The sequence below is a fragment of the Oryctolagus cuniculus genome, chromosome 8 (genome assembly GCF_051225735.1).
Source record: "Oryctolagus cuniculus isolate XC-2025 breed Fujian yellow rabbit chromosome 8, ASM5122573v1, whole genome shotgun sequence".
NCBI classification, from domain to species: domain Eukaryota; kingdom Metazoa; phylum Chordata; class Mammalia; order Lagomorpha; family Leporidae; genus Oryctolagus; species Oryctolagus cuniculus.
The window spans coordinates 53,512,357-53,721,686 of NC_142874.1; the positions used below are offsets into that span (position 1 = coordinate 53,512,357).

The window sequence follows — 209,330 nt, forward strand, 5'->3', positions numbered from 1 at the left end:
GTTCACCATCAGGTCTGCTCTGGCCAGACTGCTGTGTGTCCAGTGGCAGACGATGGCTGAGGGCAAACTAGCAGCCGCTGGGTAAAACCTCTTCTGTTCGGGCATTAATCCCACTCCAGAGGGCGGTGCTCTCGCGGCCAGATCGCCTCTCCACAGCCCCGCCTCTTAAGACCCGCACAGGGGCAACACCTGAATTTGGGAGGGGCCCCATTCCAACCGCAGCAACGCCAGAATGCTTTATCTGAATGCCCGGCCTATTGGGCAAGGAAGAAACCCCTAGACTCGCTCGACGCCCTGGGCAAGGCTGCGTCCAGTGACTCCCCAGAGTCTGGCAAGCGTGGGAAGAAGAGCTTGTTTTCGCTCTCCCCCAGATCTGGGCGAACACAAGGTCGACAGATACGCGGGCAGATGGGCTGCGGTCGCCACGCAAAGGAGCGTGAAACTGTCTAGGGAAAACGCTGGCCTCTGGTTTCACTTTCGTTAAAAAAAAAAAAAAAAATTCCATCTTCTAAGCGTGGATAAACCTCTGAATTCTGCCATGCGCCGCCCTCGAAGCTCCAGATGCCTGGTATAGGATCAGCTGTGGTGTGAATCAGTTGGTCTAAGCTTTTGGGCCGCTTCCAACTTCGCTATTGCTCATGCCCTACAGGTCAAGGAAAGAAGTGATGTAATGCACTTAGCCGGGCCACTTTAATTACAATGGAATGGGGAGGGGGAGGGGTCACAGGCGGCGACAAGTTTAGCGCATGACTTGCCCTAGGGATGCAGGAAACAAAAACATCGCCAACCATTGGCTGCGTCCGCTTCCCAACCGACTGTCTAGCTCGCTCCGGCTCTGGAACCGTGCAGCATACATTTCCTGGGGAAGGGGGTGGCGCCATCCCGTACAGCGTCCACCTGACACACACAAACAGCACACGCGCCCGCGCGCAGCCTGGCAGCGTCCTCCCAGCTGGGGTGGGCGTGGGGCCGAGGGCTGGGCTCCCGGTCCCCCGGAAGGCTCGCCCGAAGCCAGCCACTGCTGCCCGGCTCGGCGCGCAGAGCCCGCGGGGGGACCCGCGGCCGCGGAAAGCGAGTCTCCCCCGGCTCGCTCCGAGTCAGCGGCGCTGGCGTCATTCATTCGCAGTGTCCGGAGCGTCCTTCCAGTGGGGGAGCTGGGCGAGAGTAAGGCGCGCTGACCTCGGGAGCTCCGAGTAGCTGCAGGCGGAGGCGCCCAGGAGTCCGGGTGAACGCCGCGGGAGCAGCCGCGCCCCAGCCCGGCCCTGGCCGCGGGGCCGAAGCGCTCGCGTCGCCGAGCCGGATCCTGGGACTGAGCCACACCACTTCCTCCTCCTCCTCCCGTTCCCCTTCCTCCTCCCGCCGCCGTGCGCCGGGGCCGGCTGCCGAGCGGCGGGCCTGGGCGTCTGCGGCGCCGGGGGGGAGGAGGATGCTGCTCGCCGGGCTCGCGTCCTCGCGGTGCTCCTCGGCCGCCCGCTGGGGCTTGCTAGGGGCCGGAGCGCCCTGGTGAAGCCGCTGGCCGCCGCCGCACCTAGCGGGCGGGCGGGCGAGCGTGTACCCGGAGTGCGCGCCTGTGCACGCTGGGGCGAGCAGGAGCCGACCCGCGGCCCATTGTGCGTCGGCCCGCGGCGGCCGGGAACATGTGGGTGAACCCCGAGGAGGTGCTGCTGGCCAACGCGCTGTGGATCACCGAGAGGGCCAACCCCTACTTCATCCTGCAGCGGAGGAAGGGGCACGCCGGCGATGGGGGCGGCGGCGGCGGACTAGCGGGTAAGGACCCCGGCCGGGCCCTGCGGGAGCTGCGGGCGGCCCGGGGCTTCGGGCACCTGAGACGCCGCCCGGTCCCGCGGGCTGCGCGGCGCGCGTGCAAGGCGGCGGCAGCCGTGATTTCCAGGCTGGCAGCGGCAAGGCTGCCCCTCGGACCCTGTCGTGCTCCGGGGGTCCTTCGCTCCCCGGGCGCTCCTTGAGTGGATGCTACTGCTGAGAATGGAGATGAGTGAGTCGGCACGGGGAGAGCGTTATCCCGGGTGAACTGAATGCAGCATTCCCTCCGCCTCTTAAAAAAAAAAAAAAAAAAAAAACCTGCTTTCTGTGTGCAGAAGGATGGAGGACTGTTGATTTTTACCTCGGTGTCTTTACTGGCAGTAACGGGATTGGGGACAGAATGCTCTTTTGTTTGCAGGGAAGCAATCAGCCAGGAGCTGATGTGGTCATTTCCTATATGAGTTATGACCGAAGAGAATGAATAAGGAAAGGGGAATTCTTTTGTTGTACCTAATTAGATATAAAGCAAAAATAAGTTGTCTAGTTCTCCTTGTACTAAGAATCGTCTATAAAGCTGCGTTCTGACTATTTTAACTAGATGACTTCGTCGCCGACTGCCAACACGGAGCGTTGTTATTGTGACTGTAACTGAAGCCGTGTCATATTGATAATTCGGGGTTATTGGGTCAAAATGAGACCCATATCCCAAATAATGCCTTAGAAAGGTTTTCCTTTACGAACTCGTTTGCAGAGTGTGTGTGTGTGGGGGGGGGATTTGAGGTTATACAAAATCTTAACGTATACTGTACTAGAGTGTACCTTCCTCTCTCCCTGCTGGTTAGAACGAATAGAACAGGAATACTTTTCACCGTGAGAAAGTTAGCAGAGGATATAAAAGTTTAGAAAAGAGAATGCAGAAAAGAGATGAACTTTGACCTTTTCAGAGTAGAGACCCTCACTCTCCAGGATCTTGCACGCAGGACAAATTGCTTTCAGAATGCCCTGCTGTGAAATGAAAATTTGCGATACACTGTGCATTTTGTTATTAAATTTATAAGCTAGGTTCTTCAAGACTGAAATTCAAATCTGGAGGAGCAGCAGCTCCTGACATATGTTTGAAAGACCCACCTAGTGAGTCAGATGGCCTGTGGCTAATCTGATTTCTTCTTTGTTTCTTTCTTGCACTTTTTCTACCATACAAGAGAAGAAATAAATGTCCAGAGCTGCTGACCCCCTTCTGGAAATCAGAGTTACCCAGTTTGTTTTGTACACGTTATCTAGCTAAAAAAAGTTAATATTAACTTTCATATCTCTCATACTGGGATCTCAGTTTCAACCTAGGTCAACAATGTAGAGTAGGCAGTTTGTCTCAGTTAACAAAGAACGTTTCCTGTTGGAGGTGACTCTTCTGCTATCCTGGGGTCCTTTGCAATAATAGGGTGTGACAAATCTGCCATGCAGAGTCTTCCTTTTTCTTAGCATTTTTATTGTGTTCCAAGTGTTACTTAGAGCTTCATCTGGCTGCTGTCCACTTGGAGTCTCATCACTGAGAACTTACTTCAGATCTATAGAATTACATCTTTAAAGTTGAGAACTTAGCTATTTTACTTACTGCTGCTGGAATAATTGGAATAATTCTCAGAAGGAAAATATCCCTGCCACAAAGGCTGTTTTCAGCCAAGGGAGGTAAAAGATTTGGTCTAATGGGGAGGTGCCACGTGTGTGAAATGTAGCAGGAGCGTCTGAGAAATCCTTGTGCTACGTGTCGTGTATTCTGATTTGAATGTGAGCTCGTTTACTCATGAACTTACGAAATCACTTAGCAAATATTTGTTGGCAGTTTCTGAAGTGCTGGTGTCATGAAGCTCACAGCCTTAGCAGAAGACTGTGAAGTAAAGACGTGAATTCATGTGGAACTGGCCCTGCATGAGGGCCCAGCAGAAAATCAGAATCCAACATAATTCAGATGAAGAGTTTAGTGAAAAGGAGGATGGAGGCAGAGTTAGTAAAACTAGAGACAGGCAAAGCAGTAGATGCTCTTACCCCAGGTGTTCCTGGAGTCCCTGAAAACCTAAGCCAGGGAGGAAGAGCTGGGACTTGGAGAGCGGCAGCCACCCCTGGAAACGCAGACCACAGCAACTAGGGGTGGGAAGCTCTCTGTCGCTCAGACTTCTTCCCGGTCCCCTCCCGCTTGCCTTCCATCAATGGAACCCCGTAGAAGCTGGGTCCCGTAGAAGCTGGCTGGACACCGAGTCCTGGGGATGTAGTCCCTTGGGAGCACCCTCCCAGGGGTGTATCTGGGAGGCAGGGGCAAACCAAGAATGATTAGTGTAAATACGAGGAGAAGAAAATGATGTTGGGTTGTGGGGTTGCCCTCATTGGAGATATAAGTGGATTGGGTCCAAAGGAAAGATTTCCCTAAGAAGTAACACTTGCAGATCAGTGTGTGAGGCAAGGAGGGAGGAGCAGCTGTTGGGCTTCAGTTGTTGGCGATTGGCTGGACATCTCAGGATTTGTAGCGAATGTGCGTGATTTGGAGCAATGCATGTGTGTTGGTGAAGCAAATGGATGACAAGCGGAAACCTGCTGAATGCAGGCTGCTAGGTGTGCTCAAAGTGTAGTCACCGTGGCATTTGATAAGATGGTAGCACAGAAAGCTTAAGCAGTAATAGGCCAGAGTGGACACAGCTGCTGCTGTGTAAGCTATTCTGTGCCTGTTTCCAGGCGATATGTAAGTGTAGATATAGATACAGATGCTGATTCAGTGAAGTCTTCTATTGTAGATGCATTTGATTTATTTAACTCTGCGATCCCATACACACGCACGGAAGGACGCAAGAGGCAGAACTGTGATGCTGTATTTCAAACTGAACACCTTGCAGCCCAGCACCAGGCTAAAAAAATAGAGCATTGCTAATGGTCCTGAACCTGTCTTGTGACTTTTACCCAGTCACTACTCTCCGCCTCCCCCAAAGGTAGGATGTGTCCTGATGGTTCTTGGCAAATGCATCCCTGCTTTTCCTATGGTGTTTTCCACAAAGACCATATTCCTAAACCTGCTTTGGTCTTGCTTGTTTATTTGAGCAAGGATTAAAATAGATTCTTAGGATATGCATCTTTTTGTGCCTGGATTCTTTTGTTCAGCATTGAGCCTGTGATAATCCTGTTACTGGTGGCTGTGGTTTGTTCATTTTTCTGTACTGCATAGAAAGCTATTATATAAAGATACCATTATTTGCCTATCTGCTCTGTTGTAGATGAGCCTTGTGGATGGTCTGACTGGGAACGTGGTTATTCTCGCATATGTTTCTTGGTACCTGTGGGAATACATTGGTGTTTGGTATTCAAGAGAGGCACTGACACGTCCTATGATATGTGTATCATCAATATTAGTAGATAATACGAAGCTGTTTTCCAAAGTTGTTGTACCAATATACTCCCACTAGTAGCACATGGAAGTTTTCCTTGCCAACATTGTTGGTCTTTGTGATTGTAGCCATTATGGTGGTTTTGCAGTAATATCACATGATGGGGTTAATTCGCTTTGTACTAGCTGATGAAGTTGAGTACCATCTTATATTTTTATTGGCCATTTGAAGTGCTTTGTGACATAATTGGTCATTTTTTAACTGGATCGTTATCTTTTTCTTACCGACTTGTCAATTTTTTATGTGTTGGATATAAGTTGGTTAAATGTGTGGTAATCTCTTCATTCTGTTGCTTTCATGTTCGCTATCTTAATGAGAACAGATGTTCTTAATTTTAATGTGCAAGTCCTTTATAATCTGTTTCTTTTATGTTAATGTTTTGTTGTGTCCTGTTCAGTGTGTCTTTTTCTACTTGGAGGATATAATCTGTGTTATCTTCCAGAAATGTTATAGTGTAAACCCCCAAATTTCCATCTACAATTCACGGAGAGTGAGTCCTTGAGTATTGTGTGGGATAGGGTCAAGTTTATTTTATTTAATTTTTTATGGGACCATACATTTGACCCAGCATGATTTGTTAGACTTTTCCGTTTCCACTGCTTTGTAGGGTTGTCTTTTTATCATAAATCAAATGCCCAAACAATGTGGGTCTGTTTTAGACTTTATAGACCATTCGTCTTGTTTATTAACATGTTTTATACCAATACATTGTAGTTTTCTAATAGTTTGTGTTCAGTAGATCAAGTCCTTTTATCTTGTTTAAGAGTCTTTTAGAATGTTTGTTAAGTGCCATCAAAAGAAAACAATAGCAGCAACAAAGACTTAAAACTCTTGGGGGTTTTTGATTCAGATTACATTGACTCTATAAATAAATTTTGGAAGAACTGTTGCCTTAATAATATCCAGTCTTCTACTCCATGAACATGGAGTGCTTCTCTATTGTAATCTTTAAAAATTTCTCTCAGTAATGTTTCATAGCTTTTGGTATAAATGTTTTACACATTTTAGGTTATTCCTAGATATTTAGTGTTTTTATTCTATTAGATGTTTGTATTTTTTAAAATTTATATTATAGTTCAATTTGCTAAGATGTAGAAATGCACAATTGGTTTTTTATATTGACCTTGTATTCAGAGCATAGTTAACTTAGGCAATGAACTCTAGTAATTTATCTGTAGATTTTTTTGTGTTTTTAACACAGACAACCATGTCATCTGGTAATAATGATAGTTTTATTTCCTTTCTAGTCTTTATATTTTAAAAAGTCTTTTTGCCTTTCTTCTTAGGCTGGAACCTCTTGTGCTGTTGTGAATTTGTGAAATAATCTTACCAATGCTGCGCCTTTGCAGGTCTCAAAAAAGACTTTGAACATTTGTTCATTGTTAGGTAGGATGATTTTTATAAATTTTTAAAAATTATATATTTAATTATCTGAAAGGCAGAGAGAAGGAGAGACAGACAGACCAATAGAGAGGCGTCCCAACTTCTGGTTCACTACCCAGATGCTTTCAGGAGTTGGGGCTGGGAAAGGAGGTCAGGAGTTGGGAATGCAAACCAGGTCTCCCATCTGAGCCTGCACCACTGCCTCCCAGTGTCTGTTTTAGCAGGAAGTTGGAGTCAGGAACTGGGAATTGAACCCAGGTGCTCTGTTGTGGAACATGGGTGTCTTAATTGCTAGGCTCAATGCCACCCCAAGATTTTTTTCATTTTCATTTCAGAGGTGTTCTTATCCTAGTTTGCCAAGAATTTTTGAGTATATATGAGTGCTGGGTTTTTTTTGTTGTTGTTGTTTTCCAAACTCTTGAGTGGAGGGTTGACTTTCAGCAAGGGAGCTGCTGTGCTGGGAGCGAAACCCCGACCCAGAAGCAGATCATTCAGGAGTGCTTTAGCACCAGGGCCCCCACGCACAGGCGCACATCCGTTGCAGATTGGGTGAGAGGGTGGCTCTGGATGCCGAGTTTTGTCAAATGCTATTTCTATATCCTGTGAGACGTGATTTCTCTTCTGTTCTGTTAGAAGTGGTTACTTATACTAACTGGTTTTCAAGTGTTTAACCAGACTTGTAATCCAACTTGGCTATGATATATTATTCTTTTTGTATATATATTAATACAATATTCTAATAATTTATTTTGCATTTTGTTTCTTCACAAATTAGTTGAATTGGCCTATAATTTGTCTTTTTCATAGCATCCTTGTCAAATGTTGATATTAAGGTTATCCTTGCCTTAAGATATAAGCTGGAGAGTACTCACTCTGTTCTATATTCTAGAGGAGTTAGTGTGATATCTATACTGTTTCATTCTTACATGTTTGGCAGAATTTATTAGTAAGGCTGTCTGACCTTGAAATGGGAATATTTTAAATTTCTTGAATAGAATAACATTACTGAAATGGCTTTTACTGTCAGTTATATAAGTTGCATTAAATGCCTAGGATTTACCCTTTTCATCTAGATTTTCAAATATATTGACACACATTTATTAATAATAGTCTCTTGTTTTTAATGTCTAGGTATACTATGATGTCCCCTTTTTTATTCTTGATATTTATTATTTGTGCCTTCCCTTTCTTAACTAGTCTTTCTAGGAATTTATCAATTTTAGTTTTTTTTAAAAGAATAACTGCAGGACCCTCTGTATATGCTTACTTTCTATTAATTTCTACAATTATCTTTATTTCCTTCCATCTGTTTCCTTTGGGCATAAATTGCTAATTTCTCACCTTAAAGGTAATGCTTAGCTAGTTGTTTTTCAGCCTTGTTTTCTAATATTTGCTCCTTAGGACTATAATCTTCTGTGTATACATGGCTTTCATCTGTATTGTGCAACTAAACTTTATATGTTTTACTTTTGTGATTGTTTCACTGGCAGTAGAACTTATTTTACATTCTCATCTTTTTTTTAATAGCTCCAGTTACTTACATGTATTTTTTAATTTTCATTTGGTATTTACTTTAATGCAGTCAGGAACCATAATCATATTTTGTATGACTTCAGTGCTTTGGAATTTATTAAAATTTGTTTTTTGTCCTGCTGCTGGTCAGACTTTGTAAATGTTAGTATGTTCCACATGAGAAGAACATGTATTTGGCAGTTGTTGGATTAATGATTTCTTTATATTTATTTGATAAGTACTTGTGTTCAAGTATTCAATATTTTAAAAATCAAATTCTGTCAGTTACAGATACAGATATGTTCACTTTTTCAATAATAACTTTACCTTTGGCTATTTCTCCTTATGGTTCTTTCAGTTTTTGTTTTTTTTTGTGGTTTGAGGCTTTATTCTTAGGTATATATACATGATTTCAATATACTCCTCATGAATTAATAATTTTAACATTATGAAATGTCCACTTATATTTCCGAAATTGCTTTCATCCCATTATTACAGTTACAAAAGATTTATTTGAAAAAAAAAAAAAAAAGTGAGGCAACCATGTGGTGTAGTGGGTCAAACTGCTGCCTGCAATGCTGGCATCCCATATAGGTGAGGGTTCCAGTCCCAGCTGCTCCACTTCTGATCCAGTGCTTTAGTGAAGATGGCCCAAGTGCTTGGGCCCCTGCTGCCCAGGAGGGAGACCTGTAAGAAGCTCCTGGTTCTTGGCTTCGGACGGCCATTTGCAGTGTGAACCAGTGGTTGGGAGATTTCTCTTTCTGTTTCTGTATCTCTCCCTTTCTTTCTGTATAAACTGTGCCTTTCAAATAAATAAGTATTTTTTTTTACAAAAATTACAATCCTATTTCTTAAAAAAGAACAAGTCATCTATAAAAATAGAAAGAGGGGGGCCGGCGCCGCAGCTCAATAGGCTAATCCTCCGCCTAGCAGCGCCGGCACACCAGGTTCTAGTCCTGGTCGGTCGGGGCGCCGGATTCTGTCCCAGTTGCCCCTCTTCCAGGCCAGCTCTCTGCTGTGGCCAGGGAGTGCAGTGGAGGATGGCCCAGGTGCTTGGGCCCTGCACCCCATGGGAGACCAGGATAAGTACCTGGCTCCTGCCTTCGGATCAGCACGGTACGCTGGCCGCGGTGGCCATTGGAGGGTGAACAAATGGCAAAAGGAAGACCTTTCTCTCTGTCTCTCTCTCTCTCTCTCACTGTCCACTCTGCCTGTCAAAAAAAAATATATATATATATAGAAAGAGGAGAAAGGATGCAAAAGATTTATTTGATTAGTGTTTGTATGATATCTTTTTTACACTTTTACTTTTAGCTTTTCTATAGTCTTACATTTTAGATGCCTTCTGTAAATGACAGGTACTGATTTTTTTAAAGTCCATTTTTAAAAAAAGATTTATTTATTTATTTGAAAGGCCAAGTTACAGAGAGGCAGAGGCAGAGGCAGGCATAGAGAGAGAGAGAGAGAGAGAGAGAGAGAGTGTCTTCTATCCGCTGGTGTACTCCCCAAATGGTCGCAATAGCAGAAGTTGGTCTGATCCGAAGCCAGGAGCCAGAAGCTACCTCCAGGTCTCCCACGCAGGTGCAGGGGCCCAAGAACTTGGGCCATCTTCTGCTGCTTTCCCAGGCCATAGCAGAGAGCTGGATTGGAAGTGGAGCAGCCGGGACTTGAACCGGCTCCCATATGGGATGCCATCACTGCAGAAGGCGGCTTTACCTGCTACGCCACAGCGCCGGCCCCGATAAATTTTTCATCCTAATTTTTTTTTTTTTTTTAATTTGGAAGGTAGGTAGGTAGGTAAATACATAGATGCTGGAATGGAGAGCAGAGCTGGTACTTGAACTCAGACATGCTACTGTGGGACCTGCGGTGTCCCAAGCTGCAGTTTAATGGCTGTTCCAAATGCCTGCCCTGGAATAAGTTTTGTTCGTTTGTTTTAATTTTTTTTCTTTGACTTTTTGTTTGAGAGAGAGAGAGAGAGAAAGAGAGGCCGGCACCATGGCTCACTTGGCTAATCCTCTGCCTGCGGCGCCAGCATCCCATATGGGCGCTGGATTCTAGTCCCAGTTGCTCCTCTTCCAGTCCAGCTCTCTGCTGTGGCCCAGGAGGGCAGTGAAGGATGGCCCAAGTGCTTGTGTGCCTGCACCCACATGGGAGATCAGGAAGAAGCACCTGGCTCCTGGCTTCAGATCGGCGCAGCATGCCAGCCGTAGCGGCCATTTGAGGAGTGAACCAACAGAAGGAAGACCTTTCTCTCTGTCTCTCTCTCTCTCACTGTCTAACTCTATCTGTCAAATAAAGAGAGAGAGAGAGAGAGAGAGAACCAGGGACTGGAACTCCATTTGGGTCTCCATGTGGATGGCAAGAACCCAAGTACTTGATCATCATCTGCTGCTTTCACAGGGCATTAGAAGGGCACTGGATTGGAAGTGGAGCAGTCAGGACTCAAACAGGCAGTCCAATGTGGGATGCCAGTGTTTTCAGAACCCAGTGCACCACAATAGCCCCTCCCACCCCGATTTTTCTATATTTTACATTTTTGAAAGGCTCTATATTAGCTAGAAGTTTTATATTCATTTCATTTTTCTTTTAGTAGTTACTTGGGAGATTACAAATTCATTTTTGATTTATTGTCAAGTGGTACTTTTATTTTTTATTTTTTTTTTATTTTTTTAAGATTTATTTATTTGAAAGTTAGAGTTACACAGAGAGAAGGAGAGGCAGAGAGAGAGAGAGAGAGAGAGAGAGAGAACCAGTAGCCTGGAGCTTCTTCTGGGTTGCCCACGTGGGTGCAGGGGCCCAAGAACTTGGGCCATCTTCTACTGCTTCCCCAGGCCATAGCAGAGAGCTGGATCAGAAGTGGAGCAGCCAGGACTTGAACCGGCACCCATATGGGATGCCAGCACTACAGGGGGCGGGGGGTGGGGCGCTTTATCCATTATGCCACAGTGCTGGCCCCTATTTTTTATTTTTACAATTGGTACATTTAATCTTTTCTGTTGCTTTTAATCTTTTCTTGTTTAATGAAAAAAATCTTGCAATACTTGAACTCCATTTACCCTTACTCCCAATTTATATGCCATTGTAATGTATTTTAATTCTTAATATATTTTCAATGTAAGAATGTCTAATTACTACTAATTTTTAAAGTCTGCATTCAGTTAGATTTCCATGTTTACTATTTTTGTGGTACTTTTCTTCTCTGATATCTGAATTTTTTCTCTGGAATAACTTCTACCTAAAAGTCATTCTTTACTTTTTCTGTAGCAAAAGCCTGGTGTACAAATTTTCTCTGTGTTAATAAATCTGTGACCATCTCCATATGCTTTTGGCCTTGACATTTTTGTTTTAATTGGTTGCCAGTTAATGTTTTTTAAGCATGGTTAATATATTGTTCAATTGTCTTCTGGTTCACATTATGTCTTTTGACAAATAAATTTTCACTCTCAGTTATAACTCCGTGTAGATGATGACACTTTTTTCTCCAGTTGCTTTTAAGGTTTTTCTCTTTGACTCTTGATTTTCTGTAGTTTTACTATGATCCAGATATTTGTCAATATTTTAAAGTCCTGCTTGGAAGTAGTAGGACTTCTTTAATCTTTTATAAACTTCTCATTCACTATTGCTTTAAATATGTTGCTTTCTTCGCCAATTCTTTCTGGTACTCAAGTTATATGTAGGTTACACCTCTTCATTGTATTTTCTGTGTCAGCTACCTCCTGATTTTTACTTGTTTCATTTTGACTATTTTCTTCTGATCTGTGTTACAGTTTACTCTTTGCCCAGCAATGTTTAATCTCAACTGTTCTTAATTGGTTTCTCAATTCTAAAATTTCCACTTGGTTCATTTTAAAAAGATCTTCTAGTCCAAAGCTTGTTTTTTTTTTTTTTAATCTGTTTTGAGCATGTGTGATGTCTTACTCTTACTGTCTCTTTTAAGTTCAATATCATGAGCCCAAATGAATCTTTTCTGTTGTTTACTGTTTCTCCTAGTTTTCATTTTTGCTGTTATATCACACTTCATGCCACGATATATTCAATTATGTAGTGAACATTCTACTTCTACTTTGTCGAAGTAGTTTGAAGTAGAAGATAATGTTATTTTCTTTTTTTTTTTAAAGATATATTTATTTATTTGAAAGGCCGAGTTACAAAGAGGCAGAGGCAGAGAGAGGAAAGAGAGAGCTAGGTCTTCCATCCACTTGTTCACTCCCAAAATTGCCACAATGGCCAAGGACTTGGGCCATCTTCTGCTGCTTTCCCAGGCCATAGCAGAGAGCTGGATCGGAAGTGGAGTAGCCAGGACTCGAACCAGTGCCCATATGGGATGCTGGTGCTGCAGGCGGCGGCTTTACCCGCTACATCACAGCGCCAGCCCCAGTGCTATGATGCTATGTTCTATAAGGAAATTTTTCCTTCTAGTTTAAATCAGAATTACTTTAATTTTAAGTATTAATATACTTAAAATCTGAGCCCTAATCCAGGTGGTTTTGCTTGAAATTGACACATATGATGAGGTCAAAGCCCTCTAGCTTCCCAGGCTAACGGGAGAGGAGCCCTGTTAGCTTTCCTCCCCTTGGGTGGCACTGACTCCTGGTCTGGTCTGTCCAGTTCATGATTTTGTTGAAGGCAACACCTGGACTCTCAGCTCCTCAGCAGCTCCCCCTTCTTCCTGAGCCTTCCTTCCTCGGGTAAGATAATTTTCCTCTTTTTATATTTTTTAGAATATTTTATCCAGTTCCGTGTAGTTTTTCTCAGTAGTAGGTATCGGTACAAATTACTTGTCTTCATTGTAAAGTAGGTGTTACTATTATTCCCGTTTTATAGAAAGAAAACAGAGTTTTAGAGAGATTGAGTGGCTTGCTCTAGGTCCCATAGATCATAATGGGAGCCTATTTGATTCTGTATTTATTGAGTATTTTTTACAAGACTAATTACAATGAGGTACGTTAACCTTGTTCTCCTCTTATACTCCTTCTCTCCTGCTCCTCTTCCCCCATGCACACTTGAGAATCTAAGAGAAGCTATGGATTATGTATCTCCAGAAAAATGAGAGCCCTCCCAAAATTTGCCATCAATTTTGGGAGCTTCCTGGCCCCCAAGGGAGTAAAAGCATAGAGGTTTCAGCATGGGGTACTGAACTTCACCAAGATATAAAAGGAAGAGGTGGCAAGTCTCTGCTGCTGAGTGAATATGAACCTAGTGACCAGGCTTGGATGAACAGGTCCCGGGGAGTTAAGGACCCAGGCCTGCAGCTCATAGTAGTGCTGACTTATTTTAAGCTGCATCACCTTGTTCCATCTGAGTTAGAGCATTGAAGCGTTTAGGACTTTGGGTTTTTTATACCTAGTGGAGATCTTCACAGCTAGGAATATGCCCTATTTGATAACTAAACAATCAAAGAACTCCCAGGGATGAGCGAGAAATAGTAAAGCAATGTTCTTGAAGCCCTGACTGGCCAACTAGTGCTTGTTTGTAGGGTAAATGCTTTCATCTTGCTAAATACTAAGTATTAGTTACACTTAGCAGCTAGTGCTTTTCCATATATATAAAAGGGTTAAAATTTGTGTTAGTTCCTCATGAAGCTGGATGTCATAACTGAGGACTTCTTTTTTTTTATTTTTAAATATTTATTTATTTTACTTGAAAGTCAGAGTTACAAAGAGAGAAGAGAGGCAGGAAAAAGAGGTCTTCCATCTGCTGGTTCACTCCCCAATTGGCCGCAATGGCCGGAGCTGCACCAATCTGAAGCCAGGAGCCAGGAGCTTCTTCTGGGTCTCCCACAAAGGTGCAGGGGCCCAAAGACTTGGGCCATCTTCTACTGTTTTCCCAGGCCATAGCAGAGAGCTGGATCGGAAGTGGAGCAGCCGGGACTCCAACTACAAGCTCCTTTCAGAGTGTGAGGCATTCGAGAGGTGAGGACAGCCTTCCTGTTGCAGGAACTCTGCTGGTTTGGTTCGGTTCTGTCTGGTGCACATTATAAAGAGGTCAGCTTGTAAACTGTGGTGCAGCTCCTGGGCCTGCCCACCTAAGCCTGCTTCACAGTTGTGTACAAATCAGAGCTTTGTGGTTTGGAGCTAGGCAGCTTATTACACTTATAGCTATGGCAGGTACCACATGAGTTCTGTGTCTTGGAGGTCGAAGCCAATGCATGCCTTGTGGTGCTGGGAGAGCAGAGAATTCTGCAGGCCAATTGCAAAACCACAAGGCTTAGTTTTTGGACCACATCTCTGTGCTGTCTGCCTCCCTACCCCTCGGCTTAGTAAGTAGACACAGGAGTCAATCACAACTCTGCCTGTTACCAACGGTGGCATTCCTGATGTTTCTCTTCCTTACTGAGCTTGATTGCTTTATCTAAAATCCAGTTTAGTAGCTTGTTAGCAGCCCTCATGAACATTTCCAAGATCAGTTGTGGATCATTCAGGAAACACGAAAAGCCACTCAGAGGTGGTTGTCCCATCGTTGTCCCCTGCTTACTGGTCGTCCCCTGTAGGTGTTAAGAGGCAGCTGGTTCTACTTCACTCCCATGTGTGAGTGACTGAATCCTTTCCAGTTTAGGAGACACTGTACTTCTAGAAAGATGCTATGGAAGCAGATGGAGATCTGGCTGGTATTAGGCAGCTTCATAAAATTACATAAAATATTCAAGTGCTTTGGAGAAGGTAATTATGACCATAAACCTTACATTCTACAGTGCCTCCCACCCTCATCTCTCAAGGCTCTCTCTCCCTCTCTTTTGCTGTCTCCCTCTTCTTGCACAAATAGTTCTTTCTGGCAATGTCAGACTCAGATCACCAGGGAGAGGGCTAGGGTGGGAGACAGGGAGACCCTTTTTCTCTTTGTAATGCATATGTACTTGTGCACACGCACACGTGCGCATGTAACTCCTCTTCCAAAAGTTCATGGGGGCCGGTGTGGCAGCGCAGCAGGTTAAAGCCCCGGCCTGCAGCGCCAGCCCATCCTCTTCTGATCCAGCTCTCTGCTATGGCCTGGGAAAGCAGTAGAAGATGCTTGGAGTCATGAACCACGTGGGAGATCCGGAAGAAGCTCTTGGTTCCTGGCTTCGGATCTGCTCAGCTCCGGCTGTTGCGGCCATCTGGGGAGTGAACCAGCGGATGGAAGACCTCTCTCTCCCTGTCTCTCCCTCTCTGGAACTCTTTCTTTCAAATAAATAAAATAAGTCTTAAAAAATAAAGTTCATGAAAAATGGGATTAAAAGATAACGTTCATTTCCATGAACTTTTTTTTAAGATTTACTTATTTTGAAAGACACAGTTGCAGACAGAGAAGGAGAGACAGACAGAGAGAGAGATCTTGATGGAACAAAGACAGAAGCCTCAGCCATTCTTGTTCATTGCCCAAAAGATGGATAAATACCTTTCCCCCAAATCTCAATTCAGTTTCACACCCTATTGTCTTTACACCCCCACCCTGCATTTTTCCCCAGGTTTGGAGGCCCCATGGCCACTTGAAAGACTAGTATGGGGGGCCGACTCTATGGCATAGTGGGTAAAGCTACTATCTGCAGTCCTGGCATCCCATATGGGTGCTGATTTGAGTCCCAGCTGCTCCTCTTCCAATCCAGCTGTTATGGCCTGGGAAAGCAGTAGGAGATGGTCCAAGTCTTAGGGCCCTTGTACCCATGTGGGAGACCTGGAAGAAGCTCCTGGCTCCTGGCTTCAGATTGGCGCAGCTCTGCCCATTGTAGCCACCTGGGGAGTGAATCAGCAGATGGAAGACCTGTCTCTCTCTCTCTCTCTGTCTCTCCTCTCTGTGTGTAACTCTGACTTTCAAAATAAATAAATCTTAAAAAAAAAAAAAAAGACCCTCATGGAGAAATTCACCTCCGCCTGCTGCCCCCACCCCCACTCCCACCCCAGCCCACCTAAGATATAAAAAGTCCGGCCCCTGGGGTCAGGGCCCTCGGCCACGTGTCCAGTCTGTGCACGCCGGCAGTTGTCACCCACCTCTGTGGATTTATTTTCTCTGAATACATTCAGTCTGGCTGTAGATTCATACCCTGCCTTCTCTCTGTTCTGCAACTCTTTTCCTAATAGATATTCCATCCACTGGTTCACTCCCCAAATAGCCACAATGGCCAGGAGCTTCTTCCTGGTTTCCCATGTGGATGGCACGGACCCAAGCACCATTTCTCCCCAGAGAAGCAGAGGAGTTCATCTAGGACAACTGCTGTGTTTTGCAGATTGAAAGGGACAGCCCAGGAAGTGCCTTGGTGCCTCCATCCTCTGGGTGAGGGAAATATGTTCTAGCATCTCTTCAGATGCTTCAAGACTTCCAGGATGCAGCCAGGAGCCTGGAACTCAGTGTGGGTGCAGGAGCCCAAGGACTTGGGGCACCTTCTGCGGCTTTCCCAAGCACATTAGCAAGGGAGCTGAGTCTGAAGTGGAGCAACTGGAGCTCAAACCAGAGCTCAGATGGGATTCCAGTGTCACGGGTGTTGGATTAACCTGCTGTACCACAGTGCTGGCCTCTCCGTGAGCTTTTGGAAGAGCCCTCATATGGCACACACACACACAAAAAGGTTTTTTTCCCCATAATACACATAAAATGCTTATTGTAAAAAAACTGCATGGAGGCCGGCGCCGCGGCTCACTAGGCTAATCCTCCGCCTAGCGGCGCCGGCACACCGGGTTCTAGTCCTGGTTGGGGTGCCGGATTCTGTCCCGGTTGCCCCTCTTCCAGGCCAGCTCTCTGCTGTGGCCAGGGAGTGCAGTGGAGGATGGCCCAGGTGCTTGGGCCCTGCACCCCATGGGAGACCAGGAAAAGCACCTGGCTCCTGGCTCCTGCCATCGGATCAGCGCGGTGCGCCAGCGGCAGCGCGCCGGCTGCGGTGGCCATTGGAGGGTGAACCAACGGCAAAGGAAGACCTTTCTCTCTGTCTCTCTCTCTCTCTCTCACTGTCCACTCTGCCTGTCAAAAAAAAAAAAAATTAAAAAAAAAAAAACTGCATGGATTTCAGAGTTTTTCTAGCACCAAAACAAACTCATACTTTTCATTCCATTTTTCCATGTTGGTAGGAATCTGCAGTTTGGAAAGGTCCTTTGGTAGTTAAGCCAGGGAGCTATGAGGAAGCCATTAGCACACTTTCCTGTTTTGTTTGCTTTCCTGTCAGGTGTGCATGTTCTAAAGAGCTTGGAGGATAGGCTATTCATTTTGTTGGGTGTTCTGCCATTGCCTCTGGCTTCTTGTTTGCTTCCAGTGACATTTCATGGTATTACGGTAGGATATTTGTATATCCTTCTGGCGAGCATCGCATTGCTAGGTTTGCTAACTAGAGACCTGCTAAGGTTCACTGGGGATCTGGAGTAGCTGCTTTTATGCGATGAAATCTGCTCTTGTGAGTTTTGTTTGGGCCCAGGGTACAGGACTAGCGACTTGGTGACTACTGCAGAAGGTGATGGCTGGAATGCTTGCCCAGAACTGCGCCTCCTGTCCTTTCAGTTCTTTTATTCCAAAGCTGGCCGGGCAGGTGTTTGTTGAGTGAAGGTCAAGTAGAACAAGACAGACGTGGGCTCTGTTTACACTTTAAACAACAATAACAAAAAAGAAAAAGTGAACTCTGTTTAGCTAGTGCTATTTTTGCCTAGATTACTTCCCTTTCATCCTTACTAAAGACAACTCTGCATTTCAGTAGTGCAGATGAATTTGTTAGCCTTTCTGCTAACCTAGGAATTGAGGCAGCCTTTAGTAAAAACAAGCAGGACATAACAGATTCGTTTTTTGGTTTCTTTACTTGAAGCATAGAAAGAAGAAATCACTAATTCATTTACTCTTTTTACTGCATTCATGCTTTATTGTATTATAAATCTATTACAAAAATGAATAATGCAAAGTACATTATTTCTAAAAGCATCTTTATAATAGTTTCAAATCTATGTGGTCTAAAACATTTCCAAACATTGTTATTGCAGTTACATTATTTTATTAATGCATGATTACAATTAAAACATCAATTAACGTCGAGTATAAAGGCAAAGGAGCTGACATTGGCTGAAATTCTTCTGTGGCTAAGGCTTTCTGCTGAGAACTTTGTGTATACTCATGAGTTTGATTTTTCATAACAACCCCATGGAATATAAGTGTTATTCCCTGCGCTGTGGATGAGGAAACTGAGTGCTGCTGAAAGTCACGTATCTCCAGTAACAGGCAGAGCTTGGCTCAGTACTCAGTGTTGGCTGTGTCTGCAAAGATAGAAGGAATAAAAAGATACAGAAAATGGAGAGAAAGAGGTCTTGGAACTCATCCTTTGGAAAACTAAAGGAAACTGAGCCAGAACCCCAGTCTTAGAAATACAATCTGGTGAGTGGTTTGGCACAGCAGATTAAGTCCCATATCAGTTTCTGATCCAGCTCCCTGCTAATGGCCTGGGAAAGCAGCAGAAGATAGTCCAAGTGCTTGAGCCCCACATCCACAGTGAGACCAGGATAGGGTTCTAGGTTCCTGGCTTCAACCTGGCCCAGCCCCAGCCTTTGCGGGCATTTGGGAAGTAAACCAGTGGATGAAGATAGATTTGTCTCTCTCTCTCTCTCTGTCCCCCTCCCTCTCTCTTTATGATTATTTATTTGAAAGGCAGAGTTACAGAGAGGCAGAGAGAGAGAGCCAGGTCTTCCATCTGCCGATTCACTCCCCAAATGGCCGCAGTGGCCGGAGTTGAGCCAGTCTGAGGCCAGGAGCCAGGAGCTTCTTCGAGATCTCCCACGCAGGTCCAGGGGCCCAAGGACTTGGGCCATCCTATACTGCTTTCCCAGGTCACAGTAGAAAGCTGGATCAGAAGTGGAGCAGCCAGGACTCGAACTGCGGGCACTGCAGGCTGCAGCTTTATCCGCAATGCCATAGTGCCAGCCCAGATTTCTCTCTGATTTTCTTTCTCTGTCTCCCTATTTAATAACATACAATAAACTTTTTAAAAAGGGAAATAAAAAATTCTGGAGTATGGAAAAAAAAAAATGAGAGGAAGTCTCAGAGTGAGGCTACACCTTCTCCCATGGGTCACAGTTAGTATAACATTGTTCTCCCATGGGTCACAGTTAGTATAACTGGATGTTAGGGAGGAAGGCTGAAAACTGTTTCTGGTTTTCCCCAAAATAAGATTTCCAAGGTTTCTGCATTCCCAGCCTTCCAGTGCAGCTGTCTTTGGATGCACAATATGGAGGCATTTCAAGTTAAGGAGTGAAGAGGACTTGAGTGTTTGGGTGGGAAACCAGGCAAGAGGGAGCCCTGTGACTAGGGGTGTTCAAGAAAGAACTCAGACATCCATGTGTGTGGTGAGGGTGGCTAATCTCAAAGAGGTTATAGCTATCAGTATAGGAAAAAGGTAAATTTGGTATTCCATAGTGGCAGATCTTACTGTAATTTCTGTTAAAAGTCACAAGTTTTCTTTATTTAGCATTTGTTTGTTTTCTCTTACGTCCATAAAACTCTTAGGGTGTATGTGGGATCATTACAACTTTGTTTCCAAAGCTATTTGTTTATCCACTTATGCTGGAGGAGATTTCAGGGAGTCCTGAACAAGCTGAAATCAGGCACAAGCTTTATGCAGGCCATAATGAAATGATGAAATGTGTATTTTTCTGGAGCTGAAGCTCCACCACTTCCCACAGCTCCTTTAAGTGGATTGTGCATCAAAAATTAGTGCCAGTACCCCAAGGTCTTACACACCTTGACTGAATTTTTCACCCGGCTGGTTTTCAGGGATTTATGGTTGCAACAGGAATACTGTAAATTGGGAGGATTCTTATACTATTTCCAGATGATTTTTTAAAAAAGATTTATTTATGTTTTATTTGACATGCAGAGTTACAGAGAAAGAGAGAGAGAGACAGAGAGAGGTGACAGAGAGAGACAGAGATCTTCCATCTGCTGGTTCCCTCCCCAAATGGCTGCTGGGCCAGGGTCTCTCGTGTGGGTGCAGGTTCCCAAGCACCCAGGCCATCTTCTGTGGCTTTTCCAGGTGCATTAGCAGGGAGTTGGAGCAGCCAGGACTGGAAGTGGCACTCACTGTGCCACAATGTTGGCCCCTGTTTTTTTTTAATTTTTTTTTTTTTTTGACAGGCAGAGTGGACAGTGAGAGAGAGAGAGAGAGACAGAGAGAAAGGTCTTCCTTTGCCGTTGGTTCACCCTCCAATGGCCACCGCAGCCGGCGCGCTGCCGCTGGCGCACCGCGCTGATCCGATGGCAGGAGCCAGGAGCCAGGTGCTTTTCCTGGTCTCCCATGGGGTGCAGGGCCCAAGGACTTGGGCTATCCTCCACTGCACTCCCGGGCCACAGCAGAGAGCTGGCCTGGAAGGGGAGTAACCAGGACAGAATCCGGCGCCCCGACCGGGACTAGAACCGGTGTGCCGGCGCCGCTAGGCGGAGGGTTAGCCTAGTGAGCCGCGGCACCAGCTGGCCCCTGGTTTTCTATGTACTGTTTAAACAACAGGAATATAACACTGTCTGTGACTACAATGATAAACTGCCAGTGCTTCCTTCTCTTACCCTTATATCCAGATGTGAGGCCTTCAACTACAGTTGCTGGTTTCTTATTCTGAGGAAGACCCTAGGGGTGTGCAGTGTGTGTGTGTGTGTGTGTGTGTGTGTGTGTGTGTGTGTGAGGGAGCCGGGTGTGGAATGAGCAGGTGGAGGCTCTGCCCCTCTGCAGACTGCTGTTGCCTTGGCTGCCCCGCTTCCCTGTGAGAGCTCCTGGCTTGGACTCCCTGTAATGCAGAGCTTGTGGCTCTCTCAGCTGATCTCTGGCCCTCCTTGTGGATTCTTTCCTCGTGGAGGAATAGAAACAAGAGTGGGGTCCAAATCCGGCACAGTGATGGGTTGGGGTTTCCTTTTTACACTCTGAAATTCAGATAGGCACCCGATTGCCGTGCAGTTCTGCTTGGCTAGCACAGCTGCTGCCCGCAGACCAGACTCTGCTCCACTTGAACTCCTGCCAGGAGGCTACTGCTCAGGACAAGAACTGCAGATCCCTCTTTCTCCTGTTTTCTGATTTGCAGCAGGGCCACCCCTGATTTTTCCAAATGCGGCCCTGCCTGAGTGTAGTGTTACTCCTTGTGTGGAGGGGCCTGTGTGCCCACTGACTTGAGTGCTGTGTCTGTTCACTGGAGTCCGCTGTCCCCTTCCTTCTCACTCCAACAAAACCCAGTCTTCCCCTCTCTGGCAATCCCAGCTTCACGCAAGTCTACAAAGTCCTAATACAGCATTGTATAGTTCAGCTGTTGTAAATGATCCATACATTTGTGGACCATTCTTTTCAGAATTCTGATTTTGCCAGTCTTGTCCCAGTTTTAGGATGTGTGTTTACCCAAGCAAAGCTCCAAGACTTTTCTCAGCCTCACTAGCTTAGTTCCTTCCCTTAATAGAGGTATCTGAGTTGTCATCCACCCACCTTTCTTACCTGACTAAGATGTTGGCTGGCTACGTTGGCTGGCTAGCAAAGGATGCCTCTGTTAATTTCCATTTGGCTGGGGATTGTGTCCAAGTAGATGTTAGAGCTCTACTAAACTTTCACACATGGGCTTTTTTTTTTTTTTTAAGATTTATTTATTTATTTGAAAGAGTTATACAGAGAGGAGGGGCAGAGAGAGAGAGAGAGAGAGAGAAGTCTTCCATCCACTGGTTCACTCCCCAGTTGGCCACAACAGCTGGAGCTGTGCCAATCTGCAGCCAAGAGCCAGGAAGGAGCTTCCTCCAGATCTTCCCATGCAGGTGCAGGGGCCCAAGGACTTGGGTCATCTTCTACTGCTTTCCCAGGCTATAGCGGAAAGCTGGATCAGAAATGGAGCAGGTGGGTTTAGAACCGGTGCCCATATGGGCTGCCAGCACTGCAGGTGGCAGCTTTACCCACTATGCCACAGCACCCTCCACCCCCCCCCCCTTTTAAATTATTTACTTGAAAGGCAGAGTTACAGAAATAGAGAAAGAGATAGACGTAGAGAGAGAGCTTCCTTCCACTGGTTCTCTCCTGAGATGGCTGCAGTGACCAAGGCTGGGCGAGCTGAAGGCAGGAGCCAGGAACCAGGACTCCATCCCAGTCTCCCATGTGAGTGGCAGGAACCCAAGCACTTAGGACGTCCTTGGCTGTTTTCCCAGGTACATCAGCAGGAAGCTGGATCGGAAATGGAGCAGCTGGGACTTGAACCAGCACTCATGCGGGATGTCATTAGTGCAGTCGCAGGTGGCGGCTTAACCCTCTGCGCCAGAACGCTGGCCCCTGCACATGTGATTGCAAAGCTGCTTGCAGGTTTTATTTCTGTGTGCTTGAAACCTACTTTCATTAAAGCTTAGATGAACACAGGATTTTGTAAAGTCTGCAGACGATTTTGTTTATTACTTTAACCAACTAGATCTTTATCTTTAAGGACTGATAATACTTACATAAAATGGGAGAGAGTATTGTCCAAAAACCTGGTGAATTCAGCTGGTCTGTTTGGGAATAATCACCTTGGCAAAGGCCTTGGGAATGCCCTCCAACATAGCGTGAATGTTAATGAGAATATCTGTTCTATTTGAGACCGGTTATGGCAGATAAAGAGTTTGATAAAAGGAAATCTATATTTATCTTTAGTACATTATATTTGCAATGAGAGAGTTTAAACATTTTTGGTGTCTTAAAGGACTTTCTGGAATGGAAGCAGAGCCAGCAATGCTATCTCTTAAATGTGTGACTGTGTTCTTTAATGTTTTTGAGACTTTTTCTGCTGAAAATAGAGATGATCCCTTCTACCACCTACATGTTTATTGTCAGGGTCAAAAGAGATACTGAAAGTCTTTTGAAAGAAAATGTACTTTTTTTTTGTTCAACATGGGGCTCAGATTCTGTGGTCCCAAATGTAGTTCTGTTATAAAAAGTGTCCTCCGTCTACTCAACCAAATCAGCAACAGCAGTGGCAGTTAACCAAATATCGACTAAGCAGCCATCAGCCCTGGGGCGGCGTGTTCCAAACAGGAGAGTGTTAGTACGACAGCCTTGGCACAGGGAGTGGACATCGGTTAGAAGCAAGAAAAGGTAGAGGGGAAGGGGGCTGGGGAGGAAGGGGAAAAAAAAAAGAAAAAGAAAGAGTCGGTTATAGGAACTGTGTGGGATGATGAATTGTCAGGCTGTTTGCCTTTTGAATGTAGTTGAAATGGAATGAGAATTGCTTCTTTCTTTGGAAAAAACATAATTTTGACATCATACAAAGAGTTAAGTAGTGAAATAGGCAGTCCATGCCCCTTGAGATTCCACGGACTTGCTAAGATTTCATTCTGGGACAGCCAAAGTAGGAAACAGAGAGAAGACCTGCTTCACTGCTAGCTGCAGGCCTCTGTTCAGACTGCACAGTACAATGAGGATGGCACCGGCTGTGGGGAAACAAGTGTGCAAATGCACATCGTAGGAATTTAATGTTGTTGCATCGAAAGTTGGAGCGTTGTTTGTCAAAATCAGCGGGCAGTAAACAGTTTCAGACTTTTGGTCTACCCAGACCATTGAAGGGTCTGGAAAATATCTCTCAAAAGAAATTTCTCTGTGAAGACTTGTTTCTCCTGGACAAGTCTGGACTTGACACCAGCCAGATAAAGGAAGGATTAGCACCTAGATATTTAATAACTCTAAAAAGCAAATAATTGTTTTTGAAGGGAGTGGGGCAGGAGATAATAGAGGAAAAAGAGATATTGCCTATATTGTAAGGATCAGTTTTTTAAAATGCTAAATGCTTAAGGTTATTTTTGTGCAAAGAAATATCTACTCCCAAACATTCTGAAACATGTGGTCTTTCAGTCAATCCTTTATTTTCTACCTTTGCTAGAGATATAGTTTATGGTGGTAGAGATAAATTTTCCTACCATGGGCAATCTTCGTAGATGTTATTGTTTAAATTTTCTTTATTGCTATTTTTATTTGAACGGCCTAGAGAGAGCAAGAGAGACAGAGATCAAGAGATACGGAGAGACAAAGAGAGACCGAGATCTTCCGTCTACTGGTTCACTCCCCAAATGCCTGCAAGAGCCAGGGCTGGGCCAGGCTGAAGCCAGGAACCTAGAACCCAAACTGGGGCTTCATAAGGGTGGCAGAGACTGGAGGACTTGAGCCATTGCTTGCTGCCATCCCGGGGAGCTGGATCAGAAGCAGAGCTGGGACTTGAACCCAGGCGTTCCAGTATGGGTTGTGGGCGCCCCAAGCTTTGGCTTAAGCACTGTAGCATATGTAACTCCCTCCCATGTTTGTAATTTGGGAGTATGAGGTGATAAATGTCTCCACCACAGCAGCCTTTTGGGAGAGACATTTGGGAGGGGTGAGGACCATGGTAAACTGGGGAGGCTGTCCTATACCCTGGCAACTATATTGTACGGTGTTATTATAATGCATATTATTCTCATTTACAAGTATGGGCTGTTGGTTGGGTTTTATCAGTTGGAATGTTATTCTCTGATACTCATTGAGCATCTTTGGGACTAGCTCCAAAGTGTTACTGACTCAGATAATCACACTTTTCCCAGAAGCCTGACTTCCTGATAATAGTGAAGGAACTTGGGCTTGATGGGGTATTATGTCCCTTGCTACAGACAGCCCTGGAAGATGTGAGTTTTAGATTGAAACTTTTTTTTTTTTAAGATTTATTTATTTGAAAGTCGGAGTTACAGAAAGATAGGGAGAGACAGAGAGGAGATCTTCCATTCTCTAGTTCACTCACCTGATGGCCACAATGGCCAAGGCTGGTCCAGGCTGAAGCCAGGAGCCACGAGCTTCATCTGAGTCTCCCACATGGGTGTGAGGGCCCAAGCACTTGGGCCATCTTCTGCTGCTTTCCCAGGTGCATTAGCAAGGAGCCAGATCCAAAGTAGAGTCACACTTGTGCCCCTCTGGAGTGCCGGCAGCGGTTTTCTCTGCTTTGCTGGGGCCCAGGGTCTGGCTGCCTCCAGGGAGGTTGGCTTCAAAACCCCGGGCAAGGCCTGACCGGGGTTCCTGAGTGCAGTGGGCTGGGCTGTCGCTGGGAGTGATCTGCTGGCTAGCAACTGGCTTTACTTCAAAGTTCAAAGTCACCCCTAGTTGAAACTGGTTTTAACCAGCAGTGGAGTGTGGTTGCTGACCAAGACCAGATTTCATTTCAGCTAATTAAATGAGATGAGAAGTGAGCCCTGCTTCATTGAGGACTCAGAGCACATGGGTGGGTAAGCAGTAACAAGGTCCTCATGGGGTGGTGTCTGATTCCCCCCAAGTCTGCTCATAGTTGTCAGTGAGATATCCTATATTCATGTCTAACTATTACAGGACAGTGTGTTAGCAGAGGTAAATATATATTTATACCAGTAGGAAGAAAGCTGTTAGTATTTGTTTTTCTTCCCAAACAAGACCTGTGGCAGATTTCTGTCAAGGTGGAGCAGCCATACCAGGGGTCTTGCTGTCCTCGAAGTCAGCCAGAGAAGACTAAGGTGTGATACCCCCCCACCCCCCTAAATTCCATCCCCCTTCTACACTTAGAACGCATTAGTCATGCACTCATCAGCTCCTGTTTGAGTTTCTGTTTTCAGCTGGCACTGCTTGTAGGGACGGCATTCTCGTGTTTGAGAGCATAGACGTAGGGTTAAGAACGCGGCCGGCCTCGGAGCCTGAGCAGATGTTACACAGGACGTGGTGCCCACAGATAAAGGCGCCCCGCCTGAGCTACGCCTCAGGGAGGGCAGAGCCTTGAGTCCTGTTTGCCAAGGTCTCAGGTAGACAGTACCTCAGACTTGTTATTTCTGAGGTTCAGATGATGCCTGACTTCCTCTCATTCCACCATGTACAGTGGGGGTCTTTTTCCTGCCTTTGGTGTCATTTGTCAATGCAAACCCACCAAGCTGTGAAAGAGACGTTCATTGTTGGGCTTTTCTAATGAGGAAGAGCTGCTTACCATGGGCTCATGAACTCGCAGGGAGCACACTGTTGTACCTGGGCTCAGAGTGGGACCCAGGGTTGAAACTGTGAAGTTACAGTAAGAGGAAGGGTGAAGACTCTTTATGTCTACCGGTTATGTTTCTGTGCAAGGGAAGACATGACTCCTGGCACTTGCTACTGACAATCTGAGATTTTTAGCCCCACGGAGGCCAAGAAAAAAATGTTTCAGCAAGTCAGTGGCACTTGCTTGGACTCAAATGGAGTGTTCACTCAGGGGAAGTTTTACAAAGCAGTGTGGTAGTGGAGAAATCCCTGTTGCATCATTACTCTTTATTCTGATTTGAAAGTTAGGAGGAAGGAGCGGACAGCCCATTACATGGAACTAAAGTTATTCCACTGCCTTCATTGGGACTGGGCTCTTGGACCAGATGAACACTGGGAATGTGATGGAATGCAGTTTCATTTTCAGAATCTTGCAGCATTCGTTAAATCATGTGAAAACTGTGGGGATTTGTTCACCTTCTGAAAAATAAAGTAGCTGGCTCACATCTTTACACACTTCACTTTTCTGAGAGATTCATATTCTGAATTCCTGGGAGGTGATTTCATTGTGTTGTGATGGAAAACCTTAAATGTCAAATGAGAAGGTAACTAATTAATGGCAGTTTCTTAAGTGTGGCAAATGAGGAGCACTTGAGAGAGAATATCCAAAAAAGGGAAAGAGTAAGAATTAAGGATAGGAAGGGAAATAAAACATTGCCCGAGTGATCTTGCCTGGGTGCCAGAATAGAGCTGGGTGCTTCCGTTTGCATTCCAGACACCTAAATTTTCAGCAAAGGGAAGTAGATTTCCACCTTGCCTAAAATGGCTAACTTAAATTAATTGATTTGTTAGCCCTATTACTTTTCTACCAGCTCAGAGGCTGCCTAAATTTGCAGGTGAATTCTCTTCCTGTTTTATTGGATTATGGCAGGCATTCCTGACTGATGTTGAACATGGTATCTGAAGAATGTGTGTGAAGTAGCTAGCCAGTGACCTTTACAACCGCTGTGTGCATTGTACTTGCTGGAGCAAGGTTCACCACATTCATTCTTTTTGAAATTCAGGCCCGTAGAACCTACCTGCTGGGGCATAAGCCTTGGCAGCAGGCCAGATAATCAGGATGCCTCCTCACACTGCACCTGCCCAGTCATTAAAACAAATGTGCCTGGAAACTTGACTCTTGATTTCTGGTACACTGTGGCTTTTTTTGTAAATATAGTTTTTTAAAAGTTTTTTTATTTTTTATTTTGTTTAAGGAATACAACTCCATGCATTTAATATATACAAATTTGGGAACGTGGTGATTCTTCCCCCTCTACCTCCCTCTCCCCCTACTCCCACCTTCCTTCCTTTTGCATTCTTACTTTTTATTGAGATAAATTTTCAGTTAATTTTTTCCTCGTAAGATTAACCTTACACTAAGTAGAGAGTTCACCTAATAGTATGAAGACAAAAGAAAAAAAAAAGAACAAAAACAAACAAGAAAGAAAAACATTGTTTCTCTGCGGCCAAGGCAAGGGCTGTTCAAAGTCATTGTATCTCAAGTTGTTAGTTTCGCTCCTACAGATTACATTTTAAGTACTCTATTAGTTATCACAGATCAGAAAGAACACATAGTATTTAACTTTTTGGAACTGGTTTATTGTACTAAGTATAGTGGTTTCCAGTTGCATCCATTTTGTTGCAAATGACAGGATTGCAATTTTTTAACCACTGTGTAGTTTTCCATAGTGTAGACATATCATAATATTTTATCCAGTCTTCAGTTGATGAACAGCTGGGTTGATTTCATATCTTAGCTATTGTAAATTGAGCTGACATGAACATAGGGGTACAGATCACTCTTTGACGTGCTGGGTTCATTTCCCTTGAGTGGAATGGCTGGGTCATACAGTAGGTCTGTATTCAGCTTTCTAAGATATCTCCATACCATTCTCCACAGTGGCAGCACCAGTTTACATTTCCACACTGTGGCTTTTGAAGAACATTTTTATGTGGAGAAAATGGTAATACTGCTTCTGTACAATTAAAGAGAGAAATTAAAGATGTCAGTGGTTGAGTGCCAGGGAGTCAGTGTTTTGGTGGACTCTGCTTTTGCCTTTCCTTGTCTTTTTCCACTCTCTGGCTAACTCATAACTCATTCATTCACGTACTCATTCATTTCCTCATCAAACAGCTATCAGGTGCTTATCACATGAAAGCATTGAGGAAGCAAAATTATATGGCGTCTTCCTTTCGCTTGAGAGACTGTTTTCAGTAAGGATCTGCACAGCTGTTTAGTGCTGAAATTAGTTTCTTGGGCTTTGTTAAGATATAATGAGAGAGGCATTGAGATGCATACTGAAATGCTGGTGCCCATTGTGGAGAATTGGTAGTTGTGCTCCATGGGGATTATGTTATCACAGATTGTCTGCACTGCAGTGTTCAGCCAGAGGTGGTTTAGAATTCTGACCCAGCCTGGGGCTTGAGAGCCTGAAAGGGGATGGGGGTGGGGTGGGGCAGCAAAGGGGGCTGGGCTGACCCTGAGCTGTGGGTAGAGATGCAAACAGAGACTCAAAGGTGAACACAGACCCAGGAGCCGCTATCTGACCCCTCAGAGGCTTGATATCCACTTCATGGCAAATAGTCTTTAACTAGGCAGTGGATAGAGACACTTGCTGCCTTTCATGCTAACTACAGCTAGTTAGCAGCTAACTAGTTACAGGTGTGTGTGTGTGTGTGTGTGTGTACGTGTGTATTTAAAGATTTATTTATTGATTTGAAAAGCAGAGTTACACAGAGAGAGAAGGAGAGGTAGAGAGAGAGAAGTCTTCCATCCACTGGTTCAATCCCCAATTGGCCACAATGGCCAGAGCTGCGTCGATCCAAAGCCAGGAGCCAGGAGCTTCTTCTGGGTCTCCCACGTGGGTGAAGGGGCCCAAGCATTTGGGCCATCTCATACTGCTTTCCCAGGCCATAGCAGAGAGCCGGGTCGGAAGTGGAGCAGCTGGGACTCGAACCAGTGCCCATGTGGGATGCCGGTTTATGCCACAATGCTAGCTCCTACAGTTGTGTTTTGCACTCTTGGCTTGCTCAGTTGCTGGGGGTCTGTAAACAGTTCAGAATCTAAGTTATCTACAGTTTTTAAATTTGATATTTTCCTTTTTACTATGTTAATACTCGCAAAATAATCTTTTAAAGATTGATTTATTTGTTTGAAAGGCAGTTCCAGAGAGAGCGGGAGAGCGCACTATGCAGACACCACAGGCAGTGGCTTAACCTGCTGTATCACAGTGCCAGCCCCACAAAATAACCTTGACACAAGTTTATTCTGAAATATCAGAACGACCACCTTATGACTGACTACTGACACCCAATCTTGGGAGTTAACATTGGATTTATGATAATGTCGGCTCCATTCCAGTTTTTATCAGGCACTAGAAAATGGCAAAGGCAGCGAGAATATGTACAATATGTGTTTAGTGAAAAGGTCGGGTGATTTCACAGCACTCAGAGAAAAATGGTTATAGAGCAACTGCATCTCCTGACAAAATGCAGAAGTGCAGTCTACGGAACTCAAAAGAAACTGGGTCATATTATTCTGTATCATATTTCTAATTCAAGAGATGATTTAGTGTCAACAAACCAGCTTCAACTTTCACAGTAAGTCAGTGTGGTCATTTTCAGTAAGTCAGTGAGGTCATTTGGTTTTGTAAGTTAGCTGTATTTAATCTTTTAAATACATTTTGCTTTTATAATTTTAAAAAATTCCACTCATTTAATATGTTATGTTTATTAATTTATTTTGAGAAAAAGAGAAAGATCCTTCATCCGCTGGTTCACCTCCCAGATGGCTGCTACAGTGAGGGTAGAACCAGATCCTAGCCAGGAATCAGGAGCTCAGTCCAGGTTTCCCGCCTGGGCCGCAAGGACTCAGAACTTGAACTACCACTTGCTGCCTCTAGGGTGTGCACCAGCAGGAAGCTGGAATTATGAGTGAGGCTAGGACTTGAACACAGGCACTGCCTGTATATATATGCAAGTATCTTAACTGCTACACAGGATACCTGCCCGGGTTGTATAATTGTAAATGAGCATTGAACTCACCGAGTGTATACTTGGCTTTATGTTAGCCTGTATTTTAAGAAGAGATACTGGAGGGTATGGTGAGAATGATTCTACATTCAAGGTCCGAAATTCCCATCTGGGAAAAGATACAAGAGTCGAAGAGACTGCAAATGATGACCTTTAAGGAGCAGCTCAGATCTGCCCTAGTTCTTGAGATTAATGACTTACTGAGGGTCTCAACAAAGGACACCTCTGACAGAGTCCCAAAGACACTTTTTAAAATTTCAGTGAATTTTGGGCAGTAGTACGTTGAGATGGTCCATAAATCCAGAGCTGGAAAATTTCTCAGCCTTCTTATCCAGCTATCCAGTTCCCACCCACTCTAGATCGGTGCTGTAGTCAGTGTTTCGTTCTCCTCAGGTTCTTTGTGCCTGGACAAGCACATCCTAATACGTGGGTCTGTGCTAGCCCTTCCCCAGCATTTGTGTAAACAGTGTTTGTGTACCTTCTGTTCTTGTCCTTTTTACTTTTTATGCTTTAAGATTGTCTATTATTCCAGTGTATGTTAACACCTCATTTATATCATGTCAATGGGTGTTCATGCAGTTTTCAAATTCAGAATAAAACCAACACTGCAATAAATAACACCATACCTATGACATGAACCCAGTGAAAGGAGTCTGAAGATTATAATCCCTGCAAGTGAAATCGAACAGCCATTGGCTATAGTCACTTGGGATTTTTGCAGATTGCCAAATTGTCCTCCCTAAGGGTTTTGCCAGCTTACAGTCGCAAAGGTTTGTGCAGAATGCCTATCTTCTCAGTCTTGCTTCGCAGACCGTGTTATCATGCATTGGACTCTGGCCGTTCCGACAAGGGAACATGCCGTCTAAGTGTGTTTTAAATTTGCATTTCCTTTTAAGCGATGGTGAACGTTTGTCATCTGTAGGAGCCATTTGTATTTCCTTTCCTGTACACTGCCTGTTTTTTGCTCTAGGTCTACTTTGAGTGTGGTGGTTGCTCCTTTTTCTTACCCATGTTAGGATCTGTTTATATATCAGGTATAAGAGTCATTTGGGATCTGAGTTGCAAGTCGTTTTCCCAGGTTGTCTTGGAGACAAGCTTTTTTTTTTTGCTATGGAGAAGCCTGGATTTCTATATTTCTATGGAGAAGAACATACCAGATGTTTAATGACTTTTGAATTGTGAATCAAAGTTAGAAAGCCTTCAGTACTCTAAGATGCAAAGAGAATTGTTAAAAAAATAATACCCTTTAAAAACTTGGACTCACCAATATCAACTAGGTCACCATTGAGGAAGTAGCAGCTGTAGGCTCTGGCTGTGTCCCAGCTGTGTGAGGCTGGAGTTTGCTGTGGTTCAGTCTGCATCTTTCTGGCCCACAGCATAGCCCCAGGGAGCTAATGCCAGACAAGGACGTCTCCAGTGGCCAACTCTTGGCCTCTATCCTGTTTCCTTTTCTTGGTGCTTTTTGAAGGGCTGGTAAGAGAGAAGGGGCAGCGAGGACCAGCTAGCCCTGGAAACTGTGTGACCTTGCATCAGTCAGGGCTGCCTGGCTCAGTCTCTCACATCAGCCATCACTTGTTATTTCTGCAACTTTTGGTATCAAATGGGAGTGTCCTGTGACTATTCTGGGACTTTTGGTATACTCAAATGAGGTATCTCAAATGTACATGAACATTTTCCCATTTCTGTAATTCTAAGAGCCTATCTAAATGGGAAGGAAATGACTGAAGATGGGGAAGGAATGGCATAAATCAGTTAGTTTGCAACCAGGTCTGCTGGTTAGTGCCTTCTCGTGTTCAACCCTGCAAGGATGCTGCAGGTTGTTGGCTAAGTTGAAGCCATAATGAAGATAACCTGTGGTATTTGGGCACCCTTTTGTTTATGTACACTACCCAATGTCCTAATAAGAGAAGCTGAGATGCACAGCATGTAAGGGGTGATTCCTAGGCTATATTAGAATGCATAATGCAGTATACCACAATCACTCAGACACAGTAAGGTCTCTCTTAGTGGGAAGGACTCTAATGAGTAGGGACCATGATTTCGTCCTCATCCAAGGAAGTTGAGAGAAATAAAGAAGAAAGTAAAAGGGATGGGGGAATAGAGGACTGAGAGAGGATTGAGAATTGCAAAAGGTAAAAAGAATATAGCTCAATCAACAGGGAGGAGAATTAGCAAGGGAATTCAGTGTTTGAGAAGGAAGACGGGATAGAATCAGGTGTTCACCTCAGAGGAACAAGACCCACACTCCAGACAAATATGAGGGGAGTCTTCAAAGTAATGTGAAAAGACATATATAATCAGCATAGAGCAGGAAATAATGTTTTAATTGTTTTGATAATGGTTGAAGAATGAAAATTACATATAAAATGATATCTTTTTTTTTTTTAAGATTTATTTACTTATTTGAATGGGAGAGTTACAGAGAGGAGAGATCTTCCATCTGCTGGTTCACTCCCCAAAGGGCCACAATGGACAGAGAGAGGCCAGGCCAAAGCCAAGAGCTTCAACTGAGTCTCCTTGTGGGTATCGGGGCCCAAGTACTTTACAGGCTTTACCAGGTCTGTTAACAGGGAGCTGGATCAGAAGTGGAGCAGTCAGGACTCGAACCGATGCCCAGATGGGATGCTGGCATTGCAGGCAGCAGCCTGACATGATATGCTGCAACAGTAGCCCCCAGGAGGATATCACTTTTAAGAGTTAGGATGATAGTGTTGTCTATTATTATTCACCAGTTCCTCCTAACTAAACCAAAGTTCCCTGAGATCAAAATGGGATTGCCAGCATCTGTCCCAAGACCAGGCACATGGTAACATGTCACTCAGCAAATATTTGCCAAGAACAGATGATGGAACGATAACTTAATGATCTGTTTTGGGCATATTTACACCTGTGACCCTAAGTTCAGACCTAATAAAAGTATTGAATACCTTGGCTTTTTTGTAGCGGTGATTTACCTGTCTGTAGAACTAGAGGGAAAAGGTGTGGGAATGGATTTCAGCAGCCACTTGGATGCAGTTTTCATTGCTGTTGTTCCTTCTACCAGGGCACTTCAAAAACTTAGTGGAAAATGGAATTAAAAGTTGAGTTTATTTTGGTGCAAAAAATTTCTTTTATAATGTTTGAAAATATGTATTATAAAAAGCTGCATGATTTTAAAAATATTTTGTACCAAAATAAACTCATACTTTTAAAATATGATTTTTAAAAGATTTATTTAATTTTATTTGAAAGGCAGAATGACAAAGAGAGAGAAACAGAGAGAGAGAGAGAATCTTCTATCTGCTGGTTCACTCCCCAAATGGCTGCAACAGCTGGAGCTGGGCCAGACCAAAGCCAGGAGCCAGGAGCTTCTTCCAGGTCTCCCACATGGGTGAAGAGGCCAAGCACCTGGACTATTTTCTACTGCTTTCCCAAGCGCATTATTAGCAGGGAGTTGGATAGGAAGTGGAACAGCCAGGATTCAAACTAACACCCATATGGGATGCTGGCACTGCAGGCGGTGGCTTAACCCATCATGGCACAGCACCAGCCCCTAAACTTATACTTTTAATTCCACTTCTCTCAAACTTCTTGAAGTTCTCTTACACATGTATTTTTAAAATTTATTTATTTATTTATTTGAAAGATGGAGTTACAGAGAGAGCAAGGTCTTCCATTTGCTGATTCACTCCATAAATGGCTGCAACAGCCAGAGCTGAGCCAGGCCAAAGCCAGGAGCCAGGAGCTTCTTTCAGGTCTCCCATGTGGGTGGACCATTCTCCACTGTTTTCCCCAGGCCATTAGCAAGGAGCTGGATTAGAAGTGGAGCAGCCGAGACACGAACCAGCACCTATATGGGATGCTGACGTCACAGGTGGCAGCTTTACCCATGTGTCACAATGCTGGTCCCCCCCTCCCCCATGTATTTCTGGGCCTACCTCCCTCTTTGTTCTGGAAAATGAGTGAGCAGAGTGGAATAGTGTTCAGTGATCACTGGGATTCCTCACACATAACCCTTTCCTTGCCTGCAAGCTCTTTGAAGCTATTCCTACAATTGCAGATCAGCTTGAGTGAACTTTTCTTACCCCTCAAGGGACCCTGCTTCTCTGGATTGGGCATCAGTTATTGCATCTGTTGATGGAGAAAGAGGCTGTGGGTCTTGTGGAAATCTCAGGACAGGGGAGGAGATGAGCCCTGGGCTGGTGATAGGGAGGCCAGACCCAGGAAGATGGAGAACTCAACAAGGCATGTTGTTGACCAAGGCTCAGCAAAGGCAGTTAGCTGGTCAAGGTCTGGGTAGAGAGGGGCACAAGTTAGAAAGTGGAAAGAGTATTTACTCAGGGGGCAAGATTTCGAGGCAGGCATTCAGCCACTGGAGAATAATTATAGACGCGAGGTCAGAATGATCCTGTCATTAGTAAGACCACAAGGAAGTTGAGAGTTCCTAAAATACCCTCCCACAAAGCAGCCAGTGGGCCCCATTCTGGAAATTACGGAGAGGAAGAGAGGGTATGGAGGAGTTCCTTGGGCCATTGCAGGCTTTTAGCTTGTGTGGCTAACTCAGGGCAAGAAAGAGGCTAGCCAGTGTGCCCTGCTGCTGTAGTCCATTTCTGTTGCCATAGCAAAATGCCCAAGACTGAGTAATTTATAAGGAATAAAGGTTTGTTTGGTTCATGGTTTTGGAGGCAGAAAGACCATGAACATGCATGGAAACATGGCGGGGGGTGTCACCTGGTGAGCAGAGGAAGTGCGCTAGCCCTGGTATCTCCCCCTCCTCTCCTCAGCCATTAATGCCATCATGGGGTCCTGCCCCATGGCATCATCTACTCTTAATCACCTCCCAAACGGCCCATCTCCAAATACCACGTACGATTTGGAGGATTAAGTTTCCAACACATGAATTCTTTTTTTTTTAAATAAAGACTTATTTATTTATTTGGAAGGCAGAGTTACAGAGTGAGAAGGAGAGACAGAGATCTTTCGTCTGCTAGTTTTCCCCCTAAATGGTCACAATAACCAAAGCTGAGCCAGGCTGAAGCCAGGAGCCTATAATTCTATCCAGATCTCCCATGTGGGTGCAGGGCCCCAAGGCCTTGGGGCGTCTGCTGCTTTCCCAGTCACATTAGCAGGGAGCTCAGTTGGAAGTGGAACAGCAAGGACTAGAACCAGTGCTTATATGGGATGCCGGCTTTGCAAACAGCCACTTAACCCACCGAGCCATCATGCCAGCCCCAATCCCACACATGAATTCTTAAGGATGAACTCAACCTTGGCACCAACTGTCCCACAGTCTTCAAGGTAACACCTTTTATGAATGTTTCATCTTAAGGGTGAAGCATCTCTACCTAGTAACATTTGTAACAGTTACACAAATGGAGGCTAAGGAAAAGGCAGAACTTTTTGTAGATTTGTCAGTAAAAAGAAACAGAACAAAGAAACTGGAAATGGGAAGGATGCCATGAAATCTAAAGTAGATAAGGCTCAAAATCAGATGAGATTTTCCGGAGGTTGGAGAAAATCCTGTTATCCCACTTTTCATTGATACTACTGCCCTCCGAATGTCCTCAGCTCTCTTAGAGAAGTGATCCTCGAAGCAGATGCATTGACAGTTCCCAGGTGTGGACCCCTGCTGCCCAGGGCCCAGTGACCGGAGCTGCCACATAGCAGCTGTGTACTTCCCGGGCAAATTACCCTTCTCTGTGACCCAGATCCCTGTCTGTCAAATGAAGATGGTAGTTGTATTGATGCCCTCGGATAGTGTGAAGATTAAATTAGAAAAGCATATAAGATGGTAAGAGTGACACCTGGCATACAGTCGTGGCTGTGAGCCATTACTAGTGATAGTTGGTAGTTGTTTTAAGGGTTAATTGAATATATCTATATCTGTATCTATATATATCTATAGCTATCTATCTATCTATCTATCTATCTATCTATCTATCTATATCTTCTCTGAGCCATAGTTTCCTGCCACTAAGTCAGGGATAATTTATCTTCTCTATCTCCCAAGATGGTTGGGGAAAATCAGATGATACACTGTGTGTGGGAGAGCTTCATCAAATGTTCATGTAACGGAACTAGGATTTTTCTCAAGGCAACGGTTCATTGGGGAGCAAAGAAGGCGCTTTGGGTCATGAAATTCCATCTTCTTGCATGAGTAGCACAGAGAAGGAGACCAGGTGTTTAGATGGACAAATGCTTGCCAGGGTTATGGTTATGAGGCAAAGGAAAAACACAGGCCTGGGGGAGTGTGAGTTCATCTTTATCGTCTTGTGGCAGACTGAGCACCCGTGGAGAGGACACTGTGCAGAGGCCTGGAAATGTGACCCGTGTCTGCTGACTTTGAGAAGACTAGGATCAGGCCGGGGAGAACCGATGTGCCCACAAACGGCAGCTGTTAAAACAATCATCTGCTCCGTCCATTCAGACAGACCCAGCACCAGGGTGCACACAACAGATGCTACCCAGGTGATCACTCGGGGCTGGGGTTGAAACTGCAGTGTGGGTCGGGCTTGGCAAAAAGCAGCTCTTAAAAACATGGGCTTTGCATGGAGAACCTGGGCACAACCCCCGTCCTGCTGCTTCCTAAAGGGATGACTGGGGAACGCTATAAAATTTATAGAAGGTACAATTTGTTTACCTGCACGATGAACGTAACAGTATCTCCCTGACAGGATTGTGCCTAAAAGGAGACAGTGCATGAGAAACATTTTTGCACAGGGTGTGGCACTCTGTAAGTGTTCAGTAAATTTCAGCAGTTGCTGAAATGTGGCAAGGTGGGGAGGCACACAGGAGGCGTAGGGAACAAGAAGCTATCCGTCCAGCAGGGCAGGACGGATGTTTGGGAGGGACATCAGACTGTGACAGGCAGCCCCATGCTAAACCCTGCAGGATTTATTCTACCAGGGAAGGCTTGAGTGCTGGGCAGTAACCTGCATTACTGTATGGACATCACTCCGCCAGCAGAGTGCAGGTTGTAGGAAAGGAGAGACAGCACAAGAGGACCCAGCTAGGAAACTTACAAGCAGATTTCCCGAGCCCCTTCTTGTCTGCCTGGAATTCCCTTCATATAGAATCATCCCTTTAATCCTCACAGCGAGCCAACTAAGTATTCTTCCCATTTCACAGATGAGGAAATGAAGTCCAGAGACAGTAAGTGACAAAAGCTGGGCTTTGTTTGTCCAAGCCAGACCATGACACTGCTTCCCCTGCACAAGGAGACGGGGCTGTGGGCTGCCAGGCAGACTGAGGTAAATCAAATACCAGCCGGTCACTCAGGCAGTGACATGGGCATCAGGAGCGAAGGGGCATGATCTCATCTTTGCAGTTTTTATTTCTCTTCCGGGAAAGGCTTCTCCCTGGAGTGCTAGCCTTTATGAAGTTGGTTTCCAAGGTGACCCATAAACTTCTGCCCTCAGTGACAAGTTGGAGCCTCAGCAAGTTCAGCGTTTTCTGTTTGTTCCCTCCAAGGGAACACGTGATCCTTGCCCCTGGGCCACCGACCAGCTCCCGTGTGTGCATGGAAGGAAAGCCGCAGTGGCCCATTCCGCAAACGCGGCTTCTTTCCCCATTCCTAGAAGGCCCTCTCTCACTGGGGTCAGTGCCCTCCCGGCTCAGCTCTGCCAGTCTTCGAAGGAAGTCTCCAGTCTTACGCCAGCATCCAGCTGGCAGTGCAGATCTACCCTGACAGGTGGGGAGACTCTGGGCGTACCAAGGTCCACTTTCTGCAGGCTCGAGGGTGGTCTGGGGATCAGGGTCCCTACATCCACTAGAATCCCTGTTTACACTCAGGTTGGCTTAGCCACATGTCTAAATGTTTTCCTTGGATTGCAGGGCACTCTCCTAGGTTTAAGTTAAATGAGTTTTTCTGGGGGTGTCCTTGGTGGTCTCGTTGGAAATTGGAAAATGGGCATGTTGCTTGTTCATTGACCAAGTGGTTAATTGTTGTTTATTCACTAGACTGTCTGGGAAAGCCACTGAGATCCGAGACCCTGGGTCTAGATTCAATGTGGTAGCTCTGACTCATTTTCTTTAGGGTTCATTCAGAGGAGCAAGCAGTGAGGGTCAAATCCTAGCACTGTTACAAAGAGAGGATTGTTCTGTCCTAACAGCAGTGTTCCAAGAATCAGCACAATGAGGAGCAAAGATCAAACACAATCATGTGTGTCTCTTCCCAACGTGCATATCTACATTGCATTTAAATAGAGTAACACAGTTTGTGTAACTTTATAGGCAAACTAAGGGAGATTTCTTCCCATCAACTCAGTTGAATACTGGCACCATGCATCAAAATGAGAAATATAGACATTTAAAGACTTCTCATGCTTCGTTTACCCTTCACTTAAGGTTGCATCCTAGCACACTTAGAAAATGGTGGTTTTGTAGGGTACACAAGGCACCTGGCTTCCCCATGGCCAAAGGCCTCGGTGTGCTGTCAGCTTGTCAGCATTTCCTGTAGTGCCCCTGGGCAGCTGTGGCCTGCATGCACAGAGAATCAAGCAGTGGCTCTCCTGCCGGGCCTTTTGGGGCTGTGCTGGGCTGCCCCCAGCAAAAACCCTGACAGCGTGAAGCACGCACCTCTCCCAATCGCGTCATCTACACATGCACCTGAGCAGTGGAAAGAATGTGTTTTCCTGATCAGCATTCTAGATTTCACGGAGGCCCTGGCCCTCGCCCAGCACAGGAAGAGTTTTGATGCCAGCAGGTGCTGTGATGAGATGCCTAAGGCTGCCTCTGTCTGAGTTCGGCTGAAGGTGAAGACTTATTGAGCCCCGTTGGGCCCAACATAGGGTCATGGCTGACATGCTGTGGAGAAACTGAGAATTACAAATGAAATATGGTCACAATGGGAATGCAGTCATGTCTGAAAGGGTAACAAGGTGGTGAGTGAACCGCCATTGGTGTTCCTCAGTCATTTGTGTGTTGTAGCTGTCACACAGGATGGTTTGAAGAACCATCGTAAATGTTGTTACAACTGACAAATGAAAAATACAAACACAATTTGGGCTCTCCTTCTGTCCTCTGAATACAAATAGTGGGAAGAAAAGTTGAGCAAAATTTTCTGTCTGCATCCTCTGGTTCACGGGACATTTGTGCCTTTCTACACTTTATTTAGAGAAACCTAACAGAATGTGAGCAGCAGAGTGAAACTGTCATTTTGTTTTCAAAGAGTGTTGAGAAACCCTGGTATAGAAGGAACACGGGATTGCCTTAAAATTTTTTTAAAAAGTATCTCAGGGCCGGCACTGTGGCATAATGGGTAGAGCCGACACCTGCAGTGCCGGCATCCCATGTGGGCACTAGTTCGAGTCCCGGCTGCTCCACTTCTGATCCAGCTCCCTGCTATGGCCTGGGAGAGCAGTAGAAGATGGCCTGGAAGAAGGTCCAGGCTCCTGGCTTCAGATTGGTGCAGCTCCAGCTGTTGTAAGTGAACCAGTGGATAGAAGACTTCTCTCTCTCTCTCTGCCTCTTCCTCCCTGTAACTCTGCCTTTCAAATAAATAAATAAATCTTCAAAAAAAGCATCTCGATGTAATCCTATTCTTTGATTGCATCATTGTGTTTCATTAGCTCTAAAAATGAATTGAGACCTAACCAGGAACTTCTCCACACTCAGTTGAAATGCTTGTACTGTTGTTGAGCACAGTGTACCTTGGTACCATCGGCCCTCCGCATCCACATGTTCTATCTCTATGGGATCTGCCAGCAGTGGTTCAAAACTGTTTGGGGGAAAAAATGGACTAGACTGAACATGGACAGACTTGTCCTCTTGTTATTATTCCTTAACAACGTAGTATACAATTGCATGCACAGCATTTACATTGTGTTAGTTATTGTAAGTCATCTAGAAATGATTTAAAGTATATGACAAGGATGTATGCAGAGTTTACGCAAATATTACATAATCTTATGTAAGGGACTTGTGCATTTCTACATTTTAATATCTTTGGGACATCTTGGAACCAGTCCCATGAGGATCCTGAGGGGTTGCTCCATGTGTGTGCACATGTGTGTACACATGAGAGTGTACATTTGGGGTGTGTTTGTGCGATTTTGCCTAGAAATTAAGGAATTAGGTGTATAGGATACAATTTGGAGTGAAAGTAGCATCACAAGTCCTTCATCCCTTTAATTTCCCATTCATTAATAAAACAATGATATTTTTGCTTATCAGTGCCTAATGAAGGATACATAGACTCACTGACGTTATTGGTATCGTACTGCTGCCATCAGACAGCTCGGTGTCTGTTTTCACAGGTGTAGAGATAGCCTGAATCAGGAGTGGGGTCTTGGAAATGAGCTTGAAATCATTTTGCAAAGAAGCTGTCCCCACACCCAGCCAATGATCCTTTCTCTGTGTCCATTATTGATATTTTGCAAAATAGCTTACAAGCCATTTCTAGGCCGTACCTGAACTATCTTTTAGGAAATCTCGATTGGGTCTACTGCATTCCGTAAGGAGCTCATCTGCATGTGCAGGTCTTTTTTTTTTTTTTTTTTTTAAGATTTTATTTATTTATTTGAGAGCTAGAGTTACAGTGAGAGGGGGAGACAGAGAGAAAGGTCTTCCATCTGCTGGTTCACTCCCCAAATGGCTGCAATGGCCAGAGCTGTGCGGATCCGAAGCCAGGAGCCAAGTGCTTCCTCCCACTTTCCCATGTGGGTGCAGGGGCCCAAGCACTTGGGCCTTCTTCTACTGTCTCCCCAGGCCACAGAAGAGAGCTGGACTGGAAGAGGAGCAGCCAGGACTAGAACTGGTGCCCATATGGGATGCTGGCGCCACAAGAAAAGGATTAACCTACTGCGCCATGGCGCTGGCCCTGCAGGTCTTTTATGTCTTTTGAGATCCAGTGCTACAACAGACACCTTGTCAAAACAAGCATACACGGGCAGCAACACACCTCGCTTTGCGTCTCTGGCCCACTGACTTCCTTGCTTGTTGGTGCCAAGGTGTTCTCTATTTTCAGGTCCTCCCAGCTCGATCATCTCTGGAAGGTTTTGTTTGGACTCTGGGTGAAGATGGCTCTCACTTGACCCATTTCAAACTGAACTTTCTCTGTGAAGTAGCCCTCAGCCTTGCCAGGTGGCTTGAGGCTCTCGCACTGGAATTCCTCTGAGAAGGGAGTGCAGGTGGAGTTGCATGCCCTCCAAGTGATGAGATCACACACAGCTCCCTGCCCTCAAGCCAAGCTGCCACTGTATGTCTTTCCTGTAAATAGCACGCTTGTTTGAATTACAGTCCTGCAGCCGCTATTTTTATCTGTTTTAGAATACTTGGATGCAGGGCTGGAAAGCATATCATTAAATTGCTGTTAGTACTTGGCACCGTGTTATATAACACTTGTTACATAACACTTCCCCATCGTGTACAACAGAACATTCGCTCAACCAGCCCCTGTAGATGGAGCCGAGGGGGTTGGTTAGGGTTTTAGGCGGGCACTTTGGGCTGCGAGGAGCAGAGACTCATGCAAGTTGCCTTCAAGCAGCTGGATTTTGTTGCCAGGATACCTGTGACTGCGACCAGAAGCCAGACAGCAGGAGGGACAAGGCTCTCCCGTCCCCTTACGCCAGCTCTCTGACGTCACAGGATCTGCTCCTCCTCTCGCTGATGACTGGCTTTCAACCTTGTCTCTCTGTCTTTCCTTTTGCTCAGAGTGTGCTTCCTATTACATGGCTTGCTGGCTGCGTTTCTTTGCTCAGGGAATCCTTTTGGCTTCTACTTCTGTAGCTGTTAGGCTTTTCTTGTAATGATTCCCAGCACAAATTCTTGAGAGTATGATTGTCCTGCCTCTTCTTTTCATGCTAGACCACAGTTGAGCCCTGTATGTTTGCCCTAACTGTGGAGCCTGGTTAAAGATGGCCTTATTCTACATGGTCATCCCTCAGTATCTGCTGGGGCCTGGGACCAGGACCCCCCGTGGATATCAAAGTCCAAGGATGCTCAGTCTTTTATATAAAATGCTGTAGTATTTACATATAACCTATGCACAACTTCCTGTATATAGTACCTTAAATCTCTCTAGACTACTTAGAATACTTAGTACAATGTAAATGTTACATAAATAGTTGCTATATACATAAGTCTATTTTTAAAAATTTTTTTAACTTGAAAGAGTTAGAGAGATAGAGGGAAAGCTATGGAGAGAGTGAAGAGTGATCTTATATCCACTTGTTCACTCCTTAAATGACTGCAACAGCCAGGGCTAGCGTTAGCTGTCACAAAACACACCGAACACTGGAGTAAGGAAAAGGGTTTATTGGGGAAAACTCAGCAGACCAGAGGGAAGGGACGAAGAGGGAAAAAGAGAGGAGACTGTAAGAGAGAGAGACAGAGAGGAGAGAGAAGAGAAACAAGAGGAGAGGAGCAGAGAGAGAGAGAGAGCCAAGAGAGCAGAGAGAAGTCAACAGAGAAGAACCAAGAGAGGAGAGCGAGCAGGAGAGAAGAACCAAGAGAGCACTCAGGAACAGGCCCTTTTAAAACTTTGCCCAAGGGCGGGCAGGGAAGCAGGAGCAGTGAATCCCATTAGGATGGGGGTGGAGCTTGACCACAGAGGTTGGGCCATGTGGCCACCTGGCTTCCAGCAATGGTGGCGTCGCTAGAGCTTGACACGTAAATCAGGGTATAGATCGCACTGTAGATAAAACTGTGTGTTTCCTAACAGCTAGGCCTGGCTGAAACCAGGAATCTGGGTCTCCCAAATGAGTGGCAGGAGTCCAAGTACTTGGGCCATCTTCCGCTGCCTTCCCAGGTACATTGGCAAGGAGTTGGTACCATCAAATGAAGTAGCTGGAGCTTGGACTTGCTCCCATATGGGATACTGGCAATGCAGGCTGTGGCTTAACCTAATGCATCACAATGCTGGCCCCATTTTTCAAATATTTTTGTGGAGGTTGGTTGAACTGTGGGTATCGAGGTCTGGCTGTATATGTTACACTCTATCTCTCCAGCGCCTTGGTGTTATGCTGAGCCTTAGCAATTCTGAGGATAGCCAGGGACCTTCCAGGAAGTAGCAGGTACTTATTGGTTATACAGTTATAAAAGAGGGATCTTCATTTAGTTTTGTTATTCCTATATTAGCTCTTTTATTACTACTTTACTATAATAATATTATAAATGCTTATAATTATAAACTTTTATATTGTTACAACAGAATGAAAATTACTTCCGATAATCAAAAAGATCTCTGCTTCCGTAACAATGTCGGTCCCTGGAGGTGACTGTGGGTGACAGTTTCATGTGCAACTTTCCAGGTAATTCCTAGGTCCAGAAAGCACAGACAGCCTCTTTCTTTGCCTTGCTTGTGCAAAGCCATGTGTCCTTACACATTTAGTGCATACTCAGTGATAAACGTGTTGAGACAAAGTTATTCATTTACTTTTTGTAGCTTTTATTTTATGACCACAAGCTTTCTGACCTCAGTGCCTGCTGTGAGGTTGAGTTGTGCAGTGCTGTGTTTATGAAAATATGCTCCAATTTATAGCATTGATGAGCTTCGTATGCTGGGGGGAAAAAAGGAACTTAAAATTTTCCAGAATGCAAAGGCCAAGCCTTTCTCTATGGCGGTGTTCCTGTGGGTGACACTCATTTAGTGACCCAGAGTTCACACATTGCATCCTAACTTGAGATTTCTAGATTGGCTATATGTTATATGAAAGAAAGAAAGAAGGAAAGAAAGAAAGAAAGAAAGAAAGAAAGAAAGAAAGAAAGAAAGAAAGAAAGAAAGAAAGAAAGAAAGGAAGGAAGGAAGGAAGGAAGGAAGAGAGGGGGAGGGAGGGAGAGAGGGAGGAAGGAAGGAAGGAAGGAAGGAAGCAAGAGAGGGGGGAGGGAGGGAGAGAGGGAGGGAGGAAGGAAGGAAGGAAGGAAGGAAGCAAGAGAGGGGGGAGGGAGGGAGAGAGGGAGGGAGGGAGGAAGGAAGGAAGGAAGGAAGGAAGGAAGGAAGGAAGCAAGAGAGGGGGGAGGGAGGGAGAGAGGGAGGGAGGAAGGAAGAAGAAATCTTTATTATAACCAACCAGAGTAACGATCCGTTCATTTGATGGAATGGTCTCTCTTTGTGTAAAGCAGGTTTCAGTATAAGTTTTGAAGTAAATGAAAAAAAAAGCTGTGTGTTTTCTCATCATAAAAATGCTGGAAGTACTCCAGATATCTTTGAAAACATAGAAGACTATAAAGAAAGTGAAATTATCACTGCATCCACTGAGTTTAACATTTATATTTATTTTTGTAATACTTAAGAATGTTTATATTGGTGAGATTATACTTTTGACAAATTGGAATCATACAGAACAAAACTTAGTTTTGTGCTGTCTTTTTTCACATAACACACTAGATGCATTTTACCATGTTGTTATAATTATTTGAGAACATGCTATCAAAGTGTCCAAATATCATCCTATAGATACAGTATTAACCTATGCAGATGGTCTAGGTCATTACCAAAGGTAATTTTAGATTCACAGTTATTTATGTTTCAAATTTTATTTCATTGTGGAGATGCCCTCGATTGTTCACAGTGCCCTAAATAAGAGGGCACTTGACTTAGAAGGAGGGCTGCCGTGTGGTGGAACGAGAAGGCCGTGCCAAGATGGCTGCTGGCAACAGAAACTGCCTGGCAACAGGCTGTGATTGGATGGCTTTGGAAACTGCCTGGCAACAGGCTGTGATTGGTTGGGGCACAGACCGCCCCTTGACCAGACTGGCTGCCTTGGCTATATAAGATGTGGTACCAACTGAAATTAACGAGCCTGTGGGCTGCTCGCCTCAGGCCTGCTTTCACCCGACTCCCGGGGTCTGTGTGGTGACTCCGTGCCTCTTACCCCCACCAGGCGCCTCCTCTCAGAACAAATCCACCTCAACACTAGCAGTTGTGTCAGGGCACGTGGCAGCTCCTGCAGATACAACCCACCCCAGACAAGGGGTCTGTGGGGCGTAGCACACAGGTGTCCAGCAGTGATGGATGTGACTTCTGAGAATCAGGTGGGCTTCAAAGCCCACCTCGCTGCCACCAGCACCCACAGGGCCATCCTTCCTCCCTCTCAGTGCTGACCTGGGCTGGCCCTGAAATATTTCAGTTCCAGGTTTTCAGACCTGCCTCCACAGACAAGATCGGGAGCCATCTGTCTTATCACTGCCTCATGGAAGCAGCTGTAATCTAAAGAAAGAGTTGGGAGCTAGCTTGAAAAACTGGATCACGCGGAATGTTTTGAGTGAGTGCAGTCCCCTTGTCTGCGCTGGTCCATACCAGAGCATTCGGAGTCCCGGTGAAGTCTGAGAATAAGCTTGTTCGTGGGATGAAGTGCCCAGCACATTCCTGGGGTCAGCTGGCTTCCTCAGTGGGCAGCCTGTGCATGTGGACCAACACTTAGAAGGGCCCCTGCTTGGTTTCATATTTCACTGTCGTCCCCTTGAAATTCGAACTCATTTTTGAATAAGGGGCCCTGCATTTCATTTTTTACTGTATGCCATAAATGATGGAGCCGGGCCTCCCTGGGGTATGACTTACCTGTCCCAGTAAGAAAATATTTGAATGACTGCTTCTCAGGCAGTGCCTCACAGAGAAGGAAAAATCAACCTCAGTGACTCTCCCTTTGTTCAGAGGAGGCCCAGGTGGCTTTACGAGACGGACCTGCCAGGCAAATTGGAGCAGCTCCTGGAAGACTCGGCCTTCAGGGCTCTTGGGAGACTGGAGCAGTGCAAATGAACTGATGCTTCACAAAGGCCTTGCAGATAAAACTGCTCGATCTCAGCTTTCTGCTCTGTGTGGTTACAAACCAACCTTGCTCGTTATCTCTTGAGGCAGAAAATGTGAAAGTCTTGGCTTCTTTCTCTGCTGTTGAACTTTTTTTTTTTTTTTTTTAATTTTTTTGACAGGCAAAGTGGACAGTGAGAGAGAGAGACAGAGAGAAAGGTCTTCCTTTTCCGTTGGTTCACCTTCCAATAGCCACTGCGGCTGGTGCGCTGCGACCGGCGCACCACGCTGATCTGAAGGCAGGAGCCAGGTGCTTCTCCTGGTCTCTCATGGGGTGCAGGGCCCAAGCACTTGGGCCATCCTCCACCGCCTTCCTGGGCCACAGCAGAGAGCTGGCCTGGAAGAGGGGCAACCGGGACAGAATCCGGCGCCCCGACTGGGACTAGAACCCGGTGTGCCGGTGCCACAAGGCGGAGGATTAGCCTAGTGAGCCGCAGCGCCGGCCATTGCTGTTGAACTTTAACTTTCGGCATACTTCTGTATCATGAATTTCCCCACCTGCCTTTACCATTCTTCCCCCTGTGCCCTTGGAATGAATATACAGTTAAGAACCTCGTGCCTCCTCTGTTCATATAGTCTTGCCTTTTATTGAGACACTATATGGTTGAGTTTTATTTTGGCTTGCATTGTGAGAACAATGATTTTTTTAAAATATTTTCCTAAATAAAAAGGCTCTAGCATTGAGTGTGCTCTTTAAGAACTATAACATGATTTTTTTTTTTTTTTTGACAGGCAGAGTGGACAGTCAGAGAGAGAGACAGAGAGAAAGGTCTTCCTTTTGCCGTTGGTTCACCCTCCAATGGCCGTCGCGGCCGGCGCACTGCGCTGATCCGAAGGCAGGAGCCAGGTACTTCTCCTGGTCTCCCATGGGGTGCAGGGCCCAAGCACTTGGGCCATCCTCCACTGCACTCCCTGGCCACAGCAGAGAGCTGGCCTGGAAGAGGGGCAACCGGGACAGAATCCGGCACCCCGATCGGGACTAGAACCCAGTGTGCCGGTGCCGCAAGGCGGAGGATTAGCCTAGTGAGCCGCGGCGCTGGCGGTATAACATGATTCTAATACACACAGCCCTGAGATTGTCCGTGAGCCTCTCTGCCCCTAATTTAGTGCCCTGCCAAGTTCCCGTTTTTGATATGTTTGCTACTGCTCAGCCTCCAGCCAAGAGAAAAAATTGAGATATGAAGTATTTAGAAACCTGGAGCAATTTGCCTGTTGAATTTAATAATACAAACAAATTTGGAGGCTTGTATTTTTTGTCTTTTTTATATTTCACTTTTAAGCATTTCATATGTAATGTATTTTATACAGTATCATTCTACAACAGATTGACAATTAAAAAAAATATACAACACTGACTCCTAACCACAGAGTTTAAGAAGCACTGTCCTGGATCATGGGGTCAGCTGTTTGCTGTGCAAACATAGAAACTTTTCTGTCTCTCTTTCTCTCGCGTTTTGTTGTGTAAGGTTTATTTATTTATGTTAAAGGCAGAGAAACAGCAGGAGAGAGAGAGAGAGAGAGAGAGAGAGAAATCATCCATCCCGTGGTCCATTCCCCAAATGCCACAAACAGCTAGGGCTGGGCCAGGAACACCATCTGGGTCTCCCACTGGGGTGCCAGGAACCCAAGGACTTGAGTCATCACATGTTGCAACCCAGGTGCATTAGCAGGAAGCTGGGTGGGCAGCCATGGTTGGAATCAGGTGTCCTAGTATGGGATGTGGGTGTCCAAAGTAGTGACTTAACCTGCTGCATCACATCAACTGCCTCCGAACTCACACTTTTATTTTTTTTAAGTTTTTATTTATTTATTTGAGAGGTAGAGTTACAGACAGTGAAGGGGAGAGACAGAGAGAAAGGTCTTCCTTCCGTTGGTTCACTCCCCAAATGGGCGCAACAGCTGGAGCTGCACCGATCTGAAGCCAGGAGCTTCTTCCTGGTCTCCCACATGGGTGTAGGGGCCCTAGGATTTAGGCCGTCTTCTACTGCTTTCCCAGGCAAGAGCAGAGAGCTGGATGGAAGAGGAGCAGCCGGTACTAGAACCAGTGCCCATATGGGATGCCAGCGCCACAGGCAGAGGATTAACCTACTGTGCCACAGCGCCAGCCCCAGAAGTCACACTTTTAGAGATGAGTGTTTTCTAGCCTTCTTCTCAAGTCTTGGTCTCTTTTAATTGTAGACCTCTCAGCAATTCTAACTATTTAAGGTAGATTTGTAAAGCATATTATATTGGGAATTGTGATAGAAAGATCACAAGTCAGTTCCGAAGATAATTCTTGGTTTCTCTCGATGGCCATCAAATTGAAAATTTTGTGGTGCACGTTTAAATATTCAGCATAGTGTGCTGAATTTAACGCTTCAAGAGTTCTGAGATAAACAAAGCAATGCTTTTCCTTAAGAGCAGAAAATTTAGTGGGAGAAAGTTACACTTTTGATTTTTAAGTAGAAGAGTATGTTGGGACCTGGCATTATGGTGCAGCCACTGCTTGCAATGCCAGCGTCCCATTTGAATGCCAGTTGGAGTCCTTACTGCTCCACTTCCAGTACAGCTCCCTGCTAACGCGTCTGGGAGAGCAACAGAAGATGACCCAAGTCCTTGGGCCCCTGCATCCTCATGGGAGACCTAGATGAAGCTCCTGGCAACCGGCTTCAGCCTGGCTCAGCCTCAGCATCAGTCTCAGCCATTGCGGCCATGTAGGAAGTGAGCCAGCGAATGAAGACCTCTCTTTTTCTCTCTAACTCTTGCCTGTGAAATAATTAAATAAATCTTAAAAGAACAAGAAAGAGTGTGTTGATCATTTTAGTAATACAGAGTGAAAGGTGGTCGTCAGAGCCCTGGAGAGGAAAGAATTATTTGCCTGTGGATTTGGGGGTTGAATGAACGCATGGGACATCGCTGAGCAAAAGCAGAACATACACGTTTGTGACCTTTGACCTGGCTATTGAGGGAACTAGAACTTGGCCAGTGAAACATTTATGGGAAGTATTGACAGCTTAGAAACAAACAAGGCTTGTTCAAGGTCCTGTGACTTGTGTTTTGTGGCTGGAGTCGGAATGTGGGGCAGCAGATTCTGAATGTTTTTGTTTAGTTACTTTCGGGCCCTGTCCCTTGTAGCTCCAGCTGAGTGCTAGGACTTCCAGGGAATGGATCAGTTACACCTAAGGATCAGCCGTGGAGGGGCCAGGTGGACGGCAGGAAATGTCCCTCCCTCCAGACGGTGGGGCAGCCACGGTGCTGATGCATGGAGGTTGCACTTACCAGTTGAAGGATTATAGAGAAGACAGACAAGCCAGCAAATCCAAGGATGCTGCTTCTCTGGCTGCACAGAGATCAGGGAATATTTGCTATTAGTGGAGACCTCCAGGCGGTAAATTCCAAATGCCTAACCTGGACCTGTCAGTAAATGTCAGCACAGTCGGAAAGACAAATAACTCACAGGAACGGAAACTGGGATGGCCAGCAGGCATAAACTTATTAATAAGCTAAGAAATGCAAATATGAGCAATGAATACTCATCCCATTTCCCAATCTTAATATTGGTGAAAGTGAAACAGTGTGGTAATGCCAGGTGTTGGAGTTATTGCAAATAAAGAGGTGTTTTTTTGTTTTTTTTTTTTTTTTTTTTTTTTAAGAGGTGTTTTTCTCTTTCTTGGTAAGACTGGAATGTGCCACAACCCACTTTGGAGAGGTTTTGTGATATCTGGTAAGGTTTAAAATATACTTACCCTGGAGCCAGCATTTACATTCTAAAGATACATGCTTATGTGCTGAAGGATTCATGAGCATGGAATACAATTACAGTGTCTTTTTTAGATTTATCCATTCATTTGAAACTCAGAGTTACAGAGAGAGAGAGAGAGAGAGAGAGAGATTCCATCCTTGATTCACTCTCCAGATGGCCACAATGGCCAGGGCTTGGCAAGACCAAAGCCAGGAGTCAGGAGCTTCTTCTAGGTCTCCCACACAGGTAGCAGGAGCCCAAGCACCTGGGCCATCCTCTGCTGCTTTTCCAAGGTGCATCAGCAGGGAGCTGGATCTGAAGAGGAGCAACTGGGACAGAAACTGGCGCCCATAAGGAGTGCCAGTATTGCAGGTGGCAACTTTACCTGCCACGCCACAACACTGTCTCCCATTACATTATCTTTTGAAAGCAAAACATTAGAGATAAATTCAAATGTCCTTCGCTAGGAAAATGGATCTGTTATGGTATAGTTACCAAGAAGAATACAGGTTGAGCGTCCCTAATCCAAAAATGGTAAATCTATAGTGCTCCACAATTGGAGATGGTTTTGCCTGCTCTCGGATTTTCTAATTAAGGATGCTAGGCCAGTGAGATCTATGCAGATATTCCACATTCTAAAAAATTCTGAAATCTGACACACTTCTGATACTAAGCATTTTAGAAAAGGGGTTCTTATCCTATGTTGTACAACATTTAAAATGTATGAATCAGATTTATAAGTATAACCTTGGCAAATGCTACATATTAATGGGTGAAAACAATAAATTGTACAGTATCTATTCTTTTTCATTATCACAAATCATGGGATACTCATTAGTGTTAAGTTAACATGTACATACCTGTCAGGCAATAGAAGCGTAAGTGTGTAGGTGAGGGGTTGCCATTGTGGTGTGATGGGTTAAGCTACCGCCTGAAAGCCGGCATCCCATTTGGGCACCAGTCAGAATCCCAGCTGCTCCACTTCCCATCCAACTCCCTGCAAATGTGCCTGGGAAAGCAGCGAAAGTGGCCCAAGTGCTTGGATCCCTGCACTCATATGGAGACCTAGAAGAGGGTCTGGGCTACTGGCTTTGGCCCGGCCTTGCGCCCTGCCACTGTGGCCAGTGGGGGAATGAATTCACAGATGGAAGATCTCTCTCCCTCTCTCTGTTACTCTGCCTGTTAAATAAACAAACATATATTTTAAAAGAACAAACCTCCTTTAAAGAAGAAAAGCATGGGGCTGGCATTCTGGTGCAGTGGGCTAAGCTGCCTACGATGTCAGCATTCCATATGGGTGCAAGTTTGAGTCCTGGCTGCTCCACTTCTGATCCAGGTCTCTTTCTGTCTCTCCCTCTGTCTCTGTAAGTCTGCCTTTCAAATATAAAAAGTGAGTCTTTAAAGAAAAAAAAAAAAAGAAAGGAAGAAAAGTGTGTTGGTAGGAGGAATACAAAACAATTTGAGAGTAGTTAATAGAGGCAAATGGGGTTAAGGAAGTATTAAGAGAACTTTATCCTGTGTCTCTTATATTATCTTTTGAAAAACAGATATGAAGCAGATAAGACAGAGTGGTGATAGCCGTACATGGGGTCTGCAAAAAAGTTCATGAAAAATACATGCTATGGGGAGGGGGGGACTGCATGGATTTCAGTTTTTTGGCAGCAAAATAACTTGATCTTTTGATCCCATTTTCCATGAATCTCTGAAATATTGTTAAAATGTGTAATTTCCTATACATCTCTCTGGTTTTGAATTATTTCCTTAAACAGTTGTGCCTGGTGTATACCCGGCACTCCATGGGATAGGTACTGGTATTATTGCAGGTCAGGAAGCAGGGCGGGATGATGAAGGAGCTGTCCAGTACGTGACCCGCGCTGGCCCCTGCTCCTTCCCCATCTGCCATGGACTTCGTGGATGTCGGCTTCTCTGGCTGGCACATGGCTGAGGGAACGGGGGAGGCCGAGTGCTCCTGAGATCCTGGCCAGCTTAGCAATCAACTGTCCAGAACCACGGATATACAGATCATTGTCCTGAGCACACTCCGTGCCCAGCACCCTCCTGACGCCTCCCCGCTGCAGCGCTGCAGTCCCACCAGCCAGCACGCATCCCACCAAAGCTGCATCCTTCACACGCCCTCTAGGGCTCCCAGCCAACGTGCAAATGCAACTGTACCAGTTCCGCAGAGCGCCTTCTAAATCTCCCTGAGAACAGCACTTAGATACCCCCGAGCTGGTGTAATAGGTAGATAGGTGCAGCAAAGAGTTATTCTGAGGGCCATAATTTCATTTAGTTATCTCCTGCGATCAAAGATTGTTTAACACCAGAAGTGGCTGCCTGGAGCAGCTGTTAAAGCAGCGCTTTGTGTGGGAGATGAGAAGATTCAGTATTTTGACAGCCACGGCAGAGGTGTGAGTAAGAAGACTTCTAAGAAAATCCTGAACCTTGCTTTTTTGTAGCGGATGAGGATCCTCTAGCCCAGATTTCCTGTACGGATGGAGGAGAGAGGCGGGGTGTTTCCCCTTTCCTCAAATCTTGACTTCTTCTATCACTTGAGTTTAGACAGCAGCGACCATTTGTTATTTAGATTTTTTTTTTTAATACATAACTCACCTGTCCATCAATTGTGTATTCAAGGCTTCCTGGGCTCCAGGCAAGCTACAGGACCTGTGAGTCTGAAAGAATCGGTTAGACCCTGCATCGGGGGCTCCGCTAGTCTGGAGAGAAGACAGAGCGAGGCAGGCCATGCAAGTAATTCCAAGTTGGTGGTGCCAGTTGTGCATGGGTGCCCAGGCCAGTGAGCTGGCATCCAATCAGAAGCCCTCACCATCGGGCGGGTTTACTTTAATCCAATGAGTTTTCTTTATCTCTGATTGACACCAGGGTTTTGTTCGTGAGACTAATGGATGCTGGAGATGGATGTTACCTGGGGACATTGTGTTGATCAAGACAGTGTGGATTGGACTGGACCTTTTCAGAGGTCTTCCCTCTTTGTGTTACAGGGAACAAAAGTTTAATGAGTCTGGGAGTTGGGACGTGGTGTGGCTAGGACGGAAGCATTCCAGACCCAGGGCTGGGCCCACTGCCCGCCCAGTGACCTGCTGGCCCGTGGGGGAGGCTCTGTCCAGGACGACATTCTCAGAGACTGCCGCTGCTGGCAGGCTTGCCGTTCCTTTCTTCTCGTGACTGAAGAAGAGAGACGGATGACAGGCTCAGTGATAGTGAGTGATGTGTTAGTTAACGTGGGGGGAAATCCAGTTTCCTCAGCTAGCGCTGATTTCTGCTTTTCCTAGTACTGTACTCTTCCATCTATAGATGACTGAGCAGTATTAAGCTGTCTTCTTAGTAAATCCCACACACAGGAAAGCAAAAAGGCACATGTATAAGGGTACTTCCAGAAGTTCGTTGAAAATGAAATTAAAAGATAACTTTCTTTTGATTAAAAAAAATGGAAATCCATGTAGAGTTTCTCTTAATATGCATTTTCCATGAATCTTTTGAAGACTCCTTAAATGCATGAATTTTAATTTTTTGCACCAAAGTAAACTAATTTTTTCAAGATTTATTTATTTATTTGAAAGTCAGAGTTAACACAGAGAGAGGAGAGGCAGAGAAAGAGAGCAAGGTCTTCCATCTGATGGTTCACTCCACAATTGGCCACAACAACTGGAGCTGTGCTGATCCAAAGCCAGGAGCCAAGAGCTTCCTCTGGGTCTCCCACGCAAGTGCAGGGCCCCAAGGACTTGGGCCATCTTCTACTGCTTTCTCAAGCCATAGCAGAGAGCTGGATGGAAGTGGAGAAGCTGGGTCTCAAACCGGCGTCCATATGGGATACTGATGCTTCAGGCCAGGGTGTTAACCCACTGCTCCACAGCGCCGGCCCCAATTTTTTTTTTAAGATTTATTTATTTCAAAGGTAGAATTACAGAGAGAGAGAGAAGAGAGAGAGAGAGAGAGAGAGAGAGAGAGATGTTCCAACTGCTGGTGCACTCCCCAAATGGCCGCAGTGGCCAGGGGTGTGCCTGGCCAAAGCAGGAGCCAGGAGCTTCAGCCAGATCTCCCTAGTGGGTACAAGGGGCTCAAGCACTTGGGTCATCTTCCAGTGCTTTCCCAGGTGCATTAGCAGGGAGATGGATTGGAAGTGGAGCAGCTGGGACTGGAACCAGTGCCCATATGGGATGCCACTGTCTCAGGCTGTGGCTTTACCCATTGTGCCACAGCACCAGCCCCCAAAGTAAACTTTTAATTCCATTTTCTTTTTTAAAGTATTTTTACAAGATACAGTGATGTGTCTGTTCATTTTTTTAAAAATACTTATTTCTTTATTATTTGAAAGGCAGAGTTACAGAGAGGCAGAGGTATAGAGAAAGAGAGAGGTCTTCCATCTGCTGGTTCATTCCCCAGCTGGTTGCAATGGCCAGAGCTGGTCCAGTCTGAAGCCAGGAGCTTCTTCTGGGTCTTTCACATGCGAGCAGGGGCCCAAGGACTTGCGCTATCTTCTCCTATTTTCCCAGGCCAATGCAGAGAGCTGGATCAGAAGTGGAGGAGCCAGGACTTGAACCAGCGCCTGTATGGGATGCCAGCACTGCAGGCTGCAGCTTTACCCGCTATGCCACAGCACTGACCCCTAATTCCATTTTCCCGTGAACTTTTTTGAAATAGCCTCATAGGAAATTACCCCTTTGGAAAACTCTGCAGTTTCTAAGAATTTTATTTTCTATGCATTTCATACAAACCAAAGCAAACAAATAAGTTTTCCTTATTAGCAAAATTTGTGTTTTCTGGTGTGCTCAGGACAGCTAATAGTCCCTGTGGCTCGGAGTGGATGGAAATGGATTCTTTGCCCTTGGACACAGACCGTGGACAACTGGAGAGCTTCTCCATGGTCTACCTCACATAGGCTTCCTTGATGAATAACCCTGCTTCAGGAAGGCAAGTGCTGTTAGGATTGCTTCACAACTGAGGAAGCAAAAGCCCTGAGCAGACACATGGCCCGTCCTGCTCTGCAGAATGGGTTCCACCACTGCAAGTGGTGCCAGGACTGCACTTTTCTCATCGTGAGCTGACTTTTTCCATTACCCTGGGCTGCCCGAGTGGAGGGTAGGCAGGGTATGATTTGATGTGTTGGGAACCCAACCAAGTCTCTTTATCTCAGTCTTCAACAATTTTGTGACAGTGACATCATCTCCCTATTTTGCAGTTAAGAAAACGGAGGCTTTGGGAATCAAGTGTGTGCCCTAAGATTATATTCAGCTAGTCGGACTTCCTAATTGACCCTTTTGAGTTCAAGTTCTGCTCTGTTCTAGATTGTCACTGGCTTTGGAGTCATCGTGGGCATTTCAATTATGGGAGTCCTTGGAACTCATCCTGCAGACTAAGGGACCTGGTGTTTTATTCCCTGCAGAAGTTGTGTGTGTGTGTGTGTGTGTGTGTGTGTGTTTAAGATTTGTTTTATTTATTTGAAAGGCAGAGTTATAGAGAGAGACAGAGAGGTCTTTGTCTTCCATCCTCTGGTTCACTCCCCAAGTAGCTGCAATGGCCAGAGCTGGGGCAGGCCAAAACCAGGAGCCGGGAACTTCATCCAGGTCTCCCCCATGGGTGCAGGGTAGCACCCTGTTCCTGTGTTTCCCACATGGGTGCGGGGTAGCCCCCTGTTCCCGTGTCCTTTTACACTAGTGCAGGGGATGCTCAGTGCCTAATCCCTGCTCAATGTGGATAAAGGCGCACACCTCCCTCCTGGGATCCTTGGTGGTTGAAAGAGAAATCTGTGCCGATGACAGCCGCCCGGTTTGAAGCTGTCAGAATCTATTTGCTATGACCATGTACCTGACAGCTTGGCTTGGAGGACTGAAAAAAGATCGCTGCCGTAGAGACAGGGCTGGGCATCGCCTGCATTAGATGGGCTGCCTCAGCAGAGTGCTCTGGGCAGGCTTCTTAGGGGCACTTTGCAGCTTTGACCACTGAGCTGCCTTCTGCTCCGAATTTCTTTTCCCTTGTCAGCTTCCGTCCTGGAGAGAGAAGGCACTGCCCCTCCTTGAGCAAGCAGTGGTATGGTGGGCATCCGCCTTTCTCACATATAAATGACTAAATGCACTTGCTGAAGAGTCTGGATTTTCAGGACGTGGATGATATGAGTAAGTTTCCCTCAGGGCCTTGTCAGCCTGGGAAAGACAGTCGTTGAGGTTCCTGACCCAAAGAACTCAGCTTTGTGCACCCAGAGTGCCTGTCCTGACACTGAGGCTCATCGCGGTGTCACTGCGGTGGACTGTCTGGCTCCGGTGTCCCTGGCTGGAGTGATGGATGTCACAGAGAGCAAAGGGCCCTGCTGTTGAAATGGGAAACCCTTCTGTTGCACAGTTCTTGTCCACTCCCAAACACGGTGTGAAACACACTGCTTGGCTCTCGCCTTAGTAGATTACAAATACCCTGGGCACGCCGACTCTTCCTACTTTATGCCCACAGAGTTTGTCTGGCACCTGCTAGGAACTTTATTAATATTTGCCGACCTGAGTTGTACTAATTTCAATACAAAAGTAATGAGGAGCAAATTAAAATAATACGTGGGGCGGTGGGTTCCTGTGACTGTTTCCTGCGGCCTTGTCTGGTTCTTAAGGGTTTGTTTCATAGCAAGAAAGGGAGAAACAATACGCGTGTGACATAATGGAGGTACAGCAGAGACCCTAGCATGTGAGTGCTTACTCCCTTATTGATTTTTATTTTGAAGAGACATTCATAAATGTTGGCGCATGTCAGGGGCTGTGCTGGGAGCTTTGTTAGCTTTCCATATTTTTGAATCCAGCTCTGCTTGTGCAGGTTTTGTTGGAGGTGGTTATAACAAATAATGTGGAACTAGCAAGCAGCATGTCTGAGACAAACGCTTATCAAGATGTGGGGCAGGAAATGGGGTTGTCAAGCAGTCCAGCAGAAAGGATGCATTCGCACTGCTTTGGGAGTTTGGGGAAGTTCTGAGGAAATCCTAACCTGTTGACCCCTTGTTCCGCCTTCAGGCCTGCTGGTGGGTACCCTTGACGTCGTGTTGGACTCCAGTGCCCGGGTCGCTCCGTACCGAATCCTGTACCAGACTCCAGACTCTCTGGTCTATTGGACCATTGCCTGCGGTAAGGAGTGATATTCTTTTTTTCTTTTTTCAAAGATTTATTTATTTATTCGAAAGACTTAGAGAGAGAGGAGAGGGAGAGAGAGAGAGAGAGGTCTTCCATCCCCTGGTTCACTCCCCAATTGGTCGCAATGGTCGGAGCTGTGCTGATCCAAAGCCAGGAGCCAGGAGCTTCCTCCAGTCTCCCATTTGGGTACAGGGGCCCAAGGACTTGGACCATTTTCTTCTGCTTTCCAAGGCCACAGCAGAGAGCTGGATTGGAAGTGGAGCAGCTGGGACTCGAACCAGTGCCCACATGGGACGCCGGCACTGCAGGTGGTGGTTTTACCCACTATTCCACAGCGCGGGCCCCAGGAGTGGTATTCTGAGATACTCGGAGATTCTCAAGCTTACAGAGGAGCATCAGGACTGACTACTTGTGTCTGGAGGGAAGGATTATGCGCTTCCTGCATGCAGTCAGCTGGTATTCAAGGGTAATTCACCTTGGCTGTTTCAACTCGTGAACTCAGAAGCTCAATGGCCATAACACAACAAAGGCTTCTTTCTCACGGTAGTAAAGTCATGCAGATCAGGTAGCCTCCTGCAGTGGAGTGGAGTGACATGCTCTAGAACATGAGCCCGCCAAGGTCACCTTACAAGGAAGGAATGGGAGCGTGGAGCACTCCTGTGTTTAGCTCCTCAGCCCAGACTGGGCACACAGCACTTCCACTTACACCTGGGAGTGGTCACATGGGCTCAACCCCACAGCAAAGGAAGTTGGGAAATTATAAGGAGCATCTGGAGTACTTGGGTATACTGAGTTTATGTGGTATGTCCTATGGCAGTATTCCTGTTGAGTACAGATAATTTATTTCACCTGCTGATAAAATCTTTGATACCGGATGTGCTTGAAATGGTAAACAGCCCTGTTACTATTAGGCTACCCACGTGAAATTCTAATCTAAAATGGCCAAGGTATTTGTTTGCTCATAGCTTTTAAAATGACAACAGGAAAAGTAAGACTCCTGAACACTTAATTCAAAAAGAATTTTTAGCCTCCATGATTGTTTATATCAATAGACTTTATCTTTAGGATTTTTAGAAAAGTTGAGCAGATATTCAGAGTGCCCATGTAATTTTCACTATTATTAACACCTCAGTATGGTACTTTTTTGGAATTAATGAACCAATACTGATACACTATTACCAAGTAAAATCCATAGCTGATTTATATTCTCTTCAGTCTTCCTGATGTTCTTTGTCTTCTGGTTTCCCAGCTTTATACTCTTGGGTGTGCAAGTTTCTAAGACTTCCCTTGTTTTGAATGAGCTTGACAATTTAAGGGATGCTGGCCACGCCTGCTGTCGGATGTTCTTCTGTTGGAATTTGATGCGTTTTTAAAGTAATTAGACTGGAATTTTTTGAGAAAGATCACAGGGGTGAAGTGCATTTTGATTTTACTATGTTAGTATGATCGTCTACCCGAGCTAGAGGTTTTCAGGATTCCTCACTGAAAAGTTACTCCTTTTGTTCCCCTTTTCAACTCTACTCTTTGGAATGAAGCAGCTATGGACAGTCCACATGTAAGGAGTGGGAAATTCTTTTCTTCATCCATTGGAGTAAACTATCTACTTAATTTATTGGAAATTATTATACACAGTAGGTTTGTCTCTTCTCCCTCATTATTCATTTTTTTTTTTTTTTTTTTTTTGGACAGGCAGAGTGGATAGTGAGAGAGAGAGACAGAGAGAAAGGTCTTCCTTTTGCAGTTGGTTCACCCTCCAGTGGCCGCCATGGCTAGTGTGCTGCGGCCAGCGCACCGCGCTGATCCGAAGGCAGGAGCCAGATGCTTCTCCTGGTCTCCCATGGGGTGTAGGGCCCAAGCACCTGGGCCATCCTCCACTGCCTTCCTGGGCCACAGCAGAGAGCTGGCCTGGAAGAGGGGCAACCGGGAGAGAATCCGGTGCCCCGACCGGGACTAGAACCCGGTGTGCCAGCGCTGCTAGGTGGAGGATTAGCCTATGAGCCGCGGCGCTGGCCATCATTATTCATGTGTTTATATCAAAATGCACTAATGGCTATGTATTTTACACCCTGAGTTAGAATCCAACGCTACTTTAATTTTTGCTCAAATTCTCTTATCTTTGGTAGTTGGGAACTCTTAGTTGACTTTATTCATGTTTCTAAAATGTTCTAAACTTGGTAGGTAGTGTTGTGCTAGGATCTAAAGATATAAAGACCATTAGATTTGGTCTGTGCTCTTGAGAAACTCAGAGTACTGGGGATACAAGTAAATAATTTTTTATAACCTCATATGAGCAAATACCCTCCAGTTCCATTTGATTCCTGCATGCCCAATTAAATACCGGAATCTAGGCTATAGGGGAAGTTATCTAAGTGTGATTTCAGTCTACTGGAAAGCTACTAGATCCGGAATCTAGTTCTACCTGAAATCTGACATTACAGATGAGATGCAAACAGCCTCACTGACAGACAGTTAACTACTTTCATTGATTTCACATTTCTGTGAATGAAGGGGTGACTTCAGGGTTTAGGGCATTGGGAAAACCACTTAGAAGTGAAGGATGGAACTTGGGTGGGAGGAAGCATCAGGGAGAGCCACTAAGCCGCTCAACTTGGTGAAGGTGTAGAATGGACGCTTTGCCTCATCCTCACTTCCAGCCATTTCATCCATTGTCCCCTGGTTGTCTTCGAGAACTTTTTGGGTTAGGAGCTCCTCCTCAGATTTCTCAGTGAAGCACTCCAGGTTGCTCCTGGTCTTCCCAGGCCAGTTTATGGTAGTGCCTCCATCCAGGTCTCCCACATGATTGGCAGGTGCTCAAGTACTTGGGCCATCTTCCACTGCTTTCTCAGGCACATTAGCAGAGAGCTGGATCAGAAGTGGAGAAGCCAAGACTCGAACCGGTGCCCAGATGGGATGCCAGTGTCTCAGGTGACAGCTTTACCCTCTAAGCCTCAATGCTAGCCCCACAGCTAGTTTTGTTGAGCTGGTTACACTCTACAATTCTCTCTCTCCTTTCTCACCAGTTGACTAGCACCTGAGGCTCACACTAGACTACTAAATAGGTGCAGATTTGTCTTCAACAGCTGGTTTGTTTGGACATAGCTCCGCAGAGCCAGGAAGAAATCCAGTCTTTTGTGCTCCATAGCTTTCTGTGGGGAAAAGTAGAAGGCAATTCATTTAGTTCTCTCTCCATTCAAGGAGCAAGAAGGTTCTAACAGTGAGAAGGGTTGTATAGTTCAGTGGGATTGTGGATACAGAAATGAAAGTGATTGGAAACCTTATGTTACAAAAGGAGTTCTCTTCTCAGGAGAAGAGCTAGAGAGAAAGAGAAGGAGGAAACCATTGAGAGTTTCTTCTGGATACATCTAACTTCCAAACAGGACTAATGTTGGAAACGAGGTAGAGTGGGTATGTTTGAGTGATCCTCACTGTTACACACTTCTGAACATTGTCTTGATTTGGCTTCCCATTGAATGTTTCTCTTTTCTTTACCATTCCAAAAATCTCATCAAAATTGAGAGATACATAAGCTATCATCTTGTCCACCCCTCTTATTTTGTTTTTCAAAAAGTTTGTGTGTTTGTTTTATTTGGAAGGCAGAGATAGAGAGAGAGAGAGATCTTTATATGCTATCTTACTCCCCAAATGCCCACAATAGTGTGGACTAGATTAGGCTGAAGTCAGGAGCCCAGAATTGGATCTGTGGGTGGTAGGGACCCAACTCATTGAGCCATTACCTCTGCCTCCCAGGGTGAACATACGCAGGAAGCTGGAATCAGAGGTGGCGCCAGGATATGAGCCCAGGTACTCTGATATGGGATGTGGGTGACCCAACTGGCATCTTAGCTGCTATTGCAAATGCCCATTCCCTTCTTATTTTAACAGGATACAGAGTCAAAGTAGATTGTTTGAGTTCATGTTCTTGGTAATAGAAAGTTATATAGAGCGCAAATCAAGTCCTCAGGTAACCCCACTCCTATCCCAACACGTCTGAGTGGCACCATGCTGGCTTTTGTGATTAAACATTCTTTTAGTCAGCAGCTGGTAAGACCCAGAGTTTAATTAAAGATTGCTAATTAGTCTGCTCTTGCTATTTCTCCACAGTAGACAGAGAAAATGCTGGGTAATTTCGTTGCTTTTCACATGAGATAGACATAATGTGAAAGTTGATAAGTATTTTTAAAATCCTTTCCTGGTGTGTGTACCCCAAAGATTATTCTTGTATCCCTGGGAACACAGCAGCTCAAAAAAAAAAACTTGATTTTTTTTTCTTTAAGCAATATATACTCATTTGAAAAATTAGGAAATGTAAGTAAACAAAAAATTTAAAAATTTATAATATTACATCACAAATAATCACATTCCAGTTTTTAAAAACATATACTTTATATATTTATATATGTATATATTATATATGTGATATACACATGTGTATATATACATACACATGCTATCTTTATATATATATATTTAAAAGCAAGTAAAAATAAGGGCTGTTTAATATATTGGAAATACTTTCCATGTCAATAAAATATATTTCCATAACATCAATTTTAATAGGCAGGTAATATTTTATTACATATAAGACATTTTTTCTTTCTTTTAAATTTTATTTAAAGTATAGAAATTTCATGTCAAAAATGATTATTCACATGATCAGTTAGGATTCATCCCAGGGATGTGAGAATGGTTCAGCATGTACAAATCAATAATTGTAATATATCACATCAACAGAATGAAGAACAAATACCATGTGCTCATTTAAATAGATACAGACAGGGTATTTGATAAAATTCAATATTCCTTCATAATAAAAACTTTAAACAAATCAGGATAGAAGCAACATACCTCAGTATAATAAAGGCTATATATGACACACCCACAGTCAACATTAACCCAAGTGGAGAACAATTGAAAATGTTTCCTCTGGAATCTTGAATAAGACAGGAATGTCCTTTTACAAACCAGTCTTACTGAAAGTATTAGCTAGAGAAATAAGGCAAGAGAAAGAAAAAACAAGGCATACAAATAGGAAGGGAAGAAGTCAAATTACCCCTTTTTGCAGTTGTCATGGTTCTTTATTGAGAAAATCCTACAGACTCTATAAAAAGGCGATTAAAACTGACAAATTTATCAAACTTTCAAATTTAGTAAATTGTGTGATACAAAATCAATCTGCAATAATCTGTGGAATTCTTGTAGACCAATAGCAAACAAATTAGAAACAAATCCCATTTGCAGGAACTACAAAAAAGAATAAAATCCCTAAGAATCAATGCAACCAAGAAAGGAAAAGACCTGTTCACTAAAAATATAAAACACTAAGGAAAGAAACTGAAGAAGACACATAAAAGGTAAAGACATACCATGTTAATGGATTGGAAAAATTAATAGGTCACATTGTCCATCCTACTCAAAGTGATTTATAGATTTAGTGCAATTCCCATCAAAATACCACAGAACTATAAAAAAAGATCCTGAAATTCATATGAACCACAAACAGCTGAAGCAATTTTGAGGAAAAAGAACAAAGGTGGAGTCATTACAATACCTAATCTCAAGATAGACATTCATTCTACAAGGGCTGATTATAACCAGGATAGCATAGGACTGGCACAAAAACTGACATATAGACTATGAATGAAATAGGATAGAGATCCCAGAAATAGATTCTCTCATCTAGAGCCAACCGATACCCTCACGAATATGCCCAAAGCATACCTTGAAGAAAGGACAGCCTTTCCAATAAAGGGTGCTGGGAAAACTGAATCTCCTATGCAGAAGAAAGAAATTGCCCACCACCTCCATCTTTCCTCATACAGAAAAATCAACTCAAAATGAAGCGAAGACTTAGCTGTAACACATGAATCTCCCGTGATTGGTTTCTGGATAAGATCCCCAAAGCTTAGGCAGCAAAAGCAAAAATAGGCAAGTGGAAGTCTATCCAAGCACAGTGCTTCTGCAGAACAAAGAGAACCATCAACAGTGTTAACAGACAACCTACAGAATGGGCCAGCGTTTTCAAACTATTCATCTTACATGGGATTAATAGCTAGAAAATGCAAGTAACTCAGAAAACTCAACATCAAAAATCATACAATCCAATTTAAAAATGAGCACATGATTTCAATAGACATTTCTTAAAAGAACTACAAATGGTCCACAGAATGGAAAAAATGCTCCACATCACTAGCAATCAGGGAAATGCAAATCAGAATCATAATATGACATCTCACTGCAGTCAGAATGGCTGTTATCGAAAAATAACAAGTGCTGTGGACGATATGGGGAGAAGAGAACCCTTACGCACTACTGGAGGAATTAGTTTTTGTGTTGTAGCATAGTGGGGCAATGTATCAATTCAAAATAACCAGAAGAGGGGCCAGCGCTGTGGCGTACTAGGTTGAGCCCCTGCTTGTGGTGCCAGCATCCCATATGGGTGCCAGTTCGAGTCCTGGCTGCTCCACTTCTGATCCAGCTCCCTGCTATGGCCTGGGAAAGCAGTGGTTGTTCCAAGTGCGTGGGCTCCAGCACCCAAGTGGGAGACCCGGAAGAAGCTCCTGGCACCTGGCTTCAGATCAGCCCAGCTCCGGCCATTGTGGCCATTTGGGGAGTGAACCAGTGGATGGAAGACCTCTCTCTCTGTCTCTCTCTCACTCTATCTGTAACTCTACCTCTCAAATAAACAAATAAATCTTTAAAAAAAATATAGCAAGAAAAGGAGATAGAAATGCTAATTACCCTGATCCTTATACATGTATATGTGTTTTGAATCATCATACTTACCCCATAATGGGCATGTGTAAATTAATTTATTTTAAATAAGAGGAGTTATATGTGTACTTAAGTACAGGTTTGCACTGAGTTTAATCTCAATGTGTCAAGTGTGGTGCCTGGTTTTCGTAGGCACAAGTAATAATAAACATTATCCTTACCATATTTAATCTGTTTATAGTTGTAGCTCTAATTGGATGTGGATTTTGAGAAAGTACATTTTCCTTTTGTTTCTAAAAATGCTGTAAGTCACCACATAGTTTTTGGGTTATGGGATTTGCCCTTTCCAAATCCAAGTTTGTAATTTTTCTGAGTGTAGAGATGATGGCTTTATGAATGTGAGGGCAAGTTAGTATTACTCCCTTGTATTAGATATTACTTTTGCCTCCATTTGATATTTTAACTCAAATTATTATGTTTGTAGCTCTGCTTGTATTTGAATAAGACCATAACATAGATGATTTCTTCCTTCCTTTGAGGCTACTTATTTGAGCAGCCTCAAGTGCAATTCATTTGATGACTGGATCAGCTCCACAATCCAAACAGTCTGTTCTGGAATCAAAATAGTAGATTGATTGCTATTTAATCCCTAGGAGGTTTAGTGGGTTTTTGTTTCATTTTGTTTGCTGCCGTGTGGCAAATGGTTTCTACTGTTGCATGAGTGCATACAAACTTATCTGGACATAGACACATACCCACTTGTGATGAGCAAGAATCTCCCTTCTTAGTTAAACCAAAATTCATGTTTTTAAGTCCGACCTACAGTCTCAGAACCAAAATTTACTATTAATCATGTGTTACAAGAGAAATACTCTGTAAATTCCCGTCACTGGGGCTTTAGACCTCTTAATCCTCAGAGGTCCAATCTATTTTAATGTTTTTTTTTTCTTTTTATTTCAAGTAAACTCTTCATGTGCTTTAAGATACATTCCAAACTAGCTGAAAAATTAGAGACGGTTTTCATTTAACACATCCATTTACATAGATAGCCTTTAAAATTTGACTAAACATACAAGGATACTTCATAAAATTCATGGAGAAATGGAATTAGAAGTTTATTTTGATAAGGAATTTTTTGAAATCCATGGGTAGTTTTGCATCATGCACGTTTGCCCTGAACTTTCTGAAGGCCCTTCACATGCATGGAGCCTGCAGGCGGTAGTCTGGCAAACGCTCTGACGGGTAAAAAGTCTTACTTTTCAGAAATGACTGTCTGTATAGTCCGTCTATCAAGTGTTGCTCAGACCACTGAGTGGATAGACAAGTGCCTTTCCAAAATCAAAACAGAAGTCTCAGGTTGTTTCACTTTAAACAACAACAACACACAAAGTTCCAAGACCTCAATTACTGCATCACTTGTGTTTATTTGCTTCAGAAAGGAGAGAGCCATTTATAAGGAACATGCAGAATCCAAGCGTGTTTCCTGTGGCGTCTTGCTCAGTCCCAGAGAGTAGTCTGTGAAAAGTGACAGGTGCTTGCTCTGTTATCTCTCAGGGTCACTTGGGCCTGTTACTTGTTTTGGGGTGATGAGTGGGCATACGTGGCCACATCCTTCCAAAAATACATTAGATCGCGTTGGCATCTTTAGAATTAGTCTCATCTGTCATGGGAGTGAGTCCAGTTCTGCCCCTTAGGTCTCCTGGTACTTTTAGTCTGTAGAGTCTGGAGCCAGAAGAGCTGTCCTCGTGATTCATCATGCATTTAGGGAAGTGCTCCGAGAAGATGGTGCATCTGTGGAATAAAGGGCAGTGGAAAAGTTACTTCCACATTATTTTCCCTGGATAGTAGTTTCTGGGGTTTAATAGGAATCCATAGTTCTATATCTGAAGCTTCCATTGGCTAATGGCACTGGTCCTTTGCTCCTTTTCTGAAATAGTATATAATGTAAGATTATATATATATATTTATATATATATATATAATACCAAAGTTTATCCTTTTCTGAATTCCATTCTTGTGAGAGTCTTGGACTATTAATCTGAGGTATAGATGTAGCTAGAAGAGACCTCCAGAACCCTTTGGTAGTGCAGAAGCAGGTTGAGGGCTCTTCCAGGAGACCTGAAGATAGTGGGGTTGCAGTCCTGGTATTTCTCCTGTACATGGGAGCACGTAGTGACTGATGATGACTGTAAAAGGCCAACACTGAACAGAGTGAGGGAAACAGTACAAGCAGCAGCAGGAGAGGTGGTAAAAGTAAATAAATTTGTGTGTAATCCCCAACAGCAAATCATAAAGAGCCTGTGATGAACATGGTGGTGGGTGGTGACGGGCAATGAGGATTATGGGAAGGGTGGACAACAGTCAAGGGGAGAACAGGAGGGCCTGGGGCAGCAAAGACGGTAATAGGTGGAGAAACAAAGACACTAATGGGCTTGAACTTCAATATAAGAATACCTGGGTGGCTACAGTTTAAGCTGGGGTAGGGAAGACATTTTCTGTATTGCCAGCGAAGGCTGGTGGTGTGAGTGAACACTTGTTCAATCAGTGCCTGCATGCACGCATACACCGTGTCTGCTATTGGTGTGATGCACTTATGTTAATGTGTGTGTATAGAACACTTGAAGGCAGCATATGCAAAGCCAAAGGAACAGTTCTGCCTTATGTCATATTGATGGGTTTTTCTGCACCTGACAGTCCAGCTATAGTGATGGATTCTAGGACCAGAGTAGCAGAAAATGTAAACGCAAACTACCTGGTGTGATGACCTGGCAAAGGGCAGAGAATGATGAAACAGTCAAGAGCCAGACCCCCTGGCTGAGTCAAGATTTAGCTCTGGGAAGCACATTTGTGATCTGCATTAGCAGAGGCAGATGGGAAAGAAAATCAGGCTGAGAATTATGCCCGATGCTTGTGCAGAGGCTCCCTCGGCCTGTGGTCCCCAGGAGTGCCCTGTCCTAAGGTGCAGTACATCCGACAGTGCCAACAAGCACAGGTGGAGCAGCAGGGTGGAGGGCACACGGCTGGCAGTGACTGTCTGGATCCGCAGCATCTCACAGCTAGTGATGGTGCTGACCTGTTTACAGACAAGGAAGGACTCTGGCTTTTTTAGAAAATGTTCCAATTAGTGCTGAAAATTTTTTAAGATTAAAATATTTTTAAAGCTCTCTGACCATCTCCCCCAAAGTGACTCATTTCCTAAATATTCCAAAGAGTAATTATGCTTTGCTTTTCAAAAATATATTTGTATACATTATCCCTCATGATTTTTCAAGTGATCTGAGATGAGTGAGGTTTTTTCATTATTGTTGGTTTGGCTTTGTTTCCATTTTGCATGAAAAGAATTTGAGTCAGGAGTAGGCATTTGGCCTAGTGTTTTAAGACACTGTTTAGAATGCCAAGGCCCCACAGCAGAGCGCCTGGGTTCAAGTCCTGGCTCTGTTTCTGATTCTAGCTCCCTGTTAACGTGCACCCTGTTAGGCAGTAGGGATGGCTCAGGGACTTGGGTTCCTGCCAGCCACAAGGAGTCCTGGCTTGAATTCCCAGCTCCTGGGTTTGGCCCTCTGGCCATTAGGGCATCTGGGAAGTGCTCTCTTTCTCACTCTCTGCCATTTCCCAAAAAAGTAATTAAAAATAATTTAATCAGAGGTAAAGCAGACTGTCTAAAGTTACCCAACTTGCTCGTGGCAGAAGATCAGGGGGACCCCAGTGCCCTGAGTTCCAGGTCTTGCCGGACATTATAATTCAGAGTCTCCTGTGGCCTTTCTGTGTGGTTGACCATGGCTCTGAATCAGTGAGCGATGAAGAATGCCCACGAAGAGGCACCGTCTGTCCCTGAGTGTGTTCACAGGGCTGCTCTCCAGTAAGAAATCTGCCTTTTAGGCTCCACATAAGCATCCCTTGTAGGCAGTTTTGGTGTTGAAAGAAAGTGAACTTGGGTTGGGTTTTGCCCTTCCTCAGCCGGTGGATCTGAAGCCCCTCAAGTTCTCCTCCTTCCATGAGCACCTTTAGCTCTGCTGCCTCGGCTGTCAGTGTGGCTGCAGATACAGTGTCTGCCTCCTTTCTCTCTGTCAGGAATCGAAGTGAGATGCTGAGATAGCTCGAATTACTGGTGACAAAGAACAGAGAGAAGAAGACGTTTTTAGGAAATCAATTAAAAGATAACCTGGAGATCTAAGGAGATGGTTGAAGAGTGAATCAGTGGAATCACACAAATCATTCTTTGGCTAAGCAATGAGTAGTGTCTATGATATATATATATATATATGATATAGGCCAGGTTTATCAAAGCTCTTTTTCTGCAAGATCATTAACAATCTTAAGCGGTATTTGTGCTGCTGTCTTTAGAACCACATCCTGGCAGCAGCCCTGTTATGCCTTGCAATTGTGAGCAGAAAGCAGGCAGTGGTTACACTGGTCTCTGCTACAGGGCTGGGATTGTTTAAATCTGGGGGTTGCCAGGTGTGGTGACTTATGCTTCTCATTACTGACAAAACATAGCCACTTGGTTGGAGGCAGTGAGGATGACCTCATCCCATTACATTTCAAGGCTTCTGTGCTAGTGAAAGCCAGGCTGCCTCTCCCTCGCCACGGTCCATTTTCACATCTCATTCATAATTGAAGCAAGGGAGGGTGATTTCGTTGGCCATTGCAGGGGGTGGTTTCATCAGCTCTCCAGCGGCACACCGCAGCTCTGTTGCAACTTAACAACTAAACGTTGGTAGTGTAACATGATCTACGTTACTCTGTGGAGTGCAAGTTCTGGAAGGGAGAAGAGAGGCGGCACATGCCAACCTCCCGGTCCAGCCAGCGTGGGCAATGCCACTGGCTTCTAAGCTGAAACAGTGTCCAGAACATTTTTGAACTCACCTGATCTGACCTGATGGTAACACAGTTCTCACCCTTAGGTGTCCACATTTTTTAATGTCCAGTGGGTCTCTCCTCTTGAGGACAGAACGCATTTAAGGCAGAAGCTTTTGGAATGAGTGTCTCTCCTTTGATGGCGTCCAGTCTTGAAGAAATGAGCCTGATTTTTTAAAATTATCTTTGGCATGAAAGCTGACATTTTTTATCCTGTTTGCATTTACAGGTGGTTCCAGGAAGGAGATCACTGAACACTGGGAATGGCTTGAACAGAACCTACTGCAGACCCTCTCCATCTTTGAAAATGAGAACGATATCACCACGTTCGTGAGAGGAAAGATACAGGTAGCAGGTTCCAAAAAGATCTGCCGTTCTCATTAGACGTCATTCCCCAAATGCAGAGAAACAGTATAAAAATATGAATTCTGGAAAGCACACCTGTATACCCTCTACTCAGACCCACCTGTTGTGAGCATGTTACCCTATTTATCATTTGTGTGCTCACTCTTGTTTGAGAGGAATTTTCTCCTTAGTACTTTCAGAGTGTAATTACTAAGAACAGGGATATTTTGTTAAATAATAACACGCAGTTGCCAACTGCAATATTTAGTGCTGTATCTAAATTTAACCCTAATACTAGACTCTAATATTGGGCACATTTTCCAATTTTGTTAATTGGCTCAAGTATACTCTTTTTAGCATCTTTTTTTTTTTTTTCACTCGAGTGTAGGATGCAGTCTAGGTTAATATTGCATTTAGTTTAATTTCTGTAGTCTCTCTCAATCTGCAACTTTCCATAGCCTTTCCTTGTCTTTTATGACATTAATGGTAAAAGGTTTTTGTTTTGAGGTTTTTTTTAAAAAAAATTTATTTATTTGAAAGGCAGTATTAGAGCGAGAACGTGTACATGTGAGCACAAGAGAGCTCTAGAGAGAGAAAAAGAAACATCTTCCATCCATTGATTTACTCCCAAAATAGCCACAGCAGCCAGGATTTGGACCAGGCTGAAGCCAGGAACCCGGAATTCCATCCAGGTCTCACGTGTGTGACAGGGGCCCAGGCACTTGAGCCGTCTTCGGTTGCCTGCCCAGGCACATTAGTAGGGAGGTGGATTGGAAGTGGAGCAGCACTTATATGGAATGTCAGCATTGCAGGAGAGGCTTAACTGACTGTACCACAATGCCACCCCCAACATTGTTGTTTTTGAAATACAGAGTTCTGGGGGCCAGTGTTGTGGTATAACTGGTAAAGCCACCACCTGCAAAGGCAGCATCCTATATGGGCACCAGTTGAAGTCCGAGCTATTCCACTTCCAATCCAGCTTCTTGCTAATGTGCCTGGGAAGGCGATGGAGGATGGCCCATGTGCTTGAGCCCCTGCACCCATGTGGGAGGCCTGGAGGAAGTTCCTGGTACCTGGCTCCTGGCTTTGGACTGGCTCAGCCTGGGGGGTGAACCAGCAGATGGAAGATCTCTCTCTCCCTCCCTAACTCTGTCTTACGTACATACATACATACGTAAATCTAAAAAAACAAAACAAAAAACCTCCAAAAAAGTTCTGTTTTCTTAATATGACACTTTTTGTTTTGGGTTCTGTCCCATATGATTTGATTCAGGTTATGCATTCCTGGATGGAATACAACATAAAGTGATCCTTTGTCTGAAGGCACCTTTTTCCAGGCACCTGATACGTACCTGCCCCTCAAGGTGTTACCCAGTTTCTCTGCAGCAGAGCTGTTAATTTTATCCTTTCAAATAATACATAGTTTTCTGTAGGAAAACAGCTTAAGACAACACAAATATCTTCTTGCTCCTATTTAAATTTCCCTGTTGATTTAGCATCCATTGATGATGTGTTTGTTTGGATGAGTTTTGGCTGGGATGGCTTAAAAAATCTTTTTTTTTTTTTTTTTTTTTTTTTGACAGGCAGAGTTAGGCAGTGAGAGAGAGAGACAGAGAGAAAGGTCTTCCATTTTCCATTGGTTCACCCCTGACATGGCCACCAGGGCCTGCGCGCTGTGCCGATCCGAAGCCAGGAGCCAGGTACTTATCCTGGTCTCCCATGCGGGTGTAGGGCCCAAAGTCTTAGGCCGTCCTCCACTGCCTTTCTGGGCCACAGCAGAGAGCTGGCCTGGAAGAGGGGCAACCGGGACAGAATCCGGCGCCCCAACCAGGACTAGAACCCGGTGTGCTGGCGCCACAGGTGGAGGATTAGCCTAGTGAGCCACGGCACCAGCCAAAAAATCAATTTTATAAAGTAATTTTCCAGCTCCAGTGGTCTCCCACACAGTTAGTGACTATTATCTGACTGTAAATAAAATCCCTCCCCTTATTTCTTTACTTGTTTTCTTTTGAAATGACAGAGACTCATGGATTCCCATGTTTTTGGGGTTGCTTCTATTTCCTTGTTGGACCTAGTGTTTTTGTACTTGGTCTATCCCAGCTGTCCTGCGGATTGCTTCCTTTGTACTTGTGCGTGCTTGCTTGCTTGTTTGTTTATATACTGAGAGTACTTCCTTGCTTGTGGTAGAACAGGATGTCCCAGACTCATCTCCTACCCTGCTTCTCCCACTTGGTTCAGTTTGCTTTCAGTTTTAGATTCTTTCTCCATCCCAGCATTGTTTATTTGAAACAGACTCAGACGGAGGCCAGCACTGTGGTGTGACAAGTAAAGCTGCTGCCTACAGTGCCGACATCCCTTATGGGCACTGGTTTGAGTCCCAGCTGTTCCACTTCTGATCCAGTTTTCTGCTGTGGCCTGGGAAAGCAGTATAAGATGGCCTAAGTGTTTGGGCCCCTGCACCCACGTGGGAGACCTGGAAGAAGTTTCTGACTCCTGGCTTCAGATCGGCTGAGCTCTGGCTGTTGTGGCCACTTGAGGAGTGAACCAGCAGATGGAAGGTCTCTCTCTCTCTCTGCCTCTGCCTCTCTGTAACTCTGCCTTTCCAATAAATAAATAAATAAATAAGTCAGGAAAGGAAGGAAGGAAGGAAGGGGGGGAGGGAGGGAGGGAGGGAGGGAAGGAGGGAGGGGAAGAGACAGATGGAGATAGCTCCTATCCACGCTGATTTGCTTCCCAAATATCAGCAATGGCCAACACTGGACAAGTGGAAACCAGGAGCTAGGAGCTCAGTTTGTGTCTCCCACTGGGGTAGCAGGGATTCAACTATTGGAGCAATCACCTGCTGCTTCCCAGAGAGTGCATTACCAGGAAGCCAGGCTTGGGAGCAGAGCCAGGATTTGAACCCAGGCACTGCATTATGAGATCCAGGCTTCTCAAGCAGTGACGTAAGCATTGCTGGGGCAATGATTAACACCTACCCCCAAGAGCTGTATTATAATTGAATCAAATAAAATGATGAGGATCGAGCAGTCCAGAAGCAATGCAATGATACCAGCCTCACTTTTCTCCCTCCCCTTACCCATCAAAATGAACATTGTGTTATTGCTTCAGGAGTATGCTTTTGGTTTCTGCTCCATGCCTACTAAAGAAGCTAGAAGAGTGGCAAAAAGCTAAGGAAGGGATCCAGAGGTGCTAGAAAGGGCCAGCTTGGAGATGAGGCTCCTAGGCGGGTGTGGCAGCTTCCTAACGACACCTATTCTTGTAATGTGGAGAGCTGTTTCTTTGATAAAACCAGATTTTATTGCATCCTTATTTTTTTATTTTTTATTTTTTGACAGGCAGAGTGGACAGTGAGAGAGAGAGACAGAGAAAAAGGTCTTCCTTTGCCGTTGGTTCACCCTCCAATGGCCGCCGCGGCCGGCGTGCTGTGGCCAGCGCACCACGCTGATCCGAAGGCAGGAGCCAGGTGCTTCTCCTGGTCTCCCATGGGGTGCAGGGCCCAAGCACTTGGGCCATCCTCCACTGCACTCCCTGGCCACAGCAGAGAGCTGGCCTGGAAGAGGGGCAGCCAGGACAGAATCCGGTGCCCCGACCAGGACTAGAACCCGGTGTGCCGGCGCTGCAAGGCGGAGGATTAGCCTAGTGAGCTGCGGAGCCGGCCTCCTTATTTTTTTTCTAAGACATGAAGTTCATGTAAATGAAGAGAGTCTGAGGGTACCCACCGTGGGCCTGTGCGAGGCGGGTGGGAGAGGGAGCAGTGCCTGGGGAGGGACTGGGAGCATCCTCTCAGCCAGGTCCTCTACTGCTTCTCAGACCCCTTGCCAGTGCTCACACACTGTCATTCCTGGGACAGGGGCAGAAATAAAGAGTTCTAGGAAGAACCCAGAGCTTAGAAGTGACAGTCGGCAGGAGAAATAAATCAAGATGTAAATAAAGCGCCAATTATGTCAAATAGCAATTCTTCTTGCTGTTTGCATTATACCAAGAATGTCAGATTTAATTCCCTTGAAGCCAATTATAAGGAGGGAATTGCTATTAATGCAATTATGTGTGAAAAATGCCATTCATGTGCAAATGAATGGCTTAAACCTTCTCAGATTGTCCAGTAATTAAGGGAACCAACAGGCTTATTTGTTTTGAAATCTAATTAACTTTTATAAATTATAAATGGAATAATTAACTACAGAGACAACCATATCCTAAACACCATATATCACATTTTGTGTATTTCTTTCTGGATTTCTAATATGCATATTTATAATAACAACATTCTTACTGTATATATAATTTTGTACTCTGCTTTTTAGTCACTGACTAGTTCTTAACTGAACATTGCATAATTTTTTGACGTTGTTTGCATAAGTGAATACACCTTAAGTGACTCACCATCTCTCTCTTTCTAGAAGTCAGTTTTCCTTCAGGGCTAGTGGAAGGCAGACACAACAACAACAACTACACAGTTAACATTTTGCTCATAGAACTCTTCTTGCAGGTTGTGTTTTTTTCTCTTTTGTATAGATTGCCAAATGTAGACTAAAATTTTCAGTAGTTAAAAAACATTTTTAATCGACCTTGGTGTATATTGACAGTATATTTGAATTCCTGACAGTGTATTTGATTTTTTTTATTTAAGATTTATTTATTTGAAAGAGTTATGGAGAGAGAGGTCTTCCATTAGCTGGTTCACTCCTCAAATGGCAGCAGCTGCTTGGGACTGCAGCAGACCAAAGCCAGGAGCCTGGAACTCCATCAGTGTCTCCCATGTGAGTGGCAGGATCACAGGTACTTGGGCCATCTTCTGCTGCTTTTCCAGGCACCTTAGCAGGGAGCTGGGTCAGAAGTGAAGCAGCTGAAACCTGAACTGGTACTCATATGGGATGCTAGTGTCACAGGCAGTGGCTTAACTTGATACATTGCCCGCCCCTTGAATTCTGGCATCCTGAATGGGTGCCAGTTCGAGTCCTGGCTGCTCCCTTTCTGATCTGGCTCACTGCCGATTCACCTGGGAAAGCAGTAGGAGATGGCCCCAGTGCTTGGGCCGCTGAACCCATGTGGGAGACCTGGATGGAGTTCCTGGCCCAACTACAGCCACTGTGGCTTTTTTTATTTCAAATAAATAAATAAGTAAATCTTTGAGAGAGAGAGAGCGAGAGATTAAGAGGGAGAATAGAGATAGGAAAGCTCAGACTTCATTCAGGGTTGGCTTAGTTTCATAGGAATGTGTTATGCCAAACCTGGAAAGGTTGGCTTGGACAGTGGGAGGAGAAATGATGTATGGCATGAGGTCCAATGTGGTCATTCTTTCCTCTGTCGCTGATGGCCTACAGAAGTTTTTCTGGTGTGGATGCAATGGATTTATATTTTGGAAAGCGGCCACACACACAGTGCTCAGAGTCTTGATGGGAGGCCAGCTGGCAAGTTAGTGTAGTGAATCCTGGACTCTGGAGAGGGACCTAGGGATGGTTCCTGTTAGGATAGATTGAAGACTTGTCCTAGGGTTGCATCTGTGTGGGAAAACCCTCTGTTTACTGTCATGCGTTTGTTTTAACTAGAATTGAATGGTAATGACTGTGGACTAGTGCCCTTCCTCCTGTCATCCCTCCCCATTCCAGCTGCTGACAGCAAGGCTAGAGGCCCAACAAGTGGACATCAAGTTCAGGAAATAATTTTGATACGTAACGCATACACAAACAGCAAGACTTAATGTGGGGCCAAAGAACCGTAGTTGAGAGAATGTTCACAAGGAGGCTGGAACTAAACTGGACTTAGAGTGTGGTGGGATTCTTGATCCATGGGAACTGGAGGACTCCGTCTTGTCCAGGAGGATTGGAGAGGCCATCCAAGGTCACACAGATGTACAGTAATAATACTGGGACCTGAACCCCAAATATCCATGCTTTAAAGGCCATGCTTTTCCAAAGCTACCTTGAGATTAGAGAAGATGTAGACGAGGTGGGAAGGGTTTGATGAGCAGAGTCAAAAGAGTCCAGGGGTGAGTGGTTTGACTACAGTGCTCAAATTCTGCTTGAGATGTCTGCATCCCTCAGAATGCCTGCTGTGAGTCTCAGCTCCTCCATTTCTGATTGAGCTTCCTGCTAATGTGCACAGGTCATAGCTGCCTCTTCACGAGGTAGCAGGTAATGGCTGCCACCTGTGCAGGTGACCCAGATTGAGTTACAGGCTCCCATCTTTGACCTGGTTAATCCATGGTCATTGTAGATATTTGGGGAGTGTATCAATGGATGCAAGATCGTCTCTCTGTCTCTCTCTCTGACTGCCTTTTGGTGTTTGCTCTGGAAGTAAATAAATAAAAATTAAAAAGCATGCATTTTTAGAAAAATGACAAAAGGAATTCGAGGAAGAATTTTCTGTTAACAGCTAAGTAGAAGCCAATTTTCGGGGAATTTTACAGGAAATAGGTAATAATGAGTGACTTCTCAAGTTGCTATAATGTTTGAACAGTAAATTAAGCCATTGCTTGCTAGACAAATATTTCATGTCAGGCTGTTCCCAAATCCTGTATCTGTATCAGGTATCTGTATCAGATACAGGATTTTTTAAAATGTCATAGTCATCCCTTTTCTGCTCAAAATGACTACTTTTTCCTTTTCTCCAGGTGCCCCAACAAATGGCCCCGAGACTGTGGGTCTGTGGCAAGCATCAGTTAGTGACACCTTTGGTCTGTCTTCTATAGTCCATTCATGATGAATTTTGGTTGAATTTGAAAAAAGACCTAAGTCATCCTTTGGAATAACTTTATCATGACAAGCTTAGTAAAAAACAATAGAGCCACAAAATCTTTGTCTCCCCATTTCTAAAGTGAAGCTAGGGGCTTCATTCCAAATGAACTTAATAAAACAAATAACACTGATAACCAATAACATCTGTGTTGTCCCTTTGAAAATCTTTTAATATGCAAATATTACTCCTTGAGTGGCTTAGTATTTGGGGGTTTGCCTTTGAATAGTATTTATCTTTGTTTTTGTCAAATTCTAGCTTTAGAAATTGTTTTTTTTTCTCCCTAACATGTTCAGTTCTGGTCTCATTAATGCAAGTTGCATGCTTGTGTTTTACCCCTGACTAGGGCATCATTGCAGAGTATAACAAAATCAATGATGTAAAGGAAGATGATGACACAGAGAAGTTCAAGGAAGCCATCGTGAAGTTCCATCGGCTGTTTGGGATGCCCGAGGAAGAGAAGCTCGTCAACTATTACTCTTGCAGCTACTGGAAGGGGAAGGTGCCCCGCCAGGGGTGGATGTACCTCAGTATTAATCACCTTTGCTTTTATTCTTTTCTCATGGGAAGGGAAGGTAAGGCCACAAGAATTTCAGAGGGGAGCTTTGGGAAGTTCTTTGGAGGTTTGCTCTGAACTCATAAACCATATCAAAATATTCGAAACCCAGTCTGTAGTTACAGCTAAGCTAATACTACTTTTGACTATTGAACAAGAAGATTCAATGATTTTCAGTTCAGTATCTATAAAGAAATTGGTCCTTGTATAATATAAAGATTCACTAGAGGTATAATTAGTTCAGCACACTTAGACTGAAGTCTGTAATAATTCTGAACTCAGACTATGTGCAGTCCAAACTTGTCCCCTAAAACTCACCAACCAGGTAATGAATATGGGTTCTGAAATTCAGCAGTGGGAATGGGGTTGTGAGCTTGCACTGTCTGGAAAGGCTTTGCAGGAGTCAGGACCTGACCCAGCCTCTCCCTGTGCTCAGCCAAGCTGGTAATCCGATGGGTGGACATCACGCAGCTGGAGAAGAACGCCACGCTGCTTCTGCCCGACGTGATCAAAGTGAGCACGCGGTCCAGCGAACATTTCTTCTCCGTGTTCCTCAACATCAATGAGACCTTCAAGTTAATGGAGCAGCTCGCCAACATCGCCATGAGGCAGCTGCTAGACAATGAGGGCTTTGAACAAGATCGGTCCTTGCCCAAACTGAAAAAGAAATCTCCCAAAAAAGTGTCGGCTCTCAAACGGTGAGTGAGAGGAAGTTTGGGCCTCACAAATTCAAGAAGCAAGGAGCCCTTCCTCTGTTTTATTCAGTTGTCTTTTCTGAACAATTCTGGGTATGGCTGCAAAACTGAAAAGCCCACGTGAGACACTGCACGTTTAGTAAGTGAGACGAGTGTGACCAGTCCCAGCACAGTGTGATGGGAACTCCTCTGGTCCTCAGAACCGAGAGCCAGGGGTGCACACATAGGCAATGGTTAGCTCTGCCGAGCTGAGCCTGGAGAAGTTAGTGGAAGTCACCCATTCAGCTACCAGAGGGTGCGGATTTCAGGCAGAGGAAGGAACATGGTTAGGGGATACACAAGGGGAAAGCACAGAAGAAAATCATGCCCATCGCTTACCGTCACCTCTAGAAGTGGCAGGGCCTGGCTGAGGAGAGGCACAGAGAAGCGGGGATCTGGATGCGGAAGTCGAGCTAGAGAGAGGATGAGAGGAAAGCTGATGCCCTCGCCAGGGTTGGGTGGAACTGGCCTTCACTGAGGCGAGGACCGAAAGGAGGACGAGCGTGTCCAGGACTGCGATCGCTCAGCCTTGACTGTGTTGAGTTGCCTGGAGGATGACTAAATGGAGATTGGTCCAGGAAGAGAAAGGCAATTGGAAATCGTTGGCGTGTGCAGGTAGTAGCTGGAGTCTGAGAAGAAGTCCTTGTAACCAAGATGCCTTTGCTAATGTGTGACATTTCCACTGCTGCTATTGCAGTGGGGTAAATAGCAAGTGAAGGGCAACAGACAGGCAAGTATAGGCTGCCTTTTCAAGGAATTCAGTGGCAAAGGATAGAGGGTGCTTTCTTTATTGCTTTTCTTTTTTTTTTTCAATTGGAATGATTTGGACATAGGATTAGATGGAGGAGGCTGATGAAAAGAGTTTGTTGGGGAGGGTAAGTGTGGGGGCAAGAGGGAGCTTAGAGGTCAAGCTGTAAGAAAATGACTAAAAATATTATCTTGCAGAGCATGGAAAAGAGACATATTGTGTTGGTGCCTCTTCCTTTGGAACAGGAAGGGGAGCCAGGGGTAGGTGAGGATGGAGGTAATTCTGGAGACAGAAGGGAGGGAGTTGGAGGAAGCCTATGTGTTAGGTCTCTCTTTGCTCTGTGAAGCCAGGAATCCAGTTGTCAAGAGGCCGAGGAGGGGGCAGAAGCTTGAGGACGAAAGTGTAGACGGCTGCCATGGTGAGCAGGGAGATAATACTCCCTGCTGAGAGCGTGGTAGCAGCAGAAGACCCAGCCGAGGCTGCAAACTGACCCCAAAGGTGGCTCTTCTTGAGAGTACATGTACTCTGTTAGAAAAGGGAGCTTCTTGTTCAAGTCTAATTTTTCTAAGATTCTTTACTATCTATATATAGATAGGGAGTAATTGTAAACTGGCCATACAAGGGACCTAAGTATATTAAGGTGATTTTGTTGTCCTATTGGGTCATTAGGTTGATTCGAACTCCAATATAAAGTTAAGAAGGTAGGGGTGAGCCTACCATGATGGGGAGGGGAATGACAGGCCGAGGGAAGCTCTGTCTCTCTGTAGCTCCATCATTTAGAAGGGATTGCAACAGTTTTCTTGAGTGAGCTAAATCATTATTCTTGCTTTTCAGTGATCTGGATGCCAGGGCCAAGAGTGAGAGATACCGTGCGCTTTTCCGGCTACCCAAAGATGAAAAATTAGACGGCCACACAGACTGCACCCTGTGGACTCCGTTTAACAAAATGCACATTTCGGGGCAGATGTTTGTGTCCACAAATTACATCTGCTTTACCAGCAAGGAGGAGAATTTATGTAGCCTCATAATCCCACTGCGGGAGGTAATGATGTTTTGTGAAGGTTTCATTTACAGTACTTTTCTACTTGCACCAGAAATGTTTCTTTTTCCCAGCAATTGGTTGACTTTTAACCATCAGTGTTTATCGTTCCTGGTGGCACCTGCTTTTCATCAGTTGTCTCTGCTGTAAGTGCCTGCAGCACCTGTGAGATCTCCCTGTTCAGAGCAGCCTGGTGTTTTGCAGTGCAGATTTTACTGTGATTCAGGCCGGTAGATCAGGGGATGATTGTTGTGCTGCAGGTCCCAAAGGGAGAGGGCAAGCCGTGCTCCATGCAGGGCCACACAGGGCAGCTCCCAGGTCCATCAGGATGCAGAGGGAGTGCAGGAAAATGGGCAAGCTCCGTTGTTGTGATTTCAGAGGGATGTGACTGGGTGGCAGGGTCAGCAGGCTTGCGACTGGCTTGTTTAGAAAACTTTGGTAGGCTCTGAGCATAGCGGCTATCCTAGCTGTGTACTACCTGCCCTGGGATGTTTGGATCGAGGAATCGTGGCCCTGGGTATGAAGTCCTTATAGTAAAAGAGGCTGCTGGGCTGTGGGCCCTGGATTTGCTGGCTTGCTTACAAAAGCTGAAAGCTGTTATTTAGGAATCGGCTGGCACCCGCTGGGTGATAGCTCCAGGGTCAGTGAGGCCCTGAGATGTGAAAGCCTCAAGTAGGAGACTAGGAAACATGGTGAAAATACTCATCTCCCAGGCCAAGGACAGTGTAGGCTACGGGAAGAGGTGCAGGTTGTGAGTCAGAGAGCCCAGTGTTCAGGCTGGCTGTGCTGATTGCCTGCCTGGGAAGAAGTAAAGTGCTTACCGGTTGCTCCTCTTCCAGGCCAGCTCTCTGCTGTGGCTCGGGAGGGCAGTGGAGGATGGCCCAAGTGCTTGGGCCCTGCACCCACATGGGAGACCAGGAGGAAGCGCCTGGCTCCTGGCTTCAGATAGGCGCAGTGCGCCGGCCATGGCAGCTATTTTGGGGGTGAACCAGTGGAAGGAAGACCTTTCTCTCTCTGTCTCTCTCTCACTGTCTAACTCTGCCTGTCAAAAAAAAAAAAAAAAAAAGGAAGTAAAACACGTAAGGCACCTTTTATGACCCTTGGGCAACAGTGAAGTCAGAAAAGCTGTCCAATGGGGTCTGTGTGACTAGTGTTCTCACCATGGACAGGGTGCCCTTAGGAACTGAGTTAAACCGAGGGATCCCCAGAATCTTCCATGAAACACACATCACACATCCTACAAGGAATGGCTGTCCTTGGGATTGTGTCGAGCAAGAACTGTTGCTTTACCCTTTTTTTTTTTTAATAAATAAGCCATACTTATTTATTAAATGGAGAGTGGCAACACACATAGGGTCTTCAAAAAGTTCACAGAAAATCCGTCACATGAAAAAACAATGCATGGATCTCAAAATTTTTTTTGCACAGAAAACCTGTTTTTCATGAACTTTTTGCAGACTGATTGTGTATTCCGCATGTCAGCTTAAGGTAGACCAAATCAGCAGACGCTAAGTGTTGGTTCAGAATCGTGTTGCTGTAGATTTTGAGGACATTCCTGGGGAAGCAAAGCAGGAGGATAAAGTGATTCAATTAGGCTCCTCATTAGCTAGAAATTCCAAGGGAAGTTTCTTTATTTCTTTTTATTATAAATTGCCTCATAAATATTCAATACTAAACACCGTTATTGGATTAAATCCTAGTCTATTTTATAGCCCAAATTGGTAATGAAAAATATGGAAAAATAGAATTATAGAGAACCCTAATGTAGCTGCTCTCCTTTCCTGATGCCATAAAACTGTAATACAGTTCTCCTGGACCTCCCTTGTCAGTGAAAATTATGTTGTAACCCATGTGAGCTTTTACATGTGTTGCATGGGGGCTTTCTGCTTCTATATTAATGATCTAGCTGGAGAAATTCCTTTTTTCAATTTGACTTTATCAGGATCTACTTAGCTATCTGTGAGTTAGACACAAAATTTTAACTTATCTGTCTGATGACCAAAAGAACCAGCAAAAAATAGGGCTCAGCATTGTGGCATAGCAAGTTAAGCCAGCGCCTGTAACACCAGCATAGCATATGGGTGTCATCTTGAGTCCTGGCTGTTCCACTTCCAATCCAGCTCCCTGCTAATGCTCCTGGGAAAGCAGTGGAAGATGGCCTAAGTACTGGGGCCCCTGCCACCCATGTGAGAGACCTGGGGGAGTCCAGATTCTGGGCTTTACCCTGGCCCAGCCCCAGCTGTTGCAGCCATTTGGAGAATGAAACAGTAGATGGAAGATAGCTTACTCCCTCTCTCTCTCTCTGTCTCTCTCTATCTTTAACTCTGCCTTTCAAATAAATAAATAAATATTTTTTTAAAAGAAGGAAGCAACAACAATTAGATATCAATAAAAGAGCTTTTGTGGATCTTTTAAAAATGATCATCATTGAACACGTGCTTAAGTGTCCTGGGAAAATTTTCTTCATGAAAATGAGTTTATTATTTTTTCCATTTCTCTGTCTATTTTTTGTTTGATTGTTTGTATTAGAGTAAAATCCTTTTATATGTAGGTCCACATATTGCAAGTATTAATTTGAATATACACTTGTGCTTATAATTATGTATTTTAATCACACACACAGTCAGCGGAGTGGACATCAAACCCTGCCATGTTTCCTGTTTGGAACCCAGCCGTCCTCTTTGACACTTAATGCCATGCAACCTTTCAGGCTGCTTGAACAGGTTTCCAGGCCTTGAGAGGGTGAAAACTTCTTAAAATTAAACCTCAGAGAAAATATATATCATATGAAAATGTATATGCTACCGTTGAATCTGTCTAGACTGCTCGTGGATAGAAAGGAAGGGAGGAAAAGAGACTTAGCTTTAGACTTCCAGACAGTGCTGTTGTAAATAAACCGTTTGTTTAGTGCTTGCTGAGATTCTTTCCTAATGTGCTAAAGAAAAAAGTGTTAATGCGTTTATCCTGGCTTCTAGTTAGTGAGAATCCTTTTAGAAACAGCCATTCTACAACCTTGGTTCAGAGCTAAAGCAGATGTCTCTCTTTCCTTTTCTCCCAGTGTGGTAGACGTTAGTGTACACACACACACACACACACACGTGCACACAGTCTGCTACTGCAGTTGAGGTTGTGTTGAAGAAGTGTTTATAGCACATCTCTTCAGGAACTGAGCCTTTGAAACTTTGGCTGCAAAGGACTGGAGTCTACAGGAGACTCTTTGGGGCCTGGCAGTGTTGGGAGAGCCATCCTACCCAAGCCTGGTGAGAGGAACCGGTGCCTGGGCTGTCTTGTCTCAGACGGACAGTGCAGCAGCCGGGAGTCCTCTTTCTCATGGATCCATGAAATTTTAATGAAAATCACAGGCTACCTTTGTAGAAAGGTTTCCCATCTGATACAATTGACATTGGAGGCCAGATTTATTACTGGGAATGGGAAGAACGTCCTGTGCATTGTAGAATGCTTAGCAGCCTTCCTGGCTGGTAGTAGCTATTAGATGCCTTCTATTTGTAGCAACCAAAAATGCCTTCAGATGTCGCAGCACGTCTCCTGGGGGGCAAAATCCCTCCAAGTATAGAATCACTGATTTAGAAAATCCAGCAAGATTATTCCAGCTCTGGTACAGACTCCAGTTGTGATTTGTTATGAGCTGTTTTATTTTATTGGAAAAGTCAAAGAATCTCAATTTGCCTGAATAAACTGTGAGTTTTCTCCAGAGTCATAAAAGTGCTGTGATCCTTCTTTAGTGCTGCTTGTAGGCTGCGGCTGGGTAACTCTCGGGGACTTACGCTTTTTGTTTCATGTCTCTTTCCAGGTGACAATTGTAGAAAAGGCAGACAGCTCCAGTGTCCTCCCGAGTCCTTTATCCATCAGCACGAGGAACAGGATGACCTTTCTGTTTGCCAACTTGAGAGACAGAGACTTTCTAGTGCAGAGGATCTCTGATTTCCTGCAGCAAACAACTTCTAAAATATACTCGGACAAAGAGTTTGCAGGAAGCTACAACAGTTCAGATGATGAGGTCTGTGGAAGACACCAGAGGTGTTATGGTTTGTCCTGTTACTGTGCCCGAGAGAAGTCCTTTCGTTGTCTATTTTGTTTGATCTTCAAGCTTTGCTTCTGTGCTAAGATAAACTATGTATCCTGATGCCCAGAGCAGTATGTCATTTAAAATCTCAAGGGATTTGTATTTGGCATTGTAGAGCTCAATGGAATCCTACGGATCATCTGGCCTAATCCTCTCATTCTAAAGCTAAGAAATTATTAAGTATTTTTTTCCCACTTAGATAACAAGTGAATCTTATCCAAGTAGTGATACTGTTGGGAATGGTACAGAGGTCACCAAATGAAGTCTCAAGCCTGAAATGCAACATCATTATGATGACTTTATTATGGTAAAATATATGTGGTGCCCCTTTTGAGTTAGGTAGTAGACCAGCATCCAGGGAAACTGAGCTCTGAGAAGATAAGCGACTAGCTGAAGTGCTAAAGCAAGTTGCTGTTAACTAAATCATGTTTTAAAAATGGTAAACTCTTGGGCCAGTTTTGTGGCACAGCAGGTAAAGATGCCACCTGTGACACTGGTATCCCATATGGGCACCAGTTTGTGTCCAAGCTGCTCCACTTCTGATCCAGCTCCCTGCTAATGGCCTGGGAAAAGCTGTGGAAGATGGCTCAAGTGTTTGGGCCTCTGCCACCCACATAAGAGACCCCTATTAGACTTCCTGGTTCCTGGCTTCAGCTTGCCCCAGTCCTTTCCACTGTGGCCATCTGGGGAGTGAACTAGAAGATGGAAGATTCTCTCTCTCTTTCTCTCTCTCTCTCTGTAACTGATTTTCAAATAAATAAATCTTAAAAAAAAAATTGATGGTAAGCTCACATGTAACATCCCTTCTGTGGACACTTTGAGGCACCAGAAGCTACGAATAGAGAGTAGATGAGGCAGTCTATTAGCTTCTGAATCAACTATATTACGTTTTGCATACTTGCAAATCAGAAAGACAAATAGCCCACCACTTTGTTACAAAAATGCATCTAAAATAGAGGAAACTCTTGAGCCTTGATGCACTACAGCCTATGAACCCATGAACCATGCACCTGTCTTATGCCTGCCAAAATGTTGACTTGCTGTGCCTCTCCTGTTTTTTCCCATAGCAAGAAACATCTTGAAAAGCATGACAGCTGTTGATGTCTGCAGAGAGCACGTTGAAGAACTACATTCCGTTACCTTCCAATGTCTTGTTCCTCTGTGCATCAACAGGTGTATTCTCGGCCCAGCAGCCTCGTCTCTTCCAGCCCCCAGAGAAGTACCAGCTCTGATGCTGATGGAGAGCGACAGTTCAACCTCAATGGCAACAGCGTGCCCACAGCCACACAGACTCTGATGACCATGTATCGGCGGCGGTCTCCTGAGGAATTCAACCCCAAATTGGTGGGTGCTTCTGACTCGTCCCCAGTACTTTCTATATTAGAACAGTGCCATTGAAAGACATATTTTAATACAAGGGAGCTCATAAATATCTATGTAAGTGGAGATATTCTTATAAATGAGTAAGATTTTGTTTACATACAGCATTAAATTTCATAGTAGCTTCATGGAAGGGCAAGAGTTACAAAGGGTATGGGTGACTCATGTTGTTTTTTTAACTGTTGTCTAAGCTAAACAACAAATAACTAGTTTCTTAGTCTTCATTTAAACCATATCAATTTACTTATAGATAAAGACATATAGCTATAAATATAATTGATATCCTACTGCTCCGTCTCAGGTAAGTAGGATTCTGACTCTAGGTCAGAAATCTTCGTAGAAGAACTGCAGGTTATGATGGGTTTGTGAAATTGGGAAGGAACTCCAGAAAATCTGGGGTTTGTCCTCATGTGTTCAGTATAAAACTCGACCCTTTGGTTCAACAGGGGAAGATGTCTGACTGCATATCACTGCTCTCCTTACCAGCCTTGAAATACTTTGGGATGTAGTAATGTTTCATTATGTCTTCCAGGCCAAAGAGTTTCTGAAGGAGCAAGCCTGGAAGATTCACTTTGCTGAATACGGGCAAGGGATCTGCATGTACCGCACAGAGAAAACACGGGAGCTCGTGTTGAAGGGCATCCCGGAAAGCATGCGTGGCGAGCTCTGGCTGCTTCTCTCAGGTGTGGCCCGGGCCTGGGGTGGGAGCACTGGGACCCCACAGCTTCCTTTGTGCCTTTGATCATGCATCACAGGTTCTTTTCAAGTAGGCAAATTCCCAGTTGAGAATGAAAACTTCCTTCCCAGATTTGAAAGTCCCTCAGTTATTCTTCCTTTCATAGAAGTACTGTTTACTATTAGACAGTCCGAACGCTGACGCCATCATCCCTTGAGTTCTCATAACCGCTTTCATTGAAGAATAAGGCTGTTTAGGAAAAAAAGAGAACCAAGAGTAAGAGAGTGTCTTTTTTTATTTTTTTATTTTTTGATCTAAGGAGTTCTCTTTTTTCCTTTCCCATTTATGTCAACCTCATTGACAGTGTTGCACGTTGTCAGAGCCAGTGTTGGGAGGGGCAGTGAGAGGACGTGGGAAAGGGAGAGGAAAGCCCAGTGCTCGGCACCTGCTGCCTCCAGAGGTCGCTGGCCATCACTGGAGCCCTGGCAGTGAGGCCAGAGTCTGTACCAGCAGCCTACTCAGACTGTACCTTGTAATTCAAAACTGAAGATGCAGGAGGGACAGAAAGAAATGTGTCCTCGTGTCTGTGACAAACATGCCTATACGTAACCCATAACCCTCTTGGATCCAAATGCGAACCCTGCTATGGAGAGCAGAGGTCCTTCAGCTAAGTCCAGCACTGTTTCCTCCCATCGCATAGCTTCCCGTGTGTCCCAGGGAGCTTTTCTATCGCAGTCGTCAGAGCGTTCCTTTGACTTCACCAGCCTTTAACTTACTACACCAATCAATTGCTCTACAATCATTTTACATAGGCTTATGTGAATACTTTGATTGAACCTAAAGTGACCTGTCCAAAAATGCTATTATTAAACCCTTTTACATTAAAAAATTAAATTAAAAGAAGTTACCATATTTAACAGCAAACTCTTTAAAAAACTCTTTAAAAAAAAACTTTCTAAATATAGATATGAATAGTAAGGTTGCCCATAATGAAATGTATAAATGTCTTGAAAGGAGGGGGGATAGAATCTTTAAATATGATCTGTTTTATATAAAGCCAGTTGGTTCTGTCATTTACATGTCTTCTTTTTTCCTTTTCCTTAAGTAGACCATCCATAGTTCCTGATTTAGAAACTCATATTTGAATCAACTCATCTCTAATTACAAATCAGACCCAAGATCATTACCATCCAATCTTCTCATCTCCCTCCCGCTTGGTGAACTAGTCACCTTGACAACCCAGCTCAGATCGCTGACGGAGTAAATGAAAAATTACATTTTCATCCTCCTTATTCAAATTAGAAGTTATTTACAGCTACATTTTAGATGAAAACGAAACTCCAAACCAGACCAGGAAACCAGTGTCCATCAGCAGCCCACAGCCCTGCTGCACTTAGTGTTCCTCCCAGTGCCTCCTTTCGCAGCAATGGGCTGTGTGAGGCCGGAGGGTGCTGTAGGCTGTAACCGCCTTCTGCATGGATGACCGAGCCCGTATTTCCACACCCATGGGTGGGATTCACGTAGAAGCCAGCTGGCCCGTGATGGACATCTAGCTCTTGGTAGGGACACCCTGCTTGGGCCCCATTTGTCTTTCATGACCCTGATAGCCACTGTGCCAAGACCTGGATTCATTGTGCCCGCCAAAGTAAAGTGCAGGTCAGTTGGCAGGAAATCCCAGGATACTTCGTGGGAGAACAGAACAAAAGCCAGTCTTCCGTTATGTTGCTGTCGACCAGGATACCTCTTCCAGGGCAGGTGTGGGTGATAAGGCTGGCTTTCTCTGGGACCATGGAGACTGGGCCAGCTGAGTGATCTTGGGGTCCCTAGTTTAAACTGAAATACAAGTTATGCCCAATGCATATATAGTTTGTGCTTATTTTTTATAAAAGCTTTATTAAGGTATAATTCATAGTTCACCATTTAAGATATATAGTTCTGTTTTTTTTCCCACGTATTCATAGTACTGTGCAGCACTCACTGTAGTTGATTTTGGAATGTTGACATCCATCACCTCCTCCCCCCAAAATACCCTGCACCCTTTATCAGTCATTCTCTCTTTCTCCTCAGGCCCCCTTTTAGCTTTACGCAGCCACTAATCTATGCTCTATGCTTGTAGTTTTGTGTACTCTGGTCTTTCATATAAACAGAATCATACAATATATAGTTTTTTGTAACTGGCTTCTTTTGCTTTGAATAGTGTTTTCAAGGTTCAGCCTTGTTGTAGGGTATATGAGGATTTTATTCCTTTTAATGACCAAATACACCATTGTTTGTATATGCTACATATTTTTCATCCGTCAGTTGATGAACATTTAATTTGTTTACAGTTTTTGGCTGTCATTTATAATGCTGCCATGAACATTCATATGCAAATTTTTAGACATGTATTTTCATTTCTCTTGAGTATGTATATACCTTGGAGTGAAAATTCTGGCACATACGATAAGTCTATATTTAACTTTTTTAAAAAAAATTTTAGAAGCTTTATTTGAGATGCAGAAACATAGAGACAGACAGACAGACAGACTTCCTGTATGCTGGTTTACTCCCCAAATGCTCACAACAACAGGAGGTGGCCCATGCTAACGCCAGGGGCTTGAACTTAATCCAGGTCCCCTACATGGGTGTCAGGGACCCAACCAGTTGAGTCTTCATCACCGGCTGCCTTCCAGGATATGAATTAGCAGGAGCTAGAATTGGGAGCAGGAGCCAGATACTGATGGGCATCTCACCTGCTGCTACACTGAATGCTGGCCCCCATGTTTAACCTTTTATGAAAGTGCAGCTGCACTGTTTCACATTTCCAGCAGCAATGTGTGGGCAGTTCAATTTCTACATATCTTCATCAGCACTTAATGTCTTTTTATCCTAGTCATCCTAGCAGATGTTATGTGATAGCTCATTCTGATTTTGATTTGCATTTCTCTGGTGGCTAATGATGTTGAGCATTTTTTTAATGTGTTTGTTGGCCATTTGTTTATCTTCTTTATAGAAATGTCTCTTTAGATCCTTTGATATTTTTAATTGAGTTATTGGTCCTAATTATTGAGTTGTAAGTTTTTAAACATATCTTTAGATCCAAGTTCATATTTTAAAAATCCTCTTTTTTTGTGGGCTGCATTTTCACTGTCTTAATATTGTTTGAAGAAGAAAAAGATTTTGATTTTACAATTTATCTCTTTTGGGGGAATGGGAGGGTCACCGTGCTCTCGTGGCAAGAAGAGTTATACTTCTCATAGTTTTAGCTTGTATATTTAGGTCATTGATGCGTTTTGTTATTTTATTTTAAAGATTTATTTGTTTGAAAGGCAGTGACAGAGAGAGGCAGAGACAGAGACGGAGATCATCCATCCATCCACGTGGCTGTGATGATTAAGGCTAGGCCAGGCCAAAGGCAGGAGCCAGAAATGGCATCCAGGTCTCCCAGGTGGCAGCAATGGTCCAAAGACTTGGGCCACCTACTGCTGCTTTTCCAGGAACATTAGCAGGGAGCTGGATTGAAAGTGGAGCAGCCAGGACTAGAACCAGTGCTTCTATGGGATACTGGCATTGCAGGTGGTGACTTTAACCCTCTCTGTGACAACCCCAGCCCCAGTGAGTTAGTCGTGTTATGTAGTGTGAAGTAATGGTCTGGATTCATTCTTTTCCGTGTGCATGTTTAGTTGTCTCAGCATTGTCTGTTGGCAGGACTGTCTTTCCCTGTTGAGTTGTCTTAACACCCCTGTCAAAGGGAACAAAAATGTGAAGGCTTATTTCTGGATTCTCAATTATAGTATAGTCCCTTGATTTACGTGTCTGTCGTTACGTTGGTACTACCGTGTCTTGATCACTATAGTAAATTTTAGAATTGAGAAGTGTGGGCCCTCTGACTTTGTGCTTTTCCGAGATTGTTTTTGCTATTTTGGGTCCTCTACATTTTCCTATGAGTTGTAGGATCAGCTAGTTAATTTTTGCAAAAAGAACAACTGGGATCTTGGTAGGCTTTGTGTTGGATCTGTAGCTCAAGCTGAAGATTTTCTATCTTAACATTAAGCTCTCATCTCATGGACACACAGTGTCTTTCCATTTATTTAGGTCTTTGCTAATTTCTTTCAACAATGCTTTGTAGCTTGTAGTGTTCAAGATTTAACAGTTCCTTCATTTCTTTCTTTCTCCGCGTTCCTATATATTTTATTTTTTGATGCTGTTGTAAATGGAATTGTTTTTCTTCTTTCACTTTCAATTGTTCATGGCCAGCATAGATAGGTATACACCATATTTTTGTAAATTGATCTCATATCCTGCAGCCTTAATGAACTCATTTGTTTTTTTCCCACTGTGGTGTTGATCTCCCTGATGAGTAGTGATAATCATTTTTTGTTGTCATTGTATGAATTCTTATATATTTTGGATATTAACACCTTATCAAATATACAATTTTATTTCCCATTCTGTAGGTTGGTTTTTCATTCTGTTGACTGTTGTCTGTGCAAAAGCTTTGTCATTGCCTGTAATCCTACTTGTTTATTTTTTTGCTTTTGCTGTTTGTGCAGTTGGTGCATTGCCTATATCATCACCAAGGAGCAATTTTTCTCTGTTTTCTTCTAGCAGTTTTAGAGCATAGGTCTTTATTTAAGTCTTTGTTCTATTTTCTGCTGATCTTGGTGTCTGGTGGGAGATGACCCAGTTTCATTATTCTGCATGTGAATATTCGGTATTCCCTACAACAGTATAATTTTATTTATATTTATACTTTAGTATTTGCACAGGTTTTTTCCTCTCTTCAAGAATGTTAAAATGCAAATATCTGAAACCAGTGATTCTCAGCCCAACTCCCCAGGCCCCTCCCCACCACCCAGCAGTTCCCATCGATCCCTGCAGCTCACCTTCACTGGGGATACCCTCACAGCTGCCTGCGTTTGAAGAAATCTGTCCCAGTATTCTGCAGCCTCCTCCTACTCTTCCATATGGCTATTTAAATCCTTCACAGCCAACATTTTAGCACAGTTTTCAAACTTATTTTGAGAAGCAACCTCCTGTTTCAAGTTAAATCTTAGGAAGAAAAGCAACGCGGTTGTGTTGGAAAGAAGTAATGAGATGGGCAAGGTCTCAGCCTGGCTTCCTTCGTCGCCTCCCCTCCTCTACTCCAAAGCAGCTCCCCAGGACTCTCGGTGGAAATTCCCTGGGAGAGTTTTACACCTTGGAAACCTTTACCTTAGGAGATTTTAAGAATGTTTATTACTATTATTTATTTGAGAGGCAGAGAAAGAGATAAAGATAGAGTTGGAGAGATCTGCTATCTACTGGTTCACTCCCCAAATGCCCACAATTGCCTGATCAGGGCCAGACAGAAGCTAGGTGCCAGGAACTTAATCAGGTTCTTCCAAGTTGGCAAGGACCCAACTACTTGAGCCATCACTGTGGTCTCCCAAGGTCTGCATTAGCAAGAAGCTGGAGTTGGGAGTGGAATCAGGTCTTGGACCAGTGCACTCTGATATGAGAGATGTGGGCATCTCCTGTAGAGGCTTAACTGCTACCCCAAATGCCCCCCCGAGGAGATGTCTAAGTAGCCAGCTCACCATGGAGCTTAAATAGGAAAGGAGGCCACAAGCAAATGTACCCGCTTAGTTGTAAAGGAAACAGCACATTGGTGTGACTCCATAGTCTCAAGTTTCTTTGGATGAGCAGGAAGGGGAGGAGGTTCAGTGGGCAGTTTGTGGTTTTGCAGGCCTGAGGACGGGGCTTCTACTTACTTACACTGTGTCTGTTGGATGTTTCCCAGGTGCCATCAATGAGAAGGCCACCCATCCCGGCTACTATGAAGACCTGGTGGAGAAGTCCATGGGGAAGTATAATCTCGCCACAGAGGAGATTGAGAGGGATCTACACCGCTCCCTCCCAGAGCACCCAGCATTCCAGAATGAAATGGGCATTGCTGCTCTGAGGAGGGTCTTAACAGCTTATGCCTTCCGGAATCCCAACATAGGATACTGCCAGGTGAACGTCGTACATATTTTATATGCTTCAAAAAACAAAATCACATTGCTTCATTAGCCAGTCAGAAATGCGAAGGCAAGCTTTATCGTCAGTGATGTCTCAAGTGCTGTGGACCTGCGGACCAGATGATTCTTTGTCATGGAGCTGTCCTGTGCTTTGTGGCATCTTCAGTAACATTTCTGGCTCCCACCCACCAGATGCCGGTAGAGCTTCCCAGTGGTGACAATCAAAAGTGTCTCCAGACATTGCTAAAATCCCCTAAGAGCAAAACCAGCTTGGGTTGAGAAGCACTGCACTGAGCAAGGAGCCAGGAGACACGAACACCCTTTGTGGTCTGCCAATGCCTAGCTGGGTGACCTGTGAGTGATCCATCGGGTCACTCTGATTCACCCCTCACCCCACCCCCAGCATCTGGCCTTTCTTCGTAGATGCTGCAATGCACCTCTTTTGCATCCTTTTAAGCAACAGCATCCTCAGGAATACAGCTTTATATTTGTATGCTACTTGTGATAATTTGTAGAGATTTACTTATTTATTTGAAAGAGAGCAGGAGATCTTCCAATCACTGGTTTACTCCCAAGTGGCTGCAACAGCCAGGCCTGGGCCAGACCAACTCCAAGAGCCAGGACATCTATCCAGGTCTCTCACATGGGTAGCAGGGACCCCAGTACTTGAGCAATCATCTGCTACTTCCCAGGCACATTAGCAGGGGGCTGTATTGAAGCAGACTAGCTGGGACTCAAACTGGCATTCCAGTATGGGATGCAGATGACCCAAGAAGCTGCTTAACCCACCTGTGCCATCGTGCCTGGCCCTGTAGGATCATATTTTAATACACATTAAAAGAAATGCTTGGGAGGCCAGCGCCTCGGCTCAATAGGCTAATCCTCTGCCTGCGGCGCCGGCACACCGGGTTCTAGTCCCGGTCAGGGCACCAGATTCTGTCCCGGTTGCCCCTCTTCCAGCCCAGCTCTCTGCTGTGGCCCGGGAGTGCAGTGGAGGATGGCCCAAGTCCTTGGGCCCTGCACCCCGTGGGAGACCAGGAGAAGAACCTGGCTCCCGGCTTCGGATCAGCGAGGTGCGCCAGTCGCAGCACGCTGGCCAGGACGGCCATTGAGGGGTGAACCAACAGAAAAGGAAGACCTTTCTCTCTGTCTCTCTCTCTCTCTCACTGTCCTGTCTCACTCTGCCTGTCAAAAAAAAAAAAAAAAAAGAAAGAAAAAGAAAGAAAGAAAGAGAAATGCTTGGGGCTGGCTCGGTGGCACACTAGGTTAGTCCTCCACCTGCGGTGCTGGCATCCCATATGGGCACCGGGTTCTAGTCCCGGTTGCTGCTCTTCCAGTCCAGCTCTCTGCTATGGCCTAGGATAGCAGTGGAGGATGGCCCAGGTCCTTGGGCCCCTGCACCCACATGGGATACCGGAAAGAGGCATCTGGCTCCTGGCTTCGGATCGGCACAGCTCCGGCTGTTGCAGCCATTTGGGGAGTGAACCAACAGAAGGAAGACCTTTCTCTCTGTCTCTCTCTCTCACTGTCTGTAGCTCTACCTGTCAAATAAATAAATAAAAATCTTTAAATAAAGAAAAAGAAGAAATGCTTAACTTGCTAAAAAAAAATGTTGCCCACAAGGCAACTAAAATCATTTCTTCTACTGGTACATATTGCCACAATTTGGGATACTTAATCATAATTTGACCTTAAATTCAGTCTACATCTTCAGAGAGGCCATCCCTGACCATCCCGCTAAAAGCTAAAAGAAGTTTAACTCCTACTGCTAAACACATACACACACATGCATGCACACACAGACACACCCGTACCTGTCTACCTCATACACACATACACCCAAACACCTGTCTACCTCCTATGGAAACACAAACCTGCCTCCCTGTACCACAGTATTTATATTTTTGATAGTGCTGAATCTAATATACCCCCTGAATTGATGAATTAACCTTTATGTCTTCGGTTTTTTCCTCTCTGACACCAACATTTCAGCTCTGCGTCTCCCCATCCCCACTCCCACCCCTAATGACCTAGTCCAGAGCAGAGCCTGTGGCAGAGTGGACCCTCCCCAGATCACATCTTCTGTGGTCATGGACTGGATTAATTCTCAAGTGGAAATTTAATAATAATTTCACTCGGGAAAATATTAAGCCCTACAGCAAAGAGCCTATTAGAGACTAAAATACCCTTTTTGAAATTTATATTGTACAAGCCTGATGAGCAGTTTCTGCTTTCTAAAAGATCAAAAGAACTACAAGAGTTAGTTGGCTTCTAATATGATAGAGTGCATATTTATCTTTTGATCTTCTGTTTTTAATTAAAAGGACGATTAAAGTACTTGAGCGGTTGAACGCTCAGGAGCTGTCTAGTAATGTCTGTTAATAAAGAAAGGCTACTTTGGCATTTAAATGACAGTTACCTATCACTACCATTTTTATGTGAGTAGAAGTAATGGATGAGGAAAGACTGCAGCTTTGAAAGGCTTCCTGGTTTTCTGAGGAGATCCTGGAGCCCTGTGCACTTGCATTATGGAAGATTATGTTATTACTTATTATTGTTATGGAAGACTGAAAGGAAACACCTACCTGGCTGAATTACCATTAAGACTACAGAGAGATGTTAACAGGTTGAAAGCTTTGTCAAATTGCCTTTGGGTAAGGCTTTTGACCCAGAGTTTGTCTGTGCAAATAGGAGGGCTCCAGAAGACCCTTAAGGGTTACTCTCTCAGGAATGCCTGGCATTTACATTTTTAAAGACCATAAACAAAACCAAACTTGGAAGCAGCTGGGACCCAGAGAGTGGGTTTGTGGGTAGAGCCTGAAAATCCTTCCGTGGCCTTTTACAGCAGCCGTTTCCTAGCTTTTCTGAGAATAACTGTGATTTTTTTTTTTTTAGGTTAGCAAATGGTGTATATTTTTAAATATGTTTGATGAGATCCTTTGTCTTTCCTTTAGGCCATGAATATCGTCACATCAGTGCTCCTTCTTTATGCCAAAGAGGAGGAAGCTTTCTGGCTGCTGGTGGCTCTGTGTGAGCGCATGCTCCCGGACTACTACAACACCAGGGTTGTTGGTACGTGGGGGTGGCTGACAGCCTAGCCTAGATCTCATCAGCTGGACACTGTTTGGGTCACCAGTCACCAGAAGAGGTGCAGGGGACTCCAGTTTAACAGAATGGAAAGGGAGGGCATGAATGAAGACAGGGGCAGGAAATACAGGAGCCCACGCAGCAGAGTTCAAGAGGACGCAGGGGCACCACTGTCAGAGTCCTTAGGATGCACGTGGTGTCCCTGTCACTCTGTAACTAGTGAGCGCTGCCAACGGACTGGTAAAGATGCTTGGCCAAAACTTTCTTTAATGAAGAGAATAGCACCTGTGGAAAGCAGAGGTATCCAAAAACAAAACAGAGCAAAACCCAGCCATCAGGAGTATTGAAAATAGCGTATAAAGGTTTGTCCAAATCTAAGTTTCTAATGTATTTTTGGAATTGGTTTCATTACAAAGCTAACAATAATTTTGAACATTTGAAAAAAATGATTGTTATTACTCCTTATAATTCCTCCATTATCAGACTTTGGCAGGACAGGCTTTTCATCGCTAGCATAGTGTAACGTGTGATCCACGCTTCCCTCTGTGTTCTGTCTGCATTCTAGACCCCCACACACTTATTTGATTGGTTGCAAATACATGCATTATCCAAAAATGGCAGAAGGTTGCTATGAATATATAAGGTTGGAATTTTTTTTTAAGTTTTAAAAACACTTATTTAAAAAAAGATTCATGCATGGTAACCATGCATCTGGAAGAACAATTTTTTTTATAAATTAGAATTTACCAAGGTAGCTGCTTCGATATGTATTTGGAAGTACTAAGGTAGACATTTCATGCCTTACCAAACATTACGTTGCCAACAAAATGACTAATTATAGGTCATGAAAACTTTGTAAACTGACTTTTTCAGCAATCCTTATAGTTGTCATATTACCCTAGGGACAGGAAAAGCCCAGAAAGCACTAATATGGTGGCTGAGCTGTGTTGACAGCTTGGTCCAGTAGCATAGGAGGAGCCAAACAGAAAGGATCAGAGTGCTGTGCCAGCAGTAACGGTGCGGTGGAGTATCAGAGCCAAGCCACTGGACTGGCTCCTTGAGTGAGAAAGGATCGTTGGTCAGCCCGTGTCCCTGTGCGTTGTCACCCCTGCTGCAGGTGCGCTGGTGGACCAAGGTGTCTTCGAGGAGCTGGCGCGAGACTATGTCCCGCAGCTGTACGACTGCATGCAGGATCTGGGCGTGATCTCCACCATCTCCCTGTCCTGGTTTCTCACACTCTTCCTCAGCGTGATGCCCTTCGAGAGCGCCGTGGTGGTGGTCGACTGTTTCTTCTATGAAGGAATCAAAGTGATATTCCAGTTGGCCTTAGCCGTGCTGGACGCAAATGTGGACAAGCTGTTGAACTGCAAGGATGACGGGGAGGCCATGACCGTTTTGGGAAGGTACCGAGGATGCCTAACTTTGGAAAACACCCTGGCTTGCTTCTGCATGCCTTCTCTCGCCCTCCTATTTTGTTTTAATTGACTCGATGGCAATCAGAATGCTGACTTCTCTCCATAGCTGAGGCTGTATTTTCATACACTTTTTTTTTTCTTAGAAGTCAAAGTAGTTTCGTTCTGCTTTTAGGGGAATTCTAATCCATTGTTTTAAAGTGCAAGATATGGAGAAAGTGAGCAGAGACCTGTGATGGGAGGAGTCCTGATAAGTCTGCTGGGGACTTCTGTCTCCTTTCTTCTTGCAGGTATTTAGATAGCGTGACCAATAAAGACAGCACGCTGCCTCCCATCCCTCACCTCCACTCCCTGCTCAGTGACGATGTGGAGCCCTATCCCGAGGTGGACATCTTCAGACTCATCAGAACGTCCTATGAGGTAGGTGCTGCTTCCTGGCTGGATGTTAGCCGTGCTCCAGTGCCCACAAGGGCTCCGCCAGGCCTGGATGCCGCACTTCCGTTGATAATCTGTCTTAGCCCATTCTGTGCTGCTATATAGTGTACTGCCGAGTGGATAATTTATGAAGGAAGCATTTTTCACAGTGCTGGAGGCTGCAAAGTCCAGGATCGTGGTGCCGGCAGATGCAAGACTGGGATCTCTCTAGTTCCACGAAGGCAGCTTCAATGCTGTGTGCTCCAGCGGGGCAGAACACCGACTCCTCACTTACCGGAGGAGCAGCAGAGAGAGATCCTGCTCTTGCAAGCCCTTTTTTATAGAGGCATTAATGCAATTGGAAGGACAGAGCCCTCACAGTCCAAATGCTTCCTGTTAGGCCCCATCTCCCAGGACTGCTGCCTCAGACAGGAAGTAACTCATCGAGTTTTGGAAGGGAGAAAAATGTTCAAAACACAGCATAGCCAGTGGGTTTGCCTGCTTAGTATGAGAACTAGTGTGGGCAGCTTTGGTTTGCAGGGGTGGACACTGAGTGGCCCTAGGATTTTTGCTGGCTCTAATGGCAAGGCAGCAGATGGCGTAACAAGCTCTTGTGGCCTAGTTCCTTGCTGTGCCCACTCTGAAGCCTGACTAGTAGCAGTTCAGATTCATCTCTGGGAGAGCTGAGGAGGAGCTATTGAGAGCACTCAGGAAAGGTTGATCTTCACAACCCATTTCCTGTTCCTTTACCAGGTACCTAGGGCTTCTCTCAAGTAGGTGATCTGAAACACTTAGGATACCCTGTCCAGATATTGAGTCATCGGCAGTCCTAGAATTCCTCTAAAACTGCTTGGCCCAGCTGGGGGAGGGTGCCTTCCAGTCCATGATGACGGTGGACTCAGCCTGATCTGCTGCCGAATCCCAGAGATAGAATGAGTGGACATCGAGGGCTAAGGACCCACAGTGTTGTGTGCCCACGCAGCCAAGGACTCAGTGCGCAACCCACGTGATAGCTCTTCGTTTCCGATCCTTGGCTCTGTGAACGGTTACATCAAGGATCTTTAGGAAAGAGGGCACATGCGTATTCTGAGCACACTGTCTTTCCGCAGAGGTTTTGGGATTGTGTGTCTGATGGTTGTCGTATCCAGCTAGCGACAAACTGGATGTGAGAGAAACTGCAAAATGGGAGGAGAAAGGGAACAGAAAGCCTCTCTTGGAGTCAGAAATTTAAAAGTATTGGTGTGGATCTAGAAACATTTCCAGAAGGGGATGTCCTTAACTCAGAATGGGAGCATGATTGATAATTTTTCATTAAGACTCCATATGCTTTGAAAAAAATAGTTATGTTTTAGAATAATAAAATAATGCAAGATTATTGTAGAGAAATATGAAGGAAAAAATAAACTGTATCCTATGAGCATTTCACAACATTCCCTTAAAAAAGATTTTTAAAGATTTATTTACTTACCTAATGCCTTTTTAAGAAATCATGGCCCCAAGACTTTGGGACAGTGCTGTATCAGGAATTTTGGGTGATTTATTCTTTCAGAAAAAGAACCCGTTTGATTGTATGCAATAGTTGTGGGCTGTTTTTCTAAAGGCATCCCCTGAACTTGTATTAGTAAAAGAATTCTAGACTAGATAAAACTTCGTATTGGAAACTCAGCTTTCTTCTCAACAGCACATTTGCCAGTATCATGCTGAGGTCAGCACTTTGCCCACATTTGCCGGGAAAGAGACGAAATGGAGACGAGACAAAGGGCCGGTTTCCACTTACATCCTGTCTGCTGGGTCCTGATGATGGCCCTGAGGCTGCCAACCGTCCAGTCCCAGGACACGACAGCCGTTTCCTTACACTGCCTGGGAAGAGGCTCTGGTGCCTACGTCGCCTGGTCTCCGTGTATACCTGTGTTTCTGTTTCCTCTTCTCTGCTTTAGTGTCCCTGCCCTGCTCTGCCCTGCTCATGTTTCCAACGGCTCTCTACTGCCTTATAGAGCATCCTAAAGAGAAAACAAACTCTTGCCTTTTTTTCCTTCCTCCTAACAATTAAGTGTGTGCTTCTCAATCCTGCCTGTGCACTGAATCACTTAAATTTTTTAAAGCCAAGCTTTTAAAAATATAAATTCCCGGGCTCCATTCCAGACCAATTAAATTTCTGGCCTGAGGCCCAAGAATAAGGTATTTTTTTTTAAAAGTTCCCAGGTGATTCCAAGTGCCTAATGAAGACTGAGATTCACTGGCCTAGGAGCGGAGGGGATGCTCATTGCTGTGGTGGATTGTAACCTCCCTGTGGCCTGACGCCCGTGTGTTCTGAGCTCTGCAAAACGTTCCTTTCTATTCTACTTCAGTCATGAACATTGAAAAGCAGGAGAGAAATGTGGAAAGTACTTTGATCCTTTGAGATCTGGCCCAGGGCTCCTCAGGTTGCCGGAGTTGGCCTGGCATTGATCAGATTGAGGTTGATGGATGCAGATGATAGTTTATGAATGCCTGGTGGGGGAATCTTACTCGCTGGCGGTCTTCACAAGCCCCCGTGGAAAGGGATTATTCAGGTGGCTTGAGACTCCAGTGTTCCTGTGTGTAGATCCTGTGTGTGAGGCTCCGTGCTTTTGCCAGAGTTACACAGAAGAAGGCAAGAGGTGAGGCTTGAAGGTTCACACGGACTGAGAAGCCCCTCCTGGAAGTCCGTGGAGGCTGTTAATACAGCTGACAATAGGCACACAGCCAGCAAGCAGTTCTTCATGGTCAAGATGACCCAATGAGGTTGCAAATGAATTGTGGAAGGGATGTGGCTAATAAAACACCAGGCACAGTTTGTGTAGATGGACAGACAGTTAGGCAAGCTCAGAGGCTTGTGCCCAGCTCAGTAATGATGACTGTCACAGCTACCACTCAGGAACAGCCTGCCATGGGTGGGTCAGAGTGCCAGGTGCCAGTTCCCTGTTAACCCATTTTTAAGGTGAAGATGTAAGTTGAGAGACGTTGAGCCGGTAGTTCCAAGTCACAGAGCTAGAAAGTGACAATTCCAGGATCCAGGTAATAGCAACCCAGCATTTAAGCTGGAATTGTCCATAGATGTAGGGTCTTGAGGTTAATTGGCCCAATGGAGGCTGGTTAGCAGGTGCACCTCACCTAACGGCCACTAGAGAGTAAAGAGGGTTTTTCTTTAGGTACATTGTTTCTGCTCACTGTGCAGCAGATTGGAGAGGGTGAGAGCTGAAGGATTAGACAAGCAAAGAAAATACTGCAGTTTTGTTGGGGGAAGACCCAAGAGATGCAAGAGATAGCATTTGTCTATTCATTAATTCAAGAAAAATCTTTAAGAGTTCATAAATCCACCTTCTGCCTGGGACTAGGCTCAGCCCTGGGCATTCGTTATCAACACATAGTGAGAATTTGTAAGATCCTTTCTTTTTAACAAACTGATTATCAATATTTTCTTGATCTTTGTATCATAGTAATTCTTACTTTTTCTTGTAATGAATTTTTTTTTTGACAGGCAGAATTAGAGAGAGAGAGACAGAAAGAAAGGTCTTCCTTCCGTTGGTTCACTCCCCCAAATGGCCGCTATGGCCGGCACGCTGTGCTGATCCGAAACCAGGGGCCAGGTGCTTCCTCCTGGTCTCCCATGCAGGTGCAGGGCCCAAGCACATGGGCCATCCTCCACTGCACTCCGGGCCACAGCAGAGAGCTGGACTGGAAGAGGGGCAACCAGGACTAGAACTGGCGTACCGGTGCTGCAGGCAGAGGATTAGCCTAGTGAGCCGCGGCGCCGGCCTCTTGTAATGATTTTTTAAAAGATTTATATATTTATTTATTTATTTGAAAGACAGAGCAACACAAGGGGGGAGGAGACACACACACACACACACACACACACACACACCAGAAGAGAGAGAAAGAGATTGCTCAAACTTCCATCCTTCCATCCTCTGGTTTACTTCCCAAATGCCTGCAACAGCTGGGATTAGGCCAGGCCAAATCAGGAGCCAGAATTCCCATTCAGATCTCTCACGCGGATGGCAGGGGCCCACGCACTTGGGACCATCATCTACCGCTTCCACAGGGGCAGGAGTCTGGGAGGGTAGCAGAGTAACCAGCACTCAAACTGACACTCCTATATGAGATGTGAGTGTCCCAAGGGGCGCACTCACTACACGCACCCCTCTTGGAGTATTCTAAAGCAAGCTCTTGACAGGATGAGAGTGCACCTGTGAATTCTTCATTACTTGTCTACCAGGGAAGGCTATTGGACATGACGCGTTTCCCTCATCCATAGCTTTGATTGTCAAATTCAGTTTTGCTTGCTTGATGCAAGCTGTAAATTAGTTGTCAGCGGTTGTTGGCGGAGCCTCAGTTATGATATCAGCAAGTTTGGCCTGATCTGAAGCCGTGTGCTTTCCCTCTCCTCCTCCCCTCCCCTCCTTCTCGTGTCAGCAGCACCAGGGATGGTGACAGCCGCCTGGGAGTTGCTTTCCCTACACAGTGCATGGCTTTCTTACAGCAAGCCAGAGGGGCAGGGATCATTTTCCCTCTTTTGCTGAGGAGGACGCTGAGGCTCGTCGGTTTATGTGAAATCTGAGGCTCGCGCCGCGCTGCCCAGTTCTCAGCAGCCCGTCTCCTGTCTAGAGGCTGACCTTCCACGAACGAGGCATAAACAGAGGGCTCCAGAGCAGAGACGCAAACCACATGACCGGGGAGTCGGGCAGCAAGGCCAAGGGCAAGGGGGCAGGGTGAGGGTGGTAGGAAAGGGTGGGCCCTGGGGAACCAGGTTGGGGAATATCCAGCCCACGGGCCCTGTGAGACTGTCAAAGTCACTGGGTCTGGGCTGCCAAAGCAACCATGGCCAGGACCTGAAGTTCAGTACATCTATTGCAGGCTGATTTTTCAGTTAGTCGTCTTGTATGGCCTGTGAATGATGTTATAAATAACCAAATGGCCCTGAGCAGACAAAAGGTTCCCCACCCCTCCAGTGTGAGCAGTCCCTTTGCCTACTGAGACACCTAACTTTTCAGGAAAATTTGAAAGTCATGATTTCATTCGAGTTGTCCTGATTTTTAATTTTTTTTGCAAGATTTATTTATTTGTTTGAACATATTACAGAGAGAGAGAGAGATCTTCTATCTGCTGATTCACTCCCCAACCTGACTGCAACCGCCAGGGCTGGGCCAGGCTGAAGCCAGGAGCCAGGAACTTTGATACGGGTCTCCCACGTGGGTGGCAGAGGCCCAAGCACTTGGGCCATCTTCCACTGCTTTTTCAGTCCATCAGCAGGGAACTGGATCGGAAGTAGAACAACTGGGATACAAACCGACTCCTGTATGGGATGCCAGCCTCACAGGCAGTGACTTTAATTGCTACGCCACAACGCTGGCCCCAAGTTGTCCTAGATTTTAAGATGCTCCCTGGTCCAGATGGTACACATGACTTTCTAACCTACTGACTTCCTGTGTATAATTTCTGCTTTAGGCCAACTTTTTTTAAAAAAGATTTGTTTATTTATTTGAAAGTCAGAATTACACAGAGAGAGGAGAAGCTGAAAGAGAGAGAGAGGTCTTCCATCCGATGCTTCACTCCCCAATTGGCCGCAATGGCTGGAGCTGTGCTGATCCGAAACCAGGAGCCAGGAGCTTCTTCCAGGTCTCCCATGTAGGTGCAGGAGCCCAAGGACTTGGGCCATCTTCTACTGCTTTCCCAGGCCATAGCAGAGAGCTGGATCAGAACCGGGCCCGTATGGAATGCTGGCGCTTCAGGCCAGGGCGTTAACCCGCTGCGCCACAGCACCGGCCCCGAGGCCAACTTTTAAGATGAATCCTAAGTAACAACTGGACACTGGGCATTATCACGCTTACTGTTTTCATGCCTCATCAAAGTGAGTGATCTCAAGCTGCGAAGCAGTTGGTGTCGTAGTGCCCCCTTTACAGATAATAGACCTGTGGCTCAGAGAACTTGAGGCCTTCCCCAGGGTGCCCAGCGTGTGGGAGCTGGGATTCAGATCCCAAGTCTGGCCATCTCGGGTACTTCCCATTATTCCTTAGGTTTCGCACACCATGTCCAAGCCATAACTAATAGTTGGTTCACACGATATGCTTGACATTGAAGCTGACAAAGCGTTTTTTGTAATTGTTGAATTTTCACTTATGGTGACTGCTTCTCTAGTCTCCCTTCCCCTTTATTTATTTAATTTGTTTTGGCAAATCATTACAAAAGACATGAGACCTCAAGGAGCATAAAACATAATGCCTAGGTTTTGAAAATAGCAGTGTTGTATGAAAATATAAGAGATAGGCCTGCTTCCTGGCAGAGTTATGAAGGTGTCCCGTGGGAAGAGTCGTCGTGCGTAGAGGCTTCCTTAAGGACTGGAGTCCCCTAGAGAGGCAGCCCACTCAGCGGTGTGAACCCCTGACGTGCAGGGTCTTCCCCTCTCTGCCTGTCCTCGTTGCTCTGTGTCTTCTGCCTCCTCTGCCCTCCTTTCCCTCCCATCTCCGGCCCCTGAACATCCGTCCCTTCCCTACCCAGCCCCCAAGTTCACCCCTGCGGACAGAAACCTGCATCGTGGAGGAAGGGGTGGTGGAGTTCTTGGGGCGCTCCTTCAGTTGTATTTGAGAATCCATCTTTCGCCCCTGGTCTCTGCCTCGGGGTGTGCTTTTCTGTACCTCCAGAGACTCAACTTTCCTTCCTTTGTCCTCTCTCCCACCCACTCTTGAAGGCAGCAGAGCCCTCTTAACTACCTTCAGTATTTGAAGATTTTCTGATTCAAGAAAGGACTCTCAGGTGTCAGTGGTGCTTCACGGTCATGAGCTCTTCTGTATACGGGGGATGGGGTGGGGGGATATGTGCCCTCCAAATTAGGGAGACATTTAAGGAACCATCTTTGAGTGTAATTTGATGATCTCATCTTAGGTGTTTTTAGAAGTGGAAATAAACCGTAGACTTCGGATATTAGAAACAGTGGCTTCTTTTAATTTCAGTAAATTTCCCTCTGGTTGGGAAGACTTTTCACGTCTTTGTGTGGACCTAAGACCTCAGCTGAATTTCATTGTTGTGCTGTTTTTAAGCTGTAGCATCTGAACACATCAATGACGGCCCTTCTGGAGGGCTTAGGGTGGAGGAGCCTGTTGCACTTCACTGAGCAAGGCCCTTGTCTCTTTCTAAAATCTGTGTCTGTTCTGTGTCCATCCCTGTCTTCCCAGTAACTCAGTGTAAGCTTTGAAAACTGAGGCAGACCAAAGGGAGTGCCAGCCTGGGTCGTGGAGCTCTAGTTCACTCAGGAATGATAGCAGGACAGTGAGAGGCCAGAGAACTTATTTTTTTTTTTTAACATTTATTTATTTATTTGAAAGTCAGAGTTACATAGAGAGAGAACGAGAGGTAGAGAGAGAGAGAGAGAGGTCTTCCATCTGCTGGTTCACTCCCCAGTTGGCCGCAACAGCCAGAGCTGTGCCGATCTGAAGTCAGGAACCAAGTGCTTCTTCCAGGTCTCCCACATGGGTGCAGGAGCCCAAGGACTTGGGCCATCTTCTACTGCTTTCCCAGGCCACAGTAGAGAGCTGGATGGGAAGTGGAGCAGCCGGGACTCGAACCGGTGGCCATATGGGATGCCGGCACTGCAGGTGGCGGCTTTACCCGTTATACCACAGCGCCAGCCCCCAGGGAACTTATTCTTGAGACAGACTCAGCTGCACCTCCTTCCTCTGTCTGAGCTCCTTGCTCAGGGTTCCCAGTCTGTAGAAAAGAAAGGAAACCTCTGCAGACAGGCGGGTGGAGGTGGGAGGAAACCTTGGGCTGCCTACCTCGTTGCTGGTCAAAACAGCAAAAAGAAGTCACTGCCTGCATTGAAAATTGCCTGCTTGCTCATAAAAATGTTAGAAATTAGGTTGGGAGATTAGAAACAGGCCTCAGAAACACTCAGATAAGAATTGAGTGGTGGAAGAGATATAAATGAAGATGAATAATGTTGTTTATTGTTTAAGAAGGGCAGGATTTTAGAAAATTGAGGAGAAAGAAATTCTGGGGTTTTGTTGCACAATAGAGTGGCCGTAGATAAGGTACTACATATTTTTCTCAAAAGAAAAACCTAGAAAATATGACTTTGCATTGTTTTTACCATAAAAGTGATTAATGTTTAAGAAGACAGATATGTTTATCCTGATTTGAACATTACTCGGGAATATATATATTGAAGCATCACATATGTCAACTAAAGATAAATATAATAAAATATATATAAATAAAGATAAATATAGTAAAATGATTCTAGGCTCCCACCGTCCCAGCACTGCAGGAATTGTTGGTACATGGGGCATTAGTTCTTGTCATGGACCTGAAATGTGCAATGCTGGGGAAAGGCATGGGATCCAGACTCGGGCCCCTGCAGGACGTGCTGAGCCAGTATTTGTCCTACTCTGAGCGTTCATCTGTCAGTGTTCTCAAGGGCAGGAGGAGACAGACGCCCATACTTGTGGTCTTCTCGTTGCTCACTTTCCTCCCAGGTCCTCTGGAAAGAGCCAGGCAGGGATTGGAGCCCGAGTTTGCTGCAGAGGGAAGGGCCTTTGCCCTCTGCCTGTGGCGCGTTGCTGAGTCCTGGCTGAGGATCAGGCCTGAATTACATATCCAGTGCATGGGCTCTCTGAATGGGGGCCTGGGGGCAAATGGCTCTTTTTTTTTTTTTTTTTTTTTTTTTGACAGGCAGAGTGGACAGTGAGAGAGAGAGAGAGAGAGAGAGAGACAGAGAGAAAGGTCTTCCTTTTGCCGTTGATTCACCCTCTAATGGTCGCCGCGGCTGGCGCGCTGCAGCCGGCGCACCGCGCTGATCCGATGGCAGGAGCCAGGAGCCAGGTGCTTTTCCTGGTCTCCCATGGGGTGCAGGGCCCAAGCACCTGGGCCATCCTCCACTGCACTCCCTGGCCACAGCAGAGGGCTGGCCTGGAAGAGGGGCAACCGGGACAGAATCCGGCGCCCCAACCGGGACTAGAACCCGGTGTGCCGGCGCCGCAAGGCGGAGGATTAGCCTAGTGAGCCGCGGCGCCGGCTGCAAATGGCTCTTTTTAGTAACCATGCCGGTGTTGAACAGGAGTCGTGTTCCTCAGTACTTGGCATGGACTTACCTTTGTCTCTAACAGCAGTCCCACTAGGACAGTTTCAGGGTCTCATTTCACAGGGAAAGAAACTGAGGGTTAGAAAGCTGGACTGAATGGCCCACTCACCTAGCTAATTAGTGACTGAACAAGTCTTTGCATCAAACTGATGTTTGCTAAGCCTCCATTTGCTCATCTGTGAATAGGGCGTAAGACGAGGACTTGTTTCCCGGGACGATCACCAGGACTCGGTATTCAGCAGGTGTGTGTTGAGCATGTGCACGGATTTAGCCCTGTCTTCGAGTCTGGTAGACACAGTCTCTGGCGGTGGCTGCAATGCAAGGGGCAAAGGGCGGGGGTTCTATTCCTCCCAAGTTCGTGTCTCTGGTGAGGTGACATTGAGCAGACAGAGTGTCATGGGGGAGCAAGTGCATGGGTGCCCAAGAGAAGTGCAGCCCAGGGAGCAGGTGCAGCTGGCTGGGTGCTGGGTGAGGACGGAGCCCACAGCCTGTGCCTTTGGAGCAGCCAAAAGACTTGGAGGCTGCAGAGGTTGAGAAGGGGGTGAGCAGAGAGGCAGCTTTGGGAGGTGGGCAAGGCATGTAGGACCTGCAAGCCTTGCATACCTGTTGCCCTGAGGGAGAGGGAAGACCACTGGAGGTTTAAGTGGAAGAGTAGCATTATCTGGCTGCAGCTGGAGGAGGGTCACTCTTACTGCTGGGAGGAATCAAAGGCACAGTGTCTCAAGGAAGCAAGGAGATCAGTTAGAGGCTGCTTCAGGGAGGCTAGTGGCTAGGACCAGGGTGGAAAAGTGGGGGGGGGGGGTACTGTGGTGTAGCAGGTAAAGCCACCGCTTGCAGTGCCGGCAGTCTATATGGGCGCCAGTTCAAGTCCCGGCTGCTCCACTTCCGATCCAGCTCTTTGGTATGTCCTGGGACAGCAGTAGAAGATGGCCCAAGTGCTTGGGCCCCCACACCTGCATGGAAAGACCCGGAAGAAGCTCCTGGCTCCTGGCTTTGGATCGACGCAGCTCCAGCCGTTGCGGCCAATTGGGGAGTGAACCAGCAGATGGAAGACTTCTCTCTCTCTCTCTCCTCTCTCTCTGCCTCTCCTTCTCTCTGTGTGTAACTCTGACTTTCAAATAAATAAATAAAATCTTTATAAAAAAGTAGAGATGGGGGATGTGTAACACAGCAGTTGAGGTGCCACTAGGAATGCCCACGTCCCATATTGGGGTGTCCAGGTTCTAGGCCTGGCTCCATTTCTGATTCCAGCTTCCTGCTGATGTGCACCCTGGGAGGCAGTAGACAGTGGCTGGGCTGCTTGGATCCCTACCAAGTAGTGTTGGGTTCCCAGCTTCAATCTGGGCACAGCCCGGGCTGTTGCAGGCATTTGGGGGAATAAACCAGTAAATGGAAGATCTGTCTGTGCCTGTCTGTCTAAATGCAAGATCTATGTCTGCCTCTGCCTTTAAAAAACAACACACACACACACACACAAAACTTAATAAAAAATTTTTTTAACAAGCTCTCTAATAAAGTAGAGGTGTTGAAAAGTGGTTGGGCATCCCTAGGACCCAGGTGTTGGAAGACAAAGAAGTCTGAAAACTTCTCATGGTGTGGGTGGACAATGACAGATTTAACACTGTGCGCTGGGTTTGCCTGATTTGTTATCTGAATCCATTGTTTTGAATTTCATATAAATTGAAATGTACAGCAAGTACTCTTGCAGCTGTGGTTTTCTGTTGCTCGGTATTATGATTGTGAGGTTTCAGCATACAGTGTTTGCATTGCTGCATCATAATCCATTGTGTGCTCATTGGGGGAAGTGTGTTTTGACCCGGGCACTCCTTTCTGGTAGTCAGAACCCAAGAGTACACCTTTTATGTGTCTGCTTCACGTTCAGTAGTTCCTTGCTTTTGGCTGATAGTGTCACTAATGAATATTCTAGTTACATCTCCTGGTTAAAAACAGACACTTTACCTTGGGGTATGTGCTTAGGAGTAGAATATCTTGATCATAGGAATTTGTGTTCAAATTTAGTCAATCCAGCCAGCCAGATTTCCCGAACCAGCAGTCTATGGGAGTTTGGGCAGCATGTCCTCACCAATACTTGGTGTTGTCAATCAGCTTTCCTTTGTGCTTTAAATGCATTTGACCTTTGCAGTCATTGCTACTGTAGGTCTAAGCTTCATGTTTTCAGTAGAGTTGCTTTGTCTTTTCTTTTGCTTCCCTAAGAGGTGTAAAACCTGCCATAACCCTTGTCTCCCTCCAATGGGAAGACTCACTTGGATTTGCAATTTAGTTGCACACACTTGGAGGCACTGCTAGGCTTTTGGAATCTGATGAAAGGGCTGGCTCACAGCGTCTCCATCTAGAGGCACACAGCGTGGATTTCTGGGCTAGATGGACAAATGCTGTTGAGTTCTAGAGCTCAGCAGCAGGGAAGGGAGCGCCCCTTCTCGTCTGCAGTCAGCCTGGGACCAGAGACCCCCTCTCTTCTTGTCAAGGAAATTCTCGCATTGAAGCGTTGTTTCACCTGCAAATAAACATTGTCATGCAAACCTTCCTCTGGACGAACTGTTCACTTACGGAAGACACTCTGGACTCCGAAAGTTAGTTCAGCTGCAGAGATGCGTGGGAATTCCTGGCTATCTCTTTATGGTTGTTAAATGGCTTTAAAGCACTAAGGCCAAGGGTAGTCTCAGCTGCCTTGTCACCTGCCCAAGTGCTTTGATGAACCATTCTGCAGCTGCGGCACTGCACATCAGCCAGATGTTTTTCAAAAATACCAGTATTGCTCCTTTCCAGAAATTTGGAACCATCCGGGCTGACTTGATTGAGCAGATGCGATTCAAACAGAGACTGAAAGTGATCCAGACGCTGGAGGACACCACGAAACGGAACGTGGTGAGTCCCTGGGAAGCTGCACCTGACCAGGTCCCGGCACCCTGGCTCAGCTCCTGAGCTCCTGCCTGACAGGACTGGGGATGACGTCAGGCGCTTTACCCATATGACACGTATTTGAGTTTGTGAGCAATTCTTTGTACTTATTATTCATTTAGGTTCGAACCATTGTGACAGAAACTTCCTTTACCATCGATGAGCTTGAAGAACTTTACGCCCTTTTCAAGGTGAGTGTCAAAGGCAGGTAGTGCCCAAGAGAATAGAAGAGTTCACCATGATAATCCAGTTCTTGATTTTTCTGTCAAATTGTGAAGGGATAGCATCAGCCTCCACGTGTGTAAATTGCAAGGTAGAGCCGAGAGTACAGAATGAAAGAACTTACAGGAAAAATGAACATACTCGTGTTCCTATAACTAACTTAAGTTGATGTTTTAGCCCCGTTCCCCTCCATATAATATTCTAGCTATTTCCCTAAGCCTGAAGAAAACATGTTTCTAATACTCAGAAGTGATCAAGTTTAAATTCTGCCTGAAATTCTTTTCCTATATAAAGGTGAAAGCACCCTTAAGAAAAGATAACATGGAACTAGAACAAGAGGGAAAAAAAGAAACAGCTTAAGTGTCCAAGGGAAAGCAAAATTGGTTAAGTTTTGGGGATTTCTGTTTTGTCATTCCCTCTCCCCAACCTTGATCCTTAATAAGAAAGTATGATAGCAGTAAACACAGCAGTGTGTAATTTTTTTCTTCTAGAAAAAAAATCATCATAACCATCATTCTCAACACCTTTGGTTACAGTGTGGTAATTGACAGGGGAAAAAATGTTTGCAAAATGTCTTTTATACAGGTACCAGTCTTATCAGGGTCTCTAATGACAATCAGCTAAGTGCGGCTGTTGTGAGCAAAGATAGGAGCCAAGGAAACACAGGGGGAGAGATAAAGATCAGCATCCCAGACGGCTGCTAGTGGCCGGAGGGCACCGCCATTTATTTATTAATGATTGATTTCTTTTTCCCCAGTGCCTAGTGAACTTCCGTCCCCTACATGTGCTGAGATCATAGATAGTGATCAGTCATCAGTGCGGTGCCAGCCCTCATTCTGGTGAGGACAGAAGGCTCAGAGAGACCGAAGCTCTCTGTTTCAGAGCTGCCTAGTGCGGCCTTTGTGCCACAGCAGTGTGGGCAACAGCGCCTCCTACAGCCTCCTTGCAGCACCTGCAGTCTCCATCATGGGCCAGCTCAGTGAGATTTTCTTCGTCAGCACCTGTAACTAATGATGCAGGGTTAGGCCGGCGATCCATCAGGCAGGTGTTCCCTCTGTTTCATAAGAGGAAAAAGAATGATCCAAAGTGCATCCAGCTGTAAAGGCATGCTAAAGATGGGAAGAAATCTGCTTCCCAGGGCGGTGGGAGCTAGGACCACTGTACACAAGTGGGAGTGGCCCCTGGAGGCAGCCAGACCGCAGACAGACAAGAGAAGGGCTGTGCATAAGGAAGAGCCCCACTTTGAGGGGCACCAGGAGGAGGCGGACCTGGGCTGGCTGTGCAGAAGTTTCAGATCGGGAGATGGTGAAGCCATGGCTTGCCAGGCTTGGCTGTCATGGCTGCCCTCTCTGGTCTGTGCACATTCAGGTACTGGGGATGTCCTTGGAACCCCGAGACTATGCCTGAAGAAACAGGTCTTTCTTACACTCAGACACCCTGCCCTGAGGGTGCACTGACAAACATGAGTCCCCTGGGGATCCTGAGAACAACTCTGAAAAGAACCGGAGACCCAGGACTGATGCCAGAGATGGGGAGGAGCCCTGGTACTGGTGGGATCCAAGACAGAAACTTCAGTTCTTGACTCATTCTTCAGTCTTTGGAACATTTTAATTGGCATTGGCTTTAATTCCGTTTCCCAAACATTTTACTGAGTCATTGGTATGTGTCAGGCTCCCTGCCAGATTTTTCCCATGCTTTAGAAAGTCAGTTGCTTGCTCTGTTCCTGCAGTGGCAAAGCACTGGTGCAGTCCCCCTCCTGGGGAGCCTAGGGCTTGGGTTGCTGGGTAAACCTGGGTGGGGAGAGGGGGAAGGCCACGCCCTGAGGCAGACGTGGTAGGAGCTATGTTTCAGGCTGGCTCTGTCCTAGTTTCTCATACACTCTTGCAGAGTGAGTCCTCCTGTTCCCGTCTCTGGGCCCTCACCGCCACATCTTGGGTCCCAGCAAGGAACAAGGAACAAGGAGAATGCTCAGTATGACTTACTTCCTCTTGGAGGATGGTGAGCTCCGTGAGAGTGACTGCGCCCATGTGCAGGCCCGGAGCAGAGTATCTGGGGTGCTTAGGAAATGCTTTATCGGCTGATGCAGCTCAGCCGGAGCCGACTCCTCCCAGGGGTGTATCACCAGCACCGTTCTGTCCACAGAGGCCTGCTGGGCTGCACGCAGACGCTCCATAGCACAGCTCAGCCTAGCAGGCCACTGCCGCCTCCACAGGGACCTCCCTCCCTCTCACATCCCATTCCCTCTGCACTGCTGCCAGGAATACAGCCCAAGGCCCTGGACAACCTTGCTGCTACTATCCTTTATTCTTCTGGGTTGCCCTCTATAGTTTTTCCTCTCTCCTCTTCCTCCTTCTTCTCCTCCTCCTCCTCCTTTTCCTTCTTCCCTATTAACTAAGAAATTCCTAGTGAACAATTATGATAAAGACACTGGTCATCTTTTCAACTTTTCTAAGCAAAAGCCAAATTGAAGGCCTACACACAGCTGACTCCCCTATTTCTCAGAACCCACAGACAAAAGAGAAAAAGATCTGTCTCGAAAGTGCCATTTCCTGTTTTGATGTTATGCATGCTTGTAGGAAGATACTCAGGACAGCAGGAAGTAAAGTAAACATAGAGTCCTGCTTCTCATGCCTCTCTCGTCTTCCCCACCTGCCACCGAGAGCTAACTAGAAATGTGTGTGTTGGAGGAGTGTCCTAGGCCTTACTATTGCATCCTTTATTTTTCTGGTCTTCTTGGAATGGAAGCCTGTTTCTCCCCGAGGCAACATGACCTCATAAATAAAGAGGCTGCCTTGCTCTCAAGTACAGAAACCAGAAGCTCCCTGCTGGAGCCACATCTCCATTCTCACCATCGCAGCTCCCGTGCTGATCCCGTGTCTCCATTTGTGCATGTGTGAAGTCGGGGGAACACACGCTTGTGGATGGGATACCACCTGACAGTACCTGTGTGGCTGGGGACAAGGGAAAGCAGGTGCTGATCATACAGGTCTCTCTCTTGCAGGCAGAGCATCTAACCAGCTGCTACTGGGGTGGGAGCAGCAATGCTCTGGACCGACACGACCCCAGCCTGCCTTACCTCGAACAGTACCGCATCGACTTCGAGCAGTTCAAGGGCATGTTTGCTCTTCTGTTCCCCTGGGCCTGTGGAACACACTCTGACGTGCTGGCCTCCCGCTTGTTCCAGTTACTGGATGAAAATGGAGACTCCCTGATAAACTTCCGAGAGTTTGTCTCTGGGCTAAGTAAGGATGTGATATTATTGCATGAGTACAGTAACTGGGGTGGGGGAGTTCACCCCAGTGGTCCCTAGTGCTGTCCTCAGAGCCACAGCCCTGTTCTGCTCTGAAGATTGGGTCTAAAGGGCAGAGCAGCAGCTGTGAAGGTTTGCCAACTGATTATAAAGTGTGTTTTTATGTAATGGATATGTGGGTACATCATTGCCTTCTCTATTAGATAGGCCACAACAGGAGTTAAAAGTATGTTATCAGAGAAGTTGCATGACAGTAACATGCCAACATCAACACTGAAACCAAAAACCATGATAATTTACAAGGGAAAAAGTGATAAGTGGGTAGTGGTTTGCTTTCTTTTTATATATGTAATTATGTGTGTGTGTGTGTATATATATATGCACAATGTGTGTTTATATATACACATACATATGCAATTACACACTCTACAATTATGCATATGCTCTATTTTCAGTTATATGCAACTTTATATGATTTCCATATATTTCACAGAACATTTCATAATGTTTTCATAGTGGGTCGAGTACCCACAGCCCCTGTGCCGTCTCCCTGGAGGCCCTTTCTGGCCATCCCGCCAGCCGCAAGGACTGCCTGTCCTGAGCATACGCACCTGCACTGCACTGCTCGCGGCTGCTCGCGGCTGGCCGCTTCTCATGTTCGTGGGCCCGCTTGTTTACTGCACTGTATTCTTAGACCATCTTGTTCCATTTATAGCTGGAGAGCAGTAGAGCCCGACCAACCTGATGTGAGGCTGTGGATGCAGCAGGCATTGTCAGGCTGCCCGAAATGAGCTGAGACAGGTTTTTAGTTTTGTTTTGTGTTTTAATTATTGTAATTGTGTCACTCTGTGACCTTAGGCCGCTTAGATTAAAATGATGTGCCCAAGGGAAAGCCGAAGGGTGAGGTGTACACAGGCCAAGGACGGTTATAGAGAAAACCCTAAATCTCTAAAATATGGAAGGTACAAAGACGAGAGAAAGTTGGTTTTTAAAATGGTGAAAGTCCTCTTAGGTTAAAAAAAAAAGGCATAAGAAACTCATCTGCTCATCGGTACGCTTAATAAGGGATGGGAATGCAGAGGAAGCAGCCTTTATCGAGGGCAGGCACTGTTCAGTGGTTAGAACTTGTTCCGTGTCGCTTAACGCATGCAACAGCCCTGCGCACCAGCACTCATCATGCCAGCTACCGCTTACATAGCACTGCCCAGCTGCTTTTTGTGTGTTTAACTTGCAAACTTTGTGTTTGAATCGAGTTACCCTGAAGGCACAGTTTGTGCCACTACTGTAGTATTTTATTGCCTGTGTCAGTTCAGGCTGCTGTAGCAGAATTCCTTAGAATGGGTAATTTCTAAGGCACAGAAATGTACGGTTCACAGTCCCACTGGAGGCGCTAGCAGGTTGAGCTTCTCTCAATGGCCCGTTCCTCACACACGGAGCCTCTGGGTCCTCACATGGCGGAAGAGCAAGCTGCCTCCCTCCAGCCTCTCCCGTAAGGCACCGGAACCCGTCAGGAGGGCAGCGCTTCTAGGAGCCGATCGCCTCCCAAAGGCTCCACCTCGTGATGCCAGCACAGTTGGGATTCAGTTCCAGCACATGAATCTGAGGGGGACACGGGCATTCAAACCCCACGATTACCTATCTGATTACTGTTATCCTCATTTTCAGCTAAAAAAAAAAAAAAAAAAGAAAAGGAATCTCAGAAAAGTAACTTACTCAGACATTAATTGTTAGCCAGAAAATAAAGATCTGTCATTGAACTCAGTTGAGAAGCACAGTGAATATAGGCTGGACCCACGCTTCAAAGGCAGGCTGGCCATCTCAAAAGCTTGATCTTTTCTTGCCACTCTATGTTGAGAATGCAAGGGGGAATTTGTTGGGGGGAGGGGGTGGAGGAGGTATTAATTTTTAAGTTATACATGTAGTGTATAAGTACATTCTACTTTTCAAAAAAAGCGAAGTCTTCAGACGAGACTCAAGACCCTTTGACCCTATGCTAACCTGTGACCCTATCCTAATCTTTTCTGTTCCTCCAGGAACTCCTAATTCCTGTAGTGCTGTCCATCCAAAAGGGAATTGTAAAAACTTTGCACAGAGCTAAGGAGCAGAGCTGGAGAAAGTAACAGAAATAGATGATGCTTAGAAAGCAGCCAACACAGCACTTGACACAAGGGGAGGGGCCAATAGATGTCCGTCATTATTTCCACAGTTAGTGTTGTTACTTAATATGCACACACCTCGGGGTTTGGATGACTGTGTGGTCAGTAGGAAGCTCCGAAGTGAGAGTGTCAGAAGTGGAATGAAAACTTGGCTCTACAAATGTATGGTTCTTACGTTCCGTCATTCCCTGCCAGAAAGCTCTGGAACCGTGTCCAGGGGGATGTTGACTGAGGAGTTAACAGTGAGGGTGGATGAGGGTAAGAATAGGGCAGGGATGGAAGTCACGTGATGCGGGAGCCTTGGCAGTGCAGGAGATGTGGAACCTAGGCGGATAAACGTGTCGTGCAGGGAGGAGCTTGGGTGCGACAGGGCAGCTGTCCTTGGAATCTGAAGGCTATTGCGTGGAAAAGGCAAAGGACCTGCCCTGTCTGGCTCCAGAGAGTGGAACAAGGAGGAGAGGAATTCTGTGCCGTTTCTGAGTCATGGATTCTTTGAGATTTGAACATGATTGTGCACATTTTCTTTGTGCACATAATCCTAAATTTTCACGTTTTTATGGGGTTTATGGACTTTATAAAGTTGACAATATATGTGAAGGCCTTAGACTATAGGAAAATCACAGAGGAACTTGTAGCATGTAGTGACTACATCAGTGGGGCGGGATGCCTCTGGTATAATGAGCTCATGTCTGAGAAGGTACCAGTAAGTGCTAGATTCCTGTCTCACATGCTGTGCAGAAGAGATGGGTCAGACAAGATACCCTACTGTTCTTCCAGCCAACATTCTAAGGCTCCTCTCGCCCTTCTTTTTCCAAATCTGATCCATCCCTTTCTTGTTTGGAAAGGCAGAGTGACAGAGAAGAGACAGAGAGCGATTTAGCTAGGTGTCCTGAGAATACATATGCACAAAGGACTGTCTGGTTCTAGGAATAAAGATCCACGTTGAAAGGAGAAAGAACAGGCTTGTTTTGATTTGAAGCTCTGGTAATATAATGGCAGCTAGAATAAGTGAAAATGAAGAAACTTTTGGAAAACCCAAAAACAGGTAAAGATCACTAAAATGAGTAATTTGAGGTGATTTCAAACATACTTGAAGATTATTTCTGAACTCTGATAGTTATTCAAGATGTTGGGGCCCTCTTGTGTGCCCTTTCTCAATAATAACTCTATTATGTGCCAGGTAGCAATCGAATTGTTTTTTGTCTACTAATACATTTGCTCCTAACAATTCCTGTGTTCCTGATGTCAAGACCTCTGGAAGAATATGCTGCTGCCATCTCACTTTACAAAGCAGAAGCTGACGTATAGAGAGGGCAGTTGGTGACGGTAAAGATTTTGAAACCAAGCTTGCTGGCTCCAGAGCTCCTAACCCAAGTGTGTTCTGGCCAGGACTTTTGTCAAATAATATCTTAGTTCCAATTTGCAAAGAACAGACCACACGGGGAACAATAAGCTGGTGCATTTCACATTGCTATTTATGTGACTTCCAGGTGCCGCGTGCCATGGGGATCTCACAGAGAAGCTCAAACTTCTGTACAAGATGCATGTCTTGCCTGGTAAGTGAGCTACACAGAGCTGCATGTGAACCTGAAATGAGGACCTAGCTTGAAATCTCGTTATTATTATTATTCGGTGTACACTGTTTGCTTCTTTTTGATATATGAAATCATTGGTCCCTAAGAACAAACTGAATCAGGACTATTTATATAAGTTCCTGAGTCAGCCCAGGCTTGATCCTGTGGTCCCTTGTCTGTCTGATGTATGAGTTGTGGTCGTGGACAAGAGCAGGCATCTACAGGAGAAAGAATAGATAGCATTTGGTCCCCCACAGACTACCAGGATTGTGAGGGGAAAAAAATCCGTGTAGGAGTCACTGAGGTCTGCATGGGAGAGCAATTCTAATAGGAAGCAGGGAGAAAGATGGTAGAATGTGAATTCAGTTGTAAACTGAACTAGTTCTGGCTGGGATATACCTAGCAAATATTTTTTAAAAAACAAAAACAGGAATGATTGGCTTATGGGTAGAGATAGGGTGATCCATAGGTTTGGGAATTATCTTTTATAAGGTATAGTTTTCTCAAGTTTAGTTCATTTGGCATTATTCCATGGAATTTGGGAAAATTTCCATAAAAAGGAAAATGTGAAGGGACACTTGTTGTATAGAACTGTTAAAAAGGAAGGCGGAGTTGGGAACAGAGGAGATGCTACTGAGGTTTTGGAGACAGTGGGCATTCAAGGCCCCTCAGTGATGTGATCCCACTGCACCTTGTCCCCAGTGTCATTTTCTTTATTAGTTAAAGTGCGCCTGCCCTGAGTCCTGACCCTGCCAATGTGAAAACGATGCTCCCTCCCCTCTCTAGAGCCATCTTCTGATCAGGATGAGCCAGATTCTGCTTTTGAAGCAACTCAGTACTTCTTTGAAGATATCACCCCAGAATGTACACACGGTAGGTGGCTTTTCTCATGAAAAATGCTATGTTTATCTTCTACAGAACCTTCTATTGGGAAAATATTTGCCTCCCAAATATACTTCCAGAGAAATATGTGAGTATGGCTGCTTAATATGTTATTTCACCTTTAGTTTTTTGAAAAAAAAAAAAAAAAAAGTTTGTTTATTTGAAAGGCAGAGAAAGGGAGAGAAAGAGAGATTTTATTGACTGGTTCACATCCCAAATGCTCAGAACAGCCAGGGATTCTATGTGGACCTCCCACATGGGTGACAGGGACCCAAGTACCTGAGCCATCATATGCTGTCTCTTAGGGAGTGTGTTAGCAGGGAGTGGATCTGTTATGGGATGGGAATGTCCGAAGCAGCCACCTAATCCCCTGGGCTACAACATCTGCAACATTGGCCTCTCCCTTTGCATTTGTAGGTTGAGCAACTCCTGGGGAGCAGGTGTAGCTGCCCATGGGAGGGAGCATGCATGTTATATCCCACTGGGTTGGAACAAACGTGTCCTGTAGACCCATACACTTTGTCCTCTCCCTGCTAGGGTCAGGCTCATTACGAATGTCGTCCTGTTGTTTGCAGCAATCCAGAATGGGGACTGGCCTTTATATCAAAAACTGTCCTCTGGTATCTCTCCTTGCTCTCTAACAGGTGGGCAGACTATGGCTCCACAGTCCAAATCTGGGCCCATTACCCATTTTTAAAGATTTATTTTTTATTTATTTGAAAAGCAGAGTTATAGAGAGAGGAGGAAAGACACAGAGAGAAAGATCTTTCACCTGCTGGTTCATTCCCCAAATGACCACAACGGCCAGGGCTGGTCTAGGATGAAGCCAGGAGCCAGGAGCTTCTTCTAGGTCTCTCACCTGGGTGCAGGGGCCCAAGCACTTGGGCCATCTTCTGGTTTTTTCTCAGGCTATTAGCAGGGAGCCAGATTGGAAGTGGAGCAGCTGGGACTCAAACCAGCTCCCATACGGAATGCCGGTATTGCAGGCAGAGGCTTAACCCACTGTGCCACAGTGCCAGCGCCCCCACTGCCTATTTTGTAGAACTTGTGAACTAAGAATGGTTTTTACATTTTAAAGTGGTTTTTAAAAATTAAAAAGGGAAATAGTATCTCTTACCATGTGAGAAGTATTGAAAATTTAAACTTTGATGCCTATACAGAAAGTTTTATTTGAACACAGCTAAGTTCATCCATTTATGTTTGGCCTGTGGTTATTTCCATGCTGCAGTGGCAGAGCCGAGCAGTTAAGACCAAGATCATATGCACTGCAGAGCTCAGAAGGTCCCACATCCCCAGATTCAATCTGTGTGTTGAAGATTATCTGAAAAATAATTGCATTTGTAATGGACGTGCACAGACATTTTGTTCATCATTATTCCCTAAACAATATACAACAACAACAGCAACGATTTGCCTTGCATTTGCATTGTGTTAGGTGTTGTAAGTCATCCAGAGATGACTTGACGCGTGCGGGGGGAAGGGTTATGTGCTAATACAGTGACTTGTATGTATAAGGCACTGGAGCGTCTCTGGATGTTGGTATCCCAGGGGTCCTGGACTCAATGCACCTCAGATACTGAGGAGTTGATTGTACTTACTGGCTGGCTTTTTACAGAAGAAGTTTGGCAATCCTTGTCCTCGTGTCTAGCAGGTCTGTGTTTGTGTGATTAGGCCCACCGTATATATCTCTAAATACGTAGCTGTTTTGTCTCCTGTGAGCAGTATTCTCAGCTGCTGCTGCAGTAAGTAGCTTACTTCCAATTCATCCTTAGGACAGTTTCCTCGCCTCACCCAAATCCAGAAGTAAACGTGGGTTGCCCCTGGGTTCGTCTGCCTGTTAAATCTGCCATCCCAGAGCAAACATAACTTGGACTTGCTTTTAAACTCTGAGCGCCAGAGGCACCGAGCAGGGAGACAGGGCTGGACTCAGGCTGGCAGGACTGGCAGGACAAGTTGTGGACAGCAGCCTTGCACGGAATGCAGGCTCTGCACACTGTTAGCTAGTGGCTACATGCAGGGTCCTGCCGCTCAGAACCTGCTTCCTTGTGTGGAGGATGGAGAGAGAGCAGGGCTGTCTTAACAGGTGCAGTTAGGGCCTGATGGGAGCAAGGCTTTTCGTAACCAGGCACATCTTAAAATATTCTTTTTTAAAAAGGATTTATTTATTTACTTGAGAAGCAGAATTAGAGAGAGAGAGGTCTTTTTTTTAATTAATTAATTTATTTGAAAGGTAGAGTTACAGAGAGGCAGAGAGAAAGAGAGAGAGAGGGCTGGCGCTGTGGCTCACTAGGCTAATCCTCTGCCTGCGGCGGTAGCACACCAGGTTCTAGTCCCAGTCGGGGCGCCAGATTCTTTCCTGGTTGGTCCTCTTCCAGTCCAGCTCTCTGCTGTGGCCTGGGAGTGCAGTGGAGGATGGCTCAAGTGCTTGGGCCCTGCACCCGCATGGGAGACCAGGAGAAGCACCTGGCTCCTGGCTTTGGATCAGCGCAGTGCACCTGCTGCAGTGTGCTGGCCGCAGCATCCATTAGGGGGTGAACCAACGGAAAAGGAAGACCTTTCTCTCTGTCTCTCTCTCTCACTGTCCACTCTGCCTGTCAAAAAAAAAAAAAAAAAAGAGAGAGAGAGAGAGAGAGAGGGGAGAGGTCTTCCAGGAGCTTCTTCTGGGTCTCCCATGTAGGTGCAGAGGCCCCAGAGACCTGGGCCATCTTCTGCTGCTTTCCCAGGTCATGGCAGAGAGCTGGATCAGAAGTGGAGCAGGGGCCGGCGCTGAGGCACAGTGGGTTAAAGCCCTGGCCTGAAATGCCGGCATCCCATATGGGCGCTGGCTCTAGTCCTGGCTGTTCCTCTTCCAATCCAGCTCTCTGCTTTGGCCTGGGATAGCAGTAGAAGATGGCCCAAGTGCTTGGGCCCCTGCACCCATGTGGGAGACCCAGAAGAAGCTCCTGGCTCCTGGCTTCGGATCGGCACAGCTCCGGCCATTGTGGCCATCTGGGGAGTGAACCAGTGGATGGAAGACCTCTCTCTCTGTCTCTACCTCTCTCTGTAACTCTGTAACTCTTTCAAATAAATAAAATAAATCTTTAAAAAGTGGAGCAGCCAGGATTCGAACTGGCACCCATGGCATTAACAATCAAATTCTGGCTACAAAATGCTAATGATGTATTACCAAGTGTCACTTTCAGAAAAGGGTTCTCTTGTTAAAGAAATGCTTCAGGAATGGGCACATGCTGAAAGTATTTGATACAGTTGAAAGGTGTTTTACAGAATGTTTTTCTAGGGCAGGCGTTGTAATGCAGCAGGTTAAGCTGTCACTTGGGATGCCTGCGTCCTATCAGAGTGCTCAACTCCCTGCTGATGCACCTGGGACGTGGCAGATGATAGCCCAAGTGTTTGGGCTCCTAGTGGGAGACCTAAATGGAGTTTATCACTCCTGGCTTTAGCCTGGCCCAGCTCTGGCTTTTGTGGACATTTGGAGAAGGAGCCAGTGAATAGAAAATCTCTGTCTATTGCTCTGCCTTTCAAATAGATGAAAATAGATAACAATTTTAAGTATTTTTTCTAATTTTGACAGTATTGTTGCTCTGTGTTGAAACTTTTGGAAGTAAACTAAAGGTATCGTGAACTCTTATCATTTAAACATAATTATTAGTATAGAAATATTTTCAGTTTCTTATTCATACTCCTCACTCTCTGTCTCTCTCTCTCTCTCACACACACACACAGATTAAACTACATATTCAGTTTTTGTATCCTGCTTTTTTTCACATAAAATCCAGCAAGACTATTACTATGTCATAAAAGATTGTTTGAAAATAGTTTTTAAAATGGCTATGTAGTATTTACTGCTTGGACTCAGTATATTGGTTTCCTAAATAATTTTTAACATAAAGAAGAGGGAAGTTTTCCAGTGATGTATACAGTAAGTAGTACACTGTCTTCACCCTGTCGTATAAGCTGTGGGCTCACTTTGACACCGTGTACAGTAAAGGTCATATCTAGTGAACCAGCCACCTTTTGGGAGGTTGAAGAAGTGCTAGGATGCACTCTTACAGCTGACAAACTGGATGGGAATCCGAGGACACTGCATACCTCTCCCTTTGGAAGCTGTCATCTGTTCTGTAATGTGCTGTTTTCATTTATAAAAAGAGTTCTAAATGGGTTCCTTAAAGTCAGATTTTTGACATGCCAATTTATGCATCTGAAGGAATTTTGTAGCACATAATATTGTGCCAAAAAAAAAAAAAGATTTTAATTTCATTCAAAGAGTGAGTTCTTCACAGGTGTGGAAAGCCAAGACACTGTGGCAAAAACGACCTGAATGAAAGATCTCTGTGAGTGAGATCCCAGTGGAAAGAACGGGCCATCAAAGAAGGAGGTACCTTTCTCTGAAGGGAGGAGAGAACTTCCACTTTGATTATGGCCTTGACTAAATAAGTTCAGAGTTGGTGAACTCAAGAGGCTTCCATAGCCTTGGCAGCTCATGGCAAGAGCCTCGGGTGATTACTGACGTCATAAATAAGAGTGTCAGTTGTTAAATCAACAACAGGGGTCACTGTGCACTTAACTCCCCACGTAGGATCTCTGTCCTTAATGTGTTGTACTATGAGAGTTAACGATAAAACTACTAGTCGAACAGTACTCTGTATCTTGTGCGGTTGTGTGGGTGCAGTCTATTGAAATCTTTACTTAATATATACTAAGTTGATCTTCTGTATATAAAGATAATAGAAAATGAATCTTGATGAAGAGTGTGATGGGAGAGGAAGTAGGAGATGGGATGGTTGCAGGTGGGAGGGAGGTTATGGGGGAAAGCCACAACAATGCAAAAGTTGCACTTTGTAAATTTATATCTATTAAATAAAAAAACAATTTGATGTAAAAAATTGAGTTCTTGATCATTACATGAATGTAAAGCTGAGATGATCATGTAGCAGAGATAGGAGAGCGGTCGCATCACTGGGACAAGCATCACCAGTTTTTACGTTTAAGTGGCCTAATCCCCTTAATTTTTAATTGAACAGTGAGCCCCAACTGTGAGAAAGAATTCTGGATGAGTCCTCCACTTAGGGATAAGGTGGTCAGGTAAAACATGGGGCATCCAGTAAAATTTGAATTTCAGATAAAAAATAATTTGCTTAGGGTAAGTATGTTCCATGCAGTGCATCCTTTCAGACAGAAAGAGATTTTCCATCTTCTGGGTCACTCCCCAGATGTCTGCCAAAAGCCAGGGCTGAGCCAGGCTAAAGCCAGGAGCCCAGAGCTCAATCCAGATTCCCATGTGGGTGGCAGGGAACCAAGTCCTTGGGCATCAACTGCTGTCTCCCAGGGTGCCCATTAGCAGGAAGCTGGATTGGAAGTGGAGGAGCCCGGACTCAAACCAGGCACTCTGAGATGAGATGCAGGCATCCCAAGCAGTGCCTGAACTGCTGTGCCAAATACCTACCCCTGTTCTATGCAACTTTTTTAAAATTTATTTTATTTATTTGAAAGACAGAGTTACAGAGCGAGGTAGAGACAGAGAGAGAGAGAGGTCTTCCATCCGCTGGTTCACTCCCCAGATAGCTGCAAGGGCCGGAGCTGCGCCAACCTGAAGTCAGGAGCCAGGAGCTTTTTCCAGGTCTCCCACATGGGTGCAGGGGCCCAAAGACTTGGGCCATCTTCTACTGCTATCCCAGGCCAAAGCAGAGAGCTGGTTTGGAAGAGGAGGAGCCGGGACTAGAACCGGCGCCCATATGGGATGCCGGCGTTTCAGGCCAGGGCTTTAACCCGCTGCGCCACAGCGCCAGCCCCTCCATGCAATGTTAAGAATAGACTTATTGCGAGCAAATTACATTTTTTTATTTGAAATTCAAATGTAACCATGCGTGCTGGTATTTTGTTTTTCGGTGTTGTTCTGTTTGCTGACTCAGGTACCTCTACCCAGAGGTTCTTCAATGTTCTGCTGCCATGACACATCTGTTGCTGTATTAGTTAACATTCTGCTTTTTCCTTCTGCATATTTCCTGGTAGTTGTCGGCTTGGATAGCAGAAGCAAACAGAGTGCGGACGATGGCTTCGTCACAGTGAGTCTAAAACCAGACAAAGGTACGGATTCTGCCGTCCATATATTTACCTTCTCACTGGTTGGACCCCGGCTTCTCGGCCCGGGAACACTTACATCTTGGCCTTTGGGTTTCAGGGAAGAGGGCAAATTCTCAAGAAAACCGTAACTACCTGAGACTCTGGACTCCAGAAAATAAATCCAAGTCCAAGAATGCAAAGGATTTGCCCAAACTGAACCAGGTAAATGCTTAACAATTCAGTTCATTCATTTCAAACATATAGCTCCTCTTTCCAGTCACAAGATAAATGTGGAGTTAGGTACCCCCGGGAAGAAAATGGTGACTTGGAGGCACTTAATTAGTGTCACTTGGGGTCTGTTTTGTGTGTGCATGATTTTATGCATCCAAGATGTGCTCAGTTGTGAGAAAATGACCTCCTGAGAGAAAACAAGAACCATGGAATATTCCATTTGGAGAGAGCACACATCTTGTTGCTTCTACTTTCTCGGGTGTGTGGAAAAAAAAATTTTTTTTTTTTGACAGGTAGAGTGGACAGTGAGAGAGAGAGAGAGACAGAGAGAAAGGTCTTCCTTTTGCCGTTGGTTCACCCTCCAGTGGCCACCGCAGCCGCTGCGCTGATCCAAAGGCAGGAGCCAGGTGCTTATCCTGGTCTTCCATGGGGTGCAGGGCCCAAGCACCTGGGCCATCCTCCACTGCACTCCTGGGCCATAGCAGAGAGCTGGCCTGGAAGAGGGGCAACCGGGACAGAATCCGGCGCCCTGACCGGGACTAGAACCCGGTGTGCCGGCGCCGCAAGGTGGAGGATTAGCCTAGTGAGCCACGGCGCCGGCTCAGAAATTTTCAACTTAAAAAGCAAAAAATGGAAACAGCCCTAAAGAGATACTGTGCTGTCCACGCCCTCCATCCTCGCTAGTGGAGCTTCTGGGGCGGGGTCTTTAGCGATCCTGGCTAAGTTGGCTTCCCGAGGGGCTGGCCTCGCTGCTCCCCACCTGGTTTCTCGACTCTGAGTGTTTTCCCACATCGCTTGGCAGGGGCAGTTCATCGAGCTGTGCAAGACCATGTACAACATGTTCAGCGAGGACCCGAACGAGCAGGAGCTGTACCACGCCACGGCAGCGGTGACCAGCCTCCTGCTGGAGATCGGGGAAGTGGGCAAGCTCTTCATCGCCCAGCCCGCCAAGGAGGCCGGCGGCACGGCTGGCGCGCTGCTCCCCAAGAAGGGCCCTGGGCAGCCGTACGCGGTGGAGGCCGGGGAGCCCCTCCCGGCCAGCCTGGCCGCCGCCGCCGCCGCCGCTGCGGACAGCGAGGAGCACTCGCTGGGAGGCCAGATGGAGGACATTAAGCTGGAGGACTCCTCGCCCCGCGACAACGGGGCCTGCTCCTCCATGCTCACCTCTGATGACGACAGCTCCATGTCCTCGTACTCGGTGCTGAGTGCCGGCTCGCACGAGGAGGACAAGTTGCACTGCGAGGACATCGGCGAGGACACCGTCCTGGTGCGCAGCGGCCAGGGCTCAGCCGCGCTGCCTCGGAGCACCAGCCTGGACCGGGACTGGGCCATCACCTTCGAGCAGTTCCTGGCCTCGCTCCTAACCGAGCCGGCCCTGGTGAAGTACTTTGACAAGCCCGTGTGCATGATGGCCAGGATCACCAGCGCCAAGAACATCCGCATGATGGGCAAGCCTCTCACCTCGGCCAGTGACTACGAAATCTCCTCCATGTCAGGCTGAGCCGGCAGCGCCACCTGCTGGAGGCACGCGGGAAAGGGCGGGGGCTTTTTTAGGCGCCTCTGTGTTGGGAGTTCTTTCTTTCTTTCTTTTAAATTCAATATTTATTAGTACCGGGCCCAAAGCCTCGTGTTTTCATAATGTAATACAATGAAAGCTGTTGGAGAAAATATTTAAACACCTCATTGTAGGCACAGTACACTCTTGGGGGGGGAGAGGGGATTTATTGGAATACAGTTTATTCAGTGAATTCCAAAAAAAAAAAAAAAGAGCTGAATCTGTCAGTGATATGTGTGTATTGTAACTTATTAACCTTACTGTTGCGCTGTATACATGGTTTAAAAAATAGTGCTGTTTCATGCTAAATAAGACAGCAATCGTGTGTATTCAGATTTTTCCATATCATTAAGGCTATTAGGAAAATGAAAAACCACAACACAAGACAGTTCTTAAATGGGAAAGATAGTGTCAGCTGGGGCAAATCCTATGCCACTTTAGGAAGTATTAGACACATTTTTAAAGATTTGAAATAATATTTCATAAAAGCTCTCATCAAAAATCATATTCAACAAATGTTCTCCCTCAGAGGGAAGATATTTGGGTCCTACGCAATTAGGAAAGTGGAAATGACTTTCCATGATGCCAGACAGCACTTGGACTTGACCAGTTTGCACAGACAGCATCCCACTTTTGCATTTAGCACTTGTCCTGACGGTTGATGTCAGCTGGCCAGAAACAGAAGCCGTCTTTTGTTCCTGGGACTCCAGATGTGGCAACACACATCACAGAGGGACCAGGATACGCTCCGGGTTTTATTTGGGTTTTGAAAGAGTAAAAGTACCGATGCTTCTGATAGTGAATTTTCAGCTTCTTGTTACTACAATTAAAGAAAAAAAAATGAAGTTTACCATTTCCATACTTTCCATAGATTCAAGAAATTATACCATGTATCGTAGATGGCCATCTTATCATTAAATCAACATAGAGATCATGTAAACTGAGAAAACAATCCTGCGAGATAACGTAACTCAATGTTTTCAAGCAGAACTTGTCACTTTATATCAAAGCGTAGTATGTTCTATCTATTTCCCGAGTGGATGTGGAAATGAAAGCAAAGCTCGCGCACCTGCACTTTGAATTCTAGCTTCCTTTTTCTTACTGTTACGTTTTTGTTTTTTACAGATGTTGGGAGGTTTTTCTCCATGTCGTTGAATTCATAATCATGTTCACATTTCCTTTGCCTATTCAGAATATTCCTTTCAACACATTCCTTTATTTTATTATACACCGCATCCTTATTTTAGCTGTTGCTGCTTTGTTTCCTATTTTGTTTACAGAATGACTTTTAAACTGTCAAATGAAGTAGTGTTAACCTCAAATAGGATAAATGTGAACAAATAAAATGCTTCAGATACGGCTTCTTGTCTCTGTGCTGGAGTTCCTACCGAATGTGATTCCATGATTCCTCTGACAGCTTTGCTGGGGAAATTTTATTAGGCAACACCTTTGATTACATAAATTAAACTTTTTTTTAAATAGTAAGCACTATTTTTTTAAAGATTAATTTTATTTATTTGAAAGAATTGGAGAGGGAGATACAGAGAGAAGAGAGATTTTTCAAACGTTGTTTCATTCCTTAAATGGCCCCAGTAGTGAGGGTTGGAACAGGCCGAAGACAGGAGCCTGGAATTCCATCTGGGTCTCCTAAATGGATGGCAGGGCCCAAGTAGTTGGGCCATCTTCTGCTTCCTTCCCAGGTGCATCTGCAGAGAGCTGGATTTATTTAGTTGTTTGACAAGTAGTTACAGATAGAGAGAGGGAGAGACACAGAGAGAGGTCTTCCATCCTCTGGTTCACTTCCCAAATGGCTACAACAGCTGGAACTGAGCTGATCTGCAGCCAGGAGCCAGGAGCCAGGAGCCTCTTCCAGTCTCCCACATGGGTGCAAGGGCCCCAGCACTTGGGCCATTTACCACTGCTTTCCCTGGGGCATTAGCTGGGAGCTGGAGCAGAAGTGGAGCAGCCAGGACTTGAACCGGCACCCTTATGGGTTGCTGGTGCTGCAGGCAGGGCTTAACCTACTATGCCACAGCACCGGCCCCAACAGTCTAATTCTTTAAAAGGCAAGCCTAGGAGGCTGACAAAGGAGTGTGTAGGGAGGCACAAAGTGAGAATAGGAGAGTAGAAGGGTGGGCGGATGTTTTGTGAACTTTGCTAGAATAATTGGCTGCTAGGGAGACGAGTATGAATGGCTGTTCCAAATAGATGGCCAAGGGCCAAGGTGAAGAAGAAGGGAACTTCCTGAATTCATACCAAGTTGTTTTCCCACCCTGCACAGAGAGGCCAGAGTAACTGCAGATCTGATAGCTCTCGGAATAAAGGGAGTCTCAGCTAGATTGATGCCACGTCCTAGGCTCGGCAGAAGATTATCTTTAGGACCCAAGTGTAGGCCTAGAGAATTCATTTATTTCATGAGTCGTCTCTTGTGATAGAACCTACTATGTGCCAGATACTGTTTTGGCAGTGAGAAGCAAGTGACGCTTAAAAAATATATCCCTGCCCTCAAGGGAAGTGGACACTGTAATATGGGAGATAGACTAGAAGAGAAGCACCATGTGCTGGTGGCACAAGCTACTGAAAAATGCCGTCGGGAAGCAAGATTTGAAACGCTGGCTGAGTTGGGGCTGGCGCTGTGGCGTAGCAGGTGAAGCTGCTGCCTGCAGCACTGGCATCCCATATGGGCACCAGTTTGAGTCCTGGCTGCTCCACTTCTGATCCAGCTCTCTGCTATGGCCTGGGAAAGCAGTAGAAGATGGCCCAAGTCCTTGGGCCCCTGCACTCACATGGGAGACCCAGAGGAAGCTCCTGGCTCCTGGAAAGAGCGCAAGTAGAGAAGCCGGCAGGGGCTCACTGCACCCACCCAGGTCAGGTTGGGGGGTGACCTTTTCCTGCACCCGCACTTCCTGGGCCTGGAAGGAGCTCAGACACACCCACCAATCCTACTGAGCAGCCAGGCCAAGCCCCATCAGATTTGGCAGGAGGAAGGTGGACCCTCTCTCAGAAGTATCAAAGACTGTGCTGTGCCTTATTGGGCTCCATCCCTCATCATCATGGGTTTCCCTGGAGCTTCTCTGGCACTCACTAAATATTTTCACATCCGGCTCACAGGTTTCTCCTCTGCCCCAGTTTTCGTCACCATTCCGGGAAATCTGACATCTCTCTAGAGAACCTAGCAAGCACTCTTATGGTTTGAATATGTCCCCCGCCTCCCCAAGAAAAGCTCATATTGAGTCTTGGTCCCCAAATAACAGTGCTGACAGGTGGTGGGATTTTTAAAATGTCCTTATTTAGTTATTTCTTTATTTGAAAGAAAAAGAGACAGCTTCCATCCATTGGTTTAATCCCCAAACACCTACCACAGCCCGGCAAGGTAGGAGACTGAAGAAGGGAGCCAGGAACTCAATTTAAGTCTCCCACATGGATGGCAGGGACCCAGTTACCTGAGCCATCACCACTGCTTCCCAGGGTCTACACTGGGGGAAGCTGGAGTCAGGAACCAGAGCCAGGAATCAAATCCTAGCACTTGGGGCCGACTGAAGTTAATTTGTTCTTTTCAAGTTTATTTGTTCTGTTACATGCACATCTATGTACAAACACTTTTTTAAAAGACACAAAAATGGAATCCAACTAAAAGCTATTCTTTGACTGTTTTTCACCTGAGTGTTGCAGAGATTTGTCCACATCTGTGTGTGGAGTTCTAGCTCACTTTTTTTTTTAATTTTTATTTATTTATTTATTTATTTTGACAGGCAGAGTGGGCAGTGAGAGAGAGAGACAGAGAGAAAGGTCTTCCTTTTGCTGTTGGTTCACCCTCCAATGGCCGCTGCAACCAGCGCGCTGCGGCCGGCGCACCGCGCTGATCTGATGGCAGGAGCCAGGTACTTATCCTGGTCTCCCATGGGGTGCAGGGCCCAAGGACTTGGGCCATCCTCCACTGCACTCCCTGGCCACAGCAGAGATCTAGCTCACTTCTGTTAGTGGCAGCACAAAATTCTATACAAACAGAACGGTATTCTATAGTTTAGGTAACTCCCTAGCTCCTTGCACCCTTAATTCCATTGGAAGGACTTTTTGTAATTGTAGGCTTTTTATTATAAACAAATATGAAATGTGACAGTGAGCAGCATCATAAAGAGATCTGGGGGATTTCAAGAACTTTGGGAAAAAGTTGAAAAATGCAAAATAACTGGACTAAAGCCTGATATGATTTAAAACTGTGTCATACTGACAATTTGCTTCTGAAGTAATCCACTTGTTGATGTACTGACACTCCCACTAACAGTTAATGCTGTCCTCTCATACACCCCCACCAACATTTGAAGTCAATAATCTCTCAATTTTTGCTATCCTGATGGATAAAAGATTCTTCATTTTAATCCCTATCATAGCTTGGAAGTTGACTATTTTTTGAAGTGTCTGTTGGCCCTTTTTTTTTTTTTAAGATTTATTTATTTATTTGAAAGAATTATGGAGAAGGAGAGGCAGAGAGAGAGAGGAGAGATAGAGATCTTCCATCCACTCATTCACTCACGGAATGGTCACAAAGGCCAGGGCTGGGCCAGGCCAAAACCAGGAACCAGGAGCCTCTTCAAGGTCTCCCACGTGAGTGCAGAGGCCCAAGGACTTGAACCATCTTCCACTGTTTTCCCAGATGCATTAGCAGGCAGTTGGTTCAGAAGCAGAGCAGCCGAGACTTGCACCTGTGCCCCTATGGGATGCCAGCACTGCAGACAGAGGCCTAACCTGCTATGCGTTGGCCCTTGATACATCTTCTGAATTTGCCCTCTGACTGGTGGCATAGTGACAACTTGTTCTCTAATGTTTGTGGCGTCTGGCTTTTGTTTTTCCTTCTTAATGCCACTCACTGTGAGAACAGAATACAGTGAAAGAGAGGAGGTTATTGAGCAGAATGGATGCTGCTCCTGCACTGAAGCCCAGTGGCTTTCCAAAGGGATGGAAGATGCATTTCCAAGGACATTGTTAGCAGCCACTTTGTCATTTACATGGAGCAGAGCAAACCCAGAGCTTCCTGTCACAGCTGTTCAGCTGCATCCCACACGGCCTCATTTATGTCTATGCTACTTTATACCACTAGGGGGCAGTGATGGGTTGAAGATTGCAACTAAGTTTGCAGACCCTCCCACCCCATTCAAACTACTCTGAAGTTGTATTTCTCTGTATCCTTCCTTAGAGCAACTGACAATGAAGGCAGAAAAGAGGACAGAGCTTTGAGTTCAAGAACAGAAAAGACGCTATCAAGAGGCATTTAAGGGGGAGTTGATGGGAAGATGGCAGAACAGGGAGGGAGCTTATTGCTTTAGTCTATGGGAGGATAGTTAACAAAAAGTCAAGAGTGTAATTTCAGGAAAGGGTTAGGGAGAAAATGGCACAGGAAACTTCATACAACTTGGGAGGACACTGTGTACCCACGTGGAGGGAGCAGACACACATGGCTCGGAACCCCAGGAGCCGAGAGCCTCAACACCAGATTCGGAAATGAGGTGAGACCAAATTGCAGCAGCCCAAGCCACTGTTGATAAAGCTGTGAGAAGAGCCTGGTATGGGACTGGCTTGTATCTTTGTGAGGGACAGTGTACCTGCCAACCTAGAAGAGGAAAAAAGGGCAGGCATATTTCTCTCTCCCCGACCACCGGGCACTGGCATCCTGTAACTAGCCAAGGGAGGGCAGGTGCCATTTTGGACATACATAATAGCTGCCCCAGCTCATACATATCCACACACCCAGCAAACAGCCAAGAGGAGACACCTGAGTCTAACCGGGAGATTGGCAGAAAGCTGAGTACTTGTGACTGTGGGGGTCTTGTGTGCTGGGACTGTGAAAACACTGTGGATGTGTGGGAGGGCACAGGGTGTGGCTGGGACTTTGGGTGGCTCCACAGTGCTGCAGGACCTGTGTTCACACTGAGAACTGCATGGAACCTTTGTGTGGTTCTTGTGGCAGCATGGATGAAAATTGTACCCACCTAGAGCTAGCACCCAGGCATTGGTCTCCTTTGAGAAGAGAAGGTGAGCATAAGAATACACCAACAAAGAACAAACCTCCCTTCTGATAAAAAAAAAAAAAAAGATTTACACACCAACTGGGGTGTCAACTTGGACACTCCCCTCACCCTGGACCACTGAACAGAGCTCCCTGACCACACCCAGCACGTGCTTCAGAGAATTCAGTGAAAGAGCAGGCACTCCACTAAGCCACAGAGGCATAGTACAAAGATAAAAGCCATCTCAGGGGGAAAGAAAAACCAGCAAGGATCTCCACAAATGCCTGATGATAATTGCAGCAATTCAAGAAACAAGAATAAGGAAGACAACATGATGCCCCAAAAGAACACAACACTTTAATACTAGAATGTGAAGATGAAGAGAGTGACAAAATGCCAGAAATGTAATATAAAAAATTGATGATGGGATTACTTAGAAGTAATCAGAAGCAAATTCATGAACTAGAGAAATCTGTACATGACTTCAGTGAAAATGTTTCCAATGAAATTTAGATTATAAAGAGAAATCAAAACAAAATGTTGGAGATGAATTCAATAAACAAATAAAATATAGAGTGGAAAGCCTTAACAACAGAATCAATGATGCAGAAGAAAGAATATCCAAGTTAAAACACAAATCTCTGAAAATTTTACAGTCAGACCAAAAAAGGAAATATAAATAAGAAGACTAAAAAACAGTGTCAGAGATTTATGGTATACTATCAAATGACTCAATATATGGGTCTTAGGAGTTCCTGAGGTATAGAAAGAGAGAATGGATTAGAAGTTCTTTTTAGTGAAATAATATCAGAAAATTTCCCTAATTTGGAGACAGAAAGGGACATTCAAGTACAGGAAGCACATAGAACTCCTAACAGACATGACGAGAAAAGAACTTCACCATCATACATTGTAGTCAAACTCTCCACAGTAGTACATAAAGAAAAGATTCTAAATGTGCCAGAAGGAAATGGTAGATTACTTTTGGAGGATCTCCAATTAGACTCACAGCTGACTTCTCATCAGAAACTCTACAGGCTAGGAGAGAATGGTGAGATATATTCCAAGTCTTAAGAGAAAAAAACTCAACCCAGAATACTGTACCCTGCAAAGCTCTCATTTATTAATGAAGGTGAAATAAAGACCTTCCATAAAAAACAGAAATTCAAAGAATTTGTCACCACTTTTCCACTCTTACAAAAGATGCTTAAGGATGTGGTACACGCAGAAATATGGTCATCACTATGAAAGAATATGAAGGCAGAAAATCTCCCAGTAAAAGTACAAAGTAAATCCAAAATAAACAATAGGAATATTTATGGGAAAATGGCAGGGCCAAGTTGTTACTTATCAATAATCACCTTGAATGTAAATGGCCTCAGTTTTCCAGTTAAAAGATACAGACTGGCTGAATGGTTTAAAAAACAAAACCCATCTACTTGCTGCCTACAAGAAACACATCTCACCAACAAAGATACATGCAGACTGAAAGTGAAAGGATGGAAAAAGTTATTCCATGCTAATAGAAACCAAAAAAGAACTGGTGTAGCCATCCTAATATCAGACAAATAGATTATAACACAAAAACTGTTAAAAGAGACAAAGAAGGGCACCATGTAATGATTAAGGGATCAATTCAACAGAAATATGATGTAACTATTGTAAATGTACATGCACCTAATTACAGGTCACCTGGCTATTTAAAAGAAAAGCTAAGGGATCTGAAGGGAGACAGATTCAGATATAATAACAATGGGGAACTTCAATACTCCACATTCAGCAAGGGAAAGATCAACAACACAGAAAATCAGCAAGGAAACAACAAAACTAATCAACACTATAGACCAAATGAATCCAAGATATCTGCAGAAGTTTTCATCATACAGATGCATAATACACATTCTTATTCTCACCAGTGCATGAAACTTTCTCTGGCATAGACCACATGCTAGGCCATAAAGCAAGTCTCAGCAAAATCAAAATAATCTAAATCATTCCATGCATCTTCTCAGACCACAATGGAATGAAATGGGGAATCAACAACTCAAGAACATCTAGAGCATATGTAAACACATGGAGACTGAACATCATGCTCTTGAGTGAACAGCATGTCACTGAAGAAATCAAAAGAGAAATCAAAAACTTTCTGGAAATGAATGAAGATGGCAATACAATCAAAACTTATGGAGATACAGAAAAAGCAGTGTTAAGAGGAAAGTTTATAGAAATTGGTGCCTACATCTAGAAATTGGGAAGGCATCAAATAAATGAGCTATCAATGTATTTCAAGGACCTAGAAAAACAACAGCAAACCAAATCCAAAGCTAGTAAGAGAAAATAAGTAATTATCATTAGATTAGAATTAACAAAATTGAAACAAAAATGCAAAAGATCAGTGAAACAAAAAGCTGGATTTTTGAAAAAATAGACAAAATTGACATATCACTGGCCCAACTATCCCAAAAAAAAAAAAAAAAAAAGAGGGAGAAGGGGAGAAGACCCAAATTAATAAAGTTAGAGATGAAAAAGGAAATGTAACTACAGACACCACAGAAATAAAATGAATAATCATAAATTACTACAAAGAGCTGTATGCCAACAAACTGGGAAAACTAGAAGAAATAGATAGATTCCTGAACACATATAATCTACCTAAATTGAGCCATGAGGACACAGAAAACCTAAACAGATCCATAACTGAGGCAGAAATGGAAGCAGCAATAAAGATCCTCCCAGCCAAGAAAAGCCCAGTACCAGATGGCTTTACTGCTGAATTCTATCAGACATTTAAAGAAGAACTAACTCCAATTCTTCTCAAGCTATTGAAAATAATTGAAAGGGAGGGAATCCTCCCAAATTTCTTCTATGACACCAGCATTACTTTAATTCCTAAACCTGTTGTAAAGATGCAACAGAGAAAGAGAACTACAGACCAATTCCACTGGTGAACATAGATGCAAAAATCCTCAACAAATAACTAGCCAATCGAATCCAACAACACTTCAGAAAGGCCATTCACCAGGACCAAGTGGGATTTATCCCTGCCTGGTATACAGGGATGGTTCAACATTCGCAAGTCAATCAATGTGGTACATCACATTAACAAGCTCCAGAACAAAAACCACATGATTATCTCAATAGATGCAAAGAAAGCATTTGATAAAATACAACACCCTTTCATGATGAAAACTTAAAGCAAATTGGATATAGAAGAAACATTCCTCAACACAATCAAGGCAATTTATGACAAACCTAACTTTTCCCCATTCAAGCATTCCCAGTGAGATCCAGAACTAGATAAGGATGCCCACTCTCACCATTGCTATTCCTGGAAATTTTAGCCAGAGCCATTAGGCATGAAAAAGAAGTCAAAGGGACAAATTTGGAAAGAGGAAGTTAAGTTATCCCTATTTGAAGAGGACATGATTCCATATAAAGACTTCACTCTGCCTGTCAAAAACAAAAACAAAAACAAAAAACCAGATACCTTGGAATAAATTTAACCAAGAATGCCAAAGATCTTTATGATGAGAATTACAAAACATTAAAGAAAGAAATAGAAGAAGACACACAAAAAAATGGAAAAATCCTCCATGTTCATGGATTGGAAGAATAAATATCATCAAATGTCCATACCACTGAAAGCAATTTACAGGTTCAATGCAAGACCAATCAAAATACCAAAGACATTCTTCTCAGATCTAGAAAAAATGATGCTGAAATTCATATTGAAACACAGTAGACCCTGAATAGCTAAAGCAATCTTACACAACAAAACAAAGCTGGAGGCATCACATACAAGATTTCAAGACACACTACAGGGCAGTTATAACCAAAACAGCCTGGTACTGTTACAAAAACAGATGTATAGGTCAATGGAACAGAATAGAAACATCAGAAATCAACTCACACATCTACAACCAATTAATCTTTGACAAAGGAGCTAAAATCAATCCCTGGAGCAAGGACAGTCTCTTCAACAAATGGTGCTAGGAAAACTGGATCCATGCGTGCAGAAGTATGAATCCAGACCCCTACCTTACACCTTACACAAAAATCCACTCAAAATTGATTAAAGACCTAAATCTACTTCCCGATACCATCAAATTATTAGAGAGCATCAGGGAAACCCTGGAAGACATTGGCACAGGCAAAGACTTCTTGGAAAAGACCCCAGAGGCACAGGCAATCAAAGCCAAAATTGACAAATTGAATTACATCGAATTGAGTAGCTTCTACACTGCAAAATAAACACTCAGGAAAGTGAAGAGGCAACCAACAGAATGGGAGAAATTATTTGCAAACTATGCAACTGATAAAGGATTAATAATCAATATATATAAAGAGGTCAAGAAATTCAACAACAACAAAACAAATAACCCAGTCAAGAAATGGATGAAGTACTTAGGCATTTTTCTTTTCTTTTCTTTTTCTTTTGAAAGATTTATTTATTTACTTGAATGTCAGAGTTACACAGATAGAGAAGGAGAGGCAGAGAGAGAGAGAGAGAGAGAGAGAGGTCTTCCATGTTCTGGTTCACTCCCCAGATGGCTGCAATGGCCAGAGCTGCACTGATCCAAAGTCAGGAGCCAGGAGCTTCTTCTGGGTATCCCATGAGTATACACGGGGCCGAAGGACTTGGACCATCTTCTACTGCTTTCCCAGGCCATAGCAGAGAGCTGGATTGGAAGTGGAGCAGCCAGGACTCGAACCAGCGCCCATATAGGATACTGGCACTGCAGGCAGAGACTTTACCCACTACACCAAAGTGCCAGCCCTAGGCATTTTTCAAAAGAGGAAATCAAAATGGCCAATAGACCCATGAAAAAATGCTCAGGATCACTAGCCATCAGGGAAATGCAAATCGAAACCATAATGAGGTTTCATTTCACCTCCGTTAGCTTTCATACACAAACAAACAAACAATAAATGCTAGTGAGGATGTGGGGGGGAAAGATACTCTAATCCACTGTTGGTAGGAATGTAGACTTGTACAGCCACTGTGGAAGACAGTTTGGACATACCTCAGAAATCTGAATATAGACACAGCATATGACCCAGCCACTCCCAGGAATTTATTCAAGGGAAATGAATTCAGCGTATGAAAGAGTTATCTGTACCCCATGTTAATTGCAGCTCAATTCACAATAGCTAAGCTATGGAATCAACCCAAATGCTTGTCAACTGAAGACTGGATAAAGATATTATGGGATATGTACACCATGGAATATTACACAGCAGTTATAAGTGAATTACTGTCATTTGCTACAAAATGGGTGACACTGGAAAACATCATATGTAGTGAAATAAGCCAGTCCCATAAAGACAAATATCATATGTTATCCCTGATCTGTGATAATTAATAGAGCGCCTAAAAGGTAATCTATAGGCCGGCACCGCAGCTCACTAGGCTAATAATCCTCCACCTGCGGCACTGGCACCCCGGGTTCTAGTCCCGGTTGGGGCACCGGGTACTAGTCCCAGTTGCTCCTCTTCCAGTCCAGCTCTCTGCTATGGCCCTGGAAGGCAATGGAGGATGGCCTGAGTGCTTGGGTCCCTGCACCCGCATGGGAGACCAGGAAGAAGTACCTGGCTCCTGGCTCCGGATCGGCACGGCATCGGCCGTGGCAGCCATTTGGGGGGTGAACCAACGGAAGGAAGACCTTTCTCTCTATCTCTCTCTCACGGTCTATAAATCTCTCTGTCTCTCTCTATCTCTCACTGTCTAACTCTGCCTTGCGAAAAAAAAAAAAAAGGTAATCTATAGAAGTGAAATTGACACTTGGAGATGCAATGATTTTGAACAACTTTTGTCTCAACTGTTGAGGAATATTTTTTATACAATTTGTTAAACTCTTTATTTAGTATAGAGTTAATTGTATGCATATAAAGTTAATTGAAATTAGATCTTAGTAAAAGAATAAGAATGGGAATAGGAGAATAGGAGAGGGAGGAGGAAGAGGAGTGGGAGTGTGGGTGGGAGGGCAGGTACAGTGGGAAGAATCACTATATTCCTAAAGTTGTATTTACGAAATGGGTGACATTGTATTCCTTAAATAAAAGGTTTCTAGGGGGAAAAAAGGATAAGGTTATATTGTTGCAAAAAAATTTGAAATTTGTGCATAGTCTTTTCATATGCACTTTACATGAAGTTTCTGAAGATCTACTCACAGATTTCACAAATTTTTACACTAAAATAAACTCATCTTCTAACTGCATTTTCTTGTGAACTTCCTGAAGTCCCCTCATAGTTCACTCCATCTTTTTTTCGTGACTTAGTCCTCCACTTACCCATTGGACTCTTCTTGAATTGAAAATAAAATTTCTCCTAGTGACCTGAGCAACTAGTGTTCAGTCAAGGAATGAAATGTCCTGGTATGGATCCTTCTAGAAAAAGCTGGAGGTGGGAGCCACCTGGTGGCCAGATCTGTGGAGTTGCTTTAACCCACACAACGCATGTGGATATTTTTATTACTTTGAATAAAGCCTGCTGATTTTCTAAGCCAAAGGCATTGGCCTCATCTGCTTGACATGTGATTTCCTCTTGGGTTCAAGGCCTCAAGCTGGCCAAGGCCTCAAGCTGGCCAAGCCCCTTCTACAGTCCTGCCAAAGCCACATTTCTGCCAGTGCCAGTGGGAGTGCCAGGCGGTACCGTGGGGCACATTGCCCTTCCTCTCAGCCAGAGCGCGGGCTGGGGACGCAGGACTCCCTGGTGGCCTCCCCGGGCAGTCATAAGCTCATGAAGAAACACACTGGGTGGAGGCCCATTTTCCTCTACCCCATCCACAGACATGCCCAAAAGCACGTTCCAGGTCAGAGCGCCCTTCAGCCTTCCCAAGGTCTTCCACCTCTCTGCGGGCACTCAAGTTCTCTGCGAAGGAGGCAACCTCAGTGGCTCTTTTCAAGCCTTTCTTTAAAAAATGAAGAAACATAAACAAACGTCAAAAAGATCCAAATTCGAGGAGAAAACCATTGAAGGCTTCCAGGATGCTACTTTTTAAATAGTGCAGCCCGGACTGTGTCAGGAGGATGGGTGCCAGGCGGGCCTTCTGAGACACCACCACCTACAGACTTTCCCACATCAGATGAGAGAGAACATTTGCTAGGGAAGACACAGTGAGCTCACTGAGTAAAATAACTAAGCCAGATTTCAGACACCTGAAGAGGAAAGGAGGCGTCCCCCCTCTTAGGTCTGCTCACCATGGACTTCTGATTGACACCTTTAGCTGTGACTAATCCCAAGGTATTGAGAGAAAGTTTGGGCAGGGCTAACTGAGCCAGGGACCAGCAGGTGCAATGGTCACTAGCTTACTCTTCCACATGTTAAATGGTGCTGCCTTTCCCTCTACAGAGTGAACATTTAGAAGCAGGAAGGGACACCAGGGCCGGTTTAGTGTCTTTACCCTAACAGCTTGCTGGCGGGGGTGGGGGTGGGGGGTAGAAAAGGGAGTCAGCAGAGCAGAGAGCAGGTCACCAGAGCCCCTTATGGGACAAACATACTCATCACACACACATTTCTGCTCTGAGCCCCAGCTCTGTCTCCTTTACCTGCCTCCACGCTTACTGCAGCAGCCATGGGAACTCCTGTGAGTCACCAACAGAAAAATAAGCCTGGAGATGGCAGTGAGCCCCTGATTCCTAAGAATAGGAAAGAGGGGCCAGTGCCATGGCTCACTTGGTTAATCCTCCATCTGCGGCGCCGGCATCCCATATGGCCGCCGGGTTCTAGTCCCAGTTGCTCCTCTTCCACTCCAGCTCTCTGCTGTGGCCCAGGAGGGCAGTGGAGGATGCCCAGGTGCTTGGGTCCCTGCACCTGCATGGGAGACCAGGAGGAAGCACCTGGCTCCTGGCTTCGGATTAGCACAGCTTCAGCCGTAGTGGCCATTTGGGGGGTAAATCAACGAAAGGAAGGCCTTTATCTCTGTCTCTCTCTCACTGTCTATAACTCTACCTGTCAAATTAAAAAAAAAAAAAGAATAGGAAAGAAATTCAGCAAAACTGCTCAATAAAACTGAGCTTGTGGGCAGACTCTAGGTTACCTGTTCTTCACTCTGCTTGTATTCTTCAATATTCCTTTGCAGACCAACCCCAAACACCAGTGGTCTGAGAGCCATCTGAGTGCCCCAGCTTGGTCCCCATGCGTCCATGCCTTGTCCACCTTCTGAGCCCACTGCCCCCGAAGGACCAAAGAGCCTGTAGCCAGGGAAGCTGCACCTCCCTGTTCATCCAGACCACACTCCAGTACCCAGGGCCTCATTGTCCCTGTCCACACAGCCCTGAGTCCCTTCTGGGGCCTGCCCAGTCTTCTTCACATCTTCCCAGATCAGATCCATGAATGTGTAATATGAATGTGCATCCAAGAGCAAAAGGTGCCTGGGAGTTGCCTGTTGGGAGAACTTTCTTTTAAGATCTATTTGTTTACTTGAAAAGCAGAGTTAGAGAAAGGGAGAAACAGGGAGGAAAAGAGATCTTTTGTTGGTTCACTCCCCAAAAGGCCACAATGGCAGAGGCCAGGGGTGGGCCAGTCTGAAGCCAGGAGCCTAGAACTCCATCCAGGTCTCCCATGTGGGTAGCAAGAGTCCAAGGACTTGGGCCATCTTCTGCTGCTTTCCCAGGCACATTAGCAGGGAGCTGGATTGGAAATGGAGCAGCCAGGTCTTGAACTGGCACTCATATGAGATATGGGCATTGCAGGAAGCTGCTTAACCCATTGCACCACAATGCCAGGAAAATTCTTTTTTTTATTTTTTTAGAAAATTTTTATTTAATAAATATAAATTTCAAAAGTAAAACTTTCGGATTATAGCAGTTTTTCCCCCCATAACCACCCTCCCACCCGCAAACCATCCCATCTCCTACTCCCTCTCCCATCCCATTCTTCATTAAGATTCATTTTTAATCATCTTTATATAGAGAAGATCAACCTTATACTGAGTAAAGATTTCAACAGTTTGCACCCACACAGATACACAAAGTGTAGAGTACTGTTTGAAGAATAGTTTTCCCATTAATTCTCATAGTACAACACATTAAGGACAGAGATCCTATGTGGGGAGTAAGTGCACAGTGATTCCTATTGTTGATTTAACAATTGACACTCTTATTTATGACCTCAGTAATCACCCGAGGCTCTTGTCATGAGCTGCCAAGGCTATGGAAGCCTCTTGAGTTCACAAACTCCAACCTTATTTAGACAAAGCCATAATCAAAGTGGAAGTTCTCTCCTCCCTTCAGAGAAAGGCACCTCCTTCTTTGGTGGCCCGTTCTTTCCACTGGGATCTCACTCACAGAGATCTTTCATTTAGGTCATTTTTGGCCAGGATGGAGTTTCAGTGTGTAAGCTGGGGCACCACATCCACAAGTGTATGGTCGCTTAGTGAAATATGGAATGGCAAGGCAATGGGCAGGTTGTCAGGAAAGACAGCAATCCCAAGGTTTCCATGGGAACTGTTCCCCACCCAAACATGCTTGAGGTGGGCCTGCTGGGATTAACGGTCTTTCTTCAAAGAGGGCTCACCAGAGCTGACTCATTAGTGTGAAGTCAGTTTATAAAGGAATCATCTGCCCATGATGTAAGCATGATGGTGGGAGGGATGGAGAGGCCACCAAGTTCAATGGCAGGGTCCCGCGCACATGCTGTGGATGATCAGATGTCTGATGAGCGACTCCAACCTTGGGCTCACACCTGAATGGCATTGCTACCACCTGGTGACAAGTGCTCCAGTTGCAAGCCTGATATGTAAGACGGGTTTCATGTTGCAGGCCAAGTCCTGGCTTGTACATTTTGTTGGGAAAGGCTCTCTGAAGTCATGGCCAAACAGTTGCCATGATCCACCATCCGAGCAGGATGAAAAACAGCCACACATGTGCCAGGTGTCTGCTCCCTGGCAAAGGAGACATATTTAAAAACCTCCCCAGGATGTGCCATGTTGACTCGATCCTCACTGTAGACTAGAAACTTCCTAAGGAGTTGTAGAGTAAGGCCTCGGGTCCCATCTGCTACATCCAGGTTTCCTTTTTCTGGAAACCAGAGTTATCTCCTTGCTGCTAGACCGAGGTTGAGTGTTGACCACACATTCACCTGCCTCCTTATACTAGAGGACGCCTACAGCCCATCCTCAGCATGGGACAGGGCACCCTTTGCAGCTGCATTGGAGCCATTTTGCCTATATAAGCAACCTTAGGTGCTTGATAAGTGTTGGTGGGCAACAGGATACCCCAAATTCTACACTGTCCTGCTTTGGCCCAAATGGCTAGAGCAACAGACCAAAATAGTCAGGGTACTAAGTTCTGAATGGCTGTCAGGTAGCAATGGTGACAATACTGCCCTTTTACCCACAGTATGGCAAAACCCATAGTTACTGAATAACATTAGTATTTTAAATGATTTCAAATATTATCCAGTCCAAAATATCTGATTTTAGAGTGAATAAATTTGAGGCTCTGAATGGTTAAGTGTTACTAAATTTTATGGAATAGAAGCGGATTTGGCAATCTTTAGTTTCAACATTGTCTGAAACTTTATTTACTTGAGAGGTGGAGGGGAGAGAGAGTGAGAATCCGTCTGCTGGTTCAATACTCAATGCCTCCAATGGACAGGGCCCACACTAGAGCCAAAGCTAGGAGCCAGGAACTCCATCCAGGTCTCTCCCAGTTATTTGAGCCATCACTACTGCCTCCCAGCATCTGAATTAGCAGGAGGCTGGAGTCAGGAGCCAGAGGCAGGCATTGAACCCAGATATTTGGATGTGTAGTGTGGGCATCTTAACAGCTAGGCTGAACACCACTCCCCACAGTGCTTTTCTATACAACTCTGATATTCAGGCTGCTTGTTGTCTCTGGATAATAATGCCCTGAGTGCTTTTCATGAGGTACGCAGAATGGGGTGGGGCCTGGGGAAGGCTCTGATTATCCTCCCTCTGAGGCCACAGACTACCTCACCACCAAGAGAAAATTCCAATCAGGCAGGCGCCTTGGCTCACTAGGCTAATCCTCCGCCTGCGGCGCCGGCACTCTGGCTTCTAGTCCCAGTCGGGTTGCCGGATTCTGTCCTGGTTGCTCCTCTTCCAGTCCAGCTCTCTGCAGTGGCCCGGGAGTGCAGTGGAGGATGGCCCAAGTGCTTGGGCCCTGCACCCACATGGGAGACCAGGAGGAAGCACCTGGCTCCTGGCTTCGGATCGGCGCAGTGCACCGGCTGTAGCAGCCATCTGGGGCGTGAACCAATGGAAGGAAGACCTTTCTCTCTGTCTCTCTCTCACTGTCTAACTCTGCCTGTCAAATTAAAAAAAAAAATTCCAATCAAACTTCTCATGGATTTTTTTAAATAGTGGAACTGAAACTTAGTTCTAAAATTAATAAGATGGTGAGAAGGGTCTAGAATTGCCAAGGCAGCTTAGAGAGCAGAATTATGGACCTGCTGAATACCAGCTCTTATTTTAAAACCGCAATGGTTAACACAATGTATGTAGCACTGGCACAGGTGCAGTAACCAGACTGACACAGCAGAACACAGGGTTCAAACGCAGACCTGCACATAAAACAGCTAACGTACAAGGATCGGTATGAAATGAAAGCCTTGGGGAGAAGGCAAGCCTTACAATAAACGGTGCTGGTCAATCCATGTGAAAATGAAGACTTTTCACCCTTCTCCAAGGTCAGTAGTGGTGGTGCTTACTTAGTAAGTCCAAGTGGAAGTCCCCAAAGGATTCTTTAAACTTAGCCACAATTGCCACACCACTGGGAGCCCAAGTGTCACAGCCTTCCCCTTCCTGATCTCCCCGACAGGACTCAGAAGCAGCCAGGTGGCCTCGGCGTCACCCAGACAGACTCGTGTAGCCAGCACTCAGGAAGGTCAGGCAGCCCCACTGGCAAGTAGCCTGGTCTGGCAAGGTCAAGTGGCCCAGGAGCCTATGAGAAAAGCAGGTCATTCTACAGCTTCCTAGCAGGACAAGTGGAAGGGACCAGAACTCCTCGACCTTCTCAGCACTCGAGTCCTTCTGGGCTTTATTCTTCCCTGATGCTCCACTACCAAAACTCTCCCTGACCCTTCATCTCTGCCTTCCTTTGCCTTCTTGCCCTTGCTTCCCTGCAGATCACTAGCAGAAAGGTTGTATTCGATAACAGTCCTGACCTTGAACAATTCCAATAATAATGCTTCCATTTGGTGTCTAAATAGGTCAAGAGCTTCACATATGACCATTTAGTGCCTATATGTCATAGGTCAAGAGCTTCACATACAATATATTATTTCTATTTATTTATTTTTTTGCTGCCATTCACTGTTTCTCTTCCCAAATGTCCACATCTCAATCCAGGTTTCCCATATGGGTGGCAGGCACTCAACTACTTGAGCCATGGCTGCTGCCTCCCAGGGTACACAGTAGCAGGGATCTGGAAATGGAAGGGGACCTGGGACTCAAGCCAGGCACTCTGATATGTGATACAGGCTTCCTAGCCAGTGGTTTAACTGCTAACCCAAACATTCAACCCCATGTCTTCTCTTTCTAAAAAAATCACTTCTGTGTTCAATTGTATAACCATCTTGATAACAACCAGTGAATTTATTAAACTCACTTTAATGTTTATTCTCAATCCTTCTATAGTCTAACTACCCTGTTTTATAATCGACAAAAATGTTTACATTTTCATAATTTAAAACTTGCATTGTGGTTTAGCATAGGTTAAGCCACTGCCTGTGATACTAGCATCCCATATGGGCACTTGTTCAAATCCTGGCTGCTGTACTTTCAACCTACTCCCTGCTAGATTCCAATCTAGCAGTGGAAGGTAGCCAAAATGCTTGGGCCCCTAAACTCAAATGAGAGACCCAGAAGAAGCTCCTGGCTCCTGATTTGGGCCTGGCCAGCCTCAGCTCTTACAGCGATTTGGGGAGTAAAAATCTTCCTCTCTCTCTTTCTGTAATGCTTTCAAATAAGTAAATAAATCTTTTTTTAAAAAATCATTAGTAAATTTCATATTAATGTAACAATGGGTACTTAATAGATTTTTAACCCACTACATCACAGCACTGGACCCTCAAAAGATTTTTTTTTTAATGTTTATTTATTGGGCCAGCGCCGCGGCTCACTAGGCTATTCCTCCGCCTTGCGGCGCTGGCACACTGGGTTCTAGTCCTGGTCGGGGCGCCGGATTCTGTCCCGGTTGGCCCTCTTCCAGGCCAGCTCTCTGCTGTGGCCAGGGAGTGCAGTGGAGGATGGCCCAAGTACTTGGGCCCTGCACCCCATGGGAGACCAGGATAAGTACCTGGCTCCTGCCATCGGATCAGCGCGGTGCACTGGCCGCAGCGCGCCGGCCGCGGCAGCCATTGGAGGGTGAACCAATGGCAAAGGAAGACCTTTCTCTCTGTCTCTCTCTCTCTCACTGTCTACTCTGCCTGTCAAAAAACAAGTTTATTTATTGAAAGTCAGAGTTACACAGAAGGAGAAGGAGAGGCAGAGAGAGAGGTCTTCCATCTGCTGGTTCACTCCCCAATTGACTGCAATGGCTGGAGCTGCGCTGATCCAAAGCCAGGAGGCAGTAGCCAGGAGCTTCTTCCGGGTCTCCCACATGGGTGCAGGGTCCCAAGGACTTGGACCATCTTCTACTGCTTTCCCAGGCCATAGCAGAGAGCTGGATCAGAAGTGGAGCAGCTGGGACTCAAACTGGTGCCCATATGGGATGCCGGTGCTGCAGGCAGCAGCTTTACCAGCTATGCCATGGTACTGTCCCCTCATCAATAGATTTTTGATTAATGCAAAACTTAATATGGCAAATTCATTCCAACTTTATTCCATGGTTGTCTTAAAAACAACTTTTGGTGGATGACTTTCCTGGACAAGAACAAAACTTTTCTGGGAATATTTACTTTGTTGTATATTACCTTACAAGCAAAATCACAGTCCCAAGTGGTGATTTTTGAATCAGTTAAAACTTCAAGGAGAATTTAAGTTTCAATTTAGTTGTTAAACTTTGAGTATGAAAATCGCACTCACCATTGTACCATGAATGTTGATTAGTTCACACAGGGAAACATTTTTATATGCTTTAAACCATCACTTAGGATATTCCCTTTGAAGCAGACTATTCAAACAAGCCCTCCAACTTTTTAGATACAACAAACTCTTGTGTTTTGTTTCAGCATGGCAACTTATTAACACATTATTTAGGTCTGAGTTGTTTCATTTAGTTAAGACTACAAGATTTAAAGAAAATAGGGCTGCTTGTAAGGCTAATAAGTGGGACCACATGCCATACTCTGCTTGCTAAAATGAGCTTGTGACACCTGAACTAGTAAATTATAAAAATAGGAAAACTTTTGATAGTGTACACATAAAGGATGTTCATCTCAACACAGGCAGAAATCTATACCAATAGGAAAACAGTTATCATTGAAGTAGTCAATGTAGAGTCCACTTCCAAGACAAACAAAAATCAGGAGCAAGATCAAGGAATAGAGTCACATCAGAGAGTGAAAACAGGGACAGACTCATTCACATTGGAGACGATTAAGCAGAGTACTACGCACTATTTATCAGTGCTTTAGGAGCAGAACACCTTGCCCCAGTTACCAATCCCAGGTAAGGACCCTCAACACATCTTTGCCCAATGCATCTTGACATCAGAGTAGCCGAGGGCATTACAACAGTCAAGTACCCAAAAGAGCAATACTTTACTTACATGGAGAAGAGAGGGAGCCAGCTCAACTTCTAAAGTGTGCGACAGTCCCCATGGCCAGAGGGTCTCTGGGCAGGCGAGGACAGGAAGTTGGCTACATGTACCCTTCTTGTTTGGGTGGAGGAGGGACCCCCATCCTTTCCTGATGGAGTCTGAGATACTGGGGGTATGTCTGATGGCTGGAGATGCACACACTTAGGCAGGACAAAGGAGCACCCATTGCGTCTGAAAAAGGCAAAGGGACTCGACACCAGGTGACAAGCCAGCTCGGGCTGGTGGGCTCTTTATCTCTTGATAAGGAAGCCTTCCAGACCCAAGATCCAGTCTTGTGTTGCCAGGGGGCCAAGACTGCCTTTGCCAATGCTGCCCTAACCATCTGCACCAGGGTCACTTCTGCTCCACCAGACCAGCACCCTGGGCACCGCTTTGGGTTGTCTCTTGATCCCTTTTCCTATTGAAAGTCCTGCATATATGAAAGTCATATAATAGAAAAGATATGGACAAATACTAAACTTTGTGAATGCAGACTTTGAAAGCTAAGTCTGGATCTCCCAAAACAAATACAGGGCTTGCAAAATAAATTATAGTTAAAAAAAAGTAAGCAATATCTCTGGGGCATAAATAGAAATTTGGTGAGCTTTAGATAAATTTAGGTAGTAAACCAATTCATTAACGTAAAAGTCTGAAAATAAAAGATACACTTTGAAGAGTTATTTAATAACCCACTGCACAAATATGCAAAATCTTGAAATAAAACCCAGTGGTCACGTTCCCTAAAAGTCAAACGTTGAGGAAAGCAACTGAAATGCAACGTAGCCCACAGCATTCTGACCGGCAGTTTTCCGCAGTCCTATTAGGAAGATTTTTATGACAAGTGCAGTGTTAAGAACATCAGGCTGTTCCCCTCCAGGGCTGGTGTTTTGCTGGAAAGAACAGCTGTCTCAGGAAACAGCAGTCACGTCCCTTGGGTTAAATTTCACCAGCCTGGCTGGAAATGAATATGACTATGACACTGCTTTATTTTCTATGTGCTAACTTCCCAGCAAGCACTTCCAGATGGCCTTTCTTGGTTAATGATGGCTCTGTGTCCTTTCTTCTGACGCTGGTTGTCTTAATCTTCTCCGTGTATTTCAGTGTAGCCAGCCCTGAAACTGTAGCTATAAAGTAAGTTCCCATCCTCCATAGCCAGGGTTCCAGAGCAGATCACCTGGCTTCGCCCACGTGGAGGCATTGGTGGGGCCTGGAGCTGGGGCCCGAGGAGATCCCTGCTCTCATACCTGCCTCTGCCCACAGGTGATGGAGGCAGCAAGCAAGCACGCATCATCCATCTGGTCCTTTGGTTTAGGGAACAGCATATGGGGCAGGAAATTGCCAGGCTCTTCCAGGTGCCACTACATCAGTGCACCTGCCCTGGACCCCCTGGGCTGAAGCTGTGTTGCAGCCTGCCAGGGTCCCCGGAGTCCTTTGCTGGCTGGAGCCACCCCTACAAGTCCTCCATAGTGCGTCTCCACTTCCAGCTTCTTTCTTGAGCTCTTAATTCTGTTCCATCATGAGCAGCTTTTTACCTGAAAGCATGCAGATATCTGTGAGCTTTGCCTATTTATAAGTGAAGCATCATTCTCATTTCCATCATCTCTCTTATCAGTTTTATTTTCTTGTCCAATGTTTTCTACATCCTGGAAGTCTTCTGTTCCCGATTATGGATTTAAATTCCGTGAGTGCCTTCAAGGCATTGGAAAATTCAGGGATGTGCTCAAGAATGCTCCAGAATTCCTTTCTGAGGGTCTGGCAGACAGGATATTCTTTCCCGCCCAGGTCTGGCTGCAGATCTCTCACACTGTGGAATGAGGAAGGAGGGCTGAAGGTGCTTTTCCTTCCTGGGGTTCTGGGGGAGGGAGAAGTAAGAGGAGGGACAAGTCTGTTCTGGGTTAGTGTTGTTGGAAACCATTCTTCTGCTGAAAGCTCTCTCCCTTTCTGGGAATCTGAAATTGGAAGCAAAATCCAGGAAGGAAGATGTTTCAGGATGATGTGCCTCTTCATCCTCACTTCCTAATGTTTCCTAAAACAATACAAAGCCAGCTACCTGTTTGACCAAGACAAAGGGAAAGGGAGAAACACAGCAAGGGAAAATCCCTTAAAATTATACTGCAAAATCCATAAAGTAGCCCTTGTGAATTCTGTTGCTTTCTTTTTACAGGTTTATTTAGCTATTTGAATGGCAGAGCAACAAAGAGAGAGAGACGGAGAAAGACGGAGATCCTCCATCCACTGGTTCACTCTTCAAATGCCCACAGCAGCTGAGACTAGGCCTGGCCAAAGTCAGGAGCCAGGAGCTCCATCTGGGTCTCCTATGTGGGTAGCAGGGACTCGAGAACCTGAGCCATCCTCCACTGCTTTCCCAGGATCATCAGCAGGGGCTGGACTGGAAGCAGAGCAGCTGAGATTCAAACCAGACCTCTGATGTGGGATGCTGGTGGCTTATCCCGCTACACCACAATGGTGCCCTTCAGTTCATTTTGTTTCTTCCACCAAATCATATTCTATTTGGTTACTGAACCATTTATTTCCTTGCATTTCTTTCTTATGTCTCCAGTTTCTTTCTTCTCTTTCTCAACTCATTGGCATCTCTTTAAATTTTCACCTAGGCAGGAATGCTCTTTGGACTAGCTCCTTCTATTTTCAAAAACCACAGCTTCTTTACCTGAAGTTTAATAGACGACACTGTTTTCCTGACATTTTCTCCTGTCTTCCTAAGAAAGAAGTTGTCTTTGACACCTTGTTTCGTCCATGTTTGGTATTCTTTTCATTCTTTCCTGACCCAAGGATGACCAATACAGACTCAAGGTCAAAACAGGCCTCTGCCGCTTGTCCCTGGGACCTGTTAGGGGTCGGATGGTGCCCTCCCCAATTCCTACATTGAGGACAACCCCAATACCTTAGAATGTGGCCTTATGTGGGAACAAGTTTGTTGCAGGGGTAACTGGTTGTGTTAAGAGAGGGCATTAGGATAAGCCTTAAACCAATATGGCAGGTATCCATACAAAAAGGGGCCATTTGGATACAGGCACAGCCAGAGAGACCATCATGGGAAGATGAAGGTTGATGGCAGGGTGCTGCCACCAGGCAAGGAATCCCAAAAATTGGTGGCAAACCACCCAGGGCCAGGGAACAGATTCTTTCTCACAGCCCTCAAGACTTCCATCTGAAGACACATGGATCTATCCAAAACAGAATTCGCCTTGCCACTCCCCTGTATGGAATCTGTTCATTCCATAAGAGATACTAGGAGCCAGGAGTCTGGATTTGCCGTTCCTCCTGAAGCCCAAGTCTAACCTCCTGCTCCCCTTGCCTTGCTTTTTATGGTGCACAAATGCCACTGGGCTTCCAAACTTCACTCTGCTGTCCCTCACTGTTCTCAGTGTTCTCACTGTGCTGTGTCGTATGCCTTGCCATGACCTGGCTCCCCATTCCCCATGCTCCTCTCCCTTGCTGGCATGACTCCTACTCACTGCCTTAGACTTAGACCCATCCACCCCTGCTTCCGGGAGTCCCCCATGTGCCTGTAGTCAGGATCAGATACTCTTGTATCTGGGTACGACTTTATACCAGATTGTCCCATAATCATGTGTTAATCTGATCTTCTCCTAAGACCTTCGCACAGTGGATGCTCAGTAAATGTGTATGGAATCACATATTCATTGCATGATTGCTCTAAGAATGTCTGCCCAATGGAGAAACATCCCACATACCAATCCCTGTTATACCCCACCAAGACATGCTGAATAAGCCAAGGATCTTAAGAAAGAGGGCATGCCCCAAAGGGCAAAGGCCCAGAAACACGGGGTGGAGCCTGGTACCATAGGGCAGCTTCTAAGATGAATCAAATTCCAAGTGACAGAAATTCAGCCTGGAGAAGAAACCTGCCTGGAGAGTAATCAAAAGGTCTTTCTACTGATCATGGGAAACTAGCAGAAAGCCAGGAAGCTTTCTCCCCTTGCCTGTGACACTTAGACATTTGTGTTTCCAAATAGTCACTTTAACCACAGAGGTCGATGTGCAGGAGAGAGGCTTTTGGGGACTTTAAGCACACCAATAGAACACCTGCACTTGATACAGTATTGGCGCACTTCACTGCATAGATAAGCACTCACACCTCAGCCTGTTCTTCCCCGGGCTTCTCCTCCAGCCACAGCACCACGGGCAGCTCGGGCGTGGTGACTAGAGACATTGAGTCTCCTTAGCGTCCTTGTTCCCTGCTCCCTGTATGACCGCACAAAGAACACAGTGATAACCATGGAAGGCAGTGGTGGGTGGCTGTTCCTTCTCTTGCCCTGCTGCATGGTGCTAATAGATGAAGTGGAGTCCATCTTTTTCCTGGTGTCTGGGCCTCATCTCTACCAGGCGCTCAGGATCGATGCTTGGTTCCAGCAGGGCCTGCAGGGGCTTGTTCCAGGCTCAGGCCTCAACGGGCTTTGGGTTTGTCCCCTGGGACAACGGCAGGCACCACAGGGAAGGCTTTGACGTCACCTCAGCCGGCGTTTGCTCTTTCCCCGGGTGTCTGTCACGTTTGCACTGGAGCTGCAACCTTTCACCTTTGCTAAGGCTTTCTTCCAGGCAGGACGCACCACCCTGCGGTTTCCACTTGTCCTGAAGGTCGGGAAGAGGAAGGACTGCGAAGGAGAGGGCACTGGAATGCGCTGTGACCTCTACCCTGGCCACAGCGTCCTCATCTGAATAGGGGCCCAGCTGTCCCTGCACAGCAGGAGGCCCGAGGCTGCGGCTCTGCTGCAAGGACCCCATTTCACCTTCCTGCTGCTCCTGTTGTCAACAGAGAGCACTAAAAGCAGGTCCTGCCTCTCCCATGCAATACCTGCATCCCTGGTCAGTCACAGAGTCGGGAACTCACAGGACCATGGCGGGGGATGGGAGGCAGTGGGGCAGTGACTGGATCCTCAGTACAGTCCTTAGTTTAACAACCTGCAACCATCCAGATGGTATTAACAAGAAACCTGCTTGTTAATAGTCATTAATAATGTCCTTTCCAGGGGCTTCTCTGAATTATTGTTCTAAGATCTTTACCAGTGTTCTTCCTTAATTTTATCAAGATTTCATGATAATTATGATTCATCTTAAAAAGATTTATTGATTTGAAAAACAGAGTTCCAGAGAGAGAGAGAGAGAGAGAGAGAAGGATCTTTGATCTGCTGATTCACTCCTGAAATGGTCCCAACAACTGGGTCAGGGCCAGGCTGAAGCCAGGCACCAGGAGCTTCATCATGTGTCTCACTAGGGTGCAGAGACCAAGCCCTTGGGGCATCTTCCACTGCTTTCCCAGGTGCCTCAGCAGAGAGCTGAATAAAAAATGGAGCAGCTAGGACTTGAACCAGCACCCATATAGGATGCCGCTGTTACGGCGGCTTAACCCGCTGCACCACAACAACTGCCCCAATTATGGTTATTGTTCCCATTTTATAGACAGGAAAATGCAAGGGTAAAGAGATTAAAGAGGTGCGTGCAGTCTCATGGAGAGCAAATGCAGACTCACACCTGTGTCTTCCCGAGAATAAATCTGATGCTCTGAGCTCGTATTACACCAAACTGCCCTCAATTGGATACATGCAGTGATAACGCATTCCCCAAAGTGGCATCACAGCCCATCGTTGGGTCACATTGACCATGAGACCACAGCTACGATCTGTCCACCTGTAGCTCTCACTCCTCAAAACAAGTGTACAACAAATCTGCCGGCGCCTTGGCTCAATAGGCTAATCCTCCGCCTTGCGGAGCCGGGACACCGGGTTCTAGTCCCGGTCGGGGCGCCGGATTCTGTCCCGTTTGCCCCTCTTCCAGTCCAGCTCTCTGCTGTGGCCAGGGAGTACAGTGGAGGATGGCCCAAGTGCTTGGGCCCTGCACCGGCATGGGAGACCAGGAGAAGCACCTGGCTCCTGGCTTTGGATCAGCGCGATGTGCTGGCCGCAGCGCTCTGGCCGCGGCGGCCATTGGAGGGTGAACCAACGGCAAAGGAAGACCTTTCTCTCTGTCTCTCTCTCTTTCACTGTCCACTCCGCCTATCAAAAAAAAAAAAAAGTGTACAACAAATCTAACCCTGACATCTGGACGTGCCTTCTAGTGCCTGATGACAGCAATGTCCTGCTCCCCAAGCCCTCTCCTCCTCCTCGGTCTCTGGTCCCCCCACTGGGCCTCAGTCCCATAAACCTCCTAAGTTACCTCCCTTTCTCTTTCACCAGGTTCTCCTGAAGATGAACAACTGTGTACCTTTTAAACTAAAACTGGTATTTGTTGTCTGTGTAAGTCGCTTAATGATAAATACAAACCATGTGTGTAATATGTCTTTCATGTGCTTTTTAACTTTGGTTATCATTTATTGAAAAAAACATATTAGGACACCTTGCCATTGTACATCCTCAAATCACAGGAAGATGTGACATCATAAGTACCCTGGGAGGGCAGCACCTCCTCTAGCACGAAGGGAATGGAGGTCAGGCAGAGCCTAAGTGTGTCACCTACTGCCTGTGGACCTATGAGAAGTCGCTTAACGTCTCCGAGCCTCTATTTCCTCACCCGTGAAGTGGGGAGAACAATGGCACTCACTTAGAGAGCTGCAGTGAGCAAGTGTGTTAAATTCTTTGAAGCGCTTAGCAGAGCGGCACTTCCTCAATGCAATGCAAACGTTCATCAAATGCGTGGAGTGGATAAGCCTTTCATTGTGTTATGAGGATTACACACTTCAGGTGCTTAGGGAAGAGTGGCCTATTAATAATAATAAGCTGGCCGGCGCTGCGGCTCACTAGGCTAATCCTCCGCCTTGCGGCACCGGCACACCAGGTTCTAGTCCCGGTCGGGGCGCCGGATTCTGTCCCGGTTGCCCCTCTTCCAGGCCAGCTCTCTGCTGTGGCCAGGGAGTGCAGTGGAGGATGGCCCAAGTGCTTGGGCCCTGCACCCCATGGGAGACCAGGATAAGTACCTGGCTCCTGCCTCCGGATCAGCGCGGTGCGGTGCGCCAGGCCGCAGCGCTCTGGCCGCGGCGGCCATTGGAGGGTGAACCAATGGCAAAGGAAGACCTTTCTCTCTGTCTCTCTCTCTCTCACTGTCCACTCTGCCTGTCAAAAAAAAATAATAATAATAAGCTAATGATGCAGGCCCATTCACTGCAAAAGTAAAGGGTTCGAGGTTCAGAGAAATTATGTAAGTTGGTCACACCCACACAGTCAACGATTATCTTAGGTGAATTTGAACATTGGCCTCGTGTTCTATCACTGTGCCACACCACCTTATCAGAATAGAAACGGAATCTTTTCCCCCTAAGACAGAGCCTGATAGTCCCTCTCTGTCTTTGGGCTGGGCTGGGCTGGACTAAAAACAAAAACAAACAAAAGAAACAACCCAACCCTGTCCTCTGCCTGCTCTTGCCCTGTTCTGAAAGGCAGACTCCTTTCCCACTAATGGCAGGCACCTGCAGGCCCGGGAGTGTGTGCAGTGCTCTGGACGGTCCCAGACGCACACATACAGATCGCAGGCTGTGCTTGTTGCTCCCACTAATTTGCTGCTATAAACATCAACACGGGACTCAGGTTAGGGCTGAGTATTTTCAGGTAGAAATATTCCTGGATCAAAGAATACAGCTGTTTTCTTGGCTCAGTGCTTATTGCCAACTACTTTTCCACAAACTTTCTAGCAATTTATAATGCTATCATTAATATAATACTGGTATTATAATTAGTATATTTTAACATTCATATTTAATAATTCTAACATGCATTATTTGTTTTTAATATTAAACCTAAAATGTATGATATATGTATATATATAAATGTTACTATAGTATTGGTAGGGACAAGGTGTTGGGTGAAAGATGTAGATTTACTTATCAGAGAATATTCACTCTACTTAAGTTTGTATTTTCCCTTTTATGAATTGATTCTTCTCTCATTTGAGCATTTATCAATGTAACCACAACATGGTATTTCCTACAGGTGACTAAAGAGGGATCATAGAAAAGTAGAAAACACTATTCCAGTGCAAAGCACAGGTAGGCTTTTTCATTTAATAGGAGGGCATTTTGTTCACTGAGTCCGATGGACCATGGCTTGGGCCAAGGCATTTGTTAAAAGTTTTTCTAAACTGTGGAAGAGGAGACGTGGGGTTTAGTACGTGTGGAACTCGATGTCTCTTCCCTGCTACGTCATGAAAGACAGGCCACCTTTGCTCACACTGACCTAGTCTTTACCCCTCGCCCCTTGCTCTGAGCCAGAACAGAAAGGTAACCTTTGAGGACGTCACCCTCTCCCCTACTGCTTCCTCCAACTGGAGGCAAACTTTCTCCCACTTCCCAGAGCCTTGCAGAGGAGGTGAGATCAGCCTACTCCTTGGAATCCAGAACCATTTCCAGAATCTTGAACTGTGGCCTCTCAGGTCTCCATCTGTGATACTGCTGATTCTGCTGCTTCTTTGACCTATAGTAGCCATCATTATGCCTCACACACACATCACAGGTGCTCAGTCACTAGTAAACTAAATATACTCTCTCCGGAAGAAGTAACTTAACTGCCTATGCTTAGCCTGATATTCGAAGCTGCAAGGACTTTAATGATCCAGGCTTGATCTGTCTTATTCTGTCTGTCAAAGCATTCCCAACTCTTCCTAGGTGCAAGGAAAATGCAAGGGGAATAGACTTCCACTATTTTTTAAATTAAATTTATTTATTTGATTGTAGAGGAAAATGAGGAGAGAAAGAGAGAGAGAGAATGACTAAAAAAGAGAGAGAGAATGAATGCTCATTCATTCCCTGGGAGCCTAAAATTCAGTCCAGGTCTCCCAGCTGGGTGGCAGGAACCCAGGTACTGGAGTCATCACTGCTGCCTCCCAGGTCTGCATAGCAGGGAGCTGGAACAGGGAACAGAACTGGGACTTGAACCCAAGCACTCTGTTATGGGAAATAGTCATCCCAAGTGACATCTTAACCACTGTGTCAAATGCCCACCCTGATCCTCACTTTTTTGATCGATTGAATGTCAGAAATTTACAATTATGTTTTAAAAATATTTTATTAATTTATTTGAAAGATAAGAGTTACAGACAGAAAGGAGAAACAGAGAGAAATGTCTTCCATCTGCTAGTTTACTCCCCAAATAACTGCAACTGCCGGAGCTGGGCCAATCTGAAGCCAGGAGCCAGGAGCTTCTTTCAGGTCTTCCACGTGGGTGCAGGGGCCCAAGGCCTTGGGCCATCTTCCACTGCTATCCCAGGCCATAGCAGAGAGTTAGATTGGAAGTAGAGCAGCTGGGACTCAAACCGGAGCCCAAATGGGATGCTGGCGCTGCAGGCGGCAGCTTTACCCGCTTTGCCACAGCGCTGGCCCCTACAATTATGTTTTTAAACCACTACAAACAGCCACTGTAAAAAATTAGTGGTAGGAATGAGGATTAACCGTTGACAGCAGAGGTACAATGGAGTTAGAAAGAGCAGTGCCCCTCCTATTTATTTTAGTCATTTTACACTAGGCATTCCTGCTTAGCCATCAGCCTCACAACCTAATGATTCCATCACAGTTGTGCTTCCTAACATCACCAATAATGCAAAGGCAAACCTATTCAGCTTTAGTTTTTGTCCTCTTGACATTCATTCTACACTTGACATTGGTAAAGACTTGCATCTTCTTCACTCATATTCTCAAATACCAGATCCTGGGAGTGGTATGCTACTGCTCCATTGCCTAACTCTGCATTTGACAGGCCACTCCATGTGGACCACTATGGGGACAGGCACCCTTGTGTTTTGGCCCTTGGCCCCTTTGTCCCCCCTCTTAAGTAAAATGCACCCCTTTTATCACTCCATGTCACTGACTCTCAAATATCTCCCAGTTCTGTTGTCTCACTCCCTTGGCATGTTACATACACATGCTCTGATAGCCCTCTACCTAGTTGTCAACACCATTGAATGTTGTTCTGAACTTATTTCTTTTTAAGATTTATTTTATTTATTTGAAGGACAGAATTACAGAGAGAGGCAGAGGCAGAGAGAATCTTCCATCCTCTGGTTCACTCCCCAAATGGCTGCAATGGCTGGAGCTGGGCCAATCCAAAGCCAGGAGCCAAGAGCTTCTTCCGGGTCTCCCACATGGATGCAGGGGCCCAAGGACTTGGGCCACTTTCTCCTGCTTTCCCAGGCCACAGTATGGAGCTGGATCAGAAGTGGAGTAGCTGGGACTCAAACTGGCGCCCATATGAGATGCCAGTGCTGCAGGTTGGGGCTTTAACCCCCTGCACCACAGTGCTGGCCCCTGCTCTCATCTTCTTACCCCTGAAATCACCTCCCCTTCCCATCATTTCATGACGACCACTTGGCACCGTCACTGAGCCTATGTCCTGTGTCCTTAGAATGAGAGACATCTTTGACAAATCTTTGATTCCATGTCTAGTCATATCCAAAGCTGTATTGTCTATCAGATTAAATGGACAGGTGTGTGAGAGCACCTTACAATCTGTAAGCTTGACACAGGCACGAGGGGCTGAGTCCATACTAAGAATGGAGTTTCAGGGCTTGCTCCTCTTTCGGCTGCTACAGCCTCATCTCTGCCCAGCTTCGGGGCCTGTCGCTCTCTGTCTTCCCCCTCACTCAATTTCCCAGCAGGTCAGGCGGATGGATGCATCCACACGTGCCCCCTGCTTTCCCCAATATCTGTGCCTTCATGCATGCCACTTCCTGGCCTCAGCTGCTCTTCACGTCAACATGTGTTTGCAGAGGTGAAACCCCTGTGTGTGTGTCCCCCTTCTCCTCTGTTTATGCAGAGCCCAGCTTGCGCAGCTGTGTCTTCCTGGGGCAAGCCTCACAGGCCTGCCTTCCTGTGGATGCTCCTTGGACTAATCATCTGGCACAAGACACACCACCTTTATCTCACTGGCGATTTGGAAATCGTTCTCCGGGCGTCTGGTGTCTTCTGTCCCCTGCTTCCAGAGACGACCCTGGCTGCCACTGACACTCGGGCTTAGCTCCTGCAGCGTGCAGTGCCAGCAGGTCTTGGGTGGTTGACCACAGTCTCTGGTGGCATCCAGAGGATCTTTGGCTTATTGGACATACCCTGGAAGCTAAGGCCCAATCTTTATTCTTCTTCTCTCCTGTTTGCTATGATTTCATACTACATTTTTTTAAAAAGATATTTTTTAAAAGTTTTTAAACAATGAAATAAACCCAGAAGTCCATCAACTGAAGACTGGATAAAGAAATCATGGTCTACATACACTATGGAATACTACTCAGCAGTGAAAAAAAAGAAATCCCGTTGTTTGCAACAAAATGGATGCACCTGTAAACCATTATATTTAGTGAAGTTGATCAGTCCCCAAGACATATATAGGGTTTTCCCTGATCTGGGGTAACTAACAGAGTATCTAAAATGTAATGTATAGGAGTGAAATTGACATTTTGAGATTTGATTATTGTTTACAGCTTTTGTCTCAACTGTTGAGGAACAGTGATTTTTTTATACTCTTTCTTGAACTCTTTACTTAGTGTAGGGTTAATTTTATGAGTATAAAGTTAACTGAAAATAGATTTTTTTTTTTTTGGTCAGGCAGAGTGGACAGTGAGAGGGAGACAGAGAGAAAGGTCTTCCTTTTCCGATGGTTCACCCCCCAATGGCTGCTGCGGCCAGCGTGCTGCGGCTGGCGCACTGCGCTGATCTAAAGCCAGAAGCAAGTGCTTCTCCTGGTCTCCCATGCGAGTGCAGGGCCCAAAGACTTGGGCCATCCTCCACTGCACTCCCGGGCCACAGCAGAGAGCTGGCCTGGAAGAGGGGCAACCGGGACAGAATCTGGCGCCCCGACCGGGACTAGAACCCAGGGTGCCAGCGCCACAGGCAGAGGATTAGCCTGTTGAACCACGGTGCCGGCTGAAAATAGATCTTTGTAAAAAATAAGAATGGGAATAGAAAAGGGAGGAGAAAGAAGAGTGGGAGGGTGGGTAGGAGGGAGGGGAGGGTGGGAAGAATCACTGTGCTCCTAAATTTGTATGAAATGCATAAAGTTTGTATACCTTAAATAAAAATTTTTTAAAAAAATGAAATAAATATTTGCACAAAGATAGAATTAGGAAAACGTCTTCCTCCCACAGAAAAAACACATTACAATGTTTAATTTATCTCTAACAGGTAGCAGGATTATAGCAACCTGGGATAGTTTGAAAACCGTATTTCACTCAGTCGGAAACAAAATTTGGGAGAGGACCTTCTAAGGGGTGGAATGCTGGTGAGCAGCAGAGCTGTGCTCTTTTCTTTCCACTGTATCCGCAAAAATGCAGTTCAAAGGACTGAGTGATACTTCTTTCTGTACAGTGTTTTAGCCGGTTACTATTGCTTTCCAATATGACCATTCTCTCATTTGATATCTTCCTATGAGAAGTGACCAAACAGAAACTATTTCTATTAAAAGTTCTAAACGTGGTTTAGGTTGCAATCGCAGTCTGAATTTTGGTGGTTGGAAAGGAATAAATAAGGAGGCAGGGAGGGTGAGACGCTGAAAGGAGAGGAAAGGGGAGCAGAGAGGGCTCCAGGGGCCTGCAAGGAGCCTGGGGTGGCAGAGGGACAGCAGCAGCGCCCTACTCCTGCCTCCTTTGGAAGCGCTCTGGCTAGATCTCTGAGATCCTGCTTGTTTGGGGAGCCGCCGCTTGTTTCCTCGCTTCAGTTTCGGAACACAGTGGAGAGAACACAGCAGGTGCAGCGCACCGGATGCGGACAGCGGGATGCGGAGCTAGGGCCTCAGGGAGTGAACGCGCCCCACCCACCCCCAGGCGCCGAGCACCGAGCCAGAGGGCACGCCCCCTCTAGTTCCCACGCGCGTGCGAGTCTTCTAAGCCCTGGCGGCGGCTCGGCCCTCGAGCGGCCGGGCTATAAAAGTCACCGGGGAAGGCCAGGGCACAGCTGTACTGCCGGCCTGGGCGCAGCAGGTGTTCCCAGCGCGAGGGTGGAGAGGCGGACAGGCGGCCGGCCGCGACCCCTCCACTGCTGCCCCGGGGTGGGAGGGCGGTTCCCGAGGTCAGAGAGAGCCCAGTGACCAGGCAGGAAAGGGAACTTACATCTTCGGAGATTGCAGCCCTTATCCTCTTGCACCTGCCTCTTGCTCAGAGTGAAGATGGTGGGCACCACGACCACGGACGTGCCCCCAACCATGGGGGTCAAGATCTTCTCAGCTGGAGTGGCAGCCTGCCTGGCGGACGTGATCACCTTTCCGCTGGACACCGCCAAAGTCCGGCAACAGGTAGAGGCAGACGGGGACCACGAGGCGTCCCAGGGCAGACGCGGTGTACCTGTTGTGTGCGTCCCTTCGGTAGCCTACTTTGGTGTAGCCACCCGTCCTCAGGTAGGGCAGGTGTGGCCTCGTCCCAGGGCTGGATGCTCTAGGGCGGGACGCTGGAACTTCTCTAGTAAGTGAAGAATCCCAAGAGCCTGGGATGTCGGGTTGCCGGTGATTATTGCCAGGCTCTTGCAAAGCCACTGCATGCTGGGAGTTGTAGGAGCTAGGGATGTCCTTCTCTGCGCAGTTTTGCGACCCGGGGGCTTTTCCTTTTTTTGATTCTGCGAGGATACCACCCATCCTACTGCCTTAGGGGATGCCCGGGGCCTGGGGACAGATGCTCAACTCGTGCATTGTAGCCCATGTTTCTCTCTGTATTCTCTCCCCGCCCCTCACTCCCTCCCTTTCCTCCTCCTTCTCCCTTTCATTCTTTTCTTTCCCTTTTTCCTCCTGAAAATGCACACACACACACACATACACAAATTGCTGAGAAGGGAAATTGAAACCCATGTCCAAAGCCTGGGCTTGAAGTTTTGCACAGAGGACAGCCCCATGCCGGTCTTGTCTTCCCACCAACTAGGAGCCTTGCGCTGTTTTCCCCCCTGCACCTTTCTCATTTCCAGATCCAAGGCGAGTTCCCGATCACCAGCGGCATCAGGTACAAAGGTGTCCTGGGGACAATCACCACCCTGGCAAAAACGGAAGGGCCCCTGAAACTCTACAGCGGGTTGCCCGCCGGCCTCCAGAGACAAATCAGCTTCGCCTCGCTCAGGATCGGCCTCTACGACACGGTGCAGGAGTTCTTCACCTCGGGGGAAGAAAGTAAGCCACGGGCGCTCCCGGGAGGCTGGCTGTGTTCAAACACACAAGGTCACAGTCTCTGTAACCAGCAGGCAAAAAAACCTCAGTGTGTGAACTCTCTCCCTCTCATATTAGCTCCCTGCATAGAAAGAAAAGTGTATGTGCAAATTGGCTATTTTTCTTCAGATGCACACTTACATAAATCACCCAGTTTGTTGTGAAGGTCTCTACCTAATTTGGACCTCCACATGAATGGCTAAAAAATACATTTAAGTCAAAATTCCCCCACACAGCAAAGTATATCAGAATACCTAAGGAGCTTGATGAATACCTGCAGGGGTACTGCCGGAGTCCTCAGTACTTGGGGACTGAGGCACTTGTGTTTTCTTTCATAAGCTACCCCGGTTATTTATGATGGTGCCCAACAAAGTTTGAAAAGCTTTGGTTTGAAGAACAGAAGTTAGACTTTGTAAGGAGACTTGAGAGAACAAGAAGATTTCCTTTTGAGAGATTTCTCATAAGGTCGCGAACATTAAAGATCAGGGAGGGAAAAGTGGATGTATGCTGAAGTGGGTTCACTTATGGGAAGAAGGAGAGGAAGTGAATGCCTCCGGGGTGCCAGTGCAGGTACCCCCAAAGTCCCCGTCAGCTTGGCTCGCATTTATATATGTCAGTCACGGTTCAAAGTGTGTCAGATATGTCACAAGTGGAAAGGCACTGGTGTTAGCATCCTTTGGCAAAGAGGGAAGCTGAGCTCCAAGCTGTTTTGTGACTTGCTGGAGTTCTCACAGCTGGAAAGGGCCCGCACCAGAGTTCAAACCCAAGCTCTCCCGCTGCACTTCCCTGCCCCCTGCACTTTGCATGTGAGTGTGCATCACTAGTTCTATGCAACTGTGCTAGGACTGGAAAGCATTATCTGAGTACCACTGAAGCTAAGGGACAAGTGCAGAATCACATCAGAGGCGCTCCCATGTGGACCAGACCAGGGAGGGAGATGTGCTGGTGGCGAAGGGAATGTGCTGTGTTAGTAACTCCCTTGGTAGATTCCTTCGTTTCTACTCGGAGTAACCCTGGAATACTAGGACCTTGTGGGATAATTTGTAAATATCGTTTACACAAATACATAAGTTAAACTTATCCTCCCAAATACGTTCTGAGTGATGATAAAGTCTGGATGATTCTAGATCAATACTGCACTGTCCTATTTACAGACGTAGCAAAAGACACAATGATATGAAGCTGCCCATTAAGGTGTTTTTTTTTTTTTCATACATTGATTATTTTAGCCAGTTGTTAGGTACTTTATACCCCAAATTAATCAGACGTGTTTGGGCAGTACACTGTTATGCTAATTCCACTCCCTCAATAAGCTTCACCAAACAGGAGCTTACAGCTCAGAGTAAGTGGCTGAGAGGAGAAGAATTAAGAGAAAGGTAGGAATATAAGATGCCTCCCAAGTGTTCCACTAAAGATATCATTTGCTGAGGGAGGAAATACGGAGGTTGTCTTAAGGAAAAATATAAATTCAGTTGAGAACATGTCAACATGTGATATCCAGTAGGCACATGAGCTTGGGAGAGCGATCTGGACTAGACTGCAGGAAGTCACAGAAGGCACTGTTGATGCAGCAAACGAGGCAGAGAGCGCTGTGTGGACAGGGCCGACACATGATGGCTGTACCTAACAAACCTAAGCTCACTGGTTGCCTGGCACGAACATCTTCAGCAGAGTGGTGGGGTGCAAGCCAGGTGGTGGAGCACTAAGAAGCAAATGGGCCATGAGAAGTGATAACAGAGGATATAGCTCCCCGGGAGCTTGACGGGGAGATGAAGTGGGGATGAGAGAGCTGGAGACCAAAGAGTAGAGTGAGTGCATCAAACTAAAATTATAAATGTGGGCCCCAAGTGAAGGCAACCATAGTTACACAACATTGCCAAGTAAAAGCTACTATAGGTTCAGCTCATGATCAGACATGAGGGAGTACAATCATAATAATAATGAAACAACTGCTGCCAGTTTTGTGGGTTTCCTATGTGCTGGGCAATGTATTAAATACTTTATCGATACTATTTTAATTAGCCCAAGAAGACATCACTATCCCTAGTTTACAGGTTGGGAAACAGAATTAGAATGAGATAGTCTTTGATGAGTACGTGTTATTGAGTCATAATTCTATATTTCATTATTGGATGAATATTGGGCTTCAAAACAATGTGTAACTTTAGTAAATGACGTCTGTCTTAAGTAATAGGCTAAGTTCTCAAAATTTCAAAAGAAAAATCTTTTTAAAGTTGCCTTTGTTTTAACTTTATATATTGTAACTTTCCTACGTTTTAACCAAACACTACTTGATGTCTCATATTGGGGCAATTCGCCCACTGGGCTTTTCCTACAATCAAGGAGTCTGATAATTAACATTATCACTGGAAATTAACATTATCATTGGAAATATTGAAAAAGAGAGCTATACATGGGAAAGAATGAAGCTAAATAAAGGAAGAACTAAGCCACTTTTTAAAAAAGATTTCTTTCATTACTTATTTATTTGAAAAGTAGAGCAAAAGAGAGGACAGGAGTGGGGAGATGGAGGGGGAAGGAGAGAGAGGGAGGGAGAGGGAGGGAGAGAGAGAGGGAGAGAGAGAGGGGGAGAGAGAGGGAGAGAGAGAGGGAGAGAGAGGGGGAGGGAGGGGGAGGGAGAGAGAGAAAAGGTCTACTGTCCACAGGTTCACTCCTCAAATGCCTGCAACAGCCAGTCTGGGCCAGGCCAAACCCAGGAGCTAGGACCTCCATCTGGGTGTCCCACATGTGTTTCAGGGACCCAAGTACTTGGGCCATTATCTGCTGCCTTCCCAGATGCCTTAGCAGAAAGCTGGATTGCAAGCAAGCAGCCAGGACTTGAAATAGCACTTGGATATGGGAAGACAGTATTGCAAGTGGTGTCTTAACTCACTGTGCCACAACACCAGTCTCATAAGCTACTGTTTAATTGGAATTGTTTTGTTTTTCCTTGAAAGTCTTCATTAAAAAAATGAACAACAAACTTAGACAAGTTTTCTGGTCCTGCTATGATCAATATATGGACCAGATCTAGGACCAAATGGGGCCGGCGCCATGGCTCACTAGGTTAATCCTCCACCTGTGGCGCTGGCATCCCATATGGGCACCGGTTCTGGTCCTGGCTGCTCCTCTTCCAATCCAGCTCTCTGATTCGGCCTGGGAAGGCAGTAGAAGATGGCCCAAGTCCTTGGGCCCCTGCACCCATGTGGGAGACCAGGAAGAAGAAACCTGGCTCCTGGCTTTGGATCAGTGCAGTTCCGGCTGTTGCGGCCATTTGGGGAGTGAACCAACGCAAGGAAGACCTTTCTCTCTCTCACTGTCTGTAACTCTACCTCTCAAATAAATAAATCTTAAAAAAAAAAAATTGAATACCAAGACACTGACTACTAAAAATTACAGATGGATGGATGTATTCTGGATCTTGATTTTCTTTTCTGAATCAGTGTTTCTCTTTCTGCAAAGCAGCACCGAGTTTAGGAAGCAAGATCTCGGCCGGCCTAACAACTGGAGGCGTGGCGGTGTTCATCGGGCAGCCCACAGAGGTCGTGAAAGTCAGGCTGCAAGCGCAGAGCCACCTGCACGGTCTCAAGCCTCGCTACACGGGGACGTACAATGCCTACAGGATTATAGCTACAACTGAGAGCTTGACCAGTCTGTGGAAAGGTAACTAACTTCTCGGGCATTTCATAATCACGAAAACACATTTCTTCAGTTGGCACCTTTCATAAACAGAGTTATCAAACAATTTCTTCTTTACCCCCAGGGACAACTCCTAATCTGTTAAGGAATGTCATTATTAACTGTACAGAGCTCGTAACCTACGACCTAATGAAGGGGGCCCTTGTGAGAAACGAAATACTAGCAGGTAACTTTCTGTGTTATATTAAAACAATTGGTCTCTTTATAATTTCATCTGAGAGCTTCTACATTCACATTACTTTGAATACGCCCTTAATTTTTATTTTTATGGTTTTTTTAAAAAGATTTATTTATTTATTTGAAAGTCAGAGTTACACAGAGAAGGAAAGACAGAGAGAGAGAGAGGTCTTCCATCTGCTGGTTCACTCCCAAAATGGCCACAATGGCCGGAGCTGTGCTGATCCGAAGCCAGGAGTCAGGAGCTTCCTCTGGGTCTCTCTCGCGGGTACAGGGGCCCAAGCACTTGAGCCATCTTCTACTGCTTTCCCAGGCCATAGCAGAGAGCTGGATCAGAAGTGGAGCAGTCAGGACTCTAACCGGCATCCACATGGGATGCCAGCACTGCGGGCAGCGGCTTCACCTGCTATGCCACAGCACTAGCCCTAACCCCTTAATTCTAATAGTCTTCTCTTGGAAAAAATTAAGCAATTTTGAGCGTGAGACATACATAACTTTGAGGAAAAGAAAATTATCAAAACCTTAAGTTGAAGAAGTATTGCTGCAAAAAACCTTTCGCAATATTTCTGTGGCAATTTTATTGTCACAAAAATATAATGCAGCTGTATTATGTGAGTGTTAGTCTCATCTAATACTAACATAAGGGACTGCTGTTAGGCTCTCGATATAGCAGAATTCACGAGGTAAGTCCATCCCCACGCCAATTCCAAAAGAGCTAGTTTTATAAACTGCTTTTCAGTGGTTTCATCCAAAAAGCAGGCCCATAGGATAGGGCCTTCAAATAATACTCTAACAATTTTCAGAGACACTGGAATTCTCCTTGAACAAGCCTTCAATTCTTTCAGAGAGTAGTAGACGCCTGTAATCGGGCATTATGCCAGGCCCCGGCAGCACAGAGAAAGCTGAGGTTGTTTTCCTACAGTGTTTACAATCCACTGTGCTGTACTATTTACCATCTTTGTCCAGTACAGTTTTTCCTGCTGTATTTGGTTATAAGACATCCACACTGAACTCCTGCTATCAGCAGGTTCACAAAGATCTGACAGATAACTAAAAAGTGCAAGCTCCCCCAAAGTCTGCTGTTGACCTGTTTCATGGATCCTTTTTAGATGATGTTCCCTGCCACTTACTGTCAGCTCTTATCGCTGGATTTTGCACAACGCTTCTGTCCTCTCCAGTGGATGTGGTGAAAACCAGATTTATTAACTCTCCACCGGGACAATATGCGAGTGTGCCCAACTGTGCAATGACAATGTTCACTAAGGAAGGACCAACGGCTTTTTTCAAAGGGTAAGATATGATCTCAATCTGTCAATCTGGGTTCAGGCTGTCTGTCTGTTCTGGGACACTGTCTCATCTAAATAAGAGACATTTAGATTCTCAGCCTTCATATGCAGTATGCTTATTATTGACTTTTCCTCACCATAAATTAAATCTATTAACTCCACTGTGCCAGAAAATAAACAGCTGTGATGTAGCAATCTTCTCAGCCTTGATCCGAGGCTCATCTGAAGTCAGTGCCCCAGTCTCTTGAAAATGTAGACAATATTTTGCCTTCTCTGGGCAGGAGAACTACAAAGTAGAGGGAAAGTGTAATAAAGGGCTACAAGAAAATAAGACTTGATTGTCATTGTTATAATTTGATAAGATCAATTTTTAAAAACATGCTAAAGCTAGAAAAAATCACTGCCACTCATCTAGAAAAATAACCAAAAATTATGTGGTTTGAGTCATTATCATACTCAGCTAGAAACTAGTATTGTGTAATAGACGACATTTTCTCATATGTAATGTGTATTACATCAGAGACTACTTTGAACAATAGCTTTAATTCAATTAGAATTAAAGAAAACATAGTATCAACCAATTTATGTACATATTCAGCAAGGATTATACTAGTGCTAACCTAATAAATGCCTCAGCCTTTTAAAACCTTACGGCACAAATGCTCCATACACATTATATAAAATATATTAATACAAATGAAATGCAAAATTAACTTTTGATGTGTCAGTTATAAACCATAACCACTTAACAGTAACTTTTTTAGAAGATACATACTATAGCATGGATGAACCTTGAAAATGTTACACTAAGCAAAATAAGTCATGTACAAAAGAACAAATGCCATATGATTCCACCTAAATGAGGTACCTTGAGTAGTCCAATTCATGGAGACAGAGAGTAGAGTAGAAATTATCAGGAGCCAGTGATAGAAGAAATGTGGAGAGATTGTTTAATAGGTGTGAAGTTTTGGTTTGGATTGACACAAAGGTTCTAGAGATGGATGGTTGTGATAGTTGCACACAATCTGAATAAACTGAATGCTACTGAAGTGCACACTTAAAAACAGTTAAAATGGTACATTGCATGTTATTTACATTATAGTGAAAAGAAAAACCTTCATGCATCTAGCAGTCAAGAGAAATATACGATACCCAAAGAAAAAAGCCTACCCTTTATGGAATGTTACTTATAGACTGGGCTTCTTTTAAAAATCTGTCCAAGGAAGATTTAACTGATAAATTTTTTCTCCTGGAATTTCATTGCTGCAAACACTTAAAATTAATGGTTAGGTCTGTACAGTTTGGCAAAAAAATCATCCCCTCAGAGTAAACCAGAACTAGGACCATTTAAACCCTTAGTGGTCTAGGGTAAGAGCTGCCAAAAAGGAGACAGCACTGATTTTTTATGTTTATTTTTCAACTACTTGAAAGGCAGAGCAAGAGCAAAAGTGAAAGAGATCCTCCATCCACTGGTTCACTTCCCAGATGCCTACACAGCCAGGGCTGGGCCATGCCAATGCCAGGATCCAGGAACTTTATCCCAGTGTCCCACGTGAATCCTGACTCCCAGGATGCATTAGTAGGAAGCCGGACTGGAAGTAGAAGAGCAGGGACTCAATCTGGCCATCCCATATGATACAAAGTTCCCAAGTAGCAACCTGACCCACTGTGCCATTGTGCCGACCCCAGCACTGACTTCCTGACTCTGGAATATGGCCCACTGCGCTCAACACTTCTTGTTTTCTCCTCTTAGGTCTTTGAATAGTTTCCTACTTCTCATTCACGAAGCAAAGTAAAACAAAACAAAACAAAACAAAAATTTCCTCTGCCCTCAAAAAGGGGAGGGGCTGGCTTTGTGGCTCAGCAGGTTAAGCCACTGCTTAGGCCAACCACGCCCAGTATCAGAGTGCTGGTTCAAGTCCTGGCTACACCATTTCCAATCCAACATTCTGCTAATTTGAATCCTGGGAAGCAGCAAGTGATGGGGCAAGTACTTGGGTCCCTGACACCCACACGGGAGACTCAGATGAGTTTTGGGTTCCTGATGTTGGCCTGGCTCAGCCCTAGCTATTTAGGCATTTGGGAAGTGAACCAGTGGATGGAAGATCTCTCTGCTTTTCAAATAAATAAATAAATGTTGAGAAAAAGGCTTTAAAAACAAAGAGGAAAGGAGATGTGCTTTGGTTTGGGGGGAGTGAGGAATGCTGATGGACTTGTGTAGATGGGATCATCAGGGTGCTGTTTCGAAGCTGTATTTTCCTGGAGGAAACAGTTTCTGGCAGTGGAGAGAAAGAGGAGGACTAGGCACCTTTCAGCATCTTAACTGAGAAGAGGGTAGTGTGCTAAGTATAAGCTGCCTGTGCCAGTGTTCAGAATTTCAAACTAATAGGATGGTGACATGCACCCTTCTAGATTTGTACCTTCCTTCCTGCGACTCGGATCATGGAACGTCATCATGTTCGTGTGCTTTGAAAAGCTGAAAGGAGAACTCATGAGGTCAAGGCAGACTGTGGACTGTGCCACATAATCAGCTTCAAGAAAAGGACACCACATCCCAGTGGGAACCCCTGCACCCGGGTCATCAAGAAATAAAACCTTGTTCACTTTATTTTACCCTAAAAACTAAAGAAATCCCAGTAGGGAGTTTTGGACTTTTTTTTTCAAAGGCAAATGAAGACCTATTTTGTTTAAGTTTTATCCTCAGTGCCTTAGGAGGAGAAAGCCAAACATACATCTGGCAAATGTAACGCCCAAATAAGGAACAGCACTTGGTTGACCATTTTGGAGGTGCAATGGTATAATTGAATATGAAGAACCTTTATATATTTTAATATTTGAAACTGATGGTAGAGGAAAACTGAGTGAAATGCATTTTATGAATACTTTAAAATGAAGTTGTCAAAGAAAATATTAGTTTCTTTTTATTTATTAACCACACTGCCAGCTAATATATTCAATAAAGTATTCTAATACCTTTCCAAATTTGTCTTTTGGAATCTATATCTATATGAAAGTGGGAGTTCACCGAGCATACAAAATTCTCCAGTGTGAGTAGAGTCCTGTAGAATCATAGGCAAAATTACTCTGTGAATACAGATTTTGCGAGTCCACATTGTATAGCATCAGTAACAACTTCTAATCTAAGGCACTGTATTCATTTGGACATTATTATTATTAGAGTCCTGGTTTCCATCGTAGAATCACAGCATTTTACAGCTGAAAGGTCATGTTGGGGAAAACAGAGAAACAGTCTGAGGTAACCTGTCTTGTGCTTACACACTGAGTGCAGACGAGATAGGAAAAGAGGTCACCAGGGACTAAAATGTACAGAAGACACGGCCCAGCCTTTATTGAAGCCAAAATCAGGGGCTAGCTGCACAGCCAGGCTACAGGCTCCCAGGTTCGAGTCAGCTCCACACTGCATTGATTACTGTGGGTTGTCCCCTGACCTCATGCTTCCTTATCTGTCATGGGCAAAAGTGTCTTTGAACAGATGCCCTCAGGCTCCTGTACTCACCACTTCCGTGCTAGCTGGCCTGACCTCCTGTTGACATGCCTCTGGCCATCAGAGACAGCGCAGTCTACCTGTCCATGGGCATACTGGATCTGGGAAAATGGACACTCGGGGGACGTGGCTCAGTTCCAACAACTGACAGGTGAAGTATCACTGAGGGGGTCAAACTCCAGTTACACACAGTGGTGTAATGCTTCACATGAAAACGTAATGTGCTGACTTCAACTCCATCTCCTGGTTCCCCACCCCCTTACCAGTGATTCCTGGGATCACCTCCCAAATGAACTGCAAATTCTTTCTCCAGATCTGATCTCAAGGGAATGAAAATGAAAATAAAGTACAACCTTAGAGTAGCATATTTTTTTCTTTTTAAAAAGATTTATTTATTTGAAAGTCAGATTTACAGAGAGAGGGGAGGGGGGGGAAGGGGGGAGGGGGGAGAGAGAGAGAGATAGAGAGAGAGATAGAGAGAGGGAGGTATCTTCCATCCAGAGGTTCACTCAAGTGGCTGCAACAGCCAGGACAGAGCCAGGTCAAAACTAGGAGCCAGGAGCTTCTTCCTGGTCTCCCTTGGGGGTGGCAGGAGCCCAAATACTTGGGCCAATGTCCACTGCTCTTCCTGGGCCATTAGTAGGGAGCTGGATTGCAAGTGGAGCAGCTGGGACATGAACAGGTATGGTGGAATGAGAAGGCCACGCCAAGATAGCTGCTGGCAAGCATCAGTTACTTAGGAATGGCTTTGAAATCTACTTGGCAATGGAGCCTGCCTGGCAACAGGCTGTGAATGGATGGCTTCAGAAACCACATGGCAACAGAGTCTGACTGGCAACAGGCTGTGAATGGATGGCTTCGGAAACTGCCTGGCAACAGGGTGTGATTGGTTAGGGCATAGACCGTCCCTTGACCGGATTGGCTGCCTTGGCTATATAAGCTGCTGTAGCAACTGAAATAAACAAGTCTGCGGGCTGCTTGCCTCTGGCTCGCTTTCACCTGATTCCCCCCAGGGGTCTGTGTGGTGACTGTGCGCCTCTTGCCCCCACCACACTCCTCCTCTCAGAACAAATCCACCTCAACAAACAGGCAGCAGTTTTATCCACTATGCCACAACACCAGCCCTAACACATTCTTTGTTTGTTTGTGTTTTTAAGGATTTATTTTATCTAGTTAGAGAGAGGTAGAGAGAGGTAGAGGTAGAGAGAGCAAGCCAGAGAGAGGTCCTCCATTCCACTGGTTCACTCCCCAAATGACTGCAACTGCCAGAGCAGAGCTGATCCAAAGCCAGGAGCCAGGTTCTTCCGGGTTTCCCACACTGGTGCAGGGGTCCAAGGGCTTGGGCCATCTTCCACTGCTTTCAGAAGTGGAGCAGCCAAAACTCCAACTAGCACCCCTATGGGATGCTGGCACTGCAGGTGGTAGCTTTACCCCCTATGCCACAGTGCTGACCCCAGCTTGTTATATTTATTCCTATGTACTAGGTATCTTTTAAGTGTTATTATAAATTTTTACAAGTTAGCATTTTCTATTGATGGGATATAGAAATGCAAAATGTATTTTATACTGATTTTTCTAGCAGCTTTGCTAAACTCTTAAAATTTGTATGCCAATGCTTTTGAATTGTCCATGTACACATTTATATCATTTGTGAATTTAACTTTTCTTTCCATACATTTGTCTTAGTGTCCACATTACTGGACATGATGTGAACAGAGGTTTGAAATACAAAGGTCTTCAGAAAGTTCACAGAAAATGTGTATCATGAAAAAAATATTTATACCAAAATTAACTTCTTTTAATTTCATTTTCCATGAACTTTTTGAAGAACCCTAGTAATGTTTGAGCAACTTAGCTCATCCTTGTTTCTTTTCACATCATGGAAGGAGCATGCTTAGAGACACATGGATTTGACTGGAACTGCTCATAAACCTGTGGTCTGGATTTAAGGTTAGCTGATGCCAGCTGAGCTTAGCAGAGATAAGGAGCCTACTGATATGTGAGGAACAAATGCTTGTGTATGCCACTGAGATTTTCTTTGGGGACCAGGGATAGCTTATTGTTATGTACTGTTACTTGAGCAATAGCTTATTGACAGAAGTGGTGATAAATTTCAATGGTTTACCATTAACCATGTTTGCTCTATCTTATAAAGATATGTTTAGTGAAACTAATCACTATTTCTCATTTGTTAAATATTCTTGAATGAATGTTGAATTTTTATCAAATGTTTTGTCTGCATCAAAGATCACATAATTTTCAAATATTAATGTGGCAAATGATATTAGTTTTACTGTGGGCATTAATCGAACTTAGCCAAAATTGATCTTATATCAAAACAATAATAATGACCTGGTATGTATATCACTTAATATTTTACATTATTTAATACATTAAATTTTAGTATTTTCTGGATTCAATATGCTAATACTCTTAGGATTGCTGCATCCAAATTGACACCAGCATGCAATTTTTCTTTTTCATCATGTCCTTGTTGGGTTTTCACAATCAAGAATACAATAGCCTTGCACAGGCTCCATCATTATGTAGAGTTTGTGAAAGCTGGCGGTACTTCATTCTTAAGTATGCTATGTAACTCACTGGTGCAAGACATATATAAAATACAAGGTTTTTAGTGGAAATGTTTTTAAATCGATGATTCAGTTTAATGGCTCTGGAACTTTGCCCTGTTTTATTCTTGTAAATCTTTGTAAGTCAAATATATATACTATTGGGGCCAGCACTGTGGCAGACCAGATAAAGCTGCCACCTGCACCATTGGCATCACATCTATATAGGTGCCAGTTCGAGTTCTGGCTGCTCCAGTTCTGATCCAGCTGCTTGGAAAAGCAGAAGATGGCCCATGTCCTTGGGCCCCTCTACCCACGTGGAAGAACCAGATAAAGCTCCTGGCTTCAGTCTGGCCTGCCCTGGCTGTTATGGTTATTTGTGGAGTAGACTAGTGGATGGAATCTCTCTCCCATGCACTCCTGCTGTCTCTCTCCCTCTCTGTAACTCTGCATTTCAAATAAATAAATAAATCATATATATATATTAAAGATATATCAGGGGTGGAATAGGGAGGGAGCTTACTACTCTAGTCTAGGGGAAGATAGTTTGGGAGAGCACAGTCTCAGGGAAGAGTTAGGGAGAAAATGGTAGAGGAAACTCCATGCAAATTAGAGGGACACTGTGGACCTCTGTGGAGGGTATGGATGCACACTATTCAGCACCCCAGCAGCCAAAAGCCTCAGCACCAGAGTGAGGTGAGACCAGACTACAGCAACCCAAGCCACTGGTGATAAAGATGCAGGAAGAGCTTGGTGGGAGTCCAGCTTGGAGCCCTGTGGGGGACAGTGTACCTGCTAATCGAGAGGGGGAAAAGGGGGGCACGTTTCTCTCTCCCCAACTGCCCAGCACTGGCATCCTGTAACTAGCCAAGGGACATTGGGTGCCATTTTGGACATACCCAACAGCTGTACCAGCTCATGTCTGCACTCCCAGCAACCAGCCATGAGGAGATGCCTGAGTCTGGCTGAGAGAACTGACAGGCGGCTGGGAGTATGTGACTGTTGGAGCCTTGTGTGCTGGGACTGTGAAAACATTGTGACTGTGTGGGAGGAAAGAGGGTTTGGCCGGGACTTTGGGCAGTTACTGTGGGTGGTTTCACATGCTTAGGGCTCCCTGATTCCATGATGAGGGTCACTGCTGTGGGACCCAGGCTCACATAAAGGAGTACATGGATCCTCTGTGTGGTTCCTGTGGCAGTACAGATGAAAATTATACCCACTGGGGCTAGCACCCAGGCCGTGGTCTCCTTTGAGAGGAGGTGAGCGTGAGACTGCCAACAGAGCTGGACAAACCTCCCTTCTGATAGAAAAAAAAAAAAAAGGAAATTTATCAGGCCCAACTTGGGTGTGACTTTAGATACTCCCCTCACACTAGAGCACTGAATAGAGCTCCCTGACCACACCCAGATTCCTGGACAGATACAACCTACCTAAATTGACCCATGAAGACAGAAAACCTAAACAGACCTATTACCAAGATGAAAATGGAATCAGTAAAAAAGATCCTCCCAACAAAGAAAAGCCCAGCATCGGATGGCTTCATTGCTCAATTCTACCAGACATTTAAGAAAAACTAACTCCAATTCTTCTCAAGCTATTCAAATCAACTGAAAGGGAAGGAATCTTCCCAAATTCTTTCAATGAAGCCAGTATTACCCTAACTCCTAAACCTGAAAAAGATAAAACAGAGAAAGAGAACTACAGACTAATATCCCTGATGAACAAAGATCCAAAAATCCTAAATAAAATACTAGCCAACTGAATCCAACAACACACCAAAAAGATCACTCACCCAGAACAAGTGGGATTTATCCCAGGTATGCAGGGATGGTTTAACAATCACAAATCAATGTGATACTTCACATTAACAAACTGAAGAACAAAAACTATATGATTGTCTTAACATGCAGAGAAAGCACTTGATTAAATACAACACCCTTTCATGATGAAAACTTTAAGCGAACTGGGTATAGAAGGAACATTCCTCAACATATCAAAGCAATTTATGACAAAGCCAGGCCAGGGTGCTATTGAATGGGGAAAACTTGGAAGCATTCCCATTAAGATCAGGAACCAGAAAGGATACCCACTCTCATCACTGCTATTCAATATAGTCCTGGAAATTTTAGCCAGAGTCATTAGGAAAGAAAAAGAAATTAAAGGGATACAAATTGGAAGAAGGAAGTTGAACTATCCTATTTGCAGATGACATAATTCTATATAAAAAGGGCATCCAAAAGACTCCACTAAGAGAGTACTAGAATTTGTAGAGGAGTTTGGTAAAGTGGCAGGTTATAAAATCAACACACAAAAATCAATAGCCTTTGTAAATACAGACAATACCATGGCTGAGAAAGAACTTCTAGGATCAATCCCATTCACAATAGCTACAAAAAAATCAAATACCTTGAAAAAATTTAACCAAGGATGTCAAAGATCTTTATGATGAGAATTACAAAACATTAAAGAAAGAAATAGGAGACACGGCCGGCACTGCGGCTCACTAGGCTAACCCTCCACCTTGCGGCGCCGGCACACCGGGTTCTAGTCCTGGTCGGGGCGCCAGATTCTGTCCCGGTTGCCCCTCTTCCAGGCCAGCTCTCTGCTGTGGCCCGGGAGTGCAGTGGAGGATGGCCCAAGTCCTTGGGCCCTGCACCCTATGGGAGACCAGAAGTACCTGGCTCCTTGCCTTTGGGTTAGCGCGGTGCACCGGCAGCAGCATGCCGGCCGCGGCGGCCATTGGAGGGAGAACCAACGGCAAAGGAAGACCTTTCTCTCTGTCTCTCTCTCTCACTGTCCACTCTGCCTGTCAAAAAATAAAAAAATAAAATAAAAAAAGAAATAGGAGACACAAAAAAATGAAAAAATATTCCATATTCATGGAATCGAAGAATCAGTATCATCAAAATGTCCATACTACTGAAAGCAATTTACAGATTCAGTTTAATACCAATCAAATTATGAAGGACATTCTTTGCAGATATAGAAAAAACAATGCTGAAATTCATATGGAAGCAAAGGAGACCCCGAATAGCTAGAGGCATCACAAAACCATATTTCAAGACATACTACAGGGCAGTTATAACCAAAACAGCTTGGTACTGGTACAAAAACAAATGGACAGATCAATGGAACAGAACAAAAAAGCCAGGAATCAATTCATGCATCTACAACCAACTTACCTTTGACAAAGGACCTAAAATCCATCCCTGGAGCAAGGACAGTCTCTTCAACAAATGGTGCTGGGAAAACTGGATCTCCACATGTGGAAGTACAAAGCAAGGCCCTACCTTATGCCTTACACAAAAATCCACTCAAAATGGATTAAAGAACTAAAACTATGACCTATATCATCAAATTATTAGAGAACACCGGGGAAACCCTGCAAGACATTGGCATGGGCAAAGACTTCCTGTAAAAGACCCCAGAGTCGCTGGCACCATGGCTCACTAGGCTAATCCTCTGCCTTGTGGCGCCGACATACCAGGTTCTAGTTCCGGTCGGAGTGCCGGATTCTGTCCCAGTTACCCCTCTTCCAGGCCAGCTCTCTGCTGTGGCCAGGGAGTGCAGTGGAGGATGGCCCAAATACTTGGGCCCTGCACCTCACGGGAGACCAGGATAAGTACCTGGCTCCTGCCATCGGATCAGCGCGGTGCGCAAGCCGCGGCGCGCCAGGGCCGCAGCGGCCATTGGAGAGTGAACCAACGGCAAAGGAAGACCTTTCTCTCTGTCTCTCTCTCTCACTGTCCATTCTGCCTGTCAAAAAAAAAAAAAAAAAAAAAAAAAAAACCACCAGAGGCACAGGCAATCAAAGCCAAAACTGACAGAATTACATCAAACTGAGAAGTTTCTGCACTGCAAAAGAAACATTCAGGAAAGTGAAGAGGCAATTGACAGAAAGGGAGAAATTATTTATAAAATTATCTATAAACTATGCAATTGATAGAAGATTAATAACCAGTATACATAAAAAGGTCAAGAAACTCAACAATAAAACAACCAACCCAGTCAAGAAATGGGAAAAGGCCTTATATAGGCTTTCTCAAAAGAGAAAATTCAAATGGCCAACAGACACATGAAAAAAACTCAGGATCACTAGCCATCAGAGAAATGCAAATCAAAAGCACAATAAAGTTTCACCTCACTCCTGTTAGAATGACTTTTTCTTTTTTAAAGATTTATTTATTTGAAGGTCAGAGTTACACAAAGAAGGAGAGGCTGAGAGAGAGAGAGAGAGGTCTTCCATCCACTGGTTCACTCCCCAATTGGCTGCAATAGCCAGAGCTGGGGCAATCCAAAGCCAGGAGCTGCTTCTGGGTCTCTCATGTGGGTTCAGGGGCCACGGACTTGGGATATCTTCTACTGCTTTCCCAGGCCATAGCAGAGAGCTGGATTGGAAGTGGAGTAGTCAGGACTCTAACTGGCGCCCATATGGGATGCTGGCACTTTAGGCAGAGGCTTTACTCCCTATGGCACAGCACCTGCCCGTAGAATGGCTTTCATAAAGAAATCAACAAACAATAAATGCTGGTGAGGATGTGGGGAAAAGGTACCCTAAACCACTGTTGGTGGAAATGTAAACTGGCACAGCCACTATGGAAGACAGCATGGACATACCTCAGAAATCTGTCTATACACCTACCATACGACCCAGCCATCCCACTCTTGGGAATTTATCCAGGGAAAATGAAATCAGCATATGAAGGAGTTATCTTTACCCCATGTTTATTGCAGCTCAATTCACAATAGCTATGATATATAATCAACGCAAATCCCATCAACTGAACTGGATAAAGAAACTATGGGATATATACACCATGGAATACTAAACAGTGGTGAAAAAATGAAATCCTGTTGTTTGCAACAAAATGGATGAAACCAGAAAACATCAAACTTAGTGAAATAAAGCCAGTCTCAAAAGGCCAAATACCATATGGTTTCTCTGATATGTGATAACTAATAGAGTACCTAAAAGGTAACCAATAGAAGTGAAATTAACACTTCGAGATTAATGACTTTGAACAGCCCTTATCTCCACTGTTGATGAGCAGGTTTTTTTTTTTTTTCATACAATTTATTGAACTCTTTACTTAGTATAGAGTTAATCGCATGTGTATAAAGTTAACTTAAAATAGATGTTAGGAAAAAATAAGACTGGTAATAGGAAAGGGAGGGGGAAGGGAGATAGGGGTGTGGCTGAGAGGGTGGGTATGGGGGGAAGAATCAGTATATTCTTAAAGTTCTATTTATGAAAAGCATGAAGTTTGTATTCCTTAAATAAAATGTTTCTGGGAAAACACACACACACACACACATTATTTGATAGGCAGGGAGACAGAGAGAGAAGAGATAGATTGAACTAGTTGACTCTCCAAATGCTCACAAAAGCTGAGGTTGGACCAGGCTGAAGCCAGGAGGCAGAAACTCTGAGTCTTCTACCTGGGTGGCAGGAATGCAAATATTTGAGCCATCACCTGCCACCTCCAAGTGTACATATCAATAGGAAGCCGGGGCTGGCACTCAATAGGCTAATCCTCCGCTGTGGAGGCAGCACACCTGTCTGTTAGGGCGCCAGAATCTGTCCCAGTTGCTCCTCTTCCTGTCCAGCTCTCTGCTGTGGCCTGGGAGTGCAGTGGAGGATAGCCCAAGTTCTTGGGCCCCTGCACCTGCACTGGAGACCAGGAGAAACACCTGGCTCCTGGCTTCAGATCAGCACGGTGCGCCAGCTGCAGCACCGGCCGTAGCAGCCATTGGAGGGTGAACCAACGGAAAAAGGAAGACCTTTCTCTCTCTCTCACTGTCCACTCTTCTGTCAAAAATAAAATAAAATAGAAAGCTGGAATTAGTGATGAGCAAGACTCAAACCCAGGGACTGTGATATGGGATGTGGGCATCCAAAGTGGTATCTTAACCATTATACCAAAAGCCTACTCCTTGGTAAGTCATATTCCAGAAATTTTTGAATTTCATCTAAATTTCAAATTTTTGACAATTATTCTTAGTATTAAATTAAAAAAAATGTTTTATGTTGGATGTATGGTATGTTCCACAATCCATACTTGACAGACAGTATTATTTGCTTTCTCTTTTATTATTTTTTTTTTAAAGTTTACTTTCATCTACTTGAAAAGGAGAGGAACATGAGCAAGCGAGCAAGAGAGAGCTTTTCATTCCCTAAATGTCTGTAATATTGAGGGCTATGCCAGGGCCTGGAACTTCATCTGGGTCTCCTATGCGGGTGGAAGGGGCCCACGTACTTCAGCTGTTATTCTCTGTGTCCCAGGATGTATTAGCACAAAACTGGTTTGGAAGGGGAGCAGCTCTGATGAGAACCAGCACTGTGACAGCTTAACTTGCTGCACTACATCTGCCCCTACCCTTTATTCTTGATTAGTCTCACCAAAGATTATCAATATTAGTCTTTTCAAGAAACAACATTTTCATTACGGTTATCCCATTTTTTGTTTTGTGTTCTGTGCATTTAAGCTTTTATCTTTTATATTTCCTTCTCTATTCCCTTAAGGTTCATTTTGTTCATCTCCCTCCAACTCCTCAAGATGGATGCCCTGTCTTTAATTTTAGCTCCATTTTCTAATATGTGCATTTAAAGCTATCAATAGTAGTATATATAGTATTTTTATTTCAAAATGAGACACATATATGTATATACTAGACTCTATGCAGCTGCAAAAAAAAAAACAGAATAAGAAAGCCATGTACAAATATGAAAATATATCCAAGATATACTATGAAGTTAATAAAAAAGAGAGTACAGCATAGCATGAATTATTTCTATCCTATGTAAACATGAGCAGGGGTGGAAGCTGTAGGTTATTTCGTAACTCACCAATTTTTAGCCTCATAACCAATTAACTCTCATTACCTTAAACAGGTAATTGGCAGTGGAACAGAACACAAAAATTTTAAAAATGCTGTATATTCAACTTACTTACAGCAAAATGATTAGCACATTAAGTAAGAAAAAAATACTGTTTTATGAACACAGATGCCTTAAGGGACAGGTAGGATAATAAAAGAAAGCAGAAGTATCAACAGAAAGGCTGCCAGAAATTTCGACATGTTTTTTATTTGCTCACCTAACATTCCAAACAAAATGACATTACATTTCACACTATTGCTTTTACTGAAGAAGTCAATTGCTTTATCCATAGACAAAAATCATATTTTTAAAGTTTCCAACAGTTTTTCCCCAGGGAATTCTGCTTCCAGGTTTTTGAATACTTTAACAGAAACACAGACTCATCCTACAGTAGTTAAGAGAGTACTTAGATTTAGTTTTCACCTGTATTATATTTAAATTTTTTCTCATCAACAGCTGAAGACAGAGAAGATATTTTAGAAGAAACTTACATCATGGTTTCTCTCAGGTTTTGACAATCTCATTTAGCTTTATTTAAAACATTTCTTGTGCAGAGAGGCCCATAAATGTAACAGTGGAAATTTAACCTCCCCACACTTGTTCACAGAGAAGCAGGGTAGAATACCTGTCTTGAGAACATAGCTGGTCCCTCATTATTATTTCAAGAATGACAATAAACACCCTGGCCCACCAAGCCAAACCTCCTGTCTGTTGTACCACAGGACCCTGTAACTTTTCTCTGTTCTAGCAATGAGCACCCACTTTTCACACTCCTAAAATGTGTTTCCTGCTGGCAGGTCTTCGATGAAGTTCTATTTCACAAACTGTTCTCAAAGGGGAGAAATAGTGCATGAACAATTATGAACACTGGAATTAGAATGAAGAGTACATATATTTCCACACAGAAAAATACATACAAATCCAAGTAGCTCTGAAAATAGAACAAAAATCAAAATGGGAATTTTTAAGGAAATGGTCTGCTTTCTAAACTGCCAATGGTGCCAGTAAGACACTGATTTTAGTATCAAACTATGTTACCATATATAATTATGAACAAAGTCCAGTTGGTCCAAGTTCATCAATACCCCGATTTCTCCCATCTCTTTAAAGATTGTCTTTCAGAACATATTTAAGCCCTAACTGCTGTATTTTTAGACTACTCTTGTCACTGGCACACACAAAATTCATTTCAACGTTGATTCACTTTTTTGAACCTAAAACTAACATTTTTCCTCCTACTTCAATGCCATAACATTCTAACACTACTTTGGCATTTTATTATTATAGAAACAAGCTTCTAAATATGGATTTTAAGACTACAAAAAATTCTAACATACACATAGTTCAAAGTAAAGGAAAATAAGAAAGCAGACATAAGTACATATTTTCCTTTTAATATATGTCACCATTATACGTAAGTCAGAAGGCTCCTGTTAACGTTCTAGTTTACAGTTGGTGACATTTAACTTGGCTTCTGAACTACGAAACCTCAGCATTTGTTGGTGGTTTTTACATCAGTTTTCCTATAAAACTATCTGAAATGGTTACTGATTATTTTATGTGAAAGCAACAACATCTACAAACTACAGAGGTGGATTTAAGGAACACATCATTGAACAAACTTTGTAATGACATTTTCTTAATATCGTTAATTATTTTCTCCCTAGAAAGGGAAAAAATTATCTAAAATTTTCCCTTTTCATACTTCAAGCATTTTTTTTACTAAGTATACTGACAAAAGTTCAAGATCCCAGCAGTTGAAAGACCAAAATACAAACATAAGTATTTTAGCACAAAAGTGAAAACACTAACAGAATTTCTTTCTACATACTAGTTAACACCTAAATATAATGAACATTAATGGTTAACACTTGATTCTTGCCAAGATTTTGCTATACAGCATTAACACCCTAGCTGGATGATAAAACATGAAACATTTTTAAAAACTAAAATGAAGATAATTCTAAGGTTGAGAAATCTCCTACCAGAAACCAATTTTTAAATTTCTGTAATATTTAAAAATGCTAAAACACTCTTTATTTAATTTTATCTTATTGCGAAAATAATAATTTGCCCTGCATCTGTTAGTTTCCAGTTGGATATTTCGTACCACTCTTCTCTTTGACAACTCTAAAGGGAGAGGTTTGTCAACAAACACGAGCAAATGCTTGAAAAGTCTCAGGTCCTGCTGTATCACATACAAGCCAGTCCTTAAGAAACACGTAGTATACACCTCATGAAAAGAATGTGCTAAATATCATGCTTTAGACTGAATTTTTGTCTTTAACTGGTTGGTTGCTGTAGGATTTAAGGAGGACTTCAGTAATCAGCTGACCTTTCCTGGCCTTAAACTCTCTTAGTTTTGCTATGAGCATAAATGTCTAAAACACACCAAGAAGAAATCACTCTTGGGACAATTTCATCACTGTATCACCTTGGCAGCATTTGCTGCCCTCCTGAGATTTTAGGAGAATAAAGCTACAGAAAATGCACAGTCACTGTCTTCAAGTTACTTAGTGTTGCACAGATTGTTAACCAAGTTCACATCATCATCTCAAAGCACCATGCAGTCAGAGCAAACAGAAGCAAGAGCTAACAGTAAGTCAAATAAACTGATGACGTTAACTGAGATTGTTAAGAACTTTAAACTTAGTTGTTTAAGTTTCAAAGACAGCTTTATTGAAACTGTCTTTTGAATACAATTGAGTTTTTTTTGGGGCAAATTCATCTCTTTTCATAAACACACAGGCAGAGGAGACTCATAAAAGCCCCTCCCCCAAGCACTAAGGTTCTTTTCTACAATTGATAAAAAGCAAATACTGAAGATGAGAAAAATGGCTTTAAGCCTTAAAATAAGACTGTGATATTTTAGATAGTGTTATTTAAAAACAAAAAAACCTAGTCACCAATACTGTCATTGCTTATTCTCTGTTGTACTCAATAATCAGAGAAACCAAAAAGGAAGCCATGATTCTTCATACTCTGACATATTTATGTTCTTATTGCTACTAATGGAACAACATTAGGACAAATTTTGGAGATGCAAAGAAAATCATAAGGAACTACTCTTGCTGTTAATAAATGCAGAACTAAAAATAAGACAAAAAAATTAAAACAGTCATTTCCAAATTAAAGACAAAAATTCTTAGAGCCTCAAAAACAATACTAACTTGATAGTCACAACATATAAAAACAAAAACTGATTTGTACATGTTTTAATCAACCAATTTAATATAAATACCTGATTTACACTTTTATACCAACGGGCTAGGTCCCAAGCTCCAAACTGTAGTTCATATGATTCTACAGAAGGGATCTTTGGAAAGATAAGGTACCTTTGGAGAACAGTGTATAAACAATTGTAAACATACACTGATTGTCCACTAGCTTTCTTAAATAGAATTTCTGAAGTATTTTGTAGGAAATTATATATAAGAGTGTAGCTGATCAGATAATTTCTATTACAACATATAAATTCTGTTAGTGTGCAAAATGTGGTAGAAATAGAAGGTACTATGGATGATTTACATTTTTAAAGTAAGTGCTACATTACAATCCATTAAGAGTCCTTTAATCCTTTCATGAAACTTCTCTCTATACAGGTTGAAATACATAATGCTTTCTGGTTCTTCCTCAAACCAAAACTTGTCAAATTCATAGACAAGATAGCCTGCAGTTAAAGAAAAACAAAACATTAATTTTTTTAATTGGCAAATTTAAAAACTGATACATAATACACTCTTGGGGACCCATATTCCATTATTTTCCTGCTTTTCAAAGATCCTAACAAAGTGATAAATAATTAATAGAAGTATTAGATTAAAACATATCTCCCTAATGGTCTAAAAATTCCCTCAGAGCTGATTTTCATTTTCATACTCACAATAAAACTGATGAAAGTGCTCCATTGTGGGTATCCCAGGAACAAAGTTATAGAGATGAAACTTCAAAGCTTCACTCTTCAGTAAGCTATAAGCCATCTCAGTAAGGTTGATTCCAACTATTGCATAAGAATACCTATGTCAGAAACATTACCAGTTACACCAGCTAGCCAAATAGCTCAAAAAATAAATTTAAAATTATGTAAGGAATCAGTTAAAAGTGACTTTCATTTTCTAACAGTTATTAAATTTATGACAATCTCATATTTTTTACATAGTAAGAAAACTGAATCAGAATGGATCCAAATATTTTGTTTCAAAAGGCCATTAATTTTCTGGAAATTAACTAAGAAATAAAGTTCTGTTCACATAATATCTAAAATAAAATAAAAAAAAAAAAAACCTAAATGAAAGATCTCTGAGTGAGATCCCAGTGGAAAGAACAGGTCTTCAAAGAAGGAGGTACCTTTCTCTGAAGGGAGGAGAGAACCTCCACTTTGACTATGACCTTGTCTAAACAAGATAAGAGTTGGAGAACTCAAGGGGCTTCCATAGCCTTGGAAACTCATGACAAGAGCCTAGGGAGATTACTAACACCATAAACAAGAGTGTCAATTTGTTAAGTCAACAACAGGAGTCACTGTGCACTTACTCCTCATGTAGGATCTCTGTCCTTAATGTGCTGTACATTGAGATTTAATGCTATAACGAGCACTCAAACAGTATATTTCACTTTGTGTTTCTATGGGGGTGCAAACTGTTGAAATCTTTACTTAATGTATACTAAACTGATCTTCTGTAAAAAAAAAAAAAAAAGAAGAAGAAGAAGAAATGATCAATTCCCAACTTGACTCTCACTGGGATTAAACATGACAATAGGTCTAATCTGATTTCATCATCATTTAAAAAATCATCTATTATTTTTCACTTTATGTTTCTGTGTGGGAGCAAACTGTTGAAATCTTTACTTAATGTATGCTAAACTGATCTTCTGTATATAAAGAGAATCGAAAATGAATCTTGATGTGAATGGAAGGGGAGAGAGAGTGGGAGAGGGGAGGGTTGCGGGTGGGAGGGACGTTATGGGGGGGAAGCCATTGTAATCCATAAGCCGTACTTTGGAAATTTATATTCATTAAATAAAAGTTAAAAAAAATAAAAATAAAAATAAAAATTCTTAAAGAACCACATACACTAAATCTCAATACCTTCTAAAATACACTGGATAATCTGATATTTCTTCCCCATTACCAGAGTATTTGTTTTATGATCTAATACTGCTATAGTTTTTCAAAGATTAGATATCATCAGAATACTAAAAACATGACCTTAATTTGCATTTGATATTAAAATTTTTAATTTTTTTCTATTTTCTTATTTCAAAATTATTCTCCAGTCCAATTTTCAATTTTATTCCTCAAAAACTTTTATAAAGGCCTTTATCTCCACCTTATATGCTGTAATAAAAACATTGAAATACATTCAAAACTGGTCTATAGTCTATGATCACATTCTTCCTTTAAAATACTATATCATATATTGTCCTTTATGAAGCTCTAATTATAGCAATCTCATTTTAAGAAAAACCTTCAAATTTATCTAATCATGTGGAATGTAAGACATCAGTTTCTTTCATATATTCAGCTTACCCTAATTTTGGATGATTTGAACGGGAAAGAATCTGATGAGCTTCACTGGTGTAATTTTCACTGAAATATCTAAAAAAGTTTAAGATAGATAATTAGATGAACATATATAATCCAAATTTAAGATACCCAGAAGCAATTTAAAGCTACTGTCAAAGATAGTCTTAATACTGCCGTAATCATCTCCATCTCAAATTACTTCAGTAAATCATAAATGTTTCTGAATCAAAATTTACACCAAGCTAACAGGTCCTCCTGGTACAGAAGGGCCCCAGGCAAGATTGTAACATATTTTAACAAATAAATCATCTAAAACTAGACTTCCTAAATACTTTAATGAAAAACTCTCTAAAGGTCTTTTTATTTGCTCGTTCTATTCCTATAAAACAGCCAGTCTGTACTTGCTCTATCACTCTTCTTTTCATCTTGGTTTATCTATTCTGTTACTAATTTAAGTGTAAATTGTTTAGTACCATTTCTACTACAATCAGAAGAAAGTCAACAACCTAACTTTTCACTTAAAAAAAACTGCCTTGATCAATGGTATACATAAAATGCTAGCCATAAAATGCAAGCTAAAAGAGAAATATATAAAGCTATCTATTTGTAGGCTCATATATCCTTTTGACATATATTAATGCAACCTCCATGAGTTCTTTTCATTTTTTAGAAGGTTTTTATTTAATTAATAGAACTTTTATATTCCATATACAGCTTTTACGAATACAGTGGTTCTTCCCTCCCCATTCCCACCCTCTTCCATGAGTTCTTAAAGAAAGATAAGGACCTATGCTCTTCAATCTTTGGATAATTTCATAGTATACTGGTAAGTTCTCTTTCACACACACACACACACACACACACACACAGACTTTCATAGTTCATTTAAATTTGAGGACACAATAATTGAAGTTTTCATAAATGAAAGAAACTTTAAAATTTTCCCCTGTAGTTTTTCTTCTATAGACTATTACTAAATACTTTCATTCATCGTTGGTTCAATTTTTCAACTCATTAAACCAGGGGCTGTTAACTTAGAAGTCCATAAATGAAGGATCACTTGTGAATGAAGCAGGACCCATGAACCACCTTAAATTCTGCACAAACTTTTCTGCATAAACATTTCTGTGGAGAAATTTATAGAGCTTTGTTCAGATCCTGGGATGTGTAAATCTAAAAAGAATAAAAAATCCTGCTTAGCATAATATTTTCCAAAGTACCATAATTCTTCTATTTTATTCCTGGATTGACTCTAAAATGCCCTTAGTAGACTATATTTAATGTTCATACATGAATACAATTCATTAACACATCAGCATTTTAATAGTCAAGCTACTTTTTTTAAAACAGATTTACGTATTTATTCAAAAATCAGAGTTACAGAGAGGGAGGGAGAGATAAGAGATCTTTCATCTGCTGGTTCACTCCCCAAGTGGCCACAATGGCTAAGGCTGAGCCAAGCCAAAGTCAGGAGCTTCACCAAGGTCTCCCACATGGGTTGCAGGGACCCAAGCACTCCGGCCATCTTCCACTGCTTTCCCAGGCCATTAGCAGGGAGCTGACCGAAAGTGGAGCAGCTGGGACACAAACAGGCCCTCATATGGGACGGCAGTGTTACATATAGCTTTACTTGGTATACCACAACACAGACCTCAAGGATTGCTCTTAAAATGTTAAATCTGGGAGGTGATGTTGTGGCTTAGCCAGTAAAGCCACGGTCTATAGTGCTGGCACCCCATTTGGGTACAAGTTCACATCCCAGCTGCTACACTTCTGATCCAGCTCTCTGCTATGGCCTAAGAAAGCAGTAGAAGATGGCCCAAGCCCTTGGGCCCCTGCACTCATGTAGGAGACCCTGAAGAAGCTCCAGCTTCTGGCTTCAGAACAGCCCAGATGTGGCTGTTGTGACCATTTGGAGAGTCAACTAGTGGATGGAAGACCTCTCTCTCTGCCACTGCCTCTCTGTAACTCTGCCTTGCAAATAAATAATAAATCTTTTAAAAAATATTACATCTGGGGGTGGCTGTTTACTGTAGCAACCAGTTAAGAAGTCACGTGGGATGCCCACATCCCACATCAGTGTTTGGATTAGAGTCCAGGCTCTGTTTCCAATTCCAGCTTCCTGCTAATGAGCATCCTGCAAGGCAGTAATGATGGCTAAAGTATGTGGGTCACTGCCACCCATGTGATAGACCCAGATTGGGTTCCTAGCTCCTGGCTTTGGCCTGACCCAGATCTGGCAGTTGCAGTCATTTGGGAAGTGAACCAGCAGTTAAAGATCCAGTGTCTATCTCTATACTTTTCAAATAAATCAGAATCAATCAAGAAAATTTGAAAGGCCGGCACCACGATTCACTAGGCTAATCCTCCGCCTGAGGCACCAGTACCCCAGGTTCTAGTTCCAGTTGGGGTGCCGGATTCTGTCCCAGTTGCTCCTCTCCCAGTCCAGCTCTCTGCTGTGGCCCAGGAGGGCAGTGGAGGATGGCCCAAGTGCTTGGGCCCTGCACCTGCATGGAAGACCAGGAGGAAGCACCTGGCTCCTGGCTTCGGATCACTGGCCGTAGTGGCCACTTGGGGGGTGAACCAACGGAAGGAAGACCTTTCTCTCTCTCTCTCTAACTCTGCCTGTCAAAAAAAAGAAAAAAAAATTGAAAAAAACTTCATCTATACTACAGAGAAATTCTTGATTTCCTTGCTAAACTTACTTAGATAACTCCTACCTTAAACAGAAACTAATGGTGAAAACTAAATATCTAGGCAATAAAGAAATCTTTACAATAATCTGTACTATTATCCTCCCTCCCTGATTTTTAACCTTAACTTGTATATTCTTCTACATCGCTGTTTCTATTTTCTCATCTATTCAGATTTCTTCAGTCTCCTTTGAATTCATTTTCTGTACAACAACCCTCCCTTCTTCTACATCTGCTTCATCATTCATTTATCTATAGCTACTTTTCAACGCAGGAAGGTATCAAGATTGTATGATGAAGACTAGGAAACATACATTAGACAGTATATTTTAACAGCTTGCCTGTTCTTTGTACATTTTAATCCTGAAGTGTCACAGCTCCACATATAGGACAACAAACATCATTATAGAGGAATCAGAGCTAATTTTGTTTTTTGCTATTTCTAGTTCAAGTAATTATTAACATGTGAGTTATATCATTTTTCAAAAACATATGGATTCTGGTTCTAAACAGAGAGAAAATACTATGTCATTTAAAGGTCTATCAGGGGTTGGCACTGTGGTGCAGTGGGCTAAACCTCTGCCTGCAGCCCCAGAATCCCACATGGGCGCTAGTTCAAGTCCCGGCTACTCCTCTTCTGAATCAGCTCTCTGCTATGGCCTGAGAAAGCAGTAGAAGATGGCCCAAGTGCTTGGGCCCCTACGTCCAAATGGGAGAACCAGAAGAAGCACTGGCTCCTGGCTTCAAATTGGCTCAGCTCCAGATGTTGCAGCCATCTGGGGAGTGAACCAGTGGATGGAAGATCTATCTGTCTTTCCCTCTTTCTGTCTGTAATTCTACCTTCTAAATAAATACATTAAAAAAAAAGTCTATCAGAATCCCTTACCACAGTCTAGGATTAAATTGTATTAAATTATATAAACTTTAAATTAATTTCTCTTCTGGAAAACGCTGAGAAATCATTTGTTTGCTAATATTTTGAAGGCCATTGAGTATTTATCTCTAAATATAAAATTATATGTTAAGTTCATATATATAAAATTCAGATATAACAGAAAATTAAATACTATTATAATTAGAAAAAAATTACAGATATTGAAATCTTATTATCATGTCTTCTATTTCCCCAAAAATAACCTTTGCCACTGTTATCTACATATGTTTTCCTCAATGTTACCTAACTGGAGTTCAATTTCAGGATTTTTCATAGTAAGAATCACCAAAACTTTAATAAGAGTTACATTTCCCACTTGAGACATTTTATCCTCTATAAGTGACAATTCACACACAGATCCAACTACTAGAACATACATTTGTAGATCTTTACAGGAGGAAATTAATCTTCCAGTTTGTTTTCTAGAATAGTTTTGGCTATCAATTGTTTTTGTGTTTTGGGATTTCATACAAGTATTAAAATATTAAAGAAGACTATTAAAGTATTGAAGAAAAAGGAGAGTCCAGATAGACACTGTAAAGTCAGGGATTTGGATCAAATGACACATGTGGTTAAGAATGGGTATGCAGAGACTTGATCGTCCTATCTGTTACACTTCACAAAATGGAATCAGAGTCCACAGAGGTAAAGCAAGGGGATACAAATAGAAAGAAAAGAGTATATATAATTATTTGGGAAGTATCAGAAGAGAGATCAGGAAGAGAAAAGGTAAGTAAAGAAATCACACAGACACACATACACACACACACACACAATTTCCAGTGTCTTTATATTGTTGCCAGTAGATTAGCAAACATTTCTAGAACTATAGCTATTAAACTTCAGAGAGAGTATAAAATGGCTAGATCAATTATTATAGAATTTAACTAGATTAAAGATCCATGTAATTTTACTTAGAGAAGAAAAGGGAAAAAAAATATTTGCACTTACACAAGATTGATTAATCCGAGGATGCCCATGCCTCTGAAGTCTGTTTTGGGATCATCACCCTGGAAACCAATGTCAGCCCATTGTTTGGAGATTCTAGCCTTCAACTTTTTCGTGGGCATCAGCAGATTCCAAAGCTGTAAAAACATGCTTCCATATTACAAGTAATAGTCATGTTCTTATTAACCAAGACATTTTCCTGTCTATTACTCATACAGCTACTAACTGAATGCCTTCGGTTAAACAACTTTTGTAGACAAATCATAGGTTCAACAGAGATTACATTTAGAAATCTTTTGGGGCTGGCGCTGTGGTGTAGCGGGTAAAGCTGCTGCCTGCACCCATATGGGCACCGGTTCTAGTCCTGGCTGCTCCTCTTCTGATTCAGCTCTCTGTTATGGCCTGGGAAAGCAGCAGAAGATGGTCCAAGTCCTTAGGCCCCTGAACCCACGTGGGAGACCCAGAAGAAGCTCCTGCCTCCTGGCTTTGGATTGGTGCAACACCGGCTGTTGCGGCCATTTGGAGAGTGAATCAGCGGATGGAAAACCTCTTTCTCTCTGGCTCTCCTCTTTCTGTGTAACTCTGACTTTCAAGTAAATAAATAAATCTTTAAAAAAAAAAGATTAAAAAAAAAGAAATCTTTTCTACTACCCTAAAAAAGAAAGCACATGTATCCCAATTTAAAAGATTGATATAAAGAATAGATTTTTTTAAAGGTTACAAATAATACACAGAAATCTAAAACAATTAGACGCCTTTATTTACTAGTTCATACACAGATACCATACCCAGTAGCTGCCTGCTTGAGAAAAAAACCATTTTACATACTAGGGCCTTGATTCAGATGTTCTATATAAATTGGCTCTATCATATGGTAGGTGATTAACTCCTAATCAGAAAGAAAACATGAAGAAAAAAAAGGGATGACAATGAAATGATGCTGCTAATATTCCAAACTATATGATCAGTATTTCACAAGTTTTATTTTAAAAGAAAAAATAACTTGGTTTTAAATAATCTTTAAGAGTAAGGATTTAAGAATATAAAATATTAGACACCAACAAACTAATCAATGCAAAAGAAAGAAAACAGTCATTTTTTAAACAACCACAAGCCATCAAACAAAAAAACTTATAGAAGTTAAAAAAACTTGTGAAAGTTTGCAAAATAGAAATACTTGCATTTTTTCCCATTTCACTACCAACTGAGGCACTGTTGAGTGAAAGACTCCTAAACAAAGGAGTATCTTGTTATCAAAAATAAAATGTGAAAACTTGTGACCCTGCTGTAAAACAGGGTCATGGCTCTGGCTCTGAAGCTAAATATGGGCCCAACTTTTATTACCAACACAGTGATTTGCTCATATTAGCATTTCCCAATGAACTCAGCAGAGTTTGATTGCCAATGATAAGGCCTCAGCGATGTAGTAAGAGCTATATCATAAAGCCGCTGTCCTCAAACTTTGATTTTTTAATCAAATTTCTGCACTGCACCCTTGGAGATTCTGATTGCATGAGGGTAAGGTGGAACCCTGGACTCTAAGTAGTAACCACTGGCTGACCTGAGCGAAGGTGCTCCTTGGATGCACTGACAGCAACAGCCTCCTTACCCAGGGAGAGGGCTGAGGACGGCAGTGGCTGGGTAACTCACTGCCAGCCACTGGCTCTCACGAAGGTAGAAATCCCCTTGACTAGAGTGCTAGCACTTATCTTACCCCTTCAAAAGGGAAGGACTTGTGCTGAAAAAGTCTGAAGGGAAAAATGACAAAGATGAGGACAGAAACAGCAGTGAATCCTTGGTGACTGCCACAATATCTTTTTAAAAATGTTTTAACAAGTAATATTTTAAACGTTTCATATATAAAAATTCAATACACAAAACTGCTGTTTTATTCATTTCATTTTACAAATTCAAGTTTTATTTTAATTTTACAGATAATGAAATATCTATTTTGTACTTAGAAAAAGTTATGCTGTTTTAAACCCGAGTCACTTACTGTTACTCAGATACTACCAGTGTTCCTTTCCACAGTACCTTTAGTTTTAACAAACTTAACTCCAGGTGCTTTAACCATTTTAAAATAAAACTAGAATAGGTGAAGAGGATGGGCAGCGACTCGGCTCTCTTCCAGGCTACCATGCCTGGACCTACAGCGAATCACTTCATCTCTCCTGGGCCTTACAATTCTCATCTATTCTATCAAATCTCATCTATTCATCAATTCTCTAAAACAAAGACCTACCCTAGGTGATAAGCGAAGCTTACTCTGGGTCTAATCCTCCTGAATTCCAGCACCTCATTGTCCTTTATGTATTTATATTTCAGAAATAAGAAATTAAAAATTTACACTTCTTTTTCATAATGCTTAAATCTGTGGCATTATTTGACAAATGACATTCTGTAAGTCACAAAAGATTCAACATAATACTCTGAAAAGGTACCTCCATATTTATAATTTTAAAGCATCCCCAAAAATGTCTAATTTATATGAGTAATTCATACAAAAACCAGGGCAAAAATCTGAAGCTTATGTGCCCATACATTCTGGTTCAATAAAAACTCCCTTTATACATTTATAACTTATTTCAGATTTTAAAATATTGCAATTTATTGGAATATACTTTAATGACACCAGAAAAATATAAAACTGTTGATTATCACCTTTGCACATCAATGAAATCCAACATAACAACATTCTCTAAGAGGCAAAGAAGCTGGGTAGTTACGCAAGCACCTGGAAGTTACACACGGATCCCATTCAGTTCAAGTCTTTTCTAGTGCTCAACAACTCCAAATAAAGAAAACAAAATTTACCTTGAGAAGTAGCTTTTCATGCTGCGCATTATCTGAATCATATGGCCTTTTCCTCACACTTTCCACATCCAAATAGAGTTGTTTATAACCAGTGATCTGAAGTAAGCACGTCTTCATGCATATTTTAAAACTGAAATGATATACAATTATTTTAAAAACCACACATTGTTACCACAATGAAGTAAGGCCTTCTACAGCTTATGGTTCATATGTCTATTTAGAAGTCATTTCCTGGTTTTCAGTTTAATACCAGGAGCACCAACAGCCTCCATAAACACAAAATGTTACACCACATGTTACACAGGAGATGGAAAAAAAGAGGACCTAGAAAGGGGTCACACATGGTAGGACAGGAACTTTTGCTAGTGTAAGGGTTTGTTCTTTTCATGTTTTCTCTAGGCAATTCTTAACATTCCCAAATCATTAGTGCCAGCTGTCACCAACAGATCCAATTTCCTCAAATTATGTGAGGGTACTTCCAAAAGTCCATGTAAAGATAAGTTTAACACAAACAATTTTGAAGTCCATGAATGAGAAATATTCAAAAAGTTCCTGGAAATACATGTTCTGAAAAAGATATACATGGATTTCAAAAAATTTTTAAATAAACTTATCTTTTAATTCAATTTCCCTACAAACTTTCGGAAATGCCCTCATAATATAACCAATAGCTACATGACAGGTTATCTCATAAGTTCAACAGCTTATCTTTCCTGAAGAAACATGTTCTTTGTTAATTAATTATCTAAGTCTACTCTTGACTTCACTATTGGTTCCCAAGCTTGAACTCTCCAAGGTCTGTCCTGCCTTTCTGCAACAACAATATATCAAAAGGTCCCTGAACCCTTATCCTTTCTGAAATGTCATTCAAAGCCATTTTCACATCGCTACTCTGCTGTTTATGGCTTTGTCATTTCTCACTTGAATGACTGAGAGCCCCCTGCTTGTTCTGTCTTTATTCCCACTATCATCCTCAAATATCCCCAAATCTTCCTTCCATGTTACTAAACACAAAGCCGATAATGTAGCTTGTTTTGCTTAAACAACAGAGGGCAGTGGTTAAGATGTCAATTGGGACACCACCACATCTCATACTGGAATGCCTGGATTTGAGTCCACCTCTGCTCCCGATTCCAGCTTCCTGCTAATATATACCCCAGAAGCAGCAGTGATGGCTCAAATGTTTGGGTCCTACCACCCACATGAGAGATCCAGACTGAATTCCTGGCTTCCAACTTCGGCCCTCGCCCAGCCCCAGCCATTGCTGGTATTTGTGGAGTGAACAAGTAGATAGGAGCACTCTCTTTATTCATCTCTCTCTCTGTCTCTTGCCTCTCTGCCTCTCAAATTAACAAAAATTAAAAAAAAAAAAAAAAAAAAACAGAAGGCAACATCTAAATCCCTCAGTATGGCACACAAGACTTGGTGATGTAACAATCTAGAGACTCACTCAATTCTCCAGTCTCTGCTCTGCACATATTCATTGCTCAGACTCCAAAGGACTCCCCATTATTTCCAGACATATAAATATCTCTATGTCTCTGTGACTTGCTAGCACTCCTCCCCTACCTACTCATCAAAGTCCAACCCAAATCTTCAGTTTCCTTTTATACCCTTCCCTGTGTCAATTGAAATAAATTGCTCCTTCTTCTGTATTTACATAGAAAATTTTGAATGAGGAAAATAATGCTAAATACTTAATAATGTGAACACCTTGGTCCTGGGAACACAAAATTGCAGTAAGTACTTCTCTTACAAAATTTGGAATGTAGTAGAGAAAGCACAAGAGTGTTTTGATGGCTAGAGCAGAATGGGTTAAATGGGATGATTGAGAACTCCATGAAGACAGAACAAGGCAACTAACTGAGACTGAAGAAGCCAGAGAGGATGCAAGAAGTCATTCTGAGGACACAATAGCCAAAGTTACTGAATCTCGGGAAAGCAATGTAAGTTAACCTTGAAGAAGGCATTTGGTACAGGGGCATCATTCCTAGAGTGGGAACCAAAATGTGGAGATCTTAGTCCTGCTTTCCTTGCTCACCTCTCTGGCCCATGAGGGTTCATCTAAGTGAAGTGAGGGGGCTGAATTAGCTCTCTCCACAAAACCTTCAGCTCTAAAGTTCTGCAACTGGGTATGAGCTCCACAGCACAGGCTATAATTGCGTGATCAAAAACAACAATGTAAAAAGCACACCTGACATCCTTCTCAGGGTTAATATTCTTTTCCTTCATTATATCTTCTACACATTTGTCCACTTCACTCTCAACAGCATGTGTTGCCTTCTGCAGAACCTATTTATGTGAAAGAGAGATGAATGAGAAAAACTTCTTATAGCCAAAAAAGAAGGAAGTTTTGAGGTAGTTAATCAAATGTAGAAAGTAGGTTCTAAAATGCAAAGGGACACCGACTTTGCTTCAAATGTTTTTCTAGAATTAAAACTACATATTTATATTGTTCTCTGCTTTTGTTTTTTTAACAAAAGAGAAGCAGCACGATGTATCCAATGAAGGGTTCCTTTTCTGAGTAAGAATAAACAGGCTCTCAGCAGATGAGTTCTTAGCAAATGAGCTGTCACAAGAGTGTGCATATGAAGTAGATCTTGTCTATAAAATTTAAAAATTACATTATGAAATGTGTACAAAATATTTAATGCAGAAGTTGAACATAGTTTAGAAGCAGTTGCCTGGCCTAAGCAGTTAACATACCAGGTTGGGATGCCTGCATCCCACATCAGAGTGCCTGGGTTCAAGTTCCAGCTCTGAATCTGATGTCAACTTCCTATTAATACAGATCCTAGAAGGCAGCAGGTGATGGCTCAAGTAGCTGAATCCCTGCCACCTACATGGGAATCCTGGATTGAATTCCAGTCTCCCAGCTTCAGATGAGGGAGTGAAATCAGGGATGAGAGTTTACTGTCTCTTAAATAAAGTTTTAAAACTTAATGCATAAGAAATCCTAGAAGAAAACTCAAACAGCCAGAGATTATCTCTGGCAACAAATTTACATTGTCAAAAATAAAATTAGATCTAAAAAAATTATATTAGTTTATTGTACCTACAGAATAGCTCACAAACTGGAAACAGTAAGAAGTTTGCTTTAAAGCAGTTCCAGCACAGCTTAGAAAGCATAATAGAGAAAGTATTTGATTTTGTTAGTAGTTGGCTGCTATATACAGTAACATTCTTTTTATGGCAAGCAAATTTATTTAAGCTGATTAATCTATAAATGATTGGTTTAATTTCATCACAATCATGCTGGCAAGGATGTAAAGCTTATGTTTTGCATTTCATTTATCACTAGAGCTAGCATTTTGAGGAAATCAGAGTAACAGAAGTTTTATCACCTTAAGGTTGTACTTGGGGTATGTCTTAACTATGCCCTTTCCAGTTTTTCTTTAACAGCATATATCTTCCAGTATTTTTTCTATACACCCAAAGCAGATTTCTCTAATAAAACATCCTATACATATAAAACGCTCACTAGATCTTTTCTTTCAACAAACAAGCAAGTTCAGGCCTTTCTTACCCTGAAAAAGTTTCTTTGACTCTTATGTCTCTCTAGGCTTCCATCTTTGGCATGCTTCAGACTGCAGGCAAAACACGGCAGTCACATGGGGAATTGTATCTTTCATCTGAAATGCTCCTTTCCTCATTCTCAAAACACAGCCGTGCTTCCCATCATTCTTTTCAAGTGGAAGTAACCTCTCCACGCTTGGGATCCCCATCATGACTTGTCTGCAGCAGTTTTGTGACTCCTACCGCTTTCTTTATTACACTTATTTTTGTATATCAAGTGAATAATTCCTTGAGGACAGAGATTATATCCAGTGCATTTTCCCTATCTTGCATATAACAGGTAATTGTTGAATAATCACTGAACAAATGGAGATATCTAGCAGGTGAAAACCCTGAGATAGGCAGCTATTTCAGGAAAGACATATAAAGCAATGCACAAAATTATTGAAGAGCGAGGAAAACAGAGACTCCCAAGAAAAGAATTAAAAGGTAAGAAGAAAATGATTAGATTCTCTCAATCAGACCACATACAAATATAGTCAACAAGATTTCCTTTGTCAATTCCTGGGGTAAAACAATTACGGGAAAAGTCTTGAGGCTTAAATACTAACTTTAACAATGGGTAGAAATTATTTGCATGTACTACAAACTCCAAACACATTAAAAATCCAACTGTCACCTCCTCTATGAAGCCTTCCTCCACCCTGGAGCGATTCACTCTTTTTATAACTCATTAGACAGCACTTACGAGTCTTTATTTTGTTTACTTTTCTATGTTCTCTGTCAGGATTTTTCTTATTTATTCTTACATCATGAGCTGCTAGCATAGTATATGTCACTGATTAGACAATTAAAATGCTGTTTAATTCCTACGAATGACTAATTTATTAAATTAACTTGCCCAAAGCATACATAAACTTACAGGCAGAGTTAAGACTAGAAACCTTGTCTAGTTGGCAACACTCTTTCCCCTATACACTATCCATTACATTTTTATAAATTGGAGGTATAACGTATATATAGTGAAAAAACTGAGGAATAATATAAATACAGATGTTAAACAGTTTGATAAGTTTTGACAAATATATTCAAGTAATCCACAAATACATCAAGATACAGAATATTTCTGCAAAACCAGAAGATTTTGCCTATCCTTTCCCAATTAATCTTCCAGCACCTTTTATTGAAAAAAACCTTTCCTCTTCTCATTGAATTGCTTTGGCATCTTGTCAAAAATTATATGACATCTTATGTGTGGTCTATATCTGGCCCTTCATCTGTTACAGTCACCTATTTGTCTATTAAGTCTTTAGGTCAAGTACTGTAAATCCTCTTAGTTCTTTTAGAAGATTATTTGGACAATGTCTTCCATTTTGGCATAAGCTTTAAAATGTGTTTGATAATTACTCTGAAAATTGCTTGCTGGGATTTTGATCAGAATTGCACTAAATTCTTAAGTCATTCTGGGAATTAACATCTTAATTTAACTGATTTTTTAAGTGATGACACTGTGTACTTTTCCATTTTAATGTTTATCAGCAACTCTCTCCAGGTTTAGTGCACAAGTCTTCCTCCTCTTTCATTAAATTTATCATTGAGTATTTTATGTTTCTGGATGCTCTTGTAGGTGGTATTGTCCTTTTTTAAAAAATTTTTTACTTTATTTGCCAAAAGGTTATTGCTAACATATAGAAGTATACTATGTCCTGCAATACTGCTAAATTCATTAGTAATGCCAATGGTTTTTGTAGAACCTTCAGGATTTTCTACATTCACAAACTATATCATCTGTTAAGATTTTTTTTTTTAATATAAGCAGGGAAATAGTCCACTCTTTCTGTTAAGATGTTTTAACATCTTTCTTTCCAATCATTATGTCTTCTATTTCCTTTTCTTGCCTTACTACACTACCTAGGACTACCAGCACAATGCTGAATAAAAGCAGAGACACTAAGCCTATTTGTTTCGTTCCCAATGAAATGTGGACAGCATTCAACATTTCAGTGTTGTATATCAAGTTAACTGCAGGTTTTTTCATAGGCTGCTTTTAACAGGTTGAGGAAATTTCTTCTACTCCCAATACCTAAGAGTTTAAAAAATCATGAATGGGTATAGAATTCTGTCAGAACGAGTTTTCAGTATATATTGAAATGATCCTATTTTTCTAATTTACTCTGTTCATGTGGTTAATTGTATTCAACGATTTTGAAAACTCAATCATGATGTATTATCCTTTTTATGCACTACTAGAATCAATCTGTTAATATTTTAATTTTTAAGAAAAAACTATTTATTTCAAAGGCAGAGTTACAGAGTTAAGGAGGGAGGGTGAGAGAGAGACAGAGATATCAACTTTCCATCTGTGGTTCATTCCCCAAATGGCCACAATGGTTGGTTTGGGCCAGACCAAAGCCAGGAGCCTCAAATCCCATCTGGGTCTCAAACATGGGTGTCAGGGGGTCTGTGTATTTTGGCCATCATTCACTGCCTTCCCAGGCATATTAGCAGGAAGCTGGATTGGAAGTAGAGCAGCTAGAACATAAAACTGGAGCACATATGGGATGCTGGCATCACTGTACCACAACACCAAGCCCAATCTGCTGTTTTAAGGACTTTTGCACCTATATTCATGAAGGATACTGAATTGGAATTTTTTATTATATTGTCCTTAGCAGGTATGTGATATCACAATTATTTTATAGTAGCCTTACAAATTTGTCTCTTTCTACTACATTTTCTAGAATTTAACATAAGTGATATGTTTTCATCTTCCTTTAATGCTTTGTAAGAGTTTACTAATGAAGTCAAGATTGGACATTAGTTCAAAAATTTTAAACTACTGATTCCATTTATTAGGTATATGGCTATTTGGATGAGTTTTTGTGTGTTTTAGCTTTGAGAAATTTCAAGAACTTTCTCCATTTCCTCTACAGAATTTATTGGCATAAAGTTGCTCACAGTTCTCCTTATTTGAGTTTTAATGATTACAGCTGTGGTGAGGCCCCTTCTGTCATGCTTGGTATCAGTAACCTGGATTTCCTCTCTTGCTTGATCAGTGATGACCAGTGATGATCAGTAGTGATTAATACTATTAATCTTTTCAAACAATCAACATTTGAGTTTCCTGAACACTTCTACTTTTGCACATTTACTATTTCATTGAGTTTTTTTAAATCTCATTTATATAATATCTTTTCGTTTACTGATTTTGGGCTTAACTTGCTGTCTTATAGCTTTATAAAAGAATGCAGATTTTATAAAATAATTCAAAGTGAAAAGGTAAACCACAGAACCAGAAAGCTATTTGGCACAAACTCTGATATATGATTAATATACAACTTATATTAAATCAATAAGAACTGATGAACAAACCAATTAAAAATATGGGCAGAGTCTTAAATAGGTACTTCACAAAAGAAAACACTCAAACAGCCAATAAACAAATAAATAGGTGCTCATTCTTATCAGTTAACAAGGAAACACAAATGAAAGTCACACTAACATATCACTACATATTCATCGGTAGAGTTTAAAAAATTATTTTTTCATGATTTTAGGCCTGTCAACCTTGGGCTTTTTAATGTTTTGGTTAAGTCTCTGATTCCTCATCAAACACAAAATTAAAGACTAGATAAGAGGAATATTATTCATTAAACATTTTCTAAGTTCTCAGAAAATGCAACTATTTTGAAAAGTTTTTACTGGAATACAGGCAAACTCTTCAAAAAAGTTCATGAAAAAATGGAATTAAAAGGTAAAGTTTACTTGGTGGCAAAAAATTCTGAAATTAATGCATAGTTTTTTTTTTGTTTGTTTGTTTAAACACATTTCATGAACTTTTGAGGACTTCTCATATAATATGTAAAGAACTGATTCAGGCAATGATTCTAAACTGTTTTAATGAACTCCAGAGATTTTAATGGTTCAAGTTTCTTTTTGTATTCCCCTTTTGAACTGTGGATTACTTAGATGTTTAATTTCTAGATATTTGTGGATTTCCTAAGTGTCATATTTTTCTTATATCTAATTTAGCACTGCTGGGGACAAAAATATCCTCTATGTAAGTTCAATAATCTGAAAATTATTGAGACTTAAAGACTCAGCCTACATCACATCTATGTGAATGCTCCACATGTACTTTAGCATTTACAGGTTGTACAGGCTATGAGTGGTCCACATGTACTTATAGCATTTATAGGAAACATCTATTTTGCATGTTTTGGATATAGCAGCCTATAAACGCTAATCATGGCAAGACAACTGATAGTGCTGTTCAAATTCTACATATGCCTTCTGATATTTTTAATAATCATTGGGAAATGTACAAAATTTCCAGCTACAATCATGGATTCATATATATTCTCCCTTAGTTGTGCTGATTTCTGTTTCATGTATCTGGGCACTTTGTTAATACCTGCATACATTCTTAAGATTGTTATATTTTCTTGAAAATGAACTTTTTTGTTATTATCGGGAAAAAAGGTTTAGTCATTGGTAATATCTGAAGTTTATGTTTTCTGAAAGTCGCACAGGCTTCTTATGCTCACCGATCGCATGGCATATCTATTTACTTGTATCTTTCTGTTTAGAGTATGGTTCCTCAAACAACATATTCATGATTGGGTCTTGTTTTTTCAATCCATCTGTCAATCTTGGGCTTTTTAATGTTTTGGTCTTTCATTTATCATCAAAAACAAAATTAACAGTCTGCATAGGACAGAAATATAATTCATTACAATATTTTCTAAGTTCTTGAGAGATCTAATTATTTTAAAGAGATATTTACTGGAATACAGTAGAGTACTTCAAAATGTTCATGGGAAAATGGAATTAAAAGATAGCTTTATTGGGGCCAGTGCTGTGGTGTAGTAGGTAAAGCTGCCACCTACAGGACCAGCATTCCATATTGGTACCGTTTTGAGTCCCGGCTGATCCACTTTCAATCCAGCTCTCTACTATGTTCTGGGAAAGCAGTAGAAGATGGCTCAAGTCCTTGGGCCACTGCATTCGTGTGGGGGACCCAGAAGAAGCTCCAGGCTCCTGACTTTGGATCAGCACAGCTCCAGCCATTGCGACCAGTGGATTGAAGACTTCTCTCTTTCTCTCTCTCTCTCCCCCTTTCTCTCTCTCTCTCTCTCTCTCTTCCTCTGCCTCTCTGTAACTACCTTTCAAATGAAGTAAATAAATCTTTAAAAAAAAAAAAAGAGATAGCTTTATTTTGGGGCAAAATTTTTTTTGAAATTAATGCACTTTTTTCATAACATACATTTCATGAGCTTTGTGAGGACCCCCTCAATATGCTATGTAAAGAAATGCTTGGGGCCAGCACTGTGGCATGGTGGGTGAGGCTGTCACCTACAGTGCTTGCATCCCATGTGGGCACCAGATCCAACTCTCTGCTATGGCCTGGGAAAGCGTGGGGGATGGCCCACGTTCTTGGGGCTCTTGTGCCTGCGTGGGAGACCTGGAGCAAACTCTGGTTCCTGGCTTTGGATTGGCTCAGCTCTGGTCATTGCCACCATCTGGGGAGTGAGCCAGGGGATGGAAGACCTCTCTCTTTCTCTTTCTCTCTGTTTGTGTGTCTGCTTCTCTGTAGCTCTGCATTTCAAATAAATAAGTCGTTAAAAAAAATTGCTTAGGGCAATGATTCTAAAACATTTTTCTTTTTAACCTCAAACTTATAAGCACCCCAAGACCATTTTCTCAACCATGTAAGACTAGTAAGAAATAGGTGGTAACAAAGGATTGGAGTACAAAATAACCAAATCACATATTTTGTAAGAAAATGTTAATGCACATACTTTTAAAAGATATTATATACAATATATAAATATATAAATATATTTTAATTATATATTAATTACATTAATATATAATTATATGTTAGAATATATGATTATACATCAATTGACTATATATTATATAGTACATATTAATATATTATATATAAATATATAATAAATATATTATTATAAAATAATATCTGATGAACATAAGAGTAATGCAGTCTTTTTTATATTTACCTTGATAGGTTACAATTATATGGATAACACATGCTCACAACCAGCAAACATCAACTGTGAATTTTGCTATGCAAGCAAACATGGGGGATTAGGTACACATTTGCGTTAGTACATCCATAGAGTGCAAATGCTTCACTTCGAACTACAGCACCTAAGTACTTATATATTTAAAGTTTAGCTACTAGAGTCTGGAAAATTAGGAGGTCAAAAAATAGGCAAACATGCATTACTAGAGCATCAACCCACAGACAACTAAACTGATGCAATAAAACCAATTTTTTATTATTCAACAGCTGGAACATTATAATTTTTTTAAAAGACAGCAGCTGCAATAAAAAAGTACATCTACTCAAAAATACTAACACATTGACAGAGTGATCTTTCCCTAAATTTCAAATACTGCTATATGCACATATGCACAGGAGACCTTTGCAACACGACCATATGTTACACGGCAGCCCAATTATTTAACAGAATACTGAATTAGACTCAACTTCTAATAAGGTGTAAGTTTTTTTTCCTAAATACCAAAGTTAAATAAACTTTAATATACAGTCAATAAGTAGTCTTTAACCTAAAATACAAGCAAAGGAGACACAATTTTTAAGAATCAAGGAATTTCCACTTGAAGCAGTGATTTAATTCTGTGTATTTTAACCCATTTGTTCACTACTCTTTGTAGCACTGCCTACAAGACACTATTAGTAACCCTATTTTTCTAGTGATGAAATCATAATACAATTTTAATGCTTACTCTTCCAGAAAGTTTAACAGCCAGTAAATGAAATTAAACAAAACAAAAAGAACATTTTCTTGTTCTTTAACTTGCAAACACTATCTTAAAGTCTCAAACATCCTAGCCCACACTTGCCTCTCCTTCCCTGAACTCCTATTGACAATCACAGCCAATACTCTTCTGGTGGCTATCCCTAAAGTAGAATGCTAAGCATGCCGCTGCCTCCAAGGCTCTAGAGTTCTGCTTCAGCTTCATGTAACTTTACCACATGTAAAACCCCATTAATAAATTATGGGGGCTGGCGCCGCGGCTCACTAGGCTAATCCTCTGCCTGTGGCTCCGGCACCCCAGATTCTGTCCCGGTTGCTCTTCTTCCAGTCCAGCTCTCTGCTGTGGCCCAGGAAGGCAGAGGAAGATGGCCCAAGTGCTTGGGCCCTGCACCTGCATGGGAGACCAGGAGGAAGCACCTGGCTCCTGGCTTCAGATCGGTGCAGCGCACCAGCCGTGGCGGCCATTTGGGGGGTGAACCAACGGAAAGCAGACCTTTCTCTCTGTCTCTCTCTCTCTAACTCTGCCTGTCAAAATAAATAAATTAATTAATTCTGTGATAACAAAGGTGTTAAAATCAACCTGATGTGGTACCATATTCCAAGTTTCAGAGTCTCTGCACTGAATTAATATAAGAAATGTTATAGGCTGTTTATTAAAAAAAGGAAATTTTCATTGAATTATTATCTTTATCCTTTTATATTTCTCACTTATTCATTCACTGAATAAATATCCAGGACAGTTATTACAGTGAACAACAATAAAATGAAAGAATGCCTTTTCTTTCATTTCAGCAAGAAGAATAGAAAAATAAATAAGGAGAGTAAGGAAAGGGGATGGGCCAGTGCTGTGGTGTAGCAGGTAAAGCCACCACATGCAGTGCCAGTATCCCATATGGGCACGGGTTTGAGTCCTGGCTGCTCCACTTCTGATCCAGCTCCCTACTATGGCCTGGGAAAGCAGTGGAAGATGGCCCAAGTGCTTGGGCCCCTGCACCCACATGGGAGACCTGGAAGACGCTAAACAGGAGACTACATTCTAAAGGGTTCAGCACCCAAATAGTTTTAAATTCATGCCATTTCAAAACACAACTTGTTTAAGTTCAGTCTGGAAAATGCACATCCTGTTTCATATGGAAACAAAGAGCATTTTAAGATCCAGAACAGTCCCCAGAATGCATCCCAACACAATGGTTCTCAAAGCACTGCCCCCAACCAGCAGAAGCAGCAGTGTCACCTGAGACTATACTAGGAATGCAATCACAACTCAATCAGAAATTCTGGGGAAGGGGCCATGGAATCTGTGTTTGAACAGCCCTCGTCTCCACTGCTGAGGAACAGTTTTTCTTTATCTTCATACTATTTGTTGAACTCTTTACTTAGTGTAGGGTTACTCTTATGAGTATAAAGTTAGCTGAAAATAGATCTTTGTAAAAAGTAAGAATAGGAAAAGAGGAAGGAGGAAGAAAGGTGAAAATGCAGGCAGGAGGGAGGGTAAAGTGGGAAGAATCACTGTGTTCCTAAATTTGTATATATGAAATTCATTAAGTTTGTACACCTTAAAATTTAAAAAATAAGAATGCAAAAAAAGAGAACATGGTAAAAAATGCAGATTATAGTCTTTGGTCATATCAACCATGTGACTTTTACCTGCATGAGCTACCATTTGCTTTCCTAGAAAATGAAAAAGTTGCATGAAAAGGATTCAGAAGTTCTTTTTTTAAAATATTTATTTATTTGAAAGGCAGAGTTAAAGAGAGGCAGAGGCAGAGAGAGAGGTCCTCCATCCACTGGTTCACTTCCCAAATGGCTGCAACAGCTGGAGCTGCACTGATCTGAAGTCAGGAGCCAGGAGCTTCTTCCGGGTCTCCCACGAGGGTACAGGGGCCCAAGGACTCGGACCATCTTCCACTGATTTCCCAGGCCATAGCAGAGATCTGGATCAGAAGTGGAGCAGCTGGGACTAGAACCAGCGCCCATATGGGATACCAGCACTGCAGGCGGCGGCCTTACCCACTACACCACAGCGCCGGCCTCCATAAGTTCTATAATTGTACTTGTTTTCTGTTCTTAGTTTCCCTAGAATACCTATTATGTATGCAGGTCTTGCTTTTTCAACAACTATCAATTGACTCACTACCATGTACAATGAAACTCATTTGATACTGGGAATAAAAAAGGTGAAAAAATAAAAAATAAATAAATAAAAAAGCCTTGAAAAATGTGGCTGCATGCTAAAGTTTGAGAACTACTGTTCTAACAGATCTGAAATACAGCACTTCTCCAAGTACATCTGTCCAATTTATTGAGATATATCGTTACTTCAGGAACCTGCATCCCAAGTTTCAGTTCAAGGCACTGTATGGGTGGATATGGAATAAAAAAAAAAAATTAGAGGGGCAGGCCTGTGATGCACCGGGTTAAACCACTGCCTCTAACATCAGCATTCCAAAACCCATATCCCATGCACCTGAGAAAGTAGTGGAAGATAGTCTAAGTTCTTGAGCCCCTGCACCCAACTGGGAGACACAGTTGAGTTCCAGGCTCCTGGCTTCCATCTGGCCCAACCCCAGCTATTGAGATCATTTGGGGAGTGAACCAAATGGATGATGGATGAACCAGATGGATCAGTCTTAATCTCCATCTCTCTCTCTCTAACTCTGCCTTTCAAATAAACAAACAAATCTTTAAAAACAGTTTAGAACCAGCAACTTGTTAGCTTTCTGGACCCCTACATTTTCATTTGAAAGAAGAATATAAATCATTCTGTAAGATTCTGAACACAAAAGAATAGCACTAAGGGCTTCCTCCTTCAGCATTCATTCAAGTATGGGTTATCCTTACATATACCATTTGCAAATAAAAATGTAACTAATCAGTAAAGCACCTTGTTTAAGATTTCTCTCCAGAAGATTAAAGAGAGGCTTGAAACTCCGCAACATCTGTTTGTGCCATCGGTCAGTAACTCAAATATCACTAAACAGCAGCAAGTCAACACTATTTGATCCTGATGCATATTTTAGATCATGACAAAATACAAATATACATATGGAAATCTAAAACATATATAGATATACAGAGAACTAAAAACCTCATAAAATACTGGACTTTATTTTGATCCATGACTTCTAAATGTTTTCTACTCCTTTTGTTTTGGTTTAATGCTGGCTGTCATCTATTACAGGATGTCAAACAATGGTCCTGATGACATATTCTTTGTCACACCAAATAATCTATACATAGAAAAAATTATGAATTAAAAATATAGGGAAGGAACAGCATGTGGCAGGCCATGATTGAATTATATACCCACCTGCTTCCCACTGCCTTCTAGTGGGCATAGTTTACTAGTATTTCTCCACTCTGTGACTGGAGTTCAGTGATTTAACTTATTTTAACCAATGAGATACTAATAGATACAACTCAAGGATACCTAAATATGCCTGTATGATTTGGCCTTCACGATCCAGTGTGAGGACATTCTCTAGGAACTCACTGCCTTCTCAACTTGGCCTCAAAATGAGACAAACAGAACTGGTCTGAACTTGGTACCAGCTTAAAAAGACCCTCTCCAGCTGATCCATATACACACAAGCAAGAAGTAACATTGTATTATGCCTCTGAGAGTTTTCAAAATAGTTTGCTACACAGCAAAATCTAATATATACATGAGTTTTGACTTATATTAAGTATAAAGATACAAGATCTAGGGTTTTCTGTAATTATCCAAAATTGCTTGTTTTTCTTCCATAATATCCATCCTGAGTACTCAGTCTGAAGAAAAGCCTCCCCCCGAGGCTCTAACTTCTGCCCAAAGTTCTTCATACCAAAGACTCCTCTAGCAGGACACAAAAATAACTAATTGTAAAATTAATGCATTTCTTTAAAGAAGTATGCACAAGTTAACTTTTCTAGAATTATCACCTTGATAATATGATCCTACCTTATTCTTGGAGTATGTCAAGGAATTTTCTGAAACAAACAAAAAAAAAGAATGTTACCACTAAATGCTATTGGTGAATTATTCTGCAAACATGCAGTAAAAATATCAAACCAGTAACAAATTACTTCAATCTGAGGGTACTTCAAACAGTTCATGTAAAACATGCATCATAAAAAAAATGAATTTCAAAAAAATTTGTACCAAAATAGTTAACTTTTCATTTTTCCTTTAACTTTGTGAAGGTCTCTCATAGTTCTACAAGACAGAATTTCTACTAGAACAGCATAGCAAATATTTAATTTCTTATTTTTACAGTATACAGAAGTAGACAGAATCCAAAAAACCTCAACCAAACACAACATACCAAGCCAAAGAGTGATGGCAATCTAATTTCCCAAGGATCATCATAGTCCGTGCAGACATATGAAGTGTGTACCAATCAGTACAAACTCCACCTGGGCCTGCATCAGAACAGCTTGAGTCCAGAACCTCATCTCAAGGCAACAATGAGAGTGTTCTCTATTGCATTTTGTTTGTTTGTTAGCCTTCTGGCCTGAGTGTTTAGAACTGAAGTACTTGCAAATGAATCATTCAACAAAGGGGCAAGATTTTCAGATTATCTGGCCAATGATCCTCTAATCAAATAGCAGAATATCTTCTGCATTCATGGCTTCTGCTTCAAGAATGAGAATATTCTTACTGGTCTATTTTTAAACATTTCTGGCACATTTATTATTTCCTTTTTTCTCAGCAATTTGGAAAATTTAGGAAAAATGCTTTTCCCACAAAGTCAAGCCTTAACATATGTTTCTTTGCCTACAATATAAAACACCAGACAACACCTTGCCTGCAGCCATTTCTTATCATAAGAGACAAACTTTGCTCTTCTCAGCAGTCAAAAGGGCAAACCAAAAGAACAAGCAATAATTTAAGTCAGCCAAGAAATGGGAAGAAAACTCGGACAGTAATTAAACTTCAATCATCCAGCTGCCCTGAGGCGACATCTGTCATTCTTCCAATGTTGTCTTGGATCCATGTTTGGATTGCCAGCACCCCTCTGCCTCAACCTTACAGGGGCTGATTACTTAACCGAAGCACACCTGATCAACACAAAAGGGGCTCTGGCTAATTCACGACTTTCTATTTAACACAGTGAGCATGAACTGCAGCCAGTCGCACTGGATAAAAAGAAGTGACTTCAAACCATATTTCTCCCTCATCTATGTCCTAAGTTGGAGTAGTATTTTCAATTAAGCATTGAAACACTGACATATTTGAGAATACAGCAGCACTGTTCAACAGAAAACAGAATGCAAGCCAGCATGTGAGCCACCTGTGTGCTTTAAAATTTTCTCTAGCCACATTAGAGTAAAACAAGAGATAAAAATCAATTTTAATATATTTAGGCCCATATATCAAAAAACATTATCATTTCCACATACAAGGAATATAAACAATTATTGAGACACTTTTACATTCTTGTTTCAAACTCTTTAAAATCCCAAGTATATTTTCTATTCACACCACATCTCAGTTGAGGCTAGCCACATTTCAAGGGCTCAACCACCGTGTGTGGCCACTGGCTACAGTCCTGGACAGCATAGATTTTGAGTTCAACAATCCTCCCAAAGGGAGCACTAAATACCTATCAGCCTTTCAGAAATGAGCCTAAGAAATGAAAAGACGAGGGGCTCTGACTGGCACTCACTCTTCTCATCACCGGAGGGAAAATTTCAAGGGCATTATTTAAAGAAATGGTCTCCAGAAAATAGGTTGTAAAAATATAAGGCACTGATACACCAAAGTATCCAGAGAAGATTTCTTGCACAGATAAGGAAATAATGTCCCCTCTTCTACATAAGTATACAATCTTAGAGGTAGAAGGATTCAAAGCAAAGTTTTAAAGCTTACAAAACTCAGAATAATTGACTTGATCAGATACACAGGGAGTACATCTGCCAGGATGAGCACTGAGAAAAAAGCAATTCAGTTAAATCTGTATTGTTTTGAACTTTATTTTGAATTACATTACCTATTCTGTGCGTCCTTTGTGCACCTACATAGGTATCAAAAATGCGCTGCAATTCACACTTTCCAGTCATCTGTCGTAACAGCCATTTCATCCAAAATCGAAAGAAGTGGCCATAGAAGAATTCCCACAAAGAAATAAACATTTTTTCCCTGGGAAAGGAAATATATAACACAAGCTTAATGACTTGAAATTGAGCTTTAAAACTGAAAAAAAATTAATCCAACTCATCAAATCTCAAGTTCTATTAATATTTATTATTCCATCGTGACTTTTCTGTGACAATATTTAATTAGGCATCTAAGAAAACAATTGTAACATATACCACTAAATAACGGGTGGCCAAATGGTCAGTTTTTTAAAAACTGAAAAAATCAGAACGTAGAGCCAAGCTATTGAATGGCTTGCAATAACGATACCAGAGTGCTCTGCACTTTTTGTTAAATAATTTTATTTCCTGTCTTAGTTTCCTGTTTTCTCATTCCTTGAGACACAGGGCTCAACAGTTCAAGAATAAGAGGATCTCAATGTAGCAACCTGAAAATACACCAAACATCAGAATTCTTATAAGGAACAAGCTCTTAGCACTTGGGCTAACTGCTCACAGCTGTTCCCCAATCAGGTGACGTCAGCAAATCATACTGCAAATGGCTTACAAATGAAAGTATACAACTTGAACCCGGAGTAGACAGATCACACGCCGGCCGATTCTCGACTTTCCACTCAGTGGGTAAAGGGTAGAAATACTAACAAGAGTTTAAAAATAGTAACTTAAAAACACCCTACGCATTGGATAGAACTGGATCTTAGAAAATTCTTCAGCTTCTACATGAAAAGCGGGTTGGGGGAGATGCAAGTGAGAGGGAGCTACCTATAAACAATACAAATTCTGTCTCCGCCCTGTTTCACACACTCCCAGACACATCCTCCCCAGACTAGGGCCTGAGGGACTGTCAGATTCGGAATCCCCGCAGGAGGGCTGATCCCTATCTGTCAATGAATTCCTCTCGTCCGCGCTCATCAGGACAAAAGAAGCAGAACTGCCAAGCAGAGTCCACGCCGGCACCGCGGCGCCGGAACAGCCCACACCTCGGGGAGTCGCTGCGCCAAGCCCCGGTGCCAGAGCCCGGCGGTGCCCGGCTCGCGCGCTGCCGGCGAGTGGGAGGGACCGGCCAGCACAAAGCCCGGGCGGCCGCGGCCCCCGCGGACTTCCCGCAGGACGCCGCGGGGCTCGCGCAGCCCGCACGCCACGGAAGCAGCGCAGGGCAAGAGAAAAGAAACAGCAGCCACCTCACAAGAGCGGAAGAACTAGGGGGAAGCTGCAGCTGCCTCGGTTTCCCCAACTGCAAACAGCCGGCAACGGAAACGACGCTACTCGCCGAGCGCTCCCTGCAAGCACCGCGACCCGGAAGTCGGGGACCTGGACTGCCGGACCGCCTTTCCCGGCACACTGCCCGCCCCCCGCCCCCGGCCTCTTCCGATTGGCCCGCGCTCCACCTATCGCGAACGCGGAAAGGGTCGAGCTGCGTAGCCCCGACGCGCGTGCTCAGATCCTCCGGACGCCCGACGGTTTCCCTGGCAACGGCGGGAAGGAGACACGCCCGGCGGCAGCGTAGTCTCCTTTAGCGCCGCAAAATCTCAGGTCCCTGGCGCTAGTGGAAGCCCTGTGGTGTAGCTCCTGGGCTCCGAGCAGGAAGAAACCACGTGATTCGGTAACTTGAGCACCGAAACCACTGAAAAGCTTTCACCTACTTTTAATCTTCTGTGAAGTAACTACTAATGGCTCTACTTTAGGATGACAAAAAAGGAATTCAGGTTGATTGACTTGCCCAGGTCCAATACGTGGCAGGAAGAGAGAGCCTGTATTTTAAAAAGAGAAACTCGGACTTTCACAGTAATAAATATTTAACGGTTAATTCATCAAACATTGATTCCTTAGCTGCTTTTTATTGAAAAAATAATTTACATGATTTAAAAAAAACTCAAAAGTGCATTCATTAATTCAGCAAGTATTTGTTAGTTTGTTAATTGCCTTTTATGCACAAGGCGGTGTTCCAAAACGACTAAACAGGCAAATACTGAGAATGCCAGGTGGTGCTAAGTACCAAAAGTATTAGGAGACAATAAGAAGCGTGAGGGGCAAGTCATTTTACATTGTTTAGCCAAGGAAGTCTCAGTAGGAGGTCACATCTGAGGCTCACTGAATGAAGTGTCTCCAGGGACAGTGTGCTGGGTACCAGAATGGCAAGTGCACATTCTGTAAATTGGAAGCATATGTAGTTGAAATATTGGAATTACTGTAAGAATGCCTGTGTGGCTCCAAGAAAAAGAATAAGGTGGAGTAGAAAGTACAAAGGACTAACTTGCCCCACCTACCCAAGACTGCCAGGCCGCTCAGTTCCCTTCCTCAATACTAACCAGGGTTAGTATTTTGTTTCTACTTCCAGAAATACTCTGCAAGTGTGTATATGTGTAGTCCCTCTATCTCCTTGTTAACATAAATTGCAACAAGAAATACACACTTTCGCACATTTTCAACCTGTTTTTTGAAAATGAATACTAGTTGTAGAGCACTAGACAAGGGAAGGATGCAGAAGCCATCGTCCCTGCCATGTAGATGTGGCTGACTGTGACTCAGTAGTGGAGTCTGAATGTATATTATATATATTGTAATAATGAGATCATATCCTCTTAGATGATCAAGGGAACTGACAGCTCGCTGAATTGAATTTTTCATTGTAGATAAAACATATTCAGAAGGGCAAAATGCACAACCATTAAGATGCAGGGACTTTGATTTCAAGAGTCTACCTATTGTTACACAAAGCTTTTCATAAAATAGTAAGTGCAATCATTCTATATGCACTTTGTATTTTCAAAAAGTGCTTTGCTGACGGAAGGCAGTGAAGAGAGTAACTGTCTCTTCCTCTTGCCTTCATGTTGCCAGTTGGCCTCCTTTTGTCCATGTTTTTCCCCAAGAGAAGAGAATGTTAATATCTTTGGTAAAAACTTTAATATAATTGGTAAAAACCAAAAGACAGTAGTTGGACTTGCACTCATTGGAAGAAGAGTCACTCTGCATCATAATTTCATTTGTGTATGTGGATTCCCTCAGTTCTTTGCCACTAACTCACTTGTGTGAAGTGGTAGACATATTTAACAAATCCTGTTCCTTGCGGACAGATCGCCACATCTCTTTTATTCTCTTTGATTTTCTTCTTCCATCTGACTAGCTGCTTGGTGTTTTAAGTGCTAAAATTAGGATTCTGGATTCATGGAAGAAGCCAGACTTTCTTCATCTATGTCTCCAAGTGTCCAAGCCAAACCATGTGCTTCTCCCTGACTTGATCAGATATACCTTCAAAGAAGCCAAAGACCATAGTTTACTGAAATTTGGCCATTTCCTGGAAGTCCTGAGGAATCTCTGCATGATAATTTTTTTTCAACACAGAAAATATTTTATTTTAGTTCTCCTAAAAAGCTTGAGGGGTTACACTGGGTCTGAATTGAAGGGGGAAAAGCCAACTTAAAACACAAAAAGAAATAGAAAGAAATAGTTTTTCTTTGGTGAGAGATAAAAGCAAAGCACACATTCTTTTTTTTTTTTTTTTTTTTCTTTGACAGGCAGAGTGGACAGTGAGAGAGAGAGACAGAGAAAAAGGTCTTCCTTTGCCGTTGGTTCTCCCTCCAATGGCCGCCGCGGCTGGCACGCTGCGGCCAGCACACCGCGCTGATCCGAAGCCAGGAGCCAGGTACTTCTCCTGGTCTCCCATAGGGTGCAGGGCCCAAGCACTTGGGCCATCCTCCACTGCCCTCC

General features: G+C 43.9%; 3 protein-coding genes across 6 annotated transcripts; 2 read left to right on the forward strand and 1 right to left on the reverse strand.

The window, feature by feature from the left end:
• The first annotated feature begins 951 nt into the window (after positions 1-951).
• On the forward strand, positions 952-124,703 carry TBC1D9 (TBC1 domain family member 9). Its single transcript, XM_002716945.6, has 21 exons — positions 952-1,767; positions 56,519-56,629; positions 68,433-68,551; positions 75,633-75,861; positions 76,279-76,540; positions 78,159-78,366; positions 82,175-82,381; positions 83,621-83,791; positions 84,360-84,510; positions 90,265-90,479; positions 93,439-93,556; positions 94,689-94,974; positions 95,274-95,403; positions 107,282-107,380; positions 107,536-107,604; positions 110,637-110,877; positions 114,532-114,597; positions 115,402-115,488; positions 121,507-121,581; positions 121,676-121,779; positions 122,591-124,703. Exons 1-21 carry the CDS (start codon positions 1,638-1,640, stop codon positions 123,287-123,289), a joined length of 3,777 nt encoding a protein of 1,258 aa, XP_002716991.1. The 5' UTR covers positions 952-1,637; the 3' UTR covers positions 123,290-124,703.
• A 32,341-nt stretch (positions 124,704-157,044) lies between these two features.
• Positions 157,045-166,325, forward strand: UCP1 (uncoupling protein 1). Its single transcript, NM_001171077.1, is given in 6 exon segments — positions 157,045-157,292; positions 157,952-158,150; positions 161,652-161,849; positions 161,950-162,051; positions 163,172-163,352; positions 165,761-166,325. Coding segments are annotated over 6 exon segments (921 nt in total). The 5' UTR covers positions 157,045-157,166; the 3' UTR covers positions 165,876-166,325.
• A 10,165-nt stretch (positions 166,326-176,490) lies between these two features.
• ELMOD2 (ELMO domain containing 2) lies at positions 176,491-206,988 on the reverse strand. Of its 4 annotated transcripts, none has more exons than XR_016211928.1 (9): positions 206,804-206,935; positions 205,517-205,665; positions 203,485-203,513; positions 191,414-191,511; positions 189,220-189,349; positions 186,409-186,542; positions 181,834-181,902; positions 180,187-180,303; positions 176,491-179,973 (listed from the first exon to the last, which is right to left on the reverse strand). XR_016211928.1 is itself a non-coding variant. In XM_002716948.6 (9 exons), the coding sequence occupies exons 2-9, from the start codon at positions 205,656-205,658 to the stop codon at positions 179,828-179,830; spliced, it is 882 nt and encodes a 293-aa protein (XP_002716994.1). In that variant the 5' UTR covers positions 205,659-205,665; positions 206,804-206,988; the 3' UTR covers positions 176,491-179,827. The 4 variants fall into 4 exon arrangements, 2 of the variants coding, with proteins under 2 accessions (XP_002716994.1, XP_069903635.1); XR_016211929.1 differs by lacking the exon at positions 206,804-206,935 and adding an exon at positions 206,170-206,656; XM_002716948.6 differs by having other exon boundaries at positions 180,187-180,320; positions 206,804-206,988.
• Positions 206,989-209,330: the final 2,342 nt, after the last annotated feature.

Excerpts from the sequence above, each read along its gene's own strand:
- TBC1D9 (XM_002716945.6), top strand. The coding sequence starts at position 1,638 with ATGTGGGTGAACCCCGAGGAGGTGCTGCTGGCCAACGCGCTGTGGATC. Across the intron at positions 1,768-56,518 it reads CGGCGGCGGCGGACTAGCGG|GCCTGCTGGTGGGTACCCTT; the intron begins GTAAGGACCCCG and ends TTCCGCCTTCAG. Across the intron at positions 82,382-83,620 it reads ACAACAGTTCAGATGATGAG|GTGTATTCTCGGCCCAGCAG; the intron begins GTCTGTGGAAGA and ends GTGCATCAACAG.
- ELMOD2 (XM_002716948.6), bottom strand. The coding sequence starts at position 205,658 with ATGTTTATTTCTTTGTGGGAATTCTTCTATGGCCACTTCTTTCGATTT. Across the intron at positions 189,350-191,413 it reads AACCCTGAGAAGGATGTCAG|TTTTAAAATATGCATGAAGA; the intron begins GTGTGCTTTTTA and ends ATATCATTTCAG. Across the intron at positions 180,321-181,833 it reads TCAAATCATCCAAAATTAGG|GTATTCTTATGCAATAGTTG; the intron begins GTAAGCTGAATA and ends TTTCTGACATAG.